This window comes from Lepisma saccharinum, chromosome 13 (genome assembly GCF_977018435.1).
Source record: "Lepisma saccharinum chromosome 13, izLepSacc3.1, whole genome shotgun sequence".
Taxonomy (NCBI): Eukaryota; Metazoa; Arthropoda; class Insecta; order Zygentoma; family Lepismatidae; genus Lepisma; species Lepisma saccharinum.
In genome coordinates this window covers 79,888,311-80,176,668 of record NC_139241.1, presented here as the reverse complement: position 1 = coordinate 80,176,668, position 288,358 = coordinate 79,888,311, and the positions used below count along the sequence as shown (strand labels likewise).

Sequence of the window (288,358 nt, the reverse complement as noted above, 5' to 3'; positions counted from 1 at the left end):
CGCAAAGATAAGAATGAGCCATGATATGATGAAATTGATGAAGCGACACTCACAAAGAACACCATGCCCAGGTCGGGGCCCCAGACGTGCTAACCACTCCGGCACGGAGGTCGGCGTAAGTAGATTGTCCCGGATTCGAATCCCGGACTGGGCATATGGGTGTTATTTGTGAGTGTCCCTTCATCAATTTCATCATATTTTCACTCATCATCATCTTCGCGATTAGTCAAAAGTGGCAGAAAAGCGAAGTGAAATAAACCGAATCAATTAAATGATTTAGGTTTTTTTTTAAAAAAAATTATAGTGCACAGAAATACAATTTATAACATAAACATCACATCTCTTTATGTGAAATAAGATACTCAAATTGGTTTTCTTAACATGTTTCTTGCTGTGGAAGACTATGTGAGTATGAATGTCTGTGTTTAACATTCCACGCGGTTAAATGATTCCCCCCCCCCCGGCTTGAGTTGCACCTTATTTACACTCTTACCAATGGCGTACGCAGAGGGGGGCTGGGATACAGCCCCTCCAGAAATTTTGAGAAAAATCAAAATGTTCAAATCAAAATCATTAAAGTTAAGAAATCGAAAATACATAAGATGTACCCCCTTAAAATAACTCCCGATTACGACTTTTGTCTTTGATTATACAATTTTAATAGTCAAAAGCTCCAAATATACGAAATATTTTCTTGTGTATTCCGGTCCTCTAGAACGAAGCTACACCTTTACAATTTCAGCCCCTCTCGAAAAAAAAAATCCTTCGTACGGCAGTGCCTCAGTAGGCATGTAACATTTTAGGGTTGCGGGTTCATTCATAGCCAGCTAATTCTAGAGAATATACTAAGTGCAATATGTTATTGGATCAATCCTCTCTGAGAAATATATTGGCCTTCTACATGTAGATGTGTGTGTATTCAATAGTTCAGGAGATATAATGGTTTTTACCACATATTTCTTGAAACAAGAGGCAGTATAATATTACACTTCGTCTACGGATACGTCCAGGACAGTTCTGGGAACACAGGTACTCTCTAGCATTTGATCCATGGAGGATAGAACACGGAATACCTCGGAACCGTGGTAACATCCCTTAGTGTTTTCGTACACACATCCTTGTCCAGCAACGGGTTTTTACGGCTCGTGTAAGGTGCGCTTTAGACGAAAGCATTTTCCTTAACATTTAGGTATGCCATGACCAAAAAGCTACCGTGTAATGAGAATAATCTTATGGCATTTCAGATGCCATGACATTTCTCAAGGATAGGCTCGCTCCGTACCATTTCTCGTAGCGTAACCAATCAGAAGCGACCTCATGGTCACGAGAGCAGTTGTAATGGCGGCCGCGTGAGATGTACACAACGTATCACTTCACGCTTTTAAACGACGATAATTATTCAACCGAGAGGAATATCGCCTCGTATTAAATGGTTTTAGGTAGAGAAGAATGGCACTGATTAATTACATACTTTACAACGTTTACTGTACACGGATGGAAGAATATTTTAGTTTTTTCAATTGTAAACACCGTGCACACAGCATTGATGGTGTAACTCGATGTGCCTTTCGTGCTGTATGTATTGTACATTGTAATTGAAACAGCTAACCGAAATGTTCCATGAAATGCTTTCGTGTAAAGTACTAACTGTTATAAGATTTTTGGAAGCATTTAGGTAGCATTTATGCTAGCAAAAATGTTAAAGGAAATGCTTTCGTCTAAAGCCAGCTTAAGGCGATCCTTGTTGGATTGCAAGAGTGCAATGCAATGTCTTGTCGACGCCGGGGAAGAAATTCCTTTATGTTTATTTGCCTACCAGCAGAAAGCCATAATATAGCTGATAATTTGCATAATTTACTCACAAATACTACTACTGAGTTCCCCTGGGGGGAACACACTCGCCACTGTTCCCAAACCTTCTGTGCCTCTTGGAAATCAGCACGAAGTGAGTTTGACTTTTTAAGTGCACTTTATGTACAGATAGTCCTCCAACTTGGCCGTATGGTCTTCGGGGTACGACTGCGGGACAGCACGGGTTCGAGTCCCCCTGTATTCAGTCTCTGGGTTCTCGGCCTGTGTATAGGATCGGTGGCAACCCACCAACGTGAGGAAATTGGGGAGCTACGCGTGAGTAGCGTAATCCGGTCTGGGAAATCTCCTATAGAGGCTGGGGGTTTGACGTGCTGACCCCACGTCACCCCATTACCGGTTGAAGATCTCCACACCTCTAGGTAGGATTGTGGGAGGAAAACTGGCAGTCGGGAGATAGGCCAGGGGCCTTAAGTGCAGTAGAGCCACGGTTTATTTATTATTATTATTATTCACAGATAGGCTAATCGGGACTGGACCTACAGTTTAAAGTGGGATCCGAATCACCATGAGCCTCCACCAGGTATCGAACCGGAAACACCTCGATTACCAGGGGTGTCCACAGGGGGGGATTTTGGCGCAGGATGCGCCATCGAAATTTTTTGGGGGATTTTTCCCTTCAAATAATATAAAATTCAACATTTAAATATTTTTCCAGAATATACGTAAAAAAATTACACCTTAAATGCATCATATTTAATCCATTCGATGAAGAAAATAAAGTGTTTAAGGGTGTTATCGAAGGGAGGGCGTGGGAGAAATATCCACCTCCAAAATATTAGGCCTTATTTTACACGTGGGTTCTGGGGGGGGACTGAATTAAACGTTGGGGGGGGGGCAGTATCCAACTCTAGGTCTTAAATTATGGCGGGTAATTTAGTTAGAGGGGATTGAGCAATAAATTGAGGGGGTATCCAATTCTTGGGTATTACTATTGTTTTAGTCTGTTGCGAAATTCTTGTGTGGAAACAGAGAATTAATTTTTTGGAGGAGGCAATATCCACTCTTCAATATCAACAGTAAGTCTAAAATTGGCTTGGAAATTATGGTGGTAGGATTGAGTATTAAATTTAAAGGGGAAGATAGGAAGATTTTGATAAAGTGTTAAATCTTAGGTTGCCAAGGAATTCCTGTAGTGGAGAGAGAGTTCGAACATTAAAGTCTGAATTCTGTACTTGGCGACGTTTAGACACCGAACGTGCCAAAATAGAAGATGGAAAAGACTAATTAATTATCTCGGGATCCTCAGAAAGTATTGACACCCCATTATAATATTCTTGAAAGCCTGCAAAGGGATGGATATAAAATGTTCTTGCTCGCTTCGATCGCAATGATTTGTTGCAAGAATGCGTGTTTCTTTGGCGCTTTGCTGAGGTGGATGTGAAGTTTTATGCTATAGGTGCATTACAAGACATAAGCGATATTCTCGATATTCATTAATACCATCACTTGATGCTTAGTGTTGGTATACTGCTTAATTTAAAGGAGGTGCATCATTTGGAACAAAAATATATCGAATCCGCATTTCTAACTTCACGTCACAGAAGAATTTCACTTTAACAAGTTAAATTTGCACTGAAGATAAAATCCACGTAATTATTGTTATGGGTTACTAAAATAATTATATTTACCCCAAGAAAACAGATTTGGGGGGGTGAGTTCTTTGAAAGAGGAACCGTATTATATTATCGTTCTGAGCTTTACTTTGTGGGGCGGTTTGAGTGCGCAAATAAAATAATTTGGGGGGGACGCATGACATGATTTTGGGGGGGGGGGGATTGCGCCATTGACCTTGGCGGGGACGGGCACCCCTGTCGATTACAAGGCGATTACGTTATCACTACTTCATAGGGAGGCCCTAGGCGGTATGAAGTGAGAAGACCCAAACTGTACCATATACATTTGAATTTGGTATCGGGCTGGTTCAGCTTTTGACTGAAATTTTATTCAATCATTTAATGTGTCCCGTTTGCTTTCTCTGTCCGGTTTTGGGGCTGATATGAGTGCTATGTGCATTCGACGTGTACACAAGAAACATGCAGGCACTGTTGCATAATGAAATTTATCCCGACAACATGAAATCTCTTGTGCAAGATCATGAAGAAGCAAAACACGCGATCAAACCATTGCTGAAACTAAGACGATACTCAAACTGAAGATCTCGGACGGGGACGACTAGTTAACTTGCCTCAGTCAAACTAAAGCGATTAATTATCCTTTATTATTTATATCAATTCTCTTCTTTCTTCTCTACGTTGCACAGTGGGCCAGAATTCTTAAAATGGAGACAAAAATCGAAATTCCTACTTGAAAGCAGAGCCTTTAAACCACTAGTTCCTCGTAGAACAATGATGGTGCTACCTCAAAACTCAAATAGTTCCATCCAGATGTTAACGTAAATGAGGATTTAAGGTGGGCAAAACCAATACATTTGCCAAATGCCATTTCACAGACGTTTGGCACACCGTTTCACCCATTGAGACTGGTCTTGAATTCTGAGATCCCTAGCTGTGTGGGCTTCTATTGCATATATTCTTCATATCGTCAAGGTATGTACTTCCTGTGGGTACAGTATGAAATGATTTACTGAATTGTGGACATTGTTATACAAGCATCTTCATACGCTGGTATTTTCAGCTGAGTTGCAATGATATGTGTTTCTTCCATTTGACTTTCAAAATTTGTGGGACGAGGCAGGATGAAGAGCACCATGGCCGTATTTAGAGGGGGGGGGGGGGGTTCTAGGGTTCAACCCCCCCCCGAAACTTTTGACATGTTGGATTAATGGAAGTTTAGAAACCAAAATATGTAACTCATTTTCCAAATTTTTTTCGAAGCATCACAAAATACAAGGAGACAAGGTTGAAACGATCAAGCTAGAATTTTCATACATTTGGAATTCTGAAAGTTGAGTGAAACAGGATTTATTCCCGGAATCGCAACTCGCCCGCGATCCCTCCATTTTCACTTCTGCTGTCCCCTTTCCAGTGTTGTTCCTGCGTCACAAGGAATATAGACTGAAAATTCCCTTATGATTGTCCCAAAGTTCCCTTTCCAAATTTGTAATTCCCTGTTCGATAAAGTTGAAAATCCCCTTGATAGGAGTTCAAACCTAGGATCTCCAATTTCGTAGCACATTACATTCGCGATTGAGACAATCCATGCACCAGGCTAAGTTTTTGAAAAATAATAACTGGTTCCACACTTTTCAAAATTCAAAAAAATAAGTTTTAAGGTCAAACAACAAAAACATTGTGACTAAAATTTTCATCAGACTTTTAAAGCTTTTTCTTGAAGGTATCTAAAATTTAATAACAAACTATAATAATTGTGGATTTCAGTACACACTGTATGAAACGTAAAAACAAACAAAAAAAAAACCCAACTTGTGCTGGATATTCACTCATCTGCTAGATTGAGTGAGCCCCGTCAAGGATATAACAACAACAGGGGCGGTTACAATAATAATAATAATAATAATAATAATTGTTATTATTATTAGGCCTATTATTATTATGGAATAAAATTGTTTTATTATTATGAAATTTTTATTATTGTATAATTATTGTTATTATTACTATTATTCAAATTTCTCGCGACGCCCACGGAAACAATTATGGATGAACCCCCCCTGAAAACATTTCCTGTCTACGGCCATGTTGAGCACAGGGCATTCTTTGTACACAACATGTTACTTTATTATTTTGCACTGCTATCATTTGAATAATTTTATGTTTTTTATGTATTATATTATTTTATTAGAAATACTTACAGCCTAAAGCATCTCTATTCACCAATTCAGATTTTTGTCCCCATTTTCAGAATTCTGGCCCACTGTGCGTTGTGATGGTTTCGTGTATATTTCCCTAGCCATTCGCCATCTTTGTATCCGAAATATATTCTTACTCTGTTTGATTCATCCTTACAACAAACTATACAAAGTTAGTTGCTTTTGTGGCTTGTTACATAAGAATTGGGGGTAAAATTAGAAAATAGAAATTTACATGGATTTTGGATAAACTTGAGACTCTAAGCTGAATTAGATGAACAATTTAGTGGCCTTATGAAGTACAATACTATATCTGAAAGTAGCATTAAAGTTGTTATGAGCTTCAAGGTTGTGTAGGTAGTTAAAATAATATGACGACACCATAGTATTTAGGTTGGCAAGAGACAGGGATAGAGGCGAATCGATACGTTGGTGGGGTCATAAACTTCTGTGATGTGAACATTTTTAGTATCATTTGTATTTACTTTTTTCTTAGTTGCACACGTGCGCGCATATATTCTTGGTTTACTGCTCGTTACTTTCTTCAAATTTCTATTTCGGTTATTTACGTTGTTTTTCTACCTCTTGGGTTAATTGCGACGACGGGAAAGAAGTGATGAAATGGATAATGGAACAAACAATGATATTTATGCAGTTCAATAGCTGATTAACTTACCGGTTTTGTAGTAAATCAAGGTCAGTCCTAGGTCACCTCCGATAAAAAGGAATTTGTTCATCTGAAAACGAGAGAAATGTAATGTTAGAATAAGTAACAGTGGAAAGTATGCGACAATGGATAGGGCAATTAACAATTCATGCCAGTACAGAATCACTGTCATTACCATTGAGCTGAGCATTAGCACTTTTCATTTTAACTGTTAGAAGTTAACGTAAATTTTGCAATAATCTATCGTTAAATTTAACAGGTTGTTTTAATTAATTTACAAAAAATTGACCATTCGTGAGCGCATGCGCATTAATGACGTCACCTCTCTGTACTGTGGTTAGAATGTGAAGTAAAGATGGCACCTCTAACTGCTAGAAATATTCAACACAGACGCACCCTCATACATATTATACATATAGGCTTAAAGTGCAGCACTGAGGCATATAATTAAAAAAAAACAAATTTTAATTTTAATATTTTTTCTTGTATAAAGAGATATAACTATTATAATATGAAGTTTTGTGTACCATGAATATATTTTTAAAAACAGAATCATTAATTAGGTTAACAATGTAATAAGTCAATACATTAAAAACGGTAACACCTTTTCTTGTGATTGGATGACAACGGAATTTAACGGTCAATTTTCTACAATGTTTCTATAGAACGACGGTCTACAATAAATCATTTACAGTAAGAGCACGGAGCTCTGGTGAGGGCGTCCAGGGAATGGAATGCATTGTTAACCTCCCTCAAATCTATCAATAATAATATTTAAAAGAAGCCTCAACCAATGCCTTGACATGTCCTTTCCCCTTGGACCAATATTTATTATTGTTAATTTGATTTATTATTCTACAAATGTTTATTGTTATTAATCTTAATCTCTCTTATTTATTTTGTGATTCTTGTGGTATGTGATATTTAAACCTATCACTGATAATGTCAGGATAGTGACACCTATATATACCTATCTTGTATGAGCTGTTGCCATGGGAATTACGATTGTGTTTTGTCTTTACTTTTAGTTCCGGCTTTGAGTTTTAAACAGTGATCAAGCTGAATTGTAATATGCTGTTCTTTCTTTGAAATTCCAATGGAACTTCGCACATAAGTATTTTTATTTTGCTAAGAAGTAAAATATACTTTTTTTTTAGTGAAAACTAGATTTTGATTTGGATTGAACAACGAACAAACAGAGATATTACCCAATATCAGTGATCAGAACGCTACATTTCAAAAGTAGCTTCGCTACAGCTACCGCTACTTGTCCAAAAAAGTAGCTTCGCTACAGCTACAACTACATTTACTAAAAAGTAGCTCGCTACGCTACTCATGTGCGCTACTCGCTACTTCGCTACTTTTGCGCTACTTCTGCATAAGAAAATAAACTTGAAACAAGCACATGGATATTCAAAAGAAGCCCCTAAAATGATAGTTGTACTTACTGGAAAATACGATCGTAGATCGTTATACGAGCGTAATTCGTTAGATGTTTGCTCCAACATTGCGGATAGCTGGGGGTTACTTCTTTGGTATAGCTAAATGAGCGACAGGTGGAGATATGCTTTATGTAAGTTTCCTGTTGGGAATGCTTCCCTGAAGGCACAGTGGAAATTTTGTCACTTTGTAATCAAAGGGGTCCCAGGTTCGATACCTTACGGAGGCACTACTGGTTCGGATCCAGTCTCGATTAGCTTATCTGTGCATAAAGTGGACTCAAAACAAAAACTAGGAACGACACATAGTTGTGAGGATGGATCCTCCTGCTCATCATCATCATTCACCATTCTTCCTCATTCTCACAATTAGCCAAAAGTGGCAGATAGCGACTCTAGATAAGAGAATAACAAAATAAACCATTCATCCTCATTGCCATGATTAGCAAAAGTTACAGAAAAGCGACGTAAAAGTAGAAGAATTACATACATTTGGAAACTGTATATTAACTAAAGAAAATTATCGTTTCTGCAGAAAGTCAATATCTCCTAAATACTTTTTACAATATCATAAAATATATTGAGGAAAGTGGTGTGTAAACTCGAGTGTTCTAAACGTATTGCAATTTTAAAATTTCTGAACAAATATTATTTCGAAAATAATTGTAATTCCAGAAAGTTTATGTCTATCATTCTTGTAATAATAATTTCTTGCTGGTGAGATCCTATATGCTAACAATGGCACTATTGCTTTGTCATTGTAGTGGAGACTGGATCGCTCGTTTTTGCACTGCAAGTTGTGTTTTACACAGAGATTAATGACATTTACCTGCCTCTTACACCATGGATATCAACAGGATTTGTTCCTGGGCGGGCGCAAATGAGGCATGTTTCTCGACAAAATAGCGATGCAGCTAAAAAAAACGTAGCCGTTAGCCAGAAGATATTCATATATGCCAGTTCAGTTTAATTATCTGGATATTAGATTTATTCTATACTAATGAAATATATTACGCAGATACCTATAATCTGCGATATCATGATATTTATAACCTAGATTATACGTATTTCCATGTAGTAGACTGTCTTTATGAACCTCCTCCAAAAGTAAGCGTTATTGTTATTATTATTTTTTTTTTTTTGTTAATGCTGTGGTCACTTTCAAAATTTTCCTCATAATGCAGAGAAGAAATGTAGCTGTAGCGAAATTTTCGCTACAACTACAGGAATTTTGTAGTTTCGCTACAGCTACAGCTACAATTTTCAAAATGTAGCGCCGCTACAGCGCTACTGCTACAAATTTTGTAGCTAGCTACAGTAGCGACGCTACAAATAGCGCGCTAATCACGTGAATGCTACGAGTCTTCATGTGGTCATTTCTATTGTGTTCTAGTTGAATAATTCTCGTTCTTTGGACTGAAAGAACGTGTCAGCCTGTTGGACAAAAACGAGTTACATAAAGATTTAGCTTATTCTATTCTGTGATAATCTATGGCAACCGAAGTTTTTTTTCGAGTACGAATTCGATTTTTTGTCGTCTTGAGAACCAAAAAAGCTCCGGATTTTTGGTGTTTTCCAAACGACCGTTCTCTTTGGAATTCCATAAATAAGAATCTTTTAGTCCGATCGTGATGAAATTTAAATACAGTGCAGGTAGAAAGGTTTTAAAAACAATCCTTAATTTTTGAAATCGACCAAAAAAAGGTTCATACAAATTTTGTGAAACACCTTTTTCTTAGTATTGTGTATAGTCCTACAAATACGATCGTGGTATTTTAAAACCCACTGTTATTGTTATTTCATATTGCGAAATCAATTTGATACAGATTTTTAGTTTACTAGGAAAAATTTTACTTCTCTTGGTCATTATTATTATTTTCCTTTATTTTATTTACTATTTTATTTTTAAAATATTATTATTATTTTCCTACTAATTTACTTGCTACTTTCTCTTATCACAAATCAATGTCACTATTAGTATGATATGTAACTTTCTTTGTGTCTATATTATTGTCACTTTTCAGTAATTCTGTATTTTTTATGTATTACAGCGAATTAATCGGAATAATATATTTTTATGCATGATAGAGTCTCAAACTTGACTATGGTTTCATGATGATGAATCTATGACAAATCGTGTAATACAAATTATATAACAGAAAGAAGAACATATTAGCTATTAAGAAATATTACGAATATGTAATTTATTGTTTCTGAAAAGTGTAATTGATGAATTAGGGTATTAGTACAAAAAATACATAAAGTGTGTAGTTATTGTCGTATTTCAATTAATTCGCACGGGACTGTACGTGTGTGTGAATTCGCCCACTAATAAATGTATGAACTTTGAGAAAATATTTCAATAAAGTACGCCAATCATAAATGAGGTCTACAGTCCCGTGCGAATTAATTGAAATACGACAATAACTACACACGTTATGTATTTTTTTGTACTTATACCCTAATTCTATACTATTCAGAAACAATAAATTACATATTCGTAATATTTCTTAATAGCTAATATGTTCTTCTTTCTGTTATATAATTTGTATTACACGATTTGTCATAGATTCATCATCATGAAACTATAGTCAAGTTTGAGACTCTATCATGCATAAAATATATTATTCCGATTTATTCGCACGGGACTGTATTATTCTTCATGTATTATTTTTCTCTTCTCTCTCACTTTCTTATAGATCACGCCTGCTTTAATAAAGGTAAAGTTCCCCGTGCATATAGCACCGTACCATGAAGGTACATTTAGGGGATATAGGGGTAGAGCCCCACACATTCTAGATCTCGGCCATTTTGGAGGTGATGTAATCATTATCACGCTCGAGTCGCTTTTGCCCCCCGGGTTGACACCAGGTACCCATTTATTTGAGGCTGGGTGAGCCCCAGAGCCGCTTTATGCGCTATCTCCCACCCCGGGAATCGAACCCGGGGATCCCGCGCGGCAGTCAGACGCCTTGCCGACTAGACCAGCGCGACTCTCTGCATCAATAAAAAAATATTATTATTACTTATAATATTCTTGCAGTGAAGTTCAAACATTCATCCAGAACATGTGCATAGTTCGAAAGGACATCATGAAATATTAATGGCAAAATCATATTCTTCCTAAAACGGGTGGGGGTGGGGGGGAAAGGGGGGCGCTGCTTACATGAGATTTGGAAACACGTGCTTACGCAGGAAGTCAAGTCAACGGATTATTATATAAGGAACGCGGGAAGCGGTTTTTCGGAAAAGGGGCCTTTGTTTAAGGATTCGGCGTTCCCGTCTCCTAGCAACCGTTGCCGTGGCGACGCCCACATCAATGATGAGATTAAACCTGACAGATAATGTTGATGTTTTCTCCTAGGAGGCTCCAATATCCGTCTGCATCTGATTGTATACGGTATCTGAGGTATTTCCCCATTCAATTTACTCCCTTGCGAAAAGGCAGACCTTTCCTTTGCTATATTAAGGGTAGGCACTTTTTTTTTTAATGTTACGTTGCTTCTCCGTGTCCGACCAGGCTTAATGGAATAAACATAAGCAACATCTGCCTACGTGATGCTTCCATTACCCGGCATCCCTTTTGAAGGAAGATGATTTTGAGACCGCGGCCTCAAGAAAGACAATCCGCTCTTGTGCTTCCCGAGGTGGATGTTTCGCTGCCGACGCAATATCCGTTAGTCCAGATTCTTCATATACGCGCCAGGGTATGCTCATATAGGGAGGGACGTTTCCTTTGAGCCAATTTGATTGGCTATATTTAAATCAGGCTAATATTAATTCCGTACTGAATTCAAGATGCTTTCTTTTCAGTACACAGCAAAGTAAAAGTATTAATTATAAAGAAGACGCATCAGGTATTAAATGTGCACTAAAATGCAGTTTTTAAATATTGCTAATAAAGTTACTCGGCCCGCTAAAATGCATACAATTAAAACTTGCTTCCAAACAAACAAACAAAAACTATATTTTTAGATCTTGATATAGCTAGAATTAGTCACTCCTAATGCTGAAAATATTTCATTTCTCTAATGAAGCTATAAGTGATACATATTGCATAACATATTAAATGATTCAGTCATTTCAAACTTGATTGATTGATTGATTGATTGATTTGGTTCGTTCATTTTGCTTCGCCTTTCTGCCACTTTTGGCTAATCGCAAAGATGATGATGAGTAGTTGTATGATGAAATTGACGAAGGGACATTCACAAAGAACATTCATACCCAGGCCAGGATTCGAACCTGGCAGCACTGGCGTCGTAGCGAGCTATGCAGACCACTCTGCCACGGAGGCCGGAGTTTTCAAACTCGACGTGTGAGAGACCATTTTCATTTCTACAGCAACAAAACAACAATGCAATGAAAATATGTCAATCTTTTGAACTAAATGTGCGATGAAACGCATAATAAATGCAAGAAAATGCATTAAATTTTGTAGTAGTGTATTCTACAAAGTAGTTATTGATTGATTGATTTGATTGATTTAGTTTATTTTACTTCGCGTTTTGTGCCTCTTGGCTAATTTGCGAAGATGGGGATGAGTGATGAAATGATGAAATGGATGAAAATGGACATTCACAAACAACCATACCCGACCGGGATTCGAACCCGGGACCCTTGGCGTCGCAGCGCGATGTGCTAACCACTTTTTTTTTTTTTTTTAAAAAAAAGGAAAGCCCCCTATGCGGAAGCTTCCCCCATCACATTCACTCATATCATTTCATTCACATTTCTATTTCAGGACTTTTTCAGGACAGACAATCACAAATACCCATGCCTTACCCGGGACTCGAACCCGGAACCCCTGGCGTTGTAGCGCGCTCTGCTAACCACTTCGCTACGGAGGTCGACACCACTCGGCCACAGGGTCGGGCACTCTACAAAGTAGTAGAAAAGTGTCAGCGTCCTGATATTATAATTCATTCATGACAATCTCAATGCAATAGCCACATATCTTGAAAGACAAACAACGATTTCTCAACATCCACAATTCCAGGGCCGTAGTACTTATGTAGAACAGAGTTAATTCATTTGGGAAACCCGCCTCCTCGTTTTGTAGGGAAACGCCGCTGCGTGTTACATGTGTGTAACTGACTCGCCGCTAACGCCATCTGACAAGAGTTAACAAAAGACTCTCAACAGTTGGGGCTCCCGTGCCCCGAAGAAAAGATTTAACACGCGATGGACAACAATGAAACGCCGTGACAATGAGGGGCGCCTCGGGATCCAGGAAATCCTGTAGTCATTCCCCTTCCCATTATTACCCAACAATGAATTTCTCGGTGGGCTGTGTGATCGCATAATATTGGTGTGCAATTATTGTGTTTACCTGAGGGCCAGCGCTGTCCAGATGGTAGCTCTACTCATTTGTGGGGGGAGGGGGGAGGGGGGCTCATTAGCCTACTGGAGTTCATTTGGATCCTGTATACACGAAGAGGGATTGACATCTTGGCTAGCCGGTCTTCCCTGGAGCGCGCGTCCATTCATTATGCATACGGAAACTAAATGCATTAAATTTCATTTGATGCGCCCTAAAATGCATCAAATTGTTGAGCTAACTGCATTAATGTTTCCTTCTCTGCAAGTTCAGCGATTTGAACTTGTAAGCTGATACGGTTGAACCTCATAAAATGGAAGAGAAATGCATCGCTTTGCATAAAATATTGTAGTCCAGCATAAATGATCACATGCATCCATCCATGTTATGCATGTACCAGCTCGTAATCATTATTTTATTTTTTGCTCTAGGATATTCGATTGTTCGTTCACCCAATAATTGTTGATGTTCAATTGTTCGTTCATTCGGAAATTGTTGATATGCAATTGTTCGATCATCCGGGTAATTGTTGATATTGAATTTTATGCTCATACGAGCAATTGTTAATGTTCAATTGTTCGTTCGTCAGGGATCTTCCAACAATCAATACATCAAGAAAATCATTACCACCTGTTGATCTTTGGGAACATTCCGTACATTATCAGTCGTGAACATTTACACAAAATGTCCAATTTTTAAATTTGTACAGTGACCATAGGCGCCGACTCCATGGGGCTTGGGGGGCTCGAGCCCCCCCCCAATGTTATTGATGTGGGGGCAGAGCCCCCCAAATAATTTTGCTTAAGAGAATCTAATGTATTATTTTGCTTCTCTTGTAAAGTTTACTCTGAATTGTGCCAGATGAACTTAACTTTAAATACACATTTGAAATGTTCTAGAACATCAATTTTGGGGGGGGGGGGAGGGCTGAGACCGCTAAACCATCAACTTTGGGGGAGCTATGACCAGAGACAGTAAAACACATGACTTATTACTATATACTACGTATATAATTATGAGTATTGTTAACATTTTTACTAAAAAGAGTTTCAAAAGACGATGTGCATGAACTAGGAGAGTGGATGGGACATTCGGGCTACAAATGGCTCTCACATGACATTCAGAACGAGATCATTGATATATTAGGGAGATCTGTTTTGCGCTCCGTGGTAGCAGATATTAAAAGTCGAGAATATTTTGCTATTATGGTTGACGAAACTTGTGGCATATCCATCCGTGAACAATTGACATTTTGCATTCGAACTGTAAATGAAAATTTTAATATTTTTGAGGAATTCATGGGCATTTACGAGATTCCGAACACTGAGCCAAAACTTAAAAAAGGGAGGGAGTGAGTCATTCATTAATTTATTTCAGTGATCAGAGCCCCCCAATAATTTTGACAAGTCGGCGCCCCTGACAGTGACCCCTTTTTTTGCGCGCGCGTTTGTGTAAGAGTGGGGAGTAAAAATTGAAACTCAAATCCTAATCGTGATAGGGTGGACCAAAGCAAGAAATTCCATGTAGTAAGTACGTAGTGAGGTGTACATCTTTACGGTCGAATGCCAAAACTGTGCCTTCGCCATCTTGGAATATGACGCCACCTTTCTGAAGTTCAACTTGAAACTCAGTTTTCCTACAAAGGGCAATTTCTTAAATAATAACGCTAATAATAATCAAAATCCCTTGACAAAACATCTATCATGAATTGTTTGTACATATTTTTACACTATAGGTGTATATTTTGTTAACATTTGAAACAAACATAATAAAAATGGCCTACTTTATTGCTGTGATAACTGTTAAAATAGCGCTTCACAATGTAGCGTTTGCTACATTTAAGGGCGTACGCGCACAAAATTCATGAAGTGTTTATTATGGATGCTTTACAGGGTAAGTGATTGAGACGGAACTAGAGGGGGAACGTAGGGGGCGGGAGCCTCTCGGTCGACCAGTCTGTCCTCTTGCAGTGGGAAACAAGAAAACTAAATAAATAAATGCTCCCTTAACTCAAAATATATATTTTTGTATGGTATTTAGGGGTATATTTGACAGCCGCATAGAAAATATCTCCTTGGCGTTATCACTGTTCCGAGAGCTGCTGTTTTCGCAACAATGAAGTGGTGCCAAATTCGAAATATAGAAATCCCTAGCGGCGACTCTGCCCGTACCTAGAATCAAAAATTCTATTCATTTTTGTGTGGATTTTTGGGGGAGGGTTTTGGTGTCCAGCGCCATAAGGTATGTAGGATAATTGGGCATTATCTGGTGCACGGGCGCAGCCAATGATATTCTGTTAGTGCATGCAATAATCAGACCTCGCCATTGTTAGCGTTTCGTTTGCAGTGGAGCCCGTTGCCATGAGAGAGGAACAATGGTCACTGGCAGCAATTTCCTAATTACCATGTAATGGCATTACCTTCAAATTGGTTTATGCGCCGGAGTATCTAGCTTGCCAAATCGGAGTGACCACAGGCCGTCCGGCTGTCCGACGCTCTCTGCAAGAATCATTGCCGTGTTCTACGATCGCTCGCTGCAACAATGACCGTTGCGATAGCATGACGTCTGCGGTGATTACACAATGAGGTTTTTGTGAGGGAAAAAGTATTTCCAAGATGCTACGTCTCGCTTGTTAGATGCTTTTCTCGCTGATTTGCATTTGCTCTCAAGGGCGTCGCCAAAGAGGGAGCAAGAGTGGGCTCTGCCCCCCTCCCGTGAAATGAGTCTGGTGCGGGGCACAGCCAGCTTGCAACAAACTCTGAAACTAAATTCTAAGAGCTCTAAACCTGAGCCTCTTATTCTAACCTTACAATCCCTTCTGCTTAGGTCTAATAATGCCTATGTGGTTAGGTTAGGTTAGGATTCCCTAACTTCCCTTCTGCCCACCCAAAAAGCAGACATGAAAAATGTTGAGAATCACTTTCAAAGAGTATGAGACAGAAAGATAAATACAGGAAGGAAGGAAGCTACGCAGAAAGAAAGGATAAAAAACCCGGGAGAAACAAAGAAAGGAGATAGAAGGAAAAAAACAGAATACTAGACAAAGGAAGGAACAAAGAAAGAAGTCAGAAAGAGACAAGGAAAATGTGAAAGAATGAGAGACCAACAGACAGAAAGGAAAGCGAGATAAATGAAGGAACAAAGAAAGGACATCAGAAAGAAACGGGGAAATAAGAAAGAGAGAAAGAACAATGGACATAAAGAAAAACAACTGGAAGAAAAGACAAAAGAAAGAACGTCGAAAGGATCAAGGAATGAAAAAATAAAGAATGATACACAAATAAAAACTCATCAAAAAGAAGAGGGGAAAGAATAGAGAAAAACGGAGTGAAAGAAAGAAAATGAAAGAACAACAGAATAGAAGATAAACAATAGAAAAAATGGGATTAAAAAACTTAGATTTGAACCATTCCCTGCATCAAACGACCAACCAGTTTCACCCAATTGCGAAACAAATGAATAGGGGGAACTGCAATTCCGTTTTATTTTGCGTCCAATGATTAGACGATTTCTGCATTTCATATACGTCATGTTTACGTCCTTCCTGCTGTAATTGTTACCCCAGTCGGGTATTGTATTAATCTAACGATATCAAAGCGTATTAAAAGCACATGCGCTTATGGAATTTTATAACTGTATTGGCTTCGCTTGTGCACGCTACCATTATGTTCTATGGAATAATACGGTAAATCGAACAAGTTATTAAAAAGACCGATAGTGAAGAGTTGGTCGACCTCCATAAAAAAGGGGAACATTTAACATATTAAAACAGCAGAAGAAGGGGTGTAGGAAAAATACTTATTAATATATTAAGTAGATTTATATATATTTCGAGTACTGAAAAAAATATGACCATTTTTGTCTGTCAACTTTTTATATCTGGCCTACCATCCAGTGGCGGAGTGGTTAGCACAGCTTGATACCGCGCTCGAATCCTGGGCATGGTGTACTTTCTTTGTCCCTTCATCAGTCTCATCATATCATCACTCATCCTCATCTTTGCAATTAGCCAAAAGTGGCAGAAAAGCGAAGTAAAATCAACAAAATCAATCAATCAAAAACTAGTATAAACAAGTCACAGATGGTAACACTGCTATGAAAATAAGTATAATGATATTGATATCTCAGAAACTACAAGAATTACAAAAACAAAATTTGATACACAGATAGACCTACAAAATGCAATGCAAGTCAATGCAGCATATATGAACTCGATCGATCTGTTTAGTATCTTGTAATTAAGATGTCCCGGTGGAGGCACACACTGTTTCGGATACCGCTTAGAAATTTAGAGCCAGTCCCGATTAGCCAATCTCTGCATAAAGTGGACTTCAAACAATCAAGTCTAGTAGCGAGCGGGAGACAACAATAGATCTACAGTGACCTGTCGTTTCCTTGGAAACTACATTCTGCCTCGGGAATCTTCCGAGCAGGGCCACGCATAACTGTAGAAAAGAGTAGAAAGCGAGTGGGCGAAGCGAAGCAGTGCATCTGGATTTTAAACGCACAGATTTTATTTGGGATCTAACTAGAAAAAAGTAAGTAAAAACTTGAAAATTGATTGATTGATGTTTTAAGTCCTCTTTATGCACAGTAAGGCTAATCGGGACTGGACCTACAGTTTAAAGTGGGATCTGAACCACTATGTGCCTCCACCGGGTATCGAACCAGGGACCCCTTGATTACAAGGCTATGACGCTACCACTGCGCCATCGTGGAGGTCCTATAAACTTGAAAAGTGCCAATATGTAAATATATACTTAATTTACAGGGTGGCCGCAAAAAAGATTACCAAAAGTATTGCCACCACTTCGATTACAGTTTTTTCTAGGCCACCCTGTACACTTCAAAGCGTGCAAACAACACCACAAAAATTATTAAGCAAATTAATAATAATCCATCCACAATTCGGGATTCCTAAAGCTAGTTTATCTCATACCTTCAATACGCCACTGTATCAGATCATTGCAGTGTGCCTATCTTTATCGCGTAATGTAACGTTGTCTGCAGTGATGTAGTCCACACAATGCATATTGCAGCTGCGAAAATTCGCACAACGTGACTCCTCTCCTAAAAGAAAAATGACAATCACTAAGTTTTTCGATAATATGCTCATATTTCCAAGGGGTTAAAGTAGATAATAGTATTTTTAAGGTTACCTAATTACAAATAGTGGCCTTTCAAATATTAGGATATATCTTATTTATTAAAATTGAATTTAATTGGTTTCATAACAAGAATAATAGAAAATTAATGTATTAAGGTATATTTATAAAAATATGAACGTAAATTTGACTTGAGAGCCCTTCTGAATCCGCTTTCACTCTAATTTTCCAGGTTATTTATCGCTCCAATTACACTCGCAACGTAAACAGATAATCATTTTCTATAGTACACAACAGAAGTTGTTTCAATGCTTGCTCGAATTTCATCAATACATTATCCCATCTACATTAGTTGATTATGTAAATAAATGTGTGTATATATACGCATCACTAATTAATTCCCTTTGAATAAAACGTTGTAAATAACGGTACTAGTAAAAACTGTGCAAAAAATATTTGACAACTCCAGTTGCAGTAAATGTAGATTTAACTAGTTTTTACTTCCATTTTTGCTCTACTGCCCATGCCAGTTTTCCCGAGCTGTTAGTTACACATCACCCCTCCCAAAACAATAGATGTTAAGAATTTTATTGATTTTTAACACCTATAGATTCGTTTTACTAAATTTATCTCTTATCAGATCACAGTTTAAAAATCACAAACAATGACATGAACGCAGTGGAACGAAAACTACACAAAATATAATTAGCATAAAACATTTAAAGCAAAGCATTCATACGAATACAATATCCTGTCATGGCTACTCGATCACTTCTGGTTGTGTTCATGTCAGAAAGCCAGCACAATTCAGCCCAGCAGAATAATTAGCCATTTAAACCATGGCTTTCAGTTCCTAAGAATTTGTTACAAAATAATCAAGACTACATCCAAAGAACACACTTTTTAATTAGGCACTTTATCGTAGATGATTTCAGAAAATGTTCCGTAGATTTTACAACACAAAGACGATAGATTCGTGTAAGACGAAAGCGATAAGGACACGATAACATTATTTACAGATGACGTTACAAGCCTATTTATTACCTTCACCAATGGTAATGTATGAATGGGGAAGTTTTATTCTCGCCTACCTATTTCTTACAATTCTTGTACATCCCATTCGGCCCATATATTTATGTGCAAGGGCAAAGTCATGGCGATATATACACGCAAAAATATCATTTTCAGACAACGTTGCAAGCTGTACAAATGATAGTAAGAAATCTGAGTAGCATTGTGAACAAGGAAAGTTTCTTACGTCATTGTACTTACATTTTTTATGCTCTGTTATTTCATTACACAAATATTGAACAAAGTACGAAGTAACAATGCTTACGAGAATGACAAACGGACAACTTTCGGAATAACAGGAACGTTTGGCCTTTCCCAACAAACTTCAAAGTTTCGTGCGGATTAAAAACGTCAAAACTGAAATTGCCCTTGCACACTTGTCAACTTGGCAGTATAGAAGACAAATTTAAAACCATGCGTCATTTTATTATAGAAATACGTTTCTTTTTTCGCATTCAACAGGTTGATCTTACTGTTAACATCAGTCTAGTTCACGTTCGAATACAACGTTCCGTGCTGACGAAAGTAAAAGCATGTTCTGACAATAATACGAACGGGTTACCTCGCAATAATTGTCTTGTAACTTTGGAAACTCCCCCCCCCCCACACACACACACCCACACACAAACACTAACACAAGCAAAAACAAATATTAAGAAAACATATCCTGTGTGGAACACGTACATACATACACGCTTATAATATTGACAGTACAGTACAGTACAGTCTGCAGTTTATAGCAATGAATGCAAATGAATGGCTTATTGCAGAAAGGGACCTGAGTCACTTTTGCACAATTCTGAGAAAAACAAGATAAATCATATAATATTGATAGTGTAAGAAAGAAATGTGTCGTTGTTGGCTCAAATTTTCAGCATAATGAATAGTTAATTTTGCAACCCTCAATGTGCCCCCCTGCAGTATGCTGCTGAAAGTGGAGATGAAAAAGTTGTGATCCCGGTACCTTTCTCCAATAAAAGTGGAAACTGTGTGAAATAAGACGAGAAATGTCCTACAAACGCCCGTATGTCGTTGCCACATAAGCTAGGTTAGGTTAGATTATGTTATATATGCCACAGGAAATTATAGATTCATCAATAAATGACAGTGTACTGCACTTTCTGGACTTTATTGTTGGTGTTTGAAGTACAATAATGTACGAGCTCATACATGCATGTGTTACTCTACATCTGAGTCTGTTTCATTGGCACGTGGAGTGGGCCACTGAAGAATATCTTCATAAAATCCTTTGACGTCATCTGGTACATACGACAAGGTAGTTCGTATGTCCTTCAATTTAGTAATCTTGATCGGCATACGTGCAACTGGGAACGTACGTGGCGTAAGAATTACAATTCTTGCACCTTTGGACAGATAAAAGGTGTGAGACTGTCAAACCTTTGATCAATTCGGAAACCTTGACAGTACCCTTATATTCAACACAGTATTCAAAGTAATGATACATGGAAATCTGAAAATACTGCCTATTCTTGTAGGAACGCATGGTAGTTTCCACAGATGACACATTTTTTTAGTAGACATGAGGACATCACGTTGCGAAATCAACAATGTTACAAACAATAAGTTTGACAGTATTTTGACCGCCCCGAGCTGCATTGCATTGCATTGTACACAGTTCGTACAACGTATAAATACGGCTACAACGTCTGATGGGACGTCGAATCACACTAAACTTCCGGTCACATGGAAGATATGAGTGACCTCTGATAGGAAAACGATGCACGATTTTGTGAAATCTGCCAATTACCGTTAATGCTAGTAGAACGCGACACAATTTGTGATTTTTATTTTGTGCAGGACAATTGTCCGAGAAAAGATGCAATTCTGTAACACTAAGAGGCACATAGTCTGCAATATAATCTAACAGAAAAGACACCACGGCATTTGGTCCTTTGCCTGCTTGTCCTTCATGATACAGGTAAAACTGAGAATGTCCTGTATTCATGTTAAACACACAAAACGTATTTACAGTCAGCTGACCAAAATAGAACATGTCTTGTACAGGAACTTTTGGTAGGTCCAGATTTTGCATGAAATCGAAACACAGCCCCACTGTATCTTCCATAGAACGAGAATAAGTTGCATAATCCTTCAGTGCTGTGTAGAACTTGTATGATCGTCTTTTATGAACTATTAATTTGGCAGCAGCAACTCTTTTTGCATTGTCATTTAAGAGTATACTCTTCATTTTGTTAGTCTGTTCTTCACAGATACCACACGTGTCTATCTGTGGCCTCCCAAAACGAAACGCAAAATTTTCCTTAAAATACTTGTAGTAGAAACTGTATACGAGAAATTTACCGAGTATTTTTCTTTAAACAGTTTATACGTCTTTTGAATTGACAGGTTTTCATGTAGGTATTTGATGTTTGCATAATGTCCGTCCACGTTTAGTTGGAAAATACGTGATATGCCATCCACTGCCTGTATATCCTCAGCTTTAATCATATTCTCACTTTTACTCTGTCCTCGCATATCATGAGGTATTTTGCCCTCTAACAGTAACTTCCGGAATCGCCTTATTCTTTTCTCTGACACATCATAAAGTCTACAAAACGCCACACGACAAACTTGTATTTTGCTACTTGCCAGTAGTACGTGGTACTTAAACGACTTTTCGTGTAACGCAGCATCTTCTTTGCGTGGTTGATGTGTATTAACATTTGAAACATGGATCATTCTCTGCAAATGTATATCCTGTTCATCTTTACTTTGCATTCTATACAATATGTCAAACACTGCACGTTGTTCGACTTCGTTGAATTGTTCATAACATTTTTGGGGCACTTACACGGCGACCGCACTCTTTTCGCAGGTGTTGTAACACCCCTGTAGTTCACATACTCCTGTCCATTCACCCTTGCACTTCTAATCACATTTCTGTTATATGTTTCCGGATGTCGAATTCCTTTCCGACGTTTTCTTGGACTGTCAACGCTCACGTCACTAACACTACTATCGCAACAAAACCTCTAACAACAGTTGCCACAGCTCTGCACTACAGACCACGGCTACAGACGAACTTTTTTTAAAGGAAATCGCTTGTCACTTGTTTCAGAGTTGCCAAGTTTATTTTCCACATGGTTTCTCTTTCTCTGTGAAAAGGTACCACTGTCCGTCGCTACAGAGTAGCTAGGTTTATTGCAGAAAAGGACCCGAGTCAGTGTGACTGGTACCTTTCTGCATGAAAGTACACTTTTCACTGCGCATTTTCTTGGCTATAGTTTCGTGTGACTGACGTCCTTTCTGCACTAAAAGATGTGTCTGTAACTAGGAAAATCAAAAATACCATTAACTCCGATACCTCAAAAATGTGACTCATGTCCCTTTCTGCAATAAGCCATTCAAATGTACTCACAGTATGCAGTGCAACCGTTTTCGAGACGAAAGCGACTAACGTGTTTTCGTACATATTTACTCTTCAATTTACTTCCAGGCTCTTAAGAACATGGTTCAGGAAATAGACACAGTGTAAAAATTCCATACATATACTATGTTTATGGTTAACAGCGCCAAATTAAACGTTTTGAAGCGATATATGCCACCACGCAGCAAGTCGTACCAAGCCAAGTTGAAAACAAGCAAGGGCGAAGGAATTGTGGGTAATTGAGTTGGAGCGAAAACGTCACAGGAACACAGGCCAGTGCTGGATAGCAATAATCTGAAAAGGCTAAAGAGTAGAGACATTTTAAAGTATGTGAACATTGTTAATCAGCTAAAAATCCCTTTTCGGGAATTTTTGTGTGTTGTATGAGTAATATTTTGGGGTCAAACGTATTTTTAGCACCAGAAAGAAGTATTTTTTTTAGCTTGCGTTAGGGGCGAAGATAACTTTTTAACATCAAAGCCATGACATACGATGCTCTCACTAAAACTGCACATGCGAAACCGGTTTTTTAGACCTACAGTAAGAAATTTGAAAGCAGAGTCGTGATTAAAAAGAGTTCTAATGTAAGCGTATGTGTTATGAGGTATTGTGTAGACTGTCTTTTTTCATCACAGCACATACGGAACAAGAAAAATTGCATAGGAACCCGTTGTGTGCACTGTAGGGAGGGGCAATTAGGGCACAAGCCCGATCCCGCGCCACATAAAATAATTGTTTGTGCACGGTTTATTACGAGCTTATAGGACGTTGGTGCTTCCAATTAAGCAATTAATCTGACTTTCCTGACTTCATAGTTTGTCCACAATTACTAAAATCATATTCTAAAAAAATATTGCATAAAAACCATGTTCAAATATTTCAATCAAAAATAGTTCATATGTACTATGTGTTTAATTACAAGCGACCTCTGTGGCCTGGACGTGGGTCTTCTTTGTGAGTGTCCCTTCATAAATTTCATCATCTCATCACCTATCGTCACGATTAGCCAAAAGTGGCAGAAAAGCGACAGTAGATAACAAAAATGAAATCGTTTAATTATAAAAGTAATTATTTTATTATGTAGAAAAAATTGTATAGATCGAAAAAAAAATACAGGGACCAATTTGTGTTCTCATATTCTACCATTTAAACCATAGAAAAAATGGTTCCATGGTTTTCAAAATTCCAAAATTTAGAGTTTTATGTGAACGGTCACAAAACATAAACACACATGACTACAATTTCCTCATGAACTTTTGAAACCTTTTCTAGAACAAAATGTGCAGAGGGTAAGAAATTAGAACTATGCATTTCAGTACACTGGCTGAATGGAACGTAAAAATTATAATTTAAAAATTTGTGCTGAATATTCAGTCATCTGGCGGATCGTGTAGAATAGTCTCCCCAATCAGATAGGAATAATAATAATAATTTAGAAAACTTACTTTATTTTATTACCTTTATGACAGTTGTTATTTTATAACAATCATAAGCATCATATTAATCATAATTATTGTTGTTATTTCTAACATTCAAACAGGTCCCTGGTTCGATACCTAGTGGAGGCACATTTCCACATAGGTTGGGATTCCACTTTAACCCTAGCTTACCCGAAGGGGGGGGGGGGAGGGAGTTAGGCCCACCACATCTTGTTTTTTGATTTTCCTAGTGTAAAAATTTTTATAAAAAAATGGGAAAAAACACATTGTTTCCTTGGGTCTTCTCAATGTTTCTGTAATATGATGGTAATTTTTCTAATTATTATAATTAATACATAATAATAATCCGTGGCTCGATAGCCCTTGAAGGACCTTGTCCTATCTCCCGACTGCCAGTCTCCCTCCCACAATCCTACCTAGAGGTGTGGAGATCTTCAACCGGTAATGGGGTGACCTGGGGTCAGCACGTCGAACCCTCAGCCGTTATAGGAGATTTCCGAGACCGGATTACGCTGTAGCTCCCCAATTTCCTCAAGATGCATGGTGGGTTACCACCGGTTCTACACACAGACCGAGAACCCATAGATTGAACCCAGGCGGACTCGAACCGATGCCGTCCCCCAGTCGGAGCCCAAAGCACAGCGCCTTAGGCCACGGACGAGGACATAATTAATACATAACTGTATCTATATGAACAACAAAGGAAGCAGTGATTCAGTATGAAAATTGTATCTTGAATTTTAGTGATTTAATTAAAGTGTGAGCCTCTGAGCACCCCCTCCCCCCACTCTTCAGGTAAGTAACTTTCTCATACGGCACGGTAGGGTTAAAACTGTAGATTCAGACCCGATTAGCCTATCTGTGCATATAGTTAACTTAAAACAACAATCTACAATTCAAGTTTCATCGATGGCTTGACCACCCCTACAAAAATACCTATTAGGTGACGCCCTTGCCGTGGGCCTCTCAGTAACTCATACACGTATCCTCCATTCCTCTATACAAGGACACAGAAACTAGGGGACCGTGCCCCCAGCCGCCCCCCCCCCTTCTTACAACACGCGCACTTATAACTGACGTAGTTTCTTCGACTGTTCGCAAGCACCAGAACCAGCAGAGCACCATTTCCTTCACCAAGCAGCGGCACCACCAACCTCCATTCCCCAGTGGGCATTCATCTCCAATTTTTAGCTCCTTTCCCCCCTGTTCCCCCCTCGGACTGCGCGTTCCCGCGCAACGGGGTTCAATAATAGTGATCCGATTAATTACTCGTAGTCATTAACAGATGTCGCTCGAAGCTCTAATCACCGACATCCGCTTCCAGCGAGGCGGGGGGCGGGGGAAAAGAGGGGGGCTGGGGGGGGGGCTGCAGCTGGAGGGTAGAACGGAAAATTTGTGCAAATAATTAATTATTAATCAAGCTTCCGGGCATTAACGTTCTGTGTAATTGTGTAAATGCATTGGAATCATTGCAGCTACTAATTGATTGCAACAAGCAAGTGTATCAATATGGCGAGGATGATTTGTTTTGGCAACAATGAGAGGGCGCTCTCGTTTTAATATGAGTGGTAAAGCTATACGTTGCGGGATCAGCCAACTTGCAATTATGGTTTTGGGACGGAGAATTACATCTGCGACATTATTTTAATAATAATCGCTAATTTGAATAACAGTAATGTTTGGGGGGAAAATATGAAAGTGTTTATTTTGTTTTACACGAATAAATCGGATTTATATATAAATACATATCTTCATACGTTGCTGAAATCAATTTTGTATTATCTGTGCCTCCAAAAGTCCTGCTTTAATTTTCCATATTTTTACATATAATATTGACCCCCCTTTTTTCTGCATATTTTAGTTATTTTTACATATAAATAAAATCCATATTTATGCTTTTACTATAATTTCCACTTTGTGTTCAATACTAAAGGTTTCCGTTCATCTGTATTATGTTCGTCTTGCACACTCTGTTTATTTTAATACTTGACCTGTTCTGTTATTCCAGCATTCTTGTCAATCATAGAGAATGCAAGCCCAAGCTTGCCTATTGTAAATATACTCCCATCTACTTTCTTGCGATATGAACGCAGTTAGTATAAATCTGTATTTAGGGACAACATGAGGAGATTCACGTTTCAGCACTTGGAAGAAAGTTTGGTAAGCCGTTGTTTTGGTAACAGAGAATAAAGGCCTATTTTGTATTTGAATTCTGCATTAGAATTAAGGTCATGTAAGCGTAATGCATTTTATTTAGATAGGTGAACGGCTTTCTTAATGAAAATTGCTATTTTTCACAATTGAAAATCTATATTTAATTCCATATTTCGACTAAAATAACCACATACACACAGGGCAGCGCCAATACCAGTGGTATCGGAAAGTATGGGTTGGACGCTTTCGCGGAATCTAATTATCCTACAAGTTATGCAAATTTCGAAATTTCCATTGATTTTTTACGAACATTATATGGAAAAAAAAACCTTATTTTCAGATTAGATGAAATATATTTTAATTTAACTTCTGATTTAATTTTGGAATATTTTAAAACCAAACCTCTGGCAATTTGATGCTTATAATTGGATACTCACCACTAATATTAATCAAAATTTTGAATAAGTTTTAGTTCTTATATTCAAGCATCGGTACCGTTGGTAATTAGGAGTATCGGTGTCGCTATATGCATGGACGTCCGCAGGATTTTTTCCAGGGAGGGGCAAGGAAGGTATTATCTTTTCCAGGGAGGGCAAACAAGTCACATTTTCCCCCAAAAGTGTGTGGTCTCCTAAAAAAACATTACTTGAATTTGATTTATGGTGTTCATGCAATAATTAATACATATTATTGTGGCTGAAATGAAATTATATGTGTGCAATACATAATTTTTGGTTGACTTTCATTTCCCAGGGGGAGGCCACGGCCCCCTTGCCCCCCCCTTCAGGACGGCCACGGGTATATGGGTATCGGCTCAGCACTAAATATATATTTACATTGCCACAAAATCCGGATAACGGATATTCGGATTTCAAATTATCCTATATCCGTTTCGGATGAAAGGAATAATAAGAATATCCGAACATCCGGATAGTATAGATCTGATGAAGGATTTGTAGAAAATCCGCAGAGTGAAATACAAACATGACGAATAAAAGACGATAAAGCTGTCCGGATAATGTACACATCAAATATCCGGACATTTAGGATAATCCGGGTGTAGGTTATCTGGATGATTTGGATTATCCGGATAATCCGTATAGCTATCCGGCTGTCATAATATCCAGTTTCCGGATATTTGAAATTCTGATGGAAAATTATCCGATATCCGGATAAAATTGTATCCAAATTTGGCCCTCTATAATATAAATCCGTTCCCTGTTCATTAACATCGTCGCGATTTAAGCAACGGAGGGGGGGAAAAGCGGCTGCAACAGCCGAACAGAAGCAGAAATGAAAGGATTAACGCATTCTCTGTTTCCACAGGACAACAGCAGCAGTTCCGAGCCAACGTCTTGGGACAGCGACCGTTCCTAGACACCATGTTCGCGAATCCTCTTCGTGGGTTGGATACACTGCGTAGCAAGAGTGACGCTTTCAAAGTTCCTGGCCAGAACTCATTACAAGGTAGGGATCTTATTTTAAATGTTCTACAACAGCCAGGGTTCGGACACTGTTGCCAAATGACTTTGGTAGGCACAATATGCGCCATCCTCACTAGCGGTAAAATATATATATTTTTTTTCAGGGGACTGGAGTTGTGAAGATGTATATTATATCGCTGCGTTCCTGGGGGACGGGAGTGTAGGAGGTTTGCACAATAAAATATTTCGTAAATATAATTTTCAACCTTTTGTTCAGACATTTTAGGGGATTGGTATTTACCACTGACCCCCCCCCCTCCGAGTTCTTTACTATTTCCATTTGAAAATTTTGATTATGGTGAGGGATGTCCCATCAGCGCCCCTCCTTCGTACGCCAGTACCCACACTGTATATTACTCTTCTTTAGCCAACAATACCAAATATAAATATTGTTAAGTATTCTTAATAATGAGATTGATACATACTATAAAATACTCACATGCATTGTTATCACAACAAGTTTCGAAATGGATATTTTCACGAAACGAAACGCTTGACTTTTTTTTTTAACATAGTGTTGTCTTTCTTTTTCCTTTAAGATCCGAGATTAATGATTACTAAAATGACTCTCTGTATTGCAATTGAAGGGCTCAGGTGTAAAACATGGTTGGTGACATTTTGGTAAATTTTGAGTTACAAAGCGAAATGTATCATCCTTAACTTTTCGAGTGAAATTGCCATGTCATACAATTTGCATTGAACTCAGTGAAGCCTTCTGAAATTGGTAAACACAACACGACAACAATTTATCTACAGTATAGCTTCTAATAACTTTCTTTCTTAATGAACCCGAGCACTTCAATAAATAATAATAAATACAGTAAAACTTTGTTAATCCGGACTAATGGGGGGGGATCGGGGGATAAGGTGACCGGTTTAACGAAAGTCCGGATTAACTGAAATAACCTAAAAGAACAGTAGAAAGTGCATTAACACTCCGTTTATAGGAACAAAACAAGTTTATTATAGTGTATTTAAAGGAGTAGGCTATAAAGTCTGCGGGAAACAGAATTTCATCAGTGGTTGACTGCCTTTTCTTTTGGAAGTTCTCTTGTTGACTTCTAGCCACATTTAAAACCGTGCATCCCCCCCCCTCTTTGCCTGTCCGGATTAAGCGAAGTCCGGCTTAACGAGGTTTTACTGTATTGAAATATTTGCATGAACATAAAATAATATAAATAGAGCACACCACGTCCAGGCCGAGATTCGAACCCGTGAACCCTGGCGTAGTAGCGCTAACAACGTTTTCTTTTCTTTAAAGGAATACCCATATTCGGCAGTATCCCCCGTCATTCACACGTCAATTTTCATTGTATACTCGTTTTTACTCATTTTCGGACAAACACAAACATCCAAGTTCTAGCCGGGATTCGAACCCGGGACCTCTGGCGTCGTAACGCGTTGTGCTAACCACTCCGCCACGGAGGTCGGTCATTTTTTTTTTTTTGGAAGAGTGGATGTGTGTAACGACCCTGCATGGTCGCCATTCACTTATTATTAGACCTTGCGTAGTCGCTATATATTCTTTTTAATTTCAGATAAAAAAGTTAAGCGGAATGTCCCTGTGAGGCGTACGCTTTTAGTTTAAATGTATTCTGTGACGTTAACGGATCCACCTCTACGTTTATTAGCTTCGCTTATTATTAGACCCTGCGTGGTCGCTGTATTCTGTAAACGTTAACGGAACCACCTCTACGTTTATTAGCTTATCTTATTATTCGACCCTGCGTGGTCGTTGTATTCTGTAAAAGTTATCAATTATTGTCATTTACACTGTTCAACTCTTTGTTTAGAATTGCAGAGTCCTGTACTCCTGCGCTGTGTTGTTGTGGTTTGGTTTGGTTTGAGTTGGTGTTTTAAGTCCACTTTATGCACAGTAAGGCTAATCGGGACTGGACCTACAGTTTAAAGTGGGATCCAAACCACTTGTGCCTCCACCGGGTATCGAACCCGGGACTTCTTGATTACAAGGCAATGACGCTACCACTGCGCCATTGGGGAGGCCCATTGTTGTGGTTACGTTAGTGTTGTTGTGAGCACGGGTGAACGTTGCATGTAAGTTATTTATAGCAAAACTACTTTTAAATCGCAGTATTCTGATCACTGGTTCTTACCACTAACAATCTCTTCCTAGCAAGAATAATAACCTTACCCGGTAATATTCAGATTGCCAAAACTTGAGGTCCTCAATCACGGGAAATCTCAAGTCAGAGGGCAGCACCTCCGAACTCCTCGCCAAGTACAAGAAGACATAAGTCGCGCCCAGCTGTCGAAAACAACCCCACCCCACCCCCGCCCGCGTGGCTGTATGCGTGTGACAGTTCCATAATTAACACGTTTAGTTAATTAATAATAGTTTCGGAAACGAACACGAGATGTCACCAGCAGTTTAATAAACCCGAGCCACCTTGTCAATAGCACGAAGAATAAATTGAAGAAAGCCAGGAGAAAGGGGGTTGGGGGAGTTTTCCGCCGGGGGGGGGCGGGTAGGGGGAGAGGAACAGTTTGACGTTTTGTCTCGGAATGAGATGTCGGGAGTTGAATAAACAAGGAATGATTGTGAAACCGTTGGAAATGTTTCAGTTCAATTAGACACCCCATCCCCCGGTTCTCCCTGTTGCTAATTGGTTTTCTCGATATCTACACCAGGAATAAATGAGGAAGTCAATTCCGATAAGGAATTCTCTCTCTTTTCAATATTTTTATTCTAAATTCCTTTCGGTTTACGTGATTTTTTTTTTGCCAGTGACGGAACGGAAATGGAGCTACATAGTTATTTTTTTTCGAGGGGTAAAATTAGCCTATCTCGTTATTTTTTCGAGGGGTCAAAATTAGCATATCTCGTTATTTTTTCGGGGAGAGGCAAAATTAGCCTAAATCGTTATATTTTCGGGGGGGAAAATTAGCCTATCTCGATATTTTTTCCGGGAGAAATTATCCTATCTCGTTATTTTTTCGGGGGGTCAAAATTAGCATATCTCGTTATTTTTTCGGGGAGAGGCAAAATTAGCCTATCTCGTTATTTTTTCGGGGGGGCAAAATTAGCCAATCTCGTTATTTTTACGGGGGGGATTACCCTATCGTTATTTTTTCGGGGGGGGGCAAAATTAACCTATCTCGTTATTGTTTTAGGGGGGCAAAATTAGCCTATCTCGTTATATTTTCGGGGGTAAATGCCTATCGTTATATATTGGGGGCAAAATTAACCTATCTCGTTATTTGTTTAGGGGGGGGCAAAAATTAGCCTATCTCGTTATATTTTCGGGGGTAAATGCCTATCGTTATATATTGGGGGGGCAAAATTAACCTATCTCGTTATTTGTTTGGGGGGGGGGCAAAATTAGCCTATCTCGTTATTGTTTTCGGGGGGAAAATTAGCCTATCTCGTCATATTTTCGGCGGGGGGGGGAATTACCCTATCGTTATTTTTTCGGGGGGGGCAAAATTAGCCTATCTCGTTATTGTTTTAGGAAAGCAAAATTAGCCTATCTCGTTATATTTTCGGGGGTAAATGCCTATCGTTATATATTGGGGGGGGGGGCAAAATTAATCTATCTCGCTATTTGTTTAGGGGGCAAAATCAGCTTATCTCGTTATTTTTTTTCAAGGGGAGCAAAATCAGCCTATCTCGCTATTTTTTCCGGGAGAAATTATCCTATCTCGTTATTTTTTCTGGGGGTCAAAATTAGCATACTATCTCGTTATTTTTTCGGGGAGAGGCAAAATTAGCCTAAATCGTTATTTTTTCGGGGGGAGGGGCAAAATTAACCTATCTCGTTATTGTTTTAGGGGGGGCAAAATTAGCCTATCTCGTTATATTTTCGGGGGTAAATGCCTATCGTTATATATTGGGGGGGCAAAATTAACCTATCTCGTTATTTATTTAGGGGGGCAAAATTAGCCTATCTCGTTATTGTTTTCGGGGGGAAAATTAGCCTATCTCGTTATTTTTTCGGGGGGGGGGGGGAATTAGCCTATCTCGTTATTTTTTCGGGGGGCAAAATCAGCCTATCTCGATATTTTTTCGGGGGCAAATAAGCCTATCGTTATATTTTCGGGGGGGGAATTACCCTATCGTTATTTTTTCCGGGGGGGGCAAAATTAGCCTCCTTATTTTTTTCGGGAGAGGGGGCAAAATCAGCCTATCTCGTTATTTTTTCGGGGGGGCAAAATTAGCCTATCTCGTTATTTTTTCGGGGGTAAATGCCTATCGTTATATATTGGGGGGGCAAAATTAACCTATCTCGTTATTTGTTTTTTGGGGGGGGGAAATTAGCCTATCTCGTTATTTTTTCGGGGGGGGGCAAAATCAGCCTATCTCGATATTTTTTCGGGGGCAAATAAGCCTATCATTATATTTTGGGAATTACCCTATCGTTATTTTTTTCCGGGGGGGCAAAATTAGTCTCGTTATTTTTTTCAGGAGAGGGGGCAAAATCAGCCTATCTCGTTATTTTTTCGGAGGGGCAAAATTAGCCTATCTCGTTATTTTTACGGGGGGGGGCAAAATTAGCTTATCTCTAATGTAAAGACACACAGAATTCAAAGAAAAGAGACATGAAGATGGATAACTAGGCAGGGCTCCGTTCCGGCAAATGGGTTTGGCGATGGGCCACAGTTCCTGCTGCGACATTGGACATTCATTTTATTTATTTAATACACTACACAAAAGTCCATCCATTGTTACATTAATTCTTATAAACAATGGATGAGGAGTAAAAGAGAAAGCTTTTGTACTTAATTTGTCTCCTGAGTGTGTTTCCGCATCATCAGCCAAAAGTGGCAACAAAAAATTCAAAGTAAAATAAACCACGCTGCACTTTTTGACTCTATCTTCACTCACGCGTGCAGTTGGTTACAACCAGGGTTGTTGAAGGTCCAGGGTTTTTTAAAAAATTCAATTCCGGTCCAGGAGAGAAAATCAGCAAGCGTAAATGGGTTCTGGACCGTAAAGAACCGTTTTAACTGTAAATCATTTCAATTCGGTCCAGGAACCTTTTTTCCGGATCAGTTTAAATAGGGTCCAAGTTCCGTTTTGAGATGAAACAATACGCAACTTGGATCGAATACGGACCTGACGATAAACAATTATCCTCTTGTGAGCATGAAAAACTAATCCAGGTGCTGGCTATCTCCAGAATCTAAGGTACAAGGTAGAAATGGGTGAAATGCAAACGCTGCAGTCACGTTACCACTCTCCACGTAGCCCCATTCTCTCGCGCGCGTTCCTTCTCTTTCTTGTAGCAGCACTGACCTTCCCTGTTGTAATATCTGCTGGGAACACAGCAGCCTCACGTTACCTCATCGACGGCTCCTATTGGCTGTTAATCGCATGCCGGATTAACACGTGACGGTTTCTTTCCAATGTAAAACGTACTCGTGGACATTTTTAGAAGGCAACTTTTAATCGGCCAAGCCTGGTCTGTAATTGTACATAAATTCAATCCCGGACTGTGAGAGAAAATCAGCAAACGTAAATGAGTTGCAGACAGTGTATAACCTTTCCATATTTCAATCATTTCAATTCGGTCCAGGAACCTTTTTTCAATGTAACAATACGCAACAATACCGTATTTAAATTGTGTGAGAAAAAAGGTTCCAGTCGTGCAGCGGACCTTTAACGACCCTGGTTACAACACCGAGCAGTCTACTGTGTTGATTTGGTGTGTCCCCCATTTGCACTACGTTCTGTAGCTGCGTACGGTGTGGTGTGTAGTTACGTGGTGCATGCTAACCAATCAAATGGACGGTTGGTGCATGCTAACCAATCAAATGGACGGTTGGTGCATGCTAACCAATCAAATGGACGGTTGGTGCATGCTAACCAATCAAATGGACGGTTGGTGCATGCTAACCAATGAAATGGACGGTTGGTGCATGCTAACCAATCAAATGGACGGTTGGTGCATGCTAACCAATCAAATGGACGGTTGGTGCATGCTAACCAATCAAATGGACGGTTGGTGCATGCTAACCAATCAAATGGACGGTTGGTGCATGCTAACCAATCAAATGGACGGTTGGTGCATGCTAAACCAATCAAATGGACGGTTGGTGCATGCTAAACCAATCAAATGGACGGTTGGTGCATGCTAACCAATCAAATGGACGGTTGGTGCATGCTAACCAATCAAATGGACGGTTGGTGCATGCTAACCAATCAAATGGACGGTTGGTGCATGCTAACCAATCAAATAGACGGTTGGTGCATGCTAACCAATCAAATGGACGGTTGGTGCATGCTAACCAATCAAATGGACGGTTGGTGCATGCTAACCAATCAAATGGACGGTTGGTGCATGCTAACCAATCAAATGGACGGTTGGTGCATGCTAACCAATCAAATGGACGGTTGGTGCATGCTAACCAATCAAATGGACGGTTGGTGCATGCTAACCAATCAAATGGACGGTTGGTGCATGCTAACCAATCAAGTGGACGGTTGGTGCATGCTAACCAATCAAATGGACGGTTGGTGCATGCTAACCAATCAAGTGGACGGTTGGTGCATGCTAACCAATCAAATGGACTGTTGGTGCATGCTAACCAATCAAATGGACGGTTGGTGCATGCTAACCAATCAAATGGACGGTTGGTGCATGCTAACCAATTAAATGGACGGTTGGTGCATGCTAACCAATCAAATGGACGGTTGGTGCATGCTAACCAATCAAATGGACGGTTGGTGCATGCTAACCAATCAAATGGACGGTTGGTGCATGCTAACCAATCAAATGGAGGGTTGATGCATGCTAACCAATCAAATGGACGGTTGGTGGATGCTAACCAATCAAATGGACGGTTGGTGCATGCTAACCAATCAAATGGACGGTTGGTGCATGCTAACCAATCAAATGGACGGTTGGTGCATGCTAACCAATCAAATGAACGGTTGGTGCATGCTAACCAATCAAATGGACGGTTGGTGCATGCTAACCAATCAAATGGACGGTAAGCACAGCAGAGAGGCATTGAACACCGCTGAACTTGAACAAAGCTAAGCTTCTACGCGTTTCAACACATTTTTTTTTTGCACCAGCCTAACACTGGGATGCACCTGCACTACACCTAGTGTCAAAAGGTGTAGCGAACTAGACGGGGTCAATCATGGTTCGGATCCCACTTTAAACTGTAGGTCCAGTCCAGGTTAGCCTCTCTGGAAGCTAAACGTGAAGTTCCCCGTGCCATGAAGGCACATTTAGGGGAAGTAGGGGAAGGGTATCCACACATTCTCGATCTCGGCCATTTTGGAGGTGATGTGATCAGCAACACTCTCCGGTCGCCTCTAACTCCAAGGTTGTCCTTCTACAGACACTGATTTGAAGCTGAGCCCCAGCAACAAGGCCTGAAAAATTACGACCCATCCCGGGAATCGAACCCGGGTCTCCTGCGTGGCAATCAGACGCCCTACCGACTTTTTATTATATATATATATATATATATATATATATATATATATCAAGGAATACCCCTAAGCGGTAGTATCCATCCCACTTCCTCAAATTTTCATTTCTCAGTTTTTCTCATTTGGACAAAGAAATACCCATGCCTTGCCCGGGACTCGAACCCGGAACCCCCGGCGTCGTAGCGCGCTGTGACACCGACCAGACCGCCGCGGCTGTGATCTCGTCACCACAGATTCCACGTTCGAGTCCCGCCATGAACCAAACATAGAGAGACTTCTTCACTATAACCATTCCTGCACCTAGCTTCGTCGTATCAGCGCCTGATTAGCGAGGAAAGGTCCGCGGCGTTTCCTGTGAATTTTACACGTTTCCTTCAGTGGAAGCAGGCAAGGGCCGCCGGAGATAGAAGCCCGCGATAAGGCTCCTTCCGTGTGGTGCAAGGAACAAACATCCTCAGTAGCCCTGAGAAAACTCCGATATAAGAAGCTCACAGGAAAGCAACCCATTACGTAACTGGTCTTCCCGAGATCTCAGAATGGATACACAATCCTTTATCGTCCCCAATTAAGCTCCAAGGCGATACCAGGAGACTTTTTCCTTTATTTCCTTGTGCGTGATTTACGAGGAAATATATTTGTTTTCTTATTTCACGCGTGCCCCGGAACGCAATACATTGCTCCCCTAAATATATTGATATCAAATGAGTTTTTAAATAATTTCTGCATTTGGGTTGCGTAGAAAGTCCTTCCGACAACAATGAAGTGAAATGTATGTAGTGTGAAAATCGAAACTTTGTTCTTGCTGCAGTTGTGGAGCACGGTTGTTGTTTTTTTTTTTTTTTAGTGGAAATAGAAAATTTGCCACACATGTGTAGCACAGTTTTTATAGTGGAAATCGAAACTTTGCTCTTGCCACAGATGTGCAGCACAGTTTTTAAGAGTGGAAATTTTTCTGCAGGCAAGAAGTCAAAGTTTAAGAGTGGAAATAGAAACTTTGTTCTCTCAACAGATGTGCAGCACAGTTTTTAGAGTGGAAATAGAAACTTTGTTCTTTCCACAGATGTGCAGCACAGTTTTTAGTGGAAATAGAAACTTTGTTCTTTCCACAGATGTGCAGCACAATTTTTAGAGTGGAAATAGAAACTTTGTTCTTTCCATAGATGTGCAGCACAGTTTTAAGAGTGGAAATATAAACTTTGTTCTTGCCACAGATGTGCAGCACAGTTTTTAGAGTGGAAATCGAAACTTTGCTCTTGCCACAGATGTGCAGCACAGTTTTTAAGAGTGGAAATTTTTCTGCAGGCAAGAAGTCAAAGTTTAAGAGTGGAAATAAAAACTTTGTTCTCTCCACAGATGTGCAGCACAGTTTTTAGAGTGGAAATAGAAACTTTGTTCTTTCCACAGATGTGCAGCACAGTTTTTAGAGTGGAAACATAAACTTTGTTCTCTCCACAGATGTGCAGCACAGTTTTTAGAGTGGAAATAGAAACTTTGTTCTTTCCATAGATGTGCAGCACAGTTTTTAGAGTGGAAATAGAAACTTCGTTCTCTCCACAGATGAGCAGCACAGTTTTTAGAGTGGAAATAGAAACTTTGTTCTTTCCACAGATGTGCAACACAGTTTTTAAAGTGGAAATACAAACTTTGTTCTTTCCACAGACGTGCAGCACAGTTTTTAGAGTGGAAATAGAAACTTTGTTCTCTCCACAGATGTGCAGCACAGTTTTTAGAGTGGAAATAGAAACTTTGTTCTTTCCATAGATGTGCAGCACAGTTTTTAGAGTGGAAATAGAAACTTCGTTCTCTCCACAGATGAGCAGCACAGTTTTTAGAGTGGAAATAGAAACGTTGTTCTTTCCACAGATGTGCAACACAGTTTTTAAAGTGGAAATACAAACTTTGTTCTTTCCACAGATGTGCAGCACAGTTTTTAGAGTGGAAATAGAAACTTTGTTCTTTCTACAGATGTGCAACACAGTTTTTAGAGTGGAAATAGAAACTTTGTGTTTTCCACAGATGTGCAGCACAATTTTCAGATGTAGAAAAACTTTGTTCATGCGGTGGTAGGGTAGTACAGAACCAAATGCCAGAACTTTTTATTTGTAGTTCTATTCTTGCCGCAGAAAGAAGCTGTAGGAACCAAATGGAAATTTTGTCGAATAGGAGTTCATATTGTTGTGGTGTGATTGCATCAAAAAGATATTTTGTTCGTGTTGTAGATCAGATAATGAAGATGAAATGTAGACGTGGTGACACACACACGAGTTCTGTAGGGATACATCCACGAACTAGGGGTCGCAAAATCAGGATAAAATTGAATCCGGATATCGGATAGTTTTATATCCGGATTTCAAACATCAGGGTGTTGGATATTCTGATATCCGAATTTTCTTGATTATCCAGATATTCGGATTATTCGAATTATCAGGATATCCGAATTGCCCGGATTATCCTAATTATCTGGATATTCTGATTATCCGAAATGTCCGGATATTCGAATGTGTGGATTATCCTGACAATTTCCTCGTTTATCCGTTTAACGGGCTCTCCACATAGTCTTTTTTTCGTCATGTTCGTTTTTCACTGTACGGATTTTCTGCAAATCCTTCATCAAATCTGTACTATCCGAAACGGATAATTTGAAATCCGTATTTTGTGGCGATCCATAGTAGGAACCAAATAGAAGTTTTGTCGTTGTTCTTGTTGTACTCCGCTTATATCAAAGATGAAATGTAGACTAGGTGTCACACACACAGGATATGTAGGGATTATATCCACGAACACCTCTGACTGTATTGCATTGATGACTCATAATTCTACCCTTCTAGACGATCACTTTGCATCGAGGACTCCCGATCGCTGCCTCGTCCCCTGCGTAGGAGTGGAGGCGAGGACAGGTGCAAAGAGTAATCGCCGACGTGTAATTTGACTCCTCTTTTTGCGTCGTTTCCCCGCCACATTCCACTGGGTTTCCGCGGAGGCCCGTCATCAAGACACGCTCACGTACGCCCCGAATGCTGCTTCTGCCTACGGGACAGGGAATTTTCACCGGCAATTGGAGGAGACTTTTTTTTCCTGTTCTTTCGGCTGTGAACTCTACTCGAGGGAAAATTACATAGAGGCCTATACAGAAATAAAGAAATCCGTGGCAAAATGTTGCCGTGGAAGAAAAGTGGAGTGGAAAATACACATCTGTAATTCACCGAAGGCTCCTAGAAAGTCCGGATGCGTTTTCAATTTGGTCTCGCAGCACGTGTGTGACTCTCTTTCATCACGCACCTCCTATGCTCCATTTCTGTGTCGGTGTAATTTCCTGAAGCGCGTTTCACGTATCCATCCTTAGGTGAAAATGCAAACTTTGTTCTTTGCTATAGATATGCAGCCAAGTTTTCAGAGTGGAAATTAAAACTTTGCTCATTTTACGGGGATCCAGCAAGCTTTTAGAGTGGAAATTGAAACGTTGTTCTTGTTACGAGGATGCAATCACATTTCTAGAGTGGTTATGAAAATTTGTTCCTTTTACTGGGATGCAATCAAGTTTTTAGAGTGGCCACTGAAACGTTGTTCCTGTTACGGGGATGCAATCAAGTTTTTAGAGGCAAATTTGAAACTTTGTTCTTGTTACATGGATGCAATCTCATTTGCATTTCTAAAGTGGGCCTCCTCGATGGCGCACTGGTAGCGTCGTCGCCTTGTAATCAAGGGGTCCCAGGTTCGACACACGGATGAGGCACATAGTGGTTCGGTTCACACTTCAAAATGTAGGTACAGTCCCGATTAGCATTTCTGTGCATAAAGCAGACTTAAAACAACATTTCTAGAGTGGTTATGAAAATTTGTTCTTGTTACTGGAATGCAATCAAGTTTTTAGAGACTTAAACTTCTTGTTATAAGGTTGCAGCCAAGTTTTTAGAGGAAATATTGAAACTTTGTTCTTGTTACGGAGGTGCAATCAAGTTTTTAAAATAAAAATTGAAACTCGGTTCTTGATAAGGGAATGCAGCTAAGTTTTTAGAGGCAACATTAGAACTTTCTTTTTCAAAATGAGTAAACGCAACTGAGTTACTCTTCAAAATGAGTAACAGTAACTGAGTTAGTTTTCAAACCGAGTAATAGTAACAGAGTTACTCTCAAAATGAGTAACTGTAACCGAGTTACTTTCAAAAATGAGTAAAAAAAACTGAATAACTTTCGAAATGAGTGAATACAACTGAGATATTTCCAAAAATGATTAAACGAAACTGAAAATGAGTAAATATAGCTGAGTTAGTGACTTTCGAAGATGAGTAACTTTCCAAACACCGCATTCTTCTATGAAATTACATGTTGGTATTAACGAGATACTGTTTAGGAGCGTAGACATGAACGATTACAAATCAACACATCAATTGTTGAGAAATTTCACCTCTCTTCTCCAATATCGCCGGCTGGATTGTGCAAGGGACGCCCGTTTTCATCACCTCAGCACGGAGCCAAAAGGTTACAACGAATGCGTCGAAGAACAGCAAACGATGACATGAATGGGAGCAGTAAAAAAAGGTCCACGAGGAGTCCCATTGGCTGCTGGAGCATCCAGAGACCGTTCCAGCGGCCGCAGAATCCATTCATGAGCCCTCTTCAAGGCTAGTTGCGGTCCGCCCGCAAATATCTCTAGAGGAATCACTCCCGAAGATGGGCTGAGTGAATGGCTGCGGTCCCCCGTTCACACCCACCGACCGCCAATCGCTTCTTTCTCCATTGGGGTGACGTCGTCGCCTCTCTACATGGCTATAACATGCCTCTTCGCTTTCATCGATGGAGATTTTTATATTCTCTCGGATGAAACCGCTTGGGGGGCGGGGGCTCTCACATTGCAGGTGGTGATCCCTACTGGGCTTAATAAATTGTCCTGCGACAACCACCTCAGCGCCACAAAGAACGTCTTCGGCGTGGGGGTTAATGGAACTACACTGATGCTTATTTGTTTATCCTCCTTCGCGTTCGTAACCTATCAGACTGCCTAATTTATGGATAGTACTATACTCTGTCCCGGCTATCGAACGAAAATGAGTCTCTGCGCAAGTAGTGACGCGAGACGGCTCCACCAATGAACACGTGAGAGATCTGGTTGATTAATTTGGTGTTTTAAGTCCACTTTATGCACAGTAAGGCTAATCGGAACTGGACCTACAGTTTCAAGTGGGATCCGAACCACTAGTGTCTCCACCGGGTATCGAACCCGGGACCCCTTGATTACAAGGCGACGACGCTACCACTACGCCATCGGGGAGGCAGAACATGTGAGAGGGCATGAGATTGCGTGGAAGGGGGAAAGAGACTGCAGTTATCAGCCATCGCAGCAGCGTGTCCTGCTTCGTTCCGCCCACTCGATTTCCCACTTTCTGTGCCGTTATGCGCGGCCTTGCTACAGAGATAACCGGGACAGAGTATAGTACAGGGAGAGGATTTCGCTCGACAGTTCGCACGGATGACGCTAGATAGCGTACGGAATTGATAGCTTCCACGCTCGAGCGAATAATGCTCGAAACCCAGTATAACCGTAATTTGTCTGTAGTGGTGGAACCTCAGATATGGATCGTGAAGTTAAAGGCGCAGTTAAATTGAAACCTAAGTGAATATAGTCATTATCTCCATGTTAAAATGTAGTTTAGTCTATATTACCAACACACAGCCATATATGGAAATGAAATAGAAGATTGACAGATTGGTTGTTTCGTGGAACTGCGTCTGCATACACACCTCTACACCGGGAAATCGAATAGGCTATAGAGAACTTTCCTTGGGTCCCGGGAAAAAAAATTCAACAGAATATTAAGATATAATACCCTGGTATAATTTTGGTTAATTGTGGAAAGGTCCCCAAAAAGTAGAAAATTTTCATAGACAGTGTGTGACTTAGTTTCCATGGACCACTCCAGGTGGCAGCACAAATGCAAAGGTGTGTGAAATCTCCCAGAAGTGTGTAAGGTTGTAAGCCTTACTCATTAAGAAATTGCAATCTGTGCACTGGCCAGAAAAATAGGCTACATAGATCACAAAATGAGAGAGTCCCCGAAATAGAGTGCCCTGTCAATTCGCCGATTTGAAATTCTCGCAAACCATTCTGTGTGTTCCCCCAATTAAAATTGAAATCGCACGCTTGAAGTAATTACACTGGTCTACAAAATTGAACTTCTTTTCTTTCACAAGAACAAAATTAACTGAATCTAGAAGTATTTTTAATGCTGAATGCGAATAGATTTTTTCCATCAGGCAGAGTTTTTGTGTGACAGACGTATAAAGGTTTATTTATGAAATCGACACTTAACGTATGTTATTCTGGCTTACCTAAAACGTTCAACATAATGATTTGCGGGCATATTTTACATTTGGGATATCTCTCTTCATGGTCTGGCAATATATCTGAAGAATTCTGTACATTCTATGAACAGATCTACTTTTGTACAATTTAGACGTGATTCTTCGAGACATTCTTCGAGGGACGTATTTAGGGGGGTCCAGCGGGTCCGGACCTCCCTCGAAAGATTTACAAAGTACTAAATTTAAATGCTGAACACTTGTTTAGCATTTGTTGATTAGTCGAGTGTTATCTACATTATTTGTATTTCCGCCGAACCTATTGGAAGGCAAGGATTATATTGTGATCATAGGACTTTGAATGACAGAAGATTTATGCACAATACTACTTTTATAATAATATGCATAAAATATTAATCAGGAACTGGATCTAACATTCTATTTTGTTATTTAATAAATATTCATTTTTTTTTTCTCTTTCACATTAATTTCCTGATTTTTTGCGATCTAACTATATGTAAGCTTGATAATGAATACGCGCTATTGCGAGCTATTCATATGCCGTTTCTTTACCTATTCATGTAATAAAAATACAATATCAATTAATTTACATATTTAATTAATTTAATACATTTATAGTATAATTATTTTATTTTAAATTATTGCTACTACTAATACTAAACACTTGCCCCCTCCCCCCGAATTGCTTTCTGAACCATACGCTTAATTCTGAAGCGGTCAGCCTATCTGTGAAATCGTTCGCCTCTGAACAACCAACATTAAGACATTTTTGCTGAAAGGGCAGGGCAGAAACGGGACGTTTACACATAAATAGCAATTCAAGGAACCTGGCCTTGTTTTGCGCCAAAAACCCCAGCAATTGAAGGTAGAAGTCGTGACAAAAAGCAGCCATGGGGTCACGTGGATAACGCCTACCCAATAAATCATTCTAGGCGCATTAATTTTTCCTCAGAAGAGCAGTTATGGCTTCCCCTAGCTTCAATTTGTCTTTCCTTGAACTTCTGCGTCAGAGGGGAAATCTATTCAGGCGCCACAAAGAAAGAAAGGGGTTTCCTTCTGCTGAAAAGTGCTATTTGCAGGAACGAAGGTGTTCGTGCAAGTGAAAGTAGGCATCTTGGATTGGGATGGGTGAAGTTAGATGGCTGGGAAAGAGGTGTGAGGCAAAGGAATAACAAAGAGAGAAAGAGTGGGAAATGAGAGAAGGTTTACCTTTAGTTGGCCAATGGTCCACTAGTGGAGCATCGAAAATATAGGCGTAGTCCGTCGATGGTCCGCTAGTGGACCATCATGCTAATTAAAAAGGGTCATGTGCTTTTAAGAAATTCATACTTGTATGTGAGGATGTAAACGCTGACAGATGTTGAGATAAAACTTTGAAATGTCATGTGGAAGAAAACCCACCCACCCAGGACCCCCCTCACCCTCCCCCGACTCCAAAGTTACGTATGGAAGCTGGCGCGAATTTTAAATTTGTACACTTATTTGACATAAAATGTTATAACTCGTAGACTATTTGACCAATCTACTTCGGGTAACTTTTGTTTTGCAGCTAAAACATCAGGGCATGCAACCGTGCAGGAATTGAAACGCCAAAGCCAATAAGAGGGGTTAGGTGGGCCGCGGCCCTCAACTTTCAATGAAAAGAAATCATAAAAATGGGGAGTTTGCCCTTTCTTCCCCCGATATTTTTTGAAAGGGGAGGCAAACTTTAGCCTTATTTTCAAAGAATGGTCCTTTCTCAACCTAATGAAAGTCATTTCATGTTCCTGGGTGCATTACATTATAGAATATGTGAAAAAACTCCCCATTTTTATGATTTTTTTTCATTGAAAGTTGGGGGCCGCGGCCCACCCAACCCCTCTTATTGGCTTTGGCGTTTTGATTTCTACACGACCGCGTGCTCGGATGTTTCTGCTTACAAACAAAAGGTAGCCGAAGTAAATTGCTCAAATAGTCTCAGAGATATAACGTTTTTCTGAAATAAGTGTAAACATTTAAAAATTGCGCGCAAAGGCCGCGGCCAGAGAGGGGTTACTTTCGAAAATCCGCTCGGCGGTGTAAAGGTTAAAGGGGAAGAAACGTGAAAGAGATAGGCATAAAAAGTAAGACACGGAAAAACGAGAGGGGGAAAGATGGAAGAGAGATGTTGTAAGTAGAGAACAGATAAGAAGAGGGAAAGATGGAGAAGGGAGTGTGGAAGGGAGAGATAGTAAAATAAGGAGAGAGGAGGAGAGTGAAGAAGATGGAAGAGAGACAAGAAAAGTGGAACTCGATAAACAGAGAAGTTATAAAAAGAGGAAAAGATAGAGAAGGATGATTGAAAGAAAGAGATAGCAAGGCACGGAAAGAGAGAGAGAGAGAGAATAATAGAAGGGACAGGAAAAATGGGACTTGATAAACAGAAGATTAAATGGGGAAATAAGTGAGAGTGGAAAGATAGAGAGAAGGGAAAATGTGAGAAAGAGAGAGAAAAGGAGACGAGCAAATGAAATGTTAAAAGGGAAAGACAGAGAAAGGGGAGGAAGCATGAGAGAGAAAGACGTGAAATGGGAAATAAAATAAAAGGTGTAAGAGGAATAGAAGACAAAAGACAACAGAGGAAAAAGAAGCCGGGAAAAGAGAAAGAATTAAGGTCAAAGATGGAATACGGTTAATGAGGGTTGCTTGCTCAGCACCACTGTTGCGAAAGCATTTCCTCTTAATCGCTGGTGAAGCCAGAATGAAAGGCGGTTGCCACCTCGGGCTGCAAGACTCTTCACCCTTCCGGCCCCAACTCGAGCAAGGCCCAACCGTTAAAATTCAAATGTGGAGGCTTCACGGGGGACAATCTCCTCTCAGTCTTTCTGAATCCGAACCAGCACCAGCGAGAAAGAATTTCATCTTAATCGCACGTGAATCCCGAACTAAAGGCCATCTTTCCAGGTTGTTGCCAGCTCGGGCTTCAAGTTTCAAACTTCTGGAGAACCTCTCGGGGGGCGGTGGTTGAGAAACACTAGTCTAAATGTCCGTTTTTCTTCAGCATACGTCACCGAGTTTATTGTTTGACAGGAGGTTCAAGTACAATACTATTAGTTCTTCTGCAGTTGTAAGCGAGGGATTTTTGCAGCAGTTGACGTCACACAAAAACGTCACACGTGACGTCGAGGCTCATCATCCTCTTGGAGAGAAATCTCAACTCCCCCGCCCACTTGAGATAAGAACGGGCGAAAGAAGCGCTGGCTGTTCTGAGTTGCAACATCCCCTGTGGGTCAAGGTTGTTGAGTGAACTCTCCCGCTTCCAAAAAAAAAAAAAAAAACAGAATGTGGTGTTGTGATCTTCAAGAGCATATTCTTCATCTTTTCGTAGACATCACATGTAGTTGGGATGGTAACAAGTGTGTCTCGTTCATTTTTTATTTGCTTCTCGCTAAGGTCTCAAGCTTGACGCCGAAACACGGAAACATTCGGCAACAGACTTTCTGTTGTCTGCTTCTATTGAAATGAAATGGTATAACGCCCACTACAGGGAAACGTGCGAAACCCAAACACGGAATTTCCGACTAGAAGTCTGCAGGTTATCGCCCACCGAGACGTCGAAAGCGGTTCTGTTGAGTTCTGTTGCCCTCAGTGGGTGTCGAGCTTCACTCTCGGTTTACTTGTATTTCTCTGCTCGTGTCTTTATCTGAACCGCTAACTTTCCTTGTTTTTCTCCTCTTCCATCTTCTTTCTCTCAACCTGTCCTACTCTTTATTTTGCGTCGTTTGTCCCGGGTTCGATACCTTGTGGAGGCATGTAGTGATTCGCATCCCACTTTAAACTGTAGCAGTGGCGCAACCACAGGAGGGGCATTGCCCACCCCCAACCTTCGACGGAAGTCAATTCTGGGGGGGGGGCAAACGTTGACGGCCAAGGGCACCTGCAGGGGGCACAGAGGAGCAACTGCCCCCTTCGATTTCAAAATATATGCATATTAAAATACATTTCGTAAAATTTTCTTCCTCACTTCGCTCGCAATTCCTCCTTTCTCAGTCTCGTCCAGTTCAGAGCCGTAGCTAGGGGGCGGCGATAGTTGGCCCTGGACTCCAAACGATCTAAATGAAAAAAGTTGTAAAAGTGAGAATGCCATGACGTTTAATGAAGTTATTTCCGCCCTATTAAATCAATATTGCTTTCAAGTGCAAAAATTGGATCTAAAAATTTTATTCCTCGCTTTCTGTTGTATGAATCAACTTTGAATACGTACACAATTTAGAGTTAGCATGTTGCATATGTATGTTCTTATCTTGTGTCGCTCCATGTTGCATATATGTAAAACATATGTTGTACATGAAAGATGCATGTTATATGTACAAAAATAATTATCTTCGAAATGCATTTATCATTCATTTTCTGCCAATCAAAAATACAGTTTGTGTGCTTGTTTTCCATTATTAGCTAATGTGAAATTGACGGTGTTGAAAAAATATTTCAAATCGTTTGTTTCAAACAAATGCTTTGGCACCAACTTCTACCCCCTTTTTGCGTAATTTATGAGGATAATAACCTCTTTGATACTACCACAAGTAATAATAATACAATTATTATTGTTATTGTTATTACTATTATTGGTACGTTTATCCTGGTACTTGCTCCCCCCAGACAAAAAATCGTGGTTTCGCCTCTGAACTGTAGGTCCAGTCCCTATCTGTGCATAAAAGTGACTTAGGACTTAAAGCAAAAATAAAAATAAGAAAAAAAAACTGAAATTCGTGCCTCCCAACTGTAACTTCTGGATACGCCAGTCCTACCAAAGTTCTCGTGAGCACGGAACTGAAAATACCAAAATTTTTGTGAAGGAGTGAGGTAGGCAAGTTCATTGCATGGTTCCTCAGAAGACGGGATGGCAAGATCGGTGTCGACTGGGCCACGCACGAAACGTGATTCACCGGCGAAGCGCCAGTCAACTGTTCGCTGGAAGCAGATCCCCGCGTGGGTGGAGAAAGGAATGAGACGCTCGCTTCCACTTCCGCTGACGGATCCACCTCAGATGAGGTATCTTCTTCCTTCATCCCAAGACGGTGTGCTTCTTTCGCGAAGGACAAACCTTGTATGTTGATGAAAATGTTTGGTTGGGTCAAGTTAGATATATTTTGAGAATTGAAATAGAGTTTCAATTGCATTTTAGAGAATTGTGCGATATATTATATATATTAGAGGTTTGTATTCTATCAGGGCTCGCCCTAGATGGGTATGGGACCCTTAACGTATATAATTCACAATTTAAACATGAATACAATTAATCTATATGTTTCGTTTTATAATATAAGCAATAAGTACAACAAGTTATAGCCAGGAATTACGGGAGGCTAGTATAATTTTCTCAATTAGTTTGATTTGGGATATTTAGCGTCGCTTTTCTGCCACTTTTGGCTAATCGCGAGAACTTCTACCCTGAAGATGAGAGTGAAGTTAGCTCTCGAAAGCTTGGATTTTTTCCCACAACTCATCTGGTCGATAGTCCGAGAGAATCTTTTCATCAAATTTCATTTAGTTTTACTTCCAGAACAGATTTGATTTTGGTCAAAAGTAAACGTTTGAGTCCACTTTATACTCAGATCGGTTAATTGGGACTAGACCTACAGTCTAAAGTGGAATGCGAACCACAACTCCGTCGGCGATCGAACTCATGCCTGTCTCTGGAGCAATACCGCGCATAGCGGCAGAGAAGGGAGGAAATCGAGTGGGCAGAACGAAGCAGTACACACGCTGATGGGAAGGCTGGAAACTGCAGTTGCTTTCCCCTCCAAGCAATCCCGTACCCTCTCACGTGTTCATTGGTGGAGCCGTCTCGCGTCACTATTTGCGCAGGTACTTGTTTTCCTTACCTTGCTCCAGGCGACTGCGTTGTCACTACGTCATCGATAAGTACCTACATTTGTTTTGCGTTTTTTGCTAAAATAAAACTCACTAACTGACTAAGTTACTTAAAAAAATAAATGTTAAAAAAACACGAATGTTATGCTACGTAGTTTTGCTCATGTCTATACAAAAAAATTTACAAAATTCTGTCCACAACAAGTAAAGATTAACGGAAAACTTCTCATCATTCGTACGATTCTTCTGCCTTACGTCAGCACGTCTTAAGGCCTGATATTTATTTTCAAATCGATTGTTAACACTATAATTCTTACAAGTTCTGTTTGTAACACAAAGGACAGTATAAATGTTTCAGTAGGTGCACCATCTAGCGGGAATTTTCGAAGTTCTATTTATAATGTTTACGTTACTGCACTATATTCAGTATTCGTACTTATTGTAATAATAATTGATACTAAAATTCAATTCCATGGAACAACAGCCCTCTACGAGAGAGGGTCTGCCAGAACCATGGCCAGAACGGCCGTCTTCATTGGGTGACGCGTAAGAGCATCGAGTTTTCTTCCTGGCTTCGGAGACCGGAGTTCGCTACTTCCTCTTTTCAAGTAGCTTCCCAACTGTCGTCACGACGCTGGGTCAACGCCGAAAGTTTGGAAGGCTCCCGGGACCGCACGCACCAAAGGGGAGAGTGTTGACCATCTAGCTACGCAGGAGCCTTTTACTATAATTGATAGAGTTATTAATGTTTACGATTGTATCTGTCGCGCTTAGTTATGTATTCCTCTAATATGCATTTCTTTGGTTCTATATTTTAAATTCAATCTCCATTATTTTTCCTTGCTGTTCTAGTTACTGCAGTTATTTATTTTTTGTTTTAATTTATTTCACAGTTATATCTTGTTTTTCCGGTATTTTGGTCTTTCAAGGGTGCGGCATTTTTTACATTGTAACTAACCTGGAAATTACGCAAAATTCGAAGTTTCATTTTATTTTGCACCAGTTTTGTATGAAAAAAAAAAGGCTTAGTTTTGTGATAACGTAACTTGTAATTTAATATTCTGATGTAATTCATGAATATTTTAAACCAAAAAACCTCGGTAAATTGATGTATATAATTGGAGTACTCAATATTTTGAAAAGTTTCGATGTTACAATGTTTAAGCATTGGTATCGGTGGATATCGGTATCTGTTCAAAGCGGTATCGCCGCAACCCTACTTTCACGACTTATTCGTTGATTCTAAACCAGTATCTTGCCGTTCGCATCATTGAAAAGGCTTGTTTAAATGCATCTTTAGGTTCTTCTTACGGGAGATGTAGTCAAGTTTCTGCAGTCGAAATTGAAACTTTGTTCTTGTTACGGGGATGCAGTCGTTTCTGCAGTCGGAATTGAAACTTTGTTTTTGTTACGGGGATGCAATCAAGTTTTACAGTAGAAATTGAAACTTTGTTCTTGTTACGAGGATGCAGTTGTTTCTGCAGTCGGAATTGAAACTTTGTTGTTCTTACGGAGATGCAGTAAATTTTTTACAGTAGAAACTGAAACTTTGTTCTTCTTACGGGATGCAGTAAAGTTTTTACATTAGAAATTGAAACTTTGTTCTTCTTACGGGGATGCAGCAAAGTTTATAGATTTGGCATTGAAACTTTTGTTACGACAGTGTGGTATATAACAAGAACAAATGATAGTTGTCTTCTTTTCAATGGCCACTCAACGCACACTGACCCGATTCTTCAAAAATTCAGAATCTTCAGAGAACTTCATCACCCATCTTTATCTAATCCATTATGCCACCAGGAACGTCCTGAAAAACCTTTTCTTCGACGACGACAGGTGTTCCGAGTTCGAATGTCGGCTTGGGACAAGGGTGTTATTTGTGAGTTGTCCTTTCATCAATTTCATCATTATCATCACTCATCCTTTTCGTCGCGATTTGCCAAAAGTTGCAGAAAAACGTAGCTAACAAAAATCAAATCTAATATTCTTGCTAATGATATGAAGCCTATCTTTTACAGTTGAAAATGAAACTTTCTCTTTTGAATTTGGTTTATGTAAAGTCCGCGCGTTCATTATATCCCCATCGGCAACCCTTTGATAAAACTTAACACTGGAAACAATAGCCAACAATAGCCAGACCGCTTCCGATAAGCGCGTGCACTCAGACGTTGTTGCCACATTATCTTTACATTTCTTGTAGTTGCAAGGCGGAGCAGGCGGGTGCGTGAGCCTCTCGTTATTTTTGCTCCATAACCACGTGCGGGGTTGATTTTCTTAACTAGTTGTGTTGTGTTGTGTTATTTCTTTGTTGTGTTATGGTGCTGTGTTGTTGCTTTGTTATAGTGTTGTGCTTTTAGTTTTTATATTAGATTTTGGTTTTGTTATTAGCATATGGAGACCGTGGGTTGCAAACCAGGTTCCTTTAGCAAACGCTGTTGCGCAGGAGAATTTAACTGACGAAAGTGACCCCAGCCAAGTACTAGCAGCGGCAGTTCCAGAGTGCTGAGGAAAAGAAAGAGAATTCTGAACAAACAAGCTCAAGAATTTGTATGCAGTGTGCACGAATATGTCTCCAGGAATAATTCAGGAAGAGGACCAATATCGGAGACAGCAAATATTTTGAAATTAGACAGGAAAACAGTGCGAAAGATCAGAGAAAGAGGCCCAGTTACACCAAAGAAGCCTGGTAATAAATAGAAAAAAAATCATAAAGTGGACGAGTTTGTTTGCGATTTTGTTAGGAGAGAGATTTACAATTATTTTTCTAAAGGACGCGCACCAAGTGTCTGTGAATTATTAACACAACTGAAACTAATATCAGACTTTCCTTATAAACAAACGACGCTTCGAGAGCTTCTGAAGAAACTTGGTTTTTCTTTTCGTCAGCTGATGAAAAGAAATGCAATAATGGAGTCGACAAGAATTGTTGCTTGGCGGTATCGTTACCTTCACAAACTCAACAAGTTGAGATCAGAAGGCTGCCAGATCGTTTATTTAGATGAAACTTGGTTCGACACTCACGACGTCGTCAAAAAAGGGTGGGACGATGGTACTTGCAACTGTATTTTGAAGTCGCTGTCAGCACGAGGATAATATATTTTTCGAGTAAATATGTGTAAATATGAGGATTTATAATATGCCTCTTTCCTATCTTTATTAATATTGTCCTTTTTAATCTTTATCTGTATTTCTTTTCTCTTTACATATTCTTTAATTTGTTTGTTTCTCTTTCTTTTTCTTTACCCTTTCCTTCAATTTGGCAACATCGCTTTCCTACTCCAGTTTCTTCAAAAGAAAACCGCCCGCTTGGGTGTTTCTTTTAACAAAGAGCACCGCTCCCTTTGTTAACCGCTGGGGATATAATGAACGCGCGGACTTTAATCTATGGGTATCGCTGGGTACCGGTATCTGTTCAAAGCGGTATCGGCTCAGTCCTACTTTCAAGTACTTTCATTCTAAAAATGTCTACCAAAATAATAAATGCAAAATACTTGACTTTTTATGACTTTTTCTTGGTATTTCTTTTCTTTCTCTTGACGTCTTCCCCCCTTTTCTTAACATTTATTTAATTGCCCCTTACTTACGTATATTTGGATATTAAGAAAATAGATTACTTTTATTCAATGAAAAACCTCTACCCCAAGGACGGTTAAGATGAACACTGAAGCTGTACTTTAACAAGAGATTTAGACTTGCTTTAATTACACTGGGGAACAAAAAAAAAGATTTTATTTTGTTGCATAACAGTTTCAGCACACAGAACAGCTGTGATTGCCAACTGTATGATTGGTCCAGTTGAATTGACTCCAGTTATAAAAATAAACACACCATGGAAAATGTAGGAGGTAAAATTACTCCACGCTTTTCTCGGTAATATCAAAATTTGATAATGGGCTGAAATTCCCATTAAGAAACTTATTTATTTATTTGTAAATTGTTGCTAGGCAACTTATGAAGCATTGCTAGGCAATATATCTCTTAATGTTGAATTTTGTAGTATAACTACAGCGCCTTGAATAACGTAGTGTGGAAAACGACCCAAGAAACTGCTTCCCCGAGACGATGACAAGTAGATGGCAGTGCGATCGACACAGCGGCTAATTTTATGAAAGTAATGCGGCTTAGTTAGTTTTTGGAATATATTGTGTAGATTTGTTTCTCTAGAAAGGCGGTAAGTGAATTGATGGAAACAGTTATATTTGTGGAGTGATTTGCAGTCACGAAATGGCATTAATTTACACAGAAAAGTAACATAAATACGTTTTATGTGCAACGCAACACGACCATCAACATATCGCATGTGAGGCTGGACGTCAAACGTTGGATTGTGTACACAAGTTTATTTTTGTATACTAATAAAATTGAAATAGTGTCATGAAGGAGAAAAAATGTTTCGTGGCGTACATATTATGAAGTCATTTTCCCGAAATGCAGATATTCGAAAGAATTTAATTTCATATTCCATGGAGTTCAAATAGCCGATTAGGCTGTACCTTGTCATCTCTATCAACAAATTACTTTACATTCGTGTCGATTGGTAAGTAGAACTTTGGTGTTAAGGACTGTGCATTTTTACTCGTGACTTGGCTGTAAAATGTCTACCTTGTACTTGATGAAAATAAACCGCAAATTAATTAAATTAATTAATAATAAAATTAATTAATTAATTAATTAAAATAAACGAGTATTGTCTGTGTGAATTTCCATAAAAATAATATTTGTGACAATGACAATATTAATGAACCTTTCAGGATAATGCATACACAATACTAATTCTCGCAGCAATTGTCATGTTACGTGTTACAATCCATACCTATGTTTTCTTCCGTATTGTTAATAAAAAACTCAAGGACAGGTCATGATCGACGGTTCATAATATTCTTTAATATTTTCGCGACTACTGTACCAAATATCATAACAATTTTCTGATGCAAAGAAATGTTACAAGGAAAAGAATCAGACGTTGCAGCAAATACTCCATTTACTTCCATTATAAGCAGTCGAACACCAAGCCCCGGTGTCAACACCAGCGCCTCTAGCGGATCATTTTCGATGGAACCAGCGAGAGAGAGCAAAACCATGCCGTTTTCCACACTACGTTATTCTAGGCGCTGTAGTATAACTAAGCGAAATGCGTTTAATGTGAATACATTGGAAATATGAGTTCCTCACGTAGCAAGTGTTTCAATAACCCAAATGTTTTTTGCTATATATGTGGAATATATTGTTCCATCAGGATATAAGGATAATGGAAGAAAGGTACCAGGGACGGTGGGATCGCCACATGATGGCCGACTACCTGTTGGAGCTTACAGAGGGATTGTCCTAAAAAGCAATACAGCAGGAAATCGTATAGAAAACGTTTCACATAGTTCGTTGTGTACATATTTTCTTAATTATTATGATCATAGGCCTATACAAATTTATTTTTATAATAATGATTGTAATCACAAAAAAAAATATTAAATTGTTGTTGGAAGTTCATTTATATGTATGTCTTATGTTTCCGCCATTTTGGTTTAGTTGCATTTATTTCATGAATTAGAGCCAATCCAGGAAATATATTATTATATCATTATTCAGCAGCATGAAATCGCAATAAATTAGCTCTCAAACACTGTGCCGCAATTTCACTGTTCCCCAGTGCTATTAATGCATGTAAAAATTAATGCTTCAGACTTCATCCTGGAAGAAGAATGGCCACATTACTTTATATAATATATTTACAAAACTTCACGCATACAAGACTGTAATTATTAAGAAACAAAGTGAACAAGTCTTAACCACAACTCAGTATAATTTTAGATTTCCGAATATTCAATTCTATCAAATCCCAGTACAGGTAAATAACAATGTAAATTCACTATATTGTAAACAACACCCTGCAAATGAGTTTCTTGCTGATGGCACCATTGAAAAGGCCTGTTTAAATGCACCTTTCGGTTAAAAATGAAGGCTTCCGCCATTACAGCGACAACATGACTTCTGGTTAGTCGTGGTTTTGAGGTAAACCGATCCAGCAGGAGTGTTTGATTGCAAACAAGGTTGACACGAAAGGAAAAAAAACAACAAAATCCTGTCTGAAGGATGGATGGATGCGGTCATTCAGGTGGCCTTGCCAAGGTAGCCTTTTTTTCCTCAACTTCCTTCCTCGTAGGGGCGAGGAATCCACCGCGCATGCGCAGAATTCGGTCTCCTCAATGTATTTTGAGGCTTGTTCGCGCACCTCAATCGACCCGCAATCTGACCGCAGGGAAAGAATCTGCGGGAAAGACTTATCAAAGGGTGTGGTTAAGGGGATGGGGGTGGAATGATTGCTTACATACTGGGCATGCGCACTTTTCGTCGCGTCGACTTGGTGACAGGCAACGCCATCTTGAGGTGGCCTTCTCCATCCGCTCGAGCTAATTGCAAATTAACTTTTTGATGTTCTTCTCTTTGTGGGTACTGGGAACCGCAAATTGCTTAACCATTTATTAGGAAGCTTCTGGAGTTCTTTTGGTCATTCGGTTTCCGTCGGGGACAGTTTTTTCGATAGACACTTACATCTCTTGACGAACAAGTTGAAGTCTTCATAGGTGGATCCGTCAAAATTTCCAACACATTATTTCCTGAGGCACTTGTGCCTTTGTTTAAATCCGCCTTATACTCATATATCCTAATGGGGACTGGGCCTACAGTTCAAAGTGGGCTCCGAAGCAATGTAACAAGGACGTATTTAGGAGGAGGGTCCAGGGGGTTCGAAGGTGTCCCCCACCTTGAAAGACTAACCAAATCCAAAATTAAATAAGAAAAATATTTATTTTCTTTGCTTTGGACAGCTGTTCTTATACAAATATTAGTTATCTTAACTACACTTAAGCCAGATAAAGAATAAATATAAATAATAATAATTACCCATGACGCGACAGCCCTCGAAGGGCCTTAGGCTATCTCCGGCTGCCAGTCTCCCTCTCACAACCCTACCTAGAGGGTGGAGATCTTCAACCGGAAACGAGCTCGCGTGGGGTCAGCACGTCGAACCCCCAGCCGTTACAGGAGATTTTCGAGACCGGGTCACGCTACTCACTCGTAGCTCCACAATTTTCTCAGGATGGTGGGTTGCCACCGGTCCTATACACAGCCCGAGAACCCAGACTGAACCCAGGAGACAATTGGTTCGGCGGATCTCATCCGAAATTTATTCTAGATACGTTACTGGAATGTTTGGAGTAATTCGCTATTCTGCAACTTTTGGCTAATCGCGAAGATGAGGTTGAGTGATGATATGATGAAATTCATGAAGGAATACTCACAAAGAACACCCACGTCCAGGTCGCGCTGTGCTAACCCCTCCGCCACAGAGGTCGGTCGGCTGGTTACCTTCTCTGAAGGCACTCAAATGTCATCTTTCTTTCACATAGTACACCGTGAACGTGGCTCAATTTTGCAGACTAACGAGGCTCTGGCGCCTCCACCTACAGCCAGGATAATTCGCAGTGGATTGTACAGTATCGTCCACAATAGCTTGTGATGTCCTTCCATCTCACCTCATCATCCATCTGTACCAACCTTATTGGTTGGTTTAATTTTTTGTTTGGTTATTTGGTCTCGTTTTTCTGCCGCTTTCGCCTAATCGTGACGATGAAGATGGGTTGTTATTAGATGAAATTGAAGGGACAAACACAAAACAGCACCCGTGCACAGACAGGGATTCTTATGTCTTCTCTCTCTCTCTCTCACGCACACACACACACGCACACACACATACACACAGGGTGTAAGCGCTTACCGTTTCTGTGTTTAGCAGTCGAGGCTCTGGTGTGTGGAGTTACAGCCAGTGTAATCCTGTATGCGGCTTTGGTTGTGTCTTGTCGATGTGTGTTTGTGATTATATACTTTCGTCAATTTCGACCCACATTGCATAGTAGTTCGGATCCCACTTTCAACTGTAGGTCCAGTCCCGATTAGCCCATCCGTGCATTAAGTGGACTCAAAAACAAAAGCTTAAATCCTCTCATCAATTTCATCTTTTAAGTTTTCAACCGCAACTTCGGGATTAACCAAAAGTAGCAGGGAGGCGAAGTGAAAAAAACCAACAAATCAGCAACCGGACACAGACATACTACACTACCTTTATATCACTGTCTTCATTTATCTAAACATTTCTATACAGGACGATCATTAAACATGACATCACCAGACTTCAGGAAAGATAATCTTCTATAATTTTGACTCTTTTACAAAAGTGTCTATGTGTTCTCACGCAATGCTTAATATCATTGAATTTCGTGGGAACCTGTAACAGCTGGTGAGGGGTTGGGGAGGGGGACAACGTTCTCGAAATTTTCTCACCAAGGAAGGTGGATGTAGGGAGGAACAGTTGCACTGTATGTTACAATGAACCGGAAATATCTTCAATTACCTATTTAAAGTCATACAGCCTGAACAAAATTGGCAGGTGAACGTGGCAGGTCTATTGTGCTGTTTCAAGAATCAAAGAACATTGACTTAATTTTCAATTTATTTCTAATTGCATTTATAGCACCATGAATATCTGCATCTATCTACGGACTGTCTGAAAAGTCACGCAACCGAGATTTTGAACGTACTTAACTTTTGTACCAAAGGCGATAGAGACATGAATCTTACACTGGACATTAACTTTGTCTATGTGGATATTTTAAAAACAGAAAAGAAAATGGTACTTGACATGAACACTCAGTATGGGGAAAAAGTTACTAAGGTGTAAAAAAGTTTTTGTACGAAGCAAAAACAAACTTGAACAAAAGGCTCCTTGCAATAATATTCAATGTGTATCGAAAATATGTGTGGGTATTTATCGAAATGCAAACAGAACGATAAATTTTTATGCATTTTAATGGATTCCAGGTGATTTATGAGGTTAATTGAAGCGCTCGGGTGTAAAACATGATAAGTGACATTTGGTTATTTTTGAGTTATAAAGTAAAATGTTGTAATCCTTCAATTTTCGAGTGAAATTGTCATGTCTTACAATTTGCATTGGACTCGGTAAAGCCTTTTGAAATTTGTAAACACAAAAAGAATACAATGTATCTACACTATAGCTTCTAATAAGCTTTTTTCTTAATGAACTCAGAAATTACCAAAATGTCAGTTACCATGTTACACCCAACCCTTCAATTATGACTCATAAAAAGTATGTTTTTCTTATATTACGAGGTGAACTGGCAACATTGGTCGTGTCAGAGGGCAGCACCAGGTGTACCCGACATCTGAGTGTTATTCAATCAATATGATGATGAAATAAAAGATTTGAAATTTATCATATACAAACATAACCAGCCGGCCCTCGTGGCGGAGTGGTTAGCATATCGCGCTACGACGCCAGGGGTCCCGGGTTCGAATCCCGGCCTGGGTATGGATGTTTGTGTCATTTCATCATATCATCACCATCTTCGCAAATTAGCCAAAAGTGGCACAAAAGGCGAAGTAAAATGAAGCAAATCAAAACAAATCTACCTATCATGTATGTATATATCAGGACCTTGTTTAAGGATGTCAACCGCTGAACAATAGAAAAGTAAGATGCGTCACATGGGAGCAAACCCAAAAGCAAGATTTGACCAATGAGAGTTCTCGAATTCCGAAGCAAATTCTGCTGGGCATCTGACCTAACACAAGCGGTATCTGAGGTTAGCCGCAGGACTGCTCGCTGGGACTTTTCCCTCACCCTAACCTAAGGCAAGGAGTTTTTACCCCTGAGGCGTGGAAATTGAATATCATGAGGTGGAACGAACACCGCGGGGTTTGTTGTATTCTCAAACAAAAATTTCATAAGGAATTTTTGCCATTTCATTCGCAATGTTTTGTGCTCGGGGCAATTCGTTTCTCTTATTTATTCCGTTATAGTCCCAGATCCAGCATAGCTTAGAAATTTTCAGGTCTGGAGAGAGAGAGAGTAGTAGACTGCTAGTTTTTTTCGGCATTTTTTTAAGGAAGATTTTTACAAAATGGAGGATTTTTCGACAATTTATCTGGCTTACCCTTCGATCCAGTCGACCTAAAAATCCGAATTTAGAATCAAAATCCGGATATCGGATAATTTTCTGTTCGGATTATCCAGATATCTGAATTATTCGGATAATCAAGATTATGAGGATATTTGTATTATCCTAATGAATCGGATATTCTATATCCGGATATTCGGAATATCCGGACATACGATGTGTACATTATCCAGACAGTTTCGCTTGTTCATTTTATGGCCTATCGAGTATCGAGATATTCTTTCATTCGTCATGTTTCACTGTATGGATTTTCTACAAATCCTTCATCAAATGTACTATCCGGATTATCCGTCGCATCCGAAACGGGTATCGGATAATTTGAAATCCGGATATTCGTTATCTATAGTTCACATGGTTTTTACGACTGGTTCGAACCAATGCATTCCTTTTGACGCGTACTGTTCAAATTGATTGATTCCTTACGAACGCTTCAAATTAATGTTCCGATTCATCACGAACGGTTTGAATTTATGAACAGATTCATCATAAAAGTCTATGCTTTATTCGTCGTGAACCGTGTCATTGATTCGTCCAGAATTGTTCATATTGTAAAGTCATCGTCAAGGTGACTGAGCTCTTCGAGTTGTTGCATCATGATGTTGTTAGCGAACGGTTCAAGGTTAAATCATGCCGAAGTTTGTATTAACTTCACTGAGGTAATGGGGAAGCTCAGATGATTGTGTATCTTCAACAGGTTTATCTGATTACCAAAATTTGCAGATAAAGAGATGTTAATTAAGAAAGATACAACTGAATTTTGAACGGATCAAATTAATGACTCCATCTTGCACGAACAGTTCGAATTAATGAACATATTTGCCATGATCCTAATTAGTGAATCGATTCGAGTTAATGAATCGTTATGAACAGTTCGAATCAATGAACCGATTCTTTGCGAACTGTTCGTGAATCGTTCGAGTCGTGGGAGAGAAAAAGACATATTTTACTTTGTTTCGCCGAGTAGCAAACGCGGTGGCCTACTCCGCACAGGAAGAGGCAACACCCGTCATTCAGAAGAACCGGTTCGTATGGCCCCGGGTGGTCGCGCAAAGGCAGAAGTTCCAAGAACAGCTCCTCCCGCAACTCACGATTTCATCATTTTGCATTCATTAATAACATCACCGCTCAGGCATTCCCCTCTCTCGCTCGCTCCATATCGTAGTACCGCGAAACCATTGACAGAAGGAACGGTCCGATATGGGGATTTACGAACCGTTCATAATTTTCGTCGAAATCATCATATCACCCGAGCAAGTCAAGAATGATGGTTCGTACCCAAATTAGCAATCTTGAAGCACAATGATTACTTTTCTGAGAATAACGGTGCGAAGACGTTTGGTATTTACTGGGAAAATATATGAAAAAATATGATTAATATGGAGGATATGCTCGTCAAAGATAGTCAACCGAGTATGAACGGATTTTCCCAATTCAGAAAAAGATTCTATTTGAGAGTAAGGCTATTTCTGAGAATGTACACGTACTTTCCCACCCTGAGGGTTGAAATGCCAATGTTTTTCTGTTCTTCTTTCCTGATTGTCATAATTTCAAGTCCATGGTTGAAGAACTTGTCTGTGTGGGCGTCTGTACCAAGATAAAACTTTCCGTCCTTGCAAACTATCCGGGGTGTCCAATTGAAGGAAGGGGCTAATGGGGCTTCAGCCCCTCTTAAAGGAATGGTCCATAAATTGAGGAAAATGGAGGGATTATAGAGTTGAGTTATTTCTACAAATCCACATTATGCACACCATATTACCACGTGCGCTGTACCAGCGTACAGCCTCAATCTTGAATATTCAGGCACGTTAGCCGACCTCCGTGGTGTAGTGGTTAACACATCGAGCTACCGCCAGGGGTCCCGAGTTCGAATTCCGGTCTAGGCATGAGTGTGAGTGTCTATTCACTTTTGGCTAATGGAGACGATAAGGATTTCTGTTTTAGGTCCATTTTTATGCACAGATAGGCTAATCGGGACCGAATCTAGAGTTTAAAAGTGGGATCGAACTTTTGTGAGTCTCTACCGGGTATCGAACTCGCGACCCCTTAACGGTGGCGAAGATTATGGGCCAGCTGCCCCCCAATTTTGTCACATTTGCCCCAGCGCTTTGCTAAACCTTAACTTAGTGATTTTTTTTTATTTGATGTTTTAAGTCCACTTTATGCACAGTAAGGCTAATCGGGACTGGACCTACAGTTTAAAGTGGGATCCGAACCACTTGTGCCACCAGCGGGTATCGAACCCGGGACCCCTTCCCTTAACTTAGTGGAAACACAAGCAAAACAAAAAAAAAGGGTCTGCGCAGATCTGCGACTCCTGTGCACCGTACTCCCGCGTGGACGGGAGGGGCAGAGTGGAGCATGCTTCCTTATGGCCCGAGTCGAACGGAAGAAGAGAAAGCTGCGTGGACACTTTTCGCCGAAGTTTCTTTTCTTTGTGGTCGCTCTATACCACGGGAAAATAAACTGTCCTTGACCCCCCCCCCCCCGTTTTGGAAACCAATCGCTGCCACGGCCCCTTAATTACAAGACAACGACGTTACCATTACGCCATCGTGGAGGCCCAGGCAGTGTTGCCACAATCTGAAGGCATAATTTCCCGTTTTGCACTGTTTTTCCCTTCACTAAAAACCTTTAAAAATAATAGTAATAAATAGTACATAATCTGTACTATTTTTGAGTTTGGTGTCTTATAATTTCCATGGAACTTCGGTATTTTTCATCCCATTTCGTTCGAAATTTGGTTCGAATTTCCCTTCATGTGGCAACACTGGGCCCAGGATGAGTGATGGGATTTATGAACACTAGCAAAGAACACCCCGTGCCCACACCGGGATTCGAACCTGAACCCCTGTTGTCGTAGCGCGCTGTGCTAACCACTCAGCCACGGAGGTCGGCACGCGTTGCCGCACTTTGACAATTTAATTACAACAACCCTGTGTTACTTCCGACATTATCATCGAAACACTTGGCGTTCGTGCATTTCCCTCGATAGAAGAAAACCCAGCCTTGCGTAAGATGGGCGAACAAGTCGTGAGGGTCCCAGCACTTCCTAAACAATCTCGCATGGTTCCCGGAAAACCTGTCTCGTTACAAAACTCCGTTTAAGAGTTAATTGCAAGCGAAAAGGACGAAAACAGTTATTTTCGGAACAGAAAACCACAAAGTCATATACGGTGGGCGTCTTTCGTGTGTCGGAGAGTTGGCCCCCCTCACTAATTTTAGAAAGTCCTTCACTTGTATTTGAATTCTTCGCAGACATAACAATCACGCGTAACGGTTGTAGTCGAGGAAAGAAACAGAAGGTGACTCATCGGGGGATTTTTACTCTGTCATGCGATCCTGTTCCAAAAACCTGTTTTGCGAGAAAGTCACACACTCAACATGCTACAACTGTGATCAGTTCACTTGGTGGAGTTGTCAAGACCTTTTGCTCGGGTGGGATCAAAGGTGGTTGAAAAATAATTTTAGGTCTGCATCGGTGGTCAAGGTTCTTTTGCGTCAATCCATATCAAAGTGATACAGAAAAAAATATTGGTTGCCTGGCCATTTTTAAAAATATATAGATTTTATGTGGTGTGAGCCTCATATCTTGATAGTTCAGAACCAATGTTATAGAGCGACCACAAGGAAAAAACCTTCGACGAAAAGTTTCCCCGCAGCTTTACCTTCTTTCGTTCAGCACGGGCCATAAGGAAGCATGGTCCACTCTCCTCCTCCTCCCCCCCCTCGTGAGAGTACGGTGCACAGGAGTCGCGGGTCTGCGCAGGTTTTTTAACTTATGGTTCCATTATAGTTTATTTTTCTCATCACGGATTTCAAGATGGCGCGTGTCATTTTCTCCATTCGTAAGCGTCAGCGGTAACTTTTTTTTTTATCTCAACTAAATTTTAAGGTCAAAATTTTGTATCGTAATCCCTCAAATGTCATTCTCTCTCGCGTTCCACACCCTTTTCTTTTTCTACATCTCATTATTTCTACCTTTCTTTCTCTCTCTCTCTGTTTGTCTTCCTCCTTCCTTGTTCCCTTCTATCATTTTATCTTTCATCATCTGTTCCCCCCCTCTCTACCTTCGCTTTTCTTCTTATATTTCTCTATCACTTTCTATCTTCCAGTCTCTTTTTCGTCCTGTTTTCTATCTTTCCTTCCCTTTTCTTACTTTCTCTGAACTCTTCCTTTCTGTCCCGCTGTCTTTCTATTGATTGCTCCTGTTTCTCCATTTCTGTTTTTTTCTCTCAAGTTCTCTTCATTCTTCAATCTTCCCGTCTCTTTTTCATTCTCGTTTTTATATCTATCTCTGTCTCCATCTGTTTTATCAAATCTATATTTCATTCTCTTTTCCTTTTATTTTCTGTCACTGTTTCTCTTCATCTTTCTTCCTCTAGTTCTCCATCTGTTTCTATCTTCCCATCTCTTTTTCTTTATTTTCGATATATCTGTCTACATCTCTTTTATCCTTCTCCTTTTCTGTCTTTTCCTGTGTCTACTTTTTCTATCAATTTCTGTCGCTTGGGTGGATTCAACACAAAATTGTAGTTCTAGTCCCAACCAGTGTTGCCACATGAAGGGAAATTTCCCCTTTGCAGGGAAATTTGGACCGAAATTTTAGGCAAAAGGGAATTTCGATTTAAAATACGTACCACAATTACAGGGAAATTTTAAGGTCATCTGACTACATTATTACAGTTCATGTTAATTTTGAATTTTATATTCACATTTTTATGTTATTTATTTATTTTGCTATTCTTACTTGCTTCTGCTCCTTTAAGTTTATTGTACGTTGCTTTTATGCATCTTTGGATAAATAGTAACAATGAGGATTAACGATTAAATGGATTCCTGACCAGGATTCAAACCTGGGACATCTGGTCAGGAATTGATGAAACTAAAATGTGAAATTTTTAAAAAAATATTTTTTATTGAAAAGAATAACGAATTCAACAAAATTCTTTACTACGTACTACTATTGCTTCCACCACCACCACTAATAATGCTGCTACTACTACTAATTATTATTATTATATAATTTGCTTAGGTGAAGGGAAAAATGGTCCAAAAAGGGAAATTTTGTCCCTTGGGATGGGAAATTGTGCCCTCAGATTGTGGCAACACTGGTCCCAACTAGCATAATGTGCTGTTAGTAATTTTTCGTGAACTTTTGCCGAAAATATGAATATTTTATCTGGGGGGGAACCCCTGCAAGTAGTCAATGTTGTAAGAATGCTAGCTGTTATAAGGTGATAAACATTTGTAGTCTGACGAGTTATTTCTTGTGTTGTACCTGCTATTCTTGTTAATTCTTTAAAACAAGGGTATGTGTGACAGAGACCTAAATGCACTATCGCCTCACAAAGAACCAACTGTTGCATTTTATGCAAATGAATATTATAACCCCGTGCTAGACACCCATCATAGCATTTGCTGTACCAAAAGGCGTTAAACGCGAAGCAACAAAAAAAGCAACGCCGATTGTTGCCACTTCCTGTTGCCTTTGTGCCAATAGAAAGGGAAGACAACAATTACGGCGTAAGTGGGTGTGCATTGTGTAACGAGCGTCTTGAGGGTGCGCGATGCTTCTTTGTTTTGTCGCGCGTGCTGAGACGAGCCGAACAGGTGGCCAGCACATGCGCCGGGCGTAAGTTTCCTCGCACAAAGAAAGGCTTGTTGCTGCTTGCGGTTTGAGCTCGGGAGAATGGTTCGCTCACGAAAGTGGGCAGAGCACGACAAACAGGAGAGGATGGGGGGAGCTGGATTGGCAAGTAGAAGAAATACCAGTTGGGGAGGTCGAATTGGATGTGGCTTGATTCAATCACATTTTGTGTTCACATCTCTATTAGTATTAGGGACAATGACGTAAGTAGGGGAAGGGTCTAGCGGGGGTCCACCCCCTCCCCGAAAGACTTACCATGTACTAAAACTAAATAATGTACTTCTTTAGCATTTCTGCAACCGATGCTTATTTCCGTCGAACTTATTGGAAGCCAAGAATTATATTTATTTATTTATTTAGCAAAAGATATTTAACAGAACCAATAGTTCCAATTACAAAGGATCATATTAAAAACATTTATAATAAAGATTAAATATACATTTTAAAAATTACAAAACTACAGAATTACAATATTACAAAATACAAAGCAAAAGATAAAAATGGCAGTAGGTATGTTACACAAAGTAACAAAACAAAATACAAACACAATATAGTACAATCACAACAGAGTACTGCTAAATACTTTCAGATACAAACATATTATACATCGCACAATACTCGATGAACACCAAGATTAATTACACAATTTGTACAAATATCAAATTCATATGAGAGTAAGTAAGGCATGACTTTAAATACACAGTATCGATAAAAATAATATAATACAAACACAACTTCAATCAAATTTACTGTGAATTTAATGATTAGGCAATAACAATATATGTATTTTTATTATTGAGCTATATGTTATAAAAGGAAGCGCGAAGTCTACTTTAATTCCCTTTTGAACAAGGTTGTTACAATTTGTGCATAGTCTGATAACAACTGAATATTTATGTATATTGTTTCTCGATTTATCAATAAAAAAGGAAGCAAACACCTACAATTTATTGACTTAACATTAAGTTTAAAATATTGCAACACTTCAGGCGAATCTATTAAGTAATTCATAATCTTATAAAGTATAAAATATTGAGCTATTAATCTTCTATATTTCAAAGGTGGCACCTAAAAATCTACAAGTAAAAAAATATAAGAAATTCTATTTAATACTGCTGAACGATTATACTTTTTAAAATACAAATATCGTAAATATTGGGATGATATGGCCTTTAAGTACTAAGTCAAACAAGATTTATGCAGAATAAAATATTAATCAAGTTGGATCTAACACTCTCTTTTGTTATTCGATACATATTCAATTCTGTATCGATTTATCATTAATTTCCTACCCAAGGCAGTTGTTTTTATACATTTTTTGGCGATCTTAAGCACACAAGCTAGATAATAAACATTTGCTGATATATTTATTTTTACCTATTCATGTAGTAATAACAATGAATTATTAATTAATATTTTTATTAATATTATTCTAATTTAGCATAATTGTAATTATCATAATTTAAACATTTATATTATTACATTACATTACTATTATTATTATTATTATTATTTATGAGACACTTGGTTCGGACAACCCCGCAATTTCTAGATAAGTACCTTTTCAGGGATGTAGCTAGATTGGTACGTTTGGAGAGAGGGGAGGAGAGTATGCATGTACTTAGTTCAGATTGATTAATTAGCTTTATTTTAATTCGCTTTTCTACCACTTTTGGCTAATCGCAAAGGTGAGAACGAGTGATCATATTGATGAAGGGACACACATGCCTAAATCGGAATTGGCACCCGGAACCCCTCAATTAGAAGGCGAAGACGTTACCACTAAGCCATCTGGTAGGCGATGACATGAAATTGATGAAGGGTCACTCTTAGAGGAACATCCATCCGGGACTCGAACCTGTACCCAGCGAGTGGTTACTACAGCACACTACGATGCCAGGGGTTCCGGGTTCGAATCCCGACCTGCGCATGGATGTTATTTGTATGTCCATTCATCAATTTCATCATATCATCCCTCATCCTCTACACGATTAGCCAAAAGTGGCAGAAATGCGAGGTAAAATAAAACAAAATCGTATATTGTACAGTCGTGAAATAAAAACTTCCCCCATAAGACTACTGGTATTAAGGCTCTATGGGGGAAGCATTTTCTTCCATGACTGTATGTCTTTAGTACCATATCTCGATTGTGGTCTACATGCAAATAAATAATTTCGAAGGTTTTCATAATACTAAAGCACATTTTCTTCGAAGCCACGGAAAATTTGAGGGGGGGTTGAGGTTTCTGAGGGGCCACTGCCCCCCAGGCGCCTCATATCAACATCCTTCATCTCAATCAGGGTCTCCGGATGCCTTGTAACCAAGAGTTTCCGGATCGATTCCCGATGAAGGCACATAGCACAGTGGTTCGGATATAACTTCAAACTGTAGGTCCAGTCTCGATGAGCCCATCTGTGCACAAAGTGGACTTAAAACACAAATACAAACAAACGAAATGTCCTACATGTCTTCCATCCAGTCAAAAATTCCTGGCACAAACATTGTTACCAAATGGTGGAGGAAATCACTAAGCAGGTCATCTCCAAGGAGTTCTGGAGGTGTCGATACTTTTCCCATCGCTTCAACAACCAAGCCATGTGCCGAAGAACTCCAAAAGTGCTACACACCTCTTCCTGTTTCCTTTTATGCTCTTCTCTAATGATTGCGGCTTTATAGAACCCACTACGACTGTCACTGGGCGTAATTTGGGCAACTTGTGAGGTCTTCGCGGGGGGAACCAGGAAAAACCTCACACCCTACAGGCATTGGAGTATTAAGAACAGGGTTGCTAACTACGTACCCACGTTTCTACTAGATGATTTTAGGGTAGCACAGGGTTTGCTCTTTCCCTACATTTCAAGAAGGATCAGGTTGTCCAAAAAATGTAACAGAAAGACTTATAAAAGTAGCCATTGGCAAATTATAGAGTCTGTATGCGGGAATTTCAAAAGAGGTTTTGTCATAAGAACATACATGTTGTTACTTTTGAATTATTTGGAGGAACGTATTGTATATTATGCTATTTAATGTGTCCCCCTTCTTAGGCCCCGAGCCTTGGTGTCCGAGCGCGTTATCTACTCAGAATCTTGCTGTAAAGAGTTCCTGGATCGAGTCCTCGCCTGGGCATGAATGTTCCTAACAATAACCATCTCCGTAATCTTCGTCCTAATCAATGGCACCGCTGTACAATTCCTCTAGAATCAATAATACCAGAGTGCCACTCCTCCAGAATCAATAGTACCGTTGTTCCGTACGGCCATAATCAACAGGACCGGAGTGTTACTCGTTCAAAATCAATAGTACCAGATGGTTACCGTGCCAGAATCAATACTATCGGCGTGCTTCACCATCAGAATCAATAATACCGTTGTGCCGCACTGACAGAATCGACAGGACTGGAGCGTCACTCATCCAAAATCAATAGTACCAGATGGTTACCGTGCCAGATCAATACTATCGGAGTTTGACTTCTCAAGAATCAATAATACCGTTGTGCCGCACATTCAGAATCAATAGTACCTGAGTGTCACACCCCAGAATCAAAGGTAACGTTGTGTCGCAAAGACACCCTTCAAGAATCAACAGTATCGTTGTGCTAGCAGTCAAAATAAAAAAGACCGGAGTGTCACTCCTCTAAAATCAATAGTACCAGACCGTTTGCCGTGCCAAAATCGATACTATCTGTGTGCCCCATCGTCACAATCAATAGTACCAGTGTGATACTCCTCCAGAATCAATTCTACACAAGAATCACCACTCCTTGAAAGCACTCTAAATACATCCTCCAGAGTACATGCAAAATGTTTTATCAGTTGACTTGACAGGAACTGCTCTTCTAGGGGTAAATCCAGGGGAATGAGAGCAAGGTGTGAAACACTGTACGCGCAGAGTTTCTCAATGAAACCGAAAGGAAGAAACGAGCCTTCCTTTCTCGTGGGGAGGCCCTGCCTTTCTAGGAATCACAGGCTGAGCAATAAATTACAGGTGCTTGTGGCACTCTGGAGGATAAACAAGGTGCATTGACAAGGCGGTCTCTCTATAGTCGGTGCCGGGGTCCAAATTATCACTTACCTCCCTACGAACCTTCGCGCAGGAAACGAGGTAGGCTTCCCCCACCTTCAATCAGGAGCCGCACCGGCCATAAAGGCAGATCGTTCGTGTTGCTTGTGGCAGAAGAATTGCACAATCATTAATAATCGTGTTTCCCGCTATGTTCTACCATTCGACCTTGTTGGCTGGCTTAGATATCGCCAGGGCGGCAGAGCTGGCTAAATATCCCAAGGTGCGAAGCCACACGCGCAAAAAAGTGGTGAATACACTGTGACTTAATGCTGGCACGCGTTTATATTTGTATAATAGTCTGTGTAAAACAAGTGCCTGGGAAAATTTATGTTTCTGACGTGGAATTAATTAAACATTATTACATAATAATAGTGATGTAAGAATTACACTATGGAATGAAAAATTTTAAACTGGAAAATGTGTTAAAATTTTTCGTTCAATGTGCAAATCCATCATTATAGTAATTATTACATTTTGGATTCTACTGTTGTTTAACTAAGTTATTTTTTGGCGTTTTGTGAATAAATAAAACCTACAGGACATGTACATACAGTTCTTTTCTATCAAATGTCTCTATTTCATAGTACTTCTGCGATTTCCTAAATTGATTGACTAGGGGCGGCGGTTAGGGGAACTTGGGGGCAGGTGCCTACTGCTTCTTGCCACTTTCTGCCCCGCACTATGAACTTAATGCCAAGCCTTGTCTACCAAGAGAAAGTATACTGTCCTTAGTCCCCCATTTTTGGCACCCATTCGCTTCTACTGGTAATGAATGGCGACAAGATGTGGATGGATGAAAGAACAATCACAAGCATATATGGACGACACAAGCTTCACAGAGCATTATACTGGCCGTAGGTTCAGACGCCAGAGCCTCATTGACTTTCAACATTGCAGTTACCGGGATGCACTCAGCGATGTGCGTCTACGCGTAAACAACGATTGTCTACATTCTACGTGTAGACAATGTACGGTAAACTATGTAATTGACATCGATGACGTAATCAACGTAGACAACATGGCGTTCGGCGTTCTTTGTGTAAGGCACGCGCATCGTGCTAGAAGCAGCAACCACAGCAGGTGAAAATAGAAAGCGTGAAAGATTCCACTGTCCCGAAATCAAGTGTTTTAAGCATTTATTTACGTTCAACCAATTCACTAGGTATTAATGAAATTGCAAAATAAACTTGTCACGACACCCTCCAAAAAAATGCGATGTCAGTAGAATGACAAGATTTGTTTTATTTCTACTTCCACCATTCCATACATGCGTCGGAAAATATGCTCTAAAGACACGTGCACTTTTCTATGCAGTAACAAGGCTATATATATACAGGGTGTTTCAGAAATACTTTTACAAACTTTGAGGGCTGGTTCCTGAAACCAAAACAAGAAAACAAGTTCATGTAAACATTTGTCCGAAAATCCTTGGTTTCTCAGTTATTAATGAATGAACATAATGACAAATCTTTTAGACATTGTCAGCTTATTAGCAAATGTTGAAACTGTCATTAACTCAGAAACTCATAATAAATGTTCAAAATGTCCTCTTCTTGCTTCCACACACGCATGCACGCGTCGGATAATGGACCAGCGCATCCTTTCACATACTCCCACACGGTGTCAAACGGTTTCGCAGGCTTCCATGACACGTTGATGAAGTGTCTCTGAGAGAGAGAGAGAAGTGAGAGATCACCACCCGAGACAACACACCGAGAGGAGGTTCCCACCTGGGCTGACCAAGGTGCCGTTTCAGTAGAATAGAATTTATTTCCAGTATGAGCCTTTACAGCTATACATACCATACAAGTGAAAAAATTTTCGTGTACTTTCCCTACACCCTTCCTCCTTTTTTAGTCTGCTTCCACCTTCACCACTGCTTGGGAGTTCACAAACACCCCCCCCCCCTTTCACACATGTTCGCTATCCCCACTGAGCTTCTTTGATCTCATTACCCAGGCGTAGTGTAGGAAAGTTCCCAGATTCCTTATTTGCGCCTCCCCCCCTCTCGGTCTTTCCCTCCTAATAACGCTTGTCATTATATTCTCAATGTTATCTTCATTTCTTTCCCTGAAGTCCATAAGCTGAAAAAGAGCCTTTCGGAGCATCCGAGAATCCGTAGAGCCACTTCGGATCAGCTTGCTCTACGTGTGTCCATGATCGTCGACAAACTTCCATCACTGCCGTTGCTTTTCTCTCTCTCTCTCTCTCTCTCTCTCTCCTGCACGCCAATCGGGGTCTTGCCGGGTTGCTGCTGCCTGCCTTACTGTAACGCCGTCTCCTCCAGTCGCTCGCTGCCTCTACCGGACGATTGCAACCCAGCGTTGCCCGGTGGAGGCATATAGTGGTTCGGATTCCACTTTAAACTGTAGGTCCAGTCCCGATTAGCCTTACTGTGCATAAAGTGGACTTACAACAACAACCCAATCAATCAATCATAAGCAACCCAGCGCTGCGGTCTTATTCAGCTGAAATAGCGGAATTCGTTGCTATTTCCCTTCCTGGTTTTGGGTGACTGTTCGGGGGTAATACACAGTCCGTCCAGTGGGAAAGGTGACTAATGAGAAATGAAAGACAAGACGTTGTGGACTGGTTGTTTACAATAACGTTTATTCAAAATAGACACCTTGTGAGTCAATACATGCACTGAAGCGGTTGTAGAACTTTGTGAAGCAGTCTTGGTACTCCTGTTTCGGAATTGCCTCCAAAATCGCGGTCGAAGCCTTTTGGATGTCTGGAATGGTCGAAACGCCTTCCTTTCAACGCCAATTTCAGTTTTGGAAATAGCCAGAAGTCGCATGGAGCTAAATCTGGAGAATATGGGGAGTGATTGAGCTCCACTATCCCTATTTTGGCCAAAAACTGGCGTACCAACCTGCTCTAGTGAACGGGTGCATTGTCGTGCAACAGAGACCATGAGTCCTGTTCCCGATATTCAGGCCGAAGTCTACGAATTCTGGCCAATAGACGATGCCAAACACCCACGTAATACTCAGCGTTCACAGTGTGACCGTCTGGAGTGAATTCCTTGTGGATGATGTCTTTGGAATCGAAGAAAACCGTTAGCAGGTTTTTGATTCGGCTCTTCTGCATGCGCACTTTCTTCGCTTTTGGAGAGCCTGGACCATCACGAAATCATGCATACCACTTAAACACGTTCTTACGGCTCAATGCCTCAATACCGTAAACAGTTTGAATCATTTGAATCGTCTCTGTTGCACTTTTACCCAATGTGAAACAGAATTTAATGTTGGCACATTCCTCCGTTTCCAACCGTTCAGCAGGTACTGTCAGTCACAAGATCCGTATGCGTCGACAGTCGACACTAGTGCTTTGCAACTTTGCCGGAAGAAAGTCGAAATGTGTCGCTACGTAGTACATATCCTTCTCCATAGATGGCACTGGTGGTTCCGTGGCAAAAAAAAATCAGTCACCTTTCCTACTGGACGGACTGTGTATCTCGAAGGGTGAGCGACTCTCGATGTTAGAGGCTCGCTTTCTTGGCACCTGGTCTTTCATCAATATATATATTTGCCTTCCCTTTTGTCAGTGTAAATAATAATGTCAGTTTTCACCTATATCTGCCATTTCCTTTTTTCCCGGTAGTCCTCTTTCCTTCGTTAGTGAAAATTCAATAACTTTGATTACGTCGGATGATCTAAGTTGGTAATAGGCCCAGATTATCGACAAGTTTGAAGAAAAAAATACTTTCTCTTCTAAAGAGCACTGAGGTTTCTTTCTTCCCTGTTGTGTGCATTGTCTACAGTAGACTATGTAAACTATAAGCCAATGTAATTTTCGTGTACATTGCGCGTAGACTTACAGTCTACGGCACATCTCTGTACTTTTTGATGCTTTCAGAGAAAGTCGCCTCTTACACATCGCGATTGCCTATGTTACGCGTATAAACAAAGTTGAATAATAAATTTACTTAGTTTGTAAATGTTCCGGATTTAGAGGGACTTGGGGAGGGTTCATTGCTCTGAACAACAACAACAAAAAATATCCGGATTTAGAGGGACTTGGGAAGGGTTCATTGCTGTGAACAACAAATAAAATATCCGGATTTAGAGGGACTTGGGGAGGTCTCATTGCTCTGAACAACAACAAAAAATATCCGGATTTAGAGGGACTTGGGGAGGGCTCATTGCTCTGAACAACAAATAAAATATCCGGATTTAGAGGGACTTGGGGAGGTATCATTGCTCTGAACAACAACAAAAAAAAATATCCGGATTTAGAGGGACTTGGGGAGGGTTTATTGCTCTGAACAACAAATAAAATATCCGGATTTAGAGGGACTTGGGGAGGTCTCATTGCTCTGAACAACAACAAAAAATATCCGGATTTAGAGGGACTTGGGAAGGGCTCATTTCTCTGAACAACAACAAAAAATATCCGGATATAGAGGGACTTGGTAGGGCTCATTGCTCTAAACAACAACAAAAAATTATCCAGATTTAGAGGGACTTGGGGAGGGCTCATTGCTCTGAACAACAACAAAAAATATCCGGATTTAGAGGGACTTAGGGAGGGCTCATTGCTCTGAACAACAACAAAAAATATCCGGATTTAGAGGGACTTGGGGAGGGTTCATTGCTCTGAACAACAAATAAAATATCCGGATTTAGAGGAACTTGGGAAGGGCTCATTAGTCTGAACAACAACAAAAAAATCCGGATTTAGAGGGACTTGGGGAGGGTTCATTGCTCTGAACAACAACAAAATATCCGGATTTAGAGGAACTTGGGGAGGGCTTATTGCTCTGAACAACAACAAAAAATATCCGGATTTAGAGGCACTTGGGGAGGGCTCATTGCTCTGAACAACAAATAAAATATCCGGATTTAGAGGAACTTGGGGAGGGCTCATTAGTCTGAACAACAACAAAAAAATCCGGATTTAGAGGGACTTGGGGAGGGTTCATTGCTCTGAACAACAACAAAATATCCGGATTTAGAGGCACTTGGGGAGGGCTCATTGCTCTGAACAACAACAAAAAATATCCGGATTTAGAGGGACTTGGGGAGGTCTCATTGCTCTGAACAACAACAAAGAATATAACTAAGCATATGACAAAACTGGGTCTGGAAGTTATACATGGCATTATATGCACTGGAGCCCCAGGCTTTTACATATAAAAATCCAGGTCTGGAAAAAAAACTTTATATTTTTATATGCCTTAGTATTACAGAGAACTGTCGTTTACCAAATTTGACTAACTCTTCTATACTAATGGCGAGATCACAAAAGTGCAAGCTGTATTCTTCCATATGCTTTGAGTAATAAATAATTGTCGCTAGTAGCAAATTTCTACCGAGAACTTAAAAATGCCGCTCGAAATAATTCGAGAACTTTTTATCATTCAAGAAACTGCATTCCAAATTTGAAAAATTACATCTGTTTCGGTGTTGTCTAGATATCTGTGATGAAAAATAGACTGATATTTCCACTAAAGTAAAAATAGATTGATATTTCCACTAAAGTAAAAATAGACTGATATTTCCACTGAAGTAAAAATAGATTGATATTTCCACTAAAGTAAAAATAGATTGATATTTCCACTAAAGTAAAAATAGACTGATATTTCCACTAAAGTAAAAATAGACTGATATTTCCACTAAAGTAAAAATAGACTGATATTTCAAATAAAGTAAAAATAGACTGATATTTCAAATAAAGTAAAAATAGACTGATATTTCCACTAAAGTAAAAATAGACTGATATTTCCACTAAAGTAAAAATAGACTGATATTTCATCTTAGGAATAAGATATTTTTCAAAAGGCGGGGGATGGGGGGGGGGGGCAGGATGGCGTTGCTTCTGTTTGAAGATATCGTGTCAGTGTAACGACCTGCGAGTGAAATAAAATGGTATTTATGAAATATATATAATTTTGCTTGGCAACTTTCCAGGGGGCATCATTTCCCCCTTGCCCCTCTCCTAACGCTCAAAGGTACAACGGCAGCTTAAGCAATGGAAAATATGCCTCGTAAATCGTAGTTTTTCCTCAGCCAGGATATATAGTGTGATGTAGCAAGGTTGAAGGAAAAAAATAACAGGCTCAGCTGTCGTTTAGGCATTCCTGGAAGTTGGATGACAACACTGCTTGTCGTGTGCCTTCTTCCTACGCGCTATGAACTAACCGCAGCACATGTCCAGCGGTGTGCTCTAGCTCAAACGGAAGGAAGGAGAAACTGTGAAGTTTGTGTATCTTCTTCCCTCTCTCTCCTTCTCAAGGAAGAAAGACAAAGGAAGAAGAGAGAAGAAGAGAAAGGAAGGATAGAGAGAAAAAGAGAGAGAGATAAATATCTCCGTCTTTTGTATCTCTCTTTCTTCTTCCTTTCTGTTTCTCCCTCTGTATCTCTTTCTTTCTCTCTCTCTCTCTCTTGAGAAGGAGAGAAATAAAGGAAGGAGCGAGAGCGAGAAAGAGGGAGAGGAATGAATGAAAACGGAAGGAGAGAGCGAGAGAAAAACGATGATCTAGCTTTCTCTTCTTTTCTTCATAGAGAGTGATAGAGAGAGAGAGAGATTTCTTACTTGTGAGATTTATGTCTCTCTCTCTCTTTTGTCTCTCCCCGTTCTTTTACAATACCATACAATTGGGCAGAATTGGAATCAACGTTGGGATGCCGCAGGTTCAGTGAGTGAGGAGAACTTTCAAAATTGGGAGACATTGCCGTAATCTATGGATTATGATGATTTCCTTTATTTTACCGACTTGGTCCTCTTTTTGTACAGTCGGATGCATAAGCATTACCAGGCAAATTGCTCTTTTCAAATTCCATTTGTTTCCGAAGACACCCAAATGTAGGCTTACCATACGTCCGGGATTAGCCCGGACAGTCCTGTTTTTTTAGTGCTGTCCGGGATTGCAAAATGTCTGGGGTTTTGAAAATCTGAACATGAAAATAGCTACCGGTATTGAATATTCACGACCAATTTTTAAGGTGTTTCAAAAGACTGAGTCCTCCTCCGTAGCCGAGCGGGTTAAGGCGTTCACTCGTCTTGAGATCGTTCGCTGCGGGACGGCATAGGTTCGAATCCGGCTCTGGTCGGAATTTATTCGGCCTACGTATAGGGCCGGTGGCAACCCACCATCGTGAGGAAATTGGGGAGCTCCGAGTGAGTGAGCGTAATCCGGTCACGGAGACCTACTATAACGGCTGGGGATACGTCGGGCCGACCCCCCGACTATTCCAATACCGGTTGAAGATCTCCACGCTTAGAGGTGACGAATGAAAGCGTGGGAGGGAGACCGGCAGTCGGTAGGTACGCCTAGGCCCTTCATGGGCTGTTGCGCGACGGATTATTATTCAAAAGACTGATATTTCATGTACCAACATTTCTAAAATGGTTGAGTTTGCTATGTCTTTGCCTGGAACGTATGCTCCAGTTGAGAGAGTATTTTCAATTATGGGGAATATTTGGTCAGCAGAAAGAGGTAGATTTGTAGTATCCACTGTTAAACATCTGCTGAACGTTAAAATTAATTCAGAACTTTCATGTTGTGAATTTTATGATGTTATTAAAACAAACTAGACATTTCTGAAAAAAGTCATGTCTAGTGAAAAGTACAACTAAGTCAACTAACAGATAATGCTACCTAGAACAGAGAGGTTTCCTAAACATCAGAAAATGTATTCTTCAATTATACATTTGAAAATTAATTGATTGATTTTAGAAAATAATGTTAATATTTTATCTTGTACAATTTATAGTTTAATGTTCCAATAAAATGTTAAGGCTTCTAAGTAATTTCAATTTATTTTTGTAAAAAAAACTGAAACGAGTTGATCGCAAATATGTCCTGGGTTGGACCCCAAAAAATATGGCAAGCCTACCCAAATGTCAATCCCACTTCCACTTTAGCTCTCAAAGCTAAATTTCTCGGAGGGGGTACACGTCCCCTGGTGCCCTCTCGCCGTATGCACACTTAATTTATTTAATCGTTAATTTTTGGTACTGTTTTCGGCCATTAATCAATATATTCTCGACTGACAATATTTGCACTCTCTGCAGACTTTTAGGTTGTATTTTTTGTTCATAGATGGCAGGACAACACGATATTAATATTTCTGGTAGTAACAGTGACGAACAACCAGAGATTTGAGCAACACTTAGCGATTTAATGCACCGTAATTGCATTTTAAAGATTTGAGAAAATGTGGGCTCTAATTAATTTGCTGACAACAAATTGTAGTTTAAATTCGATTCGTTATAAATGAACAATTTCTCTGCAAATTCATAAATACAAAATGATGATCGGCAAAACCATCAGATTAGATTTTTATGTCTCTATGCGCTTAGCTTACCATTTTAGTTTATCGCAGTCAGAATTCTATATGAATTTCGTTATTATTATTAATATTATTCGAGAATTATTGATCCTTTCAACTTTTTGTTAGAGGAAGAATAATTACATGAAAGTGACTCAGTAATGAAAATTCCGTACTTTATTGGTGGTTCTGAATTAGGTTTATCATATTTTTTGGGGTCCAACCCAGGACATATTTGCGATCGACTCGTTTCAGTTTTCTTTACAAAAATAAATTGAAATTAGTTGTACTTAAAAGCCTTAACATTTTATTGGAACATTAAACTATAAATTGTACAAGATAAAATATTAACATTATTTTCTAAAATCAATCAATTAATTTTCAAATGTTTAATTGAATAATACATTTTCTGATATTTAGGAAGCCTCTCTGTTCTGTTAGTTGACTCAGTTGAACTTTTCACTAGACATGACTTTTTTCAGAAATGGCTTCTTTGTTTCAATATCATAAAATTCACAACATGAAAGTTCTGAATTAATTTTAACATTCAGCAGATGTTTAACAGTGGATACTAGAAGTCTACCTCTTTCTGAAGACCAAATATTCCCCATATTTGATAATACTCTCTCAACTGGAGCAGACGTTCCAGGCAAAGACATAGCAAACTCAACCATTTTAGAAATGTTGGTACATGAAATATCAGTCTTTTGAAACACCTTAAAAATTGGTCGTGAATATTCAATACCGGTAGCTAATTTCATGTTCAGATTCTCAAAACCCCGGACATTTTGCAATCCCGGACAGCACTAAAAAACCAGGACTGTCCGAGATAATCCCGGACGTATGGTAAGCCTATTCTGAATTCAAGACATTCAATTGGTTAAATTTAAGTGCATTACACGGGTGTGTTGATAACCCTTGCTAATGAGCAATCATTGGGTAGTAAATAAGCTCACACGAATAACTATAATGTTGCTAAATAAACGCGCAATGAAAATTCCGCTAAGCAATTGTTTGCAAGAGCAGTCACCAGAGGTCTCCCGATAGTTTGCTGCACGTTGATGCTAAGCTTCACCTTGCGAGATTTCAAAATCGGACAGCCTCAAACCGGTGGTGCTTCACGCAGAACTTCTACTAAATCCTTCGACAGGCAAGGACAACATTAGCCTACATTAATCTTAATAATGGCACCTACACTTACACATCATATAACGCATACACCCCCCCCAATACACTACGTAGAACTTATTACATATATTTATTTCATAGTATAAATACTACTCCACTTAATGTATTATTCTATTATACAAAAAATATTGCAAGTATAAACCAGTGTAGAACGAACGAGGAGCTCAAAGTTTTCTTTTTTTTCACCTACAAATGTTCAATGCATGCCCCAAGGGTGACACAGCACGCATCGACACTATAGTCTACTCTTGCCACACTCACATCAACATGGACATGTCGATAGTGTCCATCGCTGCGATGATACGCTTCCTTAGGGCAGTGTTGCCACAATATGATGGCATAATTTCCCTTTCCAAGGGGCAAAATTTCCCTTTTTGGACCAATTTTTCCCTTCACCTAAGCAAATTATATAATAATAATAATAATTAGTAATAGTAGTAGTAGCAGCAGCATTATTATTAGTGGTGGTGGAAGCAGTAGTAGTACGTAGTTAAGTATTCCGTTGAATTCGTTATTCGTTTGAATAAAAAATATTTTTTAAAAAAAATCACATTTCAGGTTTGAATCCTGGTCAGGAATCCATTTAATCGTTAATCCTCATCGTTACTATTTATCCAAAGATGCATAAAAGCAACGTACAATAAACTTAAAGGAGCAGAAACAAGCAGGAATAGTAAAATAAATAAATAACATAAAAATGTGAATATGAAATTCGAAATTAACATAAACTGTAATAATGTAGTCAGATGACTTTAAAATTTCCCTGCAATTGTGGTATTTTTCATCGAAATTCCCTTTTGACTGAAAAGGGAAATTTCCCTTCATGTGGCAACACTGCCTTAGGGCTGCGATATTATGCGGCAGCGGTGAGACGAATACCCTGATGAAACTCCAGAAAAAGGAGTCACACGGTGTATGAGCGATGTGAGTGTCGCCTAGCGGCAGGGATATGAACTCTCAGCTTAACAAAACATACACACACAAACTGTTTGCATTCCACGATCATTCTGGACTGGTTTCATTAACGAAAGTTCAATAATTTACTTGCAATAAATGTTTGTAACCCCACAATTATATGTGAAACATCCGATATAATCTTTGTATTATATTTATTGTATCTAACCCATGCAACCCCTTACAGACCAACTAGATTGGATTGATTTGTTGTTTTAAGTCCACTTTATGCACAGTAAGGCTAATCGAGAATGGACCTACAGTTTAAGGTGGGATCCGAACCACCGGGTATCGAACCCGGGATCCCTCGATTACAAGCAACGACGCTACCACTGCGCCATCGGGGAGGCCCTTCAGACCAACTAAAGGCCTGGCACGTGAACATGGACGTCCGCAGGATATTTTCCAGGGAGGGGCAAGGAAGGTATTTTTTTCCAGGGGGGGCAAACAAGTCACATTTCCTCCCAAAAGAGTGTTGTTCCCTAAAAAAACATTGCTTAAATTTGAATTTATGGTGTTCATGCAATAATTAACACATATTATTGTAGCTAAAATTAAATTTTATGTGTGAAATACTTTGACTTATTTTCCAGGGGGGGCCACGGTCCCCCCTTGCACCCCCTTCCGGACGGCCATGCACGTGAAGCATAGAACGTCCAGTATAACTGAGAACACTGCATTATATTGTAGCTTAATTCTCTCTCATGAGTCATCGGGTCTTCTGTTAGTCAGACTTTTCAGGGGAAAGATGACGCGGTCAACTTGTATTCAACTATCACAAAGTGAGCAAAAAAAAAAGTTCAATTTATAGTCCCTTAGCAATTAGAAGAATTTGCCCTTCGTTCCATCAATTTGCATTTCAGCTAGGGACGTTTTCTTCCACCCCACATCTTGTTCTCTTTCTTCGTATTTGTATTTTTGTTATTTAGCGTCGCTTTTCCGTCACTTTTGGTTGATCGCGACGATGAAGATGAGTGATATGATGAAATTAATGAAGGGTGCTCACAAATAAAATCTCAATAGGGTTACAATTAAGCCATACAACATTTCCTTGTGAACAATATTAATACAAACAATGACTTGATGCTGTATGTAGTAATAAAAATATACAAAAGCTACATCTAAGGAAAATGTGATGAATTTACATGGGTATATAAAGTGTTCTAGAGCAGCAATGAAATAAAGGAAGTGTGAGAGTTATACAAATTTACAAGAAAGGAAAGTGTAAAAAAGGTGTGTGGGTTTGGATATGAGTGTGTATGGAATTACTGTTCGAAATACAGGAATGAAAATTTTAAAATATATGTGTGTTTTGAGAATGTTGGGGGGGGGGGAGGGGGGTAAGCACTGAAAATAATATTACTGGAGTTATGCATGTGAACGTAGAAGACGACAGAACTGCGCTTTGCTGGTACTGAGTTTATATATCACGTTTATTTCCCTTCCAGTTCCCACGTCTCTTATTCACACGATAGCTCCTTGCTAATAGTTTCCTAAACATTTAGTCCAGTGCCTTGCCGATGGCGTCGCATTGTAATGAAGGGGCTGGGTGTTAAATAACCGGTGGAGGCACAACTATTTACTATTGTCCTAATCTCTTTTACAATATCACCAATTCTTTACATTTATTCCCATAACCAATTTCCTACTTTCAATTATTAGTCTCGTCTTCGTCTTTGTTATCTTTTAAGCATTTTCGTCACTTGTTTATCCTGTGTTTCACTTTCGTCACGTATTTATCATGTTTTCTCAATATTCTGTGGCTTTTCCTTAACGGTTATGAAAGAACGAATTTTGCATCTTCCAACACTTCAATGTTTGGTGAGCAACATTCTTTTACGTATCATCTGCATATATGATAAATAAGTGTATGTGACGGGATGCATTCTTGTCTTATTCTATTGCAAGCAGGAGGGTATATTCTAGGCTAGCTACGCTATCTGCGAAGCCTGGAGTCTAGAGAATAAAAGACAGGAGAAAAATCGATCAGAAATTGTAAATAATATTATTCATATCAGTGAAATGATGATGGTGATTCTGGAGTTGGCGACATGATTTCTTGTGACTTGGCAACCTGATTTTCAATGAGTTGGCAACCTGATTTCTTGTGAGTTGGCAACCTGATTTCTTGTGAGTTGGCAACCTGATTTCTTATGAGTTGGCAACCTGATTTCTTATGAGTTGGCAACCTGATTTCTTACGAGTTGGCAACCTGATTTCCTATGAGTTGGCAACCTGATTTCTTGTGAGTTGGCAACCTGATTTTCTATGAGTTGGCAACCTGATTTCTTATGAGTTGGCAACCTGATTTCTTACGAGTTGGCAACCTGATTTCCTATGAGTTGGCAACCTGATTTCCTATGAGTTGGCAACCTGATTTCTTATGCGTTGCCAACCTTGATTTTCTATGGGTTGGCAACCTGATTTCTTGTGAGTTGGCAACCTGATTTTCTATGAGTTGGCAACCTGATTTCTTGAGTTGGCAACCTGATTTCTTACGAGTTGGCAACCTGATTTCCTATGAGTTGGCAACCTGATTTCTTATGCGTTGGCAACCTTGATTTCCTATGGGTTGGCAACCTGATTTCCTATGAGTTGGCAACCTGATTTCTTAGGAGTTGGTAAACTTATTTCTATTCATAGCCTAGGACCACGTGACATAGTGAGATAGACCAGATCTTGAACTTAGTATACGCCACTGATTGCAAGCCAATATCATTGACACTAGTGACAGGTTAAGCTATTCTTTTTTTCACTTTGCAGAACATTTATAATTTTTTTTAACAAATCACATAATCCAAGGCTTATGTAAGATATAACTTTGCAAAAAATTCTGCAATGCTTGTTGAAAATAACGCATTTTTTCCTTTTCTTGCAGATTCGAGTCAAAATCTTGGACTGGCGGGAACGGACCCTCCCTGGCCCAGCTACAACCCCAACCCGTACCCATCGTATCTGCCAGGGGGCCTCGGGTCGACCAACACAACGTCCACGCTGCAGTCGCCTAACTTCGGCTCCTCCATCCAGTACTCAGGGGACCTTCCGGGTCAAGTGACACCTTCCATGGACGGCTCCTTAAGTCATTTACCCACAGGTAAATTCTTACCTCAAACTTTTTTCTATGAACTGACTGGCTATAGTCCTCGCATCGAAAGGTGAATCGTGGGAGGTGGTTCTTTCGTCGAGCGACACAAACGGTTGCTACGGTGACATCCGTCACGTGGTATAGTTGAGAAGTCCTGACTCGAACGCCATTTCGGTATCTTTGACACAGTTCGGGAGGAAGCGGACCGGACGTTTATCTTGTTTCGAGCCAGCACTTGTTTTTCTTTCTTTCTGAAAAGCACTGTTGTTACTTTTACGTGCAGTGTTATTTAAACACCCATTCATTCACTGCGACGATATACTCCCAAGGTCTTCACATTGTATAATAAAAAGAAATAGCACAGGACAATAACACAACCTACCAAAGATTACTGCAACCTCACGTTAAGAAATCTCTAAAGAAACTGAATTGGCAACGTCTCATTTACTCCACGTGGACTTGACAAGAGTTGCCAGTTCCTAAAACGGACGCTATTGGTGGGAAAGGCTTGAGGGGAGGATCTACTGGGCTTCACCCGGACTTGACACATGGTTGTCAGAGGGAAACGGATCTTTCGGAACTTTCTTTGAAGTAAGAGTGGCGTTCGAAACAGGACTTCAACTATACCGACGTTGCCAAGGTACTCCCATACCCGGCCCCCATCACAGCGCTGAACGCTTAGTTTGACAAAATCCTGTTTTCCTGCTGCCGCTTCGGGGAGGATGGATTCTAAGGTTGCCGCTTGTAGCACAAACAGGGGGCAGAGGTAGGCCCAATCATATGCTTGACTGCAAGTTTCTTTGTAGGTAAACATGGCAACAGCGGGTCATTGCCATAAAGACGGTCCCTGTGCAGGGATCTAACTCCATACTAGGGAAACTCTGGAGCAAGCGATCGAAAACAAGTCTTCTGCGCAAGTAGTGACTCGAGAGGGCTCGACCAATGAACAAGTGAATCTGTGAAGCAAGGTTGCACATGCAGTGGCGTATTTAAGTGGGGGCAGAGGAGGCGATTGCCTCCGAGACATATTATGCATTGTTTTAAATATCTTGAAATAATTTGCACAATATTTTCTTTTCTCTGTGCAAGAAGGTATATATATATCTTTCAGAAAATCGGTGAACCTACACTTAACTCTTTGATTAGTTAATTAACCTGAATGAGGAACATGAATTAAAACAGCTCTTGAAATGTCGAGAACGTGTGAAAGGGATATGGCTTTCACAATATTGTATCTATAAAACACAGATGTGGTCACTTGGTTTAAAAATAGTTCTTTCCGCCCCTGTGGCTGGTATTGAGTCGCCTCAGTCCACACCGAAGGTTCTTGGTTGGAGTCAGCGACGACGACAGGAAAACAAAAGGTGAATCAAGGAGGTATTTTCTGGAGGGGCAGCCTGCCCCGAAATACCATACAGAAATGCACATTTTGAGCTAGAAGAGCATTTATTTATCTATCAGTTGATTAATTAATTGGGCTTATTTTACTTCGCTTTTCTGCTAATTTTGGCTAATCGCGAAGATCACGATGATAGAATCCTCACATGGCCGGGTCGGGATTCGAATCCGGGACCCCTGGCGTCGTAGCGCCCTGTGCTAACCATTCAGTCACGGAGTTGTCCTTATTTCTCGGGTACCGTAAGGAGGTTGGTAAAAGGAGACCCTGCTCTGTCTGGCACCGTCACTGGTTCGAGTCATGGCTGTCCCTTCAACATTCTTATCCTCAGCGTTGCGACTAGCCTATAGTGTACAAATGGAGGCGTAAAGATCAAAATCAATGCATTTTTAATTCTTTGACTTCAGCAACAGACGGTGTCTCAACAGAAATCAAGGAAGCAAAAAGGAAAAGAAAGTGTAAGGGATTGGCAAGCGGACAAAGACAGTTCCAGCTAATAGTATCAAGGTCAGATATTGCAACATGCCATATTGTTTACACATGCTGGTCTTCTTAATGTAGTTTCCTGTCTGACTCTCTTTTTCTCGCTTTACTTGCGGCAGAGGACGCCACATGTGGAGGCGATGCATACCATTAATATGGTTCTTGTGTGTGTATACGTGTTTCATTTCATTTAATGATTCACTGCATCCTCTCACTTTTTTCTTATTTCCTGTCTGCCTGCATTCCTATTCGACTCCTACTTTTCCTTGTTTAACTAGGATGGAAGTGAAGAATATGCCTGCTTTTATACGTGTCGCTAGTTTTGGAATTTTTTGAGGAATATGTTTTTTACGACATACTATATAATCGATATTTCTTGCATAGATAATAATCAGTGCCCCTAATGGTTCCTCAAAAAATAAAAATGTAGACATCACCATTAAAATAATTAAAATAATATCAGTGTTTAAGAAAAGAGTCGGGAATTTCGTTTCATCTGAGTGACTGAGTTGTGGAGTTACAATGCACAAGGTGGCAATCTTAAGCTTGCTGGGCGTTCTCTTTAGCCAAAGGAAAGAAACTGCGTTGATTGAACAGAACGAAAAAATAACAAGGAAACTTGTGCATAGCTACTATATATGAGGAGTGATTAAAAAGTAACACACAACAATAAATTATTACCCTAAATCTTACATTGTTAGAAATTATCAAATAATCTTGTCAAAATTAGCAAATTTAGTAGATCTAAACACAGATTTGCTAACAATTAGTTAGTAACTAGCTTTTTTGTGTGGAATAAATTGATGCATGTCACTTATTGTAATCTTCCACATTTTTCCTTTCGGTTACCCAGGGGGCTCATACATTGCTATACATGTGATATTTTACTTGCCTGCTGTAATATGTTCCTCCTTTAACATGGTTTTGCAGATTCCGACCCAGCTGAAGGAAATATGATCAGACTGAAAAAAGAATACAGTAGTAGCTGAAATACGTTAGTTCTTGAAGGTTTCAAAACGTTTCTGATGGACAACTTCAATGAGAGTTATCTAATAATGTACTCATAATTAACCTTTTCAACTTTCTAATTATGACAGCGAAGATAGTGATGCCTTCAGTTCACTTTTTCACGGCATTGTAAAACACACTCACTCTTCATGTAAATGTTCTTTCCCCACAATGTTTGTTCATGTTCTAACCGCATAAAAGGTTCCATTTGTAGTTCGTGTTCTAGCATTTGCAACACGCATTTCACATTGCGTGACATATAAAACAGAGCTAAGGGCACCATTAAATATTTCCCAAAGCAGCACTCTGTCACGGACGACAATGCTATGTAATCAAGTCTTGTTAAATTACCATCCGATTAGAATCTTGAATACACGCCTGAAGTGTGTACCGCAACATTTTTTACTGCATTGGTTCTAAAGTTATAGTACGTTTAAAGAATTTCTGTGTTCCGTATTACAGAATCGAATCCAAGTTTTGTACTCATCGAGGAACAGTATATTATAGTCAGGATTTGAATAGTTCTAACGCTTGTAATTTGAATAATCATTTGCTTTCTTAGTTGAAAGTTTATAGACTCGGAGCGCCCTACACTGAAGTCTCTGAACACTGGACCTATATTATGCAAATAATGAACTGTCCCGACTAAACTGGAACGTCTGGTAGCCTTGCATGGTTAAAAACTAAAATTACCAGACTTCTGAAGTTTACGTCTCTCCAGAACAACCCTTTCATTTAAGCAAGGAGAAAACGGAAATTCTTGCAAAATCTGAGAAATCGTCAATGATCATTTCCGTAGGCTCTTATAGATTGACATTAAAATATTTCATAGTTCCAGGGAAGCATGCCTGTTCTGTTCCTGAGCCTTATAACTTGAGTCTACTAAAGCAAGTGTCTACAAACCCACACTATTTAATATTTCTCGCCGGTATCTCAAAGTTTTCTCTTATATATCAAAAATACTTCAATAAATTTCAAGAAGTAATAGAAATATAATTGACTAATTACAGCAAGTTTAATAATATTCATTTAGTTATTTAACATTAGAAAAACTAATTAATTCACGTCATCTCTCCAGGGATGATGATAAAGGTGAGTTCATAATATATGGGACATTGACATTCGATGACGTCACACCTCAGTATCTCAGATTTCTCTATACAACTCGATAGATATTACTTTTTTTTTAAATTAATGTAACACAAGAACATAATAAGCCTGTAACCATTTAAATAACGAACTAAACATATTTGTGGGAATTCACTTATCCTGTCTACATTTCTGTAGAACTATAGATGGGGGATTCCAAGTGATTCTATTCCACATAGAACAAAGTGAATTTCTGAAATTATTATTGTTTTTAATTGCATTAAGGTTTAAATGTTTGAGAATGAATGTACTTTGCATATTTAACCGGAAAAAGTATTAGCACCTGTAGCTTATGTATATGCTTCACAAACAAACGAAGTCAAACTTAGATATCCCGGTGGAGGCACATAGTGGTTCGGATCCCACTTCAAACTGTAGGTCCAGTCCCGATTAGCCTTACTGTGCATAACGTGGACTTGAAACAGCCAAATCAAATCTAACCTAGTTTCATTTTTAAAGCGTTACACACGTAACGAATTTTCATTAATAGGCTGTCATAATTCTAGTTTTTTTTTCCATTTGTTAGCAGACCACAAAGTACAGTACTTCATAATTCTATGCAACCAGTTCACTGTGAATATTTTATTCCAATCCCGTGTCTAGAAATAACATTTTATGCATGAATGTTACACACGTAACGCTAAAATGCCCCAAATGTTTGGTTTGAGTTGGTGTTTTAAGTCCACTTCATGCACAGTAAGGCTAATCGGGACTGGACCTGCGGTTTAAAGTGGGATCCGAACCACTGTGTCATGTGCCTCCACCGGGTATCAAACCCGATACCCGGGACCCCTTGATTACAAGGCGACGACGCTAGCACTGCGCCAAATGGGAGCCCCCCCAATATGTATTTCATATTGGAATTTTATATCTGCCTTTTGTTTTGAATAAAATAGGAAAGTCATACATACATTTATTTATTTATTTATTTGTCTCTTATTTATTTGTGGCGGAGATTAAAGCTCATGCCTTTTCTTACACTCAGCCACATACAAAAGTTCATAATATAGAACATATTCATAAATTGATTCATATATAAACATTGCAAATAACGATCACACATATACCTTTCATGTCAAACCAACAGCGGTAAAAATATGTAATTCAAAGAAATACATAAAACATATATATATATATATATATATATACATGTACACACACTCATACATAGGTTTATATACATAACAGGCCACTACAAATATTTATTAAACATGTATTAATTTGACAAAAAAAAATCACTCCATAAAACTTTCTCTTAATCTTCTTTTGAAGATACCTATGTAAATTGATTTTCTCATTCCATGTGAAAGTGCATTCCAGTCCCTAAGCACTGATACAGTAAAATAGTTACTAAAAAATTCAGTTTTGTGAGTTTTAATTGTCAGAAGATTGGAACTTTGGGATCTTGTGTGTGATAGCTCTGGGTTTCCTAAGGGAAGCAATCTGTCTGTGAGATATAAAGGACTTCCTGTATAAAGTAACTTATATAGCAACACTAGTTTTCTGTACCTCCGTCTTTCTTTCATTTTAATCCAGCCTAAGGTATTATAATATTCAGTTAAGTGGTCATACTTCTTAAGGTTAAATATATATCTTATGCATGAGTTCTGAATTTTTTGAATTCTCATTGCCAGCATTTCATTACAATCAGCATATACACTATCGCAATAGTTGTACATGATTTACAGGAATTAACACAGTATTTCTTCTCCAGTGCTTCCAGATGCTGGAAACGGCGCCACTACAAACACTGACGACTATGTCTTCTCCAGCGACAATAGGATGAAGACGGACGTCGACGGCTTGGGACTCAGCGGACCAAATGCCCAGAGATCTTCATCATCCGATCCTTTCTCGCCTCTGGTGGCCACAAGGTACTCGGACCCCTCAGTCCCTCCATCAAACCCAGCGAGCACCAACCCTTACCACCACCAGCACCACCATACAGGATCACCAACAACCACCATGTCGTTCGGCTCAACCCCATACATGCCTAGCTTGCACAGTTACACCGGATCTCACAGTTACTACAGCAGTGGAGGTGGTTCGAACACAGGGATGTACTTCAGTCCGCCCATGATACAACCCACGCTACTCTACCCGCATGTTTATCCGAACCAGAGTCAGATTCATCTTCACCTGCCAGATGTGAAACAAATGGACCAACAGTATAGAGAACACCAGCAGGAGGAAGGTGGGATTGTCACGAGTTCCAGCAATATTACCATTTCCGGTTCGCGAGCCATTGAACCTTCCCAGTCGCTTGTTCTTCAAGGACAGTTGAGTGCGGAACAAGGAACAGACAGGTACTCTACTGATAGAGTGGGCAATCAGTCAGATCCGTCCGTCTGGCGACCATATTGATACACGTTTCACCAGTGGTTAATGCAACGCAGGTCGAAATAAGTAATATAACACAGACCAATTCCAAATCGGGAAGTATTTTGAACGACAATACCTCAAATGTATGGGTTGAATTTTTCTGGAAAAGAATAGTGTGAAGAGTCCGAACTGTCGAGAGCTCTCATCTTCAAGATCTGGATAACTTCAGGTTTGCTCTGGAAATCACCTACTCGGTAAGCCAACAACATCTCTTCACAAATACCTTGAACACATATGAACAGTTTTGACACCTTCAGATTTACAACTGAATCATACTTCAAGCTATACACATCCAGAACATTGTTCCCAATAAAACCCTAGAAACGTCCTATGATACCAGTAACATCTTTTCTACAATGAGATACTTTCCACACTCTAACAGCAACAATGGCTAACATGACATTAACACTAACATTTCCTGATACCTTCACATTACGTTATTACTTGCTTCTCATGATTGTTCACAGATACAATGAGTTACACTGTCTGCTAACTTGACTCGCAAGCAATTTTTCAAACACGTTGAGAGCTCAACATGAGATAAAATTTCCGTGAAACGGTTCCTAATATTGCTAATGTAGAACTTTTCATTCACGTTAATACTTTTTGATTGCGTTAATTTGCTTCAACTTCCAGGTTTCTTGTTCAAAGATAATACACGAAGACTCCGAACACAGCAAAATCCCTATTAACAAGACATGATCAAAGACATGTTAGCTGCATAAATAATTTCAACTTCCTCGACAAAATAACCAAACCAAAGTATCCTTTAATGTTGATAGTTCACCATTCTGGTACTTGTCATGCTGACACTTTGAAAACAATTCGCTATTTTTAAATTATTTATTCTCAATGACGTGAAATGTGAACTTATCTGAGCCAGCCCTTAATCACTGCCCTTTATAACAGTGTATCTATTAAAATTTCTCCAGTCATTCGTTTCTTGTAAGGTCAATAATTGGCACTTTATTGGTTAAGACCTCTTAATTTCATCCCAGCATTTTGTTCAGAAATTAATGCATTTACCTGAATAAAAGGACCATATTTCTAATTTGAACCAAAAAACGTTGTCCTTGCACACTTGTTAAGAACATTTTTCTTAGAAATATCAGTGAAACGATTCTAAGTAGTTTGCTTACAAACAGTGGCGTGACCAAGGAGGAAATGGTGGGTGACATGTCCCCCCTCCCCTTTGGCCTAGTATTAATAAATCGGAAAGAATGGAAAAATGAGGGTTGACTACCAAAAAAGAGTATACGTAATCTACCCTCCATTCGAAAATCCTGGGTACGCCACTGCTTACAAACTATAAGTGATAGAACTTTCTGAAACAGGAAATGCATTCTTATTTTACTTTTTACATGTACGACATATGGAGTTCCAGAAAATGCATTCTTATATTGCTCTGTACGACATACAGAAAGATTACAGAAGATTCAGATAACCTTTGAAAACAATGATATCCATAATCTTGATTATTTACGAAACCGTAACATACCTTTGCAAAAAATATTATCCTAATCATTTAATATATTCATAAACATTTGCTCATAAAACAACTCAGAAGATAAATCAGCTAAATAACATTCCATTTGATTCTTGTACGAGCAATACAAACATTTGCTGCATGACTTACAAAAGACTGAAGATTGAAATTACACCCAGTTCAAGACTACAATAGTAACGTTCCAATTGCTCGATTCTTTTTTGTAAACGACAGTTTACGTGATGTAAAAATGATCTCGAACTTTTAATACTCACCGGGTACTTACGCGCAGCATGATCTGTGAAGAACATTTTTCTTATGCCCAAATTTCATTTTTAAGCCAACGTTCCGTGAGTATTTCACAAATGTTCTCTAAGGACCAAATGTACATATATTCGTTTTTGTTTGGTGCACGCTTGTGTGTGAATCATAGTGTTCAAAGTGGTTGTTTAACGTTTCGAACCTATTGAAACTTTAAACCTCGTTTATTATAAAATGTACAGACTGACTTCGGTACAACCGATCTTGATAAAGTGTGTTGTGATTGCTCTGAGAATAAACTCAGTTGAATCTAGATTTAAAGTTGTGACTGTATGAATGTGATAACTTTTATGTTTTGTTTAAAAAAAAGAAAAAAAGAAGAAAATGGGGTTCTGTGCAATGATAGAGGTTAAAACCTGAACCTCATATCAAAGAATTGTTGATTCCCTGAACGTTAATAATGTGACTTAAAAGTCTAAAGTTTCTGTACTACGAAGAGTGCAATTTTTGAATGTTCAGTATTTTCAAAACAATTACTGTATTTGAATTGATGCTACTGTGATAGTGTTTTATTTTACTTTGTATGGAAGAAATATTGTTAGTTTTACTAAAAAATTTCCAACGAGATAAACAATGCACGCTATTAAAATATAATGTATTGTATAAATATGTTTGTTTCATTTTATACTTCACATATCACAATATTTTGCATTACAGTACAAGGCTACTGTGGCCTATGAGATAAAACTTAAGTATAATACACTAACTAAAATCTGTTTATCATATCTAAAGAAGAAATTATGGTATAAGTGTTGGTCGTAGGCGAAGAACAGTGAAATGTGCAAATAAACACACTTGTAATATACATTTTTCTACTCTAAGATGTAAATTACATTAATCATATTTAAAACATGTCAGATTAGTATATATAACTGCTAAAAACAACAGTACTGTACTGTTTTTCTAGCATTTATATACAGAAAAAAAATGGTTTGTTTGGAATTACCAAAAACGTTTGGTTGTGCTTTTTGTTTCCGATAATCAATGTTGCTTGTAATTACTAAAGCATTTTGTCAGACGAAATATGGTACTCGTAAACAAAATGATACAAAATGAAACAAAACGTTTGGTTAAATTTACCATAACTAGATAACCGTTCGTAATTATGCACACGTTAGAAGTATACGTCTATCATGACGTACGCACGTCCACAATCCAAACGGCAGTGTGTTTGAGCGATCACACGATGAATTCCAGTGAATTTTGTGTCAGTTTTTCAAGACAGCCTGTTCTCAACGCAAGCACAACGCACGAGTGCGAGTGGGTTAAATCTGCAAAAGACAGTCTTTGTCTAGGCTAAGCCATTTCTTTGTGGTCTTGGTCGTCGGACTGACAACACGGACAGCACGAGTTAGTCGAAACAGAAGCAATATTTGTTTTCCAATTAACAGAAAATTGGGGCTCTTCGTTGTCACGTGGTGTTAATATTTGGTAATGATAAACAACAATGAAACTTAAATTTACCAGATTTGGTAATTTTGATTAAATTATTTTGTTACTCGAAACAAATCACTTGGTAACCTTAAGTAAAAACATGTGGTAAAAAGGCAAATTTGGTAATTTTGACTAAATTATTTGGTTTTCCTAAACAAATGGGCCAGATTTTGTTAGATTTACCAAAATAATATTTGGTATTGGTAACCAAAAAAAAGGTTTACGACAAACAAATAGAACTTGCCCAAATCTTTTGGTATTGGTGAACAATTATTTGGTTGATGGTTATTTAAACAAACGAAGTGTTCGCCACTACCATTTTTTTTATTAATCCGAACAAACATTTTTATCTGTGCACAAAAGAAAAATAGACACTTTAACGTCAGTTTATGTTTTTTATGTATTTCTATTTTAATGTTGGCCATTTTACGCTTCAAACGACCGTAAGCAAGATATTATCATTACAAATTGAACCAATAATTGTTATCCACACACATCTTAGAAGCAGTCATACACAATTCCACTTTAAAAAAAAAATAATAGGACAATACGGACATTTGTCCTGCGCCAGTAAGATCGTTTTCAAAAATTACTCTCCTTTCGATAAACCGCTGTGATAGATCAATTTCTTAAAAATTACGTCAACAAAATATCTGTGTAGTTTGCTCTGGCAGTTGTCTAGATATGTGATACGGTGCCACGAACATTATACAGCGAAAGAAAACCATATGAGTGAATATGTATTCGAGTGCTCCAGAAATAATTTAGACCAGATGGTATATTTTCGAATTCGAATTATCATTTTCGAAAGGAGAGGTTTCGGAAAATACTTTGACATGATGGAAATACAATACTACAAACAGACAAACAGTAGTAGTATATGTGGTCACCCTAGAAATTTCGGACCTCCCCTGCAATATTTGCAGACGACCAGATATTGATGGTAACAAGTGATTATCTACAATGGTCTGTTTGTCTGTTTTCAAACTCCAATTAATTCTTACAAATTATAACACGGAAATGTCGGACTATAAAACTAAGTCAATGGAAATAATGGTATAATACTTTCTTGAGTAAAAATTGTGATAATTGAAAACACAATTGAACAGGTAACAGTGTATATTTGGCAACCATATTTCACAGTTCGAAAACCCAAAAAGATCTTGAGAAAAATTTAGTAAAATATAATAGATTAAATGGAATTCTGATGAGATTTTGGAAAACGAATGAGAAAGAAATTCAAATTAGACACCGTAATAAATTCAAAACCTGATCTTCTATATGGTAGCGAATGTTGGACTATTCGTCAACATGATAAAACCAGAACAAGCTGTTTCAGAAATGAGATTTTCGCGGTGTTTAAGTGGAGTAACCTTACGAGAGAAAATTAGAAGTGAAGGAATCCGAAATAAATAAAAGATCGAAGCAATGGTGGAATAAATTCAAAATTATCAGTGACAGTAGAATTAACATGCCTAGAAAATGATTGAATTGCAGGCCAAAGGGAACAGGAAATTTAGGAAAACCATATCACAGACGGAGTGATCAATTTTTGGCTACCCAGGCCTGTAAGAGGAAGAAGAAGTAGTCTTTGACATGTGAGTTGTCAAAGCTCCTGCTCCAAAGTTTCGTGCAATGTATTTTTCACAAGGGCGAAATAGATTGAAGTGTCGAGGTGAAAATGTGCGGTTGACGACATTTTTCCAGATTTCCCAACGAGGCCAGTTCCAAGTAACCGCTATCAGGTCGATCACGTATCAGATGCCAATTGCATAGCCCTGGGGCTTTGCGAAACGGAAACAGCGAATGTATATGACAAAAACAACAGACGGAAAAGAGGTAAGGACCGAATTTCGTTCACACCCTTCACCGCAAATTTGCCTTAATTCGCTCTGTTTTTCTCCCTAGTCTTCACATCGAAACAATTCTTTCTCTTCCATGTGAAACTACTACAGGGCATAGGAAACACAGGCGTATCGCCTCGCTGAACGTTATTCGCGTGTAGGTTCGCAATTTCAAAGTCGCTGAATGCGACTAGAAGTTGTTGTTGGCGTGTAAGTAATGCGTTCTCGTAGCGAAGACTGTGCATAGACGCTTTCTTTACTTGCAACGTCATCATTGGTAGGTCAATATGAACGCTTTGAAAAGTGGCACACACACAGAACCCAAAACATATCAATTGACACATATATTTTGATTTCAATAACACGTTAACGTGCATAAACTGCAAATGATGCACCTTTTAGTGTGTCGAAACACACATACAGATGTATAAATGGGTATTTTTATCAGATGAAGTTCCCTGTGATGCACTAAAATGCATCAATTTGGAAGATCAGGCAAGATCATTTCGAAGATAACAAACTTTCACTTTTTAATGCATCAATTGACACAGATAGATGTATAATTTTGTTATCTTCGAAATGATCTTGCCTGATCTTCCAAATTGATGCATTTTAGTGCATCACATGGAACTTCATCTGATAAAAAATATCCATTTATACATTTCTATGTGTATTTCGACACACTAAAAGGTGCATCATTTGCAGTTTATGCACGTTAACGTGTTATTGAAATCAAAACATATGTGTCAATTAACACGTTTTGGGTTTTGTGTGCACGTAGCTTGAAAATACCTTCCTGAAACAAGGCCTCTGCACTCTTATGTTCAAATGCAACGTCATCATTGATAGGTCTTGCATTCAGGGTTCTCAAAGGTCCAGGAATGCAAATAAACTCAATTCCGGTCCGGGAGAGAAAATCAGAAAGCGTAAATGGGTAGTGGACCGTCAAGAACCTTGGACCGAATTTGAATTGTGCAAGGAAAAAGTTCCAGTCCTGTTAGGGAACCCAATAGAATCCATTGGAATTTACGGGTCCCTTGACATTAAACAACTTCAGGGTTATTAAAGGTCCAGGAATTGTAAATAAATTCAATTCCGGTCCGGTAGAGAAAATCAGCAAGCGTAAACGGGTTCTGGACCGTAAAAGACTTCAATTCGGTCCAGGAACCTTTTTCAGGATCAATTTAAATACGGTCGAAGATCGGCATTGAAAAGAAACAATAAGCAACGTGGAACGAATTTAAATTGTGCGAGAAAAAAAAAAACGTTCCGGTTCTGTTAGGTCCGGTCCAATAGATCCCTCGCTCCTGGACCTTTTAACAATCCTGCTTGTACCACAACACGATGTTAGTATCGCTAAATGGGCGTCGGGAGGGGGGATCGAAGAGGTTCGTTGCCACCCCCTTGAAATTGTAAAATTCATTTCAAGTTATAAAAAACATAGTTTGTTATTCTTATTGTTAATAGCATAAATACAAAGTTAATTTAGTTAATATTCGAAAAGAATAACCAAAGCACTATATCGAGAAATAGTGTAAAATACAGAAACCAGGTTATATCGGCGTATGAGAATCACAGGAACGAAGCAAGCGGCTATTTAAAACCAGGTGTCCTATACCTGGTTAGTTCTACCGCTGCAAACAGCGTTGGCAGGAGAAAGCTCCTCGTTCCTTCCTGCTTTCTGTGCCGCGCTACATGAAGGAAAATTTCTCTTGGTGCAGGAAAATCTACTTCCAATTTTAGGTAAAAAGGGAGAATTTACGAAAAATAGAAATCACCGAAAAATTTGAAGTTGTCGGACTTCAAAACTTTTTGTTTTATTTACATGTCTGCATTGGTATTTTATTTCTATTACATCTAATTAATCTAGATAGGGTGCATAATAAATATATAAAATAAATAAGAATTATTGGGGTAAAACCAGATCAAATTTTCAGAATACGCCACTGTATAGTTTTTGAGATCCTGTAATTTGACATGGATGGGTGGACGGATAAACGGACGGACACAAAACAGTTTTTGTTCGTTAGTGCCCTAAGATACAGAAAACAATCACTTATTGATGTGTTCTTTCAAATTATGCAAACGCAGTAAAGAAACATTGCCCATTTACCACATAAATGAGAATTCTGTGGTTTATTTGCAAGGCCATATTACATGTACAAGGTCCATTAAACATGTAATCTAATTTTTCACAAATAAATCCACTTTAAAACATGGGAATTATCGCAGCGTTTCAAAACAAACAATCATTTAACGTATCTGCAACTTTCAATTTATTCTCCATCACAGTTTTCGAAGTAATTTACTTGCTACGTAATTTACTTATTTCTGGAACAGTTTTCATTAATTCATCCATAAATTGTTTCATTAAAAATATTCAGCTCAATAAAAATAACAGCAGTTCTGTTATCTTAAATTGCATGTGCGTACGTCACCTACTCAAATTATACGCGTCAATTATTCCTATGGTACTGGAAAACAAAATAAGTGGCGAACATTTTAAAACACAATTTCTATGCAATGTTCATTAAAAATGAACACTAAACTCTGGAAAAAAAACGAGACAGAATAATCTTGTTGACATATGATTTGCATTGGAATTATTTTTCTGATAGATAGAAATTACATAAATGTGAACTATGACGTATTGAATTCAATGGCCTATTTAAATAGGTTCGGAAAGAAAGTTCTGGTCGATGATAATTTCGGTCTTATATTGGTTCCGAATAGATTTTCTTTTCTATTTAATGTGCTGTGAATTTGCGTTCTAGATAGGCCCGTGAGTACGTTTTATAATGGAATGGCACATTCCGCGGTTGTATAAACACGTAGCACATGGGTTTATTAAAACATTTCAATGATAAGCTTAAAATATATTCGAAATTGAATAAATTAATAATAAATCGTAGTACATGTTGCCGTTGTTCTCTCATGTGCCAAGTTCATAGGCGGATCTACAGGGTGGGTGAGAAGTAACTACGCATTGAAAATTTGCTGTAGTTTTTTGTAATATTTAAGCAATCTCAATGAAACTTTCTGTACATGTACATTATGGAATAGGATTACATATCTGCATGCGAATTTCACAATATGATAGCCGATAGGGTCGTAGGTCCATATTTCCTGCATGACACCATGAATGGCGAAAGCTACCTGACAATATTGCAAGGGTACGTTTGGCCCATCGTATCTCGCCGGGGAAACGTTGGCGAGATTGTTTTCACGCAAGACGGCGCACCGCCACACTTTGCTCTTACCGTACGGGCCTGGTTGAAACACTATTTTCCGGGATGTTAACTGGGACGTCGAGGACCTCACGAATGGCCTGCCAGAAATCCAGACCTCACGCCCTGTGACTTTTTCCGGTTGGGCTGGGCAAAGGAGGAAGTGTACAAGACAAAACCCCGCACTGTGGAACACAATTGCAGGCACGGATTAGGGATGTTATCTTCCTACAGAAGACCGTGGATTCCATCCCCATTCGTTGGAGGAAACTGGTGGATTCCAATGGTGCCTATATTGAATTCTGAGCTGGCACATATGTAATCCTTTTCCATAATGTATACGTACAGAAAATTTCATCGATATTGCTTAAATATTACAAAAACCACAGCAAATTTTAAATGTCTAGTTAACTCTCACCCATCCTGTAGCTATACGGAGCTGTATTACGGTATCATTTTCAAATTGAACCCTTTTTTGGACCCTTGTACAACAGTTGTGCGTGAGATTTTGGTTCCAGGACCAATTGCATATGCGTTTTTTTCAAGAGAAATAGGTCCTCAGCGGTCTCGAACGCCTTACACTTACTGATTTCCTGTTCCGTACCGGAACAGTTTAACAGTTCCTGTACCTTTAGCAACCCTGGAAAAAGATAATACGAAACGTGTTATGGCTCTGTAATTTGTTTATTGACACCATGTACAAGTACAGTACACTTTTTCAAGCATTCATATACATTTAAGCGCATACACACAACCATACACGTGGAAGATCATTCAACAATATTTTTCCCATAAAATATGACTTACATTAATAATACATATGGTCATGCATTATGCATTTTAGTATTAATATACATACGCACAGCACAACTGAACATTTAAAGCAAATACCGTACACCAAAATATACATTATTTTTACCCAACAAAGCATTAAAACACACTTTCCCATATTACCTTATAATCCATAGTTACAGGTTCGATTCCGGTAGAAATAATCTACTTTAAACGGTAGATCCAGTCCCGATTAGTCGATCATTGTACTAGATGGATACAAAAATGTCGCCGAGACGATCACTTGTAGTGGGTTTATTAAAACATTTCAATGATAAGCGTAAAATATATTCGAAATTGAATAAATTCATAATAAATGGTAGTACATGTTGGGAAAGTACGCAATGAGAAGGTTCCTACAATTGCCTATTTTGACTGTTAGCGCCGAAAATGTTTGAAAAGAGGGGGGCAAATAATGTTTTAAGTGTGTAAAAGTGTGTTTTGGTGAGATTATTCTCTTCCTGAATTTAAAAACATTTTACTGAACAAAAAAGATTTCAATGTGACTTTTTTATTAGTTAAGAAGGTTGGAACAGATATGAACATGTTTTAAGTTTTGAAACCAATAAATAATGTATAAATACGTACTGTAATACTGTTTCTGAGGATGTAAACCTTATACAATTTGCTGCGTAGTAAATTATAGTCGTCAGTGTTATAGAAGCATTAAACTTTAGGTGAAATAGAATGATTGATTGGTTGATTGATTTAGTTTATTTTACTTCGCGTTTTCTGCCTCTTGGCTAATTTGCGAAGATGGGGATGAGTGATGAAAGGATGAAATTGATGAATGGACATTCACAAACAACCAAGCCCGAGCGGGATTCGAACCCGGGACCCTTGGCGTCGCAGCGCGATGTGCTAACCACTCGGCCACAGGGTCCGGCATGAAAGATAATTAATTTGAAGCTTCAGATTACTGAATATACATTCTCTTTTTCGTGGCCCCTCCCAATTTTTTTTTATGAATTCTTGCCTTTTAGACTGTTTTCAGTGTCAAATACCCGGTGGAGGCACATAGTGGTTCGGATCGCACTTTAAACTGTAAGTCCAGTTCCGATTAGCCTTACTGTGCACAAAGAGGACTTAAAACACCAAATCAATCAATCAATCAAAAACAAAGGTTAAATTAACCAGCTAATGACTCTAAAAATAAGGCAATAAAATATTTATTATTCATCTAATTGCAGGTTAGATTAGATTCGCAAAGGTAGTATTCGCATGAAAGGGGGCAAGCCAAGGAATTTTTCAACATTTTCTGGATTTTCTTTCCCAACAAGAGCTACTTTTTTTTTTACTTTTAACATTCGATAATAAGAACTACCATGATTCAGAAAGGGCAAGGATGTTTTCAATTGAGTTAATACAAAAATACTAGAATAAGTTAGTGAATAACAGTGAAAAACTAGCCCATGGAATGAAATCAATAAAACCGTGAAAAATATACATAAAAATATACCACATCAAAATAAAATAACACATTATGACATGGAGATTCCATATCACCATTGTATGTACTTAAAACAGCAGATCCCTAAGATATTGAAATCGATATAACAACTTACCTAGGATTTATGAAATGCACAAAAAATAGCGTCCTTGTTGGAAGCATTTTTAAGTCTACTTTGAAAATAGGAATGTCTGGACCGATATAAATAATAGAGATCATTTACAATGATTATATTGAGTCAGCCACAGAGCTTAGAAAACAGGGAACGCATCAGATCACACCACAAAATAATATTTACAGTTGTGTTCAGTATTTCATAACTAATCTTCAATGCAATGGCCTACATACAATGGAATGACCAAATAACGATTGACAATAACGTTGCGGCATTTGTAAATCAAATATATTAAAGTATAATATTAACGTATAATTTTTTAAACGAGATCTTGCAGTCTATCAAGTAAACTAAGCAAAACACAACGGAATTTATAATAATAAGATTTACGAACCCTAATTTCCACTGTTGGAATTTTTGCAATTGAATTTCATAGTTCTAAACATAACAATACAAATATTGTCACAAATAACAATAACATCTAATTTAAAATTCCACACAATGAAGAGCAAACGGAGTATTTTTATTGCAATTTACTACTTAAATATATTAATTTGATTGAGTAGCAAATAAAGTTTCATTTTGTTACTATGACCAGGACAAGTCGCTGCATTACCCATATGCTATGATTAACTCTTTTCACTATATAATTTATATTTTTTGTAGCGATAAAAAATTATTTGGATTATGTATTTATTTTTAGTGCTGCAATCAATCGTTGCTTTTGTTATTTCAGTTATTTTGTGCTGACTCTTTCTACCTATCTAGGCAGATAGCACTATTGGAGGAAGTGAGAAAATATTGTAGAAGAAAAAATAACAAACCAATAGAAATTGAAACAACAATAACATATGCACCCTTAATGACTAGAAATGTAGTTCCTTTATGCTTCATGTGTCTTTTTCAACAAGAAGTTGAAACTAATATTCGTCACTATTATTATTTTCGAAATGTCTGCGGTCATACCACAAATATTTAAATCCGAACAGAAAACACTTGCCCCACGAAGTATTCAAATCATGGCCGCATATGAACAAAAATATTCGCAATGGTCGTCATCCAAAGGAACTATTGGTATTTATTATTGTTGCTATTGTTATTAACGGAGTTACAATTAGTTGTAAATGCTACGAATCAAATTATGTCAAATCAAATGTTCGCAATAATAGTCATTTTCCCCTCTACATGAGATGAAAAAATACACAACGACTCGCTATACTGGCACTTTCTTACACAACAAAACTAATAATATTTTATGTTTACAAAATAGATGTGTGTGTATCTATATGGATGCACGAGCATTTATGAACATACCACACTATTTTGAGTCTACGATAAACACAATAACAAACCAACTTGAAGAATATCGAAACCATTTTCTGCAGATAAAAAGATCTGATAATAAGTATACAGGGTGAGTCATAAGTCTCCATACAAATGGCGAAAACGGTGACTAATGTTTATTTTTCCTTTTCAGGCAGGTGAAACAATGAAAAAGAGATGCCACTAACGAAGGAAGAACGGATTGACCATCATTCTGTTGACTGGGAGTGGTACCACCCAATCATGTAGCCCGTACATTCAATGCAACCCACAGAACGCAGATAACCCATGACACCGTGGCCAAACTTATCAAGAAATTCAGAAGGACAGGTTCCGTCGCCGACGAAAGCAGGCCTGAAAGACCAAAGACTGCAACAGATGAAAGAAGGGTGACGCAGGTGCTGACAGCGATGACCAGGAGTCCGACAAAGAGGACCCGACGCCTCTCTGCGGAAATTGGAATCAGCCAAAGCAGTGTCATGCGAATTTTGCAAGTGAACAAGTGGCACCCATACAAGCTGCAGCTCTTGCAACATCTTACAGAGGACGATCCCGACCGTAGAGCACTGAAGTTTGGCCAAATTGTCATAGGTTATCTGTGGGTTGCATTGAATGTACGTGCTGCATGACGGGTGGTACCACTCCCAGCCAACAGAATGATGTCAATCCGTTCTTCCTTCGTTAGTGGCATCTCTTTTTCATTGGTTCACCTGCCTGAAAAGGAAACAAACATTAGTCACAGTTTTCACCATTTGTATGGAGACTTATGACTCACCCTGTATTTGTAGGCCTATTTCAAACAGTGTAGTCTCTGTCTTGTTTTTTTTTTTTAATATTGATTATGCTGTTCTAAAATTAATGCAAATTGTTTTCTAAGTCAATAAGTATTGGGTTTTATCCCATGAAATGTTTCTTTATATACGGCCATGATTCCAGGTTGGACCAATGTCTTCACAGCTTCGTTATGCCAAATGCGAGACAGCAAATTAATAATTATGAACAATATCCAAGGTGCCATAACATCAACAAAGTCTCAGCGGGTATAGGACATCAACACAAACAACTTTTAGTGACTGGTAGTATTGTACTACAAAATTCGTCGAGTTCCAACACAGGAAATAAATACTAGTGAGTGGCAACTAGAATATGTGGCTGCTCTCTACGTGCTATAAGACTTTGTCGATGTTATACGGTAACACCCTGTATAGGTATTACTGAAAAATCAATTTTGGCTGAAAGGGGGAAAATTCCAAATTCGCTCCAAAGCCACGCTACTCCCGCAAGCGCGCCATGAGGAAAACCAATCAGATAGCGGCAAGTAACTTAAGCTTATTGGCTGCATGGGTCACGTGAGCTCTACGACATAAGTTTTGGCGGGAAGAAGGGTCTTACTTATAGCACACAACTCAAAAGCCCTCTTGGTCAAGCGACGTATTTCGCCTTCTGCCATCAGGCTACATAATTTCGTGGTTAGGCTAAATGTAGTGTAGTTATGTTATGAGATTTAAACCTAACCACGAAAACATTCCACGCTTGCGTCAGAAGATTAAATGGGGCGCTTGACCATGAGGACTTTTGAGTTGGGTGCGATGAGTAATAGCCGGCAAAAAAAAAATGAGATCCTCGTTCTACGTTTATACGGACCATCCCCCAAACAGTACTTCAATAAGACAGAAATGAAACACCACCAAACAAAATAAATCTCACCGGACAGTAACAATCACATAACGAAACAGTTAATACTGAATGCGGACATGGGCAGTTTGAACAGGGTTACTCCGGGCTGAACCCATACACCATGGCGACCCGATGGAAGAACTCTGCAATCACCTGCTTCAAACCAGCATCGGTGGCGTGGGCAGTGAGGCAGCGGACACCATGGAACAGCACTGGAAGCAGAGTTCGGAAGTGTCCGTCGTCCAGTTGAGCCACAAGATCAAACACAGACACCAGCATCTCGGCCCATACCTTTCTGTGTGCCTCGCTGTCCTGTAGTAACGACAATACACATTGAAATTTTTGTACAGCGGTTTTGTGCGCACTTTACAAATGTTAACGCCAGGGTTGTTAAAGGTCCAGGAATTGTAAATAAATGAAATTCCGGTCCGGGAGAGAAAAGCAGAAAGCATAAATGAGTTCTGGACCGTAAAGAACCTTTCTATATTTAAATTATTTCAATTCAGTCCTGGGACCTTTTTTCCGGATCCATTTAAATAGGGTCCAAGTTAAGGTATTGAAATAAAACAATACGGTACTTGGACCGAATTTTAATTGTGTGGTCATGTTACGGAACCCAATAGTACTCATTACAGTTTATGGGATCCTGGAACTTTAATAATCCTGGTTAACACACAAATTAGTGGGCCTGGGGTCGGTCTAGGTTAAGAACAAGTAAAGGAGGTGCTCTCTTCAGAGGCGTACCCAAGGAAGGGGCTGAGGTTATGCCAATGCCAACACAAATAAAGGAACGACAGTATACACTTTTTAAAAAAATAAACACTAATTTGGGTGCAATGACAATTTATTTCTAACAAAAAAACTAAAATTTAGTAATGGGGTAATAGAGAAAATAAAATCATTAGTTAAACATAATTGTTATAAAATGGGGTTTCTACCAAAATACACTAAAATTTAGTAACGGGGTAATAGAAAAATCAGATCAATAGTTACACTTGTTAGAAAATAGGGTTTCTACCAAAACACACAGAAGAGATAATGCTTCGTTTGTAAACATTAATTTGCTATTTATTTATTTTACCCTGTTTTCAGCTAATTTTCTAAGGGGGAAAGATCTGAAAAATCCAATTTTTTACTATTTTATAGTATAAAAAATAATTATGTTTTTTTTATCAAAGCTCACTCATAGGGGACAAAATTTACTTTTGAGCTTATATTAGTATATTTTAAGCATATATTTACAATTATTACATTTTTTAAGAGAAATAGATATATTGATAGTGATTTTGAGTTATTTTTCAATGCTGTATAGTGCTGCAGTGCTGCGTATATATAATTATTTCTTAAATGTGTGTGTATTCTAAGTTATGAGTACTGCAGTGCTGCGTATATAATTATTTCTTAAATGCGTGTATATTCTGAGTTATGAGCACTGTACAGTGCTATGTAGAGTATGTAAAATTATTTTTTAAATGTATAATATATTCTGATTAATTTTTTACGTCTGAAAATGTACATGTGTGCCTTTTTTAGAAGAAAGAAAAAGGGCTATATATAAAAATATATATACACTTTGGTATGTAGAATACTAATAACATATAAATTTATACTTAATAAAAATTAATTATAAATTTATATGTTATTAGTATTCTACATACCAAAGTGTATATATATTTTTATATATAGCCCTTTTTCTTTCTTCCAAAAAAGGCACACATGTACATTTTCAGAAGTAAAAAATTAATCAGAATATATTATACATTTAAAAAATAATTTTACATACTCTACATAGCACTGTACAGTGCTCATAACTCAGAATACACATGCATTTAAGAAATAATTATATACGCAGCACTGCAGCACTATACAGCATTGAAAAATAACTCAAAATCACTATCAATATATCTATTTCTCTTAAAAAATGTAATAATTGTAAATATATGCTTAAAATATACTAATATAAGCTCAAAAGTAAATTTTGTCCCCTATGAGTGAGCTTTGATAAAAAAAAAACAATTATTTTTTATACTATAAAATAGTAAAAAATTGGATTTTTTAGATCTTTCCCCCTTAGAAAATTAGCTGAAAACAGGGTAAAATAAATAAATAGCAAATAAATGTTTACAAACGAAGCATTATCTCTACTACACACACTAAAATTTAGTAACGGGGTAATATAAATATCAGATATAGTTACACTTGTTAGAAAATAGGGTTTCTACCAAAACACACACTAAAATTTAGTAACGGGGTAATATAAATATCAGATATAGTTACACTTGTTAGAAAATAGGGTTTCTACCAAAACACACACTAAAATTTAGTAATGGGGTAATAGAAAAATCAGATCAATAGTTGCACTTGTTAGAAAATAGGGTTTCTACCAAAACACACACTAAAATTTAGTAATGGGGTAATAGAAAAATCAGATCAATAGTTACACTTGTTAGAAAATAGGGTTTCTACCAAAACACAACTAAAATTTAGTAGATAATGGAGTAATAGAGAAAATTAGATCAATAGTTACACATACTTATTAGAAAATTCCTTTTCATAATAACACCCATTAAATAAAAATTAACAGTAAGCAACTATTGATGTAATTTTCTCTAGTACCTCATTTTTTCCCTACTAGCCCTTCACCTAATCCAGAACCAGCCAACAGCCAACGCTGTTGAATCATTCCTTTTTAACATTGTTGTGACAGGAAAATTTTTATAAAACATTTATTTACTCAACTAGGAGACATAAGAACCCCAATATAGTGTGTGTATTTAAAGTGTTTGTACACTCACCGGCAATAAAAAAAATGGGACACCTAGATCCTGAAAGGTTCGCTTCTCTGCAAAGCGCTAAGTGTGTTGCCTAACTTTACGGCGATAAATGGATTTTAATAGCAAATTTTCAATGGCAACTTCTACCTGCGCCTTAGTAGGCAACATACATAACGAGTATTTCAGGATGTGTCCCACTTGTATTGCCGGTGACCGTACAAGGGCCCTACATAAAAATCTCGCTTTTAGAATCAAGTTCTCAAATGATTTCTCTAAGTTACGCTCAGTTTTTCTTCGGAGTGATTTTTTTATGGTGTACCATAAAGATAAGCCTTTTTATTTTTACTTCGATTAAATTCCCATTGTCAATTTCTAGGGAGGGGTCAACTGACCTATTTGAAACTCCCTTGTGCCAAAAATGAGCATGGAAATAAGGAGTGTGACAGACAATGTGTTGTCCATAAACAACATCTAAGAAACGAAATGATATCAAGATCATTCTTCAGACTGCTGTATGCAGGTTAGTAGTTAATCAGCGACTGCTAGAAATGCGTCATATCACTAGCCTTCATGATCGCTAGTACGGTCCTTAGACGCTTCGATATTAAAATTTCGCTAAAATGAACGCGGTCCAGATATTCTCTTAATATGAGAGATTTACAAATAACTTCTTACGAATTTAAAGCACTGACTGGATATTTTGCAATATTCTGATAGTACTCGAGAGATATTTGATTCTGGATATTCGAGGTTGGTTCTGGGAGATTACTTTTACAATGCAGAATATTTTCGAGTTTTTAAAAAAATGCTACTCCAAGGTCCAATAGAATTTTAATTCGAGTCTGTAGCTCTTGGATAGAATACAGTAAAAGGAAATATCTGGGTTATTTTTCAAAATGAGTACCTGTTCTTTCTTCAAAAAGTTACTTTTTAAACCATTGATCCATTTATAGCTGTACATATACAGAAATAATGCGTGAGGCTTAGCTTATCGTAGCCCAAGAACGGTACCATTTTAATTGTTACTATTTATTATGAATAAACAATTGTAAATTGTAACTAATAACATTTTCACTATTATCTTGTCGTATACTTGGATAATTCGAACAGAAGTTTATTCACCTTGAAATCATCTTTAATGATAATTCGATTTTTCGATAATTCGAACTGTTTTCGTGTCCTCTTCGAGTTTGAATTAATTAGAGTCCACAGTATAACCATAAAAATATTGTTTTTCCATTTTACTTTGTTAGAGTAAAGCTATTATTTATAGAAAAACGTATTTTGTGAGTGTGTATGAGAGAGAGAGATTAATGAAACTTCCAAAATATGTTCACCTAATGTAGTGTTTTAACCAATTTTGAGATTTTTATTTTATTACACAATTAGTGCAAAATGTTTGCTAAACCAATGCGAGCTGTTTGGACCAGTTAAACCCTTCCCCACATGTACGGCCACGGATCCATACGTCACATATGTTATTTCCAGACGATGTCAGAGCATGGAAACAAGGCTTAGATGTATTGCCGGGAAGATTACACGCCATAATAAGTACCCTAAGAAAAGAAACAGAGAAAAGTGCCATAAGCCCCCCATTATGAGGCTAACGAAAACAGAATTTCCTTTGGCGATTAACTAGCAAAAACAAGATCCCAGCGGTGGCAGGAAAGCGTGTAATCAGGGGGTAATGATCCCTACCCCGAGGGAAAGAAGGCAAGTAATGAACGACGATTATATGCTCAACGGGTAAAGGGTTGCTCATTTTCACTTGGAAATGCGACAATTAGGGATGTTTAGAGCCGTGTACCATATGGTCAGGAGAGCGTCGACGTAAGAAACGCAGGTGTTAGGCTATGAGGCTGGCCCTTTGACCCTCACGGTCAACGAAGAACAATGTGTCTAGTTATTATCACACATGTGTCATCAACAATTCTCATGCTCAGATGGCATGGGTTAAGGTGTTCGCCATAGTAAGTGTGCATTGTACTCATATGGTGCTTATGCTTCAATACAATAAAATCATACATGTTACGTAAACAGTCATATTGATGTTCCAATACACAGGGTCTGGACCCGCACCCGGAATCTTTACGTGGCGAGGTCATGAGTGGATCACTTGCCGCGTGCTGTCAGCGAGGCGGTGTGTATATGTATGGGGAGGGTCTATGTCTGAGCTTGCAAGTGTCAAATATTTTCCCCTCGTATTCGTGCACCAATTTTCGTAACATCCTTGCATTCTGGCATTTGCTATGTGATCTGTCTCCGACTATCAGATATTGCTACTGTATCAAATTTCAAAATCAAAACTTTTCTTTTAAGCCCACTCAGATAGACTAATCAGGACTGTACCACAACGGCGGCTGCTCCTTAGGCGGCAAATTTGCTTCTGGACTTACACAGATAATTATTAAACTTATTTTGTAGAAAATAATACTTATATAATGGAATCATAAAGCAAATTATTTCCGGAGTATTTTCCGTTGTTCTTTGTTAAGAATATGGAATCATATTCTCAACAAACTATTACATAAAAATATTTTTTAAATATTTCAATCAAAATTTGTTAATATCTATTCGTTGAAAATATTTTTCGTGTGAACAATAAAAATTTACTACAGCATCAAAATTCCATGAAAGTAAACTAATTTATGCTAGAGAACGTTATGATGATTAAAAATTGCCACTTTCATACGTGAAATAATAGTTTGATATGAAATACATCCAGTTTTATAATTAAATATCATGAACGTATCACTATTGGTACTTCGGGAATGAAAAGAAACAATAGTTCAGAAAACTTTCAACGCGTTCTGCTTATTGGTGTTAGGTAATGATACGAAATATATATAATTGTTTACTAATTCTAATAATGTTTATACTGTGATTGAATAAGACAACTGTACGTCAGACTAACAAACAAAATTCTCTGTTCCGTGAGGGTGCAAAATCCTTGCGGGGAAAGGGGGGATTTCCCCCACCAACAATCTTGGCCTCAGAAATCCCCCACCAAAAAATTCCGGGGGGGGGGGAGTTTCTGTTATAACAACAAGACGTGAGGAATTAGTTTTGACTTCAAAGATAGTTTACGAAGGATAATATCGAAAAAACACACACACACAAAATAGTGTGTTTCTGAGTGCTACATGCTTCCTCTCTCTTTCAAGAGACCATCAGCAGATCTACATCAATAACAATCTATGCATAATAAAGGTAAAACAACACTGCAAGACAAATGTAACAATGAAATGTAATTGATTTATATTAATAGAAAGCAAAAAGTGAACAAAAATTTAAAGAATAAAAATATTTCAACTATTTTGTTATTTACTTTTATATTTATTATTATAAATATGTATTATATATGTACATATATATTTGTGTGTGTGAATTAATATCTCTCTCCCCATCAGTTTTCAATGATTTCGCACCCTGTGTTCTGTTCTTGTACAGTCACGGACACTGCCGGTTTGTAATGATTCCATTGAACGTCAATGTATTCATTACAAGCCGGCATTGTCCGTGACTGTACACCGGTGCAAGAATTAATGACTTCTAATCCAATCTTGTATTAAATTAAAAATTTAATGTTCTAAGATCACATTTTATAGCTTATCTAAGTTTGATTTATGACTTTCTCAAAATATATTTTAAAGAAAAAGAACTGGCACCTGAGAAAAAGGGCATGAATTACTTTTAGTATTGTATACATATATGACGTATAATTGACGACGCCTATGTTATGATTCTTTTATCGAAATTCGAACAGCTATTTTAAATACTCGACCCGAACGGTCCTCTTGTTGCCTTTTCCACTTACCATGCTCTAAGGTAATTCGAAACAGAGGAAAAGCTATTTTTACGAACACCAAGAGCACCTTGAAACATAGCGCGGGGCGGCAGAGGTAAGGCCAAACAGAAAATGAGGAGAATTAATAGCAAGGTGGAAAAAAAAGAGAAAAGACTAGAGCGCGCTAAAAAGCCGTGAAACGGGATAATTAAAGAAAGGGCCGTGAAATGTTTATAGCCCTAGAGTCAGCCGGGCGGAAGGGCTTCCAGAGCGGGTGATTTATCCGACCGCGAGTAACTTCACACCGCAATCGATACAGCCGCATCTTTTGTCTTGCTACAGTGGAAGAAACTTCTGGGATGGGGCGGGGTGGGTGGGACTAATTCTGAATAAGGCAGCCGAGTTTCTTCGGTGAATTCACCCCATTTGCACAGCTACCGGTTTGCGAGAATAGCTCTTACGTCAACGCTCCTTCACCTTCATCGGTGAGAAAATTGGATTTATTATTTTTACCAGTGTTTCGAAAGTTATTTTCCAAAAGTAACTGAGTTACAAATGCTTTAATCAAACAGTAAATTAGTTAAGTTGATTTACTTAAAAAATAATTCCGTTACGGTTATTTGCTTAAAAATAACCCAGTTACAGTTACTATACTCAAAAAGTAACTGGGTTACAGATACAAATCCATTACTAAAAAGTAACAGTAATTTACTTCAAAGCAATTCGGTTGCTTCACTTAAAAACTACTAACAAGGGAGGTTATCTAAGTGTCCCCCTCCGAATTCCATGAAACTTGGCAGGTGTATAGAGGGGCCCAAAGAAGAATTACGTGTTTTTTTGTTTCGGCTAAAAAACTGTTTTAGGGGGCAACCCCCCTCAAAAGTCAAGATGAGGACAAATTGAAGTGGGGATCTGACCCCTGTGTCCCCCTCCGATTTTCATGAAACTTGGCAGGTGAATAGAGGGGCCCAAAGGAAGAAATACGTGTTTATTTTGTTTCGGCTAAAAAAACTGTTTTAGGGGGCAACCCACCAACCCACCCACCCCCTCAAATGTCACGATGGAAGACAAATTGACGCGGGATCTGACCCCTGTGTCCCACTCTGATTTCCATGAAACTTGGCAGGTTTAAAGAGGGGCCCAAAAAAAGAAATACGTGTTTTTGTGTTTCGGCTAAAAAACTGTTTTAGGGGGGCAACCCCCCCTCAAATGTCAAGATGAGGAGAAATTGAAGTGGGGATCTGACCCCGAAACCACGTAAATATGGCATAGGAAGAAACAGGGGGCATAGGGTCCCTCTATACACATGCCAAATTTCATGGAAATCGGAGGGGGACACGGGGGTCAGATCCCCACGTTAACTTGTCCTCATGAAACAAACAAAAAAACACGTATTTCTTCCTTTGGGCCCCTTTATACACCTGCCAAGTTAAATGGAGATCGGATGGGGACACCGGGGTCAGATCCTCACTTCAATTTGTCCTCATCTTGATATTTGAGGGGGGGTTTGCCCCCTAAAACATTTTAGCTGAAACAAAAAAAAAACGTATTTCTTCCTTTGAGCCCCTCTATACACCTGCCAAGTTTCATGGAAATCGGTTGGGGACACTTAGATAAACTCCCTTGTAAGAGCATTCCCTGACATTCGCTACGAGACTCGGTGGCAAGCGGCCCGGCGTCAGCGTTTGTCCTTCCCGGTGAACGGGGTCCGCGACAGTCGCTAGAGTCGGCTATTAAAATTACAGTTTTCATATTGTGTATTAACCTTGACTACAGAAGGTGTTGAAAATGATGTCCCTCTGCTTCAACACATTCCTGGCATCTCTCAAGGAAATTGGCATTTACACGTGCAAATTCGTCTACTGTAATTCTCCCGATTTCTCGTAAAATACTCTCTTTTAACTCACGGATGGTGTGCGGATTGTCTTTGTATACTTTATTTTTTAGATTTAAGAATTTCAGCGGCTCTAAATGCTGTGGTTTTTGAAACACCCGTTTCTTGTGAAAGGCGGCGGATAGATTTCCGAAGACACTGTTCTAGCCTTTGTCCTATCTCATCGAGTTTTTCCTCAGTAAGTACACGTGGGTTTTTCTTTCCACTTTTATTCAGAACTGACCCTGTTACTCGAAACTTTTTTTTACGAGGTTTAATATAGTGGTCCTATGTGGGAAGGGAACACCAGGAAATTTCGTTGCAAAACGTCGTCGCACTTCTCCACAATTCCTCTTTCCGAAGTAACACTCAACAAGATAAATCCTTTGTTGTAATGTATACTTTTGTGGTTCTATATTAAGCCACAATCTTCAACACACGGACACGACACAACACAACTTCCGAGGGAGGATTATACTGGCGTCAGTCTGCAACGTCAACAGAAAGGGAAAGAGAGCGAAGGCAGGGAGAGTGAAAAAAACAGACTGTAGCGTGCGACTGTCGCGGACCCCGTTCACCAGGAAAGACAATCGCCGACGCCGGGCCCCTTGCCGCCGAGTCTCGTAGCGAATGTCAGGGAATGCTCTATGTTCAAAGAGTAACTCACTTTAGAGTTACAAATACTTTACTAAAAAGTTAACTAAGAGTTAGTTTGATTAAAAAGCAATTTACTAATAAAAGTTCAAGACTATCATGGAGGTTTCATTTGGGTTGAAGTTTCAACATCTTTGATGCCAAGCCTTCGAGTTATGAATTTTGGCCTTTTATCCTTGTTGCGTAGAAATTCTCGACGAGTCTCTCGTTTTGAGTTTATTTTTTAAATCATATCAACAGGACGACTGGGACACGCCTCTGAAACGGGACTGTCCCGGTCAAAACGGGACGTATGGTCATCCTATTTATTTGGTAACCTATCAGTTCATTTTAAAAGTTTTCCCGATTTCGCTGCCAGCTTCACACAAGAAAGCCGGAAGAAAATAACATGTTCTTCTCAGGTACGTATCTACAAATATATTTCGGGATGGGGGGGGGGGGTACCGAACCAAGTATCTCAGAAATAATAATATAAATGTTTACATTAAAATAATTAAATATTAATTAAAATATGTAAATTTATTAATATTGGATTTTTATTATTACATGAATATGTAAAAAGATGGTATAAGAATATATAACATCACGTATTTATTATCTAGCCTGCGTGTAAGATCGCTAAAATGTGTGTAAAAACAAGGAAATTGATGTCGAATAGACAAAGAACTGAATATTTATTGAATAATAAAAAAAAGCCAGTTAGATCCAGTTGACGAAAAGAAAAGTTACTGATTTATATTGTATGTATATTATCGTAAGTAGTACTGCGCATAAATCATTTCTGGTACCGTCCTTGAAAGCAGTACATAGGTTGCTATTTATGTATCCGGAACTGGCAACACTAATGTTGCTAGGTAACATCTAATATATCCATCGTTAAGTTGGACATTTCTATGGTATATGTACCCAGAACGTTGTGCTTACGGATGCTACTTTTGTTTGTTACAGGGACTTGAAAATTTCATCGGAGGCCAACAATGGAATTAACTCGAGAACATTTTCGAGCAATGATTTTCTACGACTTTCGACGTGGATTACCTCAACAACAGTGCATCGATCAACTCACTTCGACTTTTGGCGATGAAGCACCATCTAAAAGCACTGTATATCACTGGTTTAGTGAATTCAATCGTGGCCGTTGTTCGCTCACGGACGAATCTAAAGAAGGCCGTCCAAAATCGGTTGTTGTGCCAGAAAACATTGATGCTGTGCGAGAACTGATAATGCAAGATCGTCATGTGACATATCGTGAGATTGAGGCATCCCTGGGCATTAGTATGAGTAGCATACATGAGATATTGCATGAACATTTAGCCGTGAAGAAGATTTGTTTGCGTTGGATCCCGCATAATTTGACAATCGCTCAAAAAAAGGCTCGTGTCGATTGGTGCAAACAAATACTCACAAAATACAATCGTGGTGCTTCAAAAGCCGTGTATAACATCTACACAGGTGACGAATCTTGGATCTATGCATATGAGCCCGAAAGCAAACAGCAGTCGACGGTGTGGGTGTTCCAAGATGAGCCCACCCCAACAAAAGTTGTTCGTGCAAGAAGCACTTCGAAGCAAACAGTCGCCTGTTTTTTTTTGGGGGGGGGGGAATGGACATGTGGCTACAGTGCCACTAGAGAATCGTAGAACCGTCAATTCTGAATGGTACACAACCATTTGTTTGCCAGAAGTATTTGGGGAAATCAGAAAAAAACAACCAGCGACGCAGGATCATTCTTGACCATGACAATGCGAGTTGTCACACATCGCTCCAAACAACTCAGTATTCCACCGGTGAAAACATTGAATTGATGGGTCATCCGCCGTATAGCCCTGATTTAGCACCCAATGATTTCGTTTTGTTCCCGTACGTGAAGAATAAGCTACGTGGTCAACGATTTTCGACGCCAGAAGAAGCGATTGATGCGTTCAAAATGCATGTTTTCGAGATACCTCAATCGGAATGGACAAAGTGCTATGAGAATTGGTTCAAACGTATGCAAAAGTTCATCGATCATCATGGAGAATATTTTGAAAAACAAAAAACCATTTTCAATGATACATATTTTTTTTTTGTTTGTTATTCCGGATACATATATAGCAACCTCGTATGATCGCAATATAATAATCCTTGCCTTCCAAGTTCAAAGGAAATAAATAACAATCGATTACAATACAAAAAATGCTAAACAAGTACACTGTCATTATTTGATTGTAGTACTTGGTAAGTCTTTCGGAAGGGGGGGGGGGGTCAGGACCCCCTGGACCCCTTCCCCTAAATACGTCCTTCGTTCTTCTATATCATTAATCCATCGCAATTCTCCCAATCTTGCAAGACTTGGCGGTGAACAAATGGTGCCTGCAGGAAGCAAGAGGTGAAGACAACGCTTCCGTTGATGAAGTGGCTCGTGTGGCCTCCTACAGGGACTCTAAGCGTGACTTCAGACCCCGTAGGGATGCCTAACAGCCTCATTTAACGGATGAAAAATCGGCGCATTAAGCAACGCAGGACAAAAGAATTTTAAAAAAAGACATTCAACATCGTGGTGCACGATAAAAATTCAAGTTCATATGCGTCTAGTATTATACGAGGGGCGGTCAAAATCAAAGCTGGATTTTTAGGGAGCTTTCAGGTCGAAGCGAGAAGCGACAAGCGACAGGACCACAAACTGGACAAAAATATTCACTGCTCATGCACTACCAACACACCGGGGCGACACAATGAGGCAACGTACGGGAGATTTCAAACCGAAGCAACAGTCGGCAAACGATGTCCCACAGCTTGGTTCATACACAGGGTGGCTACTCTAGGACGTTGATAAAATTCAAGTATAATTCCCGGTTTTCAAGGCGAACTATCCAAAAATTCAAGGGTACAAGCAGATGTTTTCTCTATTTCAGCCTTACGTATTACCTCCTCCCATCGCCCACGTACACACAGTCACACACCCAAATATATTAGCAATATAAAGGTTCTGTGTGATTCCAATTTATCCAAAAATTCTAATTCAATTCAATTCAACGGTACATATATTTAAAATATTTAATTGAAGGAGCGGATTTTACATTTGCCATTTCACATACTCAGGCTCGAAATACATCTACAAACACAAGTCACAAACGTTACGGGATGTACAAATCTACGAAAAATTGTTAATTGTAAAAGGATTTCAAACTCAAATTTACCTATCAACTTCAAGATATCTTGCAATAATATTCCATCTGGGAAATAGATTGTTCTACAAAGGAGACTAACAAAGTAAAGGAATTGAGAGAATTCTGTTTTACTTTCCACGCAGTTTGTTTTATTTTCCTTCCTCGGTAAAAAAAAACTGAAAAAACTGGCTAAGGGCATTAATAAATAAATATGTATAAATTCAATGGGATTTGGATTAATAAAATTTGCCAATTTTCACGTCTACGGAGAAAAATTCACATAGAATTCATGCATAATTCCCGGAATTCAAGGAATTCCCGGTGAGTAGCCACCGTACAGAAGTGACAAGCGACATATGTCCCTTCAGTCTATAAGCAAGCATTCACAGCGCATGCGAGACCAGCAGACCAAAGCACGGTATTGAGAAAACTGTCCAGTCCGAGCGATACAAGTGATGTGGGTCTTCGATTCGAAAGGTTTCATTGATTACTGAGGGGTTTGTTTTAAGGAAGATTTCAAACCGAAGCGACATGTGGCTTGGGAACGAACCAATCAACAGCCACATTTCACACCATATCGGTGTAACAGGCTGCAGAAGCCTGCGTTAAATTGGTGAAATCTTCAAGTGTCGCCTGCCGCTTCGGTCTGGACGTTCCCCACCAGTCCAAGTGGCATGCGACATGAGCAGCTTGTTGTGTCACTCTAATGTGAAAGGTTGCATTTACTTCTGAAGGTTCGTTACAAGTATCACTTAGTACTTGACACTTGTCTCTTGCTACTTGGCGTCAAGCCAAATTCTTCTTTTGAAAAACCATTAAGATATTGCAAATTCTGAAAAAATACATCTGTTTATAATTCATTCTAGACAATTTAACTGGATGCTCATGTGGATTGCTTTCGTTGTTGTCTAGATATATGTGATTGGAAATAGGCTTACACAACCATGAAACTATTGCTAATACAGTAAAACTTCGTTAATCCGGACTAAGGGGGGATCGGGGGATAAGTTGACCGGTTTAACGAAAGTCCGGATTAACTGAAATAACCTAAAAGAACAGTAGAAAGTGCAGTAAAACTCAGTTTATAGCAACAAAACACGTTTATTATGGTGTATTTAAAGGGCATAGGCCTAAATACACTATACAGTACAGTAAAAGGTCTTCGGGAAACAGAATTTCATCAGTGGTTGACAGACAGCCTTTTCTATGGGAAGTTCTCTTGTTGACTACTAGCCACATTTAAAACCTTGCATTCTGCTTTTCTTTTCCTTTTTTGTCTGTCAGGATTAAGCTAAGTCCGGCTTATTGGGGTCCGAATTAACGAGGTTTTACTGTACTTTGAAAACAGCGAAAGCAAACCAAACGAAGTTTCAAGCAAATGTTCTAGGAGGAATACTAAGATGTATTTTTTCAACATTTGAAATATCATAGCGCTTTTTCGAAAACGACTTGGCTAGCATCAGCCAAAGGTCCAACAGAGATTTCGCAAGTGACGCGTGTTGCATATCACTTGAGGATTTCACCAACTGAATGTGTGTCATGCCGCTACAGTGTGAAACATTGCTGTTGATTGGTTTGTCCCAAATGACGCATGTCGCTCTTTACTTTGGTGGGTGTGAAATCTACCTTAGTTTCAGAGGCAGCTCCCCTATGTATTTATTCACCTTCAAAGGGAGTATACACATTCTCATATTGCAGACTTGTAAATTGAATATGGTGATGTTAATGATGTTGGTTGTACCAGTTGCAAGTGTCTTCTATCACTGGGCATGGACATGACAAAGGGGAGGGGGTCCTAACAAGACTACAAATTAAAATTTGGGAAGAAGATACATCCAAGGTGAAAACAGGAAATGCAGAAATAAGGGCACATCATTGTTAGAAATAGCCAACCATAAAACAACATTAAAACAATAAAAATTATGCACAATTTATCATGAATATCCTAACCAAAAATATACAGGGTGCTCGGAAATTCCCCTTACAAACTCCTAGGGCTAGTAGAGGGGACTGAGTAGACAATATTTCGAATAGGAACTCATGTCCGGAAACGTTCCGTTTCCGTGCTACAACCGTGACAATGTGTTGGATGTGCCTGTGCTGGTATGCAACCTGGTACAGTACATGACTTCCGAAGATCACCTGATGACCTAAAGTGTAATCATTTATTACAACATGTCAAATGAGGTGTTACGTAAGGTACAGAATTGAATGATGTGTGACAGTACATAATACAAACAAAGTTATTTGGTAACAATGCCAAGGGAACAACAAATAAACGTACTATTCATTGATCACAATAACACTTGTGTCGACAGTGGAACACAACAATTTGTTTCTGTCTTATGCACTGGATGTGTCTCATACGTTACTGCTCAACTACAACAGTGACTCGATATGACGACCACCAACGTCGTTGCACACATTATACCGACGAATCATTTTCCGGTACACTTGCTCCATCACACCGATGTCCCGTTAGTTTCTTGTGCAGCGACCAGAACTCTTGCCAGCAGTTCTTCCTCTGTCTCTACATGAGTCTCGTACACCATACGACACCATACACACACCATACGACCCCACAAGAAATAGTCCAATGGCGTTAAACCCGGCGATCGTGGGGGCCACGTGGTTGGATCATCTCGGCCTATCCATCTTTGCCCAAATCTTCGGTTAAGATGTCTCCGAACGTCACGTGTAAAGTGAGGTGGTGCGCCATCGTGCTAAAACCACAGTTCCTGACGGACGTTCAATGGCACAGCATCCAAGAACAGGGCCAATACTTCCTGTAGGAAGATCAAGTATACGGCACCCGTTAGCCTGGTTCGATACCGCGGCAGGGTAGACGTCACGTGCGATCAGGTGATCTTCTGACGTCATGTACTGCATACCAGGTTGCATACCAGCACAGGCACATCCAACACATTGTCACGGTTGTAGCACGGAAACGTAACGTTTCCGGACATGAGTTTCTATTCCAAATATTGTCTACTCAGTCCCCTCTACTAGCCCTAGGAGTTTGTAAGGGGAATTTCCGAGCACCCTGTATTTCTTGAGCATCCACTGTTCCACGAATAACTAATGTATTTTATAACGTATCTAATATTTGTTACATTGTTGTAACTGAATTGGCGACTGAATGAATTGCAACTCCTTGTGCAAAGATCAAACTTGATAATAATGAACTGAGAAACAATGTAAGGTACTTTTTAATAGTAAAAGAGTTACAATTACTTATTTCTAAAGGCAACTCAGTTAACATTACTCAATTACTCATTTTGAAATGTTAACTTACCTACATCCGTTGGAATTACTTTAAAAAGTAAGTTACTTTTACGATTACTTTATTCTAAATAATATGTAATTCTTAGAATGTGTTGCATGGATGAGCGAGGCACAGGTGGTATATCCATTTTTTCTGTAATGATTATCATCTCATTTTAACATTAATTTGCATTAAATTATAGTAAACCTCTCAACGAAGATCATAGATGCTAGAAAGAAAATTCAATGGAAATTTTTATATTTGAAAAATACATCATGCACAACATTTAGTGTGTGTGATTCAAACCCATAACTCATGATTATCTGTACATATATCTTCGGTGAAGATCTCGATTTTGACTTCCCTTACATATGAAAAAAATGGTGGGTGAGAATAAGTGATCAATATTTGAACATAAATGTAACAAAATGTAGCTCAAAGAACTGTAACACTGATAAAGCCACAACAGGAATGTAAATACGAGATTATGATTTTTTTGTCTTAAAATCCTCTTCTTTTCTGAAGGTGTGCCAATGTTGCACTTGAATTTTTGTCCTTTTATAGATTCATTTTATGCCACTTTTGGCTAATCGCGACAATAAGGATGAGTGTTGATTATATGAAATTGAACAAGAGACACTCGCAAAGAAAACTAATGCCAAAGTTGGAACTGAATCCAGAAACTTCAGTGGCATGATCAAAACTCTACCACTGTCTACGTTGACAAATTATAGGGGCAGTAATGTGTTTATTTTTTGCGTACTAGTGAATTGTTATTATGCAACATTATTGTAAATTTCTTTTTCTACTCACCTTAAACAAGCTGTTCCTCCTCTGCTGCTCTATTTCGGGAGGGACATTTTCATTCACAGATGTGATCTTCTTTTCACACAGAAATGGATTCTTCCTCTGTTCACGCTGCACAGACGGCATGGACCTCGTCTGCTTTCTTCTCTTGTACTCACCCATAACGTTCTGTATGTCCTTCTCCGTCGCCACAGTATACACGGAATCCATTGTATCGTCACTTAGCACACTCGACGCGTCGGCATTGTCAATCGATGCCAACATTATTCTGTGTTCAATGTCTCTTCTCGCCTCGTCATCGGATACATTATCCGCATCACTGTCTGAATAATCCTGAGCAAAGTCTGACAGAGCAAATGGCCTCACCACAGATCTCTCAACGTGGGGGTCGACCTCAGCACTATTCTCCGCGTGTCTATCGTCCTCTGCGATAGCTTCAGCACCAGTATCAGCAGCCTCCTTTGGTACAGCATCGAGGCTGATGGATTCTTTTCGCTTGATTTCCGGGAAATCATCAGGTTGAGCTATCAAGAAGAACATGGGTTGATCAGAGATCTGGTCTATGACAGAATGGTGGCCATCCTTATCCAGCACCACATCGATATACGTTTCGCACAGGTCGTTGAAACTTTGTTGCAGCATTGTTATGAAGGAGAATGGAAACTCATCGTCATCATCATCCTGCTTCCTAGAGGAGTCTTCGCCTTCCAGCAACATCTTAACTTTCTCCAGCGTCACATCATTTTGATGGACCTCGTGCAGGCACAGGTCAAACAATGTTACGGCTTTGATGGTCCAAGCGGCTCCTGCCTGCTTGTAGAGATTAGCTGCTCTTTCCAGATGAGCTACTTTCTGCACCAAAAATTTCAAACCAGGTCGAGAATCGAAGTCAATAGAACTTCTGTATGAGAGATCTAGACAGCCAAGTAATGTTTGAATATGGTTTGGGTTCAAGTAGCTGATTAACCCTCGTAGCTGTTGTGCCTTTGGGTCTCCTGGAAGCTTAGATTTTCCCTCCACTGGTGTAGCTGCTGGGCTTTGAAGAAGTACATTTGCAAGGCTGAAAAATGGAATATATAACAATTAATAACAACTTTACAACTCAGAGGTTCATTGGAAGATTTAAAACAATAACAGTAAAACTATATTTGTAGTGACTAAATGTTTTAAATATTTACTGTTTTAACATATTTCACATTTGCCTATTTGAATTCTATTAGCAAAAAAATTAAGGAGGCCCAGCTTTTCATACATTGACTCAGTTATAACCTCTTAGTAAAGTTATGTTACATGGTTAGTTATATTTTTACCACATTTCAAATATCTATTTTTTTTTTCCATTCTGAGTCTATTTTAGAAACAATTTTCCTGCAGTGTAGGCCCCTTTGCAGCTCCCTGAAAACCCTTCCCAAATAAAGAGACAATTCAACTGAAGTCTTAAATAAGACAATAGTTTCATATTTTCATTAAAATTCAGAAAATTATTTTTTTTTAAAAATTGTGGTTATGCACTAAATATGATGAGTATAGGCTTCAAAAAAGTGCAATAATTTTAGAAAGTATTAATTTGTAAAAATATAAATATATTTTTATAAGGAATTTTAATCTCTGCAATTTTGATCTCTCTATATTTTTATGTGAGAAGCATAGGAAACAAGTTATAATGTTACTTTGATTTTTTTTGGACGTCAGCAATTTTCAAGATTTTAACCCAAGGATTCAACTCGATAAACTTCACAGATTTCGGATTCAGCATTTACTGTAGTGGTAGTGTCGTCGCCTTGTAATCAAGGCATCCCAGGTTCGATACCCGGTGGAGGCACATAGTGGTTCGGATTCCACTTTAAACTGTAGGTCCAGTCCCGATTAGCCTTACTGTGCATAAAGTGGACTTAAAACACCAACTCAATCAATCAATTTATATGCATGGAAAGTGACTACTTTTTACTCAGGGATTGTAAGGGATGACCCCAAACATTTGGTTTGGGTTTTTGTTTTTCAAGGATTTGGTTTGTGAAAACAACCAAATGTCAACCTCTCTTCCACATAGTACACCCTGGACTGCATAGCGTATCGTACCCAAGGTATTGGATAGAAATGACAAGTCTTATGTCATTCTTAGCATAGTAGGAAACAGAGATAGGAGTGCGGAATAAGCAATGAGGGAAACGTGAGGTTATTGACTTGGGAGACGAGGAGGCTTGGAGTGATGGAATTGACAGGGAGTGAGATCAGTTGGCGAGAATACGAGAGCGAGTAAGGACTGCAGATTGTGTGAGAGAGAAGCGAAGTGGAGAACGATTAAGACAATGGTGTCTGATGAGATTGATGTCTGACAGGGAGGTCAGACAAGTGTGGGAATAATCTTCATCTATTTGTAAGGCAAGTAATATCCTTTTCTAAACCAATCCATATAGCTTCAGTCATGGAGAGTACAAAACTCATATCTAACTTAAGTTAATTTCTATCGCCATTCCTTTAAATGTAACCTCTCGTATTTTCACATTTAGGCCAAGCGAGTGATAACCATCTGAGAGATGAATACAAACTAAAGGTTCTTGGTTCGATCCCAAATGCAGATGTAACATTGCGTTACGTGATGTAGCTGCATTACGATAGTGCAGACTAACATGGTTCTGGCATTTGGACTCTCAGCCAGTATAATCCTCTGCCTGTGTGTTTGTGTCGTTTCATCTTATCACCATCTATCCTCATATTCGCGATCTGCCAGAAGTGACATAAGAACAAGTCAATCAATCCAATGCAGTCTTTACCCTAATGAAGACAAAGAACACAGTTTGACTGTGATACCTACCTTGGGACAACATGCTGAGTTCCCTGCAGCAGAACACTCCCGACAGTTTGCAGGAGCATCTGGTGAGCCAGCAACCCCACAACTAGGTTCCTAAACGGCACGCGGATGATGAAGAGATCTGGGTTTAGGGTCTTCTCCACATTTGGTGGATACAGGAGGAAGATGTAGCTCCTCTCGTCACCATCATCGCATCCCGCCGTGGACTGAGGGTTGGAAGCTTCCTCCATTGCTCTCTGCCCTTCCAAAAGAAATACCTGAAACAAGATAAAAATATTATGAACACACATTCCCACTAATCAAAAAAAAAAGTATGAATAACTACACTATAGGAAAATGACCCCCAAGCATACTCGCAATTCTGAGCGTTCTGTTTAAGACAAAAACAAGACTTTCAAAGTTGCAAAGCTATCGGTAAGGTCAAAAACAATCCGCCATGTTGATACGTCACTGGTTTACAGTTGGTTTGTCGTCTGGAGCAGATGGAGAGACAACGTAGTTGGCAGTTGTATGGTAAAAGTGTAAATAATGAAATGGAAGAAGGAGCAGTACTGAAAGGAAACAACACATGCTTTGTAATGATCATTTTTCTAAGTACGTAATGCATCTACAAAAAATGGCTCATACGGCTTTGCACTGCAAGCTATAAGACACTTACACAATAATTAATGACAATTTTATCTGTTGCTTTTCTGTAGCTATGCTAAGTTTACAGGACGAGCACAAGGCACTGCATGCCTTTGTTACCAGTGACGTCAGGCCAATCAGAGAACGTTTCTACTCGGAGAAGTAAAGAGGGAATTTCAACAATATTTTAAGGGGTATTTCTCAAGAACCAAAACAAATATCGCCGTAACGGTAAACCAATAGGATTCCTCAAACGCCACGTGAATTTGTTTATATTGACTTCTTTCTTACAGGAGACAAAGAATAAGTGAAGCGCCTATCAGGGACGTATTTAGGGTGGAACGAAGGGGTCCGGACCAATCTGAAAGACTTACCAAGTAATAAAATTAAAGAATGAAAATATACTTGTTTAGCATTTGTTGTATAATCGAGGGTTGCTTATTTCCACTGAACTTACTGGAAGGCAAGGATTATATTGGGATCATGCAGCTATGAATGACAATACCAAATAAGATTTATGCACACTACTAATTGCAATAATATGCATTAAATATTAATAATGAGTTTTACTTTTCGTCAACTGGATCTAACATACTTTTTCGCTATTCTATAAATATTCAATTATTTATTATTATTTAACTAGTTAAGCTAGAATGAATACGTGCTGTTATATCTCTTCTTATACCGTCTTTTTGCATATTCACGTGATACTAACAATACCACATTAATAAATTTGCATATTATAAATATATCTATAAATTATATTAAATTAATTTAAACATTAATTTGGTTTACTTTACTTCGTTTTCTGCCACTTTTGGCTAATCGCGAAGATGAGGATGAGTGATGTCCTCGTACAGGTAATCTCGTCGCCTTGTAATCAAGGGGGTTCCGGGTTCGGCTCACTTCTTTAAACTGTAGGTCAATCCAGATTAGCTTATCTGTGCATAAAGCTGACATAAAACCTGACGCAAAAGAAAAACAAATACATATATATTGTAAAAATTGCCAAGCATAGTAAAAAGTGAGCTTCAGATGCTGGCATTAAACACAGCGTCTTCTAAGATCGCTGAGAAAAAGCGAACGCATGAGTGGTCGTCTCACCTGCTGAGCAAGCTGCTTCAATCTCTCGCTCTCCCGAACCGTGCAGTCCCTCCTGGCCGCCACCTTCACGGAGCCCACGTCCCCATAGAAGTTATGGGAATCGGCATGGAACGACACCATCAGTTGCTGCAGGGAGTGAAGGGACACGGAGCACGCCCTGTGGACAGCCACGCACGTCACTTCCCACTGCTCTGCACTCAGCAAAGGTCCAGCCGTCAGGATCACGTGCCTGAAAATAACAAGATTAACATTTGAAATTTTCTTCCTGTTCAATAATGAAGTGTATTATGGTTACGTCAGTATATACTAGGGATGGTCACAAAATCCTGATTTCAAATTATCCGATATACGTTTCGCATGCAACAAATGTTGATGCGATATCCGCATATCCTGATAGCAGGAGCGTATCTTCTAGGCTGCGAAGCCTGAAGTCTAGAGAATAAAATTGAGGAGAAAAATCGATCAGAAATTGTAAATATTATTATTCATATCAGTGAGATGATGATGCTGATTCTGGAGTTGACAACCTGATTTCTTATGAGTTGGTAACCTGATTTCCTATGAGTTGGCAACCTGATTTCTTATGGGTTGGCAACCTGATTTCTTAGGAGTTGGTATTTTTTTTCTATCCATAGCCTAGGACCACGTGACATAGCCGAGATCTTGGATTCAGTATACGCCACTGCCTGATAGTACAGATTTGATGAAGGATGTGTAAAATCCGTACCGTGAAATACTAACATGACGAATGAAAGAATATGTGCATAGCCGGTAAAACGGATAAAACACTGTACAACACGAAATTTGTCCTTTGCTTAAAAATATGTTTTTCTAATGTATTTTTGCATGCAAAACACGAATCTAAAATTAATTTCTTCGTATCACGTACAGTTTTTTTGAAAAACGCCATCTTTATACATTAGGTGTATTAATTACGTTTAAACAATTATAAATTCTTTTAACTGTTTTTTTTCCATCGCTTGATAAAAATGATATCGCTATCAGTTCGCATTGTTACATAAAGAAACGTTTTGCTGAATCCTCTAGTGATAAATTTGTTACATAACAATAACCGTGCTGGCACCACTGACGAACAAGCGCTGCCATCTGTTTTGTCCTATCCAACGTGAAGGTTGTGCTTTATAATTGCAGGTGTTTGTGTAAAGTTTTAACGTTTGTGGCGGGTTTCTGTTAGTGAGGTGTGTATGAAAAGGAGGCTTCGTTCAGTGGATCATCATGTCCCGTCAGTGTAAGAATAACCTTGATTCATTTTGTTATATATGTGGTGAGCAGACGTTGAAAAGTCAAAGAAGTAGCCTTACCCCTGTTGTCAAAAAAGCAATGAACTGTATTTTGGATGCCGAGTAGACGATCAAGATAAGCGATGGGCACCACATATCTGCTGCAATTCTTGTTCCAGGAAGTTGCGGAACTGGATGCAAGGAAAGCGAAGTGGGCTAAAATTTGCCGTACCAATGGTTTGGAGGGAGCCCAAAGACCACGTAAGTGACTGTTACTTTTGTTTGACAGATGTAATGGTCATCTCTTCAAAATCAAAACATCACATCCGATATCCTAATTTGGAATCACCAAGGTGCCCAGTGGCTCATAGTGAAGAGCTACCTGTGCCGAAAGCTCCCGAAAATTGTACATTTGATACATCAATTGAAGAAGGAAGTTTAGGCAACGAGGACGTCGACTTCGCACCACCAACCCTCTCAAGTGCACCACATCTCATCACACAAGAGTTAAACGATCTGGTATGGGACTTAAATCTATCGAAAACAAAAGCAGAAATCTTGGGCTCTCGACTTCAAGAATTGGATAAAAATTTCAAAATCAGCACGTTCCGAACGCGACAGAGTAACTTTTCATCTTACTTTTCGAAGACTGGAGGAATTGCATTTTTGTAACAATATTAATGCTTTATTTCAGGAGTTGGGCCATGAACACAATCCAGCAGAATGGCGATTGTTCATTGATTCGTATAAGATAAGTCTGAAGGCAGTATTTCTCCATATTTGTAATGCTTATCCATTAATGCCAGTGGCGTATATTGTTCACAAAAAGGAAACATATGAGGTAATGCGTGACATATCGCAGTACATTGAATATAATACATTCAAGTGGCGAATCTGTGGAGACCTGAAAGTAATTGGAATTCTTACTGGCATGCAACAAATTTTGTTGCTTTCTGTGTGAATGGGACAGCCGGGACCGAGTTAACCATTACATGCGGAAAATATGGCCACCACGACAGGAATATGTACCAGGAATCAAGAATGTATCACATCAACAACTCGTGAACCCTAAATATGTTTCTCTTCCCCCATTACACATCAAACTAGGTGCACTGCTTCCAAATCATGGGATGCCACATGTCCCTGAAATTACATTTTTTGGATTCTCATTTGGACTTCTTTGCACAAAATTTAGGGGCTGTTAGTGATGGTTGGGGAATGGTTCCACCAAGACATTGCAACGTTTGAAAAGCGGTTCAGTGGACGATGGAACAGCAGTATGCTTGCTGAATATTGCTGGTCTATCATCATATCACAATTATCATTTCCGTAGAAGTTTGTACTGTCTTTTTTTTTTTTGTATACATAAAATGCCTATCTAATGTCTGTGCAACAAAATGTCATGTGGCTGTCCAATACAAATGGTATGTCTTGGGAGAAAACTGACTTCACATATCGATTTAGTACATTTAACTTATTTAAACTCACATGTTTTCAACCAAATGACATTTTCGTAGAATTTTTTTTATACGTTGATTTACCTGTCTAATGTCTGTGTAACAAAATGTCATGTGACTGTACAATACAAATGGTATGTCTTGGGAGAAAGCTGACTTCACATATCGATTTAGTACCTTTAACTTATTTAAACTCACATGTTTTCAAACAAAGGACATTTTCGTAGAATTTTTTTTAGTCTTTTGTTTGTATACGTTGATTTACCTGTCTAATGTCTGTGTAACAAAATGTCATGTGACTGTACAATAAAAATGGTACGTGTTAGGAGAAAACGGATTTTACATATCGATTCAGCACCTCCAATTTAGTCAAAATCACCTGCTTTCAACTAAAGGACAGAACATGACCTCAAATTTGTTGTAATAAAACTGTCGGGATAATTCACACATTCAGATATCCGGACATTTCGGATAATCCTATCTGGATATCGGGTAATTCGCATAACCGACTATCAGAATATCCGATATCCGGATATTTTAAATGTGGTTAGAAAACTATCCTATATCCGGATAAAATTTACAGGGTCTCCAATAATAAATAGTGAGGTTTGGCGAGGTTATTGTGGAAGACATGTTCCACGGTACACCTTGAAAGTTGTTTAATTACGTATAGCAACTCAAACAGTCTCTAAGACAAGGAAACGGATGATTTAGGGACTGAAATAAATATTACATGATTTCCAAACGCTGAAGTTGGTGGAATTACTGTTCATCAACTTCCGAGCCCTGTCAATGAGACGTACGAAAAAAAAATGTTTGGAAGTTTCCGGCAAACAAACATTTTGTTCCAATAGGCGCTAAACAAATGGTTGGTCAACAGTACCAAATGCTTTTTAGAAATCGTGCACATTTGTTTAGAGCTAGCAACAAAATTGCTGATAAATTACTAAACGTAGTAAAGTCTACCAATTTTTTTGTTGAAGGTTACGAAGATTTGATTGATTGATTTAGTTTATTTTACTTCGCGTTTTGTGCCTCTTGGCTAATTTGCGAAGATGGGGATGAGTGATGAAATGATGAAATTGATGAATGGACATTCACAAACAACCAAGCCCGAGCGGGATTCGAACCCGGGACCCCTGGCGTCGCAGCGCGATGTGCTAACCACTCGGCCACAGGGTCCGGCGAAGGTTACGAAGAGCTTTAACCTAACGCGTTTTGTTAATTCAAATAGATAATCCGCCACTGACATCCTGAGATAATGTCGTTAATCCGCCACTGACATCCTGAGATAATGTCGTTAATCCGCCACTGACTGCCATACCAAACACTGTTGTTGTAATTACTGTTCATCAGCTTCCGAACCTGCCCATGAGATAATGTCGTTAATCCGCCAATGACTTCCCGGGATAATGTTAATTCGACAATGACTTCCCGGAATAATGTTAATCCGCCACTGACATCCTGAGATAATGTCGTTAAACCGCCACTGATTCCAAACAATGGAATTGGTGGAATTACTATTCATCCACTTCCAAGTCCTACCAACAAGATAATGTCGTTAATCCGCCAATGACATCCTGAGATGTCGTTAATCCAACACGGACAGCCTGAGATAATGTCGTTAATCCGCCACTGACTTTCTGAGATAATGTCGTTAATCCGCAGCTGACTGCTAAACACTGTTGCTGTAATTACTGTTCATCAACTTCCGAACCTGCCCATGAGATAATGTCGTTAAATGATTTCCTGAGACAATATCGTTAATCCACTACTGACTTCATGACATTGGCGTTGGTGGAATTTCTGTTCATAGACTTCCGAGCTTTGTCCATGAGATAATGTCGTTAATCCGCCACCTATTCCAAACACTGCCGTTCATCAATTTCCGAGTGTGCTCACGAGGTAGGTAATTAATCCGCCACTCGCGTCCAAACATTGGAACTGGTGGAATTACCATAAAAAAAACCGACATGGAACGAGATGCGGTAAGTCGTTAACCCAGCCCGTGAGAATAGGAAGAAAGAAACGAGGTAACTTGCTGTGCAGAACGATATCTTTGATGGCGTAGGCATTTGGGGGGCAAGTGGGGAGGGGGAGAGCAGGTAAATTGAGCCATCGATCGCGGGTGGTCTTCCGGGACTCCTTACAAGACCACTCATCCATTCCAGTAAGCACATTCAAAAACTTAGGCGAAAAGAACACAATGGGGAAGCGCATCTCGTGTTTTGCGGTTAGGGAAATGAACTCATTATCTTCTCGAAATATTAATATTTGGCAACTTCCTAAAAGCATTCGTCTGTGAAATATGTACTCCAGCAGCTGAAGGTGAAAGAACAGCTTTGGAAATATGTTGCTATGTCCCCTGAATCATGGCAGGGGTAGCCTGTTTATTCTGATCAATGTCCGAGTGCATGAATTAAATCAATTCAACATTATCATCATCATCATCCGGCATGTTTGTAAACAGGTTGCTCATTCATCTTTCATTCATAGCTTCCTTCCTCAATGTTCTATATCTAGTTCTTTCCGTCGTGTCATCCAAAGGTGTTGTTCTCCGTCTCTCTTTCTCCTCATTCTCTCTCAATCCTCTCCTTTTCTTTCTCCATTATCACTTTCTTTCTCTACCCTCTTTTTTCTCTCTACTTCTTACTCTTTCTCTATCCTCTCTTTTTATTTCCCCTTCTCATTATTTCGCTATCCTCTCTTTTCCCTTCTCCTCATTCTTTCTATCCTCTTTTTCTATCTACTTCATACTCTTTCTCTATCCTCTCTTTTTCTTTCACCTTCTCATTATTTCGCTATCCTCTCTTTTCCTTTCTCCTCATTCTTTCTCTATCTACTTCTTACTCTTTCTCTATCCTCTCTTTTTCTTTCACCTCATTATTTCGCTAAACTCTCTTTTCCTTTATCCTCATTCTTTCTCTATCCTCTTTTTTCTTTCTATTTCTTACTCTTTCTCTATCCTCTCTTTTCCTTCCACCTTCTCATTATTTCGTTAACCTCTCTTTTCCTTTCTCCTTCCTTCCATTCTTTCTCCCCTTCTTTCTCCTCTGTTTTATCTCCTTCTTCCCCCTTCCTCTCTCTCTTCATCCTTACTATTTCTTTCTCTTTTCTTTTATACATAGTCCTCTCTCTTTTCCTATTTTCTCTTTCTCCCCCAACCTCTATTTCCTTACCATTCCTCTCTTTCTTTCTTCTTCCCGTTTTTCATTCCATGTTCTTTCCCTTCTTCTCTTTCTTTTTCCTTCTTTTCTGTCTTCCACTTTCTCCTCTCTTTCATCTTCTTCTCCCTTAGCCACACAGACCTTCAATCCGTTCTCAGTAGTACCCTTCCATCTCTCTCAAGACATATGAGGGGTTCAGACCACAAGTGGTATAACTCCACTTTTTCTTTGGTGGAAATGGAGTTACATGTACAACTTAGAATTTTGAAGTATCAACACTTCAATGCTATCTCCTAAGTTTCAAATTCTTGCTCATGGAGGCACCACTATGATTGTGCTCCAACAGATAGACATAGTACTAAGTTATTTAAATGTGCCCTTTTCTCAAAACTGTCTTGGAGTTCCGCCACTTGTGCTCTGAACCAATCATATCTTATCTAGTTCTTTCTCCTTTTATCTTTCCGCGTCTTCTCTCTAATTCTTTTCAAGTGATTGTCGATTTAGCATCGTATCGAACCACTCCGTTCTTTCCATTCTCCACCACATCCACTTCTCCATCATTTCCAGCTTGGCATTACGACACTCTTCTGCACCTGACCACGTTTTCCATCCATTCGACAATGCTGCTTCTTCCTTAAGGCGAGGAGGGATAATTTCCTCTAGGTATTTTTCTCACTGGGGCAGCTGCCGATTACTGTTGCCAACTTCGCTCTTTTGGAGCCAGATTTGGCTCTTTCGTGCACTCGGCACTGTGGGACCCGCCCTCTGCTCCACCATGATGTCACCACTGGCTCCGGCCCATAAACACCAACTTTTGCCATGAGTGTATATTTTGCACGTGACGTGATATTCATATATAGGCTGCGTCACCCACCCCCTCTTTCCTCCCCAGCTATTTTTATATATAGCGCTGTGGCTAAGGTGAAGATGACAATCCTTCATTTTCGATAAATTGCCATAACTTTAAAGCTAACGGTAATAGCAGCGCCCCCATCCCTCTTGACACCTAAAATTACCCTAGGAGGCACTTTATGCAGCCTTCGTTAATCTAGCTCCTTGAAAGTCATCTTTAGCTCTATTAATGGTGAAATGTAGCTCTATTATGCACATCAGGTTTGGCAACACTGCCAGGATGGCGGTATGAGGCAAGGAGAAATGCATTAGGTTTATGGGACCATTATTTTATTCGTTCTCTCTGGAATATCAAGCATCCAATGACGTAGAAAAGTACCTGGAAGGAAAAAGGACACGTTGAACTTACGGAAAAGGGACACGTTGAACTATGTCATAGTAGAAGGAAGAATCGAAACTCCCATTTGATTAGCCGTAACTTGAAGTTAAAGTCGATTTCTCATAAGGAATACATGGGATTCTGTAAATACTTATTAATCATATTTTTCAAACATCGTGTCCAGCTTACTAATCAACTTGAAAAACAATTCCCACTTGCAACGTGGAGAGAAATTCATACTCTCTCGCTGACTAAACCCTTTTATAATAGCAGTGCCCAATCCGACGATATTGAAATAAATGCACAACTAGTGCGTAATTGTCCCTCCTCGCCTAAAAAATTTAACACAACTTTTCCCTTCTTGATGTTTGCATTTCAGAAAATCCCTTCTTAGTTAGTGCTTACGTCATAAGAAGAAGCGTTGTTGACTCAAAGAGTGGGGACAAGTTCTAAATTAATGAATAATAAACATTTTAAATTTAGAAAATGGCTAGGGATTCTATGTAGCATAAATATATTCGGAAGCCAAAATTTTATCTTCCATCTGTCCGCTTGGTTCCGCTTCCACCTCAATGGGCGAGCTTGCAGCTTCTGGCCCCGTGGGCATTCAGAGTAAGGAAGGATCAAATAATGAAGAAAATTTAACATCAATGGAATATGCCAATAAACCTTGAACTGGTTAAACCTTATCACCAGAGGACGATTTCACCGCGAAAGCATGAGCTTGCATTCTCCATTGTTGACAAGTGTGTTAGAATAACAGGTGCATTGCCTATTGAAGTAACACTAGAAGCTTTCCTGGCGACGAATTATGGAAAGATTCTCTCGGGCTATCAACCAGATGAGTTGTGGTGGAAAGGAAGATGAGATGTGACGTAGCTCTCGAAATCTTGGAATCCCTTCCACAACTCACCAACTCACCTGGTCGATACCGTTGTATATTGTCAAAATATAAAATAAACAGGTACATAACGAACAGAATACGGATGAACGGAAAACCTATGATATTTAACACAAGAAGGGAAAATGTAGTAATATCATGAATATGGAATAATTGTCGGAAAATGTTTGAAAATATGGAAATTATATGCAAACATAACTAAAATATGAGCTAAAAGCCCTATGTAAAATTATGGAAAATAAAACTGCAATTTTTCGAGCTTACGTGCCACAATTCGCGAAGATAATACAAAATAACATTGATTTTAGCATCATATGAAGATTATACACATACGTATATCAAGTCCGTTCGCTCCTTATCACAAAATCTCGAGTTCTGCAAGAAGTACTCCTAAGATAATTGAGAGAATCATGAGCTTCTGTTTAAGCAAATGAGGTAACCAAAGCCAGAAGCCCGACGCGTGGCCTATTATGATCGAATGAATATGATGCCAACCCGCAAGCGGTTTCGGCGTTGAATGAAAGCCACAGAATACTGGAACCACCTCAGATCAAAGAGTCACGACTGTGGTTCGCGGCCTTCCGCAAAAATCCCCTTTCCTCTTCCCCTTGGACGATTGAAATGCCAGCCATCCACTCTTCACCCGTGTCAAACGGAGCAAGATATCACAGTCTGTGACGTTTCTCCAGCCTTTGCTCAATATTCAGGGAGCCCCAAAAATAAGTGACGTAACTTCAGGAACGTGTTCCATCCATAGGCGTCGACTCCATGGGGCTTGGGGTGAGGGGCTCGAGCCCCCCAATGTTAACGATATGGGGGCAGAGCCCCCCAATAATTATGCTTAAGAGGATCTAATGTATTATTTTGCTTCTCTTGTAAAGTTTACTCTGAATTTTGCCACATGAACTTAACTTTAAATACACATTTGAAATGTTCTAGACTAGACCATCAACTTTGGAGGGCTGAGACCGCTAAACCATCAACTTGGGGGGGGGGGGGGGGGCTATGACCAGAGACAGCAAAACACATGACTTATTACTATATACTAAATATGTAATTATGAGTATTGTTAATTTTTTTTACTAAAAAGGGTTTCAAAAGACGGTGTGCATGAACTAAGGTAGTGGATGGGACGTTCGGGCTACAAATGACTCTCGCATGACATTCAGAACGAGATCATTGATATATTAGGGAGAACTGTTTTGCGCTCCGTGGTAGCAGATATTAAAAGTCGGGAATATTTTGCTATTATGGTTCACGAAACTTGTGACATATCCATCCGTGGACAATTACTATTCTGCATTCGAATTGTGAATAAAATGTTTGATATTTTTGAGGAATTCATGGGCTTTTATGAGATTCCGAACACTGAGGCCAAAACTTAAAAAAGGGAGAGAATGAGTCATTCATTAGTTTCTTTCAGTGATCAGAGCCCCCATAATTTTGACAAGTCGGCGCCCCTGGTTTCATCACATGTAAGCAATGAAAATAGTTTACGTAAACATAGGTCCGGAAATGCTTGGTTTTCGAGTTATGGGCTCTCGCAACACGAGCTAACCGGAATGTCTTTACCTCCCACTGGGGGGTTGGGCCCCCCTGGAAATTGGCATCATTCGTTTCAAGTTACAGAAAAATAGAAAGCTTGCATTCGTCAGCATTTTAATGTTTTATTAACAAAAAATTTAGTGAAAAATGCAGGATCCAGGTTATATTTTGACATTCTACCACTTAATCCAAAGAATAAATTGTTCCACAGTTTTCAAAATCCCAAAAATTATAGTTTTAAGTGGCAGGTCACACAACATAAACTTAAAATCCTACCACCCCCAATTTGATTCATGTATTGATTTAAGTCCATCTTATGTATAGTAAGGCTAATCGGGACTAGACCTACAGTTTAAAGTGGAATCCGAACCCCTGTGTCTCTCCACTTTCTCCCCCTTTATTTTCTTGAACGAGACTTGTAAAGTTAAGAACAACATACAATAACCGAATTTCAGTACATTAACTGTAGGATATGTGAAAGAAGTAATGGAAAAACAGTTGTGCTGGATAAAAAGTCACCATTTACATAATAATATTAACAACAAATTTTACTCGAAATTTTAATTTTACTAAAATTAAACGGCGTGACTCAGCTGTTAGCATATGCAGATGATGTAGACTTACTGGGGGATGATGTGAATACAATTAAGAATAATGCTAAAATAGTTTTCAAAGCAGCTAAAGAGATAGGTTTGGAAGTTAACAAAGATAAAACTAAATATATGCTTACAGGCCAAAACCAAGTGTTAGGTAATAATCAAAATCTAATTATTGATAACAACTCCTTTGAACCAGTTTCCATTCAGGTACTTAGGAGTAATACTAACAAATCAAAATGATATTAAAGAGGAAATAAAAAGCAGGCTTAATTCAGGAAATGCATGTTACTTCTCTCTTCATAAACTTTTGTCTTCTCGTTTAATATATAAGAAACTAAAAGTTAAAATATACAAAACAATAATATTATCTGTAGTATTAGGTTGCTAAACTTGGTCCCTTAGATTGAAAGAGGCACATAAATTGAGAGTATACGAAAATTAAGATCCTCAGGAAAATATTTGGGCCTAAAAGGGATGAAGAGTCAGGTGAGTGGAGAAGGTTACATAATTTAGAACTACATAATTTGTATTAATGTCCAGATATTATTAGAATAATTAAATCAAGGAGATTTAGGTGGGCAGGCCATGTGGCACGAATGGGAGAGGAAAGAAGAGTTTACAGGATTCTTGTTGGGAAACCTGATGGTAAGAGACCAGTAGGAAGGCCAAGACGAAGATGGAGGGATGAAGTTGAAATGGACCTAAAGGAAATCGGTAAGGATGGAAAAGAACTTGCCCAGGATAGGGACAGATGGAAGGCTTGTGTTGCTGCAGTCATAAATCTTCGGGTTTAAGAAGGCTAGAGAGTTAATTGGTAGTTATTATTTCTACTATTCAACTCTTATCAATGTCCTGACCCCTTCCCTTTATTCCATGGAATAAATAACAAGGAATGTGCATAGTATGAGGCCGACCTAAGAAATCAAAGAGCATTCTAAGTCGTCTGCAAACGGGGTTCCAGAAGCCCGCCGGAGCAGCCGATCGCATTACGCGAGTGCCGGAGGAGGACTTGTAAGAGGAGCTGAGCGCCGGATTCCAGTTACCATCGGAAAGCGATATCGACGCCGGTCGCAGGGTATTTCCCTTGAAGCTAATGTGCACCGACAGACCTGTCCAGGGCGATTAGGCAGCGTGGATTAAAAGAGGACCACCCCAATGCCTGTCTCGGAGGTCATCGAGGTGTTTTACCCGTCTGGTATCTTTCGGTTCACGAAATTACATCTTTGCATCTGCAGTTGTTAATGTGCGAAGCAGAAGGAAACATTTTCTTATAATTAAGTCGGTATTGTACATAGCGTATCTTTCGCTTTGTAGCTTTATGTAATTCTGAGATATCGGCATTGGTGAAGGTGGGCTATAGTGCACTGTTATAGTCTAGACAATCCTTCTGCTCACTCAAACCTGATTTATGGAACGAAAAAAACCGGACACGGAAAAGTAGGAGAGAGATAAAGAAAAGATGAAGAGATGTAAAGAAATAGAGAAATAAACAGAGAGAGAGAAGGGAAGAATGAATGAGAAACACATAGGGATAAAAAGGAAAGAAGTAGACAAAAAGTGAGAAGGTAAGAAGAGATAGAAAGAATGAGAGATATAAACAAAGGGAGGGGGAAGAGGACAAAGGGATAGGAAGAACAAGAGAAATAATCAGAGCGAGACAGAGGGGGTGGGGTAAAAGGAAAACAAAGAGATGGAAAGAACGCGAGTACTAAACAGAGATAGAGAGAGAGGAGGGTAAGAGGTAACACAGAAAGAGCGGGAGAAATAAACAGGGTAGATAGAGAAATAGAAAAGGGAAGAAGGTGAGACCGAGAGAAATGGATAAAGGGAACCAGGGAAGAAATAAAAAATGGAAACATAAAGAAAGAAAGATCTAGATATCAGAATGAAAACATAAAGAAAGAAAGAACTAGATATCAGATAAAGGAAGAGGAGAAAAACACGGACAAATGAAAGAAAGACAACAAATAAGAAAGAGGCAACAGAAGAGAAATTGATACAATGAGGACCAGGGGAGAAATAAAAATAGAGGAAGAGATAAAGATGTAATAGAAACAGAGGAAGAAGGAAAGGTAACATTAAAGAACTTGGTGATAAAGAGAGAGAAAGAAAGATCTTAGCAAGCATAACCAATGAAGTTGTGTATACCTGAATTCTCGCAATCTAGCCACCTTTCTACGCTTTTGTTATCCCTGGGCTAGCTAGGACTATGCTAAGGTGAAACTGTCCTGTTCCTAAGCGAAGTGTAAAACGTCAAAATCGCAAGAAACGCTCGGATAAAGCACCTAAGCTGAAGAAGACCATTCTTCCATCGATCAGGGCTTGTTATAAGAGACCCCCCGCCGAGAGAAAAAGACATCACAAATCCACAAGATGAAGAACTGTAATTTCTCGCTCTCAGCAGCTCAGCACCTTGCGGCCGGTCACCATTCTTCTCCAATGACAAGTGCATTGCTCGTTCAGCGGTGATCCCATTCGTCAACCTCAACGTTCCTTCGAATCATTACCTGTCTCATGATTAGCATCTTGTTAGTTACAAAGTGATGGCTGCAATTGACTGACCCTTTCTCGGAGCAATGGCAGGAAACCAACTTCCATACACTTGGCTGGTGAGGGTCCACATGTGGGTATCAGATTTGCCGGGCAACCATCTATGGTGTTCATGAGCTATCCTAGCGTCACTGATCAAAGCAGTGGCGGATCCAGGAATGACACACTTTGGAGGCGCAATTTTCCCGCGGAAGTCCATTCTAGAGAGAGGCCACAGAGGGGCGCGGGAAACGCCTTAATGGCAGTGACCTTCTGTTGCCGCGTTTACCTAGGAAGAAACTTGCGGTCAAATAGGCCTACCGCTGCACCACCTGTTTGGGTCAAAGCGACAACCTTAGAATCCCCCCCATCCCAGAAGCGGCCAGCCGGGAAACAGAATTTTGTCAAAATAGCCGTTCAGCGTTGTGAATGGGGCAGTTTCTTAGGGTGATGCGGCGATAACCGATATTTAGCTTTTTATATAAGCAACACATAGGACTGATCCGTGCGGTTCAACGTGCACATGGCGAAAATAGGGATGCTGGGTCGGAATTCAGGATAAGTAAAGGATGTTTATAATTTGCTTCCATCATTATTACATCTTTCCACTGTCGTGATAAACATAACGATACAAAGATACGACGAAAAGTGGAGAAGCATTACGAATACACTTAAAGCATTAGGGCTGATATTTATTTACTTATTTAATTTTGATTTGTAATGCACATTATTACCAGAAAACCTCAATACAGAATTAGGAACATAATAATAATTGACAGTCAATAATAACAACCACCCATAATGTGTCATACCAATGAAATAAATGATATAAAGGACATATACAATACTGAGATATCAATAAAATATAGACTATTATAATGCATGCAAAAACCTAGTGTAAGCATTTGGGAGGAGCGATCACCCTCCCCGTGGTTAAAAGTTAGCGTAAAATCTACAATATTCCACGGTTGAAATATAACAGTATGCCGGTTAATTTACGAAAACGGGACGCAACCTTATTGTGTGACCGCACATTCATCAGTGCTGTTCCTCTATATATACCAGGTGTGCCGGTTAATAATTCTTAATTGATCCGAAAGAAAACAAGTGTATCTGGGGAGAAAGGTAACAAATGCTTTATTCAAAGTATGCGCCATCGCTAGCTATACATTTTGCCCATCTGTCCATCAAATTGTGGATGCCCTACCAGAAAAATTGTTCACATTTTGAGGTGATCCAGTCAGCAAGCCATTCTTCGACATCTTCGTAATTGTTGAAGTGTTGCTGGGAAAGTGAGTGAGACATCGATGAAAACAAGTGGTAGTCCGAAGGGGCTACGTCTGGTGCGTATGGCGGGTGGGGAAAGAATTACCAGCCAAGTGCAGAAATGGTGTGTCTGACGCCTTTCGCTGTGTGTGATGAGGCGTTGTCGTGCTGCAAAATCACTTTTCCGTGTCTTGTCGCCCAATCTGGATCTTTCCCATGGCATGAAGACGATCATATATGGTTTAGCGACTAGGCCCGGGCGATCTTTGTCTTTCAAGTCGAAATCACAACTTTTGAATCGTCGAAACCAACGCACACACGCGTCTTGCGTTAGGACAGCGCCATCCAGCGACGAAATTAAAGAATTATTAACCGGTACACCTGGTATATATATATTTAAACACACACACACACACACACACACACACACACACACACACACACACACACACACACACACACACACACACAGGGTGGCTCACCCGGGCGAGGTTAATTTTTGGAGCCTCCCTACTTTCCACACTTTTTACATTCGTAATTTTGTTTCGGAAGATAATGAATTACAAATTCTCAAATGACCAGATTATTTTAAAATGACCCGTACACTTTGATTGATTGATTGAGTTTGTGTTTCAAGTCTACTTTATGCACAGTAAGGCTAATTGGGACTCGACCTACAGCTTAAAGTGGGAACCGAACCACTATGTGCCTCCACCGGGTATCGAATGCTTCCACCTTGATTACAATGCGTCGACGTTACCATTACGCCGTCGGAGAAATATTACCTTTAAAATTAATTTAGTTGTTAAAATGTAAGCTTGAACTTTTCGTGACAAAAGAGTTACGATGTTTGTGACATTTTGGGGAGAAGTGAATACGACAAACATGCAGCAAACTACAGTAAAAAAAAGTTTAAAAGAATTGTATAAACAGCTTATTTTCATTATTTTATTATTGTTATTAATATTAACTTTTATAAGAATATTTATTTTTTGAGGGGTCATTAGTTCCTACTTTATTTTTGGTTTTAGGATAAAACTGAAAAATGATCAATAAGCGAAAAGGCATGTAATAAAAATTGTAATTATTAATTTATAATAATATTGCTTTGATAATATTATGACTAAAACAACTTAAAAACTTGTTCCCCCCAGAAAGAATTTCTGGACAATAAAAGAGTATTTTACTTGCTCTGATGACAAGCTGTTTTTGCCTCATGCCCCCCCCCCCAAAAAAAAAAAATCAGAGTAACACTCTGATGAAAGAGCCTTGCGCTCAAGAACAACACGTAGAGAAACAGCGAACAATGGAAAAACATTGTTTAAACTATTCTTTCAACCGAACAACAATGGTTATATGCTAACGGCGTTGGACCGCATGGTATGGTTGGTTGTCCATGCGTTGCTAAAGATGGCAATAACCAGCCAGGATCTTAAAAATTGACCGTCAAAGAACAATTACTATGAGAATGTGCTGTTCCCGAAACGGTTCAAATGACTCGGAAAAAAGGATCGTTCTATTATTAAACTTGCTATGTTCTGCAGACGCACAGGTCGCGAATCCTTGCATTAAGGAAGACGTTACAAATAAAATGAAAGGTGGCCCGCAGTTAGTGAACACGGCCATTTTTCGTGGGTTAGCTAAACACATTTAGGACAGACAAGCAAACATGTATACATAACCATGGTTTGTAATGTTACGTTTTGAGGGATTTCAACTGTAACTAGTTACTTTTATAAGTAACTGTCACTTTAACAGAGTTACTTTTTGCAATAAAAGTACGTTACTGTTATTTTTGCACTTAAATTGTTAACATGAAAATTTGAAACATGTGGAAAGAGCTAAATATGTCTTCTATGGATGCTAAAGTGAAAGAATTTTCATGCAATCGCATAAGGTAAGGAAGATAGGCTTCGTTGCATGCTATATTCACTTGGAACGTGGTAGTCCAGCTTGAAAGAAGTCATTGTCGAGTCGTCGGATTGTTAGAATCTTAGCAGACATCCTCAATGTTGTCGTCGGTACTGGATGTTAATGGGCGACCTTTTCCTCCTTCATGCTTAACACTTGTCCAACTGTTTTTCAACTTCTCAATCCATTCGAACACACTTTGCCGTGGTATAGCACATTTCCCATACCCTCTGCACAAACGAGATTGAGGAAGCCTGTTGCCTTACTCACTCACTTTCTACCCCTTGAAGTCCACACGTGCATACGGCGCGTTGACTAGGGCCTGTTCAGCCCGTTGATAAACTAGACTACAGAGCATTTATCAGAGCCAGGCAGATCAAGGGTTGCAACTCTAACATGATCTCAGTCCAGATACGGTCCCAAGACGAATGCACGGAGCACCGACGAAGGGCCAAGGAATGCTCGACTAGTCATACAGGTAAAGGAGAGGAAGGGAGAAACAGGGGTTGCAAGGAAAACCGAGCATCGAACCGAACAAGCCATTTCCCTGTTCGGCAACCTAAATGCACCTTGTAAACTTGCAATAACAACTATAATATCTGTGTATTTATTTATTTATTTATTGAAATTTCCAGTACAGCAGAAGCCATTTTAAACCAGGAAGAAACAACAGTAAAATAGTACACTAGTGTTAAGAAAACATACAAAATAAGATAAACTAAACTAAAATAAACAAGCCAAAACAGTACCAAGGTAAACAGATTATTTTCGTAATGCATTAATTATGTACAATTTTTTTCTAAGTTGGTGATAAAATACGAATATGAACTGAATATACAGCGTGTTTCAAAAAGAATATACGTATTACAAAGTATTAATTTGTCCAAACTATCGATCGCTGCGCCCCGGCTCGGCTATTAGAGAAACGAATACATAGTCTAGTTTATATAATAGCCGCTAGATGTCAGTTATGTTCTGTTTTGCTTGGTAACCGTCAGTTGTTTGAAATGGCTACTCCGCAGCAGAAATCATTTTGTGTTCTCGAGTTTGCGAAGTGCATTTCCGTGATTACAGTGCAAAGACGTTTCAGGTTGAGGTACAAAATTGATCCTCCGAATGGGTGGAACATTCGCAGATAGTATCGACAGTTTGTAGATACAGGATGTGTATGTAAAGGAAAGAGTCCTGGCCGCTCTCGTGTTCCTGAAGAAAATGTTGCACGAATTCAAACTGCTTTCCAACGTAGCCCTTCAAAATTAACTCGTCGTGCCAGTCGTGAGTTACAACTTCCTACAACAACAATTTGGCGTGTTTTGAGACGTCGGCTGGTTATGAAGCCGTACAAGGTACAGCTGTTACAAGCTCTGCGTCCTGTTGACAAACGCAAACGTGTGGCATTTTGTAACGAGATTCTTGATGCTATTGACAATGACAACACTTTCGCACAACGCATCGTGTTTAGTGATGAAGCTGCGTTTCATGTCAGTGGTCAGGTAAACAAACATAATGTTCGAATTTGGGGCCTACAGAACCCACATGCATTCATTGAACATGTACGAGATTCGCCCAATGTGAATGTGTTTTGCGCGATATCCCGATCATCTGTTTACGGCCCATTCTTCTTTGATGGAAACACGGTTAACGGTCAGCAGTATCTCTCTATGTTACAAAACTGGTTGTTTCCGAGGCTCCACGAAGACAACTTCATTTTTCAACAAGACGGGGCACCCCCTCACTGGAGTCGCCAAGTGCGTGATTATCTGAATGAAACTCTACCGAACCGTTGGATTGGTCGTCAAGGAGCTGGCGACTTAGCATGTATCAGCTGGGCTCCACGGTCACCGGATTTGACACCCTGTGACTTCTTCCTGTGGGGTTTCATTAAAGACAATGTTTATGTACCACCACTCCCACAGAACATGGAAGAGTTGATGCCGTAACATCAATGACGAAGGACATGCTTGGCCGAGTATGGGAGGAATTTGAGTATCGATGTGATATTGTTCGTGTCACTGCTGGAGGACATATTGAACATCTGTAATCTTAACTTGAGAGGTTCGTAAGTATGTGTGTCAAGTTTCATCTTCGTATGTCTTAAAGTTTAATAAATATATGCAAGCGAAATACGTATATTCTTTTTGAAACACGCTGTATATATACAGGGTGGCGCACGAAATGTCATACCATTCAATCACCTCATAAAATTTTTAATATCATATATTGAATGTTCAAAACACGTATGCGGGTGAGTTGGTTCATGGAAAATCAGGTAGATGTCAGGAGAAGTCAGTATCGGACTCTATTTTGTTGCGAAACAGCAGTTTGCAAGATGGCGGATAACGGCCGGTTGAGTGTCGAACAGAAGGTGAAAGTTGTAATGTTTTTTGCAGAAACAAAGAGTTTGATAGCGACACAAAGGCATTTTCGTGCACACTTTGGTACAAGATGGGCTCCCTGTAAACAGACCATTCGCAGATTGTGCCAACAATTAGAAACCACTGACTCTGTGTTGGAGAATAATCGACGGTGCCCGTCAAGTGTCCGAACACCTGAGAACATTGAAGCAGTTCGCGTGGCTTTGGCACGGAGTCCAAGCAAATCAACAAGAAGGGCGGCTGCTGAGTTACGAATATCTCGTAGGTCAATCCAAAGGATTCTCCACTCTGATCTTCACTTGTTCCCTTACAAAATGACAGTTGTCCAGAAACTAACGGCAGTGGACAAGGAACGAAGGCATCAGTTTGCTTCGAGGTTAGTGGAAGAAGATCATGTTCTGCACAACACTTGGTTTACAGATGAGGCGTACTTTCATTTAAATGGTGTGGTAAATAAGCAAAATGTTCGATTCTGGGCAAGTGAACAGCCTCACAAACTGCATGAACGTGAGAATTATGGAGAAAAAGTGAGTGTGTGGGCAGCAATTTCAACTCATGGAATCATTGGACCGTTTTTCTTTGACGACACAGTAAACAAAGAACGATACAAGGAAATGTTGGAGAACTCATTTATTCCGCAGCTCTTGGCAACAGGTCTCCATTTACACACTCAGTGGTTCATGCAAGATGGAGCCCGCCCATATACTGCAAACATTGTTCTTGATTTCCTGTATGAGATGTTTAATGTGCGTGTAATGTCTAATCGGTTTCCTGAACGTCACGAAGGTGGGAGATTGTGGCCCCCGCATAGCCCGGATATTAATCCTTGTGACTTTTTTTTGTGGGATTTCTTGAAAGATAAAGTTTTCGCAAGGAAGCCTGCAGATGTAGTGCAACTCAAGGCCTTTATTGTGCAGTTGTGCCGTGAAATTTCGGAGGACTTGTGCCGGAGGGTTGTGACAAATGTAAAGGTTCGCTTGCAAGAGGTTGTGAACCATAATGGTGGACACATTGAACACATTCTGCACTAAACAAACTTTCCATACTCTGATAATTCACTATGCATTAATTTTGTAATGTTTCGATAATAAATAAATGTGTAATAAACAAAACAAATGGTAAGACATTTCGTGCGCCACCCTGTACTTGGTTTCAGATTATGTTGAATTTGTTCGGTAGCCTGTGGAATAATGAATGTTGTTATGAGTGAGTGTCTGAGAGTTGCAGTGTGGAAAGTTTCCTTGCTCTGAGGGAGAGTTCGTGGAGTGGGATTCTACGTCTTAGGTTTCCATTTATGATCTCATGTAGTAATTTCATATCTGCAACGTATTTACGTGATTCTGGAGTATTTATGTTTAAGTTTGCAAGCAGTTCTCTCTTAGGCAGGTGTCTCAGGGCCGGCACTCTATATCGAACGATGGAGAGGTAAAAGCTGAGAACACTGTCGATCTTAGAGGTACGAGAAGTAAATGGAAAGTACTTTCGGGTTATGGATTTCGGTGAAGCTGTAAAGTAGGCCTAGCATACGCATTGCCTTTTTTGTGATGGTTGATATGTGATTATCGAAAGTTAGTTTTGAATCTATGAGGATACCTAGATCTCGGTGTTGTGCTTCTTTTGTTAGAGGGATATCGGTGAGTGTATAATTACCTTCAAGAATGTTTTGCTTCAATGAAATTATTACGAAAGAGCTTTTGAAGGGTTTATGGACAGTTTTCATTGCTTACACCATTCAGAGAATCTGTTTATGTCATTTTGGAGAAGTTGCACATCTGATGGCTGTTTTATTTCTCTAATAAATCTTGCAATCATCGGCGAACATTAGAATTGTGCTTGAGAGGGGGGGGGGGATTAAAGAAGTCTGTGTGATCATCCAGATATAATACAAATAACAGGGGGCCAAGAACGCTTCCTTGCGTCACACCAGATATAACAGAAAGCCAGTTAGAATGAGTTCCAGGAAGTATAACGCGTTGTTGTCCATTTCTTAGATAGTCTTTCACTATTTCTAACGTGTTTCCAGTTATGTTGTTAGCTAATTTATGCAGTAAATAATGGTGATCCACTGAATCAAAAACTTTGGATAGATCAAATGGCGTTTATGTCATAGGATTGCATAGAAGACAGATTGGAATGGATTGAAGAATTTGGAAGAAAGTCGTGTTGTGCTCGGCTAATGTAAGGAGATGTGAATTTCAGAAGTCTATTTTTTAGAATTTTTTTACAGACAATAGCAAGTGTGGATAGGAGAGAAATTGACCTGTAACATGTAGTATGGTTCACATTGCCAGATTTAAAAATAGGAATGGTATTTGCTTTCTTCCAGTGAGTGGGCAAGCAGCATTCAGAGAAACACCTATTGTACAGGGTGATTCTAAAGTCACTCTACATTTCTGCATGAACAGGATTTATTGTACAAAATACAATATGTACTGAAACATATATCACAGTAGGACACAAAATCAGTATAATTCAATGTGACCACCCCTCAAGTCTAGGCACATATGGCAACAATCCACCACAGCCCGAAACACCTTCTCCAACATAGCTCGTGTAATCTCAGCAACTGCGGCCTTAATGCGTTGTTTCAACTGGGCCATGCTGTGGATCTTCACCTCGTACACCTTAGACTTGATAAACCCTAAAAATGAAATAGTCTAAGGTGGTCAGATCGGGGGGGGGGGGGGGGGGGGCAAATCCCCGTTGCGAGACAAGACAAATCCATCTACCGGTTAGAACTTCGTTTAGGTGATGCGAACGATGATGGCAAAATGGGGTTGTGCACCATGCTGTTGGTGCATAGTAAGAAGTTTGGTGTGTCCAATCCACCGTGCTATGAGCCACATTTGGTAGATGCTGGGATTATGGATACTGAGTCGCTTGGTCGATGCGGTGGGGCTACGTGTGATCGCGCCCTATACACTTTTTACAATTTGTGGTGTTACGGCTGGCCTACCAGGACGTTCTTCATCCACAACACTACCTGTTCGCTTGGATTTGTTGACCAGGTTCTTAATAGCCAGCCTGGTGGGGTCTGGTTTTATGAATTTCCGAGCGAAGTCCGTCCGCACCCGTTCATACGTCATTCCACGCAGACGAGCGCAAACAACGGCTGTTCTTTCGTCTACTGTTAGTATTGCTTCGCATAACATTCAAAAGAAATGTATTTTGTCAGTATATCACTAAAATGTATAGTGACTTTAGAAACACCCTGTATAACGTTGCAAGAGTAGCAGCTAGTGAGTGATTTGCTTTTTGAAGGAAAACAGTAGGAATATTGTCTGATCCAGATGCTCGGTGAGAAGAAAAGGAGGTAAGGAATTTCACATAGATTACAGTCGTTCCTGTAAAATCACTGATTATAATTGTTATCTACAATTTTATCAAGTTGAAAGCCTGTCTTCTTTTACGCTCCTACGTTCCATTGCCCATCCTGTCAACATTAAATGGATTACGGATCATCAGCGCCATCTCTTGAGGAACTGTTTATTAACAAAATCTATGGGGATTTCAGAAAATGCCCTCCGGAGCATGTGAAAGCGGCTGATAGGAACGGTAAGAGCACAATGTTTTTTTTTATTTCGGTCTTCCGGTTGGAAGTGACCACAATTGCGAGTTAATTGAGTAACGCTTCGCTGATCTGAGGTTCACGTTCTGCTTCATTTCAAAAACTTATTAAAAAGAGTTCGATGCTCGAATGAAGCTTCGTGGTGGTAAGGTAATCATTATCTGCGAATTGTCGCGGTTATAGATGATACTTTGCAACTGCCATGTTGCTTTGTTGTTCGTGTTTATAGATTAGTGTGAGAAGAGAGTCAGAATTACATCTCATACAAACATATTATGGGATAAGATCACTCTCAATAATATACCAACTGCCTAACAAATGCCATCAATGAGAGAAATAGACGTAGATGTAGATTTACAGTCTATCGCTGCGTACAATTCTTGATACTGACGTTCCCATAGCACCAATAATATTAATTCTGTTTTGCGTTATTAATTGTTAATATGAGGCTTCTATACGAGGTCAGACAATTAAGTAACGAGACAGATTTTTTTTTATATTGTGAAAAGGAAACAAAATAATTGAACATTGCTTGTTTATTACTAAAAGTACACCCCTCCTGCATCAATACAGCAATTGGCACGGTTGGCCAACGATCGATACGACATCTGCAAGTCTTCATGTGGTATGACTTGAAGATTGAACGTCACAACCTGTTGGCTGGTCCTGTGTTCATCGAAGTGCGTAATTTCAGCAGCAGCTTCACTTTCGGGAACGGGAAATAATCACAGGGGGATAAATCTGGGGAGTAAAGACGATGATTGAACACATTCACTTGTTTTTGGACTAGGAATGTATAGACAACCACTGCTCTGTCGGACCGTGCATTATCGTGGAGCAGGAACCAACTGTCCGGTTCAGGATACTGAGGTCTGATACGCTCAGTTCTCTTCCATAATCATTACGAGCACTACGATAGTAACAACCAATTACACATTCACCCTCTGGAACAATTTCATGATGAATAATGTCTTTGCTATTATTAAAAAACACAACATTGTCTTCACCCTTGGCTTTGAGAGCTGCATTTTCTTGCCTCTTGGTAAATTTAGTGACTTCCATTCAGCGATTTGTTAGTTCGTACAAGGATCGTAGTAAAAATGCTCTATTTTGTCCTCCACAACAATAGAATTCAAGAAATGTTTATTCCCGCAAGCAGTTTTCAGAATATCCTTCATGAAACTTGATGTTCACTCGCTGCTCCATAGCTATTACGTGACTACACCCTTGCACCTCCTTCACGACATGGCGGCATAATTCCCAGCATGCCTATCGCAAGTTTATAAGGTGTTGCCAGGTTGTGGATTATGGACCACACTACATCAGGAACGCGTTACTTCAGAGATATTGATTTGATTTGATTTTAAAATTTTGGGTGCGTCAGCACTTAGGCTATTTTGCACCCGTCACATTATACGGGGTCCAGCCCCTTATCTTTACAAAGAACAACTCTAACGTTGCATAAGTAAAATCTTAAAAGCTTAAAATGTTCTGACTTCCGTTAAAAGCTGAGGCTGTAAAGGGGCACTCAGCACACACAAGGTGAAAAAAAACAGGACAACACACACAAAATTATACTGGCCAGAGTGCCAGTCGCCAGAGCCTCGTTCGTCTGCAAAACGCAGTCCAGTGTGTACTAACGTGGAAGTGAGGTTGACAGTTGGGTGTACTACGTGGAAAATCACCCCTTACTTCAGAGATAGAATGCACATGTGGGACAACATAAAATGTCTCATTACTTAATTGTCGGACCTCGTATATATTATAGCGCCAGACAAGGACGCACTTAGAGTAGGATGAGACGCTTTACCGACTGGACAGCCACGTACCAAAAATATCAACCCAACGTTTCTGATTAATTTAAACAAATCAGTTTTCCCTGTATTTACAAGTTAAGATGTCCAGTAACGGAATAATACAGGGTCTTCGTCTCGGCATTTTTCGTAAAGAAAATCTTGTAGTTACAAACACAGAATTGTTGCTTGAACTAAAGTACAAAAGTAGACATGATCTTGAAGTGCGTCGTGCTGAGAAAATTTACAGCCTGAATTATTGTCTCTCACAATCAGACGCTGCTCGCAAGGAAAACTCCCCACACCTACTGTGGTGACAGACCAATCAGATTTGTGGATTGGTCTGGGAGGAGGAAAGTGGAATTCATTCACCGCCGTTACGATGGCAATTTCTATTTTCCGATTTCGGATACTTGAGCGTTGAAATACGTCAGTTTCACCACACCACCATGGCAATATTTGGTCTAACTTGAACAAAAGTTTCACATTCCTGATAGAATTTCATGCAAACTTGTAATTCTACGTCACCTGGGTGTGACTCAATGTCAATGCTCAACATAACTTTCAACTTTGTTTTCCTAAGTGTTTAATGCCTTGTTATTTACGGAGATTGTAACTAGAACCTATATTTTTATGTGAAAAATCAAGTGACTTCCTATGCTTATTCGTTCACCTCCAGGCTTTCCAGCTTTGGAAAAGTGGCTAAACATCAACTTGGTTAAGTCTCAAAGTAAAATAAATTTTTCAAATATCAGAGGGTCCTCAGAGGGCTTTTGTGCCCTCTGTCTCACTTAACATTTCTTCCTCTCGACCATTTCTTCTTTTCTTTCTCCGTGTCTCTTTCCTTTACTTCTCTCTCTGTCTCCTTTCTATGTTCCACATTTGTGTCACTTCTTTATTTCTCTCTCTGCCTCCTCTCTTTTTCCTCCTTTATTTCTATTCTCTGTCACTTCTATATTTCTCTTCCTCTACAACTTTTCTATTTTTACTCTCTCCGTCTCTCTTTCTTTATGTCTCATTTCGTTGTTCCCCTCCTTTCTTTATCTCTCTCCTGCTCTGCCCCACTTCTTTATTTCTCTTTGTCTCTCAGTCTCTCTTCTTTGTTTCTCTGTCCCCTTAATCTCTATCATCTGTCTCCGTGTTTATTTATCTTCCTCTCCATTCATTATTATTTTTATTTGTTACCCCTTATCCCTCTACTGTCACACTAGTTCATTTCTCTGTCTCCTTTCTTTGCTACCCCTTTATCTCTCCTGTCTCACTTCTTTATTTCTCTTTTTTCCTGTCTCTTTTCTTTGTTTCTCTCTGTCTTTCATTGTTCCCCTCTTTCTCTCACTTCTTTTTTCTCCTTTTCTCTCTCTACGCTCTCCGTCTCTCTTTCCTTTGCTTCTCTCTCTACGTCTCCTTTCTATGTTCCACATTTGTGTCACTTCTTTATTTCTCTCTCTGCCTCCTCTCTCTTTCCTCCCTTATTTCTACTCTGTCACTTCTATATTTCTCTTCCTCTAGAACTTTTCTATTTTTCTCTCTCCGTCTCTCTTTCCTTATGGCTCATTTCGTTGTTCCCCTCCTTTCTTTATCTCTCCTGCTCTGCCCCACTTCTTTATTTCTCTTTGTGTCTCAGTCTCTCTTCTTTGTTTCTCTCCTTGTCCCCTTAATCTCTATCATGTGTCTCCGTCTTTATTTCTCTTCCTCTCGATTCATTATTTTTTTAATTGTTACCCCTTATCCCTCTACTGTGTAACACTAGTTCATTTCTCTGTCTCCTTTCTTTCCTTCCCCTTTATCTCTCCTCTGTCTTACGTCTTTATTTCTCTTTTTCCTGTCTCCTTTCTTTGTTTCCCTCTCTCAGTCTTTCATTGTTCCCCCTCTTTATCTCACTTCTTTATTTCTCTGTCTAGTTTCTTTCTTTTCTCCTTTTCTCTCTCTACACTCACTTTTATTTCTCTTCCTATCGATTCTTTATTTCTCTGTCTTCATTCTTTGTTCCCCCCTTTTATCTCTTCACTCTAACATATTTTTCCTGTCTCTCTCTCCACCTCCTTTCATTGTTTCCTCTTATGTCTCTCCTCTGTCTCGCTTCTTTATCTATCTTCATTTCTGTCTCTTTTCTTTGCTTCCCCTATCTCTCTCTCTCCTGTCTCATCTTTATTTTCCCTCTTGCGCCTTTCTCCCTCTCTCTGCCTTTAATGTTCTTCGTTTCTCTCGTTTCCTATGGCTTCTTTCATGCCCCTCCATTTTCTATTCTTCAAACCTTTTCTTTGTTATGACGATACGCAAACTATGTCAATACACCAAGCCTAGGTACACAGCTTTCAGATTTTCACCTCCCCTGATGGAAAACTTTCTATGGGTTTTCCAGAGTTCATTTTGCTGTTACCGTTATGCGATTATATATTACGGACGCCTATTCCGGCGGTGAAAGAATTAGCATTTTTGAAGCGATCATCTGCGTTGAAAAGTCTTTCATTCAACCAAGTAATTAATTCTGCCTGGCACAACGATCAAGCAAGAATCGAATCTACATGAGTACCGACATGCTTAGGAAACTGCTACTGCAGTTCGCTAATGTCTTTATAATAGCAAGTGTCCGAGATGAACTGTTAACAAGGGTAAGGAAAAGGCTAATAGGCTGCCACTGGCATGGTGGTGAAGAAGATGGATTCTTAGACGCGTAAGCTCATTTATCAACATGGAACGTGAGATCTTTAGAGATTTCATGATAAGAGCATGTGCACCGAAAGTATAGACAAACAAACGCACTGACATGCAAAGTATCTCATCCAAAATCCTGACAGCGGGTCGAATGGAGGATGTCTTGGTGGTATTTGGGCCAGGTTTTCTCTCTTGATTTTTCACCTGTCGGCTGCATGCCGCATTGTGGTTAGCGGAGTGAAGAATTCAATGCATCTTTTTCTTTCCTTTTTTGGGATAAAATGAACTGTCAGAAGACTTATAGTAGCCTCAACCTTTCAATAAAGCAGGCGGTAATACGGTAAGGACAGAATGAAACCCGTGAAGCAGCGATGTGTGCCAGCATGTATAGACACCAGTGGTGTATACTGGTTTAAGAACCTGGGATATCGCACCATATCATAGTGTTCGAATGGAGAAAAATTTGCTGGTGGGAGTGTTTTTGTTTTTTAACTCATTTGGGGTGGCGGGTTGAAGTGATGTGACTCTGTGATTAAAAATATATACCTCATAAATAAAACATGGAATTGTAATATAATTAAGCCTTGTTTTTTCCATATTAAAACCAATACGTTGCTGACCAAGGCAGTTTATTAAGATAAAATACTTAACACGTTTAGTGTTTTATCTTAATAAACTGCCTTGGTCAGCAACGTATTGGTTTTAAAACATGGAAATATACACTGTCAGCAAGGAAAGGATTTCAAGAATTTAATTCTTATTTGCATAAATGAGAGGCCCATATTGTGAAATATTATGTAAGCCTATATACGAGAATAAAAATAAAATTTCAACCTACCTATTTTCACGATATTAAGTTCGGGTACTCCTTGTTGGCGCAGTGGTAACGTCGATGCCTTGAAACTTACAAGAAAAATCCACAACGACTTGGAGCTTATCGTCATTCGTAAGCCGAAAAGACAGCTTGTTAATTATGTCCCTCATTTCAGTTCACTACACAACACACAGCACATATCATTCACAAAAATACAATCCACTCACTACTGTATTCACACGCTGCCTCTAAATAAATTCCACTCACCAAGACCACTCGACGCGATCTAGACTAGAACTGGTCCTTGTCATTTCGGTAAACCATTCCCGCTCAGCCAACAATTTTCTACTCCCCACTGTATCTCTAGTTGTTTGAAGGTCAACGACCTCTTTTCCAACTCCTCTGCAAGCGTTCAATGATGTTCTTGTCCCTGCCAAATGACCAAATGACACTTTCCCGCGATAATTTGGCTTCAAAATTCCCCATTCCTGGGAAGATTATGTGCTGGGAAAAATTGGTTTGCAACATTGACCCAGACTGTTGAGGAAGTTCAGAGGGGTTTTTTCCCCGCCATATGCAACCCTGTTCTCTCTCCTGTAACAGTTTGACTCCCCATTCCTGGGGAAATTACATGGTGGCAAAAATTGGTTTGCAACATTGATCGGAGCCCTGTCAAGCCCCGTGGAGTTGCCCGCCAGCTGGACCAGCCGTCTCGCGAATTCAAAGAAAGCGGGCAATGTTTCCAACTTCTAAGAAATCAGGTTCATCTTCTTATTGAAATGAACAATTTTATGCACATTTTCTGATAGATATTTTTTCTGGATTTTATTCCCTGAGTCTAGGCTTCGCAGATAGCCTAGATAGCCCCGAATATACGCCTCTGATAGACACGATGTAGACTACTGGATTATAGACTCCAATTAAAATTAACCAGTAGATCTACATAAAAAAGAGTTACATCAACTTTTCGCTTATTCAATTCTGCCTTAATCTATGGTAACCATTTTCTCTTTGTGGGTAGCATTTTCGATTTTTTTTATTGTCGTCAGATCCAAATGACCACTCTCTCTGAAATTTTATAAATAAAAAAAAAAACGTGTTGTCCATAATGAAATTTAATTACGGTGCAGGTAGAAAGGATCTAAACAGAAATCTTGACTTTCAAATTTTTGAATCGGACATCAAAAAATTTCTTACCAATTCTGTACACAATTTTTCTTTATAGTATTGGGTAGTTCTAAAAATTCGACCTTGGCCTTGTTTTGAAGCTGTTATTAAAACTCATTACCACTGTACTCACATAGCGAAACCAATTTTATACAGATTACCATTCAACGGAGAATGGGCGTAACTTGGGGCCTGTTTTGGGAGGGGCAGAATCGAACTTAGGGTTTAATTTGAAAAGTTTTCCATCCCATAAAAATAGCATCCTGTTACATTTGCGAAATCACAGACATTACTCTTTATTACTTTACTCCTGGGATCCCCAGGAAGTTAACAAAAGCCATAAACCTATTTTTTTAGGGGAGGGGATCGAGTGCCTCCCCTTGCTCCTACCAAGTTACGCCTATGCAACGGAGTAGCAGTGGTGCGGATTGAACGTGGTAACACTGCACGTGCTTTCGCTACCTGGCTTGTAGTGCCAGCCCAAATATAACATGGTTCAAAGCACCTAATCCTTCTAGACCCAAGCTTTTTGTCAAATACAATATTTAAGTTGTTTTTGTTATGTTATTCAGCTTGATATAATTATAAACAACTCCGTTATCCAGTTTTTGCCTCAATAAAGGCTCCGTTAACGAAAAAAAAGCTTGTTCCTATCATTGTGGAAAATGCAAAGTTTCTTATTTGAATAATATATTTTTTAAAAAATGTTTCCAAATGGGAATGGTGGAACCAAATGGGCCAATCAGCAGCTGCAACTGATGCATTTGCTGCTGGAAATGAACAAAACTAGAGAAGTCAGAACAACATGCAGAATTTTGAAAGCTCATATTCCTAACATTTGGAGGCAATTCACTGCCCCTTAATGACATCCCTGTGATATGTAAAAGAGAATGTATTTTTGTTACTGTAAATAAAAGCATTGTTAAGTGGGCACAAGCCCGCATTATTGAAAATAGTACTTTATTCAGGAGGGTTCTACAGGGTGGGCCAAAAGTCCCTTACCACCCCTTGTGAAAATCGTTTTAGTGGAAATTGATGAATAACAACCATGTGTGACCACATTAGGCCTAGGGGGAAGTCATAAGGTGGGGGTGCCCTTGACGGCGGCCATCTTGAAAGCCGCCATCTTGGATACAAGTCCAGTTTTGTAAATGGGAAGGTAGGCATGCAATACATGATTTTAGGTTAGAATTTGATAAGGAAAACAATGGTGAAGTCGTAATGTTGAAATCTTCATTTGTTAAAAAGTTACAGGCATTCAAATGTTGGAATCACACTTTCATTTTTTATTTGTTGCAGGTGCCTAAATCATGTCACTAACCACAGAGGAGAGGAAAGAGTTAATAAGGGCATGGGGTGGAAGGAGTGCAAGGGTTGTAGCAGCTGAATTTAATGAACGGCACCCAGATCGACATCCTGTGTCTCATGTGAGTGTTGCCAACTTCTTCAAGAAATTCATGGATACTGGTTCAGTAGCGGACAAACCCAGGTCTGGAAGACCCACTACTGCAACAGACGAAGACACAACCATAGCAATGTTGGCATCTGTTGCAACATCATCACACCGCAGTACTCGTCGCCTCTCAGCGGCATGTGGTGTCAGCCGTACATCCATCAGACGCATCCTAAAGAAAAATAATTGGCATCCGTACAAATTGCAACTTCAACATTATTTATCAGAAGACGACCCAGATCGACGCCTGGAATTCTGTGACTGGGCAGTTGCCCAACTTGAAGCAGATCCCACATTCGCCTCAAAAATCCTGTTTTCCGACGAAGCAAATTTTTATGTGCAAGGAGAGGTCAACAAACAAAACTGTCGCTATTGGTCCGCTACCAATCCTCACTGGGTTGACCCCTGTAAAGTTAAGGTGTGGTGCGGCCTATGGGGTACCAAACTAATTGGTCCATTCGTCATTCCTGGTAACCTTAATGCTGATCATTATTTGGCAATGTTGCGTGATTTCATCCTGCCGTCCGTGTTGTCCGAGGATGGCACATTTCCCTTATTTTTCCAACAGAATGGTGCACCTCCCCATTATGGATTAAACGTCCGTGATTATCTGCATGCACAATTTCCTGGACGGTGGATCGGGCGTCGTGGTCCCATTGAGTGGCCGGCACGTTCACCCGATCTGACTCCATTGGATTTTTATTTGTGGGGTCATTTAAAGGCCAAGGTATACGCCGAGAAGATCAGGAATGTTGCTCACCTGGAAAAAAGGATCTTTGCAGCCTGTGCTGATATTTTACCTGACACATTTAGCAGGGTCATGGACAATTGGGGTGAACGACTACACACGTGCGTGGTGCTGGAGGGCGCTCACGTAGAGCACCATATGTAAAAGTGTGATTCCAACATTTGAATGCCTGTAACTTTTTAACAAATGAAGATTTCAACATTACGACTTCGCCATTGTTTTCCTTATCAAATTCTAGCCTAAAATCATGTATCGCATGCCTACCTTCCCATTTACAAAACTGGACTTGTATCCAAGATGACGGCTTTCAAGATGGTCGCCGTCAAGGGCACCCCCACCTTATGACTTCCCCCTAGGCCTAATGTGGTCACATATGGTTGTTATTCATCAATTTCCACTAAAACGATTTTTACAAGGGGTGGTAAGGGACTTTTGGCCCACCATGTATATTATTTGATATCAGTTTACATTTTTACATTGACTATGTAAACTATATGCAATGATGTGCCATAGGTTATATCTAGGTCTACATGAAATCTATGTGTAGATTACAATGGTTTATAGTTTCACAAACAATGCAGGCTACATAGTGCTTATCAATACTGACAGTTCATGGTGGCGGGAGGTAGGGAGGGAACATGTTTATGTATGGTTTCCCTACACATACATATCCCCCACCCTCTCTCTCTCTCTCACACACACACACACACAAGAACATGAACAAAAACAGACTTAAAACATAAAGGCCTATGTTTTACTACAAAGAAAACAGGCGAAAATCCACATCTTGCTTACGACTCATTTTCAACATGATGAACAAAAATATATAATATTAAAATTAGCCCTCAGGTGATACCGGTACGTGTATCGGCCGATTCAAGTGGTGTCAGTTTTGGAAACTATCGGTTTAAATAAATCACAGAAACCAGTTGATACTTCATTCTAACGAGTTCACATTTAATTTTTCCATGCACTTTTTGTTCGCAATCCACTTCGCCACCTGGTAGCTTCGTCAGGGCATGTACTGAGTACTTGCGAACAAAAAGTGTGGAGAAAAATGAAACGTGAACTCATTAGAATTAATTATCTAATCGCCAAACAGATATCTTTAGATACCAGCTGATACTTTTCCAGCTTCCGGAAATCTCATAGGGTCTGCAAAAATGTTATGCAACACTTTCGTAGAGTCTAAATATCCTGGAAATTATGCAAAATACACAATTTTCATTATTTTGCTAACATCAACGTGAGGAGAAATAGTATTATGATTAAAAACATGGGTCATCCAGAAAAAAAAGTCCCATTTGCCATCAAAAAAACACAAAATGTGGAAGAAAAACCTTTATTGCATACTTGGACTAATTTTAAACATAGTTGCCTCCACTGTTCAGACACTTATCATAACGAGACACCATGTCTTGCATCCCCGTTATCATAGAACAATGCAGCCTGTGATGATACCCAAGTGGTAACAGCATGTTGGACAACAGTGTGGAAAATGCACTGAAAGTGCAGACAGGGTGAATCGTCTGTTCTCTGTAATCTTCTCTTCCACTGCACGGACCAAGTGGTCAGCCACCAGAGATGGTCAGTTGCCCACTGCGTTCATCATCGTGCGCATTGTTTCATCCTTCGTTAAACTGTTGCACCCATCTCCGTACCGTTGAGGCATTCACGATCTGTTCCCCATACATCTCACCAATCTGACAGTGGAATTCCTCTGCTGACATATTCCGTGCATTCAAATATCGGATCACAGACCGTACTTAACATGCAATTTTCTTGAAAATTATCACAAACCACTGCAAAGCGTCTGCACTACCATCTTTCCTCCAACTGATGTCTGTGCCTTGCCAATGGGTCAAAGAACTTGGCGCACATGGGCACAATCGCAATCACAGCACAAATTGTGAACAGAACTTAATTTCTGGGCATATTATATAATTATACCATGTGAAAATATGAATATCTTAAAGCAAAACTATGGTGGATTGATCCACTATGGTTCTAATGAAATTAAAATATATTAACATTTAAAAATATTCTGAACTACTGGCACTGGTATCTGTATCGGGAACCCTGGCTCAACCTTTATCAGAATATTAAGGTAATTCGTTTCCAATAAGAATCTCTCAGAATAATGTACCTTTGGTAATACGACTTATATTTTAAAGGAAAAGAAGTCTTAATTCTGCATGAAGAACCCCCAAGTATTAGAACCAGCGCTTGAATATTGTTCTACACCAACCTAGAGTAAAACAAGCCAATAAACTATGCATTTTATTTTCTCTTGAAATATAATAATGTAGAGTAGACAAGTAGTGAATGTACAATTTGTAAGTTAGTACGAGGGCTGCTGGAAAAGTTTCTGCAATCAATATGAAAAAAGACATGTGAAATTCTGGGAATGACTTTATTGTTTTTCAAAGTATTCACCCTTAAGATCGATACACTTTTGCATACGCTCAAACCAATTTTGAAAGCATTTTTTCCACTCTGAAGCTGATACCTCAGAAACCGCTGTTCGGAATGCATCAACAGCTGCTTCAGGCAACACAAATCGCTCACCACGCATCTTATTTTACATGTGTTGGAACAAAAAGAAGTCATTAGGTGATAAATTAGATGAGTACAGACAATGAGTCATTAATTCGACATTTTTACTGGACAAAAAATCAACAGTTTGGTGTTCTGAGTGGGAACTGGCGTTGTCGTGGTGAAGAATAATGTGATGATTTGGGTTTGGTTTACACAATTCATTGATGACCTCTGGCAAACAAATTGTTGTATACCACTCAGCATTTACAGTCCTTCAATCTTCTAAAGCTATTGTCGCCACTTGTCCGGTATAACCGAACAAACAAGCAATCATTTGCTTGACAGCACTCCCCGAATGAACAACTTTTGTTGGTTTCGGCTCACTTTGAAACGGTGGATTGCTGTTTCGTTTCGGGTTCGTATGAATAGATCTAAATTTCGTCCCCTGTAACGATGTAGTACACCAAATTTGACTTGCCTCGGTTGAATTTTTTGAGCATTTCTTTACACCAATTTACGCGAGCCTGTTTTTGAGCTTCTGTCAAGTTGTGTGGGATCCAACGGCTTGAAAGTTTCCGTACGTTCAGATGACCATGCAAAATCGTATGTATTGATTTCATGCCAATGTTCAAGGATGCCTGAATCTCACGGTATGTCATGTGCCGATCTCTCTCAATCATTTCACGCACAGCATCAGCATTACTGGCAACAACAGATATGGATGGACGATCTTCACAAAATTCATCACTGAGAAATGTGCGACCACGCTGGAATTCGGAAAACCAATTGTACACAGTCCTATTGGATGGTGCTTCATCCCCAAAATTCAAATGAAGTCGCTCGATGCATTGTTTCGGTGTTAAACTACATTTGAAATCATAAAAAAATCATTGCCCGAAAGTGTTCACAAGAAATTTCCATTTCGCACACGAAACTACTACTTCAAACTGCTGTGAAAAATAAACGAATAGGCTTAAACAAACAATCAAAGATAATTTAAACATAAAAAAGGTCCAGCAGAACACTAGCGCCACTGTTGGTGGTAGTTTACAGAAACTTTTCCAGCAACCCTCGTAGCAAATAAGACTGGATTTCATCAAAGTCTCTACCATATCCACACTCATTCCTACTTCTTACCTACTGCACAAAATTCATAAAGGTGACAGACCCACTGTGTTTGGTTACAACTACTCCCTCACTGAAAGAATTAATGCCCTCCTGGACTTCCACCTCCAGCCTTTCGTCGCCTTCCTAGCTTTGAGACATCAACCAGTTCCTTCAGAAGATCAACGGCATTCCTCTACTCCAAATAAACGTCATTCTTGCTATATTAATGTCGCTTCCCTCTACACCAACATCACTCTCCCACAGACTCCGCTCCATTGAATTCTACCTTAACAGCAGACATCAACCCTGCAATCCCAACACTAATTTCCTGACCCACCCAGCCAACCTTGTCTTCATCTGTAATCTTTGAAAGATAAACACTCCCTCCAGATCGGTGGAACAGCCATGGACATAACAACGGGGGCCCCATGCTATGCAAATCTCTTGATGGAGAACCTAGATACCCAAACATTGAAACTACTCCTCTCGCTCCATTCTATTAACTTTTTCATGCTCTGGACACATGGGAAACACTCCTGACCAGTTTTCTAGACCAACTCAACTACTTCATCAACAAAATAACCACTGTGGACATGCACATCGTGGAAGTTCATTTGCAAAGATCCATCCACATCAAACTCACAAACCACATGCAGTACTTTCACCTCTCCACTTCGCACCTACTCCACACCAAGAAAGCAGTCTCATTCCCCCTGGCCCTCAGAGGGTAATGCCTCAACACCTCTTCTACTTTCCAACAGAACTACAACCTCCGCCTACACAAAGCCTTAATCAATAAACAAATATCCCAAGCTCCTTCACGCACCCTCATCAAGACACCTGCCACCACCTTCACCTGTACTTGTCACCCAATATTGTCCCCACCCAACAAAATCAGACAAACCCTCTGTTTCAGGGATCTGTGGAGCAAACCCGTGCATAATGGAAGAGAAGGGAAGGACTTGTTTTCGTTTGCTTGTTCCAGAAATTCCCGGGACAGTGTAAATTTCCTCCTTACCATTCTCCATAGTGATCCCAACATCACGGCCGTCTTTCCCAGCAAGCCCAAAGTTGCTTTAAAGCATCTCCCCAACCTTGAAAACATCCTGGTCCACAATATTCCATCACCCCACAACACCACCCTCAGACTTACAAATGCAACTGCCCAAGGTGCAAAATCTGTGCAATTCTCATCCAGATTCACACTGTCACACACATATTTACCCTCCACCCAGAAGTAACCTGCCACCCTTCAAACTTCATGTATTCTCACCTGTAATAACTGTGGTGGCTTTAATCTGAGGGAAACATCCACAATTCTAAACCTTAGAATTAACAACCACAACTCCTTCACCCAAAACTTCAATTTCACAGTCATCATAATATACCCTTAAATGACTGCTTCTGAGCAGCAATTATCCACACTTTACACAGATCCACCAAGACCTAAGTAAAAATACGCCGGGAGAGGGGTTACATACCAACTACCATATGGTATGAGTGCAACCATACTCCCTGGCCTGAATAAGGCCAGTCAGTAACTTCCCAACCCAAATTCAAGCCCCAACCAACATTTATTTCCCCTGCCCATTTCTACCACTCACACATGCACACCACATTGACTTTATCACCCACAAATGGTGGGAGAACTCTTGTGTTTATTATACAGGGTGTCCACAAATATCCTTCGAGATTATAAACACTGTCGGTGGTTGTTTGCCTATGAAATTTGCATCTCCCGAAAGAGTAACTCAAACATTTTCAAGCTCATCTCACAGACACTCACTGTGCACTTCTCATGGCAACCACATGCAGCACATTCTGACTCCAGCATATCCTCAAGATAGCTGGAATGCCCTTATACCCCCACTGACTGAGAATATGCAAAAGTAAAGTGGCGTGACTAGATGTCTGCCATGTGGAACAAGTGTCTGTGAGAAAATATTTGCGTTCCTCCTTCAGGAGACACCAATTGTGTGTGCATGTGACCACAGACAATGACGCCATGCATCTCTATAATTATGGAGGACATTTGTGGACAAACTGTATATGATTATCTTTAAATCAATTATTTCCAACATTCGATCTCTCCACATGCCATGTGCAATAGACACACCACCACGGAAATCTACTCTGCTTCAATTCTATTGATATCTGTTAAACCATTATAACAGGAAGTTTGTTAGTATTGAAGGCAGCGAAGCCATTTTCCAACTTTCCTCACTTTTCAAAAAACCTAAATGCTATTCCATCTAAAATATTACATCTGCTTAGAATTCATTCTAGAGCATTTACGTGAATCTTCATGTGGCTTGCGATCGCTAGCATATACATAACTCAATAACATATTGCAGATTTGTGCATGTTACTCACTGTTAAAGGAAATAAATAAATACGTTAAATAGTATTGATTAATTAAAATACTTACGTGAGTGAGTATGGAGTCTTATTAGGACAAAGTTTCGGAGGTCAGACTGCCTCCTTCATCAGGTTCGTGGATGTTTCTAGACACAGAGCATAGTGCCATGTAAAAGAAGTGTTGAATGAGGATTTGGTTAAGGGTTACGGTTAAAAACACTTACAAAAACTCTGCAATATTCCCACTTAAATAATCTCAGCATATTAAAAACTTCGTAAAAATACTCCTCACTTAGATTAAAATAACTAAAAAAGGATCCCAAGTGGCCGTTATGATTGTAGAAAGAGAAGTCATTAGGAAAGATAATAATAAATTAAATAGGAATGTTTATGAAGCCGTGTATATTTGCAAGAGAGATAGGAATAAACTCAACAGAGAGGACGGTAATTTAGAGGACGAATGGATCATTTTTCTTAAAAAAAATGGGACAAGGCAGTGAAAACTGATGCTAAAATAGGTTTCCATGTTACTTCGAAGGTCATCAAAGCAGCATAAGAAGAACGAGAATTCACTTTGGATTGGTGACGTAAGAGATAAAGGAGAGACTGTTTATAGGAGGGGAGGTAGCTTTTTCCTTTCGGTTGAGGTGAGGGCTGCTCACATGTGCAGGACTCACAACCAGCCTGGGCTCATAATGGCAACTTGGGATCCTTTTTAAGTTATATTAATCTAAGTGAGGAGTATTTTTACTAAGTTTTTAATATGCTGAGATTATTTAAGTGGGAATATTGCAGAGTTTTTGTAAGTGTTTTTAACCGTAACCCTTAACCAAATCCTCATTCAACACTTCTTTCATGTGGCACTATGCTCTGTGCTCAGAAACATCCACGAATCTGATGAAGGAGGCAGTCTGACCTCCGAAACTTTGTCCTAATAAGACTCCATACTCACTCACGTAAGTATTTTAATTAATCAATACTATTTAACGTATTTATTTATTTTCTTTCAGATATTAGCAATAGTGTCGTGGCTACAGAAGCCTATTAAACAAATTCTAACATATATTATTTTTCAGGCTAAGTCACAGTTAGCCTATTTGAGCATAAGTGGACTAAACAAACACCACAATCACAAGTGAAACCAAGCAGAAGATTGAACTCTAGCCAGATGAATGTTAAGAAAGCATTGAGAAGTTTCAACCTGTATCCAAAACACCTCGGTAAAAACAGAGAGAACCGTTGAGTAACAAGTTCCAACAAATCCAAACAAGCAACATGGATACAGAAGTTTTCATGCAATATTGAACCATGCATTATGCAAGATGCCATGAATCCGTAACAAGTGCAACTTTGCTCTATATTTGGTCCTGTGTGTGCTTGTTGCGAAGTAGTACACTGTCGTAGCACCCCAAAAAGTATGAGCTGACTCACCACAAATTAAATATAGGGTGAGGCAGTCAAACAGGAAGATTTAAAAAATTCACAAAAAATAGAGCAAATATTATTTCTTTTTTGAACATGAATGTACTGTACACGAGTTGAAATTACTAGTGTACCTGAAAAATGTGCATATTTTGAATATGGTGTCAGTAACATGGCATCCTTGGTTTTGCACACATTCTCGGAGTCTCAGAGTAAATCCGCCCATGACGTTGCGTAGCATCTCCAACGGAATGTTGTGGATCTCTTGCCGAATTCGCTCCTTCAAATCATCCCTGGTTCTTGGAGGGTTGTCCTTGAATACTTTGGATTTGAGGTAACCCCAAAGAAAAAGTCAGGAGCTGACAAGTCGGGTGAACGTGCAGGCCACGGAATATCGCCGAATTTGCTGATGAGACGAGCAGGAAATGCGAGTCTAAGCACATCCATACACACTCTGGCAGAATGGCTAGTTGCACCATCTTGCTGGAAGCAAGGAGCATGCAGAGGTAACTGAAACTCTCGACGGAAAGCATGTTGATCTCCAACGAAACTATCCGAGTTTTTGTAATATGCCTTTACAGCAATGTGTGCAACACCAAGGATGCCATCTTACTGACACCATATTCAAAAAATGAACATTTTTAAGGTACACTAGTAATGTCAACTCATGTACAGTACATTCATGTTAAAAAAATAACTAATATTTGCTCATCTATTTTTTGTGAATTTTTTAAATCTTCCCATTTGACTGCCTCACCCTATATTAATCAAGTCACGGCATAATGACAAGAGAAAGTGAAAAATTAGTCAAAAGGGCTCAAGTACTGTAAAACATGCTTAATCTCTAATAATATGGTTATTTTATTCCATTTGCCTAAATAGGGCTCAACACCCATGCTTAAAAATCAAATCCACCATTTCCTCATTGCATTCACATTAAACTATTTTGAATAATCACCTTAAACTCCTATACATATGTACAAATTGTCGTGTGAGAACCAGAGGAATGCAACTTCAAAAATGCATTGTTCGGTTTTGTTTATCTCCTCTGAACAATCAGATTGAAGTATCTCCATCTTTTCTCCTTAGCATTAAAGTAGTCATGTATCTCCAATTTACAGATTTTTTTTTTTAGTCTGATCTATTCCTAAGAATTCCTCTCTTCTAATAAATTTGATAAATTGAAGTTGTGTCCGTCTGGTTCTCACATGACTAAATATGTCCTTGTGTCATGCAATTTTTTTTGTGTACTTACCTAATGCAGGCACATCCTAACCGGGCTATACTCTCTGTTGACTGTACAACACATTCAATCATAACGAGGAGTAACTGCTTCAGCATTAAAGTGGTGCTTGTATTGTATTCGTCTTTTCCTAGAAAACAATAAAATTGTGCCTTAACTTAGTGAATTCCACAAGTATAGCAATGACATGCATATTCATGGAAAAATAAGTGAAGGAAAAGTAATACAGGCATTTTAAATCCTCTTGTGAACTGTCAACATAATTACAGTCCTAGCAAAATCAATCTTTCATTACAAGTCCTATTCTACAAGAAATATACAAGTAATGTGACCAGTTTGAATTTGAATTTCAATCAATCTTATTGAAATTCCAGAAACTAGCATGCAATGTTAAGTGGACATTATCCACTAGTGCTTTGTTCGTAGTAGTTCATCAGTGCATAGGATTTGTAGTAAAATCACACGTCTCATATAGGAACTTGATTTGATTTTTGTTATTTAGCATCACTATTCTGCCAATTTTTCGCTAATCGCTACAATGAGGATGAGTGATGATATGATGAAATCGATGAAGGGATACTCACAAAGAATGCCCAGGCCAGGATTCAAACCCAGGACCTCTAGCATTGTAGCATGCGGTGATAACAACCACTCTGCCACGGAGGTCAGCACAGGTCTGGCGAAGGTTCCAGCACTGGCATAAATAAATTTATTCACCTGAAGACGAGATAACATGTGCTCTCTCGAAACATAATGTTAAAATGAGAATAGTTAACAGCACTAGAAAATGGATAATGTCCAATTAACATTGCATGCTAGTGCAGAACTACAGTGAGTAACATTCATAAAATTATTAAATGTGTTCCAAAACCTGACTTCATTCATCCAGAAAGGAAATCCTGAATAATTCAATGCCAATTTAACTTGGTTGGTACCCCGAGAACTGTTCTTTACATCACATCACCAGTTGAACTTTGATCCCTACATTTTCCTACTAAAACTCTGTGGTCGAACAACACTTTGAAGGCTAAGACATACCCAGCAGATTTTTTTCTAGCTAATGCATTGTCAGCAGCCAGTGCATTGAGTTTCATTGGCAATGTTTACTGGCTGTCAAGACCAGGGTCCACTACTATCTATTATTTTTAACCCTAGCTTACCCATGTCATACAAGAAACTCACTTACCTGGGCTCGGAGGCCCACACTCTTTTTATCACTATTCAAGAAACTATTTTCTTACTGAATCAAGGTTTCCTTTATCCATTTATATGTGCAGTTATATAATAATTATGAAAATTACTGTCATTAATAAAAAATAAGAACTACCTATTGCATAAGTGCTGCACACATACTTTATCATGGAACTAAACCTAAAATAAACTAAAAAAACTTATTAATTTAATGTTGCATCAATGCTTTTTTTCCTTATATATATGTGTGTTGTATAATAATTATAACAATTACAATAAATACCATCATTATCACCGAAATGTACATTGCTATAGGATAAAAAAAAAGACACTAAAAAACAGTAATACAAATGAATTAAAATAATCCACGAGTGTCAGGTTGGAATACACACCCCAAGAGAGTGGGGGATGGAGAAGGCTGATAAGCTCACCACATGAATTTTGTTTTCTATGTATGTTACCATTATGATTTTATAAACAAAGTAATACAGAAACATTGGGAAGACCCTAGGGAATTAATTTTCAATTTTTTATAAAAATATTGACAGTTGAAAAACAAGTGGTGGTGCAAACCCCTCCACCCTGCCTTTAAGGGTAAGCTAGTGCTACGAGGCTTGCAAATTGTCCTCACAATGCTCCTACTCAGGTTCAAACACATGACTGCTTGCACTAAAGTTGAAAACACTAACCTTTCAGCTAAGAGAGAGTTCATGCAAGTACTTTCATGATTGCTAAACTTACCTTGCAAGTATGTCAAGTATTCAACCACAAGGTCTGTTGTAAGCCCACAGCACTGCTTGAAGTTAGGAGCAAAATTATCCCAGCCACGAGATATACGGCTCATTTTGCGTAACCAGCTCTGAACCATTGGCAGAAGAAGATGGTTCACACAATACAAACCAAATGTAGGACCTGTAAGGAAAAAAAAGTACTCTAAATTATATAATTTGAGCATGTAAAAAACACAATGAAATTACTACTTTCAGTTGCATCTAGTTATATTAAAATACACAGTTTCCCAATTAATATGCAGCAGTTTCAACTTCATATTAGGGATGGCCAAACTGATCCGGATCCGGATCCAAAAGTTACGGATCTGGATCCGGATCCGAGAGTTTCGTATCTCAATCCCATTATAATATTACCACACCTTAAAAGGTATTATGATCTTCGATTACAAAGAAATTTTTCATTAGTTAGTCCTTCAAGATTTTTTTTGGTGTTGTTTCTAAAATACTTTGCTATGCATCGGCTAACACACTTGTGCACAAAAATAATCTTACTTGTTTAACCTTTTGCCACCCAAGCATCTCGAACGAGATACCCAAAAGTAACCCTCACGGAACCAAGCATCTCGATCGAGACGCTGTGTCAAGGTCGTAGTTTTTACGTTATAACTTTTCTATTTTTGGCTAGAATTTCAATTTTATTTTTTTATATTGTTCCTAACACATGTATTTAACAGAAATGTTTTTTTGCATTTTTTTTGTCTTCATGAAAATGGAGAGGGAAAGGCAGGGAAAGGCGGGGAAAGGTGGGGAAAGGCGGGGAAAGGCGGGGAAAGGCGGGGAAAGGCGGGGAAAGGGACTTCTCTTTTGAGTCTCTTTTCAAGGTCAATTTTTTGCCGACAAAGGAAGACCGGCTTTGTTGTTCTAAAGCAATGCTTTTCACTCCCTCCTGTTAAGTGCATTCCAAGGAAGCTTGTTTATCAGTATCCGATGTCAAAATGAAAGTTTTCCGTGAGGGCGCAAGCAGGGGGGGGGGAGGGGGAAGACTGGTTGTTGAATCTGCGTTGTGAGAATGGAATTTCGAAGCGCGCTGAAGGAAACCTTTGTTTTTTTTTTTTAGCACAAGTGTCCACAAGTGGCAACAGGGGTTACCCAGCATTGTCTAAAAATAGAATTTCAAGCAGCTGCAAGAATTGGCGCTCATTTTTTACTACGTTCTAGCTTTTCGTCCGTGAATGTTGTGCGTAGGTGTCGTTTTGTGCCCAAGTGCGAGGACATTTTTTGGGTGAAGTGACAATTTTTTAAAATAATTTTTGGGGGTTTTCTCCCTTCCCCCTCCATATATACACCAAATTTGCATAAATTTTTCATTTTGTGCATTTTGACATTTTGCTTTGTACCGATGAAATTACATTTTTACACATATATCCATTGGGAACAACCTTGGACAGCATTGTCGGCCATTGTGCAAACTCAACAAAAAGCACAGAACAGGTGTCACTCGTAAACAAATAAGAAAAACAAAGAAACCACACTTGTGCTGCACCTACCGGTCAAGTTATTTACTAAAATATCCAGGCTTTGCAGCGAAACAATCGCAGAAGCACATAGAAACAAGCAAGAATTTTTATAAGCACTCAAAAATGGAGACCGTATATATATGTTATCCGCGGTTTGAGCGCAAAAGGGGAAAACGTATATATACGTTCTCCGTGCCAAAAGGGTTAACTTTGCTCGTTTTCTTGGAGAGGAATGGCCTACACTGACGTCTTCACGGGAAAGGCCGAATAATTAAATGACAAATCTACCCAAAGAAAGCCAAATTTTATTTATATCTTGTTTTAAGATTACATAACTGTGGTATTGGAGCTTTAATTTCAAGAACCCAGTAATTTCCAAAAATTTGAAGCTCAATTAAGGGTAGGAGAAATAATTTCTTCTTTGAGAGTTCCTACGACTTGGCTCGACTGAAGTCTGGACTGACTGGATCTCATATGATACTGGGTGGTTACAACTGAAGTTGCCCTACTCTTGGCTTTCTGGAGCCCGTCCGAAGCACGGAGCTCACTGAAAGTTGGTATAGAAGCTATGGAAGTGTTACGAAAGCAAATGCCGACGAAAATTAAAATAGTTCAAATTTTCACCACCATGTGCAAATGTGGCACTTAAAACTAAATTTTCCCTACTCGGAGCCCTCTGGAGCCCAGTCCAAGAAACGGATTGCAGTGAAACTTGATATAAAGGCTGTAGAGACCATGGGAAAGTGAAAGCTGATGAAAATAAAATAGTTCAAATTTTCACCACCAGGTTGAAATGTGGCACTGGAGTAACAACAACCACCAGTAATTAACAACCACCAGTAATTTGAGTTTATACCAGTGCAGCAACGTTCAATATGCACCCTGTCAACGTGAATTTCTCTTTTGAAAGCACAAGTGAGCCTGATCAATGGTCGGACGAAGCGTTTTCTGGGATGATGTTCACTGTGCACCAGATTTCAGCACCACATTTTACCTGATGGTGTGTTTTTATGCTTGTAACAACCATAGACTACAAGAGAAATAATATTGCTAACTTAATTTTGGACTCATTAAATCTTAGCAATGCCATTACTGTTGCAGAGTTACTTTTACAATTGTTACTCTTGTAGTTTACAGAATGCCTTGGACACCCTTCTAAATACAGGGTGTCCCAGAAGTCTTTCCCTGATTACAAACTTTATTCATATCCACTATATGCAATGTAGAGATGTGAAAGTGTTGCCAAAATGTTGGAAAACTAACCAAGTTTATTTGTTGCAGGTTTCAGTAATGTGGCTGTAGTGTAGCAGTGTCAGTGTCAAGGAATCCGGAATTAATGCTCTTGACATCGAGTGGCATCTTTCCATACAATGTTTCTTGGACTTGACACGATTTGGAAATGAAGATAAATTCCATTCTTTAAATACCAACTTATTGATGGCAGATATTCTAGACAAAAGAATTCTGTACATTTGAAAGTTCCTCTGCACTGTTATTGGTGACCAGGTCTCGTGATACCAGAGGACATCCTGAGCTTTTTCCTGATTTGTGAACATTTCCGGTTATCTGGGCACTGACACTGCTACACTACAGCCATTTTACTCAAACCTGCAACAAATAAACTTGGTTAGTTTTCCAACGTTTTGACACCACATTCACATCTCTACCTTGCATATAGCGGATATGAATAAAATTTGTAATCAGGGAAAGACTTCTGGGACACCCGGTACATCCATGACTGCAAGTTGTAAACAAAGGACAATACATTCTTACCTGGGACTTCCAACAATGACCTCAGAAGAGTAAAGAGTGTTTCCAGCGTATGTGGCTGGTACTTCCGAGGACACATTGTTGTTGCACTCGCCAGTCCTTCCAGCAGTAGAAACCACACATACAGAATGCCACAGTTCCTGTCCATGCTCTCTAAGGTAGAAGCGTCACTTATAACAGCTAAAAGTTTATACGAAAAAGACTTCTCTTCTTCAGGGTTAAGAGCAATTTCATTAGATGTGTCGAAATATGTTACTTCAACTTTGGGAATAACTGGGTCTACCTTCTGAGGAATGTTGTTAAGCTGAATCCTGTAAAAAAATCAATAATACATTATATGCACACATTTTTGCATGTAATTTACCATATAGTTCATAGAATAGCAATCAACAGCCTTTTGCTAATGGTGAGAGTGAGTCACCACAATAAATAGGCAAATAAATTATGATTTTAACAAGTCAGATTGAATTTTTGTATACTCATGTAAGAAGTAAAGTACTACCACACTTGTTCTGTGAATTTAAATAATAAAGGTTGGCGGCATAAAATGCAAGCTTGACATTATTATGTTATCCACCAAAAATTACTATCAGTTTATGGATTAATCTCATCTTTAAAAACTAATTCATGTAGTGTTTGGAAAGTTATTTTTCAAAGAAGTAACGAAGTTACAGTTACTCTTTTAGAAATGTAACTCCATTACTTTTACGGTTACTTTAAACCAGCGGTGGCCCAAGGGGGAGAGCCGCAGTGTCATGGCTCTACCCTCAGAAGAAACTCATACCTCGCCCAAGTATTGTTAAATTAATACATTGATAGTTTACAGACAAGGAGATTCAAATCTTGCGATCAGTTAAGCTGACGTGACAACCACCCCAACCTCCTCACTGCATCGCCAGCTGTTTCGTACCCTCGCGAGGCAGCGGTTCGCGCTGCCCAAGAGCTGGCCTAACCAAGTTGACACACGTGCAGAGGGTTGAAGAAGTCTCAGCGAGAAACATTTCCACCATGAGCCAGGAACAAAGTGGCAGAGGACAGGGTTAGCCCATAAGGCACCAGCCGTGCTCGTTTTCGCCTGGCATGGCGAGGGAACTTTTGCAGTGTTGACACAGTTGCCACCTTCAGAGATAAGTCGCTAAATATGACGGAACATTTTGATAATAGACAGATGCACCTAGAGGGCCATCCAGACTTTTTTAAAAATATAAAAGTAAAAAATCCTTTGGTGATGCGAGTTTCCTTTGGCATTTCCACAATTTCTTTTTACAACAAATGTCTAGGACATTTTCGACATCCAGTTGGAATATGTGTGCATGGGGGAGGAGAGGGTGAGAGGATTTGTTTTCCCTTTCTCTTGTAATTGTTGTGTTTTTAGCGAAGTGTCCTGTAGTGTATAAAGATAGGTTAGTGAGTGAAGATGAATCGGATTAGTGCGTTATTACTTAAACACACTCTGTTTTTAACATTACCAAACAAGGATAAACATTACTTACGTGAAATTTAAAAGATTTCGTAATTCCGCGTTGCACAATTTAATGGTTCAATCCTATCAATTTCGAAGATCCACTGTCTTCATTCACAAAAGGGTACGGCATTTGAAGCGGAGGTGGTACCGCGTCAGTACATTGTTTGTTCCCGGGCGGTGGTGGTTGCAATTTTTCCCGTTCGGCAGCACTGGCGCACGCATCTTGGTTTGCGTCGTCTGCTTCCTGTTGCCCGGTGGCGTTGTCAGTTGGGGGTTGGGGGGCTGGGCCGTGTTGTTTAAATTGTGCAACGCGGAATTACGAAATCTTTTAAATTTCACGTAAGTAATTTTAAACCGCGTTTACCGCAACCACCATGAAGGATAAACATCTTTGCCAGTGGCGCAACCTCAAGATGGGGGCGGGTTGTGGAGGTACTTTTCCATTTCTTGATCACGTTGGCACTACCCATCATAGTTGCCACCGGCCGGCACTGCTTCAAACACATAAGCTACAAGCAGGGATTTCATTAAGGGGGAACCTGAGGAGGCACTAGCCCCCCAATTTTCTGTGGCTTAGATTAAATTTTACTTCGAAATTTTAAAAATTTCTAAGTTATTGCTTTAAGAAAATTTTCCTCTTGCTACGTCTCGTCTTTAAGCAAGACTTGGTATGGAGTAAAAAAAAACTCTCCAGAAACCTACCTGTTAGCTGCATGGAACATTGGACATGCTGGCATATTATACATGGAAGAAAGAATTACGGAACAGCGCTGAAGGTACTTCAGAGCTGCCAGGCATAAGTCCAAAGACATGTTCTCATTGGTGTGAATAGCTTCTTCACTGGATTCCTCCGTTACCTCACCTGCAAAATTAAAAAGTTATTTTTATACCTGAAAAGTAACGCGTACTGTCTATATCTAATGGTCAAATATGTTACAAAAAGTTAGAGTTTAGTAATATCTTATAAATGTCACAATTGCTTCATTGGACTGATTCAACAAGACACAGTGGTCACTTTACTGTTATTTATTTACTTCTTGAAATTTTCAGTACAACAGAAGCCATTTCAAACCAGAAAGAAACAAAAGTAAAACAGTAGTGTTAAAAACAACAAAAAAATAAGACAAAACAGTTCCAAGATAAACAGAGATCTGTTTCACTATAACATTACTTATGTTCAATTTTCTGTAAGTTGGTGATAAAAGACAAACATGAGCTAAAGATATCTTCTTGGTTTGCGATATTGTTGAACTGATTCGGTAGCCTATGGAATAAGGAACACTGAACAAGTGAAAGCCTGGGAGTTGCAGACCTTAATAATATTGGCATCATCCCATCAGCTTTAGTAAAATGTAAGCAGCTATTTGTCATGAGAAGGTAAGCTGATATGTTGAGGCTTAGCAAAAGAACTTGCTTCAACTTTCACTGGAGAACCAATCATAACTGCAGCCACGAATCAAGGTTTATAAATGTTCAGGTAGCTACATTCATTTAAACAAGAGTGATGTAGGTTGTAAAAAGAACAGTGTCTACAACTTAATAAAAACAAAATTCCCATTCTTTTCCAGGTTTTCCAAACCAAGGACCAAAATTTTCCAGCCTATAGTCATTGGTGCTTTTCATGTATTTAAACATGTATGTAAGAAGTTCACTATATCTTACCAACACCACACTTAGAATCCCATTTAACCTAGTTTTTAGAATACTCACTTCACATGTAAAGGTCGCAAGGAGTAGAGTAAACTGAATAAAAATTGACTTGAGAAGGTATATCAGGGGTGACCTTTTATGTAATACTTCTTTTCTTATACAAAAATCATAAAAATTATAACAACAATAATACATACGAGGTGTGGCTAGAAAAAAAACGGATTGCTGTTGCTGTTGACAAAGGTCAAGTTCAAGCGGTGCACAAGTGTATAACACGATATCCTGCCTATCGACTGTGTGATTGCCCAGGGTGCACGGTGCTCAGTTCCGCTGTAGCTTGTGGACGAAGTGAACCGTACGTACATCTGTGCTGTCGGAAAAATGTTAAGTGTGAAAGTAGAACACCGTATCAATGTGAAGTTTCTTATGAAACTCGTAAAATCCGCCGGAGAAACCTATGTTTTGTTGAAGGAAGTGTACCAAGATGAGTGTTTATCACGCTCTCAATTGTTTTAGTGGTTTCAAAGGTTTAAGGCGATTAGTTACAATTACGCACCAATTGTGCATTTATTTCAGTATCGCCCGAATGGGCACTGCTACTAAAACAAGCCCTCGGTGTATCCAAGAGTATGAATTTCTCCCCATGTTGCAAGTGCAAACATTTTGTTATGTTGATTATTAAGCTGGACACGATGTTTGAAAAATATGATGAATAATAATTTTCGGAATCCCATGTATTCCTTATGGGGAATCAACTTCAACATCAAGTTAGGGCTAATCAAATGGAGTTTCAACTTTTCCGCTGGTGAAATTCATCTTCAAACTGCCCTCTTCCCGTTGACATCTCTTTCTATTCCATCGGAAGTTTTATATTCACAAGAGAATGAATCAAATCATACTCATGCTTTTTTTCTTGCCTCCTGGCAGTGTTGCCAAACCTGATGGGCATAAAAGAACTAAATTTCACCTTAAATGGAGTTAAAACTGACTCTCATGGAGCTAGATTTACGATGGCTGGATAAAGTGTCTTCTAGGGTAATGGTAGCTGTCAAAGGGGTGGGGCACTGCTATTATCGTTAACTCTAAATTGATGACAATTTATTCTTAGTTTTCAACATCTAGATCCGGCGGCATTGCCATCTCAATATTCCACCGATGGTGGTATGAAATCGAAAGTAAAGAATTCCCTGATAACAATATTATGTCAATTTCACGTCTAACATTACGCTATAAAGAAGTAGCTGGGGATAAGAGGGAGTGGGGCGACGCAGCCAATATAACAATATTGCGTCACGTGCAAAATGTATAACTATGACAAAAGTTGGTCTATGTGGGCCGGAACCAGTGATGGCATCATAGTGGGGCACGGGGGGTGGGCGTCCCAGTTCACAGCCGAACGAGTGCACGAAAGAGCCAGATCTGGCTCCAAGTGAGCTAAGTTGGCACACTGCTATGGACGGAAGGTCTTGGGAAGACTCCCGTGGAAATTGTATTGCATGCCCTTAAAGAGGGACGAGAAGTGATAGCGGACGACTCGCATCCTGGACAGCCTTACAAGTCAAAAACGAAATCAAACATTGCAAATGTCAGTGAACTGATTCGAATTGGGTACCCGAAGGTCAAACTGTCAACCAACATTATTTCATTACGATGCTGACAAGCCTCCATGAGCGAGTAAGAAGATGACGCCCTGATTTGTGGAAAAGCAAGTCATGGATTCTCCATCAGGACAATGCTCCTGTTGACATGGTATTGTCAGTCAAGGCTTTTTTGGCCAAGTATGGAATCCTAATGTTAGAGCATCCATCCTATTGACCGGATATTGCTCCGTGAGACTTTTCTTATTCCCAAAGGTCAAATCAGCACTGAAAGGAACCAGATTTACGACCGTAGAATCTGTGAAAACAAAAGCAACGGAGAAAATGATTTCCAGCACTGCTTCCAGAAATGGAAGATTCGTATGGAGCGGTGTATCGATAGTGCAAGGGAGTACTTTAAAGGGGGTAATGTTCGTATTGTACAAAATAACCAATAAAAGATTTTGTAGCAACAGTCCGGTTTTTTTCTAGCCACACCTCGTATTTTTAGTAAACTTCAATAATAATATCTGTATTAATCCTAATATCTACCGAACACAAACAAAAAATTGCAAACAAAAAAAGTGGTAAATTCCATCAGCCACTTACTGGAGTAGATTTCTACATGGGAATACCTCAAATCATGGCCTTTCCCTATAGCATTTAATATACAATTTCCACTATAACCACCGGTAATACCCAGTATATCAAACTGAATTAAAGTTTGTCTGCAACAAATTTAGAATTTCTTACTTGTCATTTTTGTATTTGTTCATAAACCTACTCTTATGTCGATTACTCCAAAAAATGTTGATTTTTCCAGAAACACAGTAAATTTCCCTGACATTTCGTGAAAACGTAAATTCCCTGACTCTTCTAGGATTTCCAGGTTTTTAAGACTGGTAGACACCCTGATTATACAGCATGTTCCAAAATAATTGTCGGGGTTTCAAGTACTTGGTTTATTGCAACAGACAAAGGTGAATGTTTATATCGTACATGTATGATAAGAACGGATGTAGAAGTTTGCTACCCTGAGTGTTTATCATTAGTGTCCCATCAGTTACATCAGATTAGGCATATTACAAGATGGCGATTCCCGTGCAAAAGTCTTTTTGGTCATTGAATTAGTAAGCTGTGGTTCTGCTGTTTCAGTTCAGCATACTTTTCAATGGCGATTTGGAAGTGATCCTCCATCCAATAACAACGATCGTCGAAGGTTTAATAAGTTATAAACAACTGGATGTGTCTGCAAATGGAACAGTTTCAGACGTCCAAGTGTGTCAAACAAAAGCATCGAGAAGCATTGGACTACAGAAAGGATGTGTGCTGTGTAACGAAAGGTGCTCACATTGAACATTTACAAGGTACACTCTGTAAATTTGTTGAGTTGTTGTTTACTCCCACATAAGCTTGGTCCTTGTACCCCAATACAAGGGAAATTAAATGACTATGAAACCCCGATAATCATTTTGGGACATGCTGTTCATGGAGTTTAATAATATTGGATCTGAATTTTCATTCACCTTTATCAGAATGTAAGAAGATAATACGATGATACGTTGAGGTTGGGCGAAAGGACTTGCTTCAACTTTCACCGAAGAACCAAGCATAACTGCAGCCGCAAATCAAGATCCATAAATATCCAGGTTGGTACATTTTACAATTAAACAACGGAGTGATCCAATCATTGCTTATGTCCATGCAATGGTAGGTTGCTAAAGTAATATAACAGTAACAGATCTGCACATTACAAGTAACTTAAATAATACTTACTTGAACCTCTAACATGCTTCAGTAAACAGAGAATACAATCCACAGCTGCATTTGCAAAGACGAGAGTGCTCTCAGTGTTGAGAAATGCCTCGAAGACATCAAGGATTACACTCAAATGCTTGTTTTGCTGACTGTCGCCATCTTGGCTTTGTAACAGCGGAGGCGAGACTCGGACCACACGAAGAGTGCCAAACAATGGCCTCCAACCAGAGCGAATTTCTGTCGTGTTAGCTTCTACAAACTCACATATGGAACTTACAATCTGAAAATAAAAAATGAAGCAATATAAAAGTTTAGCAATGGACTGATGTGATACAAAATTTTAATTGATGCAGATACAAAATTGACTGATATTATACCAATTAATTTATTACATTAATCACATTCTTAATTCTACTCTGTTCGGGCAAAAAGCACATCAGTCAAAAACTACAATTTAACAGCAGACAGATACCCTAGAACTAATGGATTAAGATATACATATTTCCATTTTGACGGAAACTGAAATATGATATTACACTCTGTTCATTTTTGGAGTTTTTGAAAGGTCTGAGGTACATTTTCTACCATAGTTTGTCACAAAATGCTGTGAAATACAGTAGAACCTCAATTTTATGTTTTCCAGAGGACTAAGGTGAAAGAACTTACAATGCAGGAAAATGGAACATCCGGAAAAATTCTACAGCATTTTGCTCCATTGAAACCATTAAGACTGAATGTATAACGCAGAAAATGTAAAACACAGGAACATAAAATTGGAGTTCCACTGTATTCAGGGTTTATTTATCGATGCAACTCATTCTTGAGTCTTAATTATACTGTAAGTTATGCAAAATCCTGGAACACTAATTCTGTGGCAAAATGTGCAAATTAATGATGGATTAATAAATACATAAATAAATATAAAAATATTTTACAACAGAACTCTTTTGTATTGGTGTAGTACATGTCATATTCTAACACACATGTATGTATTTATCTGGCTCAAACTAAATTACTCAGAAATGTCTTTGAATCATTATTACCATTTTAAAGATGGATTTTCTGAAACCAGCAAAAAAATTACAGTATTTATTTTCCTTCTATTTCACTCAGGTGCAAATTATGTTGTGCCATTACTATGGACATTTTTTTATATGTGTAGGAATTGTAAATTGCAGGGATGGACAAACATGATTTTTTTTGTTGATATTGCTAAAGGCAGCTAGATCATGGTTCTGATCACATCACCTCCAGTATGGATGAGATCGAGAATATGTGGGGCCCTACCTCTACTCCCCTTTGTGCCTTCATGTTATGGTGCAAACCACAAGAGGATAGCTTTACAATTGTCTTTACCATGACTAACATAAATGTGTCTATCATGTGCATGTGTCATCAAAGCAGTTAGGCAAGAATTTTTGTTTTGTTTTTGTTTTACAAAGCAGGACTCAAACTCAGGTCTCTGACATACCATGCTATTTCTCTACTAACTTCGCTACCAAGTGTACCTTTCATCACTGATAATTGTACTGTTTTCCTAAAGCAATATGCTGAACACAATAAAAGACATTAGTTTAAAATTATGTTACTGAACACATTAGCAGTACAGTTCAACTACTGAAAACCATAGACACAGTTGGACTACCAAACACAGTAGAAAACATTAGCAGTACATTAACTCTGATAAATTTACTATTCATTTTAACACGTAAGTTTTTTTCCAGCGATCGATTTCGCCACTCATCTGGTGGCTTCGTCAGGCGTGAACTGTCTTGCTGCAGGTGGCGTGGTTCCTTCTTCTTCCGCTTGCACTTGTGGCGGTGCTAATTGAGACAGCCCTTTCACTTTCTGTCGTTCTCGTGCGGGTGTAGAGCTTCCTTCTGTTGCCGCACCTCAGGGTTTTGGCACTGCACAAGGCAGTTTCAGATCTTGTCGTCTTGGTTTCGCGGAGCGGTGTTTGTTCGCGTGCGCAGTCGGGCTTTTTTGCGAGCGTTTGGGGTCTGTGTTTGGTTTCTTGTCACAGGAGAGGAGCAGGTTGGGTGGGTGCTTGTTGCTGGAGAAGAGCAGGTTGGGTGGGAGTGCATATTCCTGATGGCGGGAATCCAGGTGTTATTGAGGGCCCCGGTATTGGTGTTGAGGTCGGCGGGCACGGTCACTATTGCATAGGTTTCTTTTGAACACCTTTCCAGTGCGGATTTTGCTTGCATGATTATTTTTGAAGAGCCTACGCTGTGGTTTTCATCTATGAGGTGTTCTTCTCCTCCCAAGTCTGTGAAACGACAAAAAGTGAAAGGGCTGCATCAACTAGCGCCGCCACAAGTGCAAGTGGAAGAAGCAGGAACCAAGCCAGCTGCAGCAAGACAGTTCACACCTGACGAAGCCACCAGACAAGTGGTGAAATCGATCGCTGAAAAAAAACGTAAGCGGAAAAATGAATAATAAGTTTATCAGAATTAATTACCTATCTCCGCGTAACCGCCAAACTGATATCTTTAGATACAATTAGCAGTACAGTTCATCAACTGAAAACAGTGGGCAGAATTTTCAGTAGGAGGGCCCTAGTTTCGTATGATTTTTTGCTGTTGCTGTTTTAACTGTGTGTGGAATTCTCTGGTAGCCATACCACAATGGGAACTGTTGCCTGTGAAACACTGATGATCTCACCAGTGCCTATTTTCTCCCAGCATAGAGATGTAAATTACATTTTGATTTGGCACACACAGGGGGAATACTATGCACATGTTTAAGCAAAAATGCAGGATTGGTAGAGCATTGACCATGGTATGCTAGAGACCCAGATTAAAGTCCAAACCAAGTGTGCATTTCTTGCTTAATTTCTACGTAATATACCTGCCGAGAGTGCCAAATTATAACATAGCATTTAAAATATATAACAGTATCTTAAAACTGTTCTAAAATGAACATATATGCTTACAGATCAAAACTCACCTGATCCTGTATATCTGCATCACACAGTTCCAAACAGAGAAGATTCTCAAATGGCTTAAACAAAGCTTCGTTAAAATGAAAATGAGGTAGCTCTGACTGGTCATTCAATAAAGCATTAACAGTATCATGGATGCATGCAATGGCCTTCTTAGCAATTTCATGGTCCTTGTGACAAGCTGCCTGCAAAAGATTACAAAAATCGTAGTTAACTTCATTGTATAAATTTGATATCTTAAACAAACATACGATTCCAGAGACAAAAAAGGAATAACAGGATAGCTATTTTAACCAAATTTACCTGTATCAAAATCAGAATGAAATACATCATGGGAATTTTAAAAATGCCTGAAAAGGCCCCCCTTTTTTATCCTGACAAAAGGGTTGCAATATCTCCAAAAGATCGACAGCTTCCTGAACCTATTTATTGTCATGCTGTGTAGACTGTGGTGGTTTTATTATGAGTTTCATACACCTTATAATAAAAACTTTGGCATGTGAGAGCCTTCTCATCCTTGAAACACTAAAACAAACATTGTTTTTTTTATTTTACTGGTCATGTTGCAGCAAATATCATCATTATGATCTGATAAAAACCTTGTGCTTTATACTTCTTATGCAAGAAGCCCAAAGTGATGATTTGGTCTAAAATGGTGGGGAGGAATATGAAAATTAGGTAATAGAAATCTCAGAATGGCTACACTGAATCACTCGTCTGCAAATTCATCTAATTTTGATATTGTATTTTGAACAAAAGCTTGAACATGAAACTATAATTTTCATTCTCATAAATATTTGCATAAATTAGTTTTTGAGAAATTTTGAATCGACGAATTTTTGGTCATGATCATTTTGTAACTATAAAATTTACCGAAAAATGGGTCATTGTATTGAAAAATATTACCCTACAAAAAAGGAAGATTATGATACGAGCTTGAATTTAAATTATAGATCTATAAAATCTAACAGCATTAACCAGAGATATAAAATGTTAATAACTGATTTTATCAGCTGAATTTAGAAACAAAAAAAAATAATAGTTCTTTCTGTACAATAAAAATACAACTGTTCATTGTGAACTCTTATCACTTTATGTAGATCTGTTATCACAATGTTATAAGCCATTCCAGTGAGAGAAATAAAAATATATGCCTTAAGATTAAAAACGGTGGTCATGTTTACAATGTAGACATATTAGCAAGAGTACATAAAATACTACCAATTTGAACTATAAAACATTTCACCCATGACAGTCATGCGGTGTCAGCTGGTTTAAAAATAATCCCTTTTCTCTGTGGCATCTTTTCCCTGTGATGCCGATTCATTGTTTTCTCTTGGTTTGATTTTTGTTATTTACCATTGCTTTTCTTCCACTTTTGGCTAATCGCAAATATGAGGATATGGTGTAACTGATGATGTGACACTCACAAAGAACACCCATGCCCAGCTAAGGATTCGAACCTGGGACCCCTGGCATCGTAGCACAGTGCTAACCACTCCAAGTTGGCTGTTCTCACTTGGGAGGAGTTCTAGATAGCATTTCAAAGGATGGTGTTGGAGGCTGAATCAGCTAGAGACTACTTATTAACCATGTTCAAAAACCTATCAGTAAATTTCACTCTTCATGACACCAATAAAAATGAACACTTACCTCCATAAAATGTGGACCAACAACGGACCATACTTTCATGATGTGAATCAAAGGCCTTCCGCTCTTTACACATTTCAACATTACGTCGCCTATTCTGTTGAGCAGGAGCATGTTACCGCTGAGAGCAGACTTTTTATCCTTCACAAATGGATGCTTCCACCAAAACCTGGCTGCTGGCGATGCTTTGTTCATGTGCTGCGAAAACAGCTGCGATTGGCTGGCCGAGCATAGCTCCTGAAGAAAGCTGATTAGAGCTTGGAGATTTAGTTTCATCGCAGCATCATCGAACAACCTGGAAAATACGTATCAGTGTGTACATTAGGGTGGTTCTTACTTTACAACTTTTGAATTTCTTTCTAGGACACCCCACAATTGATGTCATTTGCCAAGCAGTGAACCGTGTAAAATTTCAATTCAATCCAACAATGGAAAGGCGTGCTGCAAAGCACTTGAAGTTTTAAAATATTTAAGCTTATTTCAAAGGTGTAATATTCTCAGCCCACTCAATGAAGGGAAAAAAGCATCTAATATCAGGAAAAATTCCGTTAAAAGCTAAATTTGGGTCAGTTGTCAGACCACTGCTTCGAGTGCAAAATCCCAAAAGATATCTCCGTAACTATTGGTGGTAAGCAGATAACACTGATAAACAATGAAATACTCCTTTAAATAAAACTAAGTGATCTTTATGTATTCAGATGTGCTGATAACGAATATCGCATCCGTTTTCCTGTATCACCTAAGTTTTTTGCAGAACACCCAAATTTTATAGTTTTATGGTTTCAGGTCTCCGCACCCTGCTCCGCTTCCGGTTTAACGTTTGGTTCCTAGCAAATGGATAAGAACTTTTCAGCGACCTTGTGTTTATGACTGGCACTTAATATATAGTGGAGGAAACATCTGGCAGTAGAGAAATTTCCTGTTTCTCTGTTAAAATTTGTTCTTTTGTGGGTTAGTCGAGTCTTAACTTCCTTTCCGATAACTTCGCAAGTAGCCGTATCATGTTTGTGTATGTTCGTGAAATTGTGAATGTAATATTGTATAGTGAAGTGAAGTGTAAGTTGTATTTTAACAACACGATAAGAGCATTCACAATTGTATTTTTAAAGAAATATATTATAAGTCAATTAATGAGTTCGCCATGTCACGCAAATGTGTGAATAACCCGAACTTGTTTTGTGGAGATTATATTTAGATTCGTCTAAGAATAGTTTAAAAGTAGTATTGTTGCATAATGTGAATATATACCCATCAGTACCCCTTGCCTATTCTTCCACCATGAAGGAAACATATGAAAGTATGGATGCAATATTAAAAGTGATAAATTATGAAAAATATGGTTGGCAGATATGCGGAGACCTCAAAATGATTGGTATACTGTTAGGCATGCAATCTGGGTTTACAAAATTTTGTTGCTTTCTTTGCGAATGGGACAGCCGGGCAGAAGATAAACATTACAACACTGTGGATTGACCCATACGAAAAAACTTAAGTCCTAGAGAGAAGAGTGTTAGGAATCAGAAAGACCAGATTTTGTTACCACCGTTGCATATAAAGTTAGGGCTGATGAAAAATGTTGTTAAGGCTTTGGATAAACACTGTGAGGGTTTTGGGTACTTCAGAAAAACATTTCCTAAACTCAGTGATAGTAAGTTAAAAGAAGGCATATTTATTGGGCCGCAAATCCGTGAGATCATTCATGATGACAACTATGTGGAATTGAGAAAAAGAGAAATGCGCATGGTTAGCTTTCATACAAGTATGCTGTAATTTTCTTGGAAATGTGAAAGCTGACAACTACAAGGAACTTGTTAAGAACTTGTTGAAGTGTTATCAGCGCATGGGGTGCAATATGTCCTTGAAAATTCACTTTTTACATTCGCATTTGGACTTTTTCCCCCTTAACTTGGGCGCGGTTAGTGACGAATGCGGAGAGAGATTTCACCAGGATATTTCTGTCATGGAGAAACGATATGCAGGAAAATCGGTACAGACCATATTAGCAGACTATAGTTGGAACCTCAAGGAAGAGGTTTCTGGTGGCAGTTACAAACGGCAGAGTTCAAGAAAGAAATTTTGAAAATGCGAGTAAAAATGTGTTTTTTTCCTTTTTTTTTGCATGAAATTTCTTCATTGAACAGTCAAAATCGGTCCTATATATATTTTTTATTTTTTTTTATATTTCATAGTTATTCACTTCAATATTTAAATCTTATTTCATGAGCAAACAAACAAAAATAATTTCAAATTTCGATGTATTATTACAAAGGAAATTAAATTTTTATTAAAAACAAAAAATGAAAATCCAGGGAAAACGATAGGTGATACAGCATTTCTACTTTCAGATTTGGATTCAGCGGGGTCGAATTATAAATAATCACCTATTTTCGTTCAAAGGAGCAAAAAAAAGTTTGAATTTGTTCATCAGTGTAATCTTTCTTAGTCTTGATCCTCATTAGATGGGCTATAAAAACATTCTGCTTGACCTTTTGCTAATGTTAGTGGTTTTGCCAATATTTACAAAAATAATCTTTCAAAAAGGTAACTTTTCTAGTACTTTTTAAAATTTTTATCCTGTAACTCTTGAATAAATTACATGACAGGAAATTGTTTGCAATGAAAGTTGTAGCCTAATTTATAAGCTTACAAACTATATAAGTTTTCATGTATTTTAATCAAAAATATGCCATAAAATGTGTCTTATGTTACAGGATAGTAGCAAAAAGTGTGTCTCATACTGACAAACTTTTTATTACAGTCAAACGACGAAGCCTGTAATAATTGACTAATTGATAAAAGCAAAAGACTATGGGGATTGGGTAAATTTCTCGTAAGGGACAGACAGCTGAAATTTGGTAGTTCATTTAATTTGAATATTCGTACTTACGTATTCTGCATTGAGAAACATTGCTGAAGGTGGCATTTCGCTTATTTCACGGAAATAAGCTCTATTTGTGACATATCGAGTAAGTTTTCTTCGTTTCTTTTTGCCTTCGGTAACATGCAAAATGGCGGTCACAGTTTCACTACCGTACTCAGCATGCAGTGTTTCCACCCCACTGCACCCAAAAATACCTGCGTAGCCCCACAAACCATTGACGCATAGCCCCACAAACCATTGACGCATAGCCCCACGAACCATTCATACATAGCCCCACGAACCATTTCCGGTAATGTTTAGGTTAGGTAGGGTCATGTATAGGTTACAATAGTTAAAAATTGGTTTCGAAAAAAATATGTGTAGCCCCACACACCATTCTCGCATAGCCCCACGAACCATTGACACATAGCCCCACGAAACCACATAGCCCCACGAAACCACATAGCCCCACAAACCATTTGCGGAAACGTACCTTCTTCAGTTACAAAAACACATGTTTGGAAACACTGACCGGAATTACGTCATCACACACAGGCAACATCCACCTGGAAGTAAATGGATGCAAGAGCTTTCGTGCATCGGTCACACATTTATATCGAAAACTAGATGATTTACCGGCAAAATTCAATGAACGATGCGAGAAAACACTTCCCCGAACTTCCACAAGTATAAAGAAACTGCATTCGGTAAGTAATTTCTCCTGTAAATTTGATGAAATCCATCTGCCCCTTACGAAAAATTTACCGGGGATTGTTATACGAACTAAGATATTTTCTATCAAGGGTCCAATCTATGTGTTGCCATTTCTGCCATTTTTGGCTAATCCCGAGATAGATGATGAATGGCATCAGCTGCGGGAGTGTCCTGGAAATAATTTCAAAAGTTGCAAAATGAAAGCCACCCTAGTTTACATAAATGCATGACCAATCAGAGCATTAGCTAGCAATTTCAGTGACTGAAGTGAGTATAGAATGGAATTTGGCACAAATGTTGTTTTCTCTTAGTTTACTCATTTTGTAATATTTGGTCATTCCACGTCAGTTAGACCAATTTCAGAAAACTTGCCAGGTCATACTTTTGGAATTGCATGTAATTTGGCATGATGGATCAATTATGTCTGCAAGGCTTGTATACAAAATATTAGGTTCCCCTGAGAAATACGAGGGTCAATATTTATATTTTGAGCCTAACAATGAAAAAACAGGAATTTGGCATTGAAAACTGCTTTATTGTTTTTCGAAGTATTCTCCTTTATGGTCAATACACTTTTGCATTCGTTCGAACCATTTGTCAAAGCAGTTTTTCCAATATTCTTGAGACAGCTCCATAATATGGTTTTTGAACGCATCAAAGGCATCTTCCGCCGACGAAAATCGTTGTCCACGCAATTTATTCTTGACATTCGGGAACAAGAAGAAGTCATTGGGTGCCAAATCAGGACTGTACGGTGGATGACCCATCAATTCGATTTTTTGACTGTTCATAAAGTCGGTTGTTAGACGAGATGTGTGACAGCTGGCATTGTCTTGATGAAGAATGATCCAACTGCGTTTGTTTGTTTTCCGTATTTGATCGAAGACCTCTGGCAAACAAATTGTTGTGTACCATTCAGAGTTGACCGTTCTACGTTCCTCTAAAGGCACAGTTGCCACATGACCAGTTTTCCAGAAAAAACAGGCGACCATTTGTTTCGATGTGCTTCGAGCGCGAACAACTTTTGTTGGATTGGATTCATCTTGAAACACCCATACAGTCGACTGATGTTTACGTTCCGGCTCATATGCATATATCCATGATTCGTCACCTGTTACAATCTTATATACGTCTTTTGAAGCACCATGATTGTATTTATTGAGTATTTGTTTGCACCAATTGACGCGAGCATCCTTTTGAGTTTTTGTCAAATTGTGTGGGATCCAACGAGAACATACCTTTCTCACAGCTAAATGATCATGTAATATTTTATATATGCTGGTGGAACTAAAGACTATGGTTGCCTCAATCTCACAGTATGTCACATGACAATCTTGCAGTATTAGGTTTTGCACAGCATCAATGTTTTCTTGAACAACTGATTTTGGACGACCTTCGCGAATATCATCGGTGAGCGAATGGCGGCCACGATTAAATTCGTTATACCAGCGTTTCACAGTGGCAAAGGATGGGGCTTCATCGCCAAATGTGGAAGTAAGTTGATCGATGCACTCTTGTCTTGATAATCCACGTCGAAAATCGTAAAAAATCATCGCACAAAAATGTTCACGAGTTAATTCCATTTTATTGTTGTCGCGCAATCTCCAAGGCAACATAAACAACACAAATGAAGCTATTAACAAAACATTTGAAGTACGTTATGGTCAATAATGCCAGACGATTCCGTGCAAACGTCAAATCGCGCCTAACTTCAATCAGTGTTGCCAAGGCTCAAAATATTAATAGTGACCCTCGTAGTTCCAGAGTTACACCCCGTGGAAGAAGGTCAGAAAATATTACCCAAATCAGAAATGAGCCTTGGAAGCAACTCCAGGATTCAATAACTTTGGACCTATTGATCACAGTCCAGTGATGTTTACTCACCCAACAAACCTCCACCCAAGGAGGTTGTATCAAAATACCCACAGCTTGTTTACATCAGCTAATAAAAAATCCAATATTTCTAAGAAGTCTTACATGCAAAACAAATGCATATTTTGTATGCCTAAAGTTACAACTGTAATCCACCCAGGAAGGTGGCATTAATTTTTCTAGTAACCCTGATGTGGGCTCAAGAGACACGCATTAGGTTGCCTCCACATCTATCACACAATTCTTGTTACATGTGACTGAAGATACAAAAAACATGGAAAAATTACCAAGAGATGATGGATTTTTGAAATGGTGCAGCACAAAAGGGACAGACGATATCCAAGCAAAGTTGCAGACCCTTCCCTAATATGTGTGTCAAAATACCAATACACATATCTCAGTCAGAGGAGAAAGGGGATTGGGGTGAGCTTTACTTACTGTAGGTACCATCCCAGCATTCATCTAGTGGGACTGGACCAAACCTCAGTATAAGTTTCATTCCATCCTAATACTTCAAGCACACATGCATCACTTTTTTTTTTTCAAAAATGGACCCAAACTATAAGAAGAAAATGTATACCTGTCAACCTGTTGAGAAAGGGTGCAGATGACTTTTCCTGCATACTGGTAACTTAAGACACCATGAGAAGCGACATCAGCATTACTTTCTTGTATTAGGTCTGTAACGGAAGCTGTAGTTGCTACAGACGGTGTAGGGATCATCAGGAAGCTATATGGATCACCACTGAAATGAAAAGCAATTTTGTAAAACATGTGACTACACAATTGAATATTTGCTTACTATTCAATACATAAGTAAATGCAAATGACCCAGATTTGATCTTGCATTTTCAAATAGCTTTTCAGCAAATTATAAAATAATGAGGCTGAGTCAACACCAATATTAGGGAAGGAACAGATTAATCACTATTCTATTGGTATCAGCCGATATAGGCATATTGGTGTATTGGTAAAATTACCAATAATTTTACTGATCCGATGCATCTATAAATATCTTATAATTTAGTGCACTATTTAGTCATTTTGTTGTAATTTCATGGATATAAACATTCTACTTCCATTTCCTACTTTTTAAAAAGTAAATATTGGGTATCAGATCGGCAGAATATTGGATATTGGATCAGTAGAATATTGGATATCAGATTGGTAGAATATGGAATATTTGATCAGTAGTGAAAAAATATAAATATGCTGACCAAGGCAGTAATTTATTTTATTAAAAACATAAACTAAACGTAACGTTTCAACCTTCTAGCATGGTCTTCATCAGACTCTGTATCAAGTACAAAAGTAACAAGATACACAAAAAGGACATTATATATACACAAACTTTACTCCCTCCAGACTATTAGAAAGTTGTTAGGAACTTTCTAGCAGGTGGCTTTCACTTTCCAACTGTACTTTCACCTAAAAGGCTAAACATAATTACTTTCATATAGAATGTGAAGAGATATTCATATAGAATATCTCACGCTCTTTTTCCTTCATTTTTCTCCCTTCTCCTCTCCTCTTTCTCTCTTGTCCTTTCCACTCTTTCTAACACTTTCTTCCATTCTTTGTTTAACTTCAGTCCCCCATTCCAGTTCATTGTGTCTTCTTCACCTTTCTTCTCTATTTCCTTGGCTTCCTTCCATTTTCTCACTAGCATTCTCTTCTCCCTTCCTATCTGCTTAGTCTCATCCCATTCTATGTCATGTCCTGTTTCTCTCGTGTGTTTAAATATCGCATTTCTCTCTCTCTTAAGTCATACATCATCCCTATGTTGTTTCAACCTATCTTTCAGTCTCTTTTTTGTTTCTCCTATGTACACACTTTGACATTCTTTACATTTTACTTCGTAGATAAGGAAGAGGAAGGGATTATCAACGAAGTAAAATGTAAAGAATGTCAAAGTGTGTACATAGGAGACTGAAAGATAGGTTGAAACAACATAGGGATGATGTACGACTTAAGAGAGAGAGAAATGCGATATTTAAACACACGAGAGAAACAGGACATGACATAGAATGGGATGAGACTAAGCAGATAGGAAGGGAGAAGAGAATGCTAGTGAGAAAATGGAAGGAAGTCAAGGAAATAGAGAAGAAAGGTGAAGAAGACACAATGAACTGGAATGAGGGACTGAAGTTAAACAAAGAATGGAAGAAAGTGTTAGAAAGAGTGGAAAGGACAAGAGAGAAAGAGGAGAGGAGAAGGGAGAAAAATGAAGGAAAAAGAGCGTGAGATATTCTATATGAATATCTCTTCACATTCTATATGAAAGTAATTATGTTTAGCCTTTTAGGTGAAAGTACAGTTGGAAAGTGAAAGCCACCTGCTAGAAAGTTCCTAACAACTTTCTAATAGTCTGGAGGGAGTAAAGTTTGTGTATATATAATGCCCTTTTTGTGTATCTTGTTACTTTTGTACTTGATACAGAGTCTGATGAAGACCTTGCTAGAAGGTTGAAACGTTACGTTTAGTTTATGTTTTTAATAAAATAAATTACTGCCTTGGTCAGCATATTTATATTTTTTCATAATCATGGAAACAAGGCTTAATGGTGTTATAATTGATCAGTAGAATATTGGATATTGGATTGGTAGAATATTGGATATTGGATTGGTAGAATATTGGATACTGGATCGGTAGAATATTGGATATTAGATCAGTAGAATATTGGATATCGGATTGGTAGAATATTGGATCAGTAGAATATTGGATATTGGATCATTAGAATATTGGGTATTAGATCAGTAGAATATTGGGTATTAGATCAATAGAATATTGGATATTGGATCAGTAGAATATTGGGTATCAGTCAGCAGAATATTTCGTATAAGATTGCTAGAATATTGGATACTGGATCAGTAGAATATTGGTTATCAGGTAAGCAGAATATTGGATATCAGATTAGTAGAATATTGGGTATCAGATTGGTAGAATATGGGATATTAGATCAGTAGAATATTGGATATTGGATTGGTAGAATATTGGGTATCGGATCGGCAGAATATTGGGTATCGAATAGGTAGAATATTGGATATTTGATCGGTTGAATGTTGGTTATCGGTATCGAGTGACGTAACGGCAACTCCCGAGTTGTAGGGGCCCTGCCATGTTCTTTCTGTACTTCTGAAATTTTATATTATCCCAGAAATTCTACAGATAATGTCGGTTATTCAAAAAATGGATTTACGAAACAGAAATCTGGTTTCCAGTAACATATCATATGACGACAGAAGGGGGCAGAGAACTGCACTACGCCACTGTCGATATCTGTAAATTTTATATCAAAATTGACCAAAATTTCTCATCAACTCACCCCTAACCGATATTAATGTCGATACCCTTACCAATCACCACTGTTGTTCGTGTATGGAAAATGAAAGAATTTCATAGTTCAAAATATTGAAGAATTTTAAGTTTATGATTGGAACATTTGTTCTCTGGAAATTTTACATCAAAAAACCATGCATAAATGCTTGTAACAAGCATATACTGCAAGAAGACTAAGGTTGTAAAAGTGCATAAACATTTGAAGGGGGGGGGGGTCAGTATATAATTAAGTTCAGTCATGCAGATTATATGAGGGAGAGTCAACCGTAAAACTTAATTAGTTTTTCAATGATTGATTGAGGATTGAGTTGGTGTTTTAAGTCCAGTAAGGCTAATCAGGACTGGACCTACAGTTTAAAGTGGAATCCGAACCACTATGTGCCTCCATTAATTTGTTTTGTTTGTTATCTAGTAGATTTCTGTGTGGAGGGTTGTACAAGTATGTAGAATTTTAGGTTAGGCCCATTGCTGATATACATATATTTTCAAGTCCGAGTTAGTGCCTGTATACTGCAAAAAGAAGAATCTTTGGAATGCACATGTCATCACTTATGAGCCACTGCGAAGATTTTTCCACCCATCTGACAGCGAACTGAGGCCATTGTCGAAGTTCCTCCAACATTTATAAAGTTTCTGGTATTGTAGGTATGCATTGAGATACTTGAATTTTCATTTGCCAGAAAATTTCTGTAAGTTTTAGGCTTCCAGAGGGCAAGGAACCACTGGTGTATGTGTGTGGAGGAGTTACCATCTATAAAAATACCAAAATCGCATTTTGAGGTTCACTTAAGCAGTGCTGCAGCCTTGAGGCCATCTTGGAAGTAACAGTAGATACCCCCATGTAAATTGATTGACTGATTTGGTTGATTTTAGTTTGCTTTGGCTAATCACGAAGATGAGGATGGGTGTTCATATGATGAGATTGATGAAGGAACTCTCACAAAGAACAACCATGTCCCGGCCATGTTTCGAACCTAGGACCCCTGCTATCGTAGACAGCTGTGCTAACCACTCCATCACGGAGGTAGTCCCAATGTAAATTTGAGCTGTATGCTATCTGTCCTATAATATTTGGTCTAGGAATTAATTTGTGCGCCTGGACAAGAGATGGCATAACGAGCGTATCGTCTCACAGTTCCGTGTATCCACACATGTGTTGAAAACTCCTGTCAGCGCGCATCGTTCGTAGTATAGGGCAGTTGATTGACGCGTCAACAACAGCATTTTGTAGTCAACTGAACATGGCGCAGTTCGTGCCAGATAAAGTGTTTTTGCGGGGTGTTCTGCTTCATTACTTTAACATGCAGAAAAGTGCTACCGAAAGTCATCGTATTTTGGTGGAAGTGTATGGTGACCATGCGCTAGCTGAGCGAACGTGTCAGAAGTGGTGATTTTGGCCTGGAAGACCAAGAGCGACCTGGAGAGCCAAAAAAATTTGAAGACAAAGAATTGAGAGCATTGCTCGATCAGGATTCGTGTCAAACGCAGGAAGAACTTGCAGAAGCATTAGGCGTTGATCAAACAACAGTTTCCAAACACTTCAAAGCCATGGGAATGATTCAAAAGATGTCACATTGGGTTCCACATGAATTGAAAGACAGAGACGTTGAAAGACGAAAAACCATTTGCGAATTGCTGCTTCAAAGACAGAAAAGAAAGGGGTTTTTGCATCGCATTGTTACTGGCGATGATAAGTGGATCCATTACGAGAACCCGAAACGAAAAAAGGCCTGGGTGAAGCCAGGTGAACCAGGTCCATCACAACCGAAACGAGATATTCACTGTGCAAAGGTTATGCTGTGCATATGGTGGGATATGAAAGGTGTGGTGTACTATGAGCTGCTGCAACCGGGTGAAACTATTAATGGAGAACGTTATCGACGACAATTAATGCATTTGAAGCAAGCTCTGGTCGTCGACCAGAATGGGAGAACAGACATGATAAACTTATTTTTCAACATGATAACGCTCGCCCACATGTCGCAAAACCGGTCAAACCTATTTAGAAAATGTTGGATGGGAAGTTTTACCCCACCCGCCGTATTCACCAGACGTTGCTCCTTCGGACTACTACTTGTTCGATTGCATGAATAACGATTTGATTGGACAGCGGTTCACTTCTTCAGAAGATATCGAAAAATGGGTCTCTGACTGGATCGCTTCAAAGGATGAGGACTTCTTTCGCCACGGAATCCGTAACTTTCCTGACAGATGGGTGAAAGTGGTGGCTCGCGATGGACAATATTTTTCTTAAGGTATTTATGTATTTTGTGTTTGAACTACAGCTTTAATGTGTGCGTAACAACCGCACAAATTAATTCCTAGACCAAATATTTATTGGACTTCAAAGGCTTGAATTGACTTTCCCTCATATATATCAAAAGACCCACATGTACTTTGGCCATGACTGCACTACAAGCACAGTAAGAACTTACCAGAGATCGTCATCTCCTTTAGAAGAAAAATTTAACCCATGATGATCCATGCTGCTTTCCAATGGCACAGGTTGCTGCTTTAAAGACAACTTTGGGCCTAGATTTCTGTTTTCACTCTGGCTAAAAAAGTTGTGCTCCAGTCGAGATACATACATGCAGCACCTAGAATAAAACAAGAGATTTTATTTTATTTACTCTTATGTTAATTTACTATTTATTGTTAGCTTTAGACATCTAGGGGATGGCCATCTGCATTCCCCTCCTAATCCACCCATGGTCTGCAGTAATTCAGGCAACTTCAGGTGAAGGGATGGGAAGTTTTAATTTTCAGCATCCTTTTTTTTAAAAAGGAATATCTCATTTATGTTCGATTTCGTTGTTACTTATAATCAAATATTAGTCTCACAACATACAGCATACTCAGGGTTGCTACGATTTTTTGATTATGAAATTCCCTGACATTTCCAGGTTTTCCAGTCTAAAAATTAAATTTTTCCAGACATGTTTATCATCAAAGTGGCCGCGGTGGCTCAGTCGGTAACGTGTCTGACTACCATGCTCAAGGTCCCGGGTTCGATCCCCGGCCGGTTCAAATCCGGGAACTTTTCTAACGATGGAAGCGGCCCCGGTGCCCACCCAGCGTCGAATAACATGGGTACCTGGGGGAAAGCCTGGGGGGTAAAGGCGGTCAGGGGCGTGATGCTGATCACATCACCCCCACTCACGACCGGATCAAGAAAGTATGGGGCGTTAATTATTATGAATATTCACTTTCACGACTTGTTTAGCATATTTCATTCTACAAGAACACGTGAAATTTCAAGAGAAAAAAGTAAAATTACAATCGGCATCAAATGTATTGGGTGCTACTATCACGTGCATCTAACCTTCAGGCTAAAGTAACAGAGGTACATCATTTCACCATAACAGATCTCCACAGAGGTCGGAAGTAGCATGCTACTGTAGCTAGATTATGATTATGAGCTACAAAATTTGTTCCATAGCTGTAGCATCGCTACAAAATTCTTGTAGTTTGTAGCGAAAATCGCCTCGCTACAGCTACTTTTCTTGTCGGAGTTTTGGGGTAAATGTTTATGTGGCAAAAGTGCTTACCAGAGAAGAAGAAGAAATGTTGCTATGCAACTGTGTAGCGCGATAACTTTGTTGTTTGTTCCTAAAGCAAAGAGTATAAATACCTTCGTCTTTGGTCTGTCATTCTCATTTGATTATTTTGTATGTTAGACGTAGTTGAAGTGGTGTAAAGAAAAGAAGAAAAGAAGGAAGAGGAATGAAGAAAGGATAAGGAAAAGGAACAAGAGATAAGGAGTCCAACCATGTTCCAGATGAAAGGAAATGTTTATCTAAATCGCCTGTCAGGTGAAACAACAGTTGACAGGAGAGTGCAACCTACTGGAACACCTGGAAATGAATTTTCCAGATAAACAACTTTCTAATATTCTTGTGTCTGGAGGGGAGTGATTTTTGTGTATATATATCTTCCTGTTTTGTACCTTAATTCATTTCATTTGTATTTGGTACAGAGTCTGAAGAAGACCTAGCTAGAAGGTTGAAGGTTAACGCAACGTTTAAGTTTTAAAATAAAATAAATTCTGCCTTGGTCAGCATATTGAGGTTTTTGTTTTTTTCAACCTTTCTGAAGAGCACAAAATATTGTAGTCCATTTACGAAATGTTTGATGCTTGGAAGTTTCATCGACGTCCTCGAACGAAGTTATTTTTTCTTCCCCGCTTAAATAAACAGTTTTCAAACGCAGTGGCAGCTCGTGGTTCAGAATGCTGGTAGTTGCAGCGAATATATATATAATTTATTTATATATAATTTTAATTTTTATATATTTATAATATAATTATATATATTCATAATTTTATATGTATTTATATTCGGGCTGAGCAGATGTAGATGTATCGGTATCGAGTATCAGTTGTATTTTATTCACCGGTACCGGCCATTTCGCAGGATCCGCAAAATGTCACGTGATACTTTCGAGGTGGTATAATTAATAATTATCATGCAAAATTTGAAGTTTCCATGTGTTCTGCAACAATATTGTTCAGAATTGTGTTATGTAAGAAGTACTTTAATGTTTTGATTCAACTGTTGAATATTCTGAAGGAAAACTCTGATAAATCGATGCTTCTGATTGGGCTCACCCAATAATATTAATGAGTATTTTGAACAATTTTTAGTTGTTAATATTTTCAAGCATTGTTATCGTTAGGAGCACGACATAACAACAGTACACTAAATATCGCAACTATAACAATAGACAATTAGTCCCAGTGCCCATGCCACAACATCAGGGAAGATAACTAGCACTCCACTTGTATACGAAAAGTTATATTTTAAACTGAATTTGGATTGGTGATTGGTGGTATGGTTAGTAAATTAGGTTACAATTCTCCCCAAAAGATAATATTTATCTTTGCCTAATATGGACATTTTGCCTGTTGCTCTACGACACGGGACAGTAAGACCTTGCCTACTGTTCGCACGCTGTTGCTCTAACGGCGTAACAAATAATTAACATCCCAGAGTTTCCTGCCGGTCCGTCGTGAAATCTTCTTCCCTGCCTACGCCTGGTGGTTGACCTTGGTTTGTTGCACAGTCTCTGCAACGAGGAGTCGGCTTAGGTGCGAGGATAGGAACAACGGCATTGAACCTCGCTCCCAATATTCCTCGCTGTAGAGATCAGGCCGTGAGGCCGTTGCTTCGGCGCTGCAACGTCGATCTATACGTCTACTTATATACTGTGAAATTTCGCAGGTTGCTTCCTTCTCTTTAACAGATCATAATGGAATTAGCTTTGTTGAAGCAATCAAGGGTAAAATTATGTGTTTATGTTCAATATATTTAATAGGAAAGCAATAAAGAAAATACTAACAAAAAGCATGAAATTTCATGGTAAAATGTCCGGTCGTTGTGCAACACTGAAACAATATCAGTAACCGCCCCTGTTCAAATGGATTGTAGAGAATTTCAAAGTGTAAAAATTGAAATTTACAGTTATAATGAATTTAATACCTTTTTCACTAATCAGGATCTACTATAATGTGGAGTTCTTAAGTCAGTGTGGTGTTCAGCTGTTCATTGTCATTTAATATCATGCACGTGTGATATGACCACAAACGACATAAAAAAATGGTCGCCACTATTTTCACCAGGCGGCGAGAATAGCATATAAGGCTATTTTCACCAGGTGCTGCTAAGAACAGCTTATGGGGCTATTTTCACCAGCAAAAGTAATTACCTGACCATAGCATTGTATTTGGCACAAGTTCCTTTTGTTCTATTGCAATTTCATCATGCTACGAATGAAATTTTTATATGGTTCGATTTACGTTTGTTAACACATACTGCAGAGTTTTAGCGTCAAGATTTTGTTCAATGTATGCTTTCGTAGTTATATTAGATGGGCCAGGTTTAGTTCTCTTAGCTTTAAAATAAAGTTCCTAAATGCATTCTACTAAGCTTCCGATTTATTTCTACATTAATTCGCACTAGTCTACAATAATTAACAGTCGCTTGACAATGGAAAATACATTGTCCATGGGAAGCATGCATGCTTGCCTAATGTAATTTTTAAGTTGTTTTTTTTCAACATAAATAACTTCTTTCGAGAATTTGAAGAAAAAAAGATCATAAAATAATCTGAATGTTATTCACAATATAATCAAGGAGTCCCAAGTTCGTACCCGGTGGAGGCACATTGTGGTTCAGATCCCATTTTAAAATGTAGGCCCACTCCCGATTAGCCTAACTGTGCATAAAGTGGACTTAAAATCTCATTGGCAGTAGTACTTAAGTTACTGCTAAGGAGTTAATTTAAATTAAAATTTGGTGTAACTACTACTGTCACAAAGTAGTTAGAATAGCAGAAAGTGCTAAGACCAGAAATTACATGATCTGGTGTTGGGAAGTATTTACAGAAATAATTTTATTGCTAACGACCCTAAAAGTGACCTGCCTAACCTAACAACAAAAGCATTAAGGAATGCAATACCCCTTCATACTTATGTCATGTGACATATTACCAGTACCAATTCATATTAGAACACCTTGCAGTATTTTCCAACTTCATAGTGTGCAGAAAAAATACTGTTGTTGTAGTCCATATGAAAATAAATGCCCACCGACATAAGCTTCTTACACATCAACAACTAAAGAATGCACACATACATGGCCAGGTTGTAGATCATACACATGCGCCGTTTAAATTCTGGTGAAAATAGCTCAAAATAGCTTCACCACTTGGTGAAAATAGCCACTTCATAAAAAAATATATGTATAGAGAGCCATTTAAAATAAGTGCCTAACCTCATAAGATGAACAAAAATGTTGAAAAAACATTATACATAAGTAAATGATCACTTTCTTGTAGTTGAAAGTTCTTCCTGTCCCTCTCAGGGCAGAATAACTTCTTGGTAGTGAAAATGTCGAAACTGTGAGTAAAATGTACAGATAGGTATCCGAGTAGCCATAGCCTGGAACAGGGCTGGCGGAAAGGGGGGAAGGGCGGGGGGGCAAAATTTGAAGAGAAGAAAAAAATATGTCTATTGGAAACTTGATAGTTGTAATATTATATTATATTACATAACTAGGAAGTTAATATATGACAACCCACCGTTTTGAAGAAACATATGAGTAGTCTCACTATAAAACCACTGAGTGCCACAAGGTGGGAAAGCAGATTCGATGCCTTAACTCCGTTGAGATATCAAGTGGGAGAGGTCTAGGATGCATTCCTTCAAATAATTGGCGACAACGAAAATGTCCGAATGGTTGCACATGAGGCTCAGTGTATTGCAAATCAGTTGTGTGACTTTACATTCCTTTGCTCACTAGTTATCTGGTATGACTTTTTACTCCACGTAATATAATGAGGAAATGTCTTCAAAACATTAATCTACGATGTGTTAGATGATTCCTTGCATTTGAAAAAAGCAAAAGTGATGAAAAATTTCAAAGTTTTTTAGATGCCACTTGGCAGCTTGGCAGGGCATTCCTCCCTCCACTCGTGGAGGCATCGGAGGGTGGCGACCTGTGAGTCCCGGTTGATGAGAAAGAATTGGCATTGAATTTAGATATACATGATACTGTACAGAGACGAAATCAAAAGAAGAAGCACTTTCAGTATGATGAAACTGTTGAAGATCCACAAGAATGGTACAAAGTTGACTTTTATTACCAGGTCCTAGATGATTATTTTAGCTCTCAGAGAAAGATTTGAGCAGCCTAAACATCATAGTGAATTTTCAATTTCTTTCATGACATTAGTAAGCATAAAGACATACCATCTGATCTTTTGTCTGAAAAGTGTAGAAAACTTGCCAGAATGTTAACACATGAAGGCTACTGAATTAAAAGATGAACTAAAAGTGCTTTTGGCTATAATAAAACATTTTCACCAAAGGAGACCTTAAACTGATGAAGGGTCATGATTTTGCACCTAATGTGAGTGTACAACTTCGAATTTCTTAAATTTGTTGGTAACTGTGGCAAGTGGCAAAAAAAGTTTTTTTTAAAAAAATTAAGGCTAAAAAAAATACTATCTTCGGTCAATCATGTCTGAAACATGCTTCTTTCCATTTTATGCAAGATAGCATTATACGAAAAAGAATATTAAAAGAAAAAGTTCATAAACCATACACAATTTTTCATTTTCTGGCAGATTTATAGTGTCGTAGAAAATGCTGTATTTTTTGCTTACATTTATAAGTACACAGCATCTGGAGAAATTTTGGTTGTGTATAGGAATTGTATAGGAAATGCCAACAAGACTGAGATCTATAAAATAATAGACGATAACCTCATCTTCACCAACCTTTCCGATAATTATGATCATATTCAATGTACTTTAGTTATCAATCAGATTTCTGGACTGCAAGTTTTACTTTGATATTCTTTCTAATATCTAGTATTATAAAAGTGAAAATTTATTACAGAAATTTGAAGGAACCATAATTTTGCACAAGACTGAGAACCATAAGAACGAAAGAAACAAGTATCTAAACTAAATCTTTTTTGGGAGTGGAATCACACGAACCGAATCCAGAACAAGCGAACTGCAGACTCCAAAATGCACGTAAATTCCACACGATCTGCAAAATTTCCTGACATTTCCGTGTTTTCCAGGTTCTCCAGACATGTAGCAACCTTGATACTGCACCGTAGCCATGTGGTCTAAGATGTAAGGCTTTGGTGGGTTATGGGATGCACATGATTTGAGTCTCGGAGAGGGGGGGAGGGGAAGTAACAACTTTTCTCCTGAGATTTCGGCCTGTGTATGGGACCGGTGACTACACACTTTCATGAGGAAATTGGGGAGCTATGAATGAGTAACCCAGTCATGGAACATGAAAACCTACAACAAAGACTTGGGGTTCGTTGTGTTGACCACACATCACTCGGTAACTGGTTAGATGATCGTCCACCTCCGCAGGCGGGAATGAAGCCAGCAGTCGGTAGGTAGGCCTTGGCCCACATGGGATGTTGTGTCGTGAGTTATTATTACAATATATAGCAGGTTTCCTATACCTTTCCCAAACTCTAATTTTACCTGATGCTTTAACCTTAAGTGGACGGGAGCATTTCCCACATGTTAGCCCCTCTGCTGAATGGCATCACATGCTTGCACTTCAAACTTGCCACAATGGGGAGAGAAAAAAAATGCAGCACAATAACTAATTTTCCTAGAGATGAAATTTATATACAAGGTGGGCCAAAAGTAACCTTACACTTAGTAGAGGTATGTAACAAATAAAAAAGACAATAAAAATCAAAACCGACATTTGAGGAAATAGCTTAATAACATTTCTATAACGTAGATAAAGGATATAGAATACTGGTTTGGAATTATTATTTTGAAAAATTAGATAAAAAACGTGAAACCAATATTGAAACAACTGCAAGGCTACTTTGGGCCCACCAAAAATACCTCCCAATAATGAATATTAAAAAAAGAAGGAGAAGAAGATCAAAATTTTACACAAAAATTCATATTCAGCACCTGCATATGACCATCACCACAACAAACAATGATGAAATAAGAATGTGTTATGTTTCTGTAACAAAGTGAAGTTAAATTGAAAATAAGTACCTTTGTGGTACAAAATAAATAAAAACAATGTACAAGAAAAGCAGTATTCTCATCTTCCAGAAGAGCATCCTCGATGGCGCAGTGGTAGCGTCGTCGCCTTGTAATCAAGGGTCCCGGGTTCAATACTCGGTGGAGGCACATAGTGGTTCGAATCCCACTTTAACCTGTAGGTCCAGTCCCAATTAGCCTTACTGTGCATAAAGTGGACTTAAAACACCAAATCAATCAATCTTCTTCCAGAAAATCGCTTCTAGAATCAACCTATGGATGCTGAACGAACCAAATTTGTTGGGAATTAGAACAAAAAGCAATTCTGCGAGAATATGAAAAAAAGGGGGGGGGGGGAATATGGAACTAAAGAATGTATTTCTTGGATAATTTTGAAAATGGAGGTCTCCTGTTGGATCTCTAATTGTAAGACTTTGTGAACAAAGTTTTTATTCTTCTTTGTAGCTGATAAGTGGTGATTCATTCATTGAGTTTTGAACTTTTAAACACTGTGTTAACTCTTTAACTACCTATGTTTCCGAGGCTGATTCTGCCTCCATATTCAGGGTAGTGTGTCTAATAAATCATAGTTTAGTCCCTGGACACATGATGTGTTTGGGGACGGTGTCTATTATGGAGAGTGAATAATTGTTGCCTTGGAGGATTATTCTCAGTGGCCAAAGCTCCACCTTGTCTGATGGTCATGTCAAGACCTGATTTTACATGTAAATTGCCAGGGAGGATTATATTGCGATGGCCCGGGCTCCACCTTGTCAGAAGATTGATAGTGCTGGAAATCAAAACCAAAAAATGTAATATTCTCCTTCAGTGCCGCTTACGTGCAACTGTCAGACCCTGAATGGTTGTGAGCATACAGTTCTCCCAGTGCGTGTGCTACACTGATCCTCATTTGTATGCTGACTGGCCAAAGCAGATACATCTCCAATCCTACTGATTACATGTAAAAGTAAAAGATATTAGCAAGAAACGGTTGGATGGAAGCGTATTAACCCATTCTTATCTTACATGTAAGTTAAAAATAGTAACAATAAATATGTTGCTTTTGTCATTTCAGTATTACATACCTTCATATGTATGTAAATCAACAAAAAATAAATGAACAAAAAAGACAGAAGAGAGTTATCATCTGTAGTTTTCAAGAAATGACATGTTAATTACTGCCATGTGGTGGTAGTTTTGTTTGAAACCAGCTATCTGTTAAAAGGTTAATGTGCATTTATGAAGATCCTGATGAAAGTCAATGTGTGTGTGGGGGGTGGGGGGGGGGTTAAAACAATGTATGGAATATCAACGATAAGGTGGACTTTTAGAAAGAATGTTGATGATTAGGACTACGAGCTAATTCCATACCTGAACACATGTTGCCAGCAGTCCTTGCTGTGGCTTCCCAGTTCTAACCCTCTCCCAAGAAGCACATCCATGCTCAACGCATGGGAGGTGTGTAGTTTCTCAGGTCTCTGCAGAAGACTCATCATGGTTGGACGATGCAGGCGGTGCCTTCTAGTAGGTTCCTGGACAGATTTCTCATTTGGGCAAGAAGCTGTAGCCATCAGTCCAAATATGGACCCACATCTGTTTTGCAAACCTATAGGAATCATATCATATACATCCATTAAAAAGTCGTCGGAATGAAAGCTGTCTGTATGCAGTTATTTGAACCACAAACAATATTTTGAACTGCACACCTCAAGGAGGTTAAGTTAGGTCAGGTTATGTGAAGAAATAGACATATACGAGTCATTCCATGCCAAATCAACACAGATATGTGCAATTTTTAACCTGACCATCTCCGATTTTCATGAAATTTGGGGAGTTGAAACTATGCATAGAACTTAGTAACTATGAAATTTTTTAGTCTCGTGCGTCTTGTAATTGTTAAATTATTCAAGGTCAAAGTTAGCATAAATTGCCTTTTTTTAGCCCGCTTAGCTATACTAAATGTGCTGTAACTACGCCCCTATTTCGTCTAGGAAGCTCAAATAAAGCTTATTGTACAGGGAATTGAATAAGCTTTCCAGTGATATATAACAAGCCTACCTTTGGATAAAAATATAATTTTGTCACGTGACCTTGACTTTTGACCTTGAATATCTCAAAACATGTCATCATCAAAAGTCGTGAAAAAAATATATTTGGTCCCTCATACCATACTCTAAAACATACAAAAAAATCATTCTGGGACTGGAATGGGATCAGAAGATACAAAATAATATGTGTAACTATGTGACTGATAAAAGCCCCATTACATGAACTATGAAGAGTCAGATGTCCCTTAACACTCCCTACAAAATGTGAAGGAGTTATCCTGGGTATAATTGGTCATGTAAGAAATAGGTTAGGCACAGGGAGATTTCTAGCCGTGTGTGTCAAGCGCAGATCCGGCATATTGTTGACCGCCATATTGAATTCAACGCAAAAATTTCAAAGGAAAGGGGGTTATGTGATATATCAAATCAGGCTAGAATTTCACCAGAAATGAAGTGACGAAGGATTTTCCAACATATATTTAACCAGCAAAAATTTATTACTGCATGCTTGTAACCATTTTCTCCTTTTCGAGGTGTTAAAAACAAAGCATTGGAATGCTCCTAACGTGTTAGGAACTCATCGAGATCACGCTGACATCTTGGGAGAGAAAGATGTATACGCACCATTGCATATGATTTTAATCAGCTACATTCACCAAATAGTCGAATAGTGAAGAATATTGGGAAAAGTATCTCAAACAATTACGTGACACTTCCTTTGGAATGAAAAATTCTTCAGTGACGAGGCAAATTTTTATGTTCACGGTGAAGTTAATAAAAATAATATGCAATACCTGTGATTTGCTCAGTCGAATGGTTGTTGCTGGTAAGCTAATTATGCGGTATAGTGTATGGCGAAGTGAAATGGTTGGTCCATATTCAACAACGGAACCTTAAATGGTGAGGGATTCTTGGATTTCTTAAGTGAACAGGTTTTTTCACCCTTGCTTGCGGGATATGGCACTTTTCGAGAGTTTTGAAACAGGACAGAGTGTGACCATACTATGTAGACATTTTCGCAATTTCTTCATGGTAATTTTCTAGGTAGATTGATGGGCACACGGGGATCTATTAAAAGGCCTGCACATTCCCCAGATCTAACATCTTAGGAGGACTTTTACCTTCAGAAACATTTGAAGAGAATGGTGCATGCACTAAAAGTCCCTGATATTGACCATCTGAGAGAAGGCATAGTTGCTGCTTGCGATGTTGTTGCACATGCTACATTACCAAATGTTCTATGCGAGTGTGAGAGACGTCAACGAGTGTGCTCACAGGAACATTGACAACATTATAATGTGCATATATCGTAAGTGAAAGATATGTGTATAACTTTTTGCTGGCGTAAGATACGTTGGAAAATCCTTCGTCACTTCATTTCTGGTGAAATTCTAGCCTCATTTGATATATCACATCACCCCCTTTCCTTTGAAATTTTTGCGTTGAATTCAATATGGCGGTCACAACAATATGCCGGACCTGCGCTTGACACACACGGCTAGAAATCTCCCTGTGCCTAACCTATTTCTTTTATGACCAATTATACCCAGGATAACTCCTTCACATTTTGTAGGGAGTGTTAAGGGACATTTGACTCTTCATAGTTCATGTAATGGGGCTTTTATCAGTCACATAGTTACACATATTATTTTGTATCTTCTGATCCTATTGCAGTCCCAGAATGAGTTTTTGGTATGTTTTAGAGTATGGTATGAGGGACCAAATATGTTTTTTTCACGACTTTTGGTGATGACATGTTTTGAGATATTCAAGGTCAAAAGTCAAGGTCACGTGACAAAATTATATTTTTATCCAAAGGTATGCTTGTTATATATCACTGGAAAGCTTGTTCAATTCCCTGTACAATAAGCTTTATTTGAGCTTCCTAGGCAAAATAGGGGCGGAGTTACAGCAGATTTAGTATAGCTAAGCGGGCTCAAAAAGGGCAATTTATGCTAACTTTGACCTTGAATAATTTAACAATTACAAGACGCACGAAACTAAAAATTTCCATAGTTACTAAGTTCCATGCATAGTTTCAATTCCCCAAATTTCATGAAAATCGGAGATGGTCAGGTCAAAGGCTGTGTTGATTTGGCATGGAATGACTCATACAGGGCACTCAGTCGCCATGGTGCCTGAAAATTTCACCTGGCACCTGGATTTTTAAATTCAGTTGTAAAGAGAAAAAAATTGTAATATTTAGTTAGTTTATGGAAATTTCCATTACAATATTTTTAAATAATGAGTACAGTATGTGTTTTTTTTGTTTGTGTGTTTTCTACATCACATATATCATTAAATCAGAATAATAAACATGCCATTAAAATTCTTGCACTGTTACTATCTGAATTTTAAAATCTGCAACAAAATGGTAGAGTCAGACATATATTAGAATGTATTGCATAGTTATTCATGCTGTTACTGGTTCAGCCTTCTTTAGGAACACCACTTCAGCGCAAGAATTAATTACTTTTAATCCAACGTTGAAATAATTAATAATTTAAATGCTTTAAGATCACATTTCAAAATGTATAGCTTTATGTAAGTTGCATTCATGGCTTCCTTAGCCTGTATTTGGCAAAAAAAAAAAGAAAACATTATGTCTCCTGACAAAAAGGGGCTGGCACCCAAATTATCTATAGCCTTGTCTACCCTTGGTTATAAACATGTTATTGCGTTGTCTGTTCAAAAGAAGACTGGACTTTTATCATAGCGCGCGAACCATTGTTCATAACGAGGCTTTCTCTAGCAGCAACCTTCACAAACACACTGACGCCTGCCTCATAACAATCCGGTCACCAGTAGCCCGGTTAGAGCTACCACGTGCAGTAACTTCTCGTTGCGTTCGCTTCACAGCAGTGAAGATGAAGGACCATGTGAAGCAATGTGTTTGTGTGACATTTTGCTTTAAACTGGAGAAATCTTTAAGTGAAAGTTGGCAAATGCTTCAGCAAGCCTTTGGAAACAATTGTATGAGTTAATCGCAGTGTCATGAGTGGTTTCGGAATTTCAAAAAGGGTAGAACATCGATCGAGTAAGATTCAAGATCGGAAAGACCTTTGAGATCAACAAACGATGAAAACATTGATGCTGTTTAGTCCATTATTCACGCAAATCATCGTTCCACTGTCAAAGAGCTTGCTGAGGAAGTCGGCATCAGGATTGGGTCATTTCACTCAATTTTGAGGGATGCTGTGCGCATAAAAAGGTCTGAGCTGTGGAAAAACAAGATTTGGGTGTTGCACCATGACAACGTGCCAAGTCACACATCACTGCTTGTCGGCCACTTTTTTTACTGCTCAGGTGATAATCATCATGCCCCACCCACCTTATTCTTCAGACTTGGCCCCAGCAGATTTTTTTCTATTTCCACAGTTGAAAACCTTGAAAGGACATCGTTTTAAAAGTGTACATGAAATTCAGCACAATGCGACAACACAGATGAGAGTTATCCCACGACCAGCTATATTACAGGCCGGAATCCTGAAATTTGGCAATGCTGTCTAACCAGCCTAAACATCAAGCAACATAGCATGGGTGCAAATAGCAAAATTGATGTTGACTCTTAAAGAAACAAGGGAATGTGTGTAATTTCTTTTCTTTCTCCAAATCTGGACAGACATTACAATGTAAGTATACATTTGCCGTTAAATAACTGGAAATAAGCAGAAAATATAAGGCAAACTTTGCATTTCATACACAGTATGGAACTTTCCAATAATGTGTAGTTTACCCTTATTTTATTTGCTAGCATTTCGTAATGACATTCGAATCTGTTTAGCAACTCAATATTTAATGATGGAAGATCTAACACACTGGCCTTAAAGTTCTAAAAGTAAAACGTACAAAGCAGTTGTGGATGTGATAATCCAGCATCAGCGAGTATTACGTTCAGAGTTGAAATAAATCTTATGTACATATTTCTGTACAACGTCTTCATTTTAGCAGTCTATGACATAATTGCCAAGATTTTGTTCAACAGACAATACATTGTAATTACGATGTGCGTATGTACAAATATTTGTTTTGTGTGAATATAGCCCATGTACGCACAAGGCTAAAATAATGCCGAGTGATGGCGACTATGTACTCCCTGCGAGAAAGTGGATAATTTTGCATGGTTTAGAAATTAGGTGTTACATTTCCATTGTTTTTCTCTTGCGGAGATACGTTACAGTGAAGGAATTAGTGATTTTGTGTTGTACTGTTTTCGTTAGGTTAGGCAGTTTTATGCTCTTAGAGGTTTGTATTGTTTCCCGAATTCTTGTTTGAGTGTTGTAGTTTAACCCTTGTACTTAATACAAGTAAAAGCTTAGCGTGTGGTGCCTCCTACACACAACTTTTCTCAGCTTGGAATATGCTTTTTGGGTAAACATGTTTTAAGCCTCTATAGCTCTTCGACGTCACTAATTCATTTTGCACATGATAATTAAGAATATTAATGACATCGATATTGAATATTATTTATATATTTGATGATTTACCACATGTGAAAAGTACGAAATGCTCTGTGAAATGCTAGTATGCGGCTCAGAAAATGTAATGTATATTTTTAACAACTTAATAACATACTGCTTTACTTAGGAAAAATAATGTTCAATACACTAGCAAATACAATTTGAGCGAATGAAGTGATTACGGGATGAATAGGCTACAGAAGATTATTACTTTTTTACGTCTGTAAGTTCATTCTCTAATGTATCTTCCGAGTAACATCGGCCGGCTGATGTCACAGTTTACAGGGTTGCCAAATTGAAGGCTCCAGCCTGTAATAAAGCTGGCCGTGGCTATCCCCAAAAACACGTACCAGGAGACATTCGAACAGTAGCAAAAACGATGTGAGCACTGCATTGCAAGCATGGGAGAGTACTTCAAAGGGGGACACGCATACGGAAATTAAGTTTGTATTGTAAAAGTCTGGTCTTTTTTCAAACAGACCATGTATGTGGGTGTGTGTGAGGAAGAGATGCAAGGCGGTGGAGGTAATGAAAATTAATCGAATGAAAGAAAAGAAGAACAGAGAAGAAAGATCATTGCTGAAATATTTTCAGCAATAGTTTCTGTCTTTCTGCTAAGTCATTCTTTTCTTCTTCTTCAAAATTTATTTACATTCATAAGGAGTTACGTCATTTCTCACCCAATATATTGCTTAATCTCGCAGCCTTCTGAAGCCCCTCTAGACTCGCCACAATCGCATCCCTTGTGCGTCTATGATCCTCCCTGGCTACTTCCGACCCAAGCAAAAGTCCTAGGCTTGTCGTGATTCCCAGTTGTCCTGATTCACTGAGAAGTGCTGACAGAACAGCCAGCATCGAGTCCCAGCAACATGTCAAAACTCTGCGAGACAGCTTCAAACCTAAAATGAAAAATAACAATATTAATAAAAGTAAATAATGTAACATTACTAGTAGGAATAGAACAATAAGAACACTTTTACTAATGCCTCCATGGTGTAGTGGTTAGCACATGGACATGGGTGATCTTTGTGAGCGTTCCACCCTTCCTCATCTTCGTGATTAGCCAAAAAGTGGTAGAAAAGCGATGCAAAATAACCAATATTGATAACAATATTGTACCAACCCAATACAAAATTGTAATGTTCCTTGAAGAACATAAATCATTCCTTCATATATAAGCATAAATTCGAAATTAGTTAATTTACTTACGTAAAGTGAGTATATAGTTGTAGACAACGTTTCGGTGGCAACTGCCCCCTTCTTCAGGCTAATAAAAGATTGTAAAAAAGGAACTATCCCTGTGGCATTCGGCATTCCAAAAAAAAAAAAAGTAATTGAACATACTTGTTCCTGTCAACATGGAGCTGTGATAGAGTAACATTACGAGTTTTAACAATTTTTATAATAGTTTTAGTATGTTTTAGTCATTAGACATTCAACCTGTCCATACATATATCTTGATCCTTTCTAAATGACGAAGCTTTACATATGCACGTAATAGCTGACTTCATGACCTGAAGAAGGGGGGCAGTTGCCACCGAAACGTCGTCTACGACAACTATATACTCACTTTACTTAAGTAAATTAACTAATTTCGAATTTATGCTTATAAATGATAGTAAGTCGCACGAAATCAAAAAATGAAATCATTCCTTCACCTTCTTCATTAATGTATGCAATCCGGTGTTTTTCTTTCATCTTAAGATAAATACACTGTAAGACATTTCTTTTTCAGTACTACTACATAATAAAAATAACAAGAAACTGGCAGCATTTTCACAAAATTACAGGCTATTTATAGAAATATCAGGTCAATAAAATTGTCAGTAACCGTACCAATGCTGATAGGGAACCGTTTAATCCATCCAAGCGTAAATTTCTTGCATGCATGCTATTTATTATCTGTAATTAACACGAATATGAGGGAGGCTTGGAAAGTTTCTGGTCTATCAAGTAAAGGATACAAATAGGTCAACAGCAACATCAGTTTATTCAATGTGCTCCCCTTAAAGGGTAATAATAATAATAGCTTGTGGTGCAACAGCAGTGAGAGCCAGGGCCAACCTACTGACAGCTGCCCTCACTCCCACTGAGGTGGAATATAATCCAACCAGTTATGGGGTGACGTGTGGTCAGCACAGCGAGTCGTGGTTGTAGGTTTTCATGACCAGGTTACCACTGCGCCATCGGGGAGGTCCTTCTGGAAGATGAGAATACTGCTTTTCTTATACATTGTTTTTATTTATTTTTTACCACAAAGGTACTTATTTTCAATTCAACTTCACTTAGTTATAGAAACATACCACATTTTTATTTGATCATTGTTTGTTGTGGTGATGGCCATATGCAGGTGCTGAATATGAATTTTTGTGTAAAATTTTGAACTTCTTCTTCTTTCTGTAATATTCATTATTGGGAGGTAAAATACAGAGTGGGCCAAAAGTAGCCTTACAATTGTTTCAATATTGGTTTCACATTTTATATCTAATTTTTCAAAACAATAATTCCAAACCAGAATTCTATATCCTTTATCTACGTTACAGATACGTTGCTGCATTTTTCCCCTCCCCATTGTGGCAAGTTTGAAGTGCATGCATGTGAAATGCCATTCAGCAGAGGGGCTAACATGTGAGAAATCCTCCCGTCCACTTAAGGTTAAAGCATCAGCTACTATTACAAGCTAGGGAAAGGAATGGGAAACCATCCCATGTGGGCCAAGGCCAACCTACGGACTGCTGGCTTCATTCCCGCCTGTGGAGGTGAACAATCATCTAACCAGTTACCGGGTGATGTGTGGTCAACACAACAAACCCCAAGTCTTGTTGTGGTTTCCATGTTCTATGACTGGATTACACTACTCATTCATAGCTCCCCAATTTCCTCATGACAGTGTGTAGTCACCGGTCCCACACACAGGCCGAAATCTCAGGAGAAAAGTTGTTACGCTCAAAGAGACTCAAAACTGCTTGTCCCGTAGCCGGAGTTAATCGCATGGCCACAGTGTGGGACCCTCAAAGGACAATGCACATCTTAAACAACCCTTCAACAAATTCAACCCATAGAAAATGATTTATTTTTCTCTAAAACCAGCTACTCACAGCATCAATCTCACTGTCCTAGAAGTGCAATTACAATTCAAGGAATATTTTTATTTACACAATGTATGTCCATATATCTTACCTGCTTCGATTTCAGAACTAACATCTGAATGGGAGGTTGCCCGCTCTAATCTTCGGTAGTCTGCCAACAACTGACCTCCCTGCTGAGTGCTACCAAGACCATCCAAGTCTGAAATGTGGTTTAAAATATTTCATGGTTCGCAATTATTTTGGTAAATCAAGACTCCCCAAGCTTTCCACATTGTGCAGGTACTTTATGTAAAATTCCAGATGAAATGCTTGCTCATGCCAGTAACTAAATTTTTAGCTATTAAATTTCACATGCTATTAACAAATCAAGTTGATTCAATAAAATGCATAAAATATAAACTATATAAGAAATAACTCTCACCAGGAAATCTGTTCCTTAAAATGATTAAATTATCTCCACTCTTTAATTCAGGCAAGTACAAGAAGTCTTTAATTTTCCATACCTTTTCATGTTTTTGAATAATCTTGCAAAATTCTACAAAATTTCATTCTACATGCTCTGTAAATCTAGTTATCTAATATACAGATTGGGCTATAAGTCACAAAAGGGCTTAAACAGTTCATAACTTTTTGTATATATTGTTTGAATATGAATATATTGACGGTTTGTTCTTATGCACAATATGTAGCGGAGATTTCTTTACACTTATGCATGAAAAGTAATCTCAGGTAAATGTTAACAATTATTAACAGTAAAAAGTAAAGTGCTGCCCTGTGCTTTGCCCCACATCATGAAGGCGTATAGGGGGTGTGGGGTTAGGGCCTTACACTTTCTTGATCTCGGCCAAGCTGGGGGTGATGTGATCAGCACCACGCCCCAGGCTGCCTTTACCCCCCAGAGTTTACTCCAGCTACCCACTTTGTACGATGCTAGGTGGGTGCCGGAGCCGCTTGATCAGGTTGAAAAAAGTCCCGGTTCTCCCCTGCTGGGGATCGAACCCGGGTCTCTCGCATGGTAGTCAGATGCCCTAACGACTGAGCTACCGTGGCTTCATTAACATTTATTAACAGACACATATTAACTCTTGAAATCACTTCATGACTTTATGACTCACCCTGTATTTCACAGCATGTCTACAGGAATTCAAACACTGTACCTGAAGTCATTGTTTTAGACCCTGATTTCTACCTGAGGGAAAAATGTTTGTATAGAGCAACCACAAACAAAACAAACTTTGGCCAAAATCATTCATGCACATTCCCCTTCACCCGTTCAACTCAATGGATCCTCGACTCTACACCTCCCCTCCATGCAGTACAGTGCACAGGAGTCGCAGGTCTGCGCAGGCTCTTTTGTATGTGGTTCCACTATAAGACATGTGATTTCAAATACACCCTCTAGGGAAAAAACTACAAATTAATTGATCATGTCATTTGATTGGCCATGAGGAAGAATTTTGAGCAATACTGCAATTTCACATAGAAAGAGTTTGAAAGTAAAGACTTTCGTTAGGTAACAAATAGCAAGCCCCATAACTGCTGTTGTCGGTTTATGTAGGCTTGAGACTCACTTTTTTAGGTTGCTTCCTACTGTTCTCATGATGCTGAATGAACACTATAAAACTGGGGACCATACATGCACACCCACACATCATGACAGGAGGTAACCATTTGACTATGGAGAAACCTTAACATGATCAACAAAAAAGAACATTACATACAGGGTCCGGCGGAATGAATAGCCTGATTTGAGTCACGTAGTACGGCGTCGCTGTTGCGCCTGCGCAACGACGTGTGCGCACGCTGCATTGAGGAAGGACTGCCATTTGTAAGTATGGCCTTGTGGAGTTCGGAACATCGAGCATTCGCTGTTGAGGCGTATTTAAAAAATAACGAGTCTCCAATCACCGTGCAGCGGCTCTTTCGTCGCCATTTCCAGGTGGGCCGACATCAGAACGTCCCGGATCATAGGACGATTGTACGGTGGGCGCAACAATTCAGGACTAATGCATCGTGTGCAAAAAAGATAAGCCTGGGGAGACCAAAGACACAACGGACCCAGGGGCGAGTGGAGGAGGCACGTCAAGCACTGATCCGAAGTCCTCGGCGTTCTTCTGCCAGACAAGCCTTGGCGCTAGGAATGTCAGATCGTTCCCTGCAGCGCATCATCCATGAAGACCTCCACTTCCACCCCTACAAAATGCAGGTCGCACAGAAACTAACCGAACAAGATAAACATGCCCGACGAACCTTTGCGTTGCGTTGCTTGGAACTTTTAGCAGCCGAGCCGCAGATGCAAAACAACATACTGATGTCAGATGAGGCTCATTTTGATCTGCACGGTGGTGTCAATAAACAGAATTACAGATACTGGGCGCTATTTAATCCTCGTTGGCTGCATGAGAAACCCCTGCACAGTAAACGTGTGACGGTGTGGTGCAGTGTGGCATCATCGGTCCATATTTTTTTGAGGATCTTCATGGACGTGCGGTAACGGTTAATAGCGATCGCTATGTCCAAATGTTACATGACTTTCTCCTTCCAAGGGTGAACAGAGACATATGGTTCCAACAGGACGGGGAAAACAGCCCACACGGCCCGCCGGTCCATGACTGTCTTGCGGAGTCATTTTCCTCGTCGATTGATTTCCCGATTTGGGAACATTCATTGGCCATCACGGTCGCCCGATTTGCCTGCCCCTGACTTCTTCTTGTGGGGCTACCTGAAAAGTCAAGTGTACGCTACACGTCCTCATACCGTGGCTGAACTGAAGGCAAGGATACGTACAGCTGGGAGGTGATCCCATTGGAAATGCTGGAGCGGGTGATGCGAGCTTTTGTTCGCCGCCTGGAAGAATGTGCTGAACGTGATGGCGACCATCTGTCAGGCGTTATCTTCAAAACAAAGTAAAATGGTATATATGGTATGTAATGGCATCAATTATTCTTTGTTTTCAATGTGTGTTTCAATAAATTATTTGATTTGTTTCGACGTTCTATCCTTTTTATATCCTACTATTCATTCTGCCGGACCCTGTATAAAGGATGTATATCTTCCTCAATGCTTCTAATTCTTAAAAACCATATGTAACAAATTGAACATTTTAAGGAAATCACACTTGAAATTTTGACAAAATTGTTATGCATTTCATTCACACAATTAATCAACTTACTCTGTACCAATACATAGTACATGCACCTTAAATGAATTCTTGTTGGAATTATTACCTAAGCAACACCTGATGCCATGCTCCATATCTATAGAAAAAAAGAACAGACGATAAACAAATGAAGGTAATAAAAAAGATAAACGAAAGGTAAAAAAAGAAAGTATACCGGGTAATTGAAAAACAATCAAATGTATTTGCACCACTATAACTTTAGCATTCATTATCCAGCATCAAAGAAAACTCTAGAAAGTTTTGTTCTGAATCTGGTGGTGGCATTATTTCAATCTCAAGCCACCTATCGGCACTAGTTGCAATGTAGCGACTATTCAGGAAAAGGATCTGTGCCGAAATTTGGAAGACTGAATCAGAACTGCTGGGCAAATGGCTTTCCGGCAGCATTATGGGAAGCCTCTGGCAGACCATGATGACACAGGCAACTGGATACAAGATGCATTTGCAAAGACAAAAGCACAAGTGGCCTAAAGTGTCATGAGGCAAATGTGGACTGTATATTTGTGAGAATCCCAAAGAAGTAAAGTTATTCTGTGTGAAGTCTCCCGATCAGCTTTCGGCTAATCGCAACGACGAGGATGAGTGATGATATGATCAAAGGACACTCACAAGGAACACCCAAATGTCCAGGCTGGGATTTGAAACCAGAACCCTTGGATCGTAGCATGCTGTGCTAACCACTCTGCAACAGATGTCGGCAGCTTACATTTTTGAAAGAACTTTGTAACGCACTAACATTCAACCATGCAAGTCACAGCTTCTGCAAGCACTAAATACGACTGAAATAATGCAATATCGTGAATTTGTGCTTGTGGAATGTTGCATCCCATATGCAAATTTGTACAAAACATGACAATTTCTTGCATCGGCTCATCCTTGGTAACTTATAGAGCTATTCATATTTCGTTTTTAACAGAAACATGAAATAACATGCTGTAATGTTCATTTGTTCATGGTTTTCAAAGGTGTGAGGTACATTTTCCTACCATGTTTTGTCACTAAATGATGCAAAATGCAAAATAAAATCTTAAACATGATATTTAGAGTTTATTTAGCGACACTACACTTTCTGAAGTCTGAATTATCATGTGAATTATGCACAATCAAGGAAAATTGACTAGTTCTGCTGTAAATATTTGAGAAGCAGAATGGAATACTTAACACAGGAAAAAACTTAATATTCTGACAACCACATGAATGTGCTATTAGAAAGGAAATATTTATTTTGTTTACTAATTATAGTTTTTACATCAAATTTAGGCTTACATTCACCATATAAACACCGAAATGTGTTGTTATATACAGCTTTTAATCTCAAAATGTGTCCAGTTTTTGTAGTAAAATCTTGATCTTTTATTCACCACAAATATATGTCCCTAGTTATAATTTATACGAGGGTCACTATTTATATTTTGAGCCTAACAATGAAAAAACAGGAATTTGGCATTGAAAACTGCTTTATTGTTTTTCGAAGTATTCTCCTTTATGGTCAATACACTTTTGCATTCGTTCGAACCATTTGTCAAAGCAGTTTTTCCAATCTTCTTGAGACACCTCCATAATATGGTTTTTGAACGCATCAACGGCATCTTCCGCCGACGAAAATCGTTGTCCACACAATTTATTCTTGACATTCGAGAACAAGAAGAAGTCATTGGGTGCCAAATCAGGACTGTACGGCGGATGACCCATCAATTCGATTTTTTGACTGTTCATAAAGTCGGTTGTTAGACGAGATGTGTGACAGCTGGCATTGTCTTGATGAAGAATGATCCGACGGCGTTTGTTTGTTTTCCGTATTTGACTGAAGACCTCTGGCAAACAAATTGTTGTGTACCATTCAGAGTTGACCGTTCTACGTTCCTCTAAAGGCACGGTTGCCACATGACCAGTTTTCCCGAAAAAAACAGGCAACCATTTGTTTCGATGTGCTTCGAGCGCGAACAACTTTTGTTGGATTGGGTTCATCTTGAAACACCCATACAGTCGACTGCTGTTTACGTTCCGGCTCATATGCATATATCCATGATTCGTCACCTGTTACAATCTTATATACGTCTTTTGAAGCACCACGATTGCATTTATTGAGCATTTGTTTGCACCAATTGACGCGAGCGTCTTTTTGAGTTTTTGTCAAATTGTGTGGGATCCAACGACAACATACCTTTCTCACAGCTAAATGATCATGTAATATTTTATATATGCTGGTGGAACTAATGCCTATGGTTGCCTCAATCTCACAGTATGTCACATGACGATCTTGCAGTATTAGGTTTTGCACAGCATCCTTCAATGTTTTCTTGAACAACAACTGATTTTGGACGACCTTCGCGAATCTCGTCGGTGAGCGAATGGCGGCCACAATTAAATTCGTTATACCAGCGTTTCACAGTGGCAAAGGATGGGGCTTCATCGCCAAATGTGGAAGTAAGTTGATCGATGCACTCTTGTCTTGATAATCCACGTCGAAAATCGTAAAAAATCATCGCACGAAAATGTTCACGAGTGAATTCCATTTTATTGTTGTCGCGCAATCTCCAAGGCAACATAAACAACACAAATGAAGCTATAGACAAAACATTTGAAGTATGTTATGGTCAATAATGCTAGACGATTCCGTGCAAACGTCAAATCGCCCCTAACTTTAATCAGTGTTGCCAAGGCTCAAAATATAAATAGTGACCCTCGTACAGAGATTATGGGAATAGGAGGGGAATGTAGCAGGTGATCCCCCCAAATGTCTAAAACTTACAATATGCAGTCGATTAACATAGATTAAATGGCAATAGCTCTGGTTTAAAGTATAAAATGGTCATCCTTTGTTACAAGCCGGCCCCCATGGCAGAGTAGTTAGCACATCCCGCCAGGTTCAAATCCCGGCCTGGGCATGGGTGTTTGTGAGTGTCCATTCATGAATTTCATCATATCATCACTCATCCCCATCGTCGCAAATTACCAAAAAATGGCACAAAAAAAGTAAAATATAGAAAATCAATCAATCCTTTGCCAAAAAAATGAAGCCATCATTTATGAGATATTCAAAACTAAATATAACTCGTCAATTAAGGTTTAAGGGTAAGTGGTAATTGTCTGCTTCAGTGTCAAAAATAAAGTGGTAACTCCAAGAGGTGACATCTAAACCTAACAACACACTTTCAATGAATTTAACAGGGACAAGTAATAATAAATATAATAATAATCAGTGGCGCAGGAACGGGGGGTACAGGGGTACATTGTACCCCCGCAAATTTTTGAAGGGGGGGGTACTGTACCCCCCTAAATCCGTAAATGGAGTTGTACCCCCTGTACCCCCCTTTGGTAATTTGACAGCAGACGGAAGGTGCTACTGTTAAAATTACCTATTATCAATTCGCCCAATAAAAAATGTATTATTGTTTATAAATTTTAAGCATTATAGTCCTTACCACAGAAATTCAAAACATTTAATTGTAAACTTATTATACTACATTGTGCTTGCTACTAGTTAGTTCATTGACCTAAGTTCTTGGAAACCTCTTTAACGAGATGAAAATTGTTTAAAATGTGTGTGGAACGATGGAATCAGATTGACTCTCAGACAATTACGCTGCAGACGATTGCTGCTTTGCGTAAGGGGGGGGGGGGGGTACACATTTCTAAAGCAGTGGTCGCATTGATTCGAAGATAAGATACAAATCTTCATCAGAAGAGTATATGACTGACCCCATTTTCTTTTGAATATTTATAATGGAATTTTCCGAAACGGAACACTTACACGAACGAGAAGAGACACGACAGACCAACTGGGAGGGGGGGGGGTTTACAATGCACTCCTGTACCTCACCCATATTTTTCATAAATTTGTAATATGGTGTTGGAAAAACTATACTTAAACCTATATATTAAGATATATATTTTTTAAGAAATAGATTGCCGATTAGCCTATCTGAGAATGAGGTAAATTTGGAATAAGTTTTCATAACTTCAGAGTGGAAACCGAAAGAAAAATAAGCACAAACAAGAACGAGAAGGACCTCACCACACAGGATACAAGATGAGGCTGTGACAATTCTCGACTCATCGCATCGCGATACCATTCCTAGGTGAAATGAAATCTTTCCTAGACATTTAAACAGGGTGCAATTTGCGATTTTATCAGAGGGGGACTATTTTTTACCTATGTATTAGGTATACTTATAATTGGACATAAATTGCTTAAAATCTAATTGTGATATCGAATGCAACACAAACACAACGTCATTTTATGTTAAAAGTCAAATTGTAAGAAAATTACATTAGTCAGATGAATGCACGAGATAAATGAGACTCACTGCAGGTTCTATTGGTAGATTTTGGATTGGATTTACAAGGTCTCTGGGAGTAAGATGGGAATATTTGATTGATTGATTTGGTTTATTTTACTTCGCATTTCTGTCACTTTTGGCTAATCGCGAAGATGAGGATGGGCGATGATGATATGATGAAATTGATGGACACTCAAAAATAACACCCATGGGCAGGCCAGGATTCGAACCTGGGACCTCAGGCGTCATAGCGCGCTATGCTAACCCCTCCGCCACGGAGTACGGCGAGGTGGGAATGTGTTTTGGATTTTCTTTGTAGATGCGAAAATCTTTAACTGTGACGCACACATGCTTCTGCTTACATTAAGTTTACATTTTCACATAAACGAGAAATTGACATGTCATCCTAAAACACACGCATGTATCTGCATTTAATACCACTACATACGAAAATAAACCTTCGCCGGCTCTTCACATTGTCCACCAAAAATTGAAAAGAAAGAATAAACTTTTGAGGGTATGGCTTTCCTTGCTACTTCTGAGAGCTGAAGGATTTCGGTTTTGTAAATGAACCGAATGATATTACTTTCAGTACTTGAAGAGCGTCATTAGGTACAGCTAATTATATTATAGATAAATGATTTGTCATATTTTTCACAAATATTTCAAAGTTAGACTTCTTACGAGTTGATTGGGAACCATCTGAACTCATTTTTTCTTTTTTAATACAACACCCTATAGATGTCTGAGAAAATACCAAATACATGGCTTCTAAAAGGCATTGGATATGGTACACACCTGCCATAAATTGTTTAAAGATATTTTTATGCGTAGCTATGGGACTTTTAAAATTAGAAAGAACGGAACTGAAGTGGAACTCTATATAATGTAGTTTCTATATCCAGTGGGTGGGAGATGATTATTCCTGGTTGGGGTGGCTCAAGATCCACCTCACTCCTGATTTTCTGTTCCGTGAAATCCAAATAAGCCCAGAATGAGGTCCAGAGCTTAGCCTTATATGTTTTAGAATTGTTATCTGATTTTAAAATCTGTTTTTTTTGTTTGTTTTTTTAAACTTAAATTCTAACAAAAACAATGAAAAATATTTATGCATATTTTGCATTAAATAACAGGACATTTGTGTGTGCTGTTCTAAAAGAGAATATTTCTCATGGCTTCACATTATACCTAGGTATCAAGGACGTTTTTGTGGGGGTTCAGGGGGTCCCGACCCCTTCCCCCCAAAAGACTTACCAAGTAGTAAAAGTAATTTATCAAAATATAATTGTTTAGCATTTGTTATACTCAATTTTCATCAATGCCAATACCATGCTTGAACAGCGTAACAATTAAAAGTTAGGGTGCGGCAGAAATATCTCCCGGATTTCATTTGTGAATAACAAAGCAACGATAGATGTTATGCAAAACTTTATTGCACAGTTGGAAAGAACAAGGTTTACCATTTTATTGCACATTTGCAAAGAACAAAATGTTCCAATTATTTTTAACAAAATTGCCACAAGTCACCATTTTGGGTGACATAGTTGACTTTGTTTTAAAATGATATCGTCCAAATGCCGATCTGCACGGTGTACGCATTTCTGAAGTCTCGCCCTGAAGTTCTGCATTACCCTCCTAGTCATGTCTGGTCGGTATTGCCGCTCTTTCCTGTCTGATACCATCTTTCAGATCATTGGCTGTCCTCGGCCTTCCTTGGTAAACTTTAGCCTGCAGGTACTCCCACAGAAAGAAGTCGCAGGGTGCGAGCTCGGGGGAACGAGTTGGCCATGGAAGGTGACTTAAAAGTGAGATCAGACGCCCTGGAAACATTTCACGTAGCACGCTCATCGATACGCGTGCTGTGACACCATCCTGTTGGAACCACACAGCCAATTTGCCACGTTCGTTCGATTGCGGCTGCAGGAAGTTGCGTAACATCCATACATAACGGTCAGACGTTACATTAACTGCGTGCCGTCTTCCTCAAAAAAGTAGGGGCGTTCATGGAGTTGTCTCGGTACATATGGGAAACAAAATGGTAATCCTTGTTCTTTCCAACTGTGAAATAACATTTTGCATAACATCTATCGTTGCTTTGTTATTCACGAATGAAATCCGGGAGTTATTTCTGCTGCACCCTGTATACTCGATGGTTTTCTCCGCTGAACTTATTGGAAGGCAAGGAATTTGGCTCATACGGCTTTGAAGGATTCCAAAGATTTATGCACACTACTAATGATAATATCCATAAAATATTAATCAGGAACTTTACTTTTCGTTAATTGGATCTAACTCCTTTTTTGTTATTCAATAAATATTCAATTCTTTTTCTATCTGACATTAAATTCCTTGCCAGGGCAGTTGTTTTTGTGCAAATCTTGGCGATCTTAACTACACGTAAGCTAGATAATGAATACTTGCTGTTATATTTCTATTCTTTTACTATCTCTTACCTATTCATGTAATAATAACAATACAATATTAATTAATGTACATATTTAATTAATTAATATATTAATTTGATTAAATATAATTATCCTAATTATTATTATTGCGACACTTGATTGGACATATATATATGGGAGGCTGAATTTTGTACCCCCCAAATGAAAAACGTTCCTGCGCCACTGATAATAATAATAGGCATTTGCCCTCTAGAAGATAAGGTCATGAATACACCACCAATCTGACTTGTGTATATGTGATTTCCTTTTGTGAATTTACGCAAAAGGACAGGGTGTACACTTGCCTCACATAGTGCTGAAATATTTTTCTTTGCACAGCATTATTCTCCCATGCCGATAGAACTGCAACTTGGACAAAAATGTTGTATAAAGAAGCAAATTGCAGCATACTGTATATTCCTGCACTTTCTAGGGATATAAACAAATTGAAGATCTACACTGCTTCTCCAGTGTTAACAGTTAACACTGAAATGCTTGAAATGTTTGCAGTTCACACGGACACTTTTTTTGTGGGAGAATAATAAATGCCACAGTTACAATGCTAAAAACTATTCAATTATTTTGCAATAACCCTGTATTTCAATAAATAATACTTCAAGCATGCTTAAATAAAAAATAGATGAAAAATACTACTTACAAGAAACTGTATTAATAAACATCACAACGCATTAGTAGCACAAGCTGACTGTTATGATTTTATTTACATGCATATACAATTCATGCGCAATGCAAAAAATTTACATATTGGCTTTTGATAGCAGAATTTTGTAAGCTACGCTATATCATCAAATGTGCCTACTCCATGTTATAAAAAAGGTCCACACTAACTACATATTACCTGTTAGTAGATTAATTAAGGCGAAATTGTTAGCTGAGGATGGAGCGTAACCAGCCTTCTCTAATAAACTCACACTGAGAACCTGTTGGTAGAGTTCCGCCAGCCATGCAGCGGACAGGTACACCAGGACACCACTCCCGTGAACCTCTTCAATGAATTCCTCCTGAAAGAACACCATCTGCATTACTGGAAATTCACATGCAACAAGCAAATAAGCCCACGACATCGTCCGAGTGCTCAATGAATTGTGAAAACACTGTTAAGAAAGACACAACAGACCATTCAAATTAGGGATCGGTGTTTGAATCTGAATGAAGTGCCATCTGAATCCAAAATTTGTTAATTCATTCTCAAATTCAAATGCCAATATTAAATGCCAGTATATAGGTTTCACTTCCTCATGCTTGAAAACAGGATTCACTACCTGATACTTGAATCCAGGGTTTACTATCTGATGCTTAAATATGGAATTTGCTACCTGATGCTTGAATACAGGATTCGCTATCTGATGCTTGAATACAGGATGTACCATCTGATGCTTGAATTCAGGATTCACTACCAGATTCGAATCTGAATCCTGAATTTGCCATCCAAATCTTGAATCCATTACTCAATTCTGAAATGTAGGATTCATTACCCAATTCTAGAATTCAGGCTTCTTTGTCGAATTATCACATCCAAGTCATGATTCCAGAATTCATTACTTGAGTTTCAAATCCAGGATTCATTACCTGATTCTCAAATCCAAGATTCACTGCAATTCATTACATCCATTTAATGTAACAGCAATCATTATAATTTTTAATCCTGATTTTAACTCTTCAACCATTTTAGCACGTACGTAAAAGTTCATTTCCTTCCTACCCTGTTGAAGAACCCAGCACACTCCAAAATTTTAATCAAATTAGAAAGTACATGCCTAGACAAATGTCTGACTACCATGGGAGAGACCCGGCTTCGCTTCCCGGTGGGGGAGAACCAGGATTTTTTCCACCTGTTCAAGTGGCTCCGGCGCCCACCCAGCATTGTATAAAGTGGGTACCTGGAGGAAACTCTGGGGGGGGGGGGGGGGGTAAAGGCATCCAGGAGTGTGGTGCTGATCGTGGCCCCACCTTCGGCCAAGATCAAGGAAGTGTGGGGCCCCTAACTTCACATCCCCCATATGCCTTCATGGCATGGTGCCAAGCACAGGGGAGCACTTTACTTTTTTATGCCTAGACAAAACAGTTATTTTTTCCATTTATGATACTGATGACAAATGGCATGAAGTTCAACATTTCCTTGTACCATATCATCTACCTTTTTTATTTAAACATCTCCAGTTCTTTACATAGTGCAACGATACTTCACACTGAATATTTATTGTACGCGAAGGATGAGCAGACTTTAACACAATTTTTAAATTAAATTGCAAGCCCTCAGCGCTCAACTAGTTTTCATAATGTTGTTATACTTACATTGCAAGAATTAAACAATACAACTCAACTTCCAAAATATTATTTCACTTTATAACATTTGATATAAACTCATTTTCGATTTCTGACACAAGACATTTTAAGTCAATCTTCTTACATATAACAAAAACGAATCGAAATCAACAACTTAAAACAAATATCAACATTGATACAGCATTCTTAATCTCAATAGTTCCCTGTTAATTTTATAAACTTGTACGCAATAGAAATCAAGTAAATATTACTTATTTGTGAATGTAGAAGACAGTCACAATAGCTAGGCAAGAATGAGGAATTCACATCATAATTACCTCAGATATAGGTATGGTCTTTCTATCATCATGATAATATCCTTGCTTCATTAGCTTCAGGTTCAAAAGCAGTGCAGAGTATGTAGCTAGATAAATGCCATCAGCATTGATTATTGTTATAAGTGAAAGGTTCTCCGTTGTACTGCTCTCTTCAGAGTTGATGTGCTGTTGGCTAAGAAGGCCTGAAATAAATTGAAGATGAAAGTTAACATGTATGTATCTTAAATAACTATTGTAAGTAAATATCCTATTTTTTTAAGTCAGATATTTCATTTTTGAAACAAAAAATAAATAAAATTCCAATATTTAAATCTTAAAATTTAAACCAAATTAATGTAATTACTTTAAATTTAAATTACAAATTGAACTAGTTCTAGTATAGTGCGAATGAGACAGATTACTGGCACTTTTATCAGTTAATGTAAGTATGTCGGTGTATCAGTAGAATTATAAATACCAGGTGGTTATAATTAAAGTGACGGTGTTCAGAGTGGTACAGCACGGGCTGTAATGAGAGTAGCAGTCTGAAACTTCGTAGATATGATAATGAAGCAATGCGCTCGCGAATTATGCAAAAAAAAAAAAAAAACATAGTTCCAATTCTCGCCACCAGGGTAAAAAATGGCACTGTAAGCAGTCAAAACGTGGAATTTTCCGTAACTCTGACGTCAAAGTCGGTGACATTGCCTAACCATTGTGTGAGCTCCCTGGTTGTTGTTGGTGACGCTTGTTGCTTTTTTTTCCTTTAGTGATGTGAATGTTCGCCGAACATTAAAAGTTTGATTTTTCCCGTGTAAAAAGCAATGGCTATTGCGAAGAAAGACCGTGCACTGCTAGTGAAGTTGTTTTACCAGAATGGGAGCAATAGTAACGCTGCACTGCGGAAATATCGCCAACAGAAAGGGCTGAGAAGAGGGCCCATGTCAATTAATGGGCTGAAGAAGATGATGAAGAAATTCGAGGAAACAGGTGAATTGGGTGTTGCACCAGGGAGAGGAAGGCGGCCCATCCCCGTGGAAGTTGTGGACGAAGTTGCTGTAGCTGTAGCTGACCGTGCAGCACATGCCTCAACTTCTGCAACCAGTGCTAGAGCTGTGGCACGTGAATTGTCACTCCCCTGGTCAACAGTTCGCAAGGTATTGCGGTGCATTTTACACTGGTATCCCTACAAGATTCAAATTGTGCACCAATTGAAACCTCAAGATATTCCACAACGCCGTGAGTTTGCCCATCGGTTTTTGGCACGCATGGAAGTGGATGACATGTGGCCGGGGAATATTTTGTGGACTGACGAGGCGCATTTTACTCTGGTCGGTACAGTGAATACTCAGAACTGTCGCATATGGGGTTCCACTCGTCCACATGTTGTGCAGGAACAACCATTGCACTCAGTTTACGTGACTGCATGGTGTGGGTTCACTAGCTCCTTCATTCTTGGTCCGTTTTTCTTTGAGGAGATGACACCTCGAGGGCCTGTTAGGTGTACAGTGACATCTGCACGTTATAGGGACCTCCTTGTGCAACACGTGATTCCAGCTTTGCAAGAACGGAACTGTGAACACACCACCATTTTCATGCAAGATGGGGCAACACCACATGTCGCTCGCCACGTGAAAGATTTGCTGCGAGATACCTTCACTAATGACCGCATCATCTCTAGGCAGTTTCCAGATGATTGGCCTTCCAGATCCCCCAACCTTAATCCATGTGACTTCTGGCTGTGGGGATATTTAAAAGATCGTGTCTATCAGGGACATGTCCGGTCTCTGCCTGATCTGAAGGCTAGCATACAACGACATGTCGCTCAGATTTCACCAGACATGCTGCGAGCAACCGTCGACCATGCCGTGTTACGAATGCAGCATGTTGCTGAATTGGGAGGCCATATTGAACAGTTCTTGTAACCATAGTTCCTAATAAACATGCCAGAGCCATTGTTCTCATGTGTTTGATCTTTCCTGCCTTTTTCCTGTAACTATACCACGTTTTGACTGCTTACAGCGCCATTTTTTACCCTGGTGGCGAGAATTGGAACTATTTTTTTTTTTTTTGCATAATTCGCGAGCGCATTGCTTCATTAGCATATCTACGAAGTTTCAGACTGCTACTCTCATTACAGCCCGTGCTGTACCACTCTGAACACCGTCACTTTAATTATAACCACCTTGTATATCAATTACATGTACTAGTAATTTAGTACAAATTCTGTCTTACGTTACTATTTTTAAGAACATGAAGGTGTAATTTATACAACCATGGTATGTAAAGTAAATGCTTAAATATGTAATTGCTTTTTTGCACGACAAATTCCATTGAAGTACTAATTAAAGGGAATATAGAAACATTAGAAATGTTATACCAGTTAGGTACGTTTCTTAATCAGATAAAATTTCACATTGGGCTATTCCTTGAAAGTTTAAGAATATCAGAGGCTTATCAGAAATTACATATAATATTGATCTATGAAATAAAATATATTGGAAATGAGTAAATGTACAGTAGTAACAAACCACACATAATTAGGGTGTAAATCATTATTTGCAATCTTCACAATTTTAGTGTCCTTGCATATTGTTGACACAATGCTCTACTTTTCGTAGTGGACATAGTTTCAGTATTGTGAAGGTGATGTTCCGTATTTCTGCACTTCAAATTTACTTGGTTTTCCAATTAATTTCGAAGGTGCACTGCCAGAAGAAGTTGGAGATGCTGCCTCCTGGGAATTAACAAAGCAGTTGTGCATCTTAATTCGCTAAATAAAGATATACTATTATTATATCATTATTATTATGCCAGATATTGTAACCTTTGTCAATGAATCCAGTGGTCATTTGAAATTAATCAGAAAACCAGGTAAATTTGCAAACCTGTATAATGCTCTACTTTTGTTTCTATGGTAACACACATAATGTGGAGAGTTCTCTCAATCTGAAATATTGCAATTAGTGCACATTAAATAAAGCAAATAACCCTTTACTGAAATAAAAAAAACCATGAGTCATCTCATCCCTAATAAATATATTTCATAACTAAGTACATTTGTTCACTATCACTAAAATGTTCACATGAAACAATATATGTATAACTTAGTCAATTTTATATAATGAACATGTGCATTGAAAATACTACCTTGACAAAATTTAGATGAAAATTCCTGCAAAGCCTCATCAACTTCGATTGCACTTCTCAAAGACAATAACGATGGAATTAAATTTTGAAGTGTCCTTGCAAATTGTCTTGCATTGTGCCTTTCTATGTCAACATACTCTTCTCCAACCTGTAATAGTGAAACAGAACGGTAGTGCACATGAAGACAGGTACTTTTCAAAAATGATTTCTATTTATTAAGCATGAATAGTACACAAAACAAACAAAGGTCAGTGATCAGCTAGTTAGTGATATTCATAAAATTTCCATTTGTATCATCAGATATAATGGAACTCCAGCAAGGAGTCTATACAATAAAAAAACAATATACACAAATATGTCCAGGATGCTGACTGTTTACAAGGACAGAAAATACTGACGTCAGAGTTGTCAGATATTCCTGTTGTCACTCCTTTCTTTACACTTTTCCCCCTAAGGATGGACATTACTGAGTGCAAAATGTAAGAACCAGATTGGAACATCATGTCTATATGTTACTACAACAATCAAAGGGATAATCAGTTCCAGAAATCTTTTATAAATTTTATGTGAGATATCATACAACATAAACCTCAAGACTAAAATATATTTTCTTACCTGCCCTATTCTTATGTCATTCTCATGCAGCGTCTTTGGAACTTTCCCTATTCGAATAGCTTCTTCCTCCTCAAGCTGTCTTTCTGCCTCAGCCAGAAATTTATTCAACTGAAAATTAAAATTTAAAAAATTAATGTCAGATAATTACAATTAAATTTTTTCAACTGTTGTGTGTGAAGTTCCAACAAATTAAGTGATTTAATTTTAATAAACGAATCAGATGACCGCTAACTATAATTTTAAGATGCAAAAAGACCGGAAAATATATCAAAAATGTTATAATAAGGGTTTGTATTTAAATGGTACCAAAAAAACTGTATTTAAATATTTTATTCACATGGAAGTTAGTGATAAAGAGTAATACTGAACACTTTTATTATTTGAAGGCTTCCAGGGTAAAACATGGTATGTGACATTCTGGTCATTATTAACTTTCTTAAGCATAAAGGTTATTAGAAGCTATACTGTACAGGGTGGTCCAAAGGTTGCAGTACAGCCTAATATTTCAGAAGTAGTAAGCAAAATGAAACATTTGAATACACCAATGTAAATTGGGTATGAGGGCCCACCTTTTGGGGCATAACACAACAATGGCCGCCATTGTGAAATCCGCCATTTTGAAACACGCTATTTTGAATTGCAGTCCATTTTTTTTTAATGGGAAGAGGGTCATGTGGGGTATCAAAACACATTAAAATTTTTGATGAAGCAGTCGTGCACCGAACAATCCATGATTTATACACGAAAGGCGTTGTTGTCACCGTACATAAACTGATGAAGGAACTGCAAGAAAATATTAATTTTAAGGGTTCGCGTTGGTCGTTGCGTATGATCATAAGAAAATTAGGGTTCAGATTTAAAAAGCATAGCGTAAGCAGCAGGAAGCTACTCCTTGAACGAAACAGCATCGTTGCGTTGCGGGCAGCGATCATTTTTGCGTGAAGTTAAAGAACTGCGCAGAAGGCAAACCGCTGGTCTTTCATTTACATGGATGAAAGTTTCATGAACACACATCACACTGTCCCCAAAGTTTGGCTATATTCCAAAGATTTGGGGGGGGGGGGGGGTTAAAAGTGCCAACAGCAAAGGGTCCTAGGTTTATTATTGTGCATGCCGGTGGTGAAAATGGATTTGTGGAGGGGCGAAGTTAGTGTTCCTTTGAAAAACAACTTCTGGGGACTATCATGGGGAGATGAACACTAACATTTCATGTTGTGGTTCGAAGAACAGCTTCTTCCCAATCTGCCTCCAAACTCTGTTATTGTGTGTGACAATGCTCCGTAGCACAAGAAGTTAGTGGAAAAAAATCCCAACATCAAACAGCAGCAGCGGCGTATACGCTGGGTCATCTAGGTAACTGCAGATGACCCGGCTGTATTTTTTTTTTTTAAATATATATACACATTTCTTCGCAATATTCTTCCAAACCAATTTCGATGCAAACATTTCTTTGCTTCCAGCGCTCGAATGCTTGTATTTATAAAAATAGTGATTGTTTCTCCTCTCTAATCTTCAAAAGCAGCGAGAATACTTCTTTCACGGAACTGAATATTTTTTAAAGGGAAAGATATCAGAAATAAATTATATATATATATATATTAGTTAATTTAAGTTGCTATATTCTGCCTCTTTAGATTAATAGTGATGAAGATGAACGAATTAAACATAAAACGAAAAAAACACATCAGGCACGTAGCCAGGTGAAGGACTTGAGGGGCTGAAACCCCCCTCCCCGAAATCCTACAAATATCTAATTTAAAAAGTGTATAGTGGTAATTAATTTTACTTCATTCGCAGGATTGAACACATTGCATATTACGTTGTAATAATCTGAGATTCATCTTCAGGACTTCTAACCCCACTGTTTCAACTTTATGTGGCAGCTGCTAATAAGGGATGATCCCCATCCCGAAATAAAATTCTGGTTCTGGCCTGCAATGATTCGAACTTTTAAAACCTGCCATTTTGAGCTCGGAAAGGGATATTTTTTTTTATCATTCATAGGGAATTTCATTCTGAGCCAGGAACACAACAACAGAAGTTTGGCGAGTGAAACTGAATGCGTGTAGTCGTTGGCTTCATGCTGTGCTTCGTGTTTATTATTTATTTAGGTGTTAGTGTTTGTCATGATAGTGCTGTGTTAAAGGGTAATGGATGTGATACAAGATTTGCTGGTGAAACCTTTTGGAACAAGATCTTTTCAGGAGAAGTTGCAAATTGTTAATACAGGTAGGCCAGTGTCATTGCTTGAACTTATTTCTACACACAAAGACAAAAATCGGGAATATGTGAGGCATTTATGAAAGCAAATTATGACAAAACACCATGGTTGACAGGAAGTATAAGTGTTAATAAGCTTTGCTTTTTTGTTGGCCGTGCTTACTTTTCGGGGCTGAAAAGAATGTATGGACGCGTGGCGGATACTGTAATCTTTGCAACGCTTGTGCCAAACATGAAAAATCCAAAGGTCACATAACTTCCTTTGTCAAGCTGCAATCTTTCGCACAAACACGTATTGACGTGCAACTGGACAAACAGCGTGCTTTGGATGTGGTACAGCACAAGTAATCGGGTCCTGGAGTAAGTTGAATTTTGCACTTAAATTAATATCCCGGGTTTTTATTTCACTAGTGCACGTCTTTCATTTTATATTTCACAGGTTGTTTTTTTATAGCGTTATAATACTGTATTGTTTTATTATTTGAAATTCTACACGTATATTAAACTGCACTAACGAGAATTAATTGATTGTGGTCGTAGCAATAAGACAAACATTCCGACACAATATTCCTAAATCCAATATGGATCCTGACATAAATTGCACGGAAACTTTTGGAGTTTGGGGATCAAGGGTCGGAGATTGCCCACTCGTTAGAACCAGCATACGCCACTGAACAGCAGGAAGGATGAAATGAAGTTGTGGCTGTCATCTCACAATATTCCACATGCAGAAGGTTTGCTGAAAGCTGAATTATATGAAATAATTAAAATAAACAAACATAAAATAAACATCTAGCAGTGCTAACATTAAATTGGAGATTGGTAGTTTGCACCGCGATCTTTACTGCTCGTACTCTTACTCGTGCCATGGTTCCTTTCATAGTAGTTGGCAACGCTGACAGCAGGGAGTGACGTCACTGCCAGGTTATTCCTTCCCGGCTGTAGGTAAACTTTAATTATAACCGTTAATAATTATAATATGCTAATTTTTTCAGTGCTGCTGCATTTTTCAGAGAACAAAACATGTATATCGAATTACCTGAAATCCTTACCTCAGTTTCCTCGTTATCAAATCCCTCTTCCGGACCTTCCGTGTCACCGGACGAATCACTCTCGCAGCCCCACTCTTTGTTGCTTTCATTTTCCGTCTTCTTCTTCCGCTTTCCTTTCTTGGTTTTGGACTTGGGTACAACATCAATAGCGGAATCGTTGAGGCTGGATTCATCATCTGCTCCCCTCTCGATCCCACTGCTGTCAGTATCCTCGCTTGCCACACTTTCTGTTTGGCCCACTTCAGCGTTATCCCCATGCAGCTTGGCCAGCATTTCCCTCTCTTTCTCAATCCTCTCCTGGTAGTTCTTAGGAAGCCTTGTTAAAGACTGGTACGTTAAAGGACCTACAAGAAAGTTTCTTATTGTTATCCAGCATGCTATGTAAGTCATGTAATACAAATAAGGTCCAATGCAAAAAGACAACCTGGCAACATTGTTTTCTTCATACAGCTCTGCCTAGAAAACTAGCAAACTAAAATGAACAGTCATTTCCATTTGCTCGTGTCTGCATGCTCTGTGTTCTCATCCATTGTTTTTTTTTTTTACATGCAAGTGTAACAAACATACAAGGTGTGGCTAGAAAAAAAAGCGGACTGTTGCTACAAAATCTTTTATTGGTTATTTTGTACAATACGAACATTATCCCCTTCAAAGTACTCCCCTGCACTATCAATACACCGCTCCATACGAATCTTTCATTGTTGGAAGCAATGCTGGAAATCATTTTCTGAAACCATGTTCATGACCTCAGTCGATTTTGTTTTCACAGATTCTACGGTCATAAATCTGGTTCCTTTCAGTGCTGATTTGATCTTTGGGAATAAAAAAAAGTCTCACGGAGTGATATCCGGAGCCTAATAAACAACATTACATGATTGCAAGATTAATGTACTTTCACCAAGATTGATTCTGATATCTACAAAATACTTATGTACATTATTCTATGAATTAGTAATTTGAAGTGACATAAATCGGTGATTTTTTTAAAAACATCACCTGATTTAAATTTTGATTTAAATCAATCCACCTTGCACTGCATGTTGCATTCTTACCTCTATAATCGCTGTCTCCCAGGTCTTCATGAAGAGCATTGATCTTCTCAACGTACTTGTCTACTATTCCCTTTCCTGTACACAGTTCTTCCAAGGAACTGAGCATCGCAACAATGCATGTAATGCTGGCATTGCAGACAGCCGTGTCTTGGGACCTGCTGCATTCTTCAATGGAGTCCATAACTCTACGAGAGGTTATAGTGAAACATCAATTTTATGTTCTTCAGGGAACCATGATGAGGGAAAATACAAAATTCAGGAAAATTTAACAACATTTGCTCTGTAATGTAAAATCTGGAGTTGTAAAATCAGGGTTGCAATGCTTCATTTTCAAGCAAAAAATATGTAAATAATTTTATCTGAAGATATCTGTTTGGCAAATGTGCAGAGAGAGCTAGTTCACTCTAATAAGCTTACGATTTATTTTTCGGTACTGTTTTTGTTTTCAATCGATTTCGCCAAATTCGATCACGAACAAAAACTGCACCGAAAATGAACCGTAAGCTTATTAGATGTAAATAATGACTTGATGAGCCACACATATATCTTTACACATCTGCTTTGTATCTGGTATCTAAATTAATGCATATGATTAGAGGCATGCATATTTTCTTTTTGATGGAAACACAAAATGTGAAATAACACACTGTTATTTTTGACAAACATGAATGTGAAATAACACATTCATTTTCCATGTTCTTCAAAGGTATGTGGTGCATTTTCTTACCATATTTTGCCATAGAATGATGCAAAATAAAATCTTAAACATGAAATTTAGAATTTATTTACCGATGCAACACTTTCTGAAATCTGAATTATACTGCAAGTTATGCAAAATCACCGAAACTTGCTGTAAATGTTTGAGAAGCAAAATTTGACTCCTTTACATAGGAAGAAACTTAACCTTTAGATGCCAAGGCAGATTTTCCAGGTATTTACACTAACGCCAAGCATGTTTTCAGCAGGAAATTTGAAATTCTGCATGCTTCTAAATGATATTTTATATTTCCGGAACTACGAACATTAGAGGTACAAATGACACATCATCTTGTTCAGTATAATTTGGGCTATAATAGTATGGCAAAAAAAAATTCCGTCATGTTAGAAGAAATAGAAAAAAGGGATAGTAACTATTTTTTTGCACAAAATTTGAAATTCATCGAACCCCCACGCAGGCTATGCCAGGATGTGAATTTCCAAAAGCTACTCTCATAATGCCTGGTATGTTTGCCATTGACGTGGAAAAATTTACACACTTATTTGTAATACTTTCGGGGTTGTACTCCTATTGCCAAAAGTGTGTTTTGAAACACCAAAATTGAGAAAGAAACGATGTTTTCGAAGCCAATTAAAATAAATCGCAAAAAAATCACACTTTTTCAGACATCGCCTCCCCCCCCCCCCCAAATAGTAACAATGAAATTAAACTTTACTAATTGTTGATTACATACCTCTAGACTCATGCAGAACCCAAAACATATATCTCCGATCTTTATCCAAGTTACAGTATGTTAAAGAAGTAACATACTACGAGAAAAAGCTGCTTCGGTCACCGGTCTCACAAGCCATCCTTAGGGGAAATACCTGCTGTGACACTCGTGTCACGGCCCATCCTTTAAAGGTTAATACTCTCATAACTACATAAATGTGTTATTAAACAGGAAATGTTTGTTTTATGTAATAAGTGTAACTTTTAAATCAAATTTAGGATTATATTCAGCATTTTAACACCAAAATGCAATTTTATATACTGCTTTTGATCCCGAAATAGGCCCAGTTTTGTACCAAAATCTTGATTTCTTATTCACCATAAATGTGTGGCTCTATGCATGATGATATCAACAAATTAATCACAAATATAGAATAGTACATCCTCTAAATGCATTAAATTGAAGAAAATTGAGTGTCAAATACAGGAACCTGTTTTTTTCATGTTCTGCCATTTAAATCAAAGATTAAATTGTTTTCATATTCAAAATAAAAAAAATTAAAAAAAATAGTTCTAGTGAAAGGGCACACAGCATTAACATTGTGGCTATTTTTTTTTTTTGGATGAGGTGTGTATAAGTTAACAACAAAATAGAAAACTGTGCATTTTGGTACATTAACTGTGTTAACTGTATAAAAATAACAAGAAGAAATTCTGCTGAATATTCGCTGATTTCGTGGATCGAGTAGAAAAGTCTTCATAATAATAATAATAACAAAAATAAAAATTATTATTTTTGTTATTATTTCTACTATTCAAATTTTATCAATTGTCTGAGCTCTCCTGCAAAAATTTCTGGCAACGTCCATGAGGGAGGGTGGAAGAGACACATTGCATCAGCCAGCCAGCCAGCTAACAAATAGTCATGCATTCTTGCTTAAACTGATCTTAATGCTTCAATAAAGTCCTGGTGAAAATGCAAGTTATATTTCAATATAATTAATTACTAAATACAAAAATAAATGTTTGTTTGCTCCACTTACAATCTCATGAGTGCCATATCACTCTGCGTTGAGCCTTTCTCATCTTCTACCAGAATAGGCCCTGCAAAATCTACAATTCGATTTGGACTTCTCAGTAACTGTAAAAAAAAAAAATGTCATTGTAGCACAATGTACGTTGTAATTATTACATGAAGCATGAAGTGACAATGTCCAATTAAACAACTTTAAGCAGAACTGTAATGCCAGTTAACGATCGACTAGAGCAGGGATTCCCAACCTAATATGTGTGTGGCACCCTTGGGAATATATATTGTCAAATAAATACCTACTCCGATACTAATGTTATTCATTTATTGAAATATAATTGTAAGGACTTAATATTTTATTTTGCCTACTTCTTAATGATATTTTATTTCAGTTTTTGTATCTATAACTAGTGACAACAAAGTACAATAGCTTTACAATGGATTCAATTATTGTGGAAAGAAAGATAATGTTTGTAAATAATATAAACTTCCTAATTCTTTTTTTTTTCGTTTATCTCTAAAATATCTTACAGCACCCCTGTGGAAATTTAGCTGCACCCCAGTTGGGAATCACTTAACTAGGGTGACATATTTAAGATGCAGCCCCCAGACAGTAATGTGCATAATGTTGACACCTCTTCATTAATGGTGTTATTATTATTCTAAACAAAGATGATAATAAAATTACTCGTTTCACAGTTAAGTTTTCATGTCTCAACATTGACAAGGTTCATCGTGTAACTACTTCTTAATTTTGTTAAATTTATTCCATTGTTATAACTGTAGCATTAATCAAATTAAAAAAATAAATGTTTGATGAAGAGGGGCATGCATTGTTATGAAACGTTACAACAAAAATTGTGATTATATTCTTGTAAGAACCCTACACTACAGAGAAATAATTCTACAATGCAAGCAATACATACATACAAGGAAAGTTATTTTAAGCTTTTGATTCCTAACAAAGGAAAATCATCATTTACCACAAAGGTCGAAGAGGATTTATGAAAATACCACAGTTCTTACATCTAAGTTGTAGTGATGTTATACATAGCACGTTAGGGTGTTCAAACTCACCTCTCTCAATGCCTTTAGTGCTTCCAGTCTATGCTGAGGAGGTGGATACAGAAGCATGCGATGGAACACTGATTCCAGGACTGGTCGCAAGGAACCTACGCACCCAATAAGTCTCACTAGTTGAGTACCAATACTGAAAACACAATGGTTGTGAGCAAACAACATAAGAATGGAAAAATTCCAAAAAATATTGAAAACACATTTCATGAATAAAGAACAGTAGAATGGAAATTGCAAAAATACTGAAAACACATTTCATGAATAAAGAACAGTAGAATGGCAATTGCAAAAATACTGAAAACACATTTCATGAATAAAGAACAGTAGAATGGCAATTGTGAAAAATACTGAAAACACATTTCATGAATAAAGAACAGTAGAATGGCAATTGTGAAAAATACTGAAAACACATTTCATGAATAAAGAACAGTAGAATGGCAATTGTGAAAAATTCTGAAAACACATTTCATGAATAAAGAAGGGTAAAATAGCAATTGCAAAAAATACTTAGAACACATTTCATGAATAAAGAACAGTAGAATGGCAATTGTGAAAAACACTGAAAACACATTTCATGAATAAAGAACAGTAGAATGGCAATTGTGAAAAATTCTGAAAACACATTTCATGAATAAAGAAGGGTAAAATAGCAATTGCAAAAAATACTTAGAACACATTTCATGAATAAAGAACAGTAGAATGGCAATTGTGAAAAACACTGAAAACACATTTCATGAATAAAGAACAGTAGAATGGCAATTGTGAAAAATTCTGAAAACACATTTCATGAATAAAGAAGGGTAAAATAGCAATTGCAAAAAATACTTAGAACACATTTCATGAATAAAGAACAGTAGAATGGCAATTGTGAAAAACACTGAAAACACATTTCATGAATAAAGAACAGTAGAATGGAAATTGCAAAAATACTGAAAACACATTTCATGAATAAAGAACAGTAGAATGGCAATTGCAAAAATACTGAAAACACATTTCATGAATAAAGAACAGTAGAATGGCAATTGTGAAAAATACTGAAAACACATTTCATGAATAAAGAACAGTAGAATGGCAATTGTGAAAAATACTGAAAACACATTTCATGAATAAAGAACAGTAGAATGGCAATTGTGAAAAATTCTGAAAACACATTTCATGAATAAAGAAGGGTAAAATAGCAATTGCAAAAAATACTTAGAACACATTTCATGAATAAAGAACAGTAGAATGGCAATTGTGAAAAACACTGAAAACACATTTCATGAATAAAGAACAGTAGAATGGCAATTGTGAAAAATTCTGAAAACACATTTCATGAATAAAGAAGGGTAAAATAGCAATTGCAAAAAATACTTAGAACACATTTCATGAATAAAGAACAGTAGAATGGCAATTGTGAAAAACACTGAAAACACATTTCATGAATAAAGAACAGTAGAATGGCAATTGTGAAAAATTATGAAAACACATTTCATGAATAAAGAACAGTAGAATGGCAATTGCAAAAAATACTTAGAACACATTTCATGAATAAAGAACAGTAGAATGGCAATTGTGAAAAACACTGAAAACACATTTCATGAATAAAGAACAGTAGAATGGAAATTGCAAAAATACTGAAAACACATTTCATGAATAAAGAACAGTAGAATGGAAATTGCAAAAATACTGAAAACACATTTCATGAATAAAGAACAGTAGAATGGCAATTGCAAAAATACTGAAAACACATTTCATGAATAAAGAACAGTAGAATGGCAATTGTGAAAAATACTGAAAACACATTTCATGAATAAAGAACAGTAGAATGGCAATTGTGAAAAATTCTGAAAACACATTTCATGAATAAAGAAGGGTAAAATAGCAATTGCAAAAAATACTTAGAACACATTTCATGAATAAAGAACAGTAGAATGGCAATTGTGAAAAACACTGAAAACACATTTCATGAATAAAGAACAGTAGAATGGCAATGGAAAAAAAATACTGAAAACACATTAGTCACAAATCAATAACAGAACCATGACTGCAAAAATATAAAAATAGGAATGGACTAAATTATGGTACATGAATTCTAATTTATCCCCATAAAAGCAATAACACATTTCACTATTTGTTTTCTGAAAATACTACATATTCATTGCAAAAATCTTATGTGGTGATAATAACATTCTGGAGCAATTATGTAAAATTTCTATGCATTCATACGTTACAGTAACTACTTGAAAAAAGTTTCTTAATAATAATTATTCAACTCTTCTTATCAACCAATATAATAACTTCGCTCATCTAGAACTCTGTAGTAAGTTGTATGGTCTCCCCGATGCCGAAGTGGTAGCGTCATCGCCTTGTAATCAAGGTGTCCCGGTTTCGATACCCGGTGGAGGCACAAAGTGGTTCGGATCCCACTTTAAACTGTAGGTCCAGTCCCGATTAGCCTTTCTGTGCATAAAGTGGACTTTAAACAACAAATCAATCAATCTAGTAAGTTGTATGCATTAATAACTTTTTTCTATTTTTACTTACCGGTATTAGATGCAAAATAATCTAACACAGTTATTTTTAGTGGTTTTCATTTTATTTTATCTGCAACGTTTCGTTCTGGTTTCCCAGAACTTCTTCAAGCTACACAAAGGTATACATACAACAACACAACCTCACATGGATAGTCACTCTACACTTCTAAGGAATGAGTCCTTATTTCCTCCTAGGTAAACTGGTTTTTCCTTGAAGGTGTTATAGCTGGCTGTTTCTCCCCCTCCCCTCCATCCTGTAACCTACTCTTCTTGTCTTCTCTCCCCGCCTCCTTCTGATGGCACTGACCTTCCCTTTCACCTTTAACTCACCTGGCAAGTTGAAATCTTCCACTTTTGTGCAGAAAATTGAAGGTTGCTCAGGAAACTTAACAGACTTACTTTCCACGTGCTTTTTTTATGTTACACCCATTTCATTCCAATTTCCCCTTCGTTTGTGTTTTTGTTTATTTTCTCCCCCCTGTTTATGGATATGTGCTTTGTTTCTGCCACTTTTCTCTCTATTTTATTTTCCCTCTTTAACCGGTATTATGTGTATTTTTGTATTTTTAGTAACATAGTGTATTTTATATACAACTGCTATTGTAATAGCTTTTCAGTTACTCTATGTGATCAAAAATATCCGGACACTCACTGGAATTAGGGCGTGAAGTTCAAAGCATCCTCCATCGGATGCACTGGCAATCAATACCGTGTGGGGCCACCCTTGGCCTTGATGACAGCCTCCACTTTCGCAGGCATACTGGCAATCAGGTGGTGAAAGGTACCTTGGGGAATGGCCCATTCTTTGCAGAGTGCCGAGATGAGAAGAGCAGTGGATGTTGGTCGTCATGGTCTGGCACGAAGCCGGCGTTCCAAAACATCCCAGAGATGTTCAATGGGATTCAAATTGGGGCTTTGCCCAGGCCAGGCCATAAGTGGGACGTTGTTCTCTTGAAACCACTGTCCCACACGGCCCGCAGTGTGGATGGGCGCATTGTCGTGTTGAAACACTCAATCATCATCCGCGAACTGTTCTTCGATGGTAGGCAGCATGAACGTTTGTAAAATGTCAACGTAATGATGTGCCGTGACAGTTCCGTGCAAAGCAACGAGGGGACCAAGCCCCTTCCAGGAAAAAAACATGCCCACACTGTCACCCCACCTCCACCAATTTTCACTGTCGGCACAACACAGGATGCTAAATGTCGAGGCATTTGCCACACACACGACCGTCGGATCGCCACATGGTATAACGTGATTCGTCACTCCACATCACGGATTTCCACTGTTCTAACGACCAGTTGTGCCTCTCCTTACACCATGCGAGGTGGCACTTCGCGTGATGTGGGGCTTATGGGCAGCCGCTCGTCCATGGTAACCTAGTCGTCATACCTCACGTCGCACAGTCATGCTGCTAGGATTACATCCTGCCCTGGTTTGGAATTTCTGTGTGATGGTGGTGATCGCTGATTGCCGGTTCTCTTGTACTACCCTATTCAACACTCGGCGGTCTCTGTCTGTCAACATGGGCGCTCGGCCAGAATGTTTTGCGGTTGTACATGTCCCATTACATTTCCACTTTACTATCACATCAGCAACAGTGGACTTCGGGATGTTTAGGAGGGTGGATATCTCGCGCACTGACTTGTTACTCCTGTGGCACCAAATCACTTCATCACATTCGAAGTCTGTCAGTTCCTTCGACCGACCCATTCTGCTGTCTCGTGCACTATGCTGCCTGTATTGGTCCCTTGCTTGCCTTACCTCGCAGTAGATGGCACCACAGAGTGGCCTACTATGCGCAACACACATTTTGACTGGTGTCCGGATATTTTTGATCACATAGAGTACTTCTCAGTAGTTTAATAAATGTGTAAACATGAATAGGTAAATGACAGAATGGCACTTAAATACAGCCTATTTTATAGAAAAATTGAGTTAGTATAAATTATTGACAATTTACAGATAAAATTATGTAATATTAACCCTATTACACTGATAAACAATGAAATACTCCTTTAAATAAAACTAAGTGATCTTTATGTATTCAGATGTGCTGATAACGAATATCGCATCCGTTTTCCTGTATCACCTAAATTTTTTGCAGAACACCCACATTTTATAGTGTTATGGTTTCAGGTCTCCTCAGCCTGCTCCGTATCCAGCTTAACGTTTCGTTCCTAACAAATGGATAAGAACCTTTTATGGACCTTGTGTGTTTATGACTGACACTTAATATTTCATGAAGGAAACATGTGGCAGTAGAGTAATTTCCTGTTTCTCTGTTAAAATTTGTTCTTTTGTGGGTTAGTTGAGTCTTAACTTCCTTTCCGATAACTTCGCGAGTAGCCATATTTTATGTTTGTGTATGTTCGTGAAATTGTGAATGTAATATTGTGTATAATGAAGTGAAGTGTAAGTTGTATTTTAACAAAACGATCAGAGCATTCATAATTGTTTTTTAAAGAAATATATTATAACTCAATTAATGAGTTCGCCATGTCACACACATGTGTGAATAACCTGAACTTGTTTTGTTATATTTGCGGGGAATTTACTCCGAAGTCACAGAGAAATACTATCACTCCTATAGTGAAAAAAGCATACGAGTTGTATTTTGGAAGTAAAGTACACAAGGGAAAAAGCTGGGCACCAGGTAAAATTTGTTGTAATTGTTCACGAACTTTACGTGGTTGGCTTAATGGCACTCACAAATAAATGCCATTCGGAGACCCTGTAATATGGACAGAACAGATGGATCATACTACGAATTGTTACTTCTGTTTAACAAACATAGTGGGATAAAACATTCTATATTTTATCCTGATGTTCCTTCAGCTAAGAAACCTATGTGTCATGATTTTATACCAATTCCTAAGCCTCCTAAAGAATGGACAGTGGATGAAACCGAACCAAGCAGTGCTTCTCCAGATGACGAACCTGGACTCTCATATTCAAACACCGATCCAAATTTTCCTGATCCAAATATACCTCACTTTATTTCCGAATCCGAACTAAATGATCTAGTCAGAGACCTCAACCTTTCTAAAGTTCAAGCTGAATTATTAGGTTCTCGTCTCCGAGGGTGGAATTTATTACAAGATGGTGTTAAGGTGTCATATCGGAAACGCCAAAAATCACTGACACATTTTCTTTCTGTTAGTAATGAAGTGTTATCAGCGCATGGGGTGCAATATGTCCTTGAAAATTCACTTTTTACATTCGCATTTGGACTCTTTCCCCCCTAACTTGGACGCGGTTAGTGACGAATGCAGCGAGAGATTTCACCAGAATATTTCTATCATGAAGAAACTATATGCAGGAAAATCGGTACAGAACATGTTAGCAGACTACTGTTGGAACCTCAAGGAAGAGGTTTCTGGTGGCAGTTACAAACAGCAGAGTTCAAGAAAGAAATTTTGAAAATGTGAGTAAAAATGTGTTTTTTTTTCCTTTTTTTGCATGAAATTTCTTCATTGAACAGTCAAAATCAGTCCTATATATATTTTTTAATTTTTTCATATTTCATAGTTATTCACTACAATATTTAAATCTTATTTCATGAGCAAACAAACAAAAATAATTTCAAATTTCGATGTATTATTACAAAGGGAATTAAATTTTCATTAAAAACAAAAAATGAAAATCCAGGGAAAACGATAGGTGATACAGCATTTTTACTTTCAGATTTGGATTCAGCGGGGTCGAATTATAAATAATCACCTACTTTCGTTCAAAGGAGCAAAAAAAAGTTTGAATTTGTTCATCAGTGTTATCAGCCAATATTAATAAAATACATCAATGTTCTACTTGAAAGTTAGCAAAACTATTGTTACACATCACAAAATAATACAAGAAATGTTGGCTTTTAAGTGCTTTTTATTCATCTTCTGGAACCTGGTTACTCTTTGATTGCAGTGGGTCCCATACCGTACGTGCAACATGTGAATGAAATCAGGGAGTTCTTTTGTAATAATCCTGTATATTAACAATACTAGATATGAAAACAACACTGTTAAAATATGAAAAAAAAAATGCTTACCTATAAACTGTTTTTGCCTCCGAGCTGTTAAAGCTTGGAGCAGTGGCCAAACAACCTGACCCTCGTCCCATTTCTCCCTCGGCCTTATTGCTTGAAATGATGTTCTTATCCACTCGTGGCGATCCGAGGAACGCAATCAGAGATGGGCAAAATTTCTGCCACAGGAACATGGTGAAGTGCTTATTGTTATGAATCTGTTGCGGTAAGCTTGAGATCAGTGTGTGTAAACACTCTAAAAGGAAGACAACGGCATTCCCAGACCTTCCCATAGGCATTCTGAAAATTATAAAATTTATAAATAAATAAATATTAAAAAACACAAACGGACAAATGTCAAATTTCCATAAATTCTGATAAAGTATCAGGATAAAATTTACCATTGCAAGTGATGTTTTACTGATCTGATATAAAATTGAAAACATTTCATTAAGAACATGAATTGTTCAGTAAGATCTTTATTTAATACATGGCAACAGGTAACTGCAAACAGCTTTGTGTTAGATAAAGAAACTACAATTTTAACATTTACTTTATGAAACTAGGGTATATGAATTATACATTTTTGTTCACAATAAAGTAATCATATACCAGAACTTTCTACTATATTACAGGCTATTTATAGATATATCAAATTGATAATATCAGTGTTTTTACTGGTAAATTGATGTGTCTACATTGGCCAATACCAATTAATCTGTCCCATCCATAATAAAAAAAATAATTATGGATGGTGATTACAGATAAAAGCAAAAAATCTTCATCTTTCTGTGTGAGTGAGGTTGTTTCTATCACCAAATCATCTCCAAGCTGTGTAGTCAGGATACTAGTAAAGGATTCAGGGATACGAGAATTAATGTAACAAAGGAAAGTACTGCTTATAACAGTGCTATATTTGAATGTTTATATTGGAAGTATGTTATTTCATTCATCAAAAAAATATGTGCCTACATAAACTCATAACATGTACATAAAAAAGTTGGTTTTTAAAGCCAAGTGTTGCTAACATATTAAAAACTGAGATAAAGTCAACACATACATTGCCCTACAAAGTTTCGAATTGACCTCTGTCCTTTAGGGATGTGAGAAAAGAAAGAGTTGTGATCGGTTAAAACATGGTCAAAATAGTTAAAATGGATTAAGTAGAGTTGAGCTGATACCAATGCTGTGGTATCGGTTTCATTTTATCGGTACTGGTTGACAGTTTCCTGGCTTTTTGGTACTAAACAGGGTCTGCAAAAATGCTGCACAATACTTTCACGGAGTCTAATTTTCCAGGAAACTATGCAAGATTCAAGGTTCCCATTTACGTTGCACCCGTATTGAATGAAAAACTTGGTTTGTCATAACTAGGACTAGGATTTTCATGACTTAGCATATTTTTTGGGGTAAGGGTGATGTGTTCCCTAAACATGTAGAAATTCATATTATGAAGAAACTAATTGAAATAAAGTGCTTTTTAAGGGCATAATATTTTGGCATATTTGGCCAATTCTACATGATAGAACATATTTTGATGAATTTTCGGTCATATTTCAGCATATTTTTGCATTTCCAAGAAATATACAGTCATTTCCGAAGTGGATTCGTTCTTACTCCCATTTTTACTCTTTTTTTTTTTTGCACTGTAGCAAAATCTTTTTTCATTTTTATTTGAAAATTTAGAGAAAGTATTAATTGTGTATTGCAACTCAGGGCCCATAAAGTGAACTAAAATATCTCAACATTTAGATATTGATGTTTGAAACAGTCCAGTTATAAGGGCATATTTTTCAAATTATAGTGCATATTTTGTAAAATTTTAAGTAATAAGAGCATATTTTATTTTGCATATTTTGGTAATTTTTAGGTCATAAAAATCCAAGCCCTAATCATAACATAACAGGAATTTTAATATTCTGATGTAGTTCTTTAATATTTTGAAGCAAAAACTCTGGTAAATTGATGCTTATAATTGTAGTGGGACACACAGCTTCTAGTACTAATCAATATTTTGAACAACTTTTAATTGTTATAATTTTTAAGTATCGGTGGGAATCATTGAGTGTGTATTGATATTGATTGGTTCAGCACAAATTATAAATAAATACTCGAACCCCTGATAGCTTTTAATCCATTTTAACATATTTCCACCATGTTTTAACCCTTCCACAACTCATTCATTTCTTCCATCCCTGTAAAAGAACTGAGGATGCTCCAAAGATTCAGAGGATAAAAGAAGGTGTGTGTTGCAAATTTATATCAGCTTTCAACTGTAATCTGAACAATGTTCTTGCTGGGTGATATTTGGTATTTTGGTGACAACACATACGAGTGTTCTCATTATGGGAAAGGAACTCGAAGTAGACATCTACAAGGACCCAAAATCAAGTTGCATAGAACAGAAACAAGGGATGGGCAAATCCGGATTTCAGATAATTTTCTATCTGGATTTCAAATATCTCGATTCCAGATAATTTTCCTATCTGGATATATTGATTATCCAGATATCCAACATTCAGATTACAGTGAAACCTCGATTTTACGTTTTTCAGGGGATCAAGCTGAAAAGACTAAAAATACGGGAAAAAATAAAATTGAGGAAAATTTCTTAACATTTCACTATGTTGGGACTATCAAAAATGAATGTATAATGCAGGAAAATGTAAAATCTGGGAACGTAAAATTGGGGTTCCACTGTATCTGAATTATCAGGATATTCAGATTCATTCATTCATTATTTTCTACCTAATTGGCAGGTTTTTCACTGCAATCTCCAGCTTTCCCTATTCTCTGCCTTACGCTTCGTAATAGCATACGACCCAGTTAATTTAATATCATCCATAAGCTGATATCTCTTTCTTCCACGGACTTTTCCTCCTTCAACCATTCCCTCCAAGGCATCCTCTTCATGATGGGTCTCCAGTATAGATCTTTTTTCACCAACTCTTTTCAGTACGGCTTCATTTCTTACCTTGTCCGTCCATTTTACATGCTCCATTTTTCGCCATGTCCACATTTCAAAAGCTTCGAGTCGTTTCTTTTCATTTCTTCTCAACGTCCAGGTTTCTGCACCATATAGTGCTACACTCCACACAAAACATTTCACTAATCTCTTCCTTAGACCTATGTCCATGGGTCCACAAAAAACATTTCTTCTTCTATTGAAAGCTTCTTTTGCTATTGCGATTCTCATTTTCACTTCTTGTTTGCAGCTCATGTCACTGCTTATAGTGCATCCGAGGTACTTGAAGCTATCCACTTGCTGGATTCTTTCACTGTTTGCTTTCACATTAATATTCCTTGGTTTCCGTCCTATAACCATCGCCTTTGTCTTGGTTACATTAATCTTCATCCCATACTGCTCACAGCTGCTGTTTAACTCTTCTAACATACTATTTATGGTTATTTCATCCTCAGCAAATAATGCCATGTCATCAGCAAATCATATGCAGTTTATTCTTCTTCCTCCCAATTTGACACCTCCTGTGCCCTGGAAACAATTTTTCACTATATCTTCTAAATAGATATTAAACAAAGTAGGCGATAGGCAGCATCCTTGTCGTACTCCTTTCACAGCCTTCTGTCATTTCGTCTCCTGTTCTCACTTTAATATCCAAATTATTTGTTTATCCAGATAATTTACAAAATGTCTGGCTTTTCAAATGTGTGCATTATCCACACAATTTTATTGTTTATCCATTTTATGTCATTTTCGAATTTCACTGTACTGATTTTATACAAATTCTTCATCAAATGTGTTCTATCCGGACAATCAAGATATTTGGATTATTTGGATATCTAAATTATCCCTTGCCTACAAAATGGATAGCGGAAAATTTGAAATCCAGATATCCAGTATCTGGATTTTGTGGCCGTCCCTAGTGGAAATATAAGCTACAGCCTTAATTATACACCACAATTAATTTGTACGATAACCTAGAGTTAAAAACAATAAATCTATATTTTCTCACAATTGTGCTTCCTCCATTTTGCTACATATAAACTGAAGAATTGGAATGACCTCATTAAAGCATGCCACCCCAGCGGCAACTTCAGTTTTTAATTTCCCTTTGCCTTTCACGCTGCTCTCGAATTCCTGAGACTCTTCCTCTGAAAAGAAAAAAGGATAACGTGACTCATCCATATATACACCCACTCATACACTATATCATAAATATGCAGCCATAGAAATTCAAAATATACAGGCTGTCTAAAAAGTCATGCAACCGAGACTTTGAGCGTACGTAGATATTGAACAAAAAACAATAGAGGAATGAAATTTACACTGGATATTAACTTTGTCTATGTGGATATTTTATAAACCATTAAACAAGAAAATCACACTACATGAATGCTCAGTATGCGGAAAAAGTTACTAAGGTGCAAAAAAGTTTTTGTGCGAAGAAAAAATAAACATTGGCAACAGACAGCTATGGCGTAGCTTGCAAAAAAATTCAATTTGTTTCAATGGTATGTGTGGGCAGTGGCAGCAATTGGGTTCCAAAACTAGGGGGGTAGGTGCAAAAACTGGGGGGGAGAGGACAGTTTACTTTCCCTTGTCAGATAAGGATTAGCATAGTGTGGGGGCAAAAGTGGCAAAAACAAGTGGGAGGCAACTGCCCCCCCCCCCATCGCCGCCACTTTGTGTGGGTATTTATCAAATTGATAAAAGAACGATAAATTTTTATGCATTGCAGACAATTTATGGGGTTAATTATGGCATCTTCATAAAAACATAAAAAAGTATGTTTTTTTTTTAATTATGATGCTTACTGGCAACACTGACTATGTCAGAGGGAACTACTAGGTGTGGCCACTTCTGCCTGTTTTTTTCAATCAATGTCCTAATGAAAGATTTGAACTTTATCAAACAAAAAGATAGGTAGCTTAGTTTTTTGTACCATAAATTTAAAATCTTTCATTCATCTGGGCAGTAGCGGCTCGTGCCTAAAATAACAGGTGAAGAAGTACATTTATAGGCAATGAAAAACAAATAGTAAGTGTCAGTGGGCCCCCCACAATTTAAAACGTCTTTTTTGTCTTCATCCGTCCATCTGGAAAATGGTGTATGCAACAAATTACACACTAAGTCATTTACTGGGTTCATTGTACAAACCAAAGCTCAACACATGAACACAACACACGATAGAAAACACGAAACAGACACGCGGAACAAGGTCTCGCGAGAACGCAACGATTTTGCCACAACTACTGGATGCAATGTTTTCTGTCGACGAGAGAACTGCTGCACCTAGATGGCGACACCCGTTCAATTCCAACGCTAGGTGATGTCACCGTTGCCATGACAACCGACTAAAGTCTTCCGCAACCTAGCGGCGTCTGCTCTTGGTTTGTTTATGCTACGACGAACTCTTCACGTGTGTAGCGCCGAGCGGCGTATTATTTGAGTATTATCGTGTGCATTCTGCTGGGAAATAGTTTAATTTAACAAGCAAATGAAAAATGTCAATATTAATTTGAAAATTAGGTGAAAACATCTGCACGTGTTGCACTTGGCCAGCCGCCACTGCATCTGGGTATTGTTTGAATAACACAGCCAGATGTCAGATGAACCTGGTACTGCCCTCTGACATGACCAATGTTGCCAGTACACCTTGTAATTTCAGAAAAACATACTCTTTTGTTGAAAATGCTACAATTAAACCCATAAATCGTCTGTAATGCATAAAAAATTATCAATCCTTTATCAATTTGATAAATATCCACATAGATCATTAAAACATCAAAATTTTTTGCATCTCCACAGTTGTATTTTATTCATGTTTGATTTTACTTCAAACAAACTTTTTTTTACACCTTAGTAACTTTTTCTGCATACTGAATGTTCATGTAGAGCATGATATTCTTGTTATTGTTTAAAAAAATATCCACATAGACAAACTTAATACCCAGTGTAAATTTCATTCCTCTATTGTTTTTTGTACAAAGCATATTGCAGAACATTTCAGTCACCCTGTATATATCAGGGCTGAGCAGACAGCAGTGGTTGTAGTTAATGACATTTTTCCAGGCTCTTGCAGTCTGTAAAAATGATACACAGCATTGTTGTAGAAATTATCTAATTTCTTCCACTGTTCATCTGCAAGGAACGATGATGCTCCCACCCACACATTTAAATCTATGTCTTCCGTTTTTAGATGTGTAAGATGTGTCGTTCATTGCAGAACACTGGAAGAAATTACATAAACAGAATGGCAATATAGCCTCACTATGGAGTTCTCTTTTTCAAAAATTAATCCACAAAAGAGATTGAGAATTTTTGTAGAAATGAGGACAATTTTGGATTACATGATATTTGAGATCCATAATTAAAATTTAATAACATCTTCATTTAAAACAATATTTATATGGAAAAATGTTGTTTCAGCAATGTAACATTATTGACAAGATTCATTGTATAACTGTTCCTTATTATTTTCGTTAAATTTATTACATTTTTATAACTAACATTAATCAAACTAAGAATAAATGTCTGATGAAGGGAGCGTGTGTTCTCCCGAAACGTTACATCAAAAAATGTGCTTACTACAAGAGAGATTCTACAATGCAAGCAATATGCACATACAAGTAAAATGACAATGGGAGTGACAAAAACATTTTTACCATTTTTGTTTGTGTTATTCTCATTTTGTTACTTAACAGGGTAATACAATGGGATTGCGTCAGCACGAGTTGCTACATAAAAAAAAAATCAGTACCTAAAAAGTTGCAGAATGACCTCAAGGTTTGACTGGTAGCTGCTTTTGCAGCTGTACGCACAGCTTGGTTTCCTGTTTCATACGCCTCACTGCACAAAGTTAATATCTGTATTATGATACGTCCATTCATTGTCCAATAGTTTGTGCAGGCCATGTTCAATAGAACCTGGAATGTAGAAATACAATTTACAATACTTAGCAATATCATATAGTTTCTTGATTGAAATAAAAGGTAACCAAAAAAGTTCTTGCCGTTCCAGAGCAGCGATAAACAAAAAGCAATACAGTGGATGGTACGTACCTTTAGGTTTCGAAGTAATCTCCATCAGCATCCAACACCTTTTGCCAACGTTTCAGCAGCTGCACAATACCCTGGTGATAAAACTCGGCGGGCATGGATGCAAAGAAGTCCGTGAGTTCGTTCACAGGTCTCCCTCATTTGCGAAGGATCTCCCACGGAGGTGGTTGTCGAGGGAATGGAACAGGTCGTAATCTGTTGGTGCAAGGTCCGGTGAATATGGTGGATGGCACAGTGTCTCCCAGCCAAGTTGCTGAAGGGTCTCCCGGGTCCTCTTTGCCACATGTGGCTTGGCATTGTCGTGCAGGAACAGCACACCCTTGCGATTCACCAATGCCAGCTCCTTCTGCCGCAATGCACGGTGCACCCCTTGCAACTGCTGAGCGTACAGGCCAGCAGTGATGGTCTGACCAGGTGGAAGGAGCTCGTAATGCACCACTTGCCGACAATTCCCCCATACAGAGAGCATAACCTTTCGTGGGTGCAGAGGTGGTCTTGAGGTGTGAGGAACAGGGTCACGTGGCGACAACCAATGTCTGGTATGCTTGGGATTGTCATAGAGGACCCACTTTTTGTCACCAGTGAGCAAGCGATCAAATATGGGTGTGTTCAGTTGCCGAGTGAGCAAGGACAAACAGACTGTCACTCGTTGTTCCTTGTTGGCTGCCGACAATGTGTGGGGTAGCCACTAGCTTAACTTGTATGACTTCCCTATCCCATGCAGGTGCAGTCAGACTGTTTCAGCGGAAACATGGAACCTTTCTGCAAGTTCATCACATGTTAGACCACTGTCCTCCTCAATGGCTGCTTTCAGGGCCTCGTCATCCAACACATGTGGTCGTCCGTTGCGAGGTTCATCCGAAAGGCTCACATCTCCCGAATGGAATTTCTGGAACCAATGCCTGGCAGTGCGTTCGTTCATGGCATTTTCCCCAAATGCCTGGCAAATGCGGAAACTTGATGCGGCAGCTGACGGGCCCACTTTAAAGTCATACAACAAAGCAACGTGAACAAGCTGCTTCGATACCTCCATTTCGCTTCGACACTGGACGAGCTTTGGCTGCTGTGTGTGCGCAACATGCCTGTATTACTGACAGTCGATGGTCAGACTAACTCCCGATCGCTTGGCAGGCACGTGAGTCATTTCGTTTCCTCTCTGTGAGCGCATGATTAATGGGACGTCAAAAACGGCAAGAACTTTTTAAGTTTTTGTAGGAAATCTCAAGAGTGCATAGTTACCAGGGTTGGTTGCTAGGATACAAATGGTTTGAGAAGTTATTCTAACTCGGCTGTGTATTGGACACAGCTGCAAGGGCTAGACCCTCCTATGTGTTGTGCCTGTTATGTAATTTTAAGTGTGCGGCATATTCTTATTGAATGTGCAATTTTGCTTTCCTCTGACAGACTTCTCAACTTCACAACTGTTTATCATCTCTGTTGGGGATGACAACAGTGTTTTAATAAATGTATTTAGCGTTTTGAGAAGAGTTTGTCTCTTCCACTCTCTGTGAAGCAGTTTTTTAGTGTATTCTTACATTTTTAGTGTTGTTTGTCCTGTGTAGGTCCCTTTACACTCTTGCACTTTTTACATCCCTTTGTTAACTCTTAGGTAAGAATTTTAAATAAGGGGCTATTTTCCTGTGTACATTTGAGGGTGCAAAATGGCCATATGTGCCGAAGCATCCAACAATTTTAATTTATTCGTTCATTCTGTAGTAAATTTCTAAAATGTTTCACAGACCCTTGAATCACCCTGTATCTAATATATAATATAAATTATCAACTCCATTTCAAGGGCCTCCCCAGTGGTGTAGTGATAATGTTGTTGCCTTGAAATCAAGGGATCTCGGGTTCGATACCTGAGGGGGGCCCATAGTGGTTCAGATCCTACTTTAAACTGTAGATCCACTCCCAATTAGCATATCTGTGCATGAAGTGGAATTAAAACAACAACTCAACTCAACTCCACCATTTCAAAAATTCATATATTTTTTAACTATCACATTCTTAATAATAGATAATACAAAGCTTCCCTAGAGACTGTAGTATAAAGTCATTTAACATGTGGCAATATGGTGCAATAGAAGTAGGGGGGAAACTGTGGATATCGTTGGCATGAAGCTGGCCCCCATAGTGGAGTGGTTAGCACATCGTGCTACAATGCCAGGGGTCCCGGGTTCGAATCCCAGCCTGGGCACAGACATTTGTGAGTGTCCATCAATTTCATCACATCATCACTCATTCCTATCTTCGCAAATTAGCCAAAAAGTCACATAAACAGCTAAGTAAAATAAAGCAAATCAATCAATCGATGGCACGAAAAATGAAAGTACTTCTTCAAATAAAAAACTGGCATTTTTCTCAGAAACGACAACCGAGTTGTTTTTGAACAAGACTGAAGCATACACCACAATATCTCAGCATTGCTTATGCGAGAGTAGAGGCCAATGTTTCATGATAAGATAGTTTCTCAAATTTCATTCCTCTACTGCTAATTACTAGAATATCTCTCCACACTCATCACTGGGAGTGTTAAAAGCATTTTACCACTGCATACCTACAGACAAGATAAATATGTTAATGTCCACACCATAAACTAATTTTCAATTAACAGAAGCTCTCAATCAACACCTTGATGCGAGTGCACAAATAGTACGTACCTTCAACATATCAACTTGCGTATCATCACATTGTGACTGGATTGATCCTATTGTGTGTAGGAGTTGTGAGGGTAGCCATAGAGAATCATCCTCCGGTTCAAAATTCGAATGAAAGCGATCATCTCGAAGTAGTTTCTACAATTACAAAATAAGAAAATTACAACAAAAAAAAATCAGTTCTAAATAACTAACCTTTCAGTGATTCAATTGCCTATTGTACATATTATTTTTTACTTATTTTCTCTATTGTCAATTTACTTTAAACATATTATGAAACTTATGATAAAGATCCTAATTTATAGTTGCATAATAATAATAATAATCCGTGGCATAACAGCCCTAGCGACTGCCAGCCTCTCTCCCACCAGAGTTCATTGATCATCCAATCAATTACGGGGCAACTTGTTGTCAGCACGACGAACCCCCAGTCGTCGTCGTAGGTTTTTATGACTGGGTTACGCTACTCATTCGTAGCTCTGCAATATCCTCATGATGTTGGGTGGCCACCAACATAGGTCGAAATGTCAGGAGAAAAGTTGTAACGCTTCCCCCAGGAGACTCGAACCAAGGCATGTCCTATAGCCACAGCACAAAGCTTGTACTTTAGACTGCACAGTCAAATTGCGTGACTTATAGCTACATATACTACATCAATACTACAATGCTACATATACTATATTAACACTACAACTGTAGCAATACAATAAATAAAATACAAAACAAATCAATAATTTCATCTGCTGCCAATTTCACAGCAAATTTTCTAGTGAGGGACAAAAATTCAAGGTAATAAAAATTCAAAATCCTACAAAAAAGTTCAGTGATATGATTTCTGAATTCAACTTCTATGTGCAAAAAAAAAATATATATATATATATATTATATAAAATTTGTAACTTTTACAGTGAAGCATTGACATGTAAGCAGTAAATGTATAACTGGAAAAAAATATATCACTAATAGATAAATGCATTACATTAACATATAACTATGCATTGCACAATCTACAGTAGAACCTGAGTTATATGTATGTATGTCAAGGTGAAGACAAAATAATACGTATAACTGATAATTGATTACAAATCAAATTTAGATAGCACATCATATCATTATTAAAATACTGTAATTGTATCTATTTTGAGGAACAAGATGTAAGTTACAGGTTATTTCTGTCATAAAGTGGTAAATTAACAATTCTAAAAGTTTAATTCTTAACCCTTAACTGGACAACCAGTGTCTATCAGATACTGTTGCTTATATTTTTTGTCACATACTCCAAACAATATTTCCTGCAAACATGATATTTTTTGACTTTGTTTGTTCTCTCTTTTTTCTCATTTCACAACATTTGACTTTGTTTGATAAAGAATGTCAGGCGTAAAAATATATTTTCCATTTCATTTACGTAAACGGGCAAGCAGTGTCTGTCGAACACAGTGTGCAATTGATATGTAAAGCAGTCTACTTGAATATGCATTAACAAATGTTTAATAAACATTTGTGAGAGACGGCGGATAGATTTCCGAGGAGACTGTTCTAACCTTTGTCCTATCTCATCGAGTTTTTCCTCAGTAAGTACACGTGGGTCTTTCTTTCCACTTTTATTCAGAACTGACCCTGTTACTCTAAACTTTTTTACGAGGTTTAATATAGTGGTCCTATGTGGAACGGGAACACCAGGAAATTTCGTTGCAAAACATCGTCACACTTCTCCACAATTCCTCTTTCCAAAGTAACACTCGACAACATAAATCCTTTGTTGTAATGTAAACTTTTGTGGTGCCATATTAAGCCAATCTTCAACACACGGACACTACACAACACAACTTCCGAGGGAGGATTATACTGACGTCAGTCTGCAACGTCAACAGAAAGGGAAAGAGAGCGAAGGCAGGGAGAGCGAAAAAACAGACTGTAGCGTGCGACTGTCGCGGACCCGTTCACCGGGAAAGACAATCGCAGACGCTGAGATGCTTGCCGCAGAGTCTCGTAGCGAATGTCTGTACTATTCTGCAAAAATTACTTGTAATTACGATGATGATGAATACAAGAATTATGGACATAACAATGATGATTAGGTTAAATATCATGTTACTCCATTGTTCCCACAGCGATGAAACATAAAAATCTCACATTACAAGGGCAAGATCCATTTAAAACAATGCAGTGTCCGACAGTCACTTCTTGCCCGGACACATTACAAAAATAACTTGCCCGGATAAGGTTAACATACCTTACATTTGCCACTTTATTAGTGATACTGAAATACTACGCTATGCACTATAGTTTTTTAGTATTACTACCCAATTTTAAAAAATAGTCTCAAATAACATTTCTTTTACTAATGACTGTGCAAAGTGTGGTGTAAGCGATGCCTAAATCTGCAGCTATTTCAGTTTAAGTTTTATGTGGATTAGCACCCACTTCCTGTATAAATTTTACTTTCTGTTCAAGTGCGTAACTTTTCCTCTTTGTGCTGTCCATGACCAACCAGTAGCAACTGAAAATTGTCATTTCTGTGACATTGTTGTACCTTCGTTACGTACAAATGAACTGTATTTTACGAAAATTAGTATGTATAACACCAAATTACGTGTAAATGCATTACGTACAAATAAGGTATAATTAACACATTCTTAAATTATATTTTGCCGAGACCTACAGTAATTTACATACACTTTCCTACCATTTTTTTGCCATGAAATGATGTGAAATGAATCGCAAAATGTTAAATCAACTCTTAAGCACAAAATTGAGAGTTTGTTTATTTATACAACACTTTCTGAAGTCTGAATTATCCTGTAATTCAACTCATAAAAAATTAATTATTTCTCTTGGAAAAATTTGAGGGAAAAATGGACTCTTTACACAGAAAAAAATTCAATATTCTGATACTTACATAAAAGTGCTATTAAAAAGGACATTTTTATTAGTGAAACCAAATGTAGGATTACATTCACCATTATCACACTGAAATGCCATTTTATATACTGCTTTGGCTTGTGAAATGTGCACAATTTTTGTACCGAAATCTTGATATTTTATTCACCATAAATATGTGGTCCTGCTTATTATGTATAATTTTGTGCTGGTCTCTGCAGTAGAGTGGTTATCCCAGCATGTTACGTCAGAGGTTGTAGGTTCGAATCTCGGCCAGGGCATGGGTGTTCTTTCTGAGTGTCTCTTCATCAGTTTCATCACATCATCACTCATCCTCATCTTTGCAATTAGCCAAAAGTGGCAGAAATGTGAAGTAAAATAAACCAAATCAATCAATATTTATAATTTCACAATACAAATCACTGAATTCACTGACAACATTAATTGAAATGTTAAGCAGAGTTAGTTGGATTAAATCAATGTTTAAAAAAAATTAGTGGTGGGTTTCTTCATGCAACATTGAAGCTGATATTCAATTAATATGACTAGAATAACGTCACACAACAAGAAACAGAGAAATTTTATATGACTTAAGAAGTTACCCACATATGATTATATATTTTATATGGCTCAATATTTAGATAATATAATCTAACTTGGTTCAAACCAGAAAAATTATTAATAAATGATTTATAATTGGGAAAAGAGAGATGCGGTAGTATATAAATACGGAGAAACTAGTACTCACTTTTATACGTGAAGCTGTTTTTTTCTTTTTTGATTAATTTCAGTGGCCACTGCCACCATCCTCGTTGGAACTTGCTGTACTATTGCTTGGCATGTGTCTTTTGTTTGTAGTTCTCTGGCTGTCGCTAGGTGCGCTGTGCGTCTCAGTCTGTGTCGTCTGCTATTTCCGGGTGATAACTGTTGTAGTAGGGGAATCCAAGTGTGGTGCGCTTGCCCACTATCGATGTTTAGCTCGTGCAGGAAGTGCATTATGGCATGTGTTTCCTTGATTTTGGTGTCTATGAGCGTGTGGGCAGTGTGTTTGACTTGAACCTTTTGAATTTTATGGCTATTCTATTTGATATGTTTAGCAAGACCAGTAGTGGGTTGGGCTTTTTTTGCATCTGTTAGGTGCTGCTGGATTACTTCATTGACAGATCTGATGGACCTGCCAATGTAATGTGCCTTGCATTCACACACTGCATCGTATACATCTGGGTTATCAAGGGGGGAGAGGAAGTACCGTTTGTGTTTGTTCAGTTTATCAGCTATTTTGGAATGGGTTTGTGCGCTACTTTGATCCCATATGGGAGAAGGGTTTTGGATATGCGGTTGGAAGTGGTGGGATGGTAGGGGAAGGCAAACCATTTATATTGGCTGCTGGAGGTTGATTGTGAATGGGTTGCTTGCAGATGGGTTGATTGTGGTTGGTTAGGGTGTCTGACCTGTATTTCCGCTTTACTGCACCAAGTGGAAAGTTGTGCTTCAGTGTAGCCATGCTATCTCCTGTTGTAGATCCTCTTCTCTGCAACAATAGGGGAAGGCTCGTCGATAAAAATTCAGCTACACATTGGCTTTTTGCTTGGTGGGGGGGGGGGGGTGGCTAGAGAGAGCATGTATGTACTGGTTGCCTGCATCCGGTTTTCTGCAGACAGTGGTTGTGAATTTGTTAACTGCATGGCTGATGGTGATGTCCAGGAAGTTGATTTTACCATGTTTTTCTTGTTCTATGGTGAAGTTGAGCCTGGGGTGGATGCTATTTAGCTTGTTCACTAGAAGGTTGAGTTCTTCTGTCTTTTTGTATACAACTATTGTGTCATGCGTATCTTCCATATCGGATTTATTGTAGTTCTGGAGTGTGGAGTATCTCTTTTTCAGCCAGGTGCATGACGATGTTGGCTAAAGGAGCTGATACCGGATTGCCCACCGCAAGGCCCTTGGATTGATTGTAGAATTTAGCCTCAAACTGAAAGTAGGTGTGTTTTAGACAAATTTCCAATAGCCTGGTTATCTCTTGAACCTCTAGAGCAGGGATTCTGTTTGTTGGCAGCCATCTTTCAACTGAACGCAGCGTTAGGTTTATGGGGATTGAACTGTACATATCTACTATATCAATGCTGGCTAATTTTGCACTGTCAGCTTGCACTATTGAGTCGCCAGATTTTTAGCATCGGCACTGTTGCGGAACACATATGTTAGCTTGTGGTTGAATTGAGATATTTTGTTTTTTAGCCAGTTTGTTAGGTGGACCGTGGAGTAATTGAAGCCAGCTATTATAAGGCGCATGGGGATTCCAGGTTTATGAGTTTTGGGAATGCCATAGGCAATGGCAGGTGAAGGGTGGGGGTTGAAAAAGAATTTGTGGTCTTGTTCACTGAGTATGACACTAGATTTCACTGCATTTTTCACAATTCTATTGTACCTGTCTGTGGGGTTCTTTTTGATGACACTGTACGAGTCACTGTTTAGTTTATCTATTACTTTCGTAGAGTAATCGCCTTTGTGCATGATTACGAACTGGTTCGTTTTGTCAACCTCCAGCGGCCAATATAAATGGTTTGCCTTCCCCTACCATCCCATCACTTCCAACCGCATATCCAAAACCCTTCTCCCATATGGGATCAAAGTAGCGCACAAACCCAATTCCAAAATAGCTGATAAACTGAACAAACACAAACTCCTCTCCCCCCTTGATAACCCAGATGTATACGATGCAGTGTGTGAATGCAAGGCACATTACATCGGCAGGTCCATCAGATCTGTCAATGAAATAATCCAGCAGCACCTAGCAGATGCGAAAAAAGCCCAACCCACTACTGGTCTTGCTAAACATATCAAATAGAATAGCCATAAAATTCAAAAGGTTCAAGTCAAACACACTGCCCACATGCTCATAGACACCAAAATCAAGGAAACACATGCCATAATGCACTTCCTGCACGAGCTAAACATCGATAGTGGGCAAGCGCACCACACTTGGATTCCCCTACTACAACAGTTATCGCCCGGAAATAGCAGACAACACAGACCGAGACGCACAGTTAACAACAGCGCACCTAGCGGCAGCCAGAGAACTACAAACAAAAGACACATGCCAAGCAATAGTACAGCAAGTTCTAACGAGGATGGTGGCAGTGGCCACTAAAATTAATCAAAAAAGAAAAAACAGCTTCGCATATAAAAGTGAGTACTAGTTTCTCCGTATTTAATAAATTATTCATGGGAAATTTAATTCAAGAAAATGTAACTGATGCTAAAGTTGCAATAATCAAAATTTTCATTAAAACCAAAATAAGCTAGTTTCTCTCTTTTTTAAATGTCCCCTCTTTATTTGATCTCCCATTGAGCATTAATTATAAAGCTTTATATCATTCAGGAAATAATTATAAAAATGAAACACTGAAGAAACACAAATATGAAAGTACATCAATATCTTACTATATTATTAAGATCATTCCGTTTATTTCAAGACATACAATAACATCATTATAACAACATACCTGTAGACCTGTAATTCCATAGTTGACAAATTTGCTTCTTTTTGTTTCTAGAGCCAGCTGAAAGGCATACAGACACTTGCTTCGTAGCTCATAAGGTTGGTTTCTTAGCAGACCTTGCTGAGATTCCAGAAATTCTGTTACAATAAATAAAAAATAAATTACAATCTAAAATGAGATTCCATTAATTTGAATCGAATGTTATTACTAGGGCTGAGATGGTTCCAATGTGTCAGTATTGTAAAGTATTATTTGCAATTTAAACATTGATATTAACCAATACTTCTGGAGTGTGGGTGTTTTGCAGAGTATGCAAAAATGCCAGGTGGCACTTTTGAGGACTCTAAGTATCATGAACATTAGCCACAATGCATATTTTTCTTTACCCTTGCAATAACACTGTGGTAAATTGAAACCATGATCGTGTAACTACTTATTACACACCCAGTACTAATAGTGGCGGCAATTGGGTTCCAAAACTGGGAAGGAAAGGTGACAAATCTCGGGGGCAAAGACAGTTTACTTTTCCTTGGTACATAAGGTTTAACATACTGCGAGAGCAAAAGTGGTAAAAAGTGTGGGGGGTGCAGCCCCCTCGCCCCCATCCTAATCACTGCCACTGAATACTAATATACAAATGAATGGCTTATTGCAGAAAGTGACCTGAGTCACATTTTTGAGGTATCGGAGTTAACCTTTTCATCTCCACTGTCTCTAGCAGCATACTGCAGAGGGGCGCATTGAGGGTTGCAAAATTAACTTTTCTTTATGCTGAATATTTGAGCCAACAATGGCACATTTCTTTCTTACACTATCTATATTATACAATTTTTCTTGTTTTTCTCAGAATTGTGCAAAAGTGACTCAGGTCCCTTTCTGCAATAAGCCATTCAAATATAAATTAGAAATCTTTAACTGTGTATGCTAATCAAATGAATGGATTTTTTCAACATTGCTGAAAATAAATAAAGAAAAATAAAATGTGCAAAAATTTTTGCACAAAATATCTAGTCAAGAATGTTGCTGAATAATATGAAATAGGTTTTGTTCTTCCAGCCTCTCATCCTGGCAAGTCTCCAGCTATGGAGCGCGCGCAGGTTCGAGTCACCTGGGGGGAAGCATAAAAACTTTTCTCCTGAGAAAAGAATGCTAATCAGGATTGGACCACTTGTGCCTCCACCAGGTATTGAAACCGGGACCCCACGATTACAAGCCAAAGACGTTACTTCTTTGCCATTGGGGAGGCCCTATTAGGGCCTTGTAGCCTAGTCTTGTAGTATAACACCACAAGTAACAGAAAGCAATAAAATCCTTCTGGTGTGCATCAATGGGCACCTCCAGGATTGCTCAACATAGTAGCAAATGTTGACCTGCTACGTCACACACTTTTATGGCCTTGCCTGGAGTTGAGAAGTAGCGAAGTTCCACCCGATAACAATTGAAAATCGCATTGTGTTGCCTTGTGGTGTCTGCAGGGAAAATGACAGGGTGTGTTGGGCTGTTGAACACGGTGGTACTATTCATGGATTATGAATCGATGTAATGACATATATATGGATGCTATTTTCAAAAAGAAAGTGTGTGGTAAATCTCAAAATAAAACATGAGTAGATATAGATCTGTGTCTAGAAATACAATTGGGGGGAAATGTTATATTCCTAATTTGAGAGCTTTGGTTACAACAATTTCTCTGTGGTTGCAATTTTCTTTCTCCAAAATAATACATAATAACCATGGAGGAGTGACGTTGAGTGTAGAAAGGTTGTGGCCAGTTTTATTTAAGGATATAAATGTTTAAATTAAATATTATTTTCGTATAGGAGCGCAAGTTTGACGCAACACTCTGCTTTTTGTGTGGGTGACCTTATTGTTATTGGTTGTAAACCTTTGTTAAAACACTTATAACATACGCTACACTGTAAGTGAAAGAAAGATTAATTTCGAGAATGTGCTTTGGGATGGGATCATTATTCCTCATGCCATTGTTAATAGGCCGGGGACCCAGTGGTGGAGTGGTTATCACATCGTGCTATGATGCCAGGGGTCCTGGGTCCGAATCCCGGCCTGGGCATGAATGTTTGCAAGTGTCCATTCATCGATTTCATCATATCATCACTCATCCCATCTTCACAATTTAGCCAAAAGTGGCACGAAAGTGAAGTAAAATAAAACAATCAATCAACCATTGTTAATAGGACAATAATAAATACGACTTGAGAACAGTAATTTGATATGAATTTCTTTTATCGTCGCTTTTCTGTACTTTTGGCTAATCGCGAAGAGTTTGTTTGTTTGAGTTGATTTTTTAAGTTCACTTTATGCACAGTAAGGCTAATCGGGACTGGACCTACAGCTTAAAGTGGGATCCGAAACACTATGTGCTTCCACCGGGTATCAAACCCGGGACCCCTTGTTTACAAGGCGACGACCCTACAACTACGCCATCGGGGAGGCTAATCGCGAAGATGAGGATGAGTGATGATATGATGAAATTGATGAAAGGACACTCACAAAGAATGCTCAGGTTGGGATTCAAACCCATGACCCTGGTGTCGTAGTATGCCACGGAGGTCCGCTTACGAACAGAAATGTTAAACAGTGAGTGTGCAAAATTGTATAACGGTGTTGTGTCCATAACAAATTGCGTTGTTTTCACGCAATAATGTTTGATATAGTTTGAATTATGAATTACTGTTTATGCTTGTGGAGTTGCAAAAAAAAAATGTAAATTAAAGTAATATAAATAAACACGTACGAACTGGCGTTTATACATGAATATGCCACAATATTGTTAGTTGTCTTTATGATTAACTTTGCATAATCATCGTTAAGTTATTGTAATACCACCCTCCTTGCAATGAATTTTCAAATATCACACTTCTTAAACGGTACATTTCTTGATATTACGCTCCCTTGAAAAGTATGTATTTCTCACAGGAAATAGCCTCGATACTTGATGCCAATATTTCTTGCAGAAATAAGCTGGACACGTACTTGAAGAAGGGACATTCACAAAAAACATCCCGGAGTGGTTAACACATCGTGCCACGATTCCAGGGGTTCCAGGTTCGAATCCCGGCTTAGGCATGCTGTTCCTTGTGAGTGTTCCTTCATCAAATCACTCATCCTCATCTTCTCGCGATTAACCCAAAGTGGCAAAAATGCAAAGTTAATAAATTAAATCAATCAAATGACATCCATGCCTATACCGGAACTCGAACCTGGAACTTAGATAGCGAGATAAAAGGTGCTCTCGTCCTCAAGCTGGACACGTGTTTGCAAGAGCATGCTCACCCGTTTTGCCAAAAAACAATGTTGTGAGCAGTACCTAGGTTCATTACATTTTTTAACTGCGTTACTTGGTTGGTATTTTGAAATATACCTCAGTTGAAGCCAGTCATAATTATCTGTTGACAGATGACTCATTCTCCGAGAATATAGTGGCGAAAAAGTTATTACTATTTAAGTCTATCGGATGCGCGGCCTAATAGTGTGCTTGGCCTACGTAATCAAACTTGCAAGTATATACTTTTTACTCCATGCATCTTAGTTCCACTGCGCCATGTTGCAACTAGCAGACGACCACAGACTTGCAGACTGTTGACCGCAGGTAGCGAGGGAATTTTTATGTTGAGTGAAGCTGTGGTCGCTCCTTCTCAACAACCAGGTAGCAAGCGCCTCCAGGGTCCTTGCTACTCAACAATGTTGAGTTGCTGAGTGATCCTGGAGGCACCCAATTTTTCCTTTACAGATTAAAGCTTTTTTGTTGTAATGCGACACATTTGGATAGCTGCGAGGGAAAACCAGTTTATTTGTCCAGCTGGAATCTGACCTAGGACTGGAACCATAGTGCGTGAAAAGACCAATTCACACCACCTGAACCATTATGTGACTTGAACACGGGATCCCTTGATTACAAGGCGACAACATTACCACTACGGCATCGTGGAGGCATATTTCTCTGAACGTTAATAACAATGGTTCCTTATTGGCACGCAATGTTAACTGGTCATTATCCATTGTCTAGTGACTCTACTGTTATGCATGTATGTATGAAACAAATGCATTTCTTTTTTTGCCAATGGTGAGAATCAAACTTATAACAAACTTGTGATTTACTGGAGTTAGCACACCGGATTTGTTGTAAAATCACAAGTCTATTCTAGGTTTGATCTGCCACCACCTGCAAAAATAAATTTGTTCACTTGAAGATGAGAGAAGATGTGCTCTCTCTCTCTCTCAAAATGTAGTGTTAAAATAAGTATAGTTAAAAACACTAGACAATGTCCATTTAACATTGCCTACTAAAAGACTTACTTCATAACTTGAAACATACAAATAGACTAATCACAAATTGAAAACAAATGAATGTCAAACGTACGTAATGCATCCTGAGCAGCCTGTCGCAATGCTGATAATTTACTGCTGGATGCATCTTTTATGATCTGAGACAATAAGTCCTCCATCTTGAGAGATTCTTCTCAATGCTGCATCCAACTTAATAAGATCTGGAAACAAAAGACATCATGAAATACATCTAAATATTATGCAGAACATAGAAAATTGGTTACCAGTTTGATATAGGCAAAACACATTTCACTTGTTCATTTCATCATTTTTACATTCGTATTTACCTATTATGCATTGCGAAACATTATTTAAGGTGGGATTTTGCTTTTTTCACTGAAATAATTGTAATTTTTCACATTACGAGTATTTATTGATCATTGCTTTCTTGCTTTAGTTACATGCAATATGGCGGGCAAATCTTGACTGGCGTTGTCTATCATCTGTGGGTATGCAGTGTTTCAAACCTTCTTAACCGAAAAATTCCTACTTTCGTGTTACAGATTTTGTATTTTTTTTCCAGGTTCCAAAACCCCACGAACCATGCACGCATAGCCCCACAAACCATTCATAAATAGCCCCACGGCAAGGTTACGTTAGGTTCTGTTAGGTTAGGCAAATAGAGTTAAAATTGTATGTTCTGGGAAAACAATGGCGTCATTGGAAACACTGACCAGGTGTTACGGCATCGAACACATGGAACATTTGGTTCACATAGTCGAAGGTAATGGAGGCAAGAGCTTTTGTGCATCGCAGAGACATTAATGTCGAAAAATACATGTTTTACCGGCCGAATAAATTGAATGAAGGGAGAAAACACTTCCACGACCTTTCAAAAGTCTACAGAAACTCAGTTTCGTAAGTACTTTCTTCTGTAAAATTGAAGAAATGTGTTTTGCCTATATCAAACTGTTACCGAAAATTGTACATTTTTGCAATTTACTTTACTGCCAGGGTTCAAAATTTTGTTTTACAATATTAGAAATAAAACAAGAATAAAAGGTAAAAATTGAAAAAAAAAATGCCTTGTGTGATATAAGTACGAATACCAGTAGCAAAGAGAACTTTCCAATAGTGTAGTAAGCCTAGCATGACGAAAGCTATTCCTGTTATCAATTCTACTGCTTTTGTTTCGGTAACGGTTCCGATTGTTTTATGATTTCTCCTAGCACAAAGACTAATTATCGTAGAATTTTGGAAATCATTGTCACACGAAATTTGAACCTTCCTTAAAGTAACGGGCACTGTTTGGACTCAAAAAAGGTATTTATGTTGAAAAAACAACTTGAAAATTACCTTACGCACTTCTCATGGACAAGATATTCTCCGTCGACAAGCGACAGTAAATATCGTAGAAGCGTGGGAATGAATGTAGAAATAAATCGGAACCTTAGTAGAATGCATTTAGGGACTTTATTTTAATGCTAAGGGAACCAAACCTAACCTGCCTAACCTAACCACGAAAGCATATATTGAACAAAACCTTAAGTAATCACTAAAACTCCGGAGTATGTGTTAACAGACGAACATGGAAATCGAACCATGTAAAAATTGCATTCGTAGCATGATGAAATCGCAATAAAACAAAAGGAACTTGGACCTTTGTTTCTTTAAATTCAACATTATTTTAATTTCTACCAAGTGATTAACCTAGCAATAAAAAATTTGGTTGAAATCAGCACACAGTTCGATGAAAACAATTCCTGCCTCATGAGGACACTACCCAAAAGCAACAGCACTAGAAACTAAAATTAATTCATTTGACAGTATAGTTTTAGGCTGAACACCCTGTAAGTAGTAGTTACCATAAAACATTGCCACTAAAATGATGGTCGATTCTTCATATACTGGATAACTCTTACAAGATTTTTCCAGATTATGAGGAGAGTATTTAGAAATAATCATGAATTAATGTTTGACATTTGTAGAACTTGAATATACGTATGTCTTTTTCAAGCTGCTTATAGGTGTAATTGTGGTGACATCTGGTACTGACATGTAGTTTGCAGGAGATGCCATGTGTATAAAATTTCAGCTGCAAGAAGTGCGTTTTTTTCTTTTCTTACAAAAAGTTTAATATACTGATATACAGTACATAGATGATACTGATATACCAGAAATGAAGGGTGAAAGGCTTCTACAAACTTGTGTGTTACTTCACTCGTTATGTTTTGGTCAAAATTTAAACTGATGGCACGAAATATGATGTACGTTTATTTTTTTAATGTAATTTTAGCCACACTATAATTTTAGCCACACTATCTTGTGCCATTGGCCGTTTGTCCGATACGAGAAATTTACCTGTGCGATTTATTAAATAGTGAAGTAATTGTCAAAAAGAACTTATAAAAAGAGATAACATAAAAATGTATCAATATTGAGAAGCTGTCAAACATCCTCTCATTTTGTCCATAATACTATTGCACCGTGTAATTGATTCTAAGAGCATGGTTATTTTCTTTGCTATACGACATAAAAATCTACATTACATAAGCAATTATAAATTACGTCTCCTCTCTGTATAATAATAAAAGCCAAATCAACAAAACTGACCATCTGCCAACGTCTGTTAGTACTCGCGTTACGTATACGTAGTCTGCTGGATCCATAGACTTGACAGAAACCTAGACGAACATGAATGTAAACACGAACGAACGAGATGTAAGATGAATACTTCTTCACCACTTGACCCTAGTAATTATCCAAAAGTATAGAACAGTGATGTAAAAAATAAAACAAATAAAATATAGTATTAAATAATAATAAAAAATGGTTAAAAATAGTTCCCGTGCTAGTAGAAAATAACTAGGCAAGCTTGCTTGCTTGCTTGCTGTTTCTTGGCTCACACCGCCTATCCTTTGCGATTTCGAGCCAGCGGGACTGATTGATGTGTTCCTACTTCTTCGTGTCTTCTTCCTCGGTAATCCTTATGGCACTTTCACAATTCACTTTCACTTTCACTCGTGATTTTCACTAAGGGGGGTATCCTGTAGGGTATGTTACACTGCAGATTTCCTTGTTGACGTTTGTTTTTTGTTTTGTTTGTTTACATGGCGATGTTGTGTTTCCGTGCGAAGCTATATAGCGCCCACATAGTGGGAGCTCGAGGCTGGCTTATTAAGGTGGAGATTGACACCGGAAATGGAACATCTAATCGAAGTAGGGTTTTGTAGAACGTTTCCCGATGAACTTGTCGTAAGGGGCATTGGAAAATCAGATGCGTTATTGTTTGGCTGGGTTCTCCGCATTGGCAGGAAGTTGAGGGTACCGCGTGTATTCTCGCCAAATGTTGATTCACGAGTACGTGACCCGTGCGCATTCTCAAGGTGAACACGATCACTGCCCGAGGTAGATTCAGAGATTGATACCAAGGTTGTTTTGTACCGATATTCGCATTCCACTTGTAGGTTGTTGTGGTTTGGATTTCATGGGTACACCATTCATCCCATTCATGTTGTATTTTCATTTTTACTCGGGGGAGCAAGTCTGTATAAGGTAATCGTAAGGGAGTTGCGTGTAAAAGTGACCGAGCTTGTTTTGCGTAGTTATCTACTAAATCTTGGGATTTGTTTTGATTGGTATGGGCCTTAATGTAGGTGAAGGTTACTTTCTGTCCCCGTTGTCGAAGTCGTAACGCTGCACTTTGAATAAGATAAGGAAAGATAGTAAGTTTGTGGGCTGCGTTGCCAGCTCTGGACAACGTTTGGAGCACGCTCAGGGCGTCTGTCAGGATAAGAGACTGCGGAATGCCCGATGTTAGGATATGAAGTAATGCTCTATAAATTGCGTAGCATTCCGCCGAAAAAATTGACGCGTCGGGAGGTAGTTTAAATTGTCTAATGATATTCGTGGACGGGATATAAAATGCAGAACCGACATCGGTATCGTCTTTTGATCCGTCCGTATATATTAGTGTAGCCTCCGGCCATCTTTCTTGATAATTTCCATGTGCCCCACGGTCGACGTAGTGGAGATCTAGGTTTGGCTCTATGGGGATTTTTAGTTGGTATATAAGTGGGTGATCGTGGGTAAAGGACAGCTGGTATGCCTCGGTATCTATAAAATAACAGTATAAGAAAAAATATCGGGGGTTGGAATGATCGATGCTCTTTTCGATCTCCCATTGTCGTTGGATGGCGAATTCTCTATTGAAAGGGTGTGGGTGAGTATCCCATGTTTTAAGTAAAAATTTTACAGCGAGTTTTTTCCGTCTTTGTGTGAGTGATTGTTCGTTGCTCTCGAGATATACACTCACATTAGGACTTGAAGGCATTAATCCGAGACAAGTGCGTAATGTCTGTCTTTGCAATATATCTAACGAATTCAGGAGTTTTATATTCGCCCCGCCATATACTGGGGCTGCGTAATCGTATAGGGAACGAAAGCAATTTTTATAAAATAGTAACATGATGTATGGATGACTCCCCTACTTAGTGGTGGCTATACTTCGTAATATGTTAATAATTTTTTTTCCCTTTGCTTTGAGGTATGCTATGTGAGGTCTCCACGTTAATTTTCTGTCAAAAACAACTCCGAGATATTTATAGGATTCTACAAGAGGTATGTTTTGTATACGTGAGATATTGTTGGGATAGGAAAGGGGTTGTCGAGAATTGAAAATTATTATGTTAGATTTGGGGGGTGAAAAAGTTAGTCCTATACTCCAGAGATTATCCCGAAGTACTGTGATAGCTCGATTTAGAGCCAGTATGCCTTGGGTGGCGTCCGATGTTTGTTTATAACAGCATAAATCATCTGCATATTGTAATATTTTAAAATCAGCGAGATCTAAGTGGTGGATGTGTTGAGTATATATGTTGAAAAGTAAGGGACTGAGGGGGGATCCCTGTGGGATGCCGGTTCGAACTTTGCGGGTCCCGTCTACTCGATCGTCGAACCAAAAGACAAGATTTCGTTCATTATATAAGTTCCATATGATATTAACAACCGAAGGGTGGATCTGTAATTTTTCTAAGACATTGCAGAGTATTGGTATATGAACGGAATCGTATGCTTTCTCTATATCTGTGAACAGGCTAAAACAATAATCTTTAGGTATCTGACTATTTTGAATTGCTAAAGTTAGTGTGGATACGGCATCCTGACTGCCATAGTTGATCCGGAATCCCATTTGTGTTGGGGGGAAAAACTGTTTTTTTCGAGGGCCCAGTTTATTCGATATTGTAAGGTTTTTTCAAAAAGTTTAGTTATTACCGGAATTAAGACAATGGGGCGATACGAGTGTGCGTTGTTGCGGGGTTTGGATGGTTTGAGGATAGGAATTACGATATGGTTGTTCCAAGTTGATGGGATAATGCCTGTATGGTATATTTCATTATATATTCTGACAATGGTTTGAAGACCTTCTTCCGGCAAGTGGCGAAGGACGTCATATGTAATGCCGTCATATCCCGGTGCGGTATTTTTGAGTGAGTCCAGAGTATTGATGAGTTCTAATGCGGTTACCGCAGGAAAGTCATCTGTGAATGAGGCATGTAATCTTTCGTCGTGTTTGTAACCAAAGCTAACCGAAGAGGGTGTTAAGAAAGAAATGAAGTCATTTTCCCAGGTTCGGTCAATCGTTTTTACCTTACTTTGGGTTGGTTTACGAAGGGTATTAAATTTGTGCCAAATGGAGCTTAGACTGTCACTGCGATCTAATGTGTTGCAAAAATGTTGCCATGCTGCTCTCTTCGCCTGGAGATATATTTTTTTGGCTTTCGCTTGCAAGCGTTTTAGTTCAAGCAAATTAGCACGAGTACGGTATCGTTCATATGTGCGAAGTTGATATCTTTTCCTGATTTTAATGGTTTCGCATTCTCGCGTCCACCAACTGATGGATGGATATCTGGGCGAGGGACGAAAGCGGGTGCGTGTTGCGCTGTAATCCATGGCGACCGTGATCGTGTCGATGAGATTATCGTAAGCTACATGGATATTTCGGAATGATAAGATTGGTATATATATCCTTGTGAACGTGTCTTTGAACGCCTCCCAGTTAATGGAAGCCTTAGTCCATCTCCGCACTGGGGGAGTCTGCCTGTTTGTCAAGTTTGAGTGTCGGGACGGAGAATGACGTCTGATTAATAAAATGGGTGCGTGATCGCTGCCCCGTAAATCTTCTTCTTTATCCCACGAGAACTGGGTGAATATTTCCGGGGACGTTATCGTCAGATCGATGCAAGAGGGGTGATTCCCGTTTAGAGGGAAGTGGGTGGGGGTTCCATCATTACTGATGATGAGATTGTTCTCGGTAATCCATGTGTCTAATACTTTACTGAGTCTGTCATCATGTGGGTTTCCCCACGTTGAATGATGCCCGTTAAAGTCACCTAGTAAGGCAATAGGTCCCGGAACGTGTTGTCTCAGTTCTTGGAGGTCTCTTGAGCTTATGCGTTGGGAGTTGGGATGGGAGGGGATGTATATCGATATTACCGTGAAAGTTCGGAGGAATATGGAAGCGCGAATGGCTACAATTTCTGCTTGAAAATCTTGTACTAGTCTTATGTCATTCGGAATCGGTACCTCTGTATGTTGTATTTGTTCATGTACAAATATGACAGTTCCCCTATTGGTGGTTGGGGTACCGTATAAATTATAATGCGCGAGGCGATATTTTTCATGTTTGGTACCCTTAACTTCCTGTAAACATAGAATTTGGGGTTGATAGTCGGCAATTAAGTCTATCAGTTCCAATTTTCTTGCAGAGAAACTATTGACATTCCATTGAACGATTATTTCCATTTCTGGTATCTGTTGGAAACCTGGTTCTGTCAAGGTGTGGCTTCTAGTATCGCCAGAAGGTTGGATGTTAAGGCTTGGATTTGATGTATTAATTGAATTCGACGGTGGTTATGTGTTGTGTCCCGCACTGCGTCCCACAGGTTGGGAATTATTGCTAATAGCGAGTTGTAAATTTGAGTTTGCTCCCTTGTTATTTGTGCAGAGGTTGAGGGTTGTGAGGACCCTTTTGTGGTTAACCGAACCGGGGTGGCTCGATGTTGTATCGGCAATGGTGGGGGGGCATTGGGAAACGCCCGCTTCCCCACCGGCAAGGATGCACAAATATCTTCCTCTGTGGCTGAGCTACTAGATGAATAGTTGCGAGTTTGTTTGCGCATAGGATTATGCGGTTTCTTGTTCCGGGGTTTGTGGTGCGAGTCATATTCTGGTTGTACGAAGGTAGGTAGGGGTTCAGGCGTATGGGCTGGAGGGGCGAGGATAGCTTGTCGGAAGGACTGGCGTCTCGCGTTTATGGGTAAGGCAGGTTTCGTAGGCGTGTTAGGGGTCGGCGTTTTTAGTAACGGGTATGCCCGGGGGTCGTGTAACGAGTGCAGCACTTCTGCTTTAGTTATTGGCGCAATGTATGTTCCTTGAATTCTATGCTTAGCCTCAAAAAAGGAGATGTTGTCGATTGCCATACGGTTTTGGATGTCAGTTGCCTCTTGCCATTTGGTACAGGTTTTATCATTGGCTGAATGGGCCTGTTTGCAGTTAATGCATCTGGGGCGTGTGAGACATGGTCCTTCATGTCGGTCCGACCCACAATGTCCACAAATTGCTCGAGATCTGCATTGGCCCGCTGTGTGATTATAACGCAGGCAATTTTTGCATTGTAAAACAGGGCGAATTCGGGGTTTCACCTCTTTGATTTCGCGATTCAAGATAACAAATTCTGGGAGTCGAGTGCCGCTGAAGGTGACACAGATAACTCGGGCATCTTCGAGATGGAAGGATCCATCGTCCTTCCAGATCTTCTTTTTTTGTCGTGTCACACTCAGTATCCGAATTGGACCCGAGTCCAAGCCTTCGATGATGTCGTCTTCTGTGATATCCAATGCCACACCAAAAATTAGCCCTTCTCTTTGAATAAGTGAGAGGGGTACGCGAGCAGTAACCGCCAACTTCGCGAGAGTGGTTGTATTCTCAACAAAGTGATTGGCATCCTGGCCCGAGGAAAAGGTGACACGTACGCGGTTTTTCCCGCATTGTTCGACAAGTTCCACTGGGATGTCGTTTTTCCTAAAAAAATTTCCTAGACTTCCGCCATTCAAATGGCTAATATGCTGGGCATGTGGAATGCCTTCTAGGAGGACCACGTACGGTCCTGGGTGGTCAGTGGGGTAAGTATGTTGTGTCGCAATCATATCCGCAGTTTTGCGGGATTTGACGTTAGTTACACTCTCGCGTTCAACAGAACTTGAGTCGCAAAGTCTTTTCCCATTGCCCTTATCATGGCAGTCTGGAATATGGATATCATCGCAAAAGGAAGCACCAGGGTTATCCCCGAGCTGAGCATTGGGCTCTAAATCCATGAAATGGTTTGATTCGGTCATGTTAGATGGGGTATTAATACACGATTTAGAAAGTCTGCGGGGGTGGGAGAGAGTAGTTTTCGCCCTCGAGGGGCGTTGTCTATTTCTCCGAATCTGCGGTATGGTATAGCTGTCCTTATAAAGTCTACTCAGAAATGATAACACTTACAATAAAGTCCGGGTCCACTTATTCGGCAGATCGTACTCACTATTCACGAGGTATGAGGATAGACTTCCAGCACCTATCGTGGTTCGCGAGCGACTCTCCAATTTCTAACTAGGCAAGCAACGTTAAGTTTTTCCATTCCCTCTTTCAGATACATTTAATAAAAAAGAAGAATGCAGTTGAAATTGAAGATTTCGACCGAGAGATGATCGACATATAATACATTATATGTTTTACTACCATCTAAAAATTATAAACATTACAAGACAAACTTTAAATACTGAATATACAATTCCCCCCCCCCCTAGATGGCAGTGTGGTGCTCGGCATACATTTTGCATTTTCTTGCATATTACAATAAAATTTTAACGTATTTTTACAACACTGTATACATATAAATTTTATTAAATACATTTTACAAAACTTTAATTCTTCTGTAAAGATGGTTGTAGCCCTAAGTATAGTATTATCATAGCTAACTATTCTATGGTATTATAAGTGATATAACATATAACGATTCTTAAGGTGACAATTTAAGACATTTCCTTGACATGGTGGCACGTTTTGTTTTATTTTTTGAACAATGAGATATTAAATTTTAGTATTATTTAGTTATAATTTTGAATATACGTACTTAAGAGGGTTTCGAGAGCAGGAACGGCGACAGGAGTGGGCACGGGTGGGCAAGCGCCCACCCAAAAATTCCTGTGCCCACCCAATCAAATTCAAGAATTACATATACTTGGAGATAGCTATATGAATGATTCGATAAATAAGTGTATTCTGGTGTTCATAACATATATTTTACTTGTGAATATTATCTATGCTAGAAATGTTCACATATTATGAACTCATAAAAAGCCAATTTTATCATTAGAAAGTGAAACAGCTACTGAAACAAAAACTGTGATCAAATGAATACTTTTATGATTAAAAGCAGTTAGTAGGCTTAGGAAGCTCAAAATTATGCAGGGTATGATCAAGATTAGATCAGAATTTAGGTTGAACTTGAGGACTGCAGCTCCGGGCCTCCACATACGGCCTGGGTTTGGTTAAAATAATCTCCAAATAAACAAATAAGAACATCATCTTAGCCTTACTTCCTCCGGCAACACAATACATTATTTCAACTTTTTAATTATTATTAGAATAATTTAATCAAGAAGACTTAAATGGACAGGCGATGTGACACGAATGGCAGAGGAAAGAATAGTTTACAGGAATCTTGTTGGGAAACCTGATGGTAAGAAACCAGTAGGAAGGCCAAGACGGGGATGGAGGGATAACTTTGAGATGGACCTAAAAGAAATTAGCAAGAATGGGAAAGATTGGATTGGTCTTGCCTCCAATAGGGACAGATGGAAGACTTGTGTTGCTGCAGCCATTAGGGTTTAAGTATGCTAGAGAGTATAATATAGTTTTAATTAGCTCTGCATTGAAATTCCAGAAGTGTCCCTTTTTTATTTCATTACATTATATACCTGTTATCTTCAAATATCAATATGGTATGCGAAATATCAACTTTATATTCATTCTACTAATAAGAAGAAATCACAATAATCATTACAATACTGAAGTGAATAAATTTTTATAAACCAGTTATGTATAGGAAAAGCTACAGAATTATTCAGTTACTAATGAGTGGCTTATCCAATTTAGAAATCCTCGTCCCACACATAAATTTTGCTACATTAATCAACCGAAAATATCAACAGAATCTGTAGATGCAGTCGAAGTAAAAAAAAAAAGTTATGTCACGAAGTATCCAGAAGACGATTTCGACAGTTTGTTTTTAAGACAACGTTTATGCTCAGATAGGCTAATCGGGACTAAACCTACAGTTAAACTTTGTAGTCCGAACCTGTGTGCATTGTGCTTCCACCAGAGGAGGGAGGAGTAAAAACACAGGACCTCTTCATTATAATGTGACAGCGTTATGTCATTGGGGAAAAATGTACAGAAAGAACTTGCACCAAACGTGGCATTTTAACACCACAGAAGATGAGTCCATTTTAAGAGGGTGATTGCCTGAGACAAATATTTGAGACTTTCGGAAAACAACATCATTGTTCACGGAATTACCATAGCTGCCTTGATCCACTAATGAAACGCTGTGCAATTGAAACTACCACCTCAACTTTCTAAGAGCTATGGACTATCAATTTTTTGAAGAGTAAGTTGTGGTTGATTTGTTTCATTTTAAGTAATTTTTCTGCTAATTTTGATAATGACGACGATAAGGTTCAATGGTCATAAGATGGAAGTAACGAAGGGGCGAAAACAAACACACGCTGATACTCAAAATACAAACCCTCATAAATTATTACTTTGATAGTGGTTCCAAACGCCAGGGACTCGTTGCCCTGAAAGAATAAAGTTTCCAGGGTATGCTGCAAAAGGGTAGAGGTTGACATTCTAGTGTGTTCGAAATGTTCACGCCATAAAACTCAAGTCATCTATGAAAAATAGATGAATTATTACTGGTAAGGCGATCAACTTCGATGAATTCCTTGTATCCTAAATAATTTTGTTACCTCAAAAAATAACTTCATGTAACCATACGTGTATTGCTTGCTTCTCCCGCATTAGTAACATGACAGTTCAGAAAACCAATAGCAACTTAGCCAGTAGCGTACGCAGGATTTCATCAAGGGTGGGGGGGGGGGGGGTGTTATTTCGAAAACTTTCTACAAATTCACATTACCTTTGTTTTATTATACTTTCATTAATTAATTAATTAATAATACTTATAATTAATTAATTAGTATAATTACTACTAATAATACTACTAATGCAGCTGCTGTTTCTACTTATATCACTACTATTTATTAAGTAGTAGAGATCTACATAAATATATTTATGAAAGCAATAGAACAAAATTACATTTCTTTTGTTTCTTTGTTACGAAATAATTGTCTAGTCAACGGTTATTTGTATATGATAAGTGAGACATTTCAAGTGTGAAGAATATCCATAAAAACAAGCAAATATATTAAATTTATTGAAATAATCAAAATATGAAACTCATTCAAGGAGCCGCGGTGGTCTAGTCTGACAATCTCGTGGGAGATCCGGGTTCGATTCCCGGAATTGGTTGGAATTTATCCAGCCTTGTCCCCGCACCCAGCTTCATATCAATGGATACCTGAGAGCAATCCTGGGAGATAAAGGCTGCAGGAGCATGGTGCTGAACACATCACCTGCAAAGTGGCCGATATCGAGAATGTGTGGGGCCCACCACACCACTACGTGTGCCTTCATGGCACGGTGCTATATGCACGGGGAAATTTACATTTATGGAACTCACCCAGGATGATGATGAACCGCGAGAATACATGTTGCTAAATTCCACTGAGTCTATGTTTCCGTTGTAAAGTAAGTTTATAGATATTCCAACACGTTTATCACTTCTAGGTGATTCACAAAGCACTTCAACATTATTTAATGATGTGGATGTAGACTCAGCATCACTTGAGAGTTCACAAGGGAATGTGAAATCAGTACTGGGAAGAACGTTTGCAATAAGGTCGGCACACTGCGACGAAGCAAGGAATTTTCACAATTCGCGCAAAAGTCGCGCGCGACTTTTTTTCAAAAAAATTGCAAAATTGAACTTTACGGCCGCTTAGATTGTGTTTGGAATGTCGCAGATCTTTGACTATAATAAATTAGCCATTTTAAATTTTTTCTGCAGCCTTTTCCACAATATTTCAAAAGCTTAAGGGGGGGGGGTTAAACCCGGTAACCCCCCTTGCGTACGCCACTGAACTTAGCTAATAATCTCTTCAATTCTGAACAGATTTTTCAATCTTACTTGTTTGTGAGTGATATTTTGTCAAAATAGCCTTTCATTAGCCTAGGAATACTTCATGGACAATGAACAAAGAATTTGTTTTCCGTGTGTGCTTTAAATCATTCCTAATAAGACGTTCATTTTAATCCAAACATTCAGTGGCGGCGATTAGGAGGACCGGGAAGTGGGGATGCAGTTTTGCCACTGTTTGCTCCCGCACTAAGGCCTCTCTATGCTAAGCCTTTTCTACCAAGAAAAAGTATATTGTTCTTGCCCCACAAATGTTGGCACCTAACCGCCGCTCCTACAAACATTCAGATAGTTTTCTCAGTTGCACAAACCTTGTAAGCTAAGAAAAGTGAGAGTAAGGAGTAAGAAAACTCTTTCAGTCAAAAATACTATGCTCAGGAACATGCATTTAAATTACGAGAAACTTCACGATTGTCTACCATCGCACTTTCTATCATTGTCGCCGAATACATAAAATCAAGTATGTGCCTTGTATTTGCAACACAAGCTTAAACCTAATTCACATTTATTTCACTGTATTAACATGCATGAAAGAATGTGATTAGAATGTATGGCTGTGGTATGGCTGCGCATGGTAAACACTTCCTTGAAATAATTGTGTCCATCAGAGACAAAGCGAAAGGAAATGGAACAAGATGTGAGAATAGATTAGAAAAGAATAAAGAGGAAAACAGGATAAGGAAAGGGAAAAGAAGTAAGAGGAAAATCGGGTGTGTAAGAGAGAGGGGGATACATACGTCTTACATACACATATATAGGCTACTATATATGGTCTTACATTTTTTATACTGCCCACCCCAATCTATCAATAAGGATCTTCTGCCCGCCCGGTCGAAAATTCTGGCGCCGCCCCTCACTCTCATCTTCACGGATTCAAGTGCAGAGCTTATATGAGGCGCATGTAAAAAAAAAAGACAATGAAAGGAGAATAAATTTATTGTGATTGATAAACAAGTACATACCTTGGCTATTTTTTGATGTAGTCAGCATTAACCCTAAGACATTTCTGATAGCGTGGCACAAGTTTCCGTATAACCATGGTATAACCTCTGCGTAAAAATCTGCCTCCTGAGAGTTCAGCCAGTCCAGAACTGATGTCTTGAGCACGTCACTGTCGTTGAAACGCTTCGATGCAAGCTACTTTTTCAGGTGAAGCAAAAGAAAGAAATCGCTGGGGGCAAGGTCGGGGCTGTAAGGAGAATGTTCCCATCGAAATCTTTGGATTGTCTCAACAGTACGAGCAGCTGTGTGTAGGTGGGCGCTGTCATGGATATGGTATGTTCTTTCTGGAAGTTCCGGACTGCGGGAACGTAATAGCGTGGTAATAGTACTGTATCGGGTCAGTTGACGTGAAGATGGTGGTACAGCGCCTTGAATAACGTAGTGTGGAAAACGACCTAAGAAACTGATTCCCCAGACGGATGAGAAACATAGATGGCAGTGCGATCAATCTCGGTGCTAATTTTCTCATGAAAGTAATGCGGCTTTGTTAGTTTTTGGAATATATAGGGTGACCAGACGTCCTCTTTTATCCGGACATGTTCTCCTTTTTAAGTGTCTGTCCGGCGTCCGGGCGGATTTTTTAGAAATCAGTAAATGTCCTCCTTTTTTGGAAAGAGTATAGAATCGACCGTAAAAAATGTGCACCACAGAGAATGTTTCTGCACATAACGATCATCATATCACTTGGGGCACGTTAAGTATTCGAGCAATGCTCACCTAGCATAGGAGCTGAACACGATCACTTTCCCGACTGAGTCATTAGTAAGGATGTGTGGGATCCAGAAAAGTCGGTAAGGGGATCGGTTTAAAAAATCTGCCGTCCCGATTCCGACTTCTAGAAATGATTTCCAGACTTTTCGGGATTTCGAGCAGTTCGAAACTTCCAAATGGTATTTTTTAAAAGTGGTTCATTCTTGATGTTTTTAGTAGGGGTGTGCAGGACAGAATTTTTTAAATCCCGACATTCGGGACGGGAAATATTTGCAATTTCCCGACAATGTCGGGAAATTTTCGGGACCGAAAATGTTCGAAATTTCCTGAAGCTTTGAAAATCTCAAATTCTACACGTCATTTTCACTCTAAGTGATTATTTTTGCATTTCTTGAATAGAAACTAACAATTTCCGATAAGTTCCAGAAATTTACAATGCAGAAAACGTCGAAAATTAACGACTTTTTAAAATGACCATTCCGTATTTCCCGACTACTCGGGATCCCGAAAAGTCGGAAGTCATTTCCCGATGTTGGGATCGGGATGGGAAATTTTTTTCCCGATCCCGATCCCAACATTTCGGGATCCCGCAGACCCCTAGTTTTCAGCATTGTAAGTGTCTTGACACTTCTCGGAAATTTATTTAATAAAAAACTTAAGACAAAATTAAGTATAAAGTTCGTGATTTCCACAGCGTTAGAAATTTTTTTCCCGTCCAGAAAATTTCCTGACCTCATCGGGAAATTGCGAATTTTTCCCGTCCCGAAGGTCAGGATTTAAAACAATTTCCCGTACCGACCAAACAAAGTTCTTTCCCGCACACCCCTAGTCATTAGTACGTATTATTCTAACTCGTTGCTTCGCAATCTGAGACTTGTGAAACACATGTAATCTGAGCAGTTCCTTTTCGGTTGATTGATATGATTTTTTAATTCGCTTTCTAATACTTTTGGCTAATCGCGAACACACATACAGCACACATCTCCAAGGGACATACATAGGACGTCCACAATGTCCAATTCAGATCCATAGATATTGTGGATGTCCAAAAGACGTCCTATGAATGTCCCATTCTGGATATCCAGAATAGGATATCCATGGGACGTCTATGGGATATCCCTTCCTGGATATCCATACGACGTCTTGTTCTGGATATTCATGCGATATGTGGTATTACGTCCACGTGTTATCACAAATTTAACATAAATGTTTTGATATCCGTGTAAAGATTCAGTCATAGTATCTTGTGTCAAATATGTTAGCACTCAAACTCTGTTATGAAGTAATAAAACGTAAATTAAAAACATTTGCCACGGGAATTGCGTTGCCTGTAGGCCCATTGTCTTTTCAGCGAGTTACGCATGCGCGCCAAGCAGGTGAAAGTTGACACGAGGCTTTCTTTGTCTTTTCTCGAACACAACGGCAGTTTCATAGACATACTACTATAGCTCTTTTCAGTTGTTACGGCGTGCGCTCTAGAAGCTGGCAGGGGAAGTGGAGAGCGGGGAAACGACCTATCCAGCGCAACGAGACAGGCCGGTTAGAGAGAGAGACTGCAGCGTTGCCAGAGTAGCGGGAAAGGGGAGTTGAAATCGAAAGAACCATGAAATACAGACGTCCCATTGTTCGCGTATGGCCTGAGAATGTGTATTATCCCCATCTTGTGGTCAGTAGAATACCGATAAGTGTACGATATCAAGTGTATACGTTGTAGGAATTCTTTCCAACTGTACCGAATGGTATCTATAGCATTGTCCATTACAATCACTGCGTCTTTGATGTTCCTTTCGTCAAGCGGATCTAAAAACTGCAAAAACCACTGAAAACTAATTTACATTACTGTAGAAAACCAGTGTGACTGGAACCTACGTGACAAACAATAATGCGCCCACCTTTACCCACGGGCACTTTTAAACCCCCTGTACCCTCTTTATTTTGCCAGATTTTCGTTGGAGCGTAATTCTGATGTATGTACGTTTCATCTAAATGAAATACCTATATAGGGCAAAGGTTCCTTATTTTTAAGAAGATCCATTTTTCGCAAAAACGTTACTCTGGCTGTAACTATATCGGCTCTCTCCATCAGAAATCGTCTACCGTCATTGCTCTTTTTGTATGTGAACCCCATATACTTCAGTATCCTCCACAACGACGAAACTCCCCACTGAAAGCTTATTTGTTTATGCAAATCAACGAAAACTTGTTCAATGTTGGATATTCGCCCTTTACATAATACCCGAGGATAATTCTTCTTGTTATATCTTTATCGCAACCGTCGATTGTCTTTGTGATACTGTTCCTTTTGATTCGTTTGCGCGGTGATTCAAATGCCGTGGAACCCGACGCCTCAAGACTGTCTTTGCCTTCCCTAACAATACAATGCATAGTTCGCGTACTCACTCCAAAAGCTTCCAACACACTCTGTTGCACTTTGTGCACACTTACCAAGGGACCACTGTTTTCTGCTTCCTTTTGATAATATCCATGAACCCTACTGATTATTTTCCTGCCTTGGCTATAAACTACCCTCTTTCCTGTTCGCCATCGTACGATACTTACTGCCAGGGGCGCCGACTTGTCAAAATTATTAGGGGGGCCTCTGATCACTGAAATAAATTAATCAATGACTCACTCTCTCCCATTTTTAAGTTTTGGCCTCAGTGTTCGGAATCTCATAAAAGCCCATGAATTCCTCAAAAATATCAAAATTTTTATTCACAGTTCGAATGCAGAATATTGATTGTCAACGGATGGATATGTCACAAGTTTCGTCAACCATAATAGCAAAATATTCTCGACTTTTAATATCTGCTATCAAGGAGCTAAAACAGATCTTCCTAATATATCAATGATCTCGTTCTGAATGTCATGTGAGCCATTTGTAGCCCGAACGTCCCATCCACTACCCTAGTTCATGCACATCGTCTTTTGAAACTCTTTTTTTAGTAAAAATTTTAACAATACTCATAATTATATACTTAGTATATAGTAATAAGTCATGTGTTTTGTTTTCTCTGGTCACAGCCCGCCCTAAGTTGATGGTTTAGCGGTCTCAGCCCCCAAAAGGTGATGGTCTACTAAAAAAAAATAGTCTAGAACATTTCAAATGTGTATTTAAAGTTAAGTTCATGTGGCACAATTTAGAGTAAACTTGACAAGAGAAGCAAAATAATACATTAGAACTCTTAAGCAAAATTATTTAGGGGGGCTCTGCCCCCCCCCATCGTTAACATTGGGGGTCTCGAGCCCCCAAGCCCCATGGAGTCGGCGCCTATGCTTACTGCGTTAATAAGCACAAAGCTCCCTATGGAACAACGAGAGTACAAATAAACGTCACATCACATGCCACATACACGTTTATCGAAGAAACAATGCAGTAAGGTAATACACGACGCGACAACAATTACTCCCACGTATGTTATTCCTACATCCCGCTCATAACAAACAGGAATCAACACTGGGGCAAAATACCATCAGCAACGCGGTGAATTGGCAACACAGCAACGTGCAGAACGAAGTTAGCGCTGCAGCTTCCTCCCGCGACTGCGTAACTCTCGGCTCCACCGCTAGGTGGTCTGTTCTCTGGTTGGTCAGCGGCACGTTCCCCGCTCCCCACTACCCCTGCCAGCTTCTAGAGCGGACGACGTAAGAACTGAAAAGAGCTATACAACCGGGGGAAGCAGACGGCTTTTAGGGTAACTGGGGCGACACTAGAACTGCGGTGGCAGGCGGACGAAACTCGAATTCCAGGATTTGCGAGAATCTCTGAACTTGCGTGAATATCGGGAATTATGAGAATCTCGGAGAGCCTACGCGTTACCGACGCACCAAGTTTTGAATTTAACTGGCAACGTCTTTATATCGTCGAACCTGCAGTGAGTTTTTTTTTATATAGTGTTTGCCGATTTTCCTCGAGTTTGTTTGTTCTTTGGTGGATTTGTATCTTTCAAACATGTTACGTAATGCAGCTAGAAGTCGAGAGTTCTCAACGTTTAAAATTTCCGAAGATCTGGCGAGGTATGTACGATAAAAATTTATATATTTTTTTCTATGTAGAATTAGTTTTCAGAAATTTATCTAATTCTGAAAGTTATTTTTACAACTATGCCTGATACCATTGAACGTACAGTAAAAATAATATTTATTTTGCCTAATTTCATGTTCACCTCGTGCTTGGACGTGTACTAGCTCGAAACAGCATTTCTTTCTAATAAAAGTCGAATCTTGCAACAAAATTGAGGGTGGACTTATGTTTCCGTTATTGTCTAAAAAGAAAGCTGTGTGTACAGTCACGGCACGATGTCCTTTTTGAATAAATGCCAAGTGTTTCGTCTGTTTTGTCCATAATTGCACCACGTAAAAAAATACAAAAAAAAACTGCCTTGTATATTTCCTCTATCATCGAAAGTTGCATATGTTGGCTAATTTTAAATTCCTTGTATACTTGTGTTTAGTCAAGGCTTGCATGAGATGGTGATAATGAAATTGGTTGTGTGATGCTTTCTGCAAATTATCTTCACACATCTCTCTCTACTTTTGTGCCCAGCTTGCAATGTTGGCTTATGATGCAAGGAGGAACAACTCCCTCATTTTTCAACAAAAATGGAGAGGAAAGATGTTTGTGGGCAAACATATGTATGGTAATCTGGGGGAATTGTTTTATGTCTTTGTAATTAAATTAATTATTATTTGTGCTATGTGCTTGACTTTTTAAACTTCAAAACTAATTAACATTTGTTCTTATTTTCAGATTTGCAACTGGTTAGCAACAATCAAAATGGAGGATGCAACATCTGCTTCCCTGCTTTTACTCGGAAGTAGCACTTCACAACTGTTCCCAGTTTAGATGCAGCAGTTCAGTTTGAGCCACAACCAAAATATTTCAAGACAAGTTATTTATGTACTAATGACATTCCCCTGACAATGTTTAAAGGAGATCTCAAACTAATGCACATGTGTCATGTCCTGCTTGACACAATCCAGCGTAGCAGTATTTAACCGCAGTGAAACTGTTCCGAAATAAATCTTGCAAGATCCCTGTGTACTTACTTGCTTAACAAAGATGAAAGATTTAAGTGAATAGAAAAAATATAAATGTCAGTATCAACATTATTAACGTTTAGTGAAAGTATGTTTTGAAAAAAATTGTTTTTCAGTGATTTGATCAGTTTATGGTGAGACAGATTCCTTGCAGTGGGAAAAAAAATAGTGTATTCTATTTCTAGTGTTATGCCATACCCCAGTTTTTGTCTAATGCTGCTAAATAATATGAATGTTGTGGGGGGGGGGGAAATATGTACTACAGGTAAGTTATGTGAAAACAGTCCAGGCAGATATTGAAGACATTTTTTTGTCCCCAGTGAAAATAAGTAGTTTTCCCAGGTTGTGTAAATGATGTGCTAATGATGTATGATGTTTACCCAGCATTGTGAGGACAATCAGTTTCTACTTAAAATCAATAATTTTGAGCATTTGTGTCTGAAAGCCAGTTGGTATGCCTTGGTTTTCGAAGGACTGTTTAGTTTACGGAGTGACTATTTTCACCAGGTGGTGAAGCTAGCTTTTGAGCAATTTTCACCAGATTTTGAGCTGCATGTCAGGGTGTCTACCAAAATAACAAATCTAAAATTTTTGACCTTTTTTTCCTTTTTCTTAGCATGTATTTAATCACGCCCTACTTATTTATGGTTGGGAATTAAGAAAAATAGATATTTTTATTCAATGAAAAACTTCTACAACAAGGCTGGTTAACATGAAAACTGAAGCTGTACTTTAACAAGAGATTTAGACTTGCTTTAATTATTAATGCTTCAGACTTCATCCTGGATGGGGAATGGCCACATTACTTTAAAATATTTTTACAAACCTTTACGCATGCAACAATGCAATTCGGTAAAATTTTCAAAGCCGGGAAACTGGTTTCTTCAAATTTACAGGAGAAAGTACTTATGTAATTGAGTTTTTGTAGACTTGTGATAGGTCGTACAAGTGTTCTCTCTCATCGGTAAAGTTATTTCACCGTTAATTCATGTTTGTATGCGAGTGCTAGTGGAACCTAACCTCGTAGGCATACCTCATCCCCGTGATGGTTCGTGGGGCTATAGTGAATTTTTGCCCTTCCGTAGGTATTTTTCTATGAAAATGAGTGCTAATGGAACCTAACCTAACCTCGTAGGTATACCTCGTCCCCGTGATGGTTCGTGGGGCTATCATGAATTTTTGAGGCTAACGTCAATGGTTTTTGGGGCTACCCGTAGATGGTTTTTTGAGGCTAACATCAACCATCCACGGTAGCCCCAAAAATTCACGATAGTCCCACGAACCATCACGGGGACGAGGTATGCCTACGAGGTTAGGTTAGGTTCCATTAGCACTCATTTTCACAGAAAAATACCTACTGAAGGGGAAAAACAAGGAAGGTTAATTAATATTGACTGGTGGACATATGCATGTGCATCATCTACAATCTATCTTGGCCTGCTAAATGGACATGTGTATTCTTTAATTGCTGATGTGTTTGAAGCTTACATCAGTGTGCATTTGCTTTCATTGTTAGGTTAGGCAGGTCAGGTTTATGGCTATTAGCATTAAATTTAGTTCTGTAAATACTTTCCAACGCCTGATCATGTAATTTCTGCTCTTGAGCACTTTATACTATTCTCTCTACCTGGTGACGCACCCATTTTTAATTTAAAATAAATTCTTAGGAGTAAGTTCAGCAACACTTCTTTTGTTTTTAGTTGAACAAATTTCTTTCTGCCGTTATGGGCAACATGATTGTAAAGAAACAAATATATATTTTTTTCTGAAATCAGACTGAGTATTTATGCTGGCAACATATGCATTCAGGCATGTGTTTGTTGCTTTAAAAAAATGAAATGACACTTAAAGAATATGGTCACCCAATTTTTTTTATTGACAATGTTCTATGAACATCACCTACAGTACTAATTCATGTTGTAAACATCTTTTTAAAAATCAGTATTCCATGGTCAATTTCCATTTTTTAATATTTTTACCTAATCAGTGGTGGTTGATTCATGATTACTGTTATTGGCTTTGTAGGGGAGGCAGATTAATACGAAAGGCAGAATGCCTGGTTAGAGGTTACCGAGGTTCCAGCTTGTGTAGTGGCCTGGACGGTCGGACATATTCTGTCTAATAAAGAGCCAGCCAAACTGAACAATACATTTTACAGTGTAGTATGTGGACGAACCTATGGAGGTAACTGCTAATTAGTAACAGTAAGTTCTTTTCTGAACTGTGTTGACTGCTGGTGTCAAAAAAGCAGTTTTTTTTGTTGTTTTTTTTGCAACAAAGTAAAATAACAAACTTTGCATGCAAATTGTCACTGGTTCTTATTTTAATTGCTGAAATCCTGTTTTTCATATTTACTTTAATGGTGACATATTAGCAGTAATTATTTCAAATTGAATGGAATTTTTCAAATTCAAAACTTGTAGGAAAAATTGCAGTACAAGCACCTCCACAAGTTGTAATGTATTATCAAGGGTATATTTTTCACAAGGGATGCTTATAAGGTCCTGTGTTAAGCAGTGTTTTGTGTGAATTATAACAGCTATGCGTTTCCTTATTTTAAAAATAAAATCGAACTGTTACATTAACTTGTCTCTTTTTGCCCCCAGAAGAAATAAGTTCTTTACGGATGGATATTGCTGCTCCAATGCCAAAAGCACGAAAGTGCTAAATCTTACTTTTGAGATGAAAACATTTTAGTCAATATCCCAGATTATTAATAACTTTTGCATTTGATTAAATGTTGTCATTGGGAAAATATGCACCCACTTGTGACTGTTTATTACACCATGTAAATGTATCAACAAATATTGATGAGCAACTGCACTAGGTTAAATAGTCAAAATTTGCACACTCGTGGTTTTGGCATTGAACGACAATATGTGTTGTGTTTTGCATGAGGTTAATATATGATATAAGCGATTTGTTGATTTTAAGTTGATATGATTGTAGGATGGAAATAAAAATGTGCAATGCACTTTGCTTCTTATGTTTCGTTCTTTGGCATTGTAGTTCACAAAAAAATCTGATGTAGTGATAGCAGTTTTGGTCAACTGAAGAGAAATTGTTATTCATTTCAAACCAATTGTATAGCATAGAATGTGATAATTGAGAATCAGAGTGGATCCATGATTAATATAATGGCAGAGTAGCTAGGTATACATATTTTCTCTTTCTATCCTTCAGCATCAAATATAAAATAATACATGCAGATGGGGGGAAGTAACTTGGAATTATTTAGGTAGGAATTGCTATTTTTGCTTTGTTGCATTACTGAAGGTCTGTCAGCAAATTAGTTTTCAAAAATTTCTCTTCTTTCAAAAACCTCATTCCAAATTGTGAGAAAATATTTACAATTCCTTCTCGGAAATTCAAGTTCCATCTTTCTGTGGTTTGTTTTCAGTGAAACAGATGAGGGAGAGAAATTTTTGAATAGTACTTTGCTGGCATGTACCAAAGGCCCAGTGCACTTTTTTCACAGCAACATATTTCAAGCGAATCTTAAGGAGCTGCCGTGAGAGAACACCTTGGTGATCAGCATCTATGGTAAAAAAAAAATATTTTGCAAATAAATTCAATTCATGCCATAATGTGTGCTGTGAATAAACTGTAGAGGTGAGTAACATGAAATATCTGTATGAATTCTGTTTTGAAACTGCTACCAACTATGATGACAAGTGCAGTTTCTCATGCCTTGACCTTGCTCATTTTGTGCAAATGAAATTTAACATTTCCAGAAGTACTGCATTGATTTTTGCAAGTGCAGTTGGATGTTCATGTAATTACAGGTATCAGTAGACAAGGGACTGAAACCTATCTTGCCTAATACTTTACAAAATTTTCATTTCCCCCACATTTTATTTGTGAGTGCTTTCATCAAATGCAGTGATTTTCTGTTATGAGCATGTTTCACCTACGTCACAAACTATTGCATTGTCTCTTTGAGAAGCCATTATTGAGGCCAAATTCAAGCAAGTGTGCTGGAGATTTGAACCTTATTGATGATATACTTGGTGCAATATTCACATTCTTGAATCCTGAATTCAAGGCACTTTTCTGCCATTATAGTAATTATTATTCATTATATATAATGTTGTTCAAACAAGTTCACTATTTTTTCTTACACATGGTACAAAATTGGCCATGAACATGGTGACTGTGCAAATCCTAGCATCACATGAAACCCACCTGTTGAATCCTGTAATTTTTTCATGATAGATTCTGCTAGTTTTTGCAACTAGTATGATGAGAAATTGCATTGTTACTAACGTAATGTAATGGAGTCTCAAATGTTTTATTTTACAGTACAGTTCTGCAAACATACAATTATAGTCTGTACAGTTTGTTGTAGGTTTTATTTTTCTACCATGTGTTAACATACTAAAGTTCAAAACTACGAAATCCATACTCTTGGTTAGGGTTGCCAAATATCCTTTATTGTGCAATTTCGTTTTGTTCCTGTGAAAAATTATATATTATTTCAATGTAATATGTAATGTGAATATGAAATATATCACCTGTGTGTTAGTGTAACTGGTTTTTATGTACCCGTTCTGTGTGCAAAAAGAGAAATATGGCAACCCTTACCTTGGTGTATGTGTAAGTATTTTCTTCATCTAGAATATTTCTCGTGCAGAAAAAGAAAATTGAATACATTATGAACAGAATTTTTCGGAGAAATTTAGCTATTTGTTTTTGCCTAAAAATGTATTTTAGGAACTCATTGAAGACAAAAGATTATTCTTATTACTTTTCACGAAATTCTAATTAGTTAATAGAAATAAATTTATTTGTCTACGAGATAAAATATTGGCCTATTTCTTCGAACGAAAAAGGCTTTCTTTGCGAAAATGGAAACGCAAGCAGACGATCGGTGGTTCCGAAAGCAAGCAGACGAACGGTGGTTCAGGGAATGCTGTGCGTTGCCATGGTAACGGCATGACGGAACCATGTGACGTCACGCTCCCGGCGATACTAGCGCTGCAGCGACAGGCGGAAGAAGCACGCTAGCAGACGACAAATGATTTCCACGGGAGGTATAGGAACATTCCCATCTGTAAAACCTATTTCTAATCTGTGTATACAAGCATATTTACGGATCCCACTCAGTTCAGCATAGGAGGAACAATTCTTGCTCCTGATTGGTCGACTTGGCGGAAGTGACCTAACACTTGTCTTCTGCTGGTATTTTGAAAGGAAGACACGTATTCTGTAGCCACACGATATATTTGTTGAAAATGTAGCCTAATGAGAATTGTAAAATGTACACTATTTTCTAAAAAAATAATGAAAATAAGTATTTTTATTCTGATGGTACGTTCATCGGAAGGCAACTGTAGCTAGTAGAAAATTAAATCCATTCATTTAAATCGTAAAATGAATCTTTAAATTTTTCCAACTTAGTGAAGCTTGGTAAGCAAAATAATTCTTGTACGTCCTTTGATTTGCGTTTCATTTTTTTATCTGCGAGAGGGAAAGCAACATAGATATACTTGGAATATTTTATCAATGAATAGTACTGTAAATTACTGGAATAATGCCTGCTTCTGGCAAATTTGAATAATTTGCAATTCCCATGCCAAGACACCTAAAGGAAATCAATTGATTACAAGTTTCAATGTAAATCGTGAGATGGTACATAATTATTTGTACATTTATTCAGGAAAAAAATCAGCGGCTTCAAAATATTTATAGAAACCTTGTATAAAAATGTTCCTAAAATTTAATGAAGTTCATTTAGTGAATTCTTATGCAGAATTTGTACACAATGGATAAAAACTATCAAATGCAAATGAACATATCTCATAAGTTGTATGTTTCATTTGCAGGAGAAATCTTACACATGCATCTGACTACTTATATTTATCCTTGAAAGTGATATATGTAAAACAACAAATTCAAAATGAATAAAAAAAGAGCATGTCAAAGGAAGGCGACATATTAATGTTAATAATAAAATTACAAAGATGCTAATAAATTTAAAACCTTTTCTTGGTAATAACTGAGAAAGATCAGCCTGTTAGACGTATGACCTGAACGCTAATAAATAAAAAATACGAAAATTCAGTGTGAATATTTTCAAGATGTTATCTAGATGATTTCACTTTTCATTTTGTGTTTTTTCACAACTTTGTATTAATTAAAAACTTGCAGCAACCCTAAGAGCTCTTGAGTGTCTTTTTCAAACGTTGATTTTATGCTCAGACAGGCTAATCTGCACTGAAATTACCATTCCTTTTCGAACCTTTAAGTACTAGTGTGCAATGTATATAGTACATTGAATTGAATTGTTGTTTTAAGTCCACTTTATGCACAGTAAGGCTAATCGGGACTGGACCTACAGTTTAAAGTGGAATCCGAACCACTATGTGCCTCCACTGGGTATCGAAATCAGGATCCCTTTATTACCAGGTGGCGACGCTACCACTGCACCATCAGGGAGGCCCTGTACCTAGTACAGGAATCTTACCTGGGATTACTACACATGTCTATTAGTTGTCCTAAGTATGACATAGCATAATATGTTCGCAAACATAAACATTATTTATTTCATATTTATCAGTTGTTTGAAGATGTAAACAAAAATAATTATGGTTTCCAACATGAAATAATAGCCTGCCCAAATATCAAGTAATTAGGGACGTGCCGAAGCCGATTACAGATGTATGAAAATCGGCAGAAATTGACATATCGGCATCGGCAAAAATCCGATATTTAAACCGGTACAGATTATACTAGAGTTTTACCTTGTAATAAGTTTTATATTCTAGTTTTGTAAGATTTATTGAAAATTTGGATATGATTCATCATTATTGTAGAGTTTTTGTAATAAAACTATTGCAAACTCTCATTCAGAGGATCAACCTAACTATAAATCGGAAATAAAACAGTACATTGCTGAACCAGGTTCTGCTGTTGAATTGGAAATTCAAAAATGATTATTCAAACCTGAAGCAAGTGCTGAGAAAATACTTGAGCATACCTGCTGCATCAGTATTCAGTGATTGAGTGTTCAGTGTTGCTGAACAGATTTGCGATAAGAGAAGAAGTAGGTTACTTCCTGAAGTGCTTCCAAATCTCGTATTTCTGAAGTTGAATCTGGGAGAACAGGAATTCATTTTGCATTTCAAAGAACTGCTTGTGTACTAATGTTAAAGCTCTAGGTTCACATAACCTTTTGTAGATGCAAATGTACATTCGCATCTCTTGAGAATATATATGCATATACATATGATATGCAATAGAAATGTACATACCAAATTTATTTTTGTCATGCAGAAAATAACATCCCATTTCTGTTTAATAATCTTATGTATCGGAATCGGTTAAATATCGGCATCGGTATCGATTCCAACAATTATCGGTGAGTACATCGGCATCAGTAAATTTTCAGCTTCGTCACATCCCTACAAGTAATGATATTCCTATCCACTGAGATATTATCGTTCAATATCCAAATCAGAATATCAATAATAATTAATCATGATATGGCATGTACACTTCATAGAAAACAAAATTTAAAAAAGAAAATGTGTCTTAAAACAAACATATGTGGAAGAATTTTTGTATTAATACTTTGTAATTACTTGTAGAGGGTTTTTAAGCAAACTAATTTGTTCATATGTGAACAAGCACATTGAACAGTGCTCTTAGAATGAATAATTTTTGTTACACCTTTGCTTCATGTGCAATGACGATCATGTCAGGCATCTTCCTCCAAATATGTAATGATGATACGTTAACATCTCAGCATCATGTGCTACCCCCACAACCTTTTGAATCGATTCACTTTTATGTAGCTATAGTTCGTTACAGGGTTCCCTCATTACACAATCTTTCAACACTGCATCTCTTCTTGTGTTTAAACTTAGAGACTCCCTATCAGCACCATTTGCGGAATGACATCAATTATCTATACAAAATTGTTAATGGCAAAATTCCTTGCAACACAAACCTTCAGGAATTCCACTTTCGAGTGCCTATGCACATAGGACGTATCACAAATATATTTTACACAGAAAAACCTACACTAGGTATACCTTTTGGTCTTCCATCACATGACATGCTTGTAAATAATCAAGTAGTGTTACTTATTTTTTGATAATTTGTCAATCATTTTTATGATATTCTTAATTTTGCTCTTTAAATTGTTGACGATTTCAGCGTAAAATGGCTATCCATGCTGTATCTAAAATTTAGTCAGTAAATACATAAATATGTATTAAATAGCATTTCCCACACAATTGTAAACAAATTTAACATTTCACAATGGTGCAGTGGTAAATTATGCACCTTAAATTATTTTAAATGTATATACACAATTTAATTGAATTAGACTTTTTGGATACGTTTGAATCACACGGACTCTTTGTATATATGTGTGGATGGTGAGAGGCAGTAATACGTAAGATGGAAATACCTGTATATCCCTAAATTTTTTGAAAGTTCATCTTGAAAACTGGCAATTATAATTGAATTTTATCATGTACCTAGAGTAGCCCACCCTGTAAATGTATCCATGTTATAGCTTGTTATTTATTTATTTTTATTGTTCAACATACCAGTGACCATTACCTTACATACCAAGATTTGAGAACGGTTTCTCCAGAGTGTCTGACATGCCACTGTTGATTTCTAGTTTGCAACTGCAACTATATAATTTCAGTGTCCACAAGTACTGGGGGTTTATTACCTTCGCACTTCATAAATTTTTGTTCGTGAATAAAAAAAGTGATATGGAGTCTTATACAGAATCTAATTGGTGAACAAATAATACCATGGAAAGAAGTATGCTAATGGTAACAAATGTTAATATTCAAATATCCTGCTTCATAGATGTGAACTTAGAAATGATTCTTATCTTGGATAAAAATGATTGATTTTAATGCAATACTTCAAGTGGTTCTGCTGTCTTCACTATATTTTATTTTTTATACTTGTTCATTAACTGAAAAACTCCCACCTAAAGTTTAAAAAAGATAATAGCAAAGAAATTGCATTTTTTCGATGGTAATGTGTTAATGATGAACATCTTGAAATACTAAGCCATGCAGAAAAGGCATGAGGATGGAGAGCACAGAAGATTTTATATAAAGAAACCTCAAAAGATAACATGCTGTACAGACCAATAAACTTCATTATACAATCTTCATGAAGCAAAGTTGAGTTGACTCATGATCTCACCACCAAACGTTCCAGTCAAGTGGTCAGGAGTGGCATGTTGAATTGTTTCTACATGTAACCACTGACTTTTAGTGTTTGTATGTGCCTATGTTTCAGAGACTGGTTCTGTCTCACTCTTACGTGGAACAACATGGAAGCAAATACAGTACACTACCCAGAAAACGGGAGCAGAACCAGTTTCTGAAACATTGGTACATATGGAAACTAAAGAGACACTTCACACTAAAATGATATGTCACTTGGAATGAATAGCAACAATTCACACTGATCCACTGCACAAGCCACCATTGGATTGTCTCATCCTCAATTGACACATGTTGCTTCGGTAAATATGCGATAACGCCCGGACACCTTTCACTCATTTATTTCCTTAATTTTACCACTGGTACTTACCTATTTTGCCTTGCGGAACATTCTTTAAGGTGAAGTTATGCCTTACCTCCACAAACCATGCACGTTAGCCCCAAAAACCATCCACGGGTAGCCCCACAAACCATTGATGTTAGCCCCAAAATCCATCCATGGGTAGCCCCACAAACCATTGACGTTAGCCCCAAAAACCATCCACGGATAGCCCCACAAACCATTCACACAAGGTTAGGTTCCATTAGCACTCATTTCACCCCTAAATTCATCGAAAAAATAACACGCGGTGCCATCTGCACGCACACAATGTAAACAACGGCATAATGTGGCAGGCAATGACAATTTCTTACGTAAAAAGTGATTAATTCTTGTTCGGCAGCATTAAACTACGAAGTTTTTACTTTCCGTGAAAGAAAATACCTCCAAGAACGTCCAGAATGCTAAAGAAACTCATTTCAGTAAGTACTTTCTCCTGTAAATTTGAAGAAATCCGTCCGGGCGATATCGCATATTTACCGTTGCTTCAGTGTAAAAAATACCCCTAAAAAACAAGCAATGCAAAGTCACAACCAACTTTGTCTTGGTTGTTTTTATGGTGTTAATATGTGATGTAAAATACAACCTTTCTGAAATAAATTCCCCATACCAGTCCGTAGCTTCCATCACAAGGAACAATGCCTATCCATTCTGAATGCCCTTTTCCACAGGGCAGTAACCTAAAAGCCCATAGTGCCCATCTCAAAGCACATCATCTCCCAGTCATGAATATTCTCGCCCGCAAGGTTGACACACACACACAGAAAGTTGGTATCTATATTTATTTTCTACATCTCCTGCAAACCAGAAGAAACATGCATGCCTTGTCCAGGATTGAAAGTCAGCATCCCTGGTTTCACAGTGCAGAATAGAAGAAACAGCATGCCAAATACAATTTGTTGGTATTACAAACTTATGTATTGTTTAACTGCTTGCTCTTTTAATGCACTGATTTCTAGTGCTGCTTGTAGACATACCTTCATGACCAGTGCTTTAAGTGGTTTCAGTCAGTAGCCAGAATGTCAACCACAAATGAATCAACATGAGTACTACTACTAATGATGACAATAATAATGGTGATTGGCATTATTATTATTATTGCATACAAAGTAAATATAAACATAAACCATCACATCTGTTATTTCAGAAGGCTAGAGTCTAGTTTACATCCTTCTTACCTTTTGGTGGTAACCGATGGGAGTTAACAACACTGCATGCTCGTCTTTGTGTCTGCGTTGTGAATGCATGTTAAAGAACAACAGGTTCCAAAAACTTCTAGATAGTGTAAAATACGTTTATTCCCAGTGATAATTCAGTGCAACGTTCAAAACCGTGCTAGCAGACAGCCGGCGCTCCGGCATCTCTTAGGGTAGCAGACAACCATTCACGGGAACGAGGTATGCCTACGAGGTTAGATTAGGTTCCATTAGCACTCATTTCACCCCTAAATATGTGCTTCATCATCGATAAATGTCCTCAGTACGTTCAATCACGCATATCCGGACAACATCGGTTTTTCTCGATTTTCTCCTCGCCTTGGGATTTAGTTTGTTGAATTCCTTATACAATAACCTTTCCAACGATATATGACACGTATTCCTTAGGAAAAGGACGTAAACTAGACTCTTACCATTTCAGAAAATTTAAGTTGTCATTTGGATTATAAAAGAGAGCACTTGCCCAAGTATAGTATTTTTTTCTTCAAAATTTCCGCACTGCTCACTGACGAGAGACAAATTTAGTACAAGAACTTTCTCTTCATCTATTGTTTGCAAAAAATAATACAACAATGGACAGACTTTTGTAGTGTAGTAAATTTAAATAAAATGGATGACCGGCAGGAACTGAGTTCTGGCACAAAAGTACCAGAACGGAGTTCCAGCTCACTTTGAGCCCTGTTCATGACATGACATTGTAAAGGACTTTCTAGATTTGTATGCATCCATCATTGGTTTCAAATTTGAAGCATTATGCTTAAGTAAGAAAAACACATGTTTCTGTATCTCAATACAAAAGAGGAGCATTTGCACTAGTTTCATTTACAACCTAACAAGACTGTTGCATGGGTGTATTTAATCCAGGATAACTTGTGTATATAATTGTTACAAGTGCTCAAAGTGGCAGGTAACATGGAAAATTTTCCATAAAGCATCCCTCAGTTTGTATAATTTGCACAGGCATCTTCCCACCTACTGCATTGTTTCCATGTTGGTTCATACAAGCACCCTCCTACCCCCAAGCATTCCACCAGCCCAGCTAGGAATTTCCACTTCAAGCATTGATGATAGGGAGACTCGGGAGGACCACTAGTGGCAAGATATTTTCTATCTTATTTTCCATCAATCTTTGTTTCTATGATTACAATTATTATGAATTAGAATGAACGGCAATTTATAGTCGATTTGATTGCTGAATATATTAGGTGATCACATTTCAAAAGTGTCACTGAAATTCCCAGGTTTGAGTCCCAACCTGTTCATAGATGTTCTTCGTTGGTGTCTCTCCATCAATTTCATCCAATAATCACTTATCCTCATCACGATTAGCCAAAATGACACAAGAAGAGAAATTAAATAACAATACAACAATAATTTGAAGATAATAAAGGGTGTTCCGTATAGGATGCCGAATTTGAATCGAGTGCTATTGTTTTGTTTCGATATTGTCAGACCTGTTCTTACCAATGCTGGTATCTGTTGTTATGCAGATTAATGTAGCCTCAATGTTTTGACTCATTTCTTCTGGTTACGATATGGAACTCCATGAAAAATTCCCGCAACGAGTGATCTCTTTGCACGGTGCCCAGGAATGGCCGGCAAAGTCATGTGATTTCTTCTTATGACGGTTTGTGAAATCACAGGTGTATGCCAACAAACCACAAAACCTTTTGGAACTGAAGGCGGAAATCATATGGGTGATTGGAGGCATCAGGACAGACATCTGCGAGAGGGTTATCAATAATTTTGTGGAGAGTATAAATGCATCCATACTCAGTAGGGGTGGACATATGCCCGACATCGTTTTTCATACATAAATGGGAAATACACTAGACTTCTCGCTAATTCGGCCATTCCTTGCACATATGGGTGCCTGATTGGCGGAAGTGCCGGATTATTGAGAGGGTCGGAAATTCCGTACTACTATGTAGTTTAAACACATAGGGACTATACCGGCTGTACTTTACGTGTTTCCTTTTAGAAGCCATAGTATGTACTGACCTACTGAACTTTACTGTAAGAAAGTCACAATTTCAAATACTGTACGTATGTATAGCATTGTTTAACATTTTTAACTAACAACATTGTTGAACACGATAATTCATTGTTGTGGGTGTCATTTCTGCTTGAGTGACTACAGGCCGGATGTGCACCGGACTACTGAGAGGGCGGTCTATTGAGGGCCGGATTAGCGAGAGTCTAGTGTATAACTATTTTCATGATATTTTCCCTATTTTTATTTATTTTTCTAATTCGGCATCCTATACAGAACACATATGTACACCCAACGGCGAAAGAAACAGTAGGCGAATTGTCCACCATCATTTTCATTCAGTCTGAATTACACAATGTGATGAAGACGAATTGAAATAATGACTTCAATAAGCAGAGAACAATGCCTGCTTCGAACCAACATAGTTTCATTCCTTCAAACAACACAGGATGTAGAATAAAGAAGAAAATGAAATGGCAGTGGACACTTTGCCTAGCATTATCTTTGCCGTTGACTGTACATGTAATGTATATGAATCGATAGTAACAATCTACCAGCTGCGACCACATACTATATAAGCAAAGAACAAAAAGATGTAGAACTAAGTAAACTTTTCCCCAAAAATATTATAATGTTTAAGAAGAGTGGATGTACATTTTATGCATAAGTGAAAGTCTCAAGA

General features: G+C 38.6%; 2 protein-coding genes across 4 annotated transcripts in view; one reads left to right on the top strand and one right to left on the bottom strand.

Annotated features, from left to right (window-relative positions):
* The window catches only part of LOC145997073 (uncharacterized), a 149,207-nt gene extending 61,566 nt beyond the window's left edge, over positions 1–87,641 (top strand). Inside the window, exons 3-5 of the mRNA XM_083133690.1 lie at positions 27,548–27,688; positions 80,300–80,515; positions 86,257–87,641. Of these exons, the coding sequence (XP_082989816.1) occupies positions 27,548–27,688; positions 80,300–80,515; positions 86,257–86,906 (1,007 nt within the window). The 3' untranslated portion in view covers positions 86,907–87,641. The remainder of the gene's footprint in view (positions 1–27,547; positions 27,689–80,299; positions 80,516–86,256) is intronic.
* Positions 87,642–99,647: 12,006 nt separating this feature from the next.
* LOC145997455 (brefeldin A-inhibited guanine nucleotide-exchange protein 3) lies at positions 99,648–258,477 on the bottom strand. 3 transcript variants are annotated; one of them, XM_083134525.1, is made up of 32 exons: positions 258,381–258,477; positions 255,862–255,988; positions 251,484–251,617; positions 245,098–245,232; positions 242,140–242,305; positions 239,392–239,530; positions 235,442–235,717; positions 228,884–229,016; positions 227,820–227,917; positions 225,348–225,532; positions 224,296–224,639; positions 221,024–221,131; positions 220,409–220,556; positions 217,280–217,461; positions 215,515–215,677; positions 207,975–208,004; positions 204,839–204,946; positions 202,339–202,557; positions 196,522–196,756; positions 188,046–188,207; positions 182,852–183,016; positions 176,829–177,120; positions 175,181–175,360; positions 172,250–172,511; positions 167,949–168,108; positions 165,785–166,092; positions 162,505–162,675; positions 160,585–160,702; positions 121,485–121,713; positions 119,757–120,010; positions 116,948–118,001; positions 99,648–100,944 (listed from the first exon to the last, which is right to left on the bottom strand). In XM_083134525.1, exons 2-32 carry the CDS (start codon positions 255,944–255,946, stop codon positions 100,729–100,731), a joined length of 6,459 nt encoding a protein of 2,152 aa, XP_082990651.1. In that variant the 5' UTR covers positions 255,947–255,988; positions 258,381–258,477; the 3' UTR covers positions 99,648–100,728. The 3 variants fall into 3 exon arrangements, with proteins under 3 accessions (XP_082990651.1, XP_082990652.1, XP_082990653.1); XM_083134526.1 differs by lacking the exon at positions 258,381–258,477 and adding an exon at positions 258,129–258,204; XM_083134527.1 differs by lacking the exon at positions 207,975–208,004.
* Between the last annotated feature and the right edge of the window lie 29,881 nt (positions 258,478–288,358).

Coding starts and splice junctions, on each gene's coding strand:
- LOC145997455 (XM_083134525.1), bottom strand. CDS start 255,946: ATGGAGGACTTATTGTCTCAGATCATAAAAGATGCATCCAGCAGTAAA. Junction 168,109..172,249: donor GAAGCATGTTAGAGGTTCAA/GTAAGTATTATT, acceptor TTAATTTTGCAG/GTGAGGTAACGGAGGAATCC. Junction 120,011..121,484: donor TGAAGCAGCTTGCTCAGCAG/GTGAGACGACCA, acceptor ATCTTGTTTCAG/GTATTTCTTTTGGAAGGGCA.